The following is a 276988-nucleotide window of genomic DNA, read 5'->3' on the forward strand; positions in this document are numbered from 1 at the left end:
ACTCCAGGAATTTTATTATAGCCCAATTTAATTACAATAACTGCAGCACTTTGTAGAACAGCCCATCCAAATTTCATAGGCTTTTGAATTGATAATTAGGCATCTTAATGCCGGTTGTGAATACCGGGCTGAATTCTGGCTGCAACCTTAATTAAAAACATCTCACAGCAGGATAAATAAATAATTCCCTTTTAAGTCTGAGGCCATTTTGTGCTTCAGACTCTGCCGGGCTGCAGGAGGGCTGGTGTGTGGGAGAGGCGCGATAACTCTGCCTCGATGAGATAAGCGGCGGAGAGGCAGCGTGCGTGGTAGGAACCACAGGCCTTCCGAGCTCTGCAGACTTTCTGGCCACGATCGCTCTGCTTTTTCTACGCTAGATAATTTATTTTTTTATTTTTCTCCCCAGTTCTGTTCTCTGGGGGCCTAAATAAATAGAGTGTGAGTGGGCGGGTGGGCGAGAGGAAGAGGCAACGCTGGGAAGCCAAGCCAAGTGTGTCACTTTGATGCAATAAATCGCCTCCCGTTGGTACAGGGACCTTGTGTGGTGCTGCCCGTCCGAAAACCACAGGTCATCCTCTGACCCCAACACGATGCGGGATGAGCTGGGCCGTGGAATTGTTCCTTGGCTTGCTGGTGGCAGCAGAAATCGCTGCAGAGATGATGCCAAAATGCCACATGGATGTTGTACATCCTCCTGGAGGGCTCTTCCTGGCCGTGGCATTTTTGCAAGTAACCCAGATGATGATACAAAATGAAAGTGATGTTTTCTGCTGTGAAAAAGATTACTAGTGTAATGCGTAATGAAGCAGGACACATAATGTCGCAATGAGTCACGGAGGTGGAGGTACTTCAGCCTTTGTTTTGGAAAGGAATTAAGATGTTTTAGGGACCACAATCGAATGAGCTTGGAAGAAATCAAATGAGTTTGGAAGAAATCTGTGTCAGTTTAGACCAAGGTAGATGATGAAGGCAAAGCAGGACCCCAAAAGGAGGCTCCTTAAGAAGCAGCACTGATAAATTCAAGTCAGCGAGACCATAAACAGGTTTTCAAAATATGTTACTGCATGTTGGAAAATCTCTGTAAAAATCTGTAAAACTCAGAATTCACTGGACAAATCTGAGCTTTGGAAAGGTAATTAGTAATATAAAAAAATATGGGAATAGGGAAAAGAAGTAGAAGAGCTTGAGCAGGGGTGTAAAATGGGTGTATGACCCCAATAGATGCTCAGTATTGTTTCTTTTATTGAAACCTGGGAAAATGTGAGTAATGATACGGGAATAACTGATCTGAGGTGTAAAGCCAGCTCTGCTTGGGATAGCTGGCCCTGTCCTAGAGTACTGAAAACAGGAGCATCCAAAGTGGCACATGGAATTGAATTAAACACGGGGATGGAGTGTGACTGGAGGATAGCAAGTGGCCTCTTTGTCTAAAAGGATGGAGAAAGTGATCCATGCAGCTAGTCTGACCTTGGTTGCTCTGGGAGGAGCAGTGTTCAGGCTCAAGAGGTGCTGGAGATGGGAAGAGAGGTGGAGGAGAGACCTCAGGAGAAGAAGCCCGTCATCTGCAGCCGTGGTCTGGCACAAGCTGGGTTGAAAGTGAACAGGAAGGTTTCCATCCCACATTGCTGGCAGCGCTGTCACCAACGTGGTTTGAAGCAAGCAGCGACCGGGTGCATAATCCGCAGAACTGTCAATCTGTGGTTCCAGAAACCTGGTGCTGCAAACGGTCCTCGGGAAAAAAACATTGTTCTGCATGCAAGAGGAAAAGCCACCACGGCACACGGTGTGCTGCAGGAAAAGAGAAGAAATCAGTGCCAGTGCCAAAGGCCAAGAGACTCCCTTTAGAGCCAACATCCACGAAATGCATCACTCCTGGGCTGCACCTGGAACCACAAAGGGCTCTCCTGATCCCTGTGCAAAGCTCATTCCCGATCATAAAGTGGTGGCTGATTAACCTGGAGCTCTTGAGCTAGAAAAAAAACGGGAGGTTTTATATATATTTTATATAGATATATAATATTTACATATATTCATATATATATAATTCTTGTATATTTGCATATATTTTATATTTTTATATATTAATATGTTAATATTATATATATTATACATCAATATATATATTTATATTTTTAATATTTTTAAATGTATTTTAATATATTTTTTATATTCAAAGCATAAAGGAGGTTTTCCACAACTGCTAGGCGTGCTCTTCCCAGCACCTCCTCTTCGTCACAGCCAAATTAGCAGCCAGCAGTTCACCTGTCCCTGCAGCCAAGTCCCAATGCAAAGATTTAATACGGAGCCAACGCAACAAACACAACCCACACAGAACAGTCAGGTTCCCTTCAAAACTTGCCTGGTGGGAGCTGAGCATCACAGCCAGCCATGGGGATGGGTGGGAGCAGGACTGGCAAAGGCTGGGTGTGTGCACATCGAGCGTTGTGCCAGGACCTAAAGGGACCAGTAACACATGGAATCATAGAATATCCCGAGTTGGTTTCGTGGATTGAAAGCGCACACTCCTTCCCCTGCAATATTTAATACCTTGCTATGGATCCTGAGACGTATCTGCCCGCTTGATTGCGATAATTAATAATAACACCATGCTGCAGGGGAAGAAACTTGTCTAAATGCTTTCAATTGTTAATGACTCAGACCTTAAGGCTTAATTCATCCTGTTCCCTCCTTGTTAATTAAAGGCACTCGGTCTCTTGTGGTGTCAGCCAGATTAAGTGGAGGACATGCAAGGCAGCTGCTATTGCCGTGGCAGGGAAATTGCATAAAATTCCCAGCCCCAGACACCCCGGGAATGGGGACTAAGCAGTCTAAGTAGTTGCAAACTAAGTAGTTTGCTTCATCTGACTGGCTGCAAAGATGGAAAATGTGCAACGTGGTGATAAACTCCCCTTCCCCGAGCTTCTTAAATCCTTTTCTTTACAACCCAGAGATTATGACTGCAGCTTGATTTCTGCTCCGATTCCTTGATAGCCAGGAATTATTTATTTTGCAGCTGTCACATTGTATTTGCCACATGCGGCGCTTTTCTATTCTGTCTGTCTCAGATATCCCGGGGTTTTATACCTGAGTTTATGTTTTCTGCGGCTCCCTTAAAAAATACAATAAAGCCCAAAATAATTGTGTTTATTAAAACTCATATTGAAGTTTTTCTGCCAAGAGGTAGCAGAGTTCAGGACCTGGTGGGATGCTTTCCTGGCAGAAAAGGGCTCAAGTGACAAAATCAATACATGTATAAGGATAGGTCATTTATTTGCAAGGGTGCTGTATCAGATGGGTCAGATCATAACTTCCAAGATCTAGCCAAGATCCAGCCCAAGATACGGGATTTCACTAATCTGTTTAGCAAGATTAGGGTAGAAACCACAGACACTTCCAGCTGACAGCACCTTCTCTGCCCCGACTCAGTAGAACCTCACATATTTTTAGTCCTCCCAACTTTGTAGTGGTTTTGTGCCAGAGCCAAGATGCTGTTGAGTAATGGAAGGCTTAGTCAACCCCCTCCGGGGAATACATGTAAATAAGAGAGGTTTGGCACGGGGACAAAATGACAGCACATTCCTTGGGCAGCGCACAGAAAAGGAAAAAAAAAAAATCTCAACCAAATAATTTTTCACTGCTTGAAAAAAATGGTGCTTTCATGTTAGGCTGCAAATATCCTCCTGGTATTTTCATATCTCCAAAGTAGCTTGGAAATGAAAGCAGCTTTGCAGAAAGGGCTTCAGAGGGGAATTTGTAGCGGTCTGAATTATCTCCCTCGGTCCTGCCTGGACTCAGGCGAAATGCAGAATTTTTGCTGAAGAAGTCAAATTCTGCTCAGGGATTTGAACCTGTCCCCTCTCCCAAGGCCCCTGTTGCTGTGGGAGAATCACACGCTCCTTACCCTTTAAAAGCAAAAATCACACACACATACACACACACACAAACTGATTCATCCTTTGCCACTTGGAGGGTAAAGAGAAATGTAAAGCCCCCGCACATCTCACAAGATGCCACCTCTCCAGGGTTACTTAGCTCCCTGCAGCAACTGCTGCTTATAACCAACTCAGAGCAGCAAGAACCAAATATTATCAGTGGTTGATCCTGTTAGAGCAGACACGAGCTGGGGGATAAAGCGGGTTTCTCACCTCCACCAGCCGGCCAAATCCCAGGCCAGTTCTCTCTCAGACCTTTTCCTTGTCCGTGACATCTGGTTGAGCATTTTTTTTCTGGCCAGCAGGTTCAAAAGTTATTAGCAGAGGGACAGGACAGACAGAGGGATGGAGCTCTCATCCAAACTTCATTTCTTCATTTCATTTTAAAGGACAAAACAGAAAAGGATCCGTGTTTGTGCTGGTTTGAGCTGGCCTGTGTGCACACATCTGGAGCGTTGCCTGTGCCTACAGCACAGTTGGCCTTGCTTTGGGTTCATTATTCCCCAGAAATAGTTTTGGCTTAGAGAAGCTCTCTCTCACCAAGAGCTCAACTGTGATTTGACGCTCTATACCACATTTGGAGTTCATGCCAGCTCTTAAAAAATGTGTGTTTTGAGTGAGATCTCATGAATGCAACAGTCATACTCGAGATCTCTTGCAGTCCAGCTTTTTGCACACCCTGTGCAGGGCAAATACAGAGACCCTGGGATCAAACCGCTGGTGAACGTGATCCTGGGGGAGATCTGGAGAAAGCAGGGAGTTAGCAGGGCTGCCGTGGGGACCAGGAGCAAAATGGGAAAGCCAGGATCCTGTTTAAGAGCTTTTACGTTCATCACAAATCACAAAGTCCTTTTTTTCTGCAGGCACAGAAACACGGGGAGAAAGTGAGGAAGACTTGATTGTTTTTTTAAGCTGCCTTTCCAGGATGATGACCTACTTGACATAAGCCTACCAAAATAAAGGAAAGGAGCTGGGAAAGCCTCCCCAGGCCAAACCTCATCCAGATTTAAGGGCTGGTGGCACCCATCAGGAGCTGCCCGGCAATTTGTGCCACATGATTCATTGCCGGCACTCCCGTGTTTTAGTGTGCTGTGAAAAGCAGATGTTGCAATCAAACAGCTCCACTAAACCCGCCAAGACTAGAGTATCTGCAGTCATTACAGCACCGGGAATGCGTCGTGCACAGCTGTTTTAGTGTGTTGTAGGATGGAAAAGAAATTGAGGGGAAAGCAGGATTTTTTTAAGGGTTTTTGAGTGCAAGAGAAAGGCGTGCGGGTTTCAGAGATGAGCAAGGTGTATGCATGTGCAAAAGGGCTTCAGGAGGGAGCCACAGCCACCAGCGGGCACTGTAGTGTGATGGGGGACGTGATGCATCAGCTCCCGTGATGGGAAGAAGCCCCCATGCCTGCCCTCGAGCACTGCAGCCTCTTTCTCCACTGCTCTGGGAATGCTCGTGCAGGGCAGGGGTCACCTTGCAAAATGGCCAGAGCTGTCTGGAGTGGACATCCTGGAGGGGGAGGAGGTTGTGAAGCCTCTGTGAGAGCTTCCAGGAACCTGGACGTGACAATCTGGTGCTGAGCTGGTCTGCTGGCCTTGGACCAGTGATAAGTGAGCAGGAACGCAGCCTTGGAGGAGATTTGGGTCCGTGCGGGGATGGTAAGGGCACAGTGCAGGACAGTTCAGGTCCTCTGTGAGGCAATGCTACTGAGAAAAGGGAAATGATTCAGTTCCTCCAATGAGTTGAGCGAGATCTGGAGGCCAAGGGCTGCCTTTGAGTTGCTGCTGTTTGGGAAGGTGGCAGGAGGAGGGAGGAGAAAAGATTCTTGTCCCTTGATAGCCAGCTGCTTTGGGACACAAACCCCTCAAAGGCTGCACTTGCTGGACTGAAACACTCTCAGGTGTGCTCTGGTATTGCCGAGGGCCTGTGTGCTACGAAATACGAGAGAGGATGACCTGAAAGGCTTTGCCACCACAGTCCTGGGTTCCTGGAAGGAGAAGTCTCAGCACCGTTACGCAGCTCTCTGCAGGCCTCTCCTGCACGCAGCTCATTTTTTTCTGCTGTAAATAACCCCAGGGACAGAAAGAGTGTCCTTCCTTAGGACAAACCCATCCCTCAGAAGGTAGAACCCATCCCTCAGAAGCAGGGAAGCTGTCGGAGGGCCGGGTTTGGGGGATGCACAGCACCCCTTCCCCTTTTTCTGCTCTTCTGAGGGCGGGCAGCAGCTCGGTGAGGAGACCGCGCTCTTCCTCTGGCAGCTCAGAGCAAGGCTCTGCCGTGCTGAAGGATGAAAAGTAAGAATTTCTCTGTGGAACCAACATCCTGGGGAGAGGCAGTGCCTTTGAATTATTTTGTTCTGGTGGTTTCTGACAACCGCTGGCGGGTGCACCCCCCTGTAACAGCACCAACACACCGTAATACCCAGTGCTGGGTGCTGAGGAGTACATACGCTGGAATTAAGGCAAATATGGGCCTAAATATTAAAAAAATCATTATTTATAATAACAACAATTTTAGTAATAATTATATAATAAACAAATTATTATTATTATTATTAATAATAGTAAATAATTATTACTTATAAATATAAAGCCAGATTTTCTCACCTCTTGGTCCTTATTCCACAGTTCTGCTCCCCAGCGTGGTGGCCTGGAGGCAGGCTTAGGCTGTCAGGGTTGTTTCAAACAGGGAAAGGAAGAGGAGCTGCTGCTGGAAGTGTGAAGATGCACATGCTTGTTCTGCAGGCCGGGTAGAGAAGAGAGGTGGCTAGTGATAACCGTGGAAATAAACCCTGCCAGCAGCTCAGCCACTGCAGCAGGAGAAGGTTGTCTCAAGCCATCAAAAGAGGCAAGCAAAGGCAAAATCCTCCTCTCCAGGTCAAATGGCAGAGAGATTCGAGCAGGTGTGTGCCAGCTGACGCTGCTAGCAGTCCTGGAGGGCTTCACACTCGGCTGGGCTTGGATGGAGTTTGGTGTCCAGGCTTGGGTCCCTCCCGTCAAAAGGGACCTGTAGAAATGGGACGGTGTGTCCAAACGGGTGCAAGACTAATACGTCTAGAGAGCACAAACGCGAGGATGGTTACAATGAACTGGGCTGACTTATTCAGAAGGGACAGGACTAGGAGGTCAGGGAAAGATCAGCTTCCTCGGAGCTAAAGCATTGTGACATGTAGGTCTGACTGAGTGCTCTTGACATCCACTGAGGAAGGGCAGGACAGAACATTAAAAAAAAAAAATAAAAAGAGAGAAAGAGAGAAAGAGAGAAAGAGAGAAAGAGAGAAAGAGAGAGAGAGAGAGAGAGAAAGAAAAGAAAAGAAAAGAAAAGAAAAGAAAAGAAAAGAAAAGAAAAGAAAAGAAAAGAAAAGAAAAGAAAAGAAAAGAAAAGAAAAGAAAAGAAAAGAAAAGAAAAGAAAAGAAAAGAAAAGAAAAGAAAAGAAAAGAAAAGAAAAGAAAAGAAAAGAAAAGAAAAGAAAAGAAAAGAAAAGAAAAGAAAAGAAAAGAAAAGAAAAGAAAAGAAAAGAAAAGAAAAGAAAAGAAAAGAAAAGAAAAGAAAAGAAAAGAAAAGAAAAGAAAAGAAAAGAAAAGAAAAGAAAAGAAAAGAAAAGAAAAGAAAAGAAAAGAAAAGAAAAGAAAAGAAAAGAAAAGAAAAGAAAAGAAAAGAAAAGAAAAGAAAAGAAAAGAAAAGAAAAGAAAAGAAAAGAAAAGAAAAGAAAAGAAAAGAAAAGAGAAAAGAAAAGAAAGATTTAGTCTAGTAGTTTGGAAGCACTAAGGGCTTAGAAAGTGCTTGGAACTGGCTGTGAATATTTAAGGCCCTTTCTGGGGTCTAAGGATTGGCCCTGCTTCTGAGCAGACCTTTCATGCAGCTCTGCATATCTCTTGTGGTGAACACTGCTATGTTATAAGTTTCTCTCACCTGCCTTTAGTAAAGTAGGTGTTTTTCCCCCTCCTGCCCCATCTCAATCCCAGCCAGACGCAGGACAGCACTGCTCTCCCCTGTCCTCCACCTGCTGGCAGGGCACTTGCTGATCTCTCTGCCCCATCCCACGTTCTTACTTTTGGAGGATATTTCGAACATTCCCAGGGCACTTTGACCAGATGCATCCTATTAGTGACCAGGCCTTTCACTCAATGCTAGTTTCGAGTGAGCATGCCTTGGAGCCAAAATTACAGGACAAACTCCTCTGGCTCTCAGCTCACGGAGGAACATCTCCATCCCAGCAAGAAACCGGGGTGGACAGATGCCTCTTTTGGGCCGTCCAGATGGCTGGGTAGCTGCAAAAGGCATAAAGAAGGATCGCAGCCTACGGCAGCTTTCAAGTGACCGAACCAATCTAAAGTGAGCAACGACCTTCATAAACCCACTTAATGAAAAATACCTCCTTGCAGCAGGGCGAGGAGGAGGGGGAATCTCTTTCTCTGTCTCTCTTATGCCACAGATACTTCAGCCATGCAAACGTTTTAAAATGAAATCCAATGTGCAGTTAGCTCTTGCCACTGGAAAATCCACTTTTCCACACCATATTTTTTTTGCTTTCTAGGCAGGTTGCCAACGGGTACCTGGCAGCCAGCTTGCAGGGCACTGCTCCTAATCACATTAGAGGAAATGCACTTCCTTGGGATGGAGGCAGCCTTCGCAAATAGAGGAGAACGTGGGCTGTTCTCGCTAAGGGAAATGAACAAAATTACCACCCGAAGTGTGGTGTGAAACTTATCACCGCAGAAATGGCATTGTTGTCTCCAAATGCTTATCGGATACAGTAAAAAGAGGTCCTGGAGATGTTGATTAAAAACAATGGATAAATGGGACCTCTGGAGGTCCTGAACCCAACCTCCTGCTGGAAGCAGGACTGTCCCCAATGCTGGGTCAGGCTGATAGGGATTTGTCTGCCCCAGTCTTAAAAAAAAAAAAAAAACAAGGATGGAGATCCCACTGGCTTTTTGGTGACCTGAAGTATGGGACATGCTGGTGTCATGTCCACAATGGTCGTAGGATTTTTATTTTGCTTTCGACTGTCTTTCCTTGGGGCTTTTTTATATCGTCGAGAAAAGGAGTCACTCCAACACCAGAATTTAAAAGCAGGTGTTAAATCCTCAAGGGTGCCTTGACCCCTGCCACCTGAAACCTTGGGCCTGTTTGTTAAACAGATGTAACAAGGCAGCTATAATTAAGCAGGTTTCCAACTACCTGGGTGCTAATGCTTTTCTGGTCCAGGCTGCGTGTTCTGCTACCAAGGCTGTGTGGTGCTTTCCCTTGTGTTATGGACCCAAACATCTGGACTTGAGGAGCTACAGACGTGATGGCCAAATCTGCAGCACTTCCAGCATGTGAAAGGCAGAAATGGCAAAATGGCAAGGGGAAACTTGCTGAGGTGCTCTGGTCTTGGCTGCCTGGTTTGGGGTCTGGTGCTCGCACACAGCACAGCACGGTCTGGACATTATCAGTGGGCTTGGAGGTTTTGGTTCAGTGGCGTGTTGGGTCACGATATAATATGAAAAGCATTTAGAAAAAGCACATGAGCAGAGCTTTGGGATCTCCTAAGTTGTGGGTTTAAATGTCTTCCACATAATAAAATATTCCTTATTAAAAAAATCATTTCAAGTTACTTTCTCTGGAAGCTTTTGAATGTGAACTCTCTTTGATGTAAACCAGCATTTTCTATGGGAAGAAGATAAAAAAATATTCAGTGAAAGATATCCAGCCAGCTCCTGTGTCAAATCTCATCTGAACGGTCCACGTGCAATAAAGTGCGTGCTCATCTGCAGGGAAATGCATGTAACTGAATTAGCTTTTGCGGAGGAGAAAGGGCTGGTTAACTGCACCGAAATTAAGTTAGCTTCTGTGAAGGACTCTTGCCTATCAGAGTGCAGGCACAGGGTAAAGTCGCTCCCTGGAAAACATCAAATGCTTCTGTGCTGGCAGGGCTCCTAATCCAAGCGAGGACCAGGCTCCTGATGGCGAGCTGGGGCTCTTGCTTCCGAATCTGGCAGTGCACAATGAATGAAGAGGTGCATGAAATGGAAAAGACAAGATTGTCCTTCTTTTTTTTTTTTTTTTTTTTTGAGAGAAGAGGGAAGAGCTTCTGAGGATCTGGGCTTTCACGGCTTGCCAGTTGGAAGCGGAGCCACCGGATGAGTTTTAGTTGATGCGAGCAGATTCCTCCTACTGCTGCACTTGAAAGGCAGATGGAAAAACCTTAGTCTGGTCACTCCCGTTTTAAATTATGCATCCTCCATCTGCTGACTAGAGCACAGACATGCTTACAGCACTGCTGCGCTTCTTAAAATAGCTGTCCTGCTGCAATGGCTACTTATGGAGAGGATTTGCACGTCCCCGGCTCAGCCAGTCCAAGAGCTCTCCACGTCCCTCTCTTGCTGATGTCCCTGCTGGTGAAGATTTGCTGTCTCCTGCTCAGTTTGGAGGAGAGGTGTATGGGCTTGGCAGCCTCAGGCATAGACCAGGCAGGCCAGGAGGCCACCACAACAGTGAAAACTATCCCCTCTTTCAGCCAATTATTAGCAATTTTGCGTCCTTTGCTTTGAGTGCTCCAAGAAACCTTCTTGCCTATGTGGGCAGTGTCTGCAGACAACACCTGAAAGACTCCTTCGGGGGTCAGAACCCAACCTTGAACCCTGCCTTGCCTTTAATTTTGGAAAGCTCTGACCCTTGGTCCACAGCACTCCTTACAATGGACCTTGAGAGCCTCAGGAGACCTGAGCAGCCCAGCCTGGTTTCCCAGCAGCTCAGAGCATCCCTGGATGCAGATTTCGGTGTGTTGGGCCACTGGGTCCATGGAGCAGAGCCAGGGATTGGCGATGGATGGGGAGCGATGTGGGTGTGCTCAGGTCACTTCCAGACAGCTCACGTCCCGGCCAGACGTGTGCCACCACACCGAACACACCGAGTGCTTTGCCTCTTGCCTCAGACTCTAAATCAATTCTGTCAGCTCCTTAATTATTTTAATTTTTTTCTTCTTTCTCCAAATCCCTCAAATATATTTTATACATAGGGTACAGGCTTAAAAAAGAAAGCTACCGCTGTGCCCTTGCCTCTGAAATATTACCAGAGAAATGTATGTATTTCATCTCTGCCTTTCATTTTTCCAGACAGTTTTTGCTCTGAAGAAGCTTGAAACAGTAATAGGCTGATGGCTACACTCCAGCTCTATTGATTAACAGCGAGTGGTCGGGATCTTCAGCGCCTGAGAACATATCCCGAAACAGGGGCAGGTGAATTACTGCATTTCCCCGCAGAGGGAAGGAGAGGGGGAGGATCAGACCTACATCAGGGAGCTCAGAAGAACATTTACCCCATGTGCAAATCCCCACTGAAGTCCCAGTTTGGGGAAGAACCACTGGTTATTTTGGTGTCTCAGCACCAAATAGGGCTAAATCATTTATGAATCTTGTGGCTCCAAAGTGTTCCTATGGGTTCCTCCAAATGTGAGGCAAGGAAGAGGAGCAAAGCTTGGAGACCACATGCTTAGTTTCCACCACCATGTCCCTCACCATCCCCCCGTTCCACGTATTATCTGGGAGAGGGGCACCAAACTTCAGCAATCTATTTTGTCTTCAAAAAATGGGGAATATTTTTGAAATCATAGCTTCTCCTGGGATGGGAGAGCATTTTCTTCTCCCTTGATACCACGACCTGTCCCAACACAAGCGCGGGCAGATGCCAGGGGTGACGATGAGCAGTTGATCACCCCACCTTGCACAAAGGGTCTGTGAGAAGTTGGGAAAGTATGCAGCTTCTCTGTAAGTTGTTGATGTTGGGGAACGTTTCTGAACTATCTTTCAACAGGACATCCAAGTGAAGTTTTCCTTTGTATGTTAGGTGCTGCACCATCAGCCTCCAAGGCCATCCGGAGCGCTAGAAAACTGCCATTTCCAATCCCCGTGCAGTTAATAGTGAGTGATGCTTGCTTTTGTGATATATATCATGAAACCCAGATCCTGACAGGATTAATGCACTGTAAAATAACTCGGGACCTTCAGTGTGGCAGGATGCTATTTTAACACATCGACTTTATTGAGCTCATGTGTGGCCAGTTTCGGAAGAATCAGGAATCCTTAAAAGAAAAGATGTTTAGTGAAGAAAAACAGGAAAAGTAGCATAATGAATAAGCAACAGTACAAAGTAAGCTATGAAGAAAATTTTTCATCTGTAAAAATGCTTAAGTCAATATCTTTCTGAGAGGTACTAATATTAACCTGCTTTGGAAAGCTGTGAAGTCCAAAGAAAAACAAGTCTTTGGGTACAATAAACAGAAGTGGTATATATGATATATACATCTAGACAACTAAGACACTGCAAGAAAGCATTGAAATGAAGGCACGATCATCTTCTTTCTACTCATCCTTTTTATAGAATGAGATTTAACTTATATTATCACCACTAAATCCAAGAGAATTTGCCCAGGGGTTTTCATCTGTTCTGCAGAGATCTGAACTACCATTTCAAGGTACGATGTTTCCCAAAGCATTTGTGCAGGAGGAACAATGCACTTTCTTGGGGAGCAGGGATCTAAGCATCGTTGTGACAGACATTCATTCTTGCAAATCGTTTTGACCCCTATCTTGCTTTTTTCCCCCTCAAATCTGTATTTGCACATTTTCCTTCCTCATTTTTTTTTTTGTTTTTGTCTTCCCGTGTGTTTGTTTCAGCCTGAATTTAATAACTATTCTTTCAAGAATCGTGGAAGGACTATTGAGTCATGAGAAATCTGCAGTCTAAGCAGCTTTCCCACTAACAAAGCAGTTTATTTTTGTTAATAGCGATAGCTATTGAAATCAATATCTGCCATATGCTGTCTGTTTTGACTGCACACTCCTCCGAGGGTGCCTGCTTGTTATCCACATGCACCAATACCACAGTGGGATCAGGAATTTACACACTCACCCAGGTTTGGGCTCACTCTGCTCTCTTCATTTTGGTCCATTGATTTCAACAAGAGTTGAAAAACCCCACGAACCCCCATGGAAGCCCTTTGGAATTTCTCACGATCGATCTAGGACTCAGATCATATTAAAACAGATTTAGGGTAACCAATAAGTAGCAATAAACCATATCCATACAGCTTTGACATCAGAAGTTGAGAAGCGTCCCAGAATACTATTTCATTGATTTCAGTGGAATTATGTCATGCATTAATTTGAGCCAAAACCACAATACATATTGCAGCGCTCCTGAAAACCCTCTTGGAATTTATTCTCCACTGGAGGTTCCACTAAAAGAAAAATACGCCAGTTTTAAACATTGATCAAAATACATCTGAGCAGAGAGATTACAGAAGACCTCATGGAAGATTGACCTTTTGATATGTGGCAGAAACATTGCTGGAAACAAGGAAACAACTCAAGAGTTATTAGCTGAGATCACCCAGGGGCATTAAAATCACTGCATTATGGCAGGCTTGGACTGTCGCCGTGCCCTTTATATACAGCGAAGAGAGACTTGCAAAAGAAGCTCCTCTCGAGAAATAGATACAATATTTTTGCAGCCGGTGACAAGAGAGTTTTGACAAATTTTAGATCAGCTCACTTGGAGGGAACAAAGGCTGCAGAAGTGAGTCAAGTTCACTCTTCAGTAGTCATGACAACACTTTCAAGAACTCGCAATTTAGGGAAGAAGAAAAGGAAATAAATACTGATTGGAGACACAAAGCTATCCATTATTGCTTGTACATTATCTCTCACCATCTGGACAGCTCTGGAGTTACGAGTGCAGTGCCTGGTGGCGTCCCGGAGGCCGTACAGTAGGTGGGATATCAGACCCTAGGTCAAAGCTCAGCAGCTGCCCCGCAGGGGTAGCACCTCTGTGTTGTAGGCACGGGTCCCACGGGCAGAGACTGGGATGCTACGGCTCACCTTGAACATCCTTGGAAAATGATGGAAGAGGTTAGCACCAGCTGGTCCACTCTAGGAGATGTCACACCTCTCAGGACCGCTTCAGAGGAACAAACCGGCCGTCCTGAGATGGGCAAAGTCCCGGTGTTAGGTTTGAACTGCTGCAGGAGGCAGCTAAAGCTGAGCAGTCAGACTTCATGCCGAGGATGACGAGGAATGGCCAGCATGATCTGCCCTGCCGGATCCTGGTCCGGCCATGCCATGGTTACAGAGAGCTGGAGGACAGGAACGTCATAATGACTTCAACTTGCTAGATGGAACTGTATCTTTGCAAGTGCTTGCAAGTCACATCTGCTCTTTGAGAGTCTATTTCCCTTCTTTCCATTCCCCCAGGAAGTTTGCTACAGCTTTATCAGTTTTTTTTTTTCTCTCTCTCTCTTTTTTTTTTTCATCTTTTTAGTTATAATGGCGGCCCTCCAGCTCAATCTCTTCTCTGCTTCTCATCCAGACAGCTTCTGCCACTGCTAATGCCCGTCTGGACTAAGGGAAACCAAACAGTGATGGGCCAGCGGAAGCTGCAGAGTCTCCATGGCAGGGAAAAAGGGATTGGGATTGATGCTGATGGTGCCCAGGCTCCCCTTGGGGCCCCCAGGTGGGCTCATCAGGGCAGGAAACAGGCTAAAGTCCCCTGTGCTCTGCCAGAAATGTGTCAGATCCCAGCCAGAGGGCAGGGACGGTAAAGCTATGCACCCTTTACCCTCTTCTGAACGGTTTATTAAAAAATAAACAAAGAAAATCCCACCTCCAACAAACCAAACCAACCAAACAAAGCCAGAGTGCTACCTATGGGACTGCCGGAGAGGGAAGGGACCGCAGTGCAGTGTGATTTTGCCCGAGGTAGCCCAGCTGCACTCTTGCTCACCACCAGCATCCCTGGGAAGGATTCTAGTCCTGTCTGTCAATCAAAAAAGGGGAAAAAGAAGTGTGTTATGTTTTTCTATCAGAACCATCGCCATTTGGCTGTGTGCTCGGAGCTTTGCAGCACACGGAGAAGGAGATGGACTCTGTGTCAGCTCGTGGGACTGCTCATGTACTAGGCGCCATCTAATGAAGAAAAGCCTTGATTTCTCCAAAACCTGCTTTCTGAGGGCAGCAAGCCATTTCATTTCCCTCTTTAGACCTTTTCACACCTCTCCTTGCCTTCCCCTGTGCTTAGTACACTGACAAAATTAAGTGAGGTGAACCCTCACCCATACACTGGTTTGGAAGAGGGGGCCCTGACCTTTCTGATGCTTTTATTTAGGGTGCTGGGTAAAACATTTAGAAGTGGATCTAATGGCCTAAAAACTGCTGAACATCTCTGAAAATCTAAATAGGGTAAGGAAAGAACTGATTTTGTCTGGCTTGGAGGCACAGCAATAATAAAGACCAGACCTAAGTAGCTGTTAATCCTGTACCCAATATACCCAATGTAGCTGTTTCCCAACATACCTAATGACACCAGTGAAAATGTCAAATACTGCAGCAGCTCCTTCCTCCCTTTCCTGTTTTACAGTCCAGTGTAAAATACAGATAAAAGAATGAATCTCGTTTCCATCCAGAGATACCTATCCTTGTGTTTTTCTACCAAAATGCTCTGTCCTTTGAGCCCTTGCTGCAAGGCGATGAGGTGCTGAGCCCACAGGTTTGCTTTGCAGCATGCCAAAACCCTGCAGAAAGGAGTGCCAGAAAGCCAAGACCATGGATGTAATGCCCACCGGTGGGTCTCACTTGGTGTGCTTGCCAAATATGTGAAAATTTTCCATGCACAGCAAGTGGTACAGGGGAAGACTCAATATTTTTAGGCACAGCTGCTAATTATTTGACCTGCCTTCATCGGTCCTCCTGCCCTGCAGCTGTGGCTTCCAGCCTCTTTGGACCAGCACATTTCTCCCGTGCTTTTGGACACCTTTTCTTTTTTTCTTTTTCTTTTCTTTTCTTTTCTTTTCTTTTCTTTTCTTTTCTTTTCTTTTCTTTTCTTTTCTTTTCTTTTCTTTTCTTTTCTTTTCTTTTCTTTTCTTTTCTTTTCTTTTCTTTTCTTTTCTTTTCTTTTCTTTTCTTTTCTTTTCTTTTCTTTTCTTTTCTTTTCTTTTCTTTTCTTTTCTTTTCTTTTCTTTTCTTTTCTTTTCTTTTCTTTTCTTTTCTTTTCTTTTCTTTTCTTTTCTTTTCTTTTCTTTTCTTTTCTTTTCTTTTCTTTTCTTTTCTTTTCTTTTCTTTTCTTTTCTTTTCTTTTCTTTTCTTTTCTTTTCTTTTCTTTTCTTTTCTTCTCTTCTCTTCTCTTCTCTTCTCTTCTCTTCTCTTCTCTTCTCTTCTCTTCTCTTCTCTTCTCTTCTCTTCTCTTCTCTTCTCTTCTCTTCTCTTTTTATTTTTTATTTTTTTATTTTTTCCTACAGAAACAAACAGCAGTGAGGCTCTGGCGACTAGCTGAGGAACATCCCTTATTTTTCCAAATCCGTGACCCATCCACAGAGCGCGGATCGGAAAACAGCTCTTTAAAAGAAAACACTCCCAATCCTTGAAATCCCTCCTCGCGCCCAGGGCTTTGCAAACCTCCGCTTCCTTTTGGCACCCGTCTCCGGATTGTGTCACTCGCCGGCTTAGTTAAGAAGCTGATTTGAATATTGTTTTATCACACTGTGCTTCTCAGACAGCATTGAGTCAGCTTAAAACCAGCGCAGTGTGTACTGGCTCCCAGTTAATTATAGTCATAAAACATAATTTACTTCGGCGAAAGGAAATACTTGAATCCGGAGGGCTCTTTGCTGCAGAAGCCGGTTCCTGCATCGGGTTTTGTTTTCCCCCTTTGTCACACAGGGCGTGATGCTAGAGAGCGAATTTTCTGGCTGTGGGATTACAAATCACTGAGCACCGTGTCCAGGCTACTCCCGCTGCATGGGCGATCCAGTGAGGAGGTTTTGCAGATGTTTTTTTCCCCAAATAGCATTAATGCAGCCCTGGGGGAAGAAATGTGCACCTACAATAAATAACAGTCTGCATTGCTTGGGGTTTTTTTGGGGAAGCACCAAGCTCCCTCCTGTGGGACCTGGCTCAGTCCCTGGTGGAGACCCTTCACAGGACTGGTGTTTCCTCCAAATTTGGCTCTCTAAGGAGCTGAATAATTCCAATGCTAATATTCTAATGGAGAATTTATTCTCCCAAAGGCCACACGCTTGCAGCATGACCCCTTCTCAAGCTCCCAATACAAGGAGCTGCATCTTGGTCGTTTCCTGCCTCAACGTTGCAGGAAATATTATCTGCATTGTAGGGACAAGATCACCTCATTGGACCCATCTATTAAATCCATCTCATTAAAACACCTGATGGCCTGAGAGCTGAAGGTGGAGACAACGAGAGTTAAGGGCCCTCCTCGCTGTAGATGTAGCTCTTGGAAGTGTCCCAAGAACAGGGCTCAGAATTATTCTAGGAACATTTGCATGTGTGAGAGTCTCTCTGCCATTGTCCATGAGGGGGTTTCCGGCCAGAAACCACGTCTGAGGTTTACACAAGAGGCTCAGGCTTGCACGGATCAGCAGTTTCTTACCAGGAGGTTGCCTTGGACGAGGGCCCAGATACGGAGAGGCAGCTGGGGAAGGAACGTGGCGGAGGACATACGGTGGAGCTGCAGCAACAGCAACCCACCTTCTTCTTCAAGCTGTCACGAGTGTTTGAAATAGGTGGGAGAAGCGTGGGCACGAGCTGGAATAGCTGTGGAAGGTCCACCGTGAGCAGCTATTGCTGATGAGCACGTTGGAGGGGGCAGCTTTGTTCCTAAAAGCATTTGAGATATCTGGGAAGGGTAAGAGCAAGGTGGACGTGTTTTGATGATAGAATAGTGCACAACCAAACCACCTATCCTCACCTCTTTCCTTGTGCCTCACTACAGAATGAAAAAATCGTCTAATCTGTCTGTTTTCTAGACAATCTTGCAGGAAATGTAGGTGCACTCGGCTTTCTTCCCACCACATTTCCCCAGGTCCCCTCCCTAGTTTTGCTCTGGCACTGATGCAGGGGGGGTGGGTGGGAAAGCAGCCGTCCTGGGGCTGTCTGGTAGAGGGATACTGGGCAGAAATTAAAAGCCAAACTGAACTGCCAGCCTCCTGGTCACCTCCTTTCAAAGCACTGGCTGTGCTGCAGGATGGAGGTGGCAGGTTTTGGATGATGGCCAGGAGAGCCCCAAAGGAGGGCATGCGGGGTGCTGGGTGAGCCTGGTGGCCTGGTGCAGCTGGGCTTGCCTTGCTCCCACCTCCAGATCCCCTTCTTGCCTCCACTCCTCACCATTGGATTATCCATCGTACAGAGAGGAAATGCTCAGGTGTAAGTACCTGCAGAAGGTGTGCAATATAACTGCACAAATCCGACATGTCACAAAAACCAGACTCCCAAGGGAAACTGAGGCACTGGGTGGCCCCAAATCCCAGTAAACCTTTAGGAGGTCCCAAACAGAAACCAGCCACTGTGGCTCCAGCGAGCACAGCCAGCCAGACACCCTCCTTTAGGTTTTAGTTAAGTCCTAACCAACCAGAGATATGGTCCTCTTCTTCCTCCCTGGCATACGCCTGAGTCCCACAGCATCTCTCAGAGGAGCCCTCCTGCACCAGTGTTACCAGCAGTCCCCTGGGCTTCTCTGGTCAGCCCCACTGGGGATGAAAGGCATGGGATGAAGGGCAGGACCAGAAGGGAAATAAAAGCTGTTGGAAGAGAAATGTCCATTACATTCAGTATTTTATCAGGTTTCCACTTCTATTTCTTTAATCCAGTACTGGGAGATGAGAAACACGGTTCCAGGATTGGGCAGAAAGGACCCTATGGATGTGAATGCCAAGGACAAGTCACCCACAAACCTTGGAGGCACAGACAGATATATGCAGAAGCAAAGCAAGGGAAAATAGACAAAAACACCCTTAACATGTTGGTTAGATCTCTTGCAGTTCCTTGTTTCACTGCAGAGGGTTTTGAAGTTCTCCATTTCCTGGGTGTGCTACACGAGCAGCAGAGTTGAGACACAAGCTTTTAATGAAGTTTATGTAAATTTGGGTATGTTTATATTTAGCAAAACAGATTTAGGAGCACTAATAAAGCAGCAGATGAGGCGTAGAAAAAGAGATGGTGCAGCTTTCCACCACTGTTATTTTTTAACTTCCTCCCACCATTCCCAACAAAAAGAGTCTGTTTCTGTTGCCAGTTTCGCTTGAAAACAAGTGATTTAAAAAACCCTTTTATCACAAAATGCTGCCGAAGCACCTCACCAAGTTGCAATGCCATTGTGCCACCTCCCAATATTTTTCCTTTGAGCAGCCAGGGGCAATTCAGCCCGTTTGCTTACCCTTGAAGTAGACATTTTCACCTGCTTGGCTGAAATTTTCCCAATGCCACCAACAGATTGTTGTTTACTAACAGGGGAGCCTCAGGACAGGTGAAGGCAAAGGTCAGGATTTTCAGTATTTGTAGCAGGCTGAAGCTGAAACAGCCTTTTCCTTTGGAAGAAAGGTGAGGGTTGGTGCAGACACCCAGACGTGCCAGCAGTGGCTGCTCAGGATCCTGCTGGATCTGAGTCGTGGAGCCACCAAGCCCCCCTTGGCATGTCCCAACCCTGGGATGGGGCTTCCAAGGAGCAATGAGTGGTCCTAGGTCCAGTTTAGAGCAAACCTATCCTTATCGGAAAAGAGCAGAACTCCTCTGTACACACAGGGGAATTCATGTTGAATATAGCTGCCAGCCACAGACATAAACTAAAGGAGATTTACAGGCTTGTGCCCGTACCGGCTGGGTGACCAGTGCTCTCTGGGCTGCATCCAGCCTATCTGAACCATTTATTCGGCCCCGCCAGTTCCCTCTCTGTCACAGGGGCCCCTCACTGTGACCATGAAATTGGTCCATATGGAGCTCAGTCTCCTCTGGCTCAGTCTTTATCCTGGTGATTTCTATATTTGCCAGAGGCTGACGTGAAATCGAAGGTTATAAAAATTGTTGCAAGATACTAGGCAAAAGACACTACATAAATACCAAGATTTTTTCCTATTTATTCCATGTCCAGCTTCTTGTTTTATTAACAAAAGGGACAAGGACTAAATACAGGCATGGTCAAAGATCAGGTTTGAGCTGCAGCTTCCCCACACCCCCAGGACCTGCTCCCAAAAGAAACAAAGCAATGCGGTCCAGCTGGTGATAACAAAACAGCAAAACCGGAGTGCTTTCTGTCTGCCTCCTACACCACTGCAAGGCCAAATTCCTGCCAGACAGACAAATAGCCAACAGATGGGGGTCTTGCTTTTTGTCGGCGTGATTTAATGGGCAGCAGACATGCTGCCTGAGAAAACCACAGCCCCTTTCCTTGAACCCAGTCTAAGCTAGCCAATGGGTCTCGAGTTTTCCTCAGGGAGCCCATTCCTATAACACAAAGAAAGTCCTGAAGAACATGATATATATATATATATATATATATTGGCAAGCACTCATGATATATGTATATTATTTTACAGGAACCAACCATCTGTTTTACCAACATCCACTGGTGCTCCAACACACACTGGGGAGAAAGCTTGCTGAAGGTTTATGTTAGCAAATCAACACCATCGAGCTGAGCATTGCAGCCAGGTTTTGGCTGCAAGGCTCTGACAAGAGGAGCAAGAAAATGTGATCCAGCAAGATCCACTAATTAGGCAAGCATGTTGATTGGGGAGTTTTGTGTCTGGCAGGGTTTTTGGTCATGCCATGGCTGTTGGGTGAATGTGAGGCTGTCTCCTCCCAGGGAGGACTTCAAAGACCCAGGTTAGCAGTGCAGAATTGGCCCATTAATGGATTTTACCTAATCACCTCCTCTACTTTCCTCCAGATCATCTGGGAGCTAACAGGAGTCCAGCTGGATCAGTCACTCTGGTGGGACTATCCCCAGATAAACACCCATGAGCATCTTCGATGCATCTGCCATGTTCTGGACACATTGAACTCATGGTATTTGCAGGCATCCCAATTTCTGAGCAGTGTTTCCCTGGAGGGGAAGGGACAACCCAAAGGAGTCAGGTGGGCATCTGGAAGGAAGGTCTTGGAAATGAAGGTTTCTTTCCTAATCATAGATATTTTTGGAGGAAATGGACTCTTCTAAGCCACCAGCACTCCAACACACTCTCAGAAGCCAGAGTGATCCCATTGCATGGGGTGATGTGGGGATAGGAAACCAAAAACCTCTCAGGACTGACAGATTCACAGCATATTGAGTCAATGCTGAACTTTGCTTGAATTGTCAGCTGCAGCTTTCTTTTCTCTGCAACCTCAAATGAATCTAAATATCCCTACTTTGGGTGCTGGAGAAGGAGGACATTTCTGAAAAAGAATTGCTTGGTCCAGGAACCAGCTGTGATTACTAAATTAGAAGACTTAAGACACATAGGGGAAAAAAAAAAAGAAAAAAAAAAAAGAAAAAAAAAGAAAAAAGAAAAAGGAAAAAAGAAAAGAAAAAAGAAAAAAGAAAAAAGAAAAAAGAAAAAAGAAGAAAGAAGAAGAAAGAAGAAAGAAGAAGAAAGAAGAAAGAAGAAAGAAGAAAGAAGAAAGAAGAAAGAAGAAGAAAGAAAAAAGAAGAAAGAAGAAAGAAGAAAAAAAGAAAGAAGAAAAAAAGAAAAAAAGAAAAGAGGCTGACTGAAAAACTAAAAATACAGTCCCAAACACAGGGTCTGCCCAAGAGCTGTATTTGAGCTTCATTACTGTGGGCCCATCTTACCCATGGAAGAAGGACACCGTGACCACAGACCAGATCTACAATGTTAATACCTACCCAAAAGATACAAGAAAGAAGCAAGGAAGCCAGAGCTTCTCTCTGTAGTTCTCCCAAGTTCTCCCCTGTAGTACTCCCAAGTTCTCCCTGTAGGTATTGTACCCAAGCTTTTGCAACAATTACAATCATGAGCATATCATCTCTTGGATAATGGGTGTATGTAAGAGGGTCTGCACAAAGCCACTAGCTCCTGCTGTCTCACAGGACCAGCTCTTACACCTACCAAATTAAAATGGATTTCTTGAGGCACCCCAAAAAATGTTATCCTTGCTGGAGGGCATGTACCGAAGTCACACATAATGCTGCTTGGAAAGGAAATGTTTTCCTGCTCTTCTGTCAGTCACGAGCCTCTGCACAAGTTGATTATCCCACTAATTTCTGGCCAGGTGTCAGTGTGATGCTGAGCTACCAGGATGCAGGAGGACATCTCCAGCTGAGGGCCAGAGACATCCCAGCTGGGGGAACTGATGAGCACATTGTCCAGGGGATGTTGCAGGTTACTGCATCCAGCTCCTGACATGTCAGTGAGTCTCCTTAATCCAAGTTTACATTTTAAACGGAGAATAGGAACTTCCAGGCAAGAGGATTTATACGCAAGGACTTAACTGTTAAATTTATTCATGGCTAAACTGAGGAGCCCAGAGTTATTAAGGCATGAAATTGTGCCAGTCAATTAAAGCATCAATCATAGCCAGCCTCATTTAGGAGAGCGGCTTTAATCCCCAAAAAGGAACATTTTTTTGGCCTACGGAGTGAGCACATTGACTTGGAGTTGGGTTTAGTTCCTCAGTTACTGTTCAAAGATTTATTTATTTATTTATTTATTTATTTTAAATTTTTCTGCTGTGCTTCTTCCCAAGTGACATGTGCCATGCTCATGTAGAGACACAAATGCAATTTGAGCTGGAGATGGGGTAGCTCTAGCAGGCTACACAGCAGTCAAACAGACAAGAAAACTGACCAAAGAGACACTTAAACTGGCTAATATCAGATCTGAGGGATGTCTTTTGTTTTTAAGCATGTAACAGATTTTTCTTTTGTTTTTAAAACTCAGCAATTAGATTATTCTTCCTGTCATTTCATGCAACATGTTTATTTGCTCTTAAGGATTTTTTATTTTTTTTTAATTTTTATTTTCTTTCCTTTTTTACAGCCGCTCTGGGCCGTAATCCCAGAATGCTGACTGTGTTCATGATATATTTTCGACAAATGATGACTGTCCTTTGGCCCTAGGTGAAGCACAGCTACAGAGAGCGAGTCATTGCTCAAGCTGTGTTTTGAATGACGGGGACCATCTCACATGCCTGATTGTAACAAATTTATGGTCAGAAGAAATGTCTCGTGGGGTGATTTACCTGCAGATGAATGTGAGCCCAGGTGCTGAATATGATCTTCTATTCCTTGTTCTTACACCAGTGTGGATGAAACAGAGACTAAACAGGCTTAGAGTTGGAGAGTCCATAGCTCAGGGAGTCTAATGACTCGGCCAAGCTGGAAGTTGTACCTGGAGCTTGGTAGAGAACCCATCTGTCCTTCCAACACATTTGTACACCTCATTCCCATCAGTAACCAGCAGCAGGTATTTAACTTGAGCTGGAGGTCTGTTGGAAGGGAGAGCAGCTTTTCAGAGCTCTGCACCACTTGGCCAGGTGGCTCAAGATGTCTTCCAGGAGCAAGTTTTGTCTATATATACGTAGCCTGAGGTTTCCCAGTCCCCTTGGCTTGCCCAGCCACAGCGAACTGTCAGGGGGAACCTGGACAATGAAGGTTTGTGTGTGAGTTGGCTGAAAGCTCACATGGAAGCACAGGTGCAAGACCACACTACTCTTTTCCCTCCTGGTGCCTTGCTCAGGATCTTGAGAAGGCCATGAATTCTGGTTTCCATGCTCATCTTGTCACCTGTGTCCAGCAAACGGTCCAAACTGGAACTGGGAGGGGAACAAAGGGTTTACATTAACCTCATGAGGTTCAACAAGCACAAGGTCCTGCACCTGGGCTGGGGCAACCCTAAGCACAAATACAGGCTGGAAGGAGAATGGTTGAGAGCAGCCCTGAGGAGAAGAACCTGGGGGTGTTAGAGAAGGACCTGGGGGTGTTGGTTGAGAAGCTTGACATGAGCCAGCAAGGTGCATTTGCAGCCCCAAAATCAACCATACCCTGGGCTACATCAAAAGAAGTGTAGCTAGGGGGTTGAAGGAAGTGATTCTCCCCCTCTGCTCTGCTCTCATGGGACCCTGTGCTAAGCTCTGGGTCCCCCAGCACAAGAAGGACATGGATGTGTTGGAACAAGTCCAGAGGAGGCTGCGAGGGTGCTCAGAGGCTGGAGCAGCTCTGATGTGGAGCCAGGCTGAGACTTGGGGGTGTTCGGCCTGGGGAAGAGAAGGCCCCGGGGAGAGCTGGCAGAGGCCTGCCAGGGCCTGCAGGGGTCTGCAGGAAAGCTGGAGAGGGACTCTTTGTAAGGGCATGTAGTGATAGGATAAGGGGAATGGTTTTAAACTAAAAAAGGGCGGATTTAGGTTAGATATAAGGCAGAAATTCTTTGCTATGAGGGCAGTGAGGCCCTGCCCAGGCCGCCCCGAGGAGCTGTGGCTGCCCCATCCCTGGCAGTGCCCAAGGCCAGGCTGGATGGGGCTGGGGGCAGCCTGGGCTGGGGGCAGGGGGCCCTGCCCATGGCAGGGGGCTGAGGGGGCTCTGAGGTCCCTTCCAACCCAAACCATTCCATGATTCTGTGAGTATAAAAAGAAACAAAAAGCCCTTGGCTCATCCCACCCAGACAGCGAAAGCTGACATCATAAGATTGCTCTGTATAAATATCCTGAGCAGGGAGTGTGATGGGTAAGCGCTGGAAACAAAGAGCCATTCCAAAAAAGGTCTCACTGCCAAGCTGGAAACTGCCCAGACCTCGGCTGCGAAGACATCAAGGCTGGGAAGGAGAGTGGAGACCTTGACATTGCAGATGTGAGTGTCTGAAAAGCTCTTGAAATGGCAAAACACTGGGGGAAAGCTTGGGAGATCTTGTTCTTCAGATCAGCCTGGATAAAACCCTGAAAAAGTTCATACAGCAAGGTGTCTGAGAGGACCCAGGAGGTCCCTCCGATCCTCCACCCCTGCCTCCATAATGAAGCTAATAGCACTTCAAGCCTTGCAGGGGGATGAGAAACTGAGCACATTACAGACGGAAGAGTACCGAGGTGTGACAGTGATTGGAGCATTATATATACCTGAGACAGTTGCATCTAGCTGTAATTTGCAGTATTAAAAACAAGCCTATTTAATTACTAGGCTGCAGACTATTTTTTTCTTGTTCCCACCTGCCGTGAGATATTGTGAGGAAAAAATAGCACATGTGCAAAGAGAGCCTTAATAAAGACTTGGGAGAAATTTAAGTGGGTCTCATCTCCATGGGTATCAAGGTAACAATATTTTTTGTACAAAGACGATTTCTTCCAAGGCTGGCTGTTTGATTTATTGTCCAGGTCCTAAACTAGAACATTTCTGTCTTCGCTTTGGCAGTAAGAACAAAAGTACTAAGCATAAGACGTCCACATTGTTTTTCATTTTTTTGATGGATGGTTTGACAGTCGAGAGACTTGTCACTATCTTCTCTTTTTTTCTATCACTTATTTTTATAGGACATTGGTGGGGGGAGAGAATTGAACTTTCCATCAGCTGGTGTCATTTTGTCAGTCAGATTTATATTTTTTTTGTTAAATCCCAAATAATGTCTTGTCAGCTTTCTAAAAGCTGTGATATTTTTAAAGTGTCACAGCGTTATATTCTTTGTGGCATGCAAAATGTTGTGTGCGTGTATTTTTAATCACTGACTTAAGGTAAGATTCGTCCCCGATTTAGGATGACCTTGTTTGAATCTGGTTGGACCCTCCTGGGCCAGCTTTGACCTTGATTTGTCAGGTTAGCAAGGCTGAGTAAGCTGAATTTGCAAGCAATGAGACTTAAAAATCCAGCAGCCACATCTTTTGGGTCAATGCATCATTGAAGGGAAGGCTGACATCCCACAGCCCCTCTGGGTACATTTACATGGCCAGCTAAGCATTTGCACATCAGTCACATTCAAATTGAACCACGAGACTGCTCTAAGGGGCCACTTCAGCCCAAAATCTTGAGCTGGGCAAAGAGGAAGGGGAAAGCCCTCGTGCTGGGCCAGGACCCCCCATGTACGTCTCACATTTAGGTGGAGATGCACCCACAGGAGACCCAGCTGTTGCAGGATGGACACTATAATCTGGTGCATTGGCTTCATCCCAGGTCTGACTGAGAGTTTCCAGCTAGCACTGATGTACTCGCAATTTTCCCATTAAGTTAAAGACCCATCTTAGTTATTTCTCTATATTTTTCTGTGTTATTTACTAGCTGGAAGTTTTCTAACGCATTTTGCTGTCCGATTTTAATGACATCATTGACACAGACTGTAGTTGTCCTCGGATATGTGGGATTTCTGAATCATCACCAGCCACTTATGACAAGTGTTTTGACCCAGCTTTCCAAGACACAGCTACAGCACTAGCTGTGGCAGAGAGATACGCAGGCAGGACAGGATTTTTCCATTCAAATTCAGATACCTCCGGTAGAGACACCTGCTCTGAACAAATCCCTGTGGGAGCTCTTTATAGCACCTGGAAACAAACACTCAGTGTAGGACAGAATTCATCTCATCCGCAGCAGACAGCCTAAATTTGGTCAAAAGAATCAGTTCCTTTAAAGTGTTTATTTCTTCGCATGAATGGCAATGGGAGCATTGTGTCACTACCTTAAACATGGGCAAGTGACATGTGTCCATGTTTCCCTGGGCTGCGGAGAGTTCTAAATTAAACCTGGACGAAGAGAAGTGTTTTGGTGATTCTGGGTACCAGAGAGGCTGGTGTGTCTTGACACTGCAAGGCTTTGGGAATCCATCATTGGTGCAGCCTGTGAAAGGTAAAAGAAATGTGTTTTCTAGCCAGTCTTGTTCATATCCTTTTGAAGTATTTCCTGAAAGAAATTCAAGGAAACATCTAGCCTTTAAAGTCTAGAGACAGTCCCCTATAAAGATTAGATCCTAAAATGCTCTCCTGGGAATAGGCTGTGGGAAGGCATGGCTGTGCCGTGACCCAGAGGAAGAAAAAGAGTACACCCTCTTCAAAGAACTGCAGCTCATGCCCTTTAGCTCCATCTTACTCTGCTGAATTATTACTGCTGTGCTAACAAAGCCCGTTTGGATCGCCTGAACTGAGTACCTAAATTCTGCAATGTGGGAGCGGACTCAGCCACAGGAGCTGTGAGCTGAAGAGCAATTGTGGCTGCTCTCCGGGCAAGTCATGGTATGAGAGTAGCCTACTTGGATGGACAACACGCGTGTGCCAATTCTCACATGGAGAGGTTGCCAGAGGAGTATTTTCCCAGGCTAGAGGTGCCCTCAATATTGTCGTACAAAATTATCCTTTAGAGCCCAGGCTGTTTTGGATAGTAACCAGTGTATGGAAGTGGCCATGCCCAAGAGTCACTAGCCTTTAGGTTTGAGCTGAGCCCTTTTTGGTCACTTTTTGCCAAGTCTCTCTGGAGTAGGGGAAGGCACGGTCCCCCTCTCCATCCCTTTTTCTGCCTCCTCTTGCAACTCTGTTTGGTGATTTAGGAGACTGGGTGATAGAATTCAAACCTAATAATGGGATTGCGTTGATGTATTGATTTACTCTACATCTGATGGTTGCGCTGCTTTATTCCTCTCTGGGCTCAGTAGTATTACCTGTAGTTCATCTTCAATGATATGTCTTTCCTTGAAGCTTTTCTAAAAAATGTATTAGTGAGCTTCATAAAATGTACATGCTACAAAAAAATACAGAGGCGGAAAGGTGCTACATCATGCTGATTTCCAAAAGCAACACATCCTGGATTGCTATTTATTTCATTTTCTTTCCCTGATCTTTGGTTCTTGCAGCATTTTCTCACAACAATGTTTTTGCTTTCTCTGTAATGTTTCTATTACTCCTGCTAACATTTTTCCAACCACAGATGCAACCTTAGATTCGTTCTAAAAGGGGTATTATAGGCAATTGCCTATTAGAAAACAACCTTACATTATAAAATGGTGAGGCAGAAAAAGTCTGAATTCATTCTTGAAGGGTCTTTGGGCTAAAACATGATTATTATTATAGTTAGCGCCAGTTTTCAAAACTTTATTGGGTGCCCCAGAGAGAGCTTCTTATTTCCAGCACTCTTTAATGTTTTTTAATGTTTCTGTTGTTAAACAAAGGACTCATCATCATTAGACATTTCTCATCAGTTTTCATTTAATTGCTAGTGGAAAAACATAAAGAAGGAAGTGAGGAAAAACAGTGAGCTGAACTTTCGGAGATCTGCTTCCCAATGGGATTTGTAAGTAAATTGTTATTTTGGCATCAAGGCACATATATGGGTGGTGGACAATGAAGTCTGTAGCTACTGGAGACAGATGCCTCTTTGGTGACTATGCCAGAAACACTCTTCTTTCTCCCAATGTGCCATGAGCAGCTCCTTACAGAGAAAGGCATTGCCTGAAACCATCTGCTGCCCAGCTATTTGGAAGGCAATTTCATCCCCTGGTTTGATCTTGCAGTCCCGAGCCCCATGCTAATTACTCTTAATTTGGATGGTGTAGTTAGTTATTTATACTGCTGTTGTGCAGACCCTACAGCCCTGGGTTTGTGTTGCCAAGGTTTGGCAACCTTGAAGACTCAGAGATTCTCTGCACCCTTCTTCTCCCAGCAGTCTTCCACAATACCCAGAGGAGATTATGGCTCTGAGAGCTGGGACAGCCCCACACCTGATCTGTTTGAGCTATTTCCCCACTGACTGTTGTGTTGGCAGGTCCATGGAGGCCATGCCCAGGTGGGGCAGGAGCTCAGGGTGAGCCGTCAGGGATCTCCAAGGTGCTGGGTATTTGGAATTCACCCCGGGGACAAGGTGTCTGCAGGCACCATTACACATATCAGCCTGTTTGCATGTTGGATTTGTTCTTGCTGAAGGCTGTTGGCATTCTGATGTCTTTTGAAGATATAACAGAGAAAAGAATCCTGAGAAATGACAGCACTAAGCTCTGAGTAATGCCTCCAAGGACCTAGATAGTCAACCAGAACCATTTTCTTCAAACTGCATCGATTTCCATATGTAGCTCAGATTTTCTGACAATGCTGTAGAAATGTGGTGTTTGGAAAGAGCGCGGCTTGTTATGAAGACTGTCTTTCCTTCAGCCTTTAAGAAAAGATGAAAAAACTCCAAAGCCCTTTTTAAAAATCCCAGAATATCCTTTCCAAAGTAATTAAGAGGTAACCGTCCCATCCAATCACACCTGAGAACTACCAAAATCCTCAGCTTGGAGATCTGCACTCAGTCATGAAATGGAAGAGAAGGAACATGGCGATATGAAGTTAAAGACTGGTGGAAACCACAGGTAACCCACACGTGGCCTTGCTAGGGCATTGCAGGACCATGCCCACAACCTTTTATTGCTTCTCATTTCAGGAGAGCTTCTGCTAGGCACGTGGCCACGGTTCATCTGGGTCGGTTCGTAGCAGGCACATGACGCAAACTGCTGCCCAAAGCTTTGGTCTGTGAGTCAAATGGCTGAGGCATTTCAGAATCTAAAAATGTTCATTTGGCATTCAGATTGTCTGCATTCAAATAGAAAAATCACGGGCTTAGAGCAGAGTCCCTGTGAGCTGTGCTAATCATTCACAAGCACATGGCTGTGTTGTCACGTAATGTCACCAAGCGTCTGGCTCTTGGCCACCCTCTTCCTCCCTCTTCTCCTAATTGCTGTGTTAACAGACCATTGACTGTGTTCAAAGGTTCAGAGATATGAAGCTAGAAATTGCAGAGAGGCTGCAGAAGTGGATAATAATGCAGTTTTTAGGCAACCTTTCTTATCACCTGGAAAGAGTTAATTTTCCTTGTCTTTTGCATGGGCTGGAGTACTGCAGGTTTCCAGCTAGCTACCAACATGACACACACACATCACACACACACACTGCAGCCTATAAAGATTTCCCTTTTTTTTTTTTTTTTTCACTGCTAGAGCAGCTCTTTGGCAAGTGGTGCAGCAGCAGACGAGTCCTGTTGCTGTCCAAGGTCCGTGAGCTTGGCAGCGGGAGCAGGAAAAGGAACAGCGCATGCAGGCTGCCTGGATCTGAGCCTGGGTGTTTCTGAAATAGCTGGGATGTGGCTGCCTTGGAGAGGCTCGGGTTCAGTGCTTGAACTCATGGATTGGGTGGGGGAGACATGGCAGAGTTAGCACGTAAATCCCAGGGGCTGAGCTAGGTGTAACGGCATGAATACAGAATCATAGGATAACCCCAGCTGGAAGGGACCCACAGGAGCCCAACGTCTGGCTCCGCACAGAACCACCAAAAAAACAGACCACGTGTCTGAGAGCGTTATCCAAATGCTTCTTGATCTCCAGCAAGCCCAACCAGTGGAGCCCAACCAGTTTATGAGCACTGTCCTCCTTCAGGTTGGATGTCAGACCTTTTTCTAGTTTGGCATGCAGGGAGAGCCACCTGGACTGGGACACCACGCTGTGCTGCACCTCCACCTTCCCTGGGCCACGTTTCCACAGGAGATGCTGCCTTTTCCTCCTTTTTAGGAGAGCTGTGATGCTCTTATCATGGAGAAGCAGATATCTCAGATAGGAAACACATGGAAACAACCCAAACAAGAGTTTTCCTGTGGTGCAAACAGGTGCCCACCTGGGTGACCAAGGGGCCAAGCCCAAGGTTCACCCAGGGAGAAGTAGTGATGCTACCAAAGAGAGCTAAAGACAACTGTCTGGAAGATATACTTTGCTCCTCCCAGAATAAGGCATTTGTGTAACATCGTCTTTCAATCTGAGCTTTGTTCTTGGTTTCTCTCAGAATTGTATGTTCTGTGTGAAAGATGCTGTGGTCATTGGAAGAAAGCGGGACCACATAACACAGTCTGTTTCCTTTGCTGCATGCCAGCGTGGAGAAGGGCTGGAAATAGCCACCCGTTGCCTGGGGTGTTGTTCAAGCTCTATCTCAGAATAGTGCACAAGATGGAGAGGAGGAACAGAGTCAGGGAACTGCAGATCTTGTGTGCTGAATATGAAATGTTTGCAGATAAAAATGGCGAACAAACAAAAGGGAAACCATTTCTTATGTAAGAAGACAAGTGAAAAGTGTCAAGTAGCTGATGGTTATATTGGAAATGCAACTTGAATATAACATTCAAAACAGAAGGAGCTGTTGCACATGACAGGTAGGAGATCTCTAAATTGTCTTGCCAAAGAATGTGGTACTAAATATTTACATGAGCTTGAGTGGGAGACTAGAGAAATCATCCAATTTGTAGAATAACTAGGTCGGAAGGGAAAGTTTGATACCTCTGGTCCCGCTCAAAGGAAAGACAGCTTCAAAGGTAGATCAGGCTGCTCAAGGCCTGGTCCAGATGAGGCTTGAATGCCTCTGAAGAAGGACGTTTCCCACATCTTTCCTCTAATCGCACTCAAGATAGTGGCTGGCCACAATCCGTCCTTCCCTTCACCTCCTGGCCATGCCCCGAGCTGCTGGGTGCCCCAGCCTGGGCTGCTACATGGGGTTCTCCTAGTCCAGAGGCAAGAGCTCACATGTATCTTTGGAAAAAGAGGCCGTGGTGGTTACAGGGAAGCTTGCCCAGAAACCATGTCGAAGCAGGAAATTTTCTGAACTAAAATAGATGGATGCTTTGACAGTAGTGGAGAGTGTGAGGGCGTATGATCCACACTCACCTCGTTTCAGTGTTCTTCCCCAGGCTTCTCCTTATGTCACCTGCTGGGGAAGTGCTCCTGGCTACGTTTTTTTTTTTTTCCCCCACTGCAACCATTCTTTATGCTAACCCCTGGATACGCAGAACTACTGCACAGCCCCACTTTTCAAAGCTGAAAGGTGTCTGAGAGACACAGGAACCCTGATAGTCCTGGTGCCTGGGGGATTTATGTGCTTTGATCTGATCCAAAGCCATTCAAAAAATCCAGCCTTCAGTCCTTGATGAACTTGGGGTGAGAAGCAGCTCCAGCAGGTCTGGAGGAACTTCACAAGCAATTTTTGTTTTCATTCAGGAGCAAAGAAAGCTGCAAACAGAAGGAGCTGGGGGCTTTTTTGTAGTCTAAAATTGTACAAATTGTAAAACATTTGTACCCCCCCTTGTTGGGGGCTTTTATAACACATTTATGGTGTGTAGCATCTCCCTGATAGTGGTACTGGCCCTACCTTTACACTGTGCATCCCATGGGAGAGCTGGGGTGTCCTGTCCCTCTCCTGTGGGCACTACTACAGCTGGGAACCCCAGCTGCTGGGGAGGGAATATGGCAGAGGTCTACAATCCATAACTGGCCTGGGGAAGGTGAATGGGGAGAATGATCCCTCATTCTCCTTTCTAATGCAAAGGTTAGCCGGCCTAATGAGCTCAACAGACAGCAGGTTCAAAATGAGGGAAAGGAGATAGTTCTTCACCTGCAAAAATAATTAGATTGTGGAACTCATTGTCTCAGGATGTCAGAGTAGGAAAAGCATAAATAGGTTAGAAGAGAAGCATCCATGGGAAGTTATTAAACAAGAGCGCTTCTGGCTCAGGAAGTTACTGAACCTTTGATTGCTGGGGCAGAGGAGGATGCACTAGAGGTACCACAGCAGCTTTGCCGGGCTTCAGTCTCTCTCTGTAAGCATCCACCATTTACAGGGGTGGGGTCCAGGGATAGATTAGCACCAGTCTGACATGGAGAAGCTCTCCTAATAATGTGTGACCGTCAGGAGATGGCAGCAGCGGCAGGACCCGAGCGGAGGTGAGAAACGTGGGGATTTTGCTGAGCTGTCCTCGCGGCTCTCCAGCACACGTTTCCCATCCACAAAAGTGCTGACTTCAGAGGATCTGGGAGGTCTGGTGCTCTTTGAGCAGAGACACGCGGGCTTTCACCACCTTGGGCTTGTCGTTACATCTCGAGCTGATCTCCGCTGCCTTTGCTCAACGTCGTTATCAACATTTTCCAAACCCCAGCTGGGGCAGCCCTAGGGGTTTGTCAGAATTGTCTTTGTTCTCCAGATCACTTTTGCGTGCATTTCTGTACATATTTCCTCTGCACGCAGAGTGGAATAAAGAGCTGACTTGAGACCTACTCATTTTATGCCTGAATTACTCCAATTTTCTCTGCCCGAGGCTCCTCATTCTTTCTGACTGCATTGCTACTAGTCTGCTGGGAATCTCTCATTGCCTGTGAAAGTTTCTCTTGCCCTCCTAAATTGATACTTTTCTCAAGGAACTCCGATTTTTGCCTCTTAAATCTTACATGGTTTGGTTGGACACTTGCATGCACACTTACCTTGGTTTCAAAATGGCTCTGATTTTTTTTAAGCATTTTTTTTTTACAGATGCTAAATGCATTGATTCCTGTCTGATTAAAATAATACACAACAAAACACGGAGTATTTTCAGCACGATTTAGCAGCACATCTACAAGGGTCTTGACTGGCTTAACTAAACGGTTGGTGCTCACTCGTGCATGGAGAAGGCCTTGCTGTCTTTGGATGCACGCTATTTTGTTTAATCTAAGCACAATCTCATCTTGGAGAGTTAAAAGACAAGAGTTTAAGCTGAAGTCAATACAGTTTGGGACAGTAAGTGCTGGAAAGATCAAGCAAGTCACCTCATTATTTGTGCGCAAAATGTTTTGTTTCGATGAATCTATCTTGTCACATTTAAATGGTTTTGGATGTAAGCTTTTCCAATAGTTTCTGGGAACAAAGCTATTCATTCAAGCGGAACTATAGCTAAAAATGAAATAATAGTAGTAGTAGTAACAACAATAATAATAATAATAATAATAATATGATCAGACAGATAACTGTAGACCAAAATAAAACGTTCAATTCCAGAATAAGCGTTGATTTTTAGATTAAAACAAAAACAAAAACAACATTTTTCTTGATCCCTAACTTACAAGAAGTTTTGCTTTGGACCATCCAGAATCATATTCTTTCCTCTTCTCTTTTTCCTCCAGAAGAACCATCAAACAAAAAACCTCCACTATCCATATGACTTCATTTAAAAGAATCAAACACTTTTTCAAGGCTCTTCTACAGTCTATTTTTAAGCAGCGCTAGACATGCCACCAGAACAAGGATATTCAGTGGAATTAAATAAGATTATGAATTCTGAAGGCAGTTTAAGAACCCGTAATGCGGAAAATGAGTAAAACCATGTCACTATGACCTTATGCATATATATATATATATATACACAACAGCAGAACAACCAGACTTGCTACGTGCTGAATGTGAAGCGGGTTGTCTTGGGACCTTCACATCCGGATGAGACGTTCTGAATTAGCAGCTGGTTAGTTTTAATCCAGACAGAGCAGTCAAAAGGGCACTGCTAGCTCTGTGGCAGGGAAGGAGGTGGGGAGCCCAGGGAGGAAACCAGACCCTGAAGCAAATTCATGTCCCTGTGGCTGGCCAGATCCAGTGACCAGCTGCTGCTAAAATATTGTGATAGAGCTGATGCTGCCCGCGGTGTTTTCTGGAAGGAGAGGGTTTGTCTTTGATAAGCTGGTTCTGAGATGGGCAAAGTGTGCCCTAGAGACATGGTATGGGGGGACCTGTTGTAGGGACCTGGAAGCAGAGACATCAGGAGAAACTGCAGTCAAGCTGGGGAAAGGTGATGAGTAGCAAAGTGCACCAAGGTGGCCAGGCACTGACATGGGAAAGAGGTTTAGCACACATTCATGTGGGAGCAATGTGGAAGAAGGACAGTGAGGGTACGCGCACGCCTTTTCCTGCCTTGTTGTGTCCCTGGGATCTCTGTTTTGCAGGATGTAAGGCCACAGGTCATCACAGGGACACTGCTCAGGTTTTCCTGGGCAATGACATCCCTCCTTGGCAGAACATTGCAGGACACATCCTAAATACTGGCATATAACTAGGCAGTTCAGTGAGTCTGGGTTTCATGCTGGTTCTGGACAGGACTATGTGACTGTGGAGTTGCACAGCAGCCTCTGAGCCGAAGGGGCTAGGCTCTGAATGTGAAGCAGAAGAACAACTGGACACCTTGCTGTGCCCAACCTCTTGGCCCCTTGGGACATTCCCAGTGAGCTTGAGCCAGTTGCCCTGCTCATTTGGAAACTTGTGGATCACCAGTCTAAACTGGACACCCTGTTGAAGAAAAACAAGGTCAAAAGCAAAGGGGGCTGCAGGAAGACAAGCCCTATCATCACATGACCATAAACCCAAATGCCCAAAGAAAATACACAGAAATAAAGAAACCAGTCTGTATTTTTTAAAAAAAGATACATCACTTTTAGTGTATTTTTTCAAGCTTGCTGGACATCATACTGAAGCACTGTAAAGCTGTCAGAGAAATTATATACTTTTTTCTGTTGTCAACCAAAGCGTGCTTTTATAGCGTCAATTAGCCACAAATTATGAACACACATCACTTGTCTGAGAATGAATTAGAGTACACCCCAATGAACACATCCATCCTCTGCTCACTGGCCATCTCCCTGATGAGGACGCCATCAGATTGTCCTATCCAACCACAGAGGGAACTTGGTGTTCAGTTGTGTTGCATCCCGCGAGCGCGCCTCTTTCAAGTGCCGCAGTGCTACAGTGTGAGGGGAAGGAGGGTCATTGGTATAACGGCTCTGACGTGCAAACCTGGACACGAGCTCAGTGTGCAGAATGCAATTACATCGGTGGGAAGAGTTCCTATAAGCTGGGATGTCATGAGTGCCTGGATCTACGATGGAGCCTGTTGCTGCTGTTGTAGCTGATAAGAGAAGTGCAGCCAGCATCATCTTTACATAGTATGTCCTGTGCTCTCCACTGACCTTAGAGCCCTTTTTGAAGGTGGAGAGCCATAGTTTATCAAGGTTTTTTTTTGTTGTTTTGTTTGTTTTGTTTTGTTTTGGTTGGTTGGGGGAGGGGAGGAGTTGCTTTTCCTTTATTTTTTTATTTTTTATTTTTTTTTAACAGATGGGAAAACCGAGGCACAGAGAGGTGGTGTGACTTGCCCACAGTTGGTGGTAGACCTTGGATCCCTCCCGGTCTCAGCTCCCACCTTGGGCATGGTGAGAAGGGAAGGCTGCCCGCTCGTTCCCCCGCAGGGCAAGGAGAGCGACGTCTCCTCCTGGGGTGAGGGAAGGGTGCCGCTCTCAGCAGCGACATCTGATGGGGGCAACGGCACGCATGGTTTCTTCCAGCCCCGAGGGGGGGGGAAAGCAAGGAACCTGAAATGGAGGGGCAGGAGTTCATCGGTCAGGCACTGAGCTAGAGGACACGGCTCTACAGGATGCATTCGTGCCTCTCTGTGGCTTTCAGGGCCTCGTGCATGCTGGCGGCGGAGAGTCTCCTGTTGATGTTCCTGTACCTACACCTCAGGAGGTTCCAGAAAGTAGTCCTCAAGTCTCGGTTAAAGAAAGCGTAAATCAAGGGGTTGATGAGGGAGTTGGTGTACCCCAGCCAGAGCAGAGTCCTCTCCAACCGCAGCGGCATGCAGCTGCAGTGGATGCCGCAGATAAAAGGCCGAGCCGTCGACATCAGGAAGAACGGGAGCCAGCAAAACGTGAAGGCCCCAACGATGATACCGAGGGTCCTGGCCGCTTTCTGCTCCCGTTTGAAGATGGAAATGTTCTTTCGGTCTTGCCGGAGCAGTTTGGAGAGGGTGGCGCATTCCTCCACCGCCTTGGTGCGCTTGGAGCTGTGGTGGCCCCGGCTGGAGGCCTCCAGGCAGTAGACGCCCTCCTCTTCATAGTGCTTGGGGAAGTTCATGAAGCGGTGCTTCTCGGCGCTCACCTTGGCGGCTTTGTAGATCCGGCTGTACATGACGAGCATGACCGCCATGGGGATGTAGAAGGCAACCCCCGTGGAGTAGACTGTGTACCCGAAGTCCTGGCTGATGAGACAGACCCTCTCCACCGTGACGTTCTTGGCCCAGCCGAAGAGAGGAGGAAGCGTGATGGAGGCGGACAGGAGCCAAACGATGAAGACCATCTTGGCCATCAGCTTCCCGTTTTGTCTCACGGGGTACGTCAGCGGCCGGGTGATCCCCAGATACCTGGAAAAAGAAGAGTTGCAAAGCTTAGGAGAAGTGTTGCAGAGCTTAGGAGGGTTGCAAGATATGACTGCATTTGGTTGGTGCTGGGTGATTTTCATTCCTCATCAGCTTTCCATGCTCCATCACAGGAGGATTTCAGCCTTGGAGAGGGAAAAAGAAGTGAATTCCCCACATGAAATTCACAAGAAGGGAATTCCCCAACTTCACACACTTCAGCTCTCTAGCCTAAAATCCCATTTCAGTTTTTTTCCCCTGCTTTCTTGCAGCCAACCCGTGCATGACACAAGATGCCATTGAATTGCTGAGGTCAGTCTGGGCTCCACGTGGCTTCCTTGGGATTAAAAAATCTTAAGAAAAGCTTAGTTTTCTACCAGAACTAGTTTGTACAGAGAACTCACAACAAATTCCAGTGATGGCACGTAGATCACTCCAGCCTATTGCCCACCCAGGGAAACCCCCAGGAAGGAGAGGGGTGGTCCACAGACTAATGCTTGCACACCGCATTCAGTACAACACATCATCCCCCTCTCCATCCAGCCTGCAATATTAGGGCAAACCCAAATGTTCCTGCAACATCTGCTGGAAATGATCTTTGGAAACCAAGACCGGATCAAGTGCCTATTGCAAACATCTGGAGCAGGCTGCTCCCATGGATGGCTGTTTGCTCCTGAAGAGGTGGTGTCCCTGGGGAGTTAAATGGATGGAAGTCCCAGTGGGAGATGCCAAAAGCCTGTGGTGACCCATGGATTCATAAATTTTGATGCCTGGAGTTATTAATCTTGTTAGTCTGATTGAAGGGGGATGGAGACAACATCAGCTACTACATCAGCTCCTGGTTAGACTACAGCATGTGATTTTTGAAACATCCCCAGGCTTGGGAGGATTTATATGACTTAGGCATTGTGTCAACTGTTAGTTGATAAGTTGCAATTGTACACTAATAAATCAGCAGGGATTTGGCCACTGCCAGCCCGTGTTCCCACTGGAAAACCTCCTATTCCATCTCAACAACTGCAAAAAAACCCTCCAGCTGTTGCGTGGTTTTAGGTTACAGCCTCTTTGCCTCAAACCCTGGCCGCTGTCAGGAATTTGTAGGCATTTTTAGGCAGGATCAAGTCACCTCTGAATTGCCTGGGATAAACTGGGTCAGGCCGGAGGGGAAGTGAGAACAGCAGCTGTATGGACAGTTTTTTTGCTAAAAGCATTTCTGGGGAAGAACGGACTTTTCTCCCAAAAGGAAAATTTCTGCGGAGAATTGTACTCCTGCTGTATCATTATTTTTTTTTTTTCCAACGCTCAAACCATCTCACTGTAGGTGTTAGCAGATTTTTCTTCCCTGATTTTTTTTCCTTCTCCAAATCCTCCCCCAAGAATGGAAAAAGACAGAAATTAAAAAAATTATCTCTGTTCCCTCTCCAGTGCCAAATAAATTCAAAGCCCAAACTATTCTCACCTGAATCCCAAATAAAATGAATTTTACTTCATTCGATGAATTATTCTTTTTCTATTTTTGTCTGTATTTTCTTCAGATGGTCTAAGTCACAAAACAAACAAACAAACAAACAAAAAATACAAACCAAGCACAACTCTACACACCCACCGATGTTGTTTGAACACCCAGAGGTGGCACAGACAGCAGGATGATGTTTGTGGGTGTGAAGGCAATGCAATCTCTCAAGAAAAGGCTTTTAACCCCATAACCCCTTGGAAAACCTGTCTGCATTGGGAAGGATGAGACCTGGTGGGATGGCGATGGGCAACGGGGATGGTTTTAGTGCTGTACTTCCAAAAAATACCACCTCGTCCTTCTTGCCTGTTCTGAGCTCGGTGAGAATGGGGCTGAAGGATTGGGGTGGAGAGATGCTGCCCCAAATCCCTCCTGCTGCAGGCTCGGTGGCCTTTGAGCTGGGAGGGACCCATGCCCTGCTGGTGCATCTCCAAATTCAGTACCCAAAAATCACAAATCCAGGCCAAGAACTTTGCTCGCTAATATCTGCTGCACTTTGTGATGTCCTTTGTTATGCCATCACCGAGGTTTCTTTAGAAGCCGACCCACTCGGGATTTGCTGAAACTTCAAGGAATTTACAGGCTAGCCCAGCAAAATGCACAGTGACGAGATTTAAAAGGCAGACAGAGCTGACACAATTCATCCACGGGTGCCCTGTGCCGTCACTGCTGGAGGACACGGGGCCGTTTTGGGGTCTCTGACTATAGTTGTGATGAGAGACCAGCATCCACAGCAGTGCGGGAGGTGCGCTTGCACGGGCAGGCACTGGGATGTAAATCGAATTCCCTCGCTCTGATTCATTTGTGTGTGTGTGTTGTTGTTAATCAAGTTTAGCGGTAATCAGGTAACAAAAGCCAGTTCCTGGAACAGTGATTTGCTGGAGATTTGTGCGACTTTGCGGGACCGTGCCACGCCGAGCTGATGGTGACCAATTTTTGCTGTTCCATCAAAAAAATAATAAAAAAAAAAAGGGGATGTTCCACATCCCTGCTCCACTGGTGCAACCCGAGCCCTGCCCCAGCCCCCTGGACCAACAGATTCAGGACATTTATTCCAAGCTGAACGGCAACCACTGAATCCTTACATCAGGGATTAAATAATAAAGGGAAGCAAAACCTCTCCAAGGTGCTCCCATCTCCGTGCTGCAGCCGGTGAGCTGGGAGAGGACCAACTCACACCCATGCAGGTCAGCTGAGACCAAACGAACCCAGAGCTGAGGTTTCCTGAACCCCACTCTTTTGCTACACCCCATTTGGCCTTTTTTTGGTCAAGTTTAAGCTCCGTACCTGCTTCCAGGCTTCATCCTGCTGAAGGAGAAGAGACCTCCAGGTGGAGGACGGTGGGAAGCTGGGGGTCAAGTGCCCATGCCCAAAGCCAGGGGTGGTGGGAGCACCCACGGGAGCTAGTCGTCCAGCTGGAGTTATAGCACAGGGACCCACATGGCCTGGGACACACTCAGACGAAGGACAAAGGAGAGGCAAACCAGAAAAGTGCAGGTTTCATCCCCTGACTCTTTCAGGAGGCATCCCTTCTACCGGGGACAACATCAGTTTGGAGCCTACTATCTGATTTCGGGTAGGAAACACTCACCAAGGAGAAGGAAGAGCTCCAGTCTCTGCCTGGGAAATGGACAGAGACTTTTTCCTCCACCAAGAAAATTTTAAACACTTTGAGGGGCTACTTTTATCAGTGGCTTGGCATTTTTACAGAGCTTCATCAAAAGCTGAACATCCGAACGTTTGTTTTTTTTTTCCTTTTTTTTTTTTTTTGGCAATAAAGAATCTATAACTTTGGCAGGCTTTTATATAAGAAAAATGTAAGAGAAAGATAGACGTTTCCAGCATATATTTTTTTTCTGATTTAAAAGAAAATCAATCAAACTCCCCTTCAGACAAGACTCGTTCTACCAGCTTCAATCAAGAGGCTTTTAGAAAGTGCTCTGCATTAATAATCAATAGTAGCAGCCTACGTTTTAATAGTACCTGTCATCTTGGGCAAACCGAGCATCTTTTATACCTAAGCTAACCAAAGTGTGAGGACACTTTGGCCATCGATAAAAATTATGACCTCCTCTCTGGTAGGAGCAGGCAGCTGCCTGACGGTGCGGACCACATCGCCATCAGGACAGGACTAGAGGAAGCATTGATGCTATCAGATGATCCTTAAGGTCATTAAATGATCTTTAAGGTCCCTTCCAACCCAAACCATCTGTGGTTCGATGATTCTGTGCATCCCAGGATATGCCGAGGGAAGGAAGTACCGGTGCTGTCCCTCTTCTTTCTTGCAAGGCAGGAGAAATTGGAAACTGGTGGAAATTTCAGTAAGCCCCCCGTTGAACAGCCTTTTCATCTCTTTTGGAGCAAGAATTGCAGGTTCTGTGCAAGCTCAGCAACTCTTTTGTTTTAGCTCTGCTTTGTCTCAGCACAGAAGCTGAAATGTCTGATTTTGGAGATGTTTCCGGCAGGGGTTAAGCCCCAGATCGTGCCCATCCCAAGGTCAGGAGGAGGTGACCATACAGGCATGGTCCTGGATCCCTCCACCCACCTCCATCGACTGCCTGGGGGAGTGAGGCTGGTGGGTTGACGAGGAGCAATGATGACTTTTGGGGTGCTCAGGGCAATCCCTGCAGCTCGCAGCCTGTTCCTGGGGACCCTTGGGGCAGAAAGCAGCGGGATAATGCCCCAGCCACCTGATCCTCCTCAAGGGCATCAGAGGACATCCCAAATATTCCCCTTCCCTCCTTGAGCATGGGGTGGACTGAGCCCATCCGGCTGTCCAAGCCTGAGGTGGGTGCAGCCATGGGGACATCCACCCCGTTCTGCTGCCCCACTGGCCCTCCCTTGGCTGAAATTACAGCCTTTTACTCTTTTTCTCTTGTCCCCTGCATCTCTGAAAACTCCTCTCACACTGCTCAACTTCAACATTTTTTTTGGGGGGGGGGTGAAGGTCTGCGAGCAAATGCCTCGCGTCATGGAACAGTCCCTGCATGGATGCACACAAGGAGCGAGCCCGTGCTAGGAGAGCCGGGCTCTGCAGCAGCCTCCTGCCCTCCCAGCTCCTTCCTCCATCACCCTGTTGAGGTCTGAAGCCCAGAAGGGTCAAGATTTGTCTAAAAACACCCAAACCTGTGCTGGTTCCTTTGCTGCAGCTCCCTTTTCCTCACCCAAAAAGGACAGCGGGTCTTGCACAGCCAGCACCGGCTATGCTGCAGCAGGGATCAGAGATGGGTGCAGGGGTGCTGGAAGCATTTTTGGGATGCTGTAGGATGCTGACCTTCTTCGGGGCTCCTCGGAACCCTCCAAAGCTCGTCTGGATGTGCTGGGAAGGGATGTGCCTTCAAAAAGTCGGGTGCCCACAAGCACCTCCATCATTTTCCTGTGGAAGGAGTTTGTGCCGCGGTCTGCACGAATGGGTTGTAATGGTTGTCCTAAAGGGTCTGTCCTGGGTGGTGTGTTTGGGGCGGGGGTCTCCAAAAGAGGGATGGGGAATGAAGATGAGGAAGGGGATGGGGAAGAAGGGAAGGGGAGGGAAGGGAAGGGAAGGGAAGGGAAGGGAAGGGAAGGGAAGGGAAGGGAAGGGAAGGGAAGGGAAATTTGGAAAGGAAAGGAAAGGAAAATTTGGAAAGGAAAATTTGGAAAGGAAAATTTGGAAAGGAAAATTTGGAAAGGAAAATTTGGAAAGGAAAATTTGGAAAGGAAAATTTGGAAAGGAAAATTTGGAAAGGAAAATTTGGAAAGCAAAGCCAATCTGATTCATACATAGCTGCTGCTTTGCTCCTCACTCATCCAGAGGAGACGTTCACATATCCCATTGCTGCATTTGCTCTCTTCCCTCTCACCAAGGCAGACTTTTCTCCTGACAGCTCTGGCTACACCTGCTTTTTAGGAACAGGCTGTTTATGGAAGCACAGCAAGTTCAGCAGCAGAGCAGGACCTCTCCGTGCGGTTGGCCGGGGATTTTGCTCTCCGACCAGCAGCGCCTGGTCAGAAAACCTGCTGTGGGAGCAGAGGCTGGCAGGGGAGAGGGCTTGGGAGCGTGAGATGCTGCTCGCTGCTGCAGCACCTGGGTTTTCTCTGGCCTTTCTGCTTTGTCAGCCGGTGCCACACTGGAATGGCAAGCTACCAGGGTGGTGGCATGGCCACCGTGGCCAGGACACGGGCACAGGCGGCTACAAACACCAGCTCACGGCTGGAGGCACGCAGGCTCTTATCACCAACCAGCCCGGCTCGCGGTGCCAGCATAAACCAAACCAACCCCCCCCAAGGAAGCCAGCGTGCGCGTCAGATCTGGATCCGTCCCACCGGCTCGTCAGCACAATGTCCCTAATGACGCAGCTGCTATAATTAGCCCCACGGGGGTGCTGGCTTGCCCGAGTCTCGCCAGTTTGCCAGACGGGCTCGGCCTTTCCCTCTCCGCTCCAGGTGTGGGAGCTGAAGCCAGCAACACCCCACAAATGCACACCTTGAGCTACACCAGGGGTTTCTGGATTTGGGGTACCAGGGGTTTCTGGGTTTGGGGTGGGCTGGGGGAGCTGCCGGCACCCTTGGCCAAGGCACGAGCCTAGGGAGCAACAGAGCATCGCACAGGACTGGGCTCCTGATGCTCCATACCTGGATTTTCACAGCATATGCACTTTTTTTTTTTTTGTTTTGTTGAATGCTTTTATGGCCCAACCTCCTTCCGTGGAGCTGCGGATGGGCAAAGTCTATCCCCTAGGCTCTCTTCCACCAGCCAGGGAAGAACACGAAGCAGCTGCACAGAGGGGGAGGACTAAGCAAGGACTTAGAGAAGTTACCCAAGAAAGCACCTTAAGCTCAGCTCCTCCAAAGGGCACCTAATCCATACAGAAAGCCCTCACCCACCTTGCACACCCAGAAAACACATGCAGCAGCACCGACCCAAGACGAACACGATTCTGGTGAATGAACAAAATCCTGGTGGCCCCCAACCAAATAGTAAAGCCTGCATGGCATCCGCCTCCCCCCTTACCTGTCCACGCTGATGATGCACAAGGTCATGATGGAGGCGGTGCAGCACATCACGTCCATGGCGATAAAGACGTTGCAAAACACCTTCCCGAAGAGCCACTCTCCCCCCAGCAGGTCCGTGATGGTCACGAAAGGCATGACAGCGAAGGCCACCGACAGGTCGGCGGCCGCCAGGGACACCACCAGGTAGTTGGAGGGCTGCCGGAGCTTCTTGACGATGCAGACGGAGATGATGACCAGCCCGTTGCCCGCGATGGTGGTGAGGATGATGATGGAGAGCACGGCTCCGATGACGATCTTCTCGGTGTCCCCATAGAGCAGGATCTCCTCGCCGCAGTCCGTGGCGTTGGTGAGGTTGGAGGAGGGCAGCTCTGGCTCGGCTGAGGAGGGTTCCTCAGGCATGAAGGGATTCGGGAGAGCTTTCCGAGCCGGGTGCTGCTGCTCTGCGTTCCCCACGAAGAGAAGGTGCTGCTCCAGAAACCTCCTGGGGCCAGCCCTCAGCAGCATGCTCTGAGCTCACCGCGGCGGGCAGCGGCGTTCTCCCAGCAGTGACACCTCCAGCGACAAACCAGAACATTTTATCGCAATCAGGCAACGAAAATAAAACACCCCCCCCTCTCCCTCCCCTCCCCAGCCCTCTCTCTTTTCCCCCAGAGCTGCGGCTGGGTCTCACGTGCTCGGCAAGGAGCCGCTTCCCAAGTCTGCGTGAAGGCGCGCGGTTTGCGGGAGGATGCTCGGGGAGAGCTCGCCCCCACTATTCAAGCAGCACAGGCTGCCCGCTCCGTCTGCAATGGCTGCCTAATTGCCTGCTTTTCCAGAAGGACAGACACCAGCAGATAATTGTGGTTGCTCGTGTTGCCTCGCCTTGCTGCCGAGCCGTGCTGCTGCTCCTCTTTAAGGCGTAAATCCCGGCAAACGCCCTGCGCCTACAGGCGTGTTCCCCCGTGTGAACACAGGAGAGGGGGGGTGACAGCACAGCCACAGCTGCAAAGCCCGTGCCCACACATCTCCTGCGGGTGTCAGCACACAAACTTCAGCCCCAAGGCTGCAAACCCATGCACGGGGGGTGTCACAGCCGCACACGATGCCGTACACAGGGCACGCGTAGCATCACTGCCCCGGGTACCACGCAGGTCAGGGCTTCCCAGAGCCCTGGGCATCCCCCCGAGCATACGAGAGCCCCCACGAGCACAGCCACACTCCCACTCCTTTACTCACCCCTGTGAGTATTTCCCAGCCATCGGTGGGGAAACTTTGGGGTAGGGCTCGCCCGGTGCAGGGCTCACCCAGCGCAGGGCTCCGAGCATCACGCACAACCCGCATCTTGCTTCTTCAGAGCCCCTTTTCCCCTCGAAGGGAGCTTTAATAAACCCGAACCATATCGCAGCCCCCTCCTCCCCTTCACGTTCTCCCCTCCCAGGGCGATGGGGATCCCGTTACCTGTGCCGAGGGGGTGAGACATCCTCCAAGCGAGCCCCTGCGAGCTCCGGGCAGGAGAGAAAGCGAAGAGCCACCCCCGGAGCATCCTCCTTCCCTCCCCGGTCCCTCCCACCGCCCCTCCCAGGCAGGGACCCCGATGCTCCAGGCTCTGCCCGAGCCCCAGGGGAGAGCAAGGACCAGGGAGGGATGGGGGGGGGGGGCAGAGAGCAAAAGCCGGGTCCTTGCACCCTGCAGGAGCCTGGGGACCCGGAGGGGAGGGCTGGAATTTGGGCAGCTGCCCCTGGATGCGATCCTGCGGCGAGGAGAAGCCTGTGCGAGTGAGATCAGGCTCTGGGGGCGTGCAGGACCGGGAGCAGCCTTCCCTGCTTTTTTTTTTTTTTCTTCCAGGATTGCCAAGGGGATTATTTTGCAGGAGGGGGGTTCTTTCCCCGCTCCATGCCTTTTTTTTCCCCCACCCTGCTGGTAGGAGGTCCTGCGTTCACTTGGCTGGGGGATGAGCCTTCTCCTTACCCCGGTGAAATGGAAGCGGAGAGGAAAACCAAACCAGGCAGGAGCAGGCAGATTACTCCACCAGCTCCCCTTGCTAAATGCTTCGTGGGTGCTTTGGTGCCGGGATCGCTCCGGTTTTTAAACCAGGGGGCAAAAGCAGGGGAAAGGAGTCTCCTCTGGGGGGGGGGGATGACAGCGCGGGTCCCATCCTGCACCCCTCAGGAGAGGAGCACACGAGCTGCTTGCACACCTGGGACGTGTTTCCGTGTGCTGAGCACCTGGGGAACACGACGAGCATCGCCTGAAGCAGCTGCCTCCGGGGCAGGCTGCGCTGAAGCTGCGCCTTCCTCTTCCTCGCTCTCCGAGCTGGGGATGAGTTTTGCGCTAGGGGTGGATTTCCCTCTTGCTGTTTGGGTAGGGGACAGGACGGGATGTGCCTGACGCCCAGACAACCTGCCGTCCCCATCCTGACACCTGGTGGAAAAACTCGCCCTGCGTTTCCAGAGAGAAAGGCAGGGCTGCAGAGCTCCCTGCCGTGGGACGGAAAGGTTTTGCTGTCTCGAAAAACACACGAATTCACCCCAAAATAAGCCCATCCAGCTGGGAGGGGTTTTTCCAGCTTCCCTGGAAGCGCTTTTAAAGCAGATGAACATCGTGGCCCCTCTGCTCTGGCTCACGCCCCTATATGCTGCCTACGGTAGGGAGCCTGCAACAGCTTCAGGGAGCAGGATGAACATCCCTCTCTGCCCCCCCAGTCCCATTTTTGTAGGATACAGCCTACATTTTATCCCAACATCCGTGCAGCTCGGGGGAACTCCAAAAGAAGGGGTTTTACCCCTTTCCCAGGGGGAATGAGCTGCTCTGACAATTCGGTAAGTGGCAAAAGCCCTGGAAAAGGACACGCAGCGAGCATCTGGGGGCATCTTCCCTGCATGGGGACTGACAGCTGATTTGGGGGAAAACAGGAGGGAAAAAGCCAATCGTTGTGTGAAGGAAGGATTAAAAGTAATAATAGTAATAATTAAACTTTCTCCTCGCTGAAAGCCTTAGCGCAACATTTCTCTAACTGCAGGCCGTGGTGACCTTGCTAAGACACTTGCTTCTGGGGCACTCTGGGAAGCACTAATTGCATTTAATGGCAATTAGGGGAGGAAGTGGGCAGGGCACCTTTAGCTGCTAACTGCAGCTTTGGCTGGGCAGGGAGCAGAGGGCTGGGGGAGCTGGGCTGCTGCTAGAGAACGATGGATGAACCCAGCAGAAAATAAAGCTGAAGATGCCAGGTAGCCAGGGTCCAAAACCCTTCTTGGAGAGCAAGGCAAGGGTTTGGAGAAGCAAGTCCGGGTTCAGCTTCTCCGTGCCACACGAAGGCAGTGCCCAAATCTTTGCCCAGATGTCTTCCTCCATCTTCTACGAGCGGCTATTTTAACTATTAATTGTTCACATTAATTCCTATTAACTCTAATGACAAGGTGATAGGCACAGTTATTAATATGCAAATGTTGAGAAATCTCATTAACTCCCAGGTCCTCGAGCTCTCAAAGTCTGTGGGATTGGCATCCCAAGGCAGGCATCGCAGGTGTTGACATTTCTCCCTCCGAGCACGCAGAGCCTGCCCAGATGGATGAAATTAATCACTTGATGCCTTCAAGGAGCATCAGTACAGGCGGCTCTTGCCTCCAGAGACCCCAGGGAGCATCCAAACCCTCTCTGATTTGGAACCAGAGGGACTAAACCCACTGTCACGGTGGGCTGGCCAGCAACCTGACCATTTTATGGTCCATTTTATGCAGACCTTTTTATGCTTTCTGTATAAAATCCTTTTTCCACCAAAAGAAAAGACAAAGTAGATTTGGGAAGCTAATGACCTAATAGTGACTTAAAACACTCAGAGTTGGGTCTCTGATTTATTTTTTTTTTCCCCACTGGACCTTCCCCAAAATAGTCAGAAAAAAAAAAAAAAAAAAAAAGCTTTTGGGAAAAAAAAAAGCTTTTGGCCATGCTAAAGGCACCCCATGCATGGTGCTGTCCGAGCAGCTGGGGTGCAGTTGGGAAGCTCACAGGAAAACACCATCCAGAGCACATAACTCATCTCAGAAAAGCACATTTTTTGCTGAGCAGGAGAGGGGCTGGCATCGGTCGTGGCCACGCTCCCTCTGCTGGAGCCTGCAAAGCCTGAGGCTGCCTGCACCCTTGGGAGAGCCCCCAGGGCTCTGAAAGCCGCCCTGAGGAGTTTTGGGGGGCAGAAGGTGCCTATGGGGGGGCTAAATCCTGGTGGGGCTGATGAAGCGAGCAGAGAGGAAGCGAAAAGCCAAAAATTGAAGAGGAAAGGGTGAGAAATGAGCACTTAGCTGGGGTTTCCAGCACAAACCCTTCAGCCCCACAGCTCTGGCTCGCAGCCCCAGGCACCCATTTGCCAACTTCTCATTAGCAAGCTGCTGTCGTTAGAGCTCATTTCTTACTCCAAGTGATGGCCAAGTGGGGGACATGCTCTGTCTCCACCTGCTGCTCTCTCATCTCCAAGGGCTTGGGTAGAGCCCGGTTTTAGGTATCCGCAGCGAGGTGGGTACTGATTTCATTTTTTGGGGCCGAGATAAAGACAACATACATCCCTCCTCAGTGAGAGTGCTGACGTTATGCCTCCGTCCTACCCGAATTTGAGCTGGAGAGAAGCAGGTGGTGCAGAAAAAGTGCTCTTGGCCCAGCCTCTTCCAAGCATCAGCAGGATGAGGCCCGGGGGGAGCAGCAGGAAGGCTCCCGGGGATGCTCCCCGCTTGAGCTTGGTGCCCAGGAGAGCCCCCCGGGGGTGGGCTGGAGGCGGTGGGAGCCTCGTGTGCTGGGGCAAACCTGGCAGCTTTGACAGCAAAACCACCCCTTGTCTTCTTCTGTCCGTCCCCTAGATGGCAGCTGCTCGCAGCAGATTAAATCCCTGATGAAAAACAGCGGGTTTGGGTGCCTAGGAGGGAAAGAAATGCAAACAACAACAAAACAGGAAAAACAAGCGAATAAGAAACACCCCAAACACAAAATAATAATAATAAAAATCTAGAATTGGAGGCTCTTTTGTCTCTTACAGCTGGAACTTGAGCTACCTGACCCCTCCATTATTTTCATCTGCTTTTCCCTCTGGGTGCATCTCTGGGTGCTCAAATGCCACCGACAGGAGATGAGCCCTTTCTCGGCAGCTTTGCTCCAACTGGGGGCAGCAATGGACCCCCCTGCAGACCTGGCTCACCCCAGGGAAATATTTTTATCCTTTATAGGGATGGGAAGCACAGAAAGGGAGGAACGCGCCAACTATGTTTCCATTTAAAATCAAATCAGGACATCAGGAGGGGAACCGTGCTGACACACTCCTCGGGTCAGCGAGGAAAGCCCAGATGCAGCCACCCTAAAAGCTCCCCGTCTCTGTGCTCCCCATGCCAAGACCTCCTATAGGGAAAAACCAGTGCTGAGGGTCCCAAAAATTGCATCCGTAGGACCTGGCGCCTCTCTGAGCCCTTTATCCGTGGCATTTTTGGCCAAAGGGTGTTTAATCCCCTCCTGAAAAGCTCCTGGCAGCACAGTGTATGTGTGTCCTGGTGGTGAAGGATAGATGAGGTGTGTGGGGGGGGGACACGTCCCCATCCGACCCCTTCCTTCCTGAGCTGGGACCTGCACCAAACGGTGCTGACGTGCCAGCAGACTATTATTAGGCTTTGCTTTACCAGGGCACCTTGCACCTCGCAGGGTACGGCCCTGCCAGGCTGCCTGAGGTCACAAGCGGGTGCCCAGCAGCTGAAGGTCCCCGCAGTGACAGCCAGAGGTGACAGAGACGTCCTGCCCACCCTGTGTCCCCTCCCCGGCTTCTCCAGGCTGCTCCTGTGCCCCCCGCAGGGACCTGGGGCTGTCCTGGGCACCACCACTGGAGGAAGACAGCTGGGAGAGCAAAAGGACATTGCGGCTTTCCCTTGGGGGCTGCTGAATTAGCAAAGTGCCCCAAAACTCTGCGAGGCTGGGTGGCAGCTGGCTTTGCCTTCCCCCTGGAGCCCAACTGTTCAGAGTTTGTAGGGCCTGACCTCCCTCCCAGCCTCCACCAAAGCCTCGCGTGTGGCAAAGCCTCCTCCTCATCATGCCAGACCTTCGGAGCGCCCCAGGGCTTTTGGCTTTGGCAGCCCAGGAGAAGCTTCCTGCAGCATCACGCTGCCTTTGTTCACACAGGACCCAGCTCTCCCCATCTCTCCAGGGTGTTCCCCGCACCTCAAAGGGCTCCAGGCAGCCCCCCGCTGATCCCAAAACACACCAAGGCCCCCAGACTTCAGGCTGCTCTCACACTCAACAGCCCTCAGCCAGTAAGAGGCATGAGAAGTGGTTCTAGGACCCAGGCAGCTTGGCACTCGCACCTCAAGCTTCCTCCAAAGAGATTTAGTCCTGAGTTCTCGGCTGAAAGGGTCATAGAAAGCCGGAGTCCTTGGGAAGAGCTTTCAGCTACGTGCAAGGCAGGGGCTGAGCGGCTCCTGCGTATGCCACGTGCTGCTCTCAGAAGTAAGGGCTCCCACGGGTAAAGCCTGAGCCTCTTACTGAGTACAGTTCATTTGAAGTCACTTCTTACACCCCCTTTCCCCACACATCCCTCCTCAAGAGCTTGTCTACACGTATACATCAATATATTTGAGAATGGTCAGCCACCGGGCTTGTAGGGCCGTTCATACCAAAGGCGGCCAGCCCTGGTCCTCTGCCTGGAGGGGGAATGCTGAGACCTGCAGAGAGGCAGTGGCTGGAAGTAAGGAGCATTTGCAGATTTGGCTCATCTTCCAAGGAAGCCAGAGGCATGGGGCAGTGCTAGCCCAGCCTAGACCCACTCAGTGCACTGTTAAGGTACAGTTATTTCTCATTCTTCCCCATTAAAGCATGAAGCAATCCCAGTTTTGGCTATCCAGGCTCCCACCTGTAAGAATCACAGAATACCCCAAGGTGGAAGGGACCCACAAGGGTCATCGAGTCCAACTCCTAAGCCAGCACATCTCCTTGCACACACAGTTGAGATGCTCACATGCCACCAGTGCTGGGGATTACAGAAATATCTCAGCTACAGGGAGCCCCCGAGACACCAAAGAAACTCGTACACCTGCACTGGGACAAGTCCAAGCTGTGTAGGGAGCTAAAGGTGAAATAAAGGACACCGATTAGGCACAAAGTAGAAATATATAAACAGTACATTTCTTTTTTATTTTCTTTTTAAATACAGAGCTTCCTTATACAATAAAGGAATTCCCTCTCCCTCCTCCCCCCCGAGCAACTCTTATCAAAAGAAATCACCCACTGCAAAACCGACACTAGGTAGGGGCATGCGCTTTGGGAGCGTATTTAGCAAGTGCAGTATCTATAGGCCGCCTCCATAAATAGGAACACGTGCTTTCCCTTCGCTTTAAATAGTTCCTGAGCAGCCTGTGACGGAAAGCTCCTGGTCACTGAACGCAGAAGTGTTTAACCAGTTCCACACCATGCGACATGCAGCAGGATAAACCCAGCACACCGCAGGCTGCCCGAGCCAAGCGGCTCCGCTAACATTTGCCTGTGCAGAAGCAGGGTTTGAAGCCAGATCCGTCCCATGAAGGTTTCTCCTCTTGATCACCCCCCTCAGAGCTCATTCTGCATTTTTGCTCCCTCTACAGAAAGCCTAAGGGGAAAATGAGAGTATTTGAGTTGCAGCCTCTTTCTTCGGTTGGACCAAGGGGAAGGGGTTTGATTTACACTGATACAGGAGCACGTATTTCAGGAGAAGGGAGGGTTTTCAAGGGCTGAACTCTGATAATTCCCATTTTTGGGGGGTAATACCTGGGAACAAGGTAGAGCTTCACATCAGCGAAGAGGATGGGGGAGAAGCAGAAGAGAACCGCTTCTGGAAACAGCAGAGCACCGAGCCCCCCTCACTGCATCAGAGCAGCTCTGCCAAATAAATGCAAGAGGCTGAACCCCTCAAAGGGTCAACAGCACAACAGGCTTCTCGCTTCCCAGAGGCTGCCATGCTTGACAGCTGAATCACGCTTTCTCCCATGTGAAGTGATCCACTTAAACCCGCCAGGCCCTTCGGAGATGACAGCCAGGCACCTGCTGAGGATGGCCGTATCCTGCACACATCCCCACAGCCACAGTTTCCAGACAGGGGCACTTAAACCTGAGCTGCTAATCACACTTTGGCATCACAAGCATTAGAGAAGGGAGGTACCTGCTAACACCTGGGCAGGCAAAGGAAGTTCAACAGTGATGTGAGTCTCTTCAAAGACTATTTGTGCAAGCTGGGGCTCTGTGCGCCTTAGAAATTGATGGTGCTGCTCCCAAATTTGAGGAACTCAGACCTGCTTGATGCTATGGATCTATGCTTTGAAAAACAAGTGGCTAACACTGCTCCTAAGGTAAGCAGTTCATGGAGAGAAGGATACACAGCCTGAGCTCAGCTGTGTCACCCAGATATCCACCAACCCTTCCCACGTCCTTGTGAAATTGGATTGATTACCTGCCAAACAGGTCCCCACACACCTGCACCATGGGCTACATCCTCTGCTCCAGCCCCACATGGCAGGACAAGCCCCGTTGTGCTGCTATTGCTAATACGGACCCTTGCAGAAACTGTCCAAGTCGTCCAGTCACGTGAAACTTATCTTAATGTGATGCCTGGAAAAAAGCACGCTGAGACACCGACTGCTGCTGATAGACCCAGCGACAGAGCTCAGCCCTTTGGCAAGCCTCCCGGGTGCTGCAACTGATGCTCCAGCTGCTGAATTTGATATGCGGATTTTCTGCAAAACCCTGATCACATAACAAATACATTACTGCCAGAGCTTTTTTTTTTTTTTAAAATGCAGCATAGCTCAATTAAAAAGGGAGAAAACAGTAAACTTTTTTCCCCAAACTCTGCCATTTTGTTAACATTTGGGTCTCCCACCCGCAGCCAAGCCAAGGGACACTGATGGCCTTTGGAGCAGCAGCAAGAATTGGCCACATGGATGACTGAGATGCCACACGCATCCCCCTCTTCCACTCAGGGGACTTCAGCTCTCCAAGCAAGCAGATCTTCGCAGCAGAGATGCAGATGGGGAGCAGAAGGCAGCACGTCCCCCAGGACGCGCTCTTAATATTTAACGTGGCATCAGGATCATGCCAAGTGATCCAGGCTCATGCAGAGTTTTCTACAAGAAAAGGAGACACAGCCAAGGATCGTCCTAGTTTGAAAGGAAAACACACACAAGCTGAAGAGGAAAGTGCTAATTTGTATTTCTAAAGTATGTACTCGGGCAACTCCCTCGTCTGTCTGCTCTTTACAAAATACTGATGGCTCGCTCTTTGTGACCAGATCTGGAGCCACCAGTGTAATGGACAGGGTTTGGTCCTTAAATGCCTTAATTAGATATGAAAACAATTAGAGAAGACTATTCTCTTCTAACATCCACAGGCCTCAGCACAGATAGAAAATGGGGCAAGCCCATCCCATAATGTCTATTTAAGTTGTTTTGGAAGCCTGACAGATGAAAAGAGGACAGCCCAACTGGAACACTGTGCCATAAAGTAATCATCTAACGAGATGCAGAAGACAGTGCAACTGTAGGACAATTATGAATCCTTCGTAATTGCCTATTATGGCAAAGCGAGCCCCAAGAGAGCGGCTGCTGCCACGCTGCTGCTCAGACACAGGCTCGAGCTCTCCAGATAAAAATACCCACTCAGCATTTTGGCAGCATTTTCACAGTGGGGACACCAGAGACAACCTTCAGAGAAGGGCTGGGGAGGATGAGAGTTAAGTCAAGAAATTACAGAGGAAGGGGCTTGCACTGAAGTTTTGGGGGAACAGACGCAAGCGATGAGTTTCAGCTAATCCCAGTTTTGCCTGTTAACCTTCGAGGCAGGTAGAAGCACAAAGAACAGATACAGAACAGTGAACAAGAAAAAAGCTTGATCAGGGAATAACATGAACGTGTGCCAACAGATAGGGTAAAAGATGCATGCTTAGTGGGACACAGGCTGGAAAACAGGAACATTGTGACATGGCACATTTCAGGTCCCTTTCATGTTTATGTTTCTGAGAACCCCACAACCCCCCCAAGTGTTCTCCAGGTATATCCAGCTTCAACCAACTTCATGTTTCCTTTTGTTTTTCCTCCAAAAAGCGCCCAGAGAACAGTCCAGCAGCATCTTCTAAAGCAGAGAAATACAATATGCAAAATTTTACAAAGTTTCAGTCTTTTGGTACAGCTGGGAACAGGGGGAACCTTTCAGGATGAATTGTTTGATCTACAGCATACAGGTATGTGACCATCTACCAATTATTTTTCAGGGCATCCTGCTTCATGCAGGTCATCAGAAAGTGTATGCCACGTCCCACAGTCGCTGGATTCCTCTTGAAACATTTCACCGGACAGCAGCTCTGAAGCAAACCAGTTGGATTTTACCCCAGCCCTATATCCTTTTGCAGTGATGCACTGACACACATCATCCAACTCGAGTTTGACATTTATTAATAGCTCCAAATGTTGATGCCAGAGAATCTGGGAGGCTGTTGCTAGTGAAGTTGTCAGATCTGCTTTCTAAGCAATCCAGAAAGCACTATATCACCTGTTCAGCAGTCCAGGTTTCACCAACTTCCCTTAATTTACATGAAGAAACATCTATTTCCATACATTAGTGTGTCAACATCTTTGAAGGCAACAAAATAAGTCTCAGACCAAAAAAACTATTCAGGTATAAATCCAATTTTAATTGTCAAGCTAATTTCTAGCTCCTACATTCAGTGCAAGGATCAAAACCTACAGGTTTGAGAGTAGAAATTTATTCTATTCCCCGTTTCTGATCGTTTTGGCAACTGTCAAAAGGTAGCTTCCCAAACCCACCCATTTCAGAAGTGCTCCACCACCTCGTGGCTCCAGGTGAACATCGTGGACTGTCAAAAAGCTATCGACATCCTTCGAACCCATTTCTTTGGCAACAGTTATACATAGCATTGTGCGTATATAAAGAGCTTATAATAAAACTTTGTACATTCTAATTGTCTTAACCTTCACAGAAGTATTAAAGTGCTCGATCAACTCTGAACCACCTCTCCTTCCCTAGTTAGCCTACCTCCTGGAAGCGCCTGCACTTTTGTCAGCAAAACCAGAAGCAAACAAGAGAAAAGGTATGAAAAAATCCTCCGTGGGATCATCGCGACCCCTTAACAGCCAAGAGGCCTTGAATCTCACAACCCCTCCTACCCCTACATCTAGGCACGGGTCCAAAACATGCAAGCAGTTTAAGCCAGCACAGCTTCACTTCGGGAGTCGTGCCGCTCTCCCATCATTTGGTTCTTTGGCCCGTGACTTCCGTAGAAAGAAAAAACTCTGGAAAACAGATTCTATTGACGCTAAGAAAAATACAAACACCGAAGTCATACTGGTAAAGCAACAGCAATGAACAAAAACACCCACCCCAAGAATTGTGATTGCTATCTAAACACCCCCCAGTTACCTAGGTTTTGAATGATCTCATTTAACAACATTTGACACTATCTGAAACTGATGTTTTCAAGTGGCTTTAAATAGGAGATATTTTTTGGTCCTCGTGAGTTGGGGGGATGGAGGGCACATCTGAGAACTATTTCTGACAACTATTTCTTTCTCTGACAAGACCCACGTGCAGTTCATCTCAACGTGCTCTGTTCTGGAGGGAATTTTACCCAGGGCCTCCACTCTTCCTCAAAGAGGACCAGAGCTACTCTCCATCAGGCACATCCTCTTTCCTCCAGCTACAGCATCCACAACATGGTTCAAGCCACCCCAAAGGGTGACTTTTCCCAGCCAAGAGCTGAGACACCACAAACGCACCCTTTGGACACCTGCATTTAATAGCTTAACCATAAGATGACACTTCTCATTGTAGTTTTGGTCAATCTGACATCCATGGGAGAAGCACATTATTTAAGCACCATCAGGCCTGTACAATCGCTGTCTTACAACATGCACTGAACTGTTGTTTGCTGTCACCTGCTCTTTTTCCGTTGACTGGAGATCAGACATGCTTTTACCACCTCCGCCTTCACGCTGCCCCAAAATCCTGTTTGCTGCCTGCCTGTCCTGTTTCTACATGCAGACCTTGGTAAGAGCCATCCGTGATCTCACCATAGAATGACTCAAAGCTAGAAAATATTGACCAAGGCAGTCAGAAACCAGGCACAGATTTGCACCTGCTGTCATACTATGGCCAGACATGGCATGAGTTGCCCCTGCTGCCTTCAAGACCAACTGAAAACCAAATGTGTTTACCTGCTTTGGTGTACCAGGGCGGTCACCCCGACTCTGAGCCTTCTCAGCATTCCCACAACAATTGGCTGGTGTGACCTGAAGGTTGTTCGTGCTGCTGCTTTGCTTTCTAAAAAAGCTGGGGGCTTTCCCCTGGGACAGCTGTAGGACTTACTGGCCATGCTCACAAGGACACATTCTCAGGAACGTTTTCTGCTCTCTTCCATTAAGTATTAATACAAGGATGAAGAGTTTCCATAAGAAAGTGAAAACTTTTTCAAACATGTTTTAAAACTGTAGGCAACTACATTATGATGCAATACCATCTGATGTTTAGTGCAAATACACCAAATCTTCAGAGGCTTGAGTCTGACTGTTTCAGCATACAAACGTTTTCCCCAAAGCCTTTCTCCCTCATCACAAAGCTGGCCTTCCTCACACAGAGAAACATCCAATCTGTAGGGAACACGCTGATAAAAACCCTGCACCATTGACTGAGCAAGCAATTGGTAAGAAACTTCTCTGTGCTAATCTGCAGTATATGCATATTTCATTTTATGTTCCCCTTCCCTCATTTTTGCTGTTTTGAAAGTTCATTATCTTCAGAGCTCCACATTTTCCTTAACACTTTACCTGTGATCTGTAACTTGCAGCAATGGGCGAGCACTGAACTAAAGGGCAGCTTGTTTCACAGTACTTCAAATAAGAAAACTGACCATAGTACAAGCAAAATTAAATAAACTGAACTGTAAAAGACAGAAGTTAAATCCATCCAGAAATATAATGACTAGGAGTGGGGGAAAAATGGAGATTAGCTACAGAACAGAAATAATGAAATGACCAACAAATATTGATTAGGCAAAAGAGGAAAATTTTCATTGCATGCTGTACATTAAAATTAAATGCAAAATTCACACATCAGAGCATCAAGACAGAATGAAGGTCTCAAGCCATGGGAAGAAGAAAGCAAAGGAACAGCTTGAATAAAGCAACACATGAACAAAAACAGTAAATGAGCAGCTTTAGAAGGAAAAAAATAAGTGACCATATCTCCAACAAGAAAAAGCAGCACTGAAGCAGAGAACAAGTATATGGTCAAGACATCACGGGTAACACTGATTGCACAAAACACTCGATATTTTGAAAGAATCGAGCCTATTTGTATATCTATGCAAAATATATACACAAATCCATATGTATATATGTACACATAGGCACTACTGTACATATGTATATGCAATCATTAACACAACTGCCCTTTGACAAGTTTCAGCATTTGACTCCGGGTGCAAGCAAGAACATTGCAGTTGTGCAAAACTACACGTCTGTATTTGATTACCGAGTGGCAGTGGTAGAAAGAACCAAAATAATTCCCAAGTAGCTTAGACCCAGATGCAGTTTCACCAATATCACCGTGCGAGCGGAACCTCTGAACATTTCCAGCTCATCTGTAGGAATGAAATATTCATCCAAAGCTGTGGACTGTATCAGTACAAATTAAATCTGCTTCTAACCCTTCTGCTAGTCAGTCTGAAGAGACAGCCAGACATCTCTCCTGACAGTGGTTTACCATGAGGCCATCCTACCTGGAATACTAATTCGGGAATACTGGATTCATGGGAAATATTATTCAAAGGCCAGAACAGGACTGTCATTCTGTAAGAGAAAGGTCAGTTGTTGTCCTTAGAGTGTGTTGGAAAAAAGGGATGTGGTACATAAAAAAGGGATTTCTTCCCCCACCCCTCAGACAAGGGAACACATGACAGCTCTGAATGCATACTCCAACTGTATGGGCATGCTGATCTTTGGGGATTCCAGTTTTGGGATGCGGAAAGTAGCATTTCCATAGAGCTTGCTTGCCTCACAGCTCCAAAGAGCGTTAGCCTCTCAAGTCCAAGGCTGTTTTGGTCTGACACTTCAATGCTCAATTGGTCTTTGATATGTGCATTACCAATACCATATTAGAGCAGAAAGAAAGTGGTGAAAGAAAGAACTGCAGATAGATTGTTCTATGCCTCGGCAAAGCCGCCCCATCCTTCCAACTCTGAAAGAGCCATCCTCACTGCTCCGTGTGTGGCAGACCCCATTTAATGCTCTGCATCCATAGCATCCAAGTACTTGGCTTCGATGATTCTAGGGAGCAGGTTATACCTAAGATTGAACAATAGAGAGAGAATTAGTCTTTTTTTTTTTACCACTGTGTAACATTTTGTCTGTCCCAAGTCTGTTTGATTTTCCCACAGCTGTGCTCTTGGTTTGTGCTGGGGTGGCAGGCAGTAGCTTCCTGCTTCCCCAGTTTGCTAGCAGATGCTTACTTGCCAAGAATCACCATTTATATTTGATTTACACTTTCTTCAGCACTCTTCCTACAGTTTCCCAACATAAAACCCCACCTGATGCAGCCTTAAATCCATTACAACAGTGCAAACGCCATTCATTGAGAGCTCACAGGAGAAACCCCTGAAAATTTATAGGGCTGGCTCAAAGACCAGGGTACAAAGCTTATTTGTCTTGCACTTCCCCAGTCCTGCAAGTACCCCAGGTCACTCCTTCCAGCTCTTCTCACAATGCAGCTTTCCTGGCAACTCAGAAGTCTTTTGAAAAGCACTAAATATATCAGCAAGACTTGAGACCAAGGCGAGAGGCTGAGCAGGGCTGTGACATTCACTCCTCCAGCTCCATCCCTACCTGGTGTCTGTTTTCCACTGGGTCATGGACGTACTGGTTCCTTTGTTTTTGTAGTGGTTTGTTTGCATGAACATCCTCATGAATTAATGTATTTGGGTGAGAAAGGAAAGCCACTGTAACAGTATAGTATGAAGTTGCTCTTGTTAAATCCTACTGCATAGTTGTAGTTTGACACCTCTTACTTAACAAGGAAGCTATTCTTCAGCTGTTAAAATAGGACACAAAGTGCTAGAAAGCCCATTTAAGAGCTGGGAGGGCATTTTCAATAGCTAGACAGAGATCCCAAAGAGCACTTACTACTGAGAAATACCAGTATCTGCTTAGATCAGCCTGCCATGAAATGAAATGCTTGAGAGCTGTGGAAGCACAGATAAACATTACAGAGAACTTGGGAAAAAAAAAAGATTCTTGAGAAACCTTAAGTATGCCCCAGAGCAGGGATTAGAGTGTAGCCAAAAACTAGTCAACCCCAAAGCTTTGAATCAAACCCAGAAATTTGGGATACCAAACAAAAATCATTTTCTCCCAACTGGCTGTTCCACTGCAGTAAGCCAGTATGAAAGGTAAGAGATTTTAGTGACTATCCCACTGGAAAAAGGTTGGTCCCCTAGCTGATGATGATGCAAGTCATGTGTTTAATGCAGTAGGACATAGAAATGTCCTTGAGGCAGACAAATATGGCTGGTTTTCTGGATGGGACACTGAGCCATAACTCATTCATCTGGGTTTGTTTCTTTACTTTGACCCCTGGCTATTCTCCTATCACCTCCTCCTCCCTCCACTTTAAAAAGATTTCACTTTTCCTACTCTGCCTCATCTATTTAGAGCGCCAAATCTTCATGAAAAAGTCATCATTAGCTACAGAGCTATGCATCATGGTGCTGCCTTCTCAGCTGGAGCCCAGACTCCAGCTTCATGCTGCCCATGAAGGCAGCAGAATTCAGAAAAGGGAAGCAGAGGACAAATTTCTGTATTGTACCAGGTAGCAGTACCATGTTCCCCTTAGCAGCAGGGCTAATTAAAAAGGCTATTAGGAAAAGCTGCTCTGGAAAGAGAAACAAGTCAGCAACAGAGATAAGATAGGATGACAGTATCGTATTTACTGAAAAAAGATACATTTGCATGACTAAATTATCTGTCATCACAAAATCCAGTTCTTTGACACAGCGCTCTCCACAGTAACATTACAATCAGTTACCTGAACATTTGGCAAAAAGCATCTCAGGTTTTATTTGCTATACTGAGCTGCTCAATGCAGACTTGTAATTCCCACAAGGCTCAATCATCCAGCATCATAAAGTATCTGCCCGCCATTTAACTAGGCATCTAAAGTACCACCTATGTGAAGGGTGGGTGAGACACTCCTACCGTAAGAACAATCATTTCAGTGTTCTCTACAATTTTGTCCATTTATAAAACCACGCCCAAATAGCTCCGACAGGAGCCTGTCAAAAGCCAGGGGAGCTCTGACATTTGCTTTTGTTTTAGAAAAACTGGATCCATCTTCCCCACCCAAGGAAAATGCCACAGCAGCTGCCTTTGCAGATTATCACATTGGTAACCCTGAACTTTCAGATCAAATGGAAAACCTCCAACACTGCAAGCTCAAAGACAATCAGATAGCACTGGATGCCACACAGGTCTAAAAATAATCAAGTGGACTGGAAACACATCTGTTCTCCCCAAGATCTTATTAGGGCTTCTAATTACATCCAAATAATGGAGAAGACAGCATGAATGATTTGACTGAAGAATGATGGGCAGTCACTGTTTAATGACCATTAGGGAACGAGTTCAACTCCTCAGTAATTCTCAAAATTGCAAGATAGTGTGCGGTCCTCCCAGTTTTACATTAGACACATTTTAAGATTATACCTGGTGTATTTGCCCTGATTATTTACAATGGCATTCAGCAGTGATCTTATAGATAACCTGCACAGCATCACAGCACTAAATAAATGATATGGATTCCTCTTTGCATTCATATTGTGCAAGGGAAAGTTCCCAGCTCTGTCCTCTCTGAGCACAGGTCTTAGGAACTCAGACTACAAAGAAAGAAGGAACATTACCAATAGCAATAGATGAAAGGCTCAGACCACAGCTTCTCAGGAAGACATCTCACAGGCACTACAAAAGGAGAGCCATTTGCCTCTTCACCAGCTAGATATGTACCTGTCAGCCCACCTCCCTCTGCACAACAGCCAGGTAAAATCACAGGCTCTGTGCTATTCCTCCTCAAGTCATTCTGGACTATTCCTCCTCTTCCAGGTGGAGAAGTGATCACCATTATCAACTTCCAAGGTCTGGCTGCTCAGGAGAGTACTGGATGTGGAGAGTACTGGATGTCCTTCTAGACCATTCAGATTTCCAGCAGTCCAAGGCAGAAAGCAAAGTGCATGGGAGACAGAAAAATACAGCCAAACTTTGCTTAGAAAAGTTTCATACCTGATTGGGATCATTCCTATCATGATGAGTGGGAAGATCATCTTCATGTAGGGCAATGGTGACATGCCAAAACCACAGAGAATAAGGAGCTGCAGGACCTGCAAGCCTGTGAAATAGTGGATCTTCCTCTGGGGCACTCTGCGGATGTAATGTGTCGGAGGATAAGCAGTCTGCAAATAGAAGAATAGCATCTTAGACACAAAGCAACCTGGACTCAATAATATAGCACACAGCACAAGCTTTTAAGGAGGTCAGTTTACATACACTGCACCAACAGTCCTTAATACATTCAACAGCTGAACACTGGGTTTGTAGGGTTAAAGCACATAATGAACTACAGCATTGGCAACAACATGCAGATGACTGGGCACTAGAAACCTGGAGGAGAAAACACGCCACACAACTAAGATTGCCTTGGGGAGCATCTGGAGTGCAAGAAAAATATCTCGATAAGTACAGTAATGAGATTCCCCTGAGTAGGATTATCAGGGCTTTGCAGCAACATGTGAAGTGCCTGTGGGGGTGTGCAGAGGGTGATGGTAAACAGATACGTTCAAGTGTTGGTACTGCTGGATGGTTTCTCCACCTGAAATCCAGCTCCTCATCATTTTATAACTTTTCTCCTGACCAGACTACGCTTGCCCTGGTGATCCCATTTTCCAGCTGAACCCTAGTAGGGGAACAGCAGGAGATGAGATTGTGGAGGTGCTGGAAGAAGCTGTACTCAGACTGTAATGATTTTCTCAACTGATATCAACTATTCATTTTTGAGAAAGAGGAAAAGTGACATTAATAGGCTAAATATCACTCGTGGTTTCCTCTGACAGTTACTTGCTCATGTCTGAGCACAAGCTTTGACTCACTGTCTATACATCAATGAAGAATATGAGCGACTGTCTGCTGGCACTGATACAGACTCAATGGATTTCAGATTATGCCATGACTCATTAAAAGGTTTCCAGAAGAGGGGGGAGATCCATATTTGAGAATATTTTTTAATTTTCCAAACTGAAGCTAGGAAAATTCCACACATAATTTGTATTAAAACCAGAAGTAATATTCCACGTACATCGGTAACTATTCAATCTCCACTCAAAAATCAACATGACAATCGTAATCTTTACCCAGATTTCACAGTTTTAACCTGAGATGCAATATCAGATCAAGAAAGATTAGCAGAAGTACAGAGCCAAATGTTGGGCTTATTAAGCCCTTGACCCTTGTTACATAAGGTGAGCTGGAAATTCATTATTGCTCCAGGTACCGCCTACACTGCAAACGGGTGCCTTCTTTGCACTTGTAATACAGATGGCTTGAAAGCAGATCTCCCAGATTTGTTTTCATCCCACATCAGAAGCATTTCAATAATGCAAGTCATTTCATTTCGAGTCTAAAAACCTACCTCGTGGTGCTTCACACAGGTCAAAACAAAAGTGTAAAATGAGGCAAAAATGACCTTTCCTGAAGCTTTGTTGTAGAAATCAAGAGTCATCATTATGTATCTTTTTTTTTTTTTAAGCTGAACATACTCTGTAGGTGACAGACACCACAGGAGGTTAAGACTTAAACACCATGCATACAGTGGGCAATAATTCATGCAGCTTTATTTTGAAGGTAACATTTGAATGTAGTGTTGTTTGTGCTCTATACAGAGAGTTTAGGGGGTGTCTTCCCAGGTAGCAGCTCTCCCAGCTGCATCCGTGCACTCATTTTTGCCTCCTGAAGAAAGGTGCTCCAGTGCAATTCTGGAGCAGATTAAGAAGAGCAGGATTACCTGGGACAGTGCTCTGAACTGGAAAGCTTAAATGCCTTTACAGCAGGGAAAAATGCAGAAAAATTATGCAGAATTTGAGAGACACATGAGATGCAGCACAATTCTAGGAACAATTTAGCTACCACCTTTTTCTACTCAACAAAAACCTTGCCGCTTTTGTTGTTTGACACTGTGTTATTCTCTTGCTTGTTTATCTGCTTCAATGCAAAAGATTCCTCTTGCTCACATCTCAGTGGCAGCCAGATCCATCAATTTTCACTCCCTTTTTGCAGAGAAAGATGAAATGAATATGCAAGGTGCAGGCTGAAGATGGAAGCCAGCCTCCTTAGCTTTGGAGGTAACCCCATTCCCAACACCATCAGCTTCCCATGCCATGTTAGCTCCTGACAGTGCTTGGTCCCAGGATTGTAAATATGATTTCTCCTCCCCATAGGGCTGGTGTACCACTTTGTGTACCTGTTCTTTGAGCAGGAGAGCCACCCTCTCAAAGAGCTGGTTCCCATCAATGGAAGTCAACGCGATGTAGAGGAAGAGGCCGTAGAGGACTGGTTTCGGGATCCATTGGAGAGGAAAAGGGAGGAGCAGGAGCGAAAGGCCAACCAAGAAGTTGGCCACTAGACTTGTCAGCCGGGTCTCCTTCACACTCACAATCCTAGAAGCATGAAAACAGGAATTAGGGGAGAAGGATAATACCCCGATACCCACATAAGCTTATTACTTGGGCTCACAGCTCAGCTTAACCACAGGACACGTGCCACTCGGGAAAGGGAAACTCATCTCCAGCGCACTGAGATCAGCGCTTCTGGCCCTGTGCTGACACTGAGAAGGCAGAGCTCTGCTGGATCCGGGCCAGGCACTTAATCCACAACTCAAACAGAGCACCTGGAAAAACGCCAAATTCCCCTTCTCCAAAGCTCCAACAGATCCTATCCTGAACTAAATTGCCCTCTAAGCTAATTCTGTTTAGCACATTGTGAGAAAACAGGCAAGAATCCTCTTTCTGGGCACTAATCCTTCCCTTGATTTACCCAATGGATATGCAATTGGCTTCCATCCAAAAAGAAAACTCATTGACTTCTACAGGAACTAACGAACCTCCTGTAAGAAAGAAAAAGTGGGTCTGCACTCTGCCTGAGAGTCAGCACTTTTGATGTACATGAGGATCTCCTTGTTTATATGGAGGGGAATATTGAGAGCACTATGCAGGGAGCTAGAAGTTTAATTCTGCTGTGAATTATAGCAGTTGTGCTGCAAATTGCCTATTACCATGCAAAACATGTAATTAATTAATGCAAATTTTCTGGAGTTGACAGAGCACAGATTGATTTTTTCTATGGGAATAAAAGACTGACAGGAAAGCATGCAGCAACTTTCAGGGCCTTAGGAGTGAGGGAAGGTTGTTTTGTTTGCACTCCAAGTAAACCTATGAGCATTTCAGTTTAATTTGAAAAAAATTACTAGAAACAATAGGAGGAAATAAAGTTCTCATCTCTCAAGAGGGCTTAAATAGAGAAAAGGGAGATTCTTAAAGTAATTTTTTTTGAGAAGATAAATCCACCAATTCAGTGGATAAACTAGTGAGTAAATCCCCTATTATCAGGTGAAATTCTTGTCACAGGCTGTTTTGGTGTCATCTACTGGCCTCATTCCCTGCATGCAAGACCTCCTTCTGAATTAACCCCCTACACAAAGTACTCTGAGGATTAACGTAAGAGCCAGCCTCAAGATCTATGAAAACACATTTCCCTTTTTTACATATGTACTGCTGGCACTTCATAATCCCTTCTGTCCTAAAGAAGATTGCTTCACAGTGAATTCTTTCAATATTAAGTTTGAGTCTTCCATTTAAGTAAGGTCAGGTCAAACTGTTTATATATTTAAGAATGCAATGAAGTTGTGAGGGGATGGAAGGAGGAGTCTTCCACACCTGTATTTAGAGACAGAGGGAAATAACAGCCTAGGGTTTGCTCTTAGCATTTGGATAACATAGGAGAATTAACATGAGACCTAAGGAATAACAGATATTGTAAACAGAGCAAAGTCACGAGGACAACGCTTGAATTCCTTAGTGAGTAATGGGGCAGATTGTACACGTTATCCAGGATTGTCAAAAGATGCACAGAAGACACAGAAGGTATTAACCTCTAAGTAACCCCTCTTCCTCCTCCCCAGCTATATTTATACAGCAGAAACCACAGGTTTCCTCCTTCCAAACACACTTGTTCAGATGTTCTTACAAGTCTCCTATGTCTAGACATCCTTGCCCATGCCTAGAGAAGCCAGAGGACTGCAGAGCACTTCTTTCTTCTGTTATCTGCAAACTGCTCTCACCAGCTTTGGAAGAACTGGGACATCAGCTAGGTGGATATAATTTGGCATCATTTTCACAGCCTCCAGGTCTGTTTTGCCACAGAACAGAAGTCTCAAGATGAGAGAGCAAAGCAAGGTTTAAGTGCAACTGCATGGGCTAATTCAGACTAATCTGATAACACAATAAGGAGCAGGCAGACCACTTTAGCACTATCAGAACCACTATGAGCCTCTCAAGTGCCACCATAAAACAGAACGGAAGGGATGCACTAACTGATTTAGCCCATCCAGGTACAGCAAGAGTTCCCCTGACTTTGTCTTCGGGCAAACTACAGAGGAATTATTTCAGAAAAAAATTAACCCCACTTCTGGGGATGCTTGTGACCTGCAAACAGAGCACTCATACGTTTGCTGGGTTCCTTGCGAGTGAAGCAATGGAAACTGAAGTGCTCGGGATCAATGTTAAGTCCAAAACCATGACATGGCAATCAGATGCAAGCCTGAAAGGACAGGAACAGAACAGCCCAGAGTAGCAGCCCTTTGGTAATGGATTTTTGAAGGTCATGAACCTCCGTCTTCTCTTGGGGATGGAGCAATCAGCACTGGAGTGTTTGATCACATACAAGTTCTGCAACTACTCCTGTCACCTCTTGCTAAAGTAGTCTGGAACTCCTTATCAGAAGATTAAGTTGCTCATAATTTATGAAATTTGAAATCTTTAAAGCTCAACTTCAGAGCCTCAAGCTGGTCTTTTGCTAACTTTGGCACCTCTCTTATTTCCAGCATAAGGACATCTACACAATCATGTTAAAGTAACAGAAGCAACCCTGCAGCTCCTGTGCGTTCAGAATCTGGTTTGGCTCTTGAGGAAAGAGTTCCAGAAAGCCTGCACTGCAATGGAAATGAAGTCATTAATGGAGATTAAAGAGCATAATCCAAGCTCACTTCCCTAGAATCCTTTAATATTGCTAGCATGGGATTAACCATTCCCAGTCTCCTCCATGTGCCGGATGAGAGCCTATTTGCAGATTGCCAGATCAGCTCACAGGCTCAAGTGGTTACTCTACAGTGGACAAGAAAAGTTTGCTTTCATTTTGATAAATCTTTATTCTTGTTTATATCATCGTCCTCACTGACAGCTTTGATTCCCGTGAGGAGAGGAACCTGCTAGGGGAGCCAGCACAAAGAACTCCTGATTTCTAATTGAACTTCAGTACATTTGCTTTTCCAGCAGAGCTGACTACGAAAAACACGACAACGTTGCACAGATCCTCCTGTTCATAGCTCATTGCTTTTTAGAGAAGCAGTAGCTTTGGTCTCAAAGGCAGTTCAGATGATTAGGAAACTCTTGTTCCTGTCTTCACTCCCTATATCCAGTTCATTGCACTCATTTATGTACCAATTTGCCTCCAGCAGAGCAAGAGCACTCAGACTAGTTCATCCCTCAGCCCTTTTTAGGGTAATCGCTGGAGCCATATTCACATTAGCATGACCAGAGAGGGTTCTCCCATGGTCTTTTGGGGAAACTGGGTGACAAAGCATGGGACAAAGACAGCAGGTAGTCCTTAATTCAGACAGGTAACTGGGCTTTGTCAGGGAAAAGCCAGAGTGAAGAATAAAGACAGTGGGTGGCAAAAGAAAAAAACACCAGGTATTAAAAATCAGCAATAAAAGACAAAAGGGAAGCTTGGCTCATAGGTTTCCAAGGATAATTTCTGCATCTCAGAAATGTAGAGCAGAGGCATTACAGAACAGAACATGGACACCACGAGCACCAGAATGGATTAAAACCCTACAGAGCTGTTTTAAGCAACTCAAATTTTATATTTTTTTTTTCCCCTGAGGTAGGGCTTAGCATTGATTCAAGACAAAAGGTATAGTCGTGGAAGCAACTAATACTAATGGAAATGGGATCCCAGGAACTGATATACCATGAAAGGACTGCAAAAGCACGGCAGGGAGCAGCTGGACTCAGCAGTTTCCGGATGTGGCATGTGAAATCAGCAATCTGAAAGGCAGCCAATGCCAGGTGGGGCTGGGCCAGAAGACACCAAGAACAGCATAAAGGCAAAATGGAAATTAAAAGGCAGACCCACTCCATCTCTTGAAGTAAATGACCACTTAGCCTCACTTTTGGTAAGCAGTAACTCCAAAAATGGAAACCAAGATGAGATAATTAAAACTAATGGCATGTGAGTAGAAATTACCACTTCTGAGGTAAAAGCACTCAAGTGTAATGTACTGAGATCAAGCAGACCAGATAATCTGTTTTGGAGGTGGTTTCATAAGAAGTTGGATTTTCATTTTTTTTTTTTAAATAGGTGTCTGATAAGAAAGCATTTGACAACTTCAGACAAAAAACTTGCCTTAAAGAAAAAGGCATGACCCAGGCATGGTTTCATTGCTGTTTTTGCTTAAAAAACAATAGAATTTAATAAGCCTTTCCAAAAGATGGTGGAAGACTCTATGGGAGCTCTCAAATAACACTGCATTTTTCCCACCCCTTGTAATAACCACCAGACAGGTCTAATGCAATGAATCAGACTGGATTTTTTCTGGTGAAGACATCTGGAAAAGTCTGGCCAGAGCATCTCCTCAGCTTTCTGCAGGGATAAAGCCAAAAAAGGCCTTGGCTGACTCTTTCACAGGACAATCTACACCAGAGTAGGCTGAATCCTTTTCAGGCTACTTCCAGCCACTGATAGGAGCACATATTTGCGGCTCTCCTAAAACAAGTGCTTTAGTGAAGGGGAATGAAACAGAGTACAAAGCCATGGTGCCTGAAGTGGCTTCATTTGGTTCATTTTTCTTTCCACCCTCATCTTGGAAGACCCTCAAGACAAGAGCTAGCTCCCCAGCCATGCATCTTGCTGTACCCAAAGGATAAGGAAACCACAAATCAAAGTGAAGTGATCCAAGATAATTCTGTGGTTCCCACTTACGTCTCATAGATGTGTCCATTTTCAACCCTCTCCTCTACGTAGGCCAGAGCACGGACATGCATCGGGGAGTGAGGGAAGGCGGCGTGGATCCATGGGAGACCAAAGACAGACAGCCCCGTGTTGATCAGTGCAACGAGCAGGAGGTCCCAGTGGTAGGCTGTTCCCTTCACCAACCTGAAATGGGTTTGTGTTGACATGTTACACCTGGTGCTAACAGTAACAGGGCTGCTCTGGCTGAATCTGAGCTGGAACACTAAACATCGAAGTGCACTTCCATGCACAGAGTGATTTCACATGCCTCCTGCTTTACAGCAGGCATTACTTGAACATGAATGGTAATGAAACTTGCTAGCTTTCTCTCAAAGCAATCATCTTCTGGAAAAAACAAGGAGCAGAAAGGCAACCCACTAAAGTAAGAGCCCACAAAAATTACATCAGCATTTTGCCATTACATTTATTACTGAGTCCACTCAAGATATAAAGTATACCTGCTAGCAGAGTCCTCAGGGGCAGTGGTTTGAAACCTGGGCACCGGCTGCCAAACTAGCAATGCTGAAGTTTCCCACCTGTCTTGCTTCTAACCCTGATCTCCTTCCTTCCTTCCCCACAAGCAGACCCAGGAGCTGAACACATACTTGGTACACTACAGTAATCCCCCACAATTATCACTACTGCATAAGAAAATAGGAGAAATGTGTTAGACATCAGCTGTTCCTCAGTGGTCAGCCAAGTAGACATGCTCCTAACTTGGGGATGCTACCTTGCGTTCACCAGTTTTGTTAGGTGAGGGTGAAATTTGCAGCCTCCACCAAGGAGTCAGCCACATCATTCACTTTGCAAGGACTTCAAAGAGAGCAGCTGCTAACAGTGAATGTGCACCTCATTTAACCTCACAATTTTTGCAAGGTTTGTCCCCTTCATGAACATACTCATCTGGTATGAATTTCTCAGATACTTTTAGTAATTTTAGATGAAGGCTGGGGAAAGGTCTCAAACTTTGATACCCAAGTTAAAGGTCTATAGCCATGTTTCTGTCCCTAGGCTGAACCAGGGCACAGACAGCAATTGAACTCACCCTTACACAACACAAAGGATCAGCTGAATCAATCTCCAGACACCAGAATCTGGAAGAATGAGCTCAAACACCTTTTAAGTGTCTTAAGGCAGCCCAGTAAGGCTCAGTTCAGTACCTAACAGACTTGGAACTCTAGGAGAGTAGGCACCTGCAGCCAGCAAACCACCCAGCACATCAAGAAGATTCATGCCTTGTTGGGTCATGCCTTGTCTCAAAACAGCAGCAGATGCCAACCTTTGAGCAGCAGAAATCTTGGGTGGGGATCAGTTTTGGAACAAAGACTTGTCTCACTGAAAGTGCTCCCCTCCACAGACTGAGGCCACGGGGTGACTAGGTCAGATGGATGTCTACACTGCCTCTGAAGCTGGAAGGTGCTGGCAGGAAGGGTGGGATTCAGTAGGGTTGTACACGCTTCCTGCTTCAGCATACACTTGGAAAGCATGGCCCCTGCCCATGTGCAAATTTCTCAGAGAAAAGGCATCTCCCAGCTTCCCCAGGGCTATCATTTGATTGTCCTGGCTGCTGTTTTCAGAGGATTTTCTATGTACAAAGGCCAAATGTCTAGTACCAGCATCATTTTAGTCCCCTTGGAATACTCGTCTCAGTCTTGCAGCACTACATGGTATATGTACACTTTGAGCAATGGATGGGCTCCACTGAGCATCTGTCTAGGTCAAGATGCACACAACAGCTCTAGGTGCCTTATCCTGGGTTATCTTCACACTGCCCAAACAGCCCATTATCCCTTAGACTATCCCATACGATTGCTTTGATTATTCTTTGGCAAAGCACATCAGTGTACTTTCAGGCAAGCATATTTTCCCTGTTTATTCTACAGGAAGAAATCACTACATTTGGTAAGACACCAAAAACCTGTTCTCTGTTTGGCTGGGATAAGCGATGGAATTTTTATTCTGTGATGGTACCACAAACACAAGCTGTCAAGTTCTATTTTTTCTCCCTCTACAAACCCATGCCCTGATACCTGATCAGCATAAACTCTGCCTTATATACAATGCTATGAAAAACACTCAAGAACTACAAAGACTGTTTTACGCTCCTCAAAGACACTGTAGAGGAAAACACCAAAACTTCAGAAAAACCCATTCTAGGAAAAAGATGACCCACTTACATTACAGATTTATGCAACACTAACTAAAAGGGGATATCTAACTAAAAGGGGATGTAATCAAGATGAGGAAAAAGAAATGGTCAAAGAAAATCAGATTAGCATAACTAAATTTGAGCTTGTCTTTTCTGCCTGCCCCAATTCAGTGCCACTCCAGCTGTAACATGGAGAATGCTAATGTGCCGTGCAAGGCGAAAACCCTCCCACACACTACATTAGCAGAAAAATCCATGGTAGTTTCCCTGAAAAGGAAGTCATACACATTCACTCTTGATACCATCTGATTGCAGTTTGCAGAAAAAACAAAGGGAATATTTTAATAATGTAACATCTCTACTCAAGTTTAAGCATAAATCAGACCTACCAGATAAAAATGAAACCACAATAGATATGTTTTACCTCGCTTCTACATTCTCTAATAGAGTTTAATAGCTTCAAACACTTCTTCTCCTATGTTCAACTGCAGTGTATGGTACTATGACATTTGTCCAGATCACTCACTCTTCCTTTTCAAGGAGTTCCCTCTACTGCAAGAGCAGCGTACATTTCCATGAGGGTCAGATGCTCCCTAAACAGCTGTTGGTACATCCATAAATTTCAAAACATACTAAATATCTATATAATGTTCACAGAGCAAAGAAGAAATGGCCTGAAGTGGTAAGGTCACTGATGCTTTGAATTTTTGATTCACCACTCCAATACTGGGTTTTGGGGACGGTGATGACAAGTTCTGTCAGAACATTCCCTGAATATCTTTTCCAATATTCAGGCTATCTTTGGGAAAGCTACCAGAACGGAGAGGAGTTTACTTGAACAGCAAGGTGGAGAACATAGTGCTACAACAACAAATAACAGCTCGTTAGCTGAGATCCCATTGACCTACAGCAGTGCTAGGAAGAGGCTTGAGAACGCACCTCCGTAATGGGAGAGGCACGCCGAAAGCATTACCTGTTCTCCGGGGCATTTGTGAGCGATGCCACGATGTTCTGCTCTATGAAGAAGAGCATTGAGAGGAGGAACCCCAGCCCCATTGCACTCATCACCGACCCAATGGAGAGGGACTGGACTGGGGCCAGCACAAACAAGCTCTCAGATGGGTTGTAGTTAAATTTAGACACTGGAAAGAGGAGGGGAGTGATGTTAGGATGCACTTTCTTGACCAACCATCTACAAGGACTCAAGTCATTTTATTTTTTTACCCACACTGCAGGGAACCAACAAAGAACTGGTTGTGACACACCGGCATGTTGGAGCCAGAAGGTCCATCTAGCTACTTCAGTTCAGTTTTTCTTCCCTCCTCAAAGCTTGGCCACCATCCTACTTGATGGGTTATGGCTAGTTCTAGGGAAACATTATGTTTGAAACAAAAAAGGGAGGCTTATTTTCCAAAGATGTGAAGCATTTTTAGATCAGAAATCCTCATTTCTAACTGTAGATTCCTCCTGCTCAGTTAATCAATTGAGCAAGAATTTTAAAAAACTTTCCCACATGCAACAAGCTGTGCCCCTACTTTCTGCCAGTAGGGGTAATCCATCAGTAGGGATAAATTACACATGGCCACAACTAGATGGAATGGTCATCACAGAAAAGTCATTTCTTATTTGTTTCCATACATTTCCTCACATCACCCATTCACGTCACCACAGGACAATGCAATTCCTGTCCCCACTATCACTTCCTGATATGGAAAAGCTGATCTCTTTGGCCAATGAATGGTGTATCATTTTTAGATTTCCTCATGTAACTTAAAACTGCCCAGATGCTCTGCACCATTTCACCTAAATTAGGAAAACGTAAAGTGGAGACAAAGAGGACAGACTGGGATCATCAACTCTACGTCTGCACAACTGGCAACAACAGTTCCTGCCTGCTAATTACTGTCCTTTGTTCTTTGCCAGAAATTGTTGATTCCCTTTATTGTAAGAGATACACACTTTAAATTACATTGAGATGAAAAGACAGGCTGAAGTAATTTATCTGGAGAAAAAAACTTTACTCAGCCCTGTTTTGAATGAATTAAATTGATATTGATGAAATCAGAGCTGCTGGGTTAGCAGCACACAGGATTCGTAACATTACATGGGAAATCTGCCTTTTTTAAATGGCAAAGCCTTCCCGGGATTTAATTCCTCTTACACACCCTAAAAAGCTTCCCCCAGTATTTCAGAGAATAAAAAATATAACTTACTTTCAATTTCCTTGAAGATATAGGAACCCACAACAGAAAAAGTCAGAACTGAAATCGGTAAGGCACAGTCGGACAGAATTTCACGGACTCTCGCATGCAAATATGGGCTGCAATTTAAAGACAAAAAGACTTCTATCAACACCACACTGAAGGGACAATTGCTCGATCCAGATAGCATTAACACTAACAAATGGAAATTCAGTCCAATCTTGCCATTCTACAGAGATGTTTGGAGCAAAGAATTAGTCTTCAATTCAACCTAAATCCTCTGGAATCTATCGCCTTTGATGGTTGATGAATATACGAGCAAAACCCAGAAGGAAACAAGAAACTAAGATACAAGGCAGTCCTGCAGCACCAATTGGTATCTAATTTCCACATCAGTTTAATTGCTTACTCAAGCATTTCCAAGAGTCTTTAAAGGCAATGGAATTAAAACCCATGTTAGAGGTGGCCATTTGACTTCCAAGACTACACTGAAGGTACCTTCCCAGTAGGCTGTCCTACACCATCAGGGATTTGGGATTTTGCCCCCCCAAAATGGTTCAATGCTTATTTGATGAGTTACAAGAGTTCCAAACACAAAATACATGATTCACCCAAAGCTTTCCAAAAAATCACTTGCGACGCCAAACCAAATACGGAAGGGCATCATCCAGTGACCGAACATTTTGTTCTGCTCTAACATTTTCCAGGTGGCCAGCCAAGCTCGTCTCTGGTTTTGGCTTCCACAGCTGCTAATGGAAGAGTTCCACCTGATTTCCCTGGGTCACAAAATCATTAGCAATTCCTCATAGATAATATGAAATAATCAATAGTCTGAGCTCTAAGACTAAAGTAACTCACCTTTTCTTAAACTGATAGAGCGTATGACCAAGCCAAAGGGTACCCAACATCAACATGAGACTAAGGACGGCAGTTTCACGTCCATAATGCACATCATGCGTGCCTGTTTGATTCTCTAGGGACATGGATCTGCTCACTGATGAATTCATCAAGAAGGTGGTATTGATGCCGAGGCTTGGAATAGCATCAGTTCGTGCTTTTTCCAAGTAACTGTCTCCTGTGCGCCCATGGTAGTAATATTTCTTAAAAACTGTACAAACAACCAACAGGCAAGCATTAGGATAGGTTTGTGACAATCAAAGCAAGTAAAATAATGTGGTTCTTTCTTGCTTGATCATGCAGCATTAACATTACGCTTCACCAGGTTTATAGCTCTACTCCTCAAACCAGTGAAAAGAAATCAGGAGAGCTACTTCTCTCATGAAGCCAGCACTTCACAAAATTTTCACTTCTTTTGCCAGACAAAAATTACACTGATCTAAATCAACAGGTATGGAAGTATGTAAGTGCTTATAGTGCTAATTATATTTTATTCCTAGCATTGGAATCACTGCTCTTAAGCATAAAACAGACACCTACTTTCAGCAGGCTGCTAGAAAATTACATCAGGATCTCTGAAAAAATTAAGAGCAGACAGACTGCCTGGATCCTTAAAAGGACTGCACAATGCACAGTAATTACTTTTCCTCCAGGGCTGGTCCAGATTTAAAGATAAGTGTTGACAATATGCAAAATCTGGCAGAACATTTAAATTCACACTGCAAATTGAAATAGAGTTATAGAGCATCTGAAGTAAACCTGTACAAGTGGAACGGTAATGCCTCTGGAATTGTCCATAAATGTATTAGATTAGCTCAGTTAAGAGTCATTTATACAAGTAATTAACCATTGTAAATGCACTCCTGCTTTTGAGCATTTAGACAAGTCATGTTGCCATTCCTATGGCACTGGCTGGCTCCAAGCACACAAATGTGGTGTTGGGATGGTTTCACCTCTTTTTGGAGCTAGAACCTGAGGTGTCACAAGGAACATGTAAAACCATGAAGTAGGAGTTACTAGAAGTTAGGTTTTGCAGCCTTGCTACTCCCATGTTGTGTGACTGCAAGGCAACACCCACTCTTCCCCACACCAACAGGGAGATACAGGAGGATGTAAGCCACCATGTCAGAAATTTACACCCTCTGCCTTTCTTTACTTTAAACAAAAATATTCCTTCAGGCTTTGCAGAAGGAAACTCAAAAGATTCAGGGCAAGACCATCCCCTTTAAACAGAAACACAGCAATGAAACTCAGGCTATAATGTTCTTCATAACATTCTCCACCCTGCACCCCCTCAAATAATAAAAATCCAATTTCTGAAAACCCCAAGCAGCTCAGCTTTTCCATCTGCAGCAGCTACAGGGAAAACAGGCAAAACAAATACTAAGCTTTTGAAAGGAGACCAAAACAACCCTTAAGCATTCTTGCGAAGCACAACTGGTATTTGCAACCACCTTGGATTTGGCTGAAGCAGTTTGGGTTACTGCTGGTTTAGAGCTCGTCTCAATCTAAGATGCCTCACATTTAGCCGTGCTGCCACTCGAACAGCAGTTACAGCCTTCTTTGTACCGCTTTTATTTTTAAAAAAGAACTGAGGCAGGAATTCAACAGCAGGGTCCAACAGGACACGAAGGCCACAGGAGAAAAGCCCGGTTACTTCACATTCAAAACATTTGTAAGTGTAAACATCACAGAAAAAAAGCTTGCAGTTCAAGCTTTAACCTTTCAAACTGCTCCCAGCAGCAGCCAGAAATGAGGAGATCATCGCACTTTTAAGCATGAGAAAGCTTCCCCCAAGGAGTGATCCCGTTACGACCTCCATCAGCACCCTGTACTTGTGCATCGCGTGCTGCGGAAGAGGCTCTGCTGTCATTTCCTCTCTCCATCCTCGCAGCTGTGTCCAGCCCAGGCAGGACACCCACACCTGCTTTGCAAATAGGTAAACTGAGGCACAGGACACTGCCACGACCCGCACGCCAGCATCAAACAGGTTGCTGGAGGACTCGCTGTTTCCGGCTCTGAACATTAAAGGACACTCTTGTCATAAAAAGAATTACAGGGGTATTTCCTGGGGATCAGCAGCTGACCAGGCTACAAGCCTGTTGTCTGTCTCAGCTGATCCTAACCATTACTAAGTCCCAGAAACATGCACAATTACTAAGCATAAAAAGCACATACAGCTCTGCAACTACACAGGATGCATTTGAACACCTCTAATTAGGTTTGGAGTCAAGATCCAAGTTATTTTGTGTTGGGTCTTGGGGATTTTCTCAGTTCACCACACATAGCTACAACCGCAGTAATATTTTAAGGGCTGACGAAATCTCAACCCTGATACATAGGAAAAACTTTTGACATATTTTGTTTACTACGCTCAGAATGTGTTAACACAGTAGTGGGAGGCCTTTGTCCTGTACCATGATTTGTTATAAAATACTGAACTGCTGCAGATTTTGGCATTGGTTTGTTTAGATAACAAAAAGCTAAGTGAATCTTGCTGCCCCTGCTCAGAGCAAAGCAGGTGGTGCTCTTGCTGAAACAGAGCCATCCCGAAGCCTAGCACACGCTCAAGTTCCTTCCAACAACATTAACTTGTGTTATTTGCTTCAGCCAGTTTGTCGCTGTTTCCTGCAGAGTGCAGATGTCAAGATCAAACAAATACAGCTTCGGTGGCTGGGCCACACGCCGAAAACAAAGTGTCACCGGGATGGCTCTAACACGCAGCCCAATTCCTCTCTGTACAGTATCACATCCCTCCCCCCTTCTTTCCTGCATATGTATAGGTACCTTGCAAAAAACAAGGCTATGAACTGACCGAGGAAAACATATCTGAACAAAAGGAACATATCCTTCAACTCTAAGCATGCCCAAAAGTCCCTGTCAGCTAGCTAGCCATTACCAGGACCAGCTTCTTCCTCCTACTTAACTGTTCAACCCAAGTTTTGAGTGTGAAGGGTGGATGGCAGCAGCATCGCTGCCTGCTACAAAATGGGAGCAGAAGAGGAAAAGACAAGCCTGTGGCTGAGCTGTGCTGGTGTCATCTGTTTAAATATGAGTACTGAGAGGGTTAAGGATAAAGTCTGACTGCCAGCATCACTGCCCTTCTACACCTGGGAACCTGGCTGGACATGAGATCTCTTTTGTTGGTGCACTAAACACCCTCAGATGCAGCTCAAGCCAATAGGAGCTGGTAAATGAGCAGAGCACTGGCTTGATTTTATTGCCATTTTCCTATAAACTCAGCCCTTCCCAAGTTCAAGGGAGAATTACTGTAATTTACCAATTACACTGATTAGCTTCCAGCCTCCTCTGCTGTCCCCACTGAAGTACTACTTATATATTCCTGAAAGTTTGGCAGCAAAGATGAAAGGATGCTTTCTGCACCTTTAACTTGCATCCCATGCCCTTGTTACAGGGAATCAGCGCTCTGCTACAGAAACACTGCAAACATTTGCTAGTTATTCAACAGTATTCAACTGCTCAGTGCCACAGGGAGGCTGTTCCACATCTCTAAAACAGGGCACTAACAAGACACTTCGAGTAAAACACAGCTGCATATTCAGCAAGGAGAAAGCAAAGCATGCCAGAGCAGCTTCTCTTTCACCAGGCTTCGCCTGTGCAGGATATTTGAAAGAGGCAGGTGTTCTGCAGAGAAAAAAACACTGATTGCACAATCAAAGCATGTGCCCATGGAGCCAAATTAAGGATTCCCAATAAAGCCAGGAAATGTCTTGCTCCAAATTCCTTTGCAGTATCAAGACTCTTCTTTGAAGGTGTTCTCCTCACACACAAGATACTATGAGGAGCCAAGCATAAGGACCTTGAAATCACGTCATGTGCTTAGCATGGTTAGGTTCATCTTGAAGGATTTCAAGGGGATAGGCCCAAATCTGGGGCCACTGGACAATCAAAAAACACATTGAATCTAGACTTGTCCAGTTCCTTGTTGGGATGAACAGAAAGGCTGTCATCCATGTGTAATTTCTGTTAATGACTTTTACCTTCACAAAAACCTCCTGCCAATCCTGGTCGGAAAGAAAGGTGCTAGAGAAATGTGTTAAACCTGAAGGCTACTCACGGGTCCACATCCAGGAGTTAACCCAGAATGGGGAGCACGTGTGGAAAAGGCAGAATATAGCTTTAGCAGCATTCTAGAATGCACTGCAGTTTTTAAGTTGCCATTAAGGGAGAAGGGTGTCAGCTCATAAGAATGGACACTTTTTTTTTTACTACTTCCATCCATGTAGTTTAATAACATGGACAGAAAAGGTCTAGATGCACTGCATGTAAATCACTTTTTTGCTAGGATCATTCAAGAAGAGTGATATCAGGGGAAGACTGACAGCAACATTAATAATGGTTTCTCCTTTTGCTAAGTTAAAAAACTAATCCTATCTCAGCTAACTGAAACTAGAGACAATCGAAATTCTGCATATCCATATAAATTGCTGACACAGAGCTGCTTGTCTCAAGCACTTTGATCTTTTCCTGAAGACCCTGAAAGAACATGGAACAAGCGTCATGCATATTTGCAGCCTCATATTCCCCTTTGACAATGAAGCAAAGCAGAGACCTGGACTGAAGAGTATCATTGCAAGACTTACCTTTAATAATGCCTTTGAAGGCATCAAGCACAAATGTGATGGATATAAAAAGTGCAATTATTTCTTCTGTTGACCTGTGGAAAAAATCCCATGAATTAATATAGACATTACCAGAGTTTGCATTCAACTTCATTCAAAAGAAATAAGCATATTCATGCATTTACATGAAAATATACCAATTTTAGTTAGACTCCAACTCAGGAAAAAAAACAGTGAATCTTTAAAAGCTTCTTTCAAGCTGGAACAATAAGCCGAAATGATACTAGCCTCATCTCACGAAATATATTTTGCAGCAAGTTTGTAATTAAGGAGCTTGTAGAATGTATAATTTTTCCATTTGCTGAATAATCTGATCAAAACATGACTTCTTGAAAATAGCTACCTTTTAAAGAGCTTCATCAGAAGACTGAAATTAAAGAGGGAGTACATCACGAGGAAAAAGCTGTTCCACAGTCCAATCCAGGCATAGAAAGCACTGAAATCCAAGTTGTAGTCATCACAGATTCCTCGGATGACTGCAGAATTGAAGCATTTACATGTCAGATTAAGCTCCTGTCATCACCATCCCAAGATCCACATCTGCTTGATGAGAAAGTGAACCCCTTTCAAGACAGCCTAACCAACACCTACAGTGGACACCATTAAAACCCTGTTCTTACACTCCCCACGCAAACTTTGGGCAAACTAAATTTCTTCCCATCTCCCCCTCCACTATAAACAGGGAGAAGCACATGAAAAATATTCTCCCACGCTGCTCAAAGCATCTTTCCCCTAAGAATCAAGGCCACAGAATCAGCCCTTGGAATTTGCTCTCGCTGACACTTCAGGTACTGTTGAGCAAGGGAACTCATGTTTTTGTGCCATGCTTAATCAGTCACCTCAATGAACTAAAACCTCAAACCTTTAAATGTCTTAAACTTTTCAAGCTAGTTGGAGCCCATCTGATCACATCTAAAGATGCAGATTGAGTTTGCTCCTTTACACCTCTAGCTCAGTAATATCTCACAGCTGTAACTGGAAAGCTACTTATCACACTTTCAGACCAACAACAAACCCTTGCTACTGGCCTCTTAGCTTCAACACAATTAAACGTGGCTCCCTGAGAAAACCACCTGACAAAAAGATTTCCTCCTTGGAGCAGAAATGCTTACTCTCAAAATGTTTTCTGTGCAAGATGGTTCCATCAGAAACCAAGTTTCTTTAACTAAACACGAATCAAATTCCTTTTCTCTCAGCACCAACAGCACCCCTTTAAAACTGGATTAAGAAAAACACAACGAGAGCACTAACAGAGCTTGCAAGGTTCTCATACAAAGTCCCTTTCCACCAACTGCAATCACATCAGGCCCCAACATACACATTTAATAGGCTTACCATTAATGTAGAGTGCTAAAGGAGCCGTAGTTAGGAGTACAACTAGAGGTTGCCCCGAAAAGAGTGCATAAAGCAGCCCTCCGATACACTGGCCAACGATTGTCTTCTGCACATCTATGAAGAATTGGGAAGGATGGAAAAACATTTTTTCTAACCAATGAACACTGAATTCACAGAGAACAATATTTAGAACATATAGAGGTAAGACTTTGTGAAAATATGAAAAGACCCTTTGCTGGCAAGCTTGTATTAATAAAATAGTTCAAGAAGGGACCTACAAAGATTGAGTCCAACTGCACAATAATTTAGGATGCCATCAAGTTTCATTCAGGAGGAGACCTTCAGGACAAGATTTCAGCTACGAATTTAATGAACTGCAATAGCAGCAGGAACTGCTTCAGGGCCCCAGCTGGAACAAAGCAAATCATCATCCACTATACCAGTGGTTTGGATACTGGCAATCAAATTCAGATCAAAAGCATGGGAGCTTGTCCTAGGGGAAGGATGTGCAGGTAATGGCATAGTTATAAGGCAAGCATTATTTAAAAATATGGTAGAATACATCTCTGTCCATCAGAGTCTGATGATACTGCCTAAAGTGTTCAACTGCTTGTCTTGTGAGGAAAAACTCCTGAGCCTAATTTAAAAAAACAAACCTCCAGTGGTGTTTTAGTCTGCAAAGAAAAGCAATCAAAACTTTGAGTGACCAGAGCCACCCAACTGGAATATACGGGATCCTAAAAAGAGCTGCACAAAAAGGATAAACTTACCAATAGCTCCTCGGGTGTTTTCATCGTTGAGGGACCCAAATGCAATAGATGGAAGGAGGCAGGCAAAATACAGAAAGATCATAGTTGTGATGTATTTTCCTATAGCCTTGTTGTTTCCAATAATACCTAGTGTAAACCCAAAAAGTAATGTTAGTGGTGCCCACTTGGAAAGCATTCAAACCCTCTTCACAACAGCCACATGTACCGTTAACCCTTTTAATACTGAAAGGCAGAAGTAGAAATTTTCCACACTTTGCTCTTAAACATATAGGTAGTCTTTGACACTTGCTTTTGCACAACCATAGTTCTATTCATCTGAGACCTGAACTAGAAGCACCAACATGCCACCAGACTGACTGCTTCAACAGACACCTCTGGCATCATCAAAAACAGGGAACGCCAGAAGCAGTTTGTTCGGTTTTGCCAGCCCAAGAAGTTCTGAAGAGGATCAAAGCAGAAGCCAGAAACATAGGGCTCAGAAATCCCTATCGCCTGCCTTTTTAATACCAACTTTTTTTTTGCAGGCAATCTCTGCTATGGCCCTAACAAGTTTCACGATGATCTTCCCAACTCACAATGCTTTGGGCAAGAAAACATGAAGCACTTCACTTTCCCCTAGGCAGAAATCTGAGTTACAGGCTTGAATCAATAATGTGCTATGCTGAGCCAATTAGTGCTAGCAGACTTACAAAAACAAATAGCACAAGAGGTCAGGAATGCGTACATTAAGAGAGTTTTGCTTTAAAAAAAAGCCTTCTGAAAGAATGGCTTTTCTTTTCTTTCCATCCACTCACCCCCTCTCATCTCCATCGGAACACATACGCCAGGCCACAACAAAAGCAGCCAGAAAGAGAATTCAAGTGTCATATTGTGACTTTAAGGACCTCTAAAGTAGTTTATCTTCCCCTTTCCAGTTTTCAGGCTGATGTCCATCCTCAGTGCGCTCATATCACCCCATAAGAGAAATGACACAAGATGACAACATCTGATATTGTTCAAGGCCTTTTTTTTTTTTCCATTGAGCAGCCTCAGAGAGAGCCTCTTCCAAAGAAAACCCACTCTTGCAACAACCTTCGACCTGCCTGTGCCACCATCCTTGATGATGCCCCTGCAGACACCTGTACAGGCCTGGAGTCACCCAAATCACCTTTTGTGGAAGCCACCCAAACAGTGAACTCCCACACACGCATCTGCCCCTAAGCTCCCAAAATCCCACGTAAGCCTCCCAAAATACCACGCTAGCATCAGTCTCTTGCTGAGGGAGCTACAAGCCAATGAGCTGAATCAGAAGGGAGGACTTGAGGACCTTGCGTCTTAGGCTGCTGGTGCCAAACAGAGAAAATTTGAGCATTGCCACAACAGACTAACTATCACTGGAGTGAAAAGCAATCACTCAATGACTTTGAGATCTTATCAAACATCTGTTTTCTGCACCGCTTGCAGTGCAGAGATAAGGACAGAAGGAGGATGCAAGAGCCAAAAAACAGAGATGGTGTGTAATGATCAGGCAGACACCTGAGTAAAGGACACCTTGTGATGGCTCCTGCTCGCAGACAAGACAGACACAAACAGCACTTCTGATGCTCCGCATCCTTGAAAAAAGTAGAGAAAACAAGCAGTGCTGAAACTTAACGGGAGACATCTCAAACATGCAAACGTAAGCCTGACCTTCCAGGAGTCATGGGACCAGCCACTTTGAGGCAGATTCTTTTCAGCTTATTGTGAAGATTCAGAAACCACAAACCACATTCCTGACCACTCTTGGCAACCACAGGGCCTAAAATGTCTTTTTTTTGCAGATGAAGTCTTCTCATGTGATCAAGTCAAACAGCTACAGGCTCTTACCTCACAGCTGCAAGTGCCTGAGACATTTCTAGACATTTTTGCCTAGAAAAAATGAAAGGCTCGGCAAGGCAAGTAGTGACCAAGTGGTAGTTTTACAAGTAGAGATTGTCACTTCTTGTTCTGGGGACTCTGTGTGGCTTCAGCAAGCAGTTTTGGACAAATGAGTCTCTTCAACATGAAAGGAGAGAAGCAGCACCATTTGAAAGCATTCGTAAAGCAACAGGCAAGAGAAATAAATCAAAAAGTGCTCATTTTCTGAGCAGAGAAAGCTTTGTAAGAGGTGAGGCTCCTTTTAAAAAGCTTTCAGTTAAATAAACCACAGCATAAGGCAGGGGAAGGAAGGGAGAAGCGTTGAAGGGCATCATAAAAGCTTGTGTGGCTTTTGGCTTCAGCTTCAATGCTTGCAAAGCAGGAGTTAAAGCAGGAGTCCATGCTGACCACAGAGGACCTTATGCCACACCATGGTTGGGTTCAAGATTTCCAGTAGAAGGGAAGTCTGTTTTCAGCCACAAGAGATCTAAAGAGCAAAGAATCCTTTCTGGTGGGCAGCAAAACTTACCTCATAATGGAGACAATAACAACAAATTTGACATACCCTTTCACACAAATCATCACTCTTCAATTGCAGTTAAAATCATAGAATCATAGAATATCCTGAGTTGGAAGGGACCCTTAAGGATCATCAAGTCCAACTCTTGATACCGCACAGGTCTACCCAAAAGTTCAGACCATGTGACTGAGTGCACAGTCCAATCTCTTCTTAAATTCAGACAGGCTCGGTGCAGTGACCACTTCCCTGGGGAGCCTGTTCCAGTGTGCAACCACCCTCTCTGTGAAGAACCCCCTCCTGATGTCGAGCCTAAATTTCCCCTGCCTCAGCTTAACCCCGTTCCCGCGGGTCCTGTCACTGGTGTTAATGGAGAAAAGGTCTCCTGCCTCTCGACACCCCCTTACGAGGAAGTTGTAGACTGTGATGAGGTCTCCCCTCAGCCTCCTCTTCTCCAGGCTGAACAGGCCCAGTGACCTCAGCCGTTCCTCGTACGTCTTCCCCTCCAGGCCTTTCACCATCTTTGTAGCCCTCCTCTGGACACTCTCCAACAGTTTCATGTCCTTTTTATACTGTGGTGCCCAGAACTGCACACAGTACTCGAGGTGAGGCCGCACCAGCGCAGAGTAGAGCAGGACAATCACCTCCCTTGACCTACTAGCGATGCTGTGCTTGATGCACCCCAGGACACGGTTGGCCCTCCTGGCCGCCAGGGCACACTGCTGGCTCATATTCAACTTGCTGTCAACCACGACCCCCAGATCCCTCTCTTCTAGGCTGCTCTCTAGCATCACATCGCCCAGTCTGTACGTGCAGCCAGGGTTTCCCCGTCCCAGGTGCAGGACCCGGCACTTGCTCTTATTGAACTTCATGCGGTTGGTGATCGCCCAGCTCTCTAACCTATCCAGATCCCTCTGCAAGGCCTTTCCACCCTCAATCGAGTCAACAACTCCTCCAAGTTTGGTGTCATCAGCAAACTTGCTCAAAATACCTTCTATTCCTACATCCAGATCGTTTATAAAAATATTGAAAAGTACCGGCCCTAAAATGGAGCCTTGAGGGACCCCACTGGTGACCGCCCGCCAGCCTGACGCAGCCCCATTTACCATAACCCTTTGGGCCCTGCCCGTTAGCCAATTGCTCACCCATCGTATGATGTTTTTATTTAGCTGTATGGTGGACATTTTGTCCAGTAGGATCCTATGGGAAACCGTGTCAAAAGCCTTGCTGAAGTCCAAAAAAATCACATCAGCTGGTTTCCCTTGGTCCAAGTACTGCTCAAGTACTGTCTCCTTATACAGACTCAGATGAGACGAGCACCAAATTCCAGCATTAATCACAACTTACCTTTTAAAATCAACATCTGGCTAAATATTTTCAGGGTTTATTTGCAACCCGGGGACTGACATTACTTCATTTAAAAGAAGGTGGGCTGCATTATGGTGCCATTTCATCTGCAGCAGGCTCATAAAGCCATCAAGGAGTGTGTCACTCCAACTGCACCATGTAAATTTATAGCTGAAAATCAACTCAGTCCAGCTGTGAGATTTGAGTAGCTGACTATTACAGAAGCAATCCCTTGAAATTAAGGTACATCTACACACTGAAAGAGGAAGCAATTATGTTCATCAACGTGACAGTTCTATTTTACTTGCTTGAATTTCTGAAATGTCTCTTTTTAAATTACAAGGTTAGAGTTTCAGAGAGTTCTGCAGCATTACTGGCCTCACTTTGCCCGGTATTATGCACCAATAAATGAAGAGCAACAGACCCAGAGGCTGGGACTTGAGCTCCTGAAGTCTGCTAATTGTAGATTGACTGAACCAAGCCTGAGACAGATGGACATTGTGAAGTGTTTGACTATTAACGTTCCTTCCCAATTCTCTGAAATCTCTAATGCAAAGCAAGTTTAATTATACACATTTGCATCAGCAATGATGTGCCTATTAAACCTGGATTAAAAAAGTCACCTTTCAACAGTAAAAACATTGAAGATATCTGTAGGTTGTCGTAAGTTTAGTCATAAAATGCAAAACAAACTTCTGCTAAAGCCCTCAAGCTGGACTTTCACTTATGTTAGTGAGTGCTGGACTCTGCTCAGTTTTCTGAAGATGGACAGAAAACAAATCTTCCCTAAAGTCCTAGGAAGAGTAAATCACATCACAAGTGAGACCAAGAACTTTGCTGGAAAAGGAAACCCAGCTGATCTTGTGGCAGAGAAGCCAAGCATATGCTCAGACTAGGGAAGCTCAAAGAAACAAATCAAAGATTCAAAGCTTAAACTTCTTATTTCTTCCAGCCTATTGGAGAAACATTCACACAGAAAACAAGATGCTTTTATAGATCCCCATCCAACCACTGGAAAAGACCTGCAACAAATCAGAGCTGCGAACCCAGGTCACGGTGCCAGAAAGCCAGACCTCAGCTGGGCTTTGAACTCTTGCATCCAGCCCTGAATGAAGGGCTGCAGAGCGATGCAGGAGCTACCCCAACATCTAACCTAGGGCAGGAGAAGCACTAAGGGAAGAGGCCTATCTGCAATTGCTATTTTTCCTCCTCTGTAAAGGACACAATCCTGCCAAGAAGGCTGGCCAGAGCAGCCAGGTGGGGTAGTCAGTGAAGGTTTGGCACATGCCACAGGCAAGATTTTACTAGGTTTGAGCTCTGTGCTATCCTAGGCAGCCAGCAACACAACTTCCCTCTCAAATCACATTTAGCCAGGGCCTTCAAGCCTTCCTTCTAAGCATATCCACATTACAGGGAGCTTTGGGAACTCTCCCTCCTGCAAAGCGTCACCACCAGGTCCTGAGGACACTGCTGGCAGATGAGCTCGTGTTCCTTGTGGGAGCTGGTTGGGGACGCCCTTTGCAGGACCAAGGACAGGGAGAAATCCACATCTCCAAACTATTCCCCACCCATTGCTGTAGGCTAAGGACACAGGTCAGGGAGAACAGGGTTCAGAATAATCTCTTCCATTCACCTTCCTTCCGTGAGAGGTGAAGGGATACAGCAGAAAACAGCATCAAAGCTCACTATAAAAGCCTCAGACACCTCAAATTCCCCCATGAGCACACCACACACTGCAAGTCTTCTTTCCTCTGCTGTACCAGAGAATATACACCAAAGAATAAGGGTTACAACTTTAAGGGGTTGTGGGAAACTTATAGGTGAGCCCAGGCACAATTCCCTCTTTCATTCAAACCTGTCCCAGTAAAAAAAAAAAAAAATCAAGAAGCTCCTATGGTTCTACTGAATGTGCGTGTAATATTGATAGCACAAGTGCTTTGAACCTATTGACAAGGTCAGATCTGTACAAGCTTCTTTTAAAGGAAAGCAGAATCCCATAAACAAGGGTTGTCTTAATCCTAATTTTAAAGAAAAATTACAGGTGTTCCTAGACTCAGCATAATCCAATTGCTCATCTCCAGATGCTCCTGCTAACAGATGACCTATTAGAAGTCCCCCATACCACCAATTCTGGAGGAAAAGTTGAGGAAACTCTTCCCTCTTCCTTGAGTGTTCAGTAGTTGAAGTCAAGCTGCACTAAACAGACAAGACTTCTACAATCCAATACAGACTTAAATTCCTAATCTGGAGGAAAAAAAGAGAGGAAGATGACTCCTTTCTGCCTTCTTTCAAATCACGATGGTTAAGGATAATTTAAAGGCCAGCTTTGCACAGCATGTGAATGAGATCAATCGCACAAGAAGTCCAACTGACAAAACACTTGCTGGCCCTACAAAAGCCTTATTATTTATCACCCTGCTCTTAATCGGTTTATCTGTCTAAACCAAAATCCCAGGATGCTTCTCAGATTAAGGATTTAGAGACTCCAACCATTCAAAAAGAGAAGCATCTTTGCAATTCAAAGCTCTTTGATGATGTACATGTGATTGTCTGGAGCACAGATATTTGGATAGCTCAAATCCCTGAAGTTTTGGTATACTGCTGCTTTGAGATGGTCCAGGAATTTCACATTCCTGATCACCTTCAGTCTTGGTGGTTTATGGCAGATGCTTTAAGCTCCATCTGGTTTTCATTCCATGCAGATCCTTAAAGAATTTATCTTAATTTCTGGTTTCTGGGAAGAAGTGGCACATGCTAACATATATAGGTTTTTGAAAATCCTCCTCTCCCCCATCTCATACATGAGAGCACAACAGCTCTTAAGGTGAACTTTACATTTGAGCTGCAATAGTTTAAGTTTCACCCTGCTATAGCTGACAGACCCAGGGCCAAGAAGCAGCACATACGGGTTATTCTGTATGCATGCAAAGCCAGAGCACAGACCCTGAAAAGAACTCCAAGATCTGCTGAGAGACGATGTTGGCTGCAGGACCATCAAATAGTGCACTTTGTGAACTGTTTGCTGCACTCAGGATGCAGACAGCCACAGGTAGGAGCAAGCAGACAGCCATGTTTCAGTGTTCCCCACAGGATGCTTCTCCTTGAACAGCAGTCTTGCAGCAAATCCCTTCTGAAGTGCTTTGTTTCCCCTTTACAATGAACTGCTGGACTTTGACAGCCCCAGAAAGCAACAGCCATGGAGATGAAGTATCCTGAAACTACTCCAGAGGTGTCCAGATCAGGAGCTTATGTCCTCTGACAGACCTGGTACTAATGATACACTTGCCAAGAAACTATTTTGTTTTGCATCAGGCTCCTTGCTGTTACCCTGAAAATAATTGATCCCTCTTCCTCCTCAACGTGCCCTTGACCCCCAGAAAAATGTAGTGTTAGCTAGACTTTAGTGGCTTTGCACTAAAATACTTCTCTGTAAAATGGGGCTTGGGTGGGCATCTTGCCTTCTTATACCAGTTCCGAGGGTGACAGCCTTCGGCAGAGGTGCGTGTTGGGACAGTTGTGCCTTGAGATAAGGAGTTTAACAGCAGAAAGGTGCTTGATAGAGCCCCTGGATTCTCCTTGTCTACACTCTGCATCTGTATTTCATGCAAACCTTTTGGGTTTGATTCCAGATATTTGAAGATATTAAATAAGTCTCCCAAAAAGCTGTAAGAAACTGAACATGCTTCCATATCAGGCTGAAGCTGTGTAACCCTGTTGGTAAAGATTTTTCATGGCCTTTAAGAACCTCTGAAAGCCCGAAGTAGAAAGGGAGAAAGTGACTCTGAAAACCAAGAAGGCCATCACAGGAGCTATATAAAGCCCAAAACATGAGGCTCAGTATAAGCATTGTATTGCTGTTCCAGTGATCTGACTACAGCAGACAAGCTATATCTTGTTTTTAAGGGGTACAGAGCCGAAGTTAGCACTGCTTGGGTTTTCTTTAAGCATTCTCAACTCCAACAGCATCTTCATAATGGCTACTGATTCTGGCTTACCAGGACAGCAGAAAGGATCTATTAGGCCACCACTGACTAATTAGGTCTCTATGAGTTGATCTGTGTTTGCACACACCCATAATCAATCTATTTAACTGCCTCATTGTTTAATAAAAAACAAAATCTACATAAAGCTAGCACCTTCATTAAGGGAACACTGCAAGCTTCTCATCTACGATGTGCCACACCACCTATTCACTGGCTTTTATCAACATATTCTTTTGAATAAGAAATGAGAGCTATTACACATATCAAAGAACATTCAGTGCACACTGTAAACAGGACATTGTATCACAAAAATTTAAAATCAGGCCAATGCTTCCATAAACATTGGCCAACATACCGTCAGTGAAGTCCAAAGCGTACACTGGAAATCTTCGTGCAATGTCATCAGAAATCCCCTTGCCAACATTGAGAAACTCGTGCAACTAAAGAAAGGAAGGAAATGCTGTGTCAGTTTAAAGGCTCATGTATTGTTAAAGAGATTAACCTCCTTATTCAATACTGATAGGAGAAAAACTGGTCATTTTGAATAGGGCATTCAAATTGGATTTTGTAATGATAATAAAAATAAACCCTTCACACTTCAAATTGTATCCTCAAAAGCATTGTAAAAGAGAAAAAACCCCCAGACCACCCTGTTTTCCTCCCTTCCTTCCCTCTTTCCCCTCCCATCCATATCCGCATCCCTGATTTGCAGGTGGGGGAGCTGATGTATAGCATCGAAGTGACCTGCTGAAAACACCCCGGCCGACAGCAGGATTAGACCTTAGGGCACTGGGTAATACCTGGGTACCCACTGGATTAACATGAGGTCAGGGATGCCCTCCCACTGCTTCAGCCAACTTATGTATTGTATCAGGAACTCTTCCCCAAATTCATGTGAAGCCTCCAAAAGGGGATCCCTGGAAAGTGCTCTTTTCCTTGGCATCACTACAGAAGAGACCTCAAATTGGTATAGTAAGGGAAGTAAGGCCATCTACATCCCAGACTCTACCCCAAGGGAACAAGTTGGAGTAGCTTCACAGCCAAACTGTAGCTTCTGCCCACGAAAAGTCAATAAGATCATTGTGAAAGTGTTCCAAAACTCTGATGTGTTCCTTTTACTTCTGGTCTGGGGGCCTGCGAGGTGCAGTATGTCTGCTTATATGAGCTGACGCACAGCACAGGCAAGGAGGAGCTTTTTAGAAACACACAACAGCTGCTGTTGACTTACAGCCTCCTAGTTCTCAACCACATCCTTACAGAAAGCACATGGAAAGCATCAAAGCAGGCAACACTTGCAAATGAGGCACCTGTCAGGTTTTTTTTCCTGTTATCCTCAACTCAGAGTACAGGGTCTGGCTGGGCTGGAGTTAACTTTCCCTGCAGCAGCCCATACAGTGCTGTGCTCTGCACTTGGAGCTAGAACAGCATTGGTATCACACCAGTGTTGTGTCTGTTGCTGAGCAGTGCTGGCACAGCACCAAGACTCCCTCCAAGCCCCCACAAAAGCCAGCAGGCAAGGAGGGGACATCACCAGGGCAGCTGACCTAAAGCAACCAGAGGGATATTCCTTACCATAGGGGGGTCACATTCAGCAGTAAAAGGTGGGAAAGGAGAAGGGGGGGCCCTGTTATGAAGGCATCATGAAGTCCTCCCAAAAAACTGCCAGGCATATTGAAGCCCTGATTCCCAGGATGTGGCCAAACATTGCTCATTGATCACAAAATCACCAAATCATCTAGGTTGGAAGAGACCTCCAAGATCACCCAGTCCAACCTCTGACCCAACACTAACAAGCCCTCCACTAAACCATATCACTAAGCTCTACAGGAGTTTTTTTTCCTTCCCTTTGTGCTTCTGCATGGCCTTTGCTTGTACCCTCCTCTTTTCTTGCCTCCTTTTTCCCTTTAATTATCCTTATTTCAACCCATAACCCCCCCCCCCCCTTTTTTTTTTTTCTTTCCAGCATACTTTCTTCTCCCCCTCTTCTTCTGAGGAGGGTGGAAGTGAGAGCAGTTGTAGTGGACCTCAGCTGCCCAGGAGGATAAAACCACCACAACATACTACTCCAAACATCACCTTTACACAGCGCTAATTACCCCAGCTGCCTCACATTAAGCACTGCAGGTGTTCCCTGAAGGACAAGGCACACAAGATGCACGACCTCTGCTGTGGGGTATAAGGGGAAAAGAAAATCACAGATCAAATCTACCCAAACAGGCCACCTCAAACAGCATGGAGGAGGACATCTTTCTAGTTTTTTGGCTGCCTTTTCTTTTGTAGAAACTGATAGAAACTACTACTTTAGAAGGGACTCAGCCCTACAGTGCTCATTTAACAGACCATATGCAGCTTTGCTTTTTCTCATGGGGCTTATCTGCCTTGCAGTGTCTGGAATTTCAGGGTTACATCACAAGATAAAAAAAATAAAAACACCGCCTGTAAAGAGAATACGCCACAGCACACACCCAAAACCCCCAAGCATAAGAGATCCCTCAAAGGACCAACTCCTTTATCAGTCATTATCACATCTTATATTTCAGCTATTTAAGTAAATTGTTGTATTTTGCCGATACACCTGTATTATTTCAGGACAGTTTCAAATCTGTACCCTGAAAAATCAGGAGGAAAGGAAAACAGACAACAGCATATCTGCATTTTAAGCACTTCTGAGAACTATGAACTTCACCCAACAGGCATATTTGGACATCAAAGCCACGCGCACTTGAAAAGCAATTTAATTTTGCCCCCCAGAAAGACATTCCTGAAGGCACGAGTCAGCCAGAGAATCACAATAGCTTTAATGACTAATATGTTTACTTGTCTCACGGCAGCGAATATGGGAAAGGGATGCTCAGTGCAGCTCACCTTCGGGGGAAGAATCCACACGCCTGCTGCTTGCCTGGGGCTGAGCACAGGGTGGGGATGGAAGGGGCACTCATGCACACTGCCTAATTGTAGGCAGCAGTGGACAAGCAGAAAAAGCACCAACCTTCTTGCCCCATGTGATAAATTAGCGGGTGTTTGTTCATTGTCTTTAAAAGGAATTCAGAGGATCTGCTGAGAAGATAAGGTTTTGCAATTTACGACCTTGTTAAGGGGGAAGACTAAGCAAGTAGATAGTGGGGAGGGGGTGTTGGATAAACATCCTTGGTAAAACAAAGACTCTGTGAAATACTGTTTCCCGCTTCACTACCCTCCCCCTTGAACACGAGCACAACGCATGATCATTGAAAGAAAAACAACGACCCCCAACAACGAACTGCGCAGCTTCAGAAGGTCCAACAAGTCCTGACAAGCCGAAACTTGGATGCTATAAAACGGCGACACTGAAAAGGGAAAGTTGCGTGCTGTGATGGAGCGGAGACTCCCCAGCCGCCCAGCGCTGTTTTGCTTGTGCCTGCTTAATTAATAAAATATTTCTGATAGACCAAGAAATTTGTATGGTCTCACTTATAACAAATTTGGTGCCGTGACTCGGATGAAGGCGGATTGACTGGGAATCCCTCTAGGGGAGGCGCCCCGCCGATTTCGGCGGCCCCGGGAACGGGAAATCCCGCTCGAGCCCTTCACCGACGAACCCAAAATTAGGCACAAGCAAATAAAACCGGTAACCCCAAGCAATCTTTGTGCACGAAGACCGAACGAAGACCCACGGGGTGGGTAAGTATAGGCCGGTGATCCGTTCGGTTGGGGTTGGTGATCCCGGAGTGCGTCTGTGTGAGACGTCCAATTGCGGACGAAGTGAGTGCGGACCCCTCGGTAGTGCGGTTCCCACATCCCGCGAGGGACTGGGCCACGACCAGGGGGAAGCGGCTCTGTGTGTGTGTGTGAAGGCACTCCGGAAGATGGGACAGAAGAAGAGTAAGCCTTGTGGTCCCATGGGTGGGGTAATGCCTAGTGCTAGGTTGCCCCCTATTCCCCCAGATAGTCCACTGGGGTTAATGATTAAGAATTGGAGTGATTCCCCTTTTAGGCGGGGAAAGGATAAAGTAAAAATGATTCATTATTGTGTTGAAGTTTGGGGAGGTAGGCAAATTATTGGCCCATATTCGGGTCGTTTGAAGACTGGGTTTGCCAAGCCTTAAACATTTATGTAAGTGCAAAGGAACCTTTTTGTTTAGAGGAGAGCGAATATGCAAGCCTTTGGATTGGCTCAGAGAATGGAGTTAATCTGTACTCTCTGTACCCTTTAAAAGAAAAAGGAGGGGCAAAATTACAAATTGTGGAGCAAGAGATAAAGTACCTGGGTCACCAGTTAAGTAAGGGGACTAAGAAGTTAGACCCAGGCAGAATCAGTGGAATATTGGCTTTAGCATCCCTGCGAACTAAAAAGCAGGTACGGCAACTGTTAGGGTTGACCGGATACTGTAGACAATGGATAGAAGATTATAGTGGAAAGGTTAAATTTTTATATAACAAGCTGAATAAGGATGGATTACTCAAATGGACAAAAGAAGATGAGGAACGACTGAACAAGTTAAAGGAGGAACTAGTACGCCCCCCCCCCCCAGTGTTAAGCTTACCAGATTTAAGGAGGCTGTTTTGTTTTTTTTTTTTTTGTGAACAGCGCAGAAGGCACAGCATACGGAGTGCTGGCCCAAGAATGGGCAGGGAGTAAAAAAAAAACAAACCTGTGGCCTATTTGTCTAAATTATTGGATCCGGTTAGCCGGGGTTGGCCAAACTGTTTGCAGGTAGTGGTAGCTGCTGCCTTGTTAGTGGAAGAAGCACAGAAGATCACTTTTGGGGGGGAAATCAAAGTAATATCTCTACACAATATATGTGGGGTACTGCAACAGAAGGCAGAGAAATGTATCACTGACGCCAGATTATTAAAATATGAAGGAATTTTGATTTCCTCTCCAAAATTAACCTTAGGAACAACCTCCCTACAGAACCCTGCTCAATTTCTTTATGGGGAACCAAATGAGTCCTTAGGACATGATTGCCTCCGAAATATAGAAGAGCAAACGAAATTGAGACCTGATCTAGAGGAAGTGGAATTACCCATTGGTGAACAGATATATGTGGATGGTTCCTCGAGAGTAGTCGAGGGAAAGCAAAAATCAGGATACGCGTTAGTAAACGAGAAAACATTTGAGATAGTGGAATCTGGACCTTTGAGCCCTAGCTGGTCTGCCCAAGCTTGCGAGCTATATGCCATATTGCAGGCCCTAAAATTGTTGAAAAATAAAAGCGGTACAATATATACAGATTCAAAATATGCTTATGGGGTAGTACATACATTTGGTAAAATATGGAAAGAAAGGGGGCTCATCAATTCACAAGGAAAGGGTTTAATACATCAGGAATTGATTACCCAGGTTTTACAAGCTATCAGAGAGCCCAAAGAAATTGCTGTAGTACATATAAAAGGGCATCAAAAAGGCCTCACCCCTCAGGTTAGGGGTAATAATCTAGCAGATCAGGAGGCAAAAAGGGCAGCATTAATGAGTATAAGAATTATAAGAACGAGGGAAGATTGCCCAGACTGTGGGAAATACTTAATACTTATACTTAATATATAATAATTAATATAATAATTAATAATATAATAATATATAATAATGCTTAATATAATACTTAATACTGTGGGAAAGGCTTAAAGGAATTTCCATGTTATGATTGCTGGAGTGAATGGGGAGTTGATGGGATTGAATGCAATTGTTCAGAGGAAGAAAGCCCGCCTTATAAAAACTGCTACAAGTGCGGGCCGACTAACTCCCTGTGGTCGAATGGACCCATTCCCCTCCCCTTACTCTGTTTCACTAATACAGAAGAAGACAAGATGACACAAATGGGGGTTCAAAAAAAAAAAAAACCGATAAAGGGAAATGGGTACTGCCTGATGGACGGGAAGTGTTACCAAAATCAGTAGCTATGAGGGTGCTACGGAGATTTCATGAACAGACGCACTGGGGTACTCAGGCGTTGGTGGATCAATTTGCCACATATTATATGTGTATAGGGATTTATAATATAGCAAAGAGGATCGTAAATGATTGCATAACTTGTCGGAGGGTAAATGCTCAACACATGAGAAAAAGGGTCCCGGGAGGAGGACGAGAATTGGCACATCGACCTTTTGCAAAGATTCAATTAGATTTTACTGAACTTCCAAAAACAGGGCGATATAGATACTTATTAGTTATTGTAGACCACCTCACAAACTTTGTTGAAGCATTCCCTACGGCAAGGGCCACAGCTCAAACCGTGGTAAAGATATTATTAGAAAGCATCATACCCAGATACGGGGTAATAGAAGCAATTGACTCTGATCGAGGCCCACACTTTGTGTCAAAGGTATCCCGAGACACGATGAAGGCTCTGGGAATTAAATGGGAATATCACACTCCCTGGCATCCTCAGAGTTCGGGAAAGGTAGAACGAATGAATGGTGAAATTAAAAGCAACTAACAAAGCTTATGATAGAGACTAAAACCTCCTGGGTGAAATGTTTACCGCTTGCACTATTGAATATCTGGACATAGCCCCGAGCCGATGTCGGAATCTCACCTTTTGAAAGGCTGTATGGTATGCCTTATGATTTAGAGATGCCATCTGATCACCCCCAGGTACAGGATATCCAATTAAAACCTTATTTAATACAGCTTATGAACCAACGGAGGGAGTTGCAAGCGAAAGGCTTGGTGGCTAGATATAGCAATCCATAGGATACAACCTGGAGATAGGGTTCTAATTAAGACATGGAAAGAAACGTCTTTAACACCACGGTGGGGAGGCCCCTATGTTGTTTTACTTATCACAGAGACGGCTATCCAGACGGCTGAGAAGGGGTGAACGCATGCCAGTCGCGTGAAAGGACCGATCCAGAAAAGCAAATGGGAAGCGGTCGCAGGCCCTGATGACTTAAAGCTCACGTTGAAACGAACTCGATAAGTATGGTCTAACTGTCTATGTATCGTAAAAAAAAAAAAAAAAGGAGGAAAGGGGACCCTGTTTGATCAGAAAAAGGTCGCGGTTACCTGAGAAACTCCCCTGAAGAACACTGCTGCTGCCAAGAAGAACTTGCACCTTGTAGTTCGCTGCAACCGAACTGACAAGCGAGGCAGAGAGTGAAACGGTGGGGAATTACGTGGCCAGGTAAAGAACTCTGGAAAATGGGCCCTAGCCATTTTTTTTGCGATACATAGTAATGGGTACGATTGTTTACACTGTTCCTGGGTCTGCGCACCCTCACAAACCTTTTAAATGGAGCCTGATTAGATGGGAAGATCACCATGTTGTTCAGCAGATAACTACTGCTGGGGGACTGATAGGGAAGGCATCATCTATATAAAGAAGGAAGAGACTAAGAGTCCCCAACGGGTGGGACCAAATCAGAAACTGTCGGGGAGTGTTTTGAGGATTCAGCCTACACAAGCTTTTAGAATGCTAACTCCTAATAGCCCTAAACCGATTAGAGGCAGCTCACCTTATGCTTGTGCGTGCGAAATATGAATCTCTTGAACAGGAGGAGGATGACGCAGAAACTTTAATATTGAGCAAACAAGTGCTTCAAAAATTCATCAATGAACAAAATATGTTAGAAAAAAGAAAAAGGAGGGATTGTGATAAATTAGCGGGTGTTTGTTCATTGTCTTTAAAAGGAATTCAGAGGATCTGCTGAGAAGATAAGGTTTTGCAATTTACGACCTTGTTAAGGGGGAAGACTAAGCAAGTAGATAGTGGGGAGGGGGTGTTGGATAAACATCCTTGGTAAAACAAAGACTCTGTGAAATACTGTTTCCCGCTTCACTACCCTCCCCCTTGAACACGAGCACAACGCATAATCATTGAAAGAAAAACAACGACCCCCAACAACGAACTGCGCAGCTTCAGAAGGTCCAACAAGTCCTGACAAGCCGAAACTTGGATGCTATAAAACGGCGACACTGAAAAGGGAAAGTTGCGTGCTGTGGTGGAGCGGAGACTCCCCAGCCGCCCAGCGCTGTTTTGCTTGTGCCTGCTTACTTAATTAATAAAATATTTCTGATAGACCAAGAAATTTGTATGGTCTCACTTATAACACCCCATAACGCTCATTGAAGCAAATTTGAGAAAAGGGGAGGTAATGGGTTACGTTCGAGACTCCTCATCCCTTTGTGCATTTTGTTTTTTGCCAGTGAGCAAGTCTAGCTTGGGGTTGTGCCATCAAGATCAGTAGTGTTTCTGTAGGGACCACTGATATCAAATCTGTGGCTAAATATGGGGAAAGCTGTTTCTCCTGCATGGCTAATCCTCCCTCTTACCTTCTTCTTTGCTCTAACTTCATACTCAGCTTGGGTTACATTGAGGAGAGACACGGTCAAGTTTACTGATCTCTCAAGTTAAAGCCATTTTTGGGTAGTACTTTTGTCCACTGTGCATCATCATCATGTTGCTCTACTCCAAACAGGTTTCAATCTGGCTTTTGCTTCCTGCCATCTTCTGACTTTGCACCACCCAAGGTTTTAAAATAAAATCTTGGGAAGGACAATGCTGGCGCTCCATTCTCACCCCTTTTTGTGCTTCCCCACACCTTCAGGAGCCAGCAGTCTCTTGGCCTGCCATCCCCTGCTTCTTTCCCCTTCAGTAGGGGATGTTTGGCTGGTTCTTCTTTCTACTCCCATTTGTGGTGGTACTTCTCTTGGCCCTGCTATATTTTTGATTTGACGTACTGATACCAGGTAGCCTTACTCAGAAGGCCTTTCTTTCCCAGAGCTATTCAAATTAAGTTCATGTGTCAGAGACCATCCTCCATCCTGCCACTGCTGAGCAGGCACAGCCCAGGCCTTTTGGAAAACAAACCCCTCCATCACACACACTAGTATGAAACGGACATGGTCACAGCTAGAAAACATCAAAACCATTAGGGCCTCCTCCATGAACAAAATCACAATTAGATGCCTCAGTAAACAAAAGAATTTCAGGCTGACTTGATTATAGCTGTGAGGATGCTGTTTTGTCTAAACAATCCTGAGATGAGGCAAAGCAAACCGACTGTGCTGTGGGCACAGCATGGTACACAATTGCCATGCCCCCTTCAGTATTTTAGCACAGATAGAAAAGAGCAATTGCTAAAATCCCACTCACACAGCATTTGAGGTCCATTTTTCTCCTGTCACTGCCGGATCAAGGGAAAAAGGAAGGTGGGAGGCAGATACAACCAAGAGATTTGACCCTCCTGCAGGCTTGCTTGTAATAATACAGCAGCTTCAGATTAGGGTATTTATTTCACTCAGGGGTGGCTCACAGGTTGAAATTACACCTCTGGTCTCATAGCAGTTTCTCCTCATATTAAATGGTTTCATTCCAGAGGATCCAGAGGACTGTCACACAGGGCAGGCAGAGGAGAAGGGCTTCTGGAGATGGCTTTCATCAGAACTGACGAATGCAGGCTACGACCTTAAATCAACCCTTCTTCTCCAGGCAAAGTTTTGCTTGCCAGGAACATGGAAAGAAGTCTCCAGCCCAGCTCCTAAAAATCAATCCTGGCAAGTCCCACTTTGGGCAAGGCATGGGCAGCTTCTTTCAAGAGACATAAAGCAGATTTACTACTGCACAGCCTGCATCCCTTGAGAGCTGAAGGATAAAACACCTTCAAACCCCACGATTTACCAAATCCAGACCAAGAACAACCAATGTCAAGATGAAGCACTGAAAACATGAATTGTGACTATGTACTGCATTGGCTCAGAGCTGTTAAAGCTCTGGCTGGCCAAGGCTGCTGTCCCTGCAATGCAGGTAGAAACCACCACGTAAGAGCAGGTATGGGGTCTACCAAAGTTCAAAGCACTACCTATAAACAAGGGGAGAATGCTGGAAAAACATGAGCATTACTTGTTTCCAGACGTGCAGATCAAAACTCCTTAAGTCTACTTCAGTAAGAAAAAAATTGGTGAATTTGCCAGCTTCTGCACTATAGACAACCCAAAGGTTGTCCTTTAAGGTTATCTGCAATTCAGGGGCAGGAGCAGATGACTAGGGATGGTACAAACAGTTTGTTTTTCAGGTATGCTGCTTGGTTAAAGAATGAATTTCTGAACGGAAAGGCAAAGCAGTGACCAATACACAGGAAATTCCAGAAAAGAAAGCGGAGTTACAGCATTTCCCTCAAACTTGAGTACAAAGCAAGTAACATTTTTACACAGCTACAGATCAAACAGGGAGAAGTCAGGCCAAATACTGACAGGCAACCTTTAAGCGAAGTTACTGAGCAGGGACAGCCAAGAAGTCTCTCAGCTGTAGGAAAGACAAGCAGCAGCTTCTTTCAGAGACTTCTCCTGATTGTAAGGATTAAGTACCTTGGACTGACACAGTGATCCATTAGTCCCACACTCAACTATGCATCTGGATTCAAAGTCCTGCAACCAGTTCAACCCCCCTACTGTTCTGTGTCCCTTCAGCACCTGCACCTTTGAAGTGTTTTCTTTAGATTTACAGCAGGAGCTGAGGAAAGTGGACATACATATGGGAGCTGTTTGTAGAAACCTCAGTTCTGAGTGCTAGCTAGACAAGCCTAATGGATGTAAGCACCACAAGCTCTTCAAATCCTTACCCCAAAACCTTTGCATTTACTCATTTGGACACCAAACTGTTGGGAGAGGTTGGCCAGCCTTACCTTGAGGGGCTTAGGACCGTGTGACTTGTGCCCATCATTCATTGCCGAGGGTCTCTGATTCACCACCGTCAACAAGTGGCGCTGGTGGACTAAGGCTTCCTTGAACTCCTCTTCGGTTTTGGTTTCTAGGAGTTTCTGGCGAAAGGTTATGTCTGAAAACATCGTGGCAAAGGTCCGGCCCACTTCCGTGGCTGTTTTGGTGCTTTTCTGAATGGAGAAAAAGAGAAAGACGAAAAACTTAAACTATTTCCTTTCACCGCCAGAATATAAAATGAAAGATTTGCCCCATTAGGCATCATCTTCCAGCACCCCAGGACTTGAGCCAAGTCTGAATCAAGCTGAGCATGCATTTTATCCCGTAGTCCCTCTTCAGGGCTGCTAAAACTAAATAAGTCAGTCTTTGCTAGCCCTGCAAAATCTCAACACTACTGCTACTGAAAAGACACTGTAGTAAAGGCTCCTGCAGTACAGATATCTTTTCTGAGAGATCAATTGTGCATATCTGCTTCAGCTTCCTGTTTTCTGGGCATTAAAATAAAAATCAATCCTGTTGGCTTCTCTGGGGCAGTTCTGGCAGCACAAGTAGAGATTTAGAGCTCTCAGCTAAAGCAACTACTGGCACGGAAAAAAGCAGAGGGGGAAAATAAGCAGCGAGCGCACACAAGCAGCACTGGCCATCTTCACCAAATACCTGGAAGGGACAGAAGACCCACAGCCATGGAAAAAGAACAGGTGCCTATTCAATCTAACGTTTCTGTGAGCCACAGCCAGTTTTTCAGGGTCCACCTTCAATAGTACCCAAAGCCTGCCCTCCTGTTGCTCTGAGCACCTCGGAAATTAGGTACAAATGGGACAAATAAAGGAGACTGAGCTCTTCAAATCTACACAAACCTACCAAACCCAGACCTGCTCATCTGCTTGCATACATGGGTCAAGGCAGGAAAGATGCTTACCAAGGCAGTTTTCAAGTTTTACAGAATCAGAGCTCTTTAAAAGGCCCCTTTTGATGAAATGTTTTAACTCCCCTTCTCTTAGCTATACTCAACAGCCATCATATAGCCACTGCTACAGATACCCAAACACCACCCTTTTTTGGGCAGCCTCCAAACTCCTTGCATTACTGTACAAGGTAGTAGTGAGCATATGTGACTGATCTAAGTTCTTATGATTCATAACAAAGCAGATGAACAATTTCTTCATGAACGCAGCTGAGTAATTCAGTGCTGCTTAACACAGAGGCATGGACACGCAGGTAGCACTGTTATCACTAACACTCTGCTTGCTCTGTTACTCATTGTCCTGCCTCCCCCTTTCCTCCATTCTCTTCCATCCATCGCAGGAAGTTCCCTTCAGACGCGCTTGCTAGGACATGCTCATTTTAAGTTTCTAGAGAAGAGTCTGGATTTAAGAGAAGATAGTCTGCTCTGGGGTTTGCTTTAGAGTTTGTAATCTTGGTCCATTCAGACCAAGCCAGCCTAGATTTGCCATTGCAGGCAAGGCTTCTCCTTACCTAAGAGCAGTCTCCTTGGGCTTGGTGTTAGAGTGGGTTACTTCAGGCTACCCAACACTGCTCTTATTTTCCTCTCTCTAACCTGTCTTTCCCAGAGACAGAGGAACAGTTTGGAGAGACAGATTTGCAAGAGTACTCTAGTTTTTCCATTTTCCATGTTAGAGAAGGATAAGGAACTAGATTCCTCAGTGCAACAGATGCCTACTTTCTGGACTTTTTTTCCCTCCCCCCAACCAAGACTCATTTAATCTGTTAATGTCAGCAGGTTAATTATTTTAACTGCTGTACCAGAAATGCGTACTTAGAGCTGGCTAGATAAACTCATTTAAAATAAAGCATATTGGCAACTCCAGCTCTGCTTGGCCTCCACTCCCTTTCCTTAATTTGATGCTGTCCATTGGAATTGCAAGCTTTCAGGATACAAGCGGATGCAGAGCTGTTTGTTGGGCGCTTTGCACGTAGCTGGCTGGAGATAAGTGAGCTGCCACACAATGAGAGATCAATGCAATTGTGAGCAGGTTCAGTTGTTTGCCTGCTGCTTCTCACAGGGAACATCAATTTGTTTTCAGCCTGCTGGGTTTGAGATCTATGCCAAAAGTGTTGAACTGCTCAGCTGGGAAAAATCTGACAGAAATAAGGAAACACCAGTATTTCCATTTAAACAACAGTGATGGTGGAAGGGGGAGGAGACAGACCAGCCTAGAAGGTCCCAGGGTCACACAGATAGCAATGAAGGGCAGGAAATTTAATCTGGATCTGTCTTGCTCCAGACAAGGTCCCCTACCTCTCCAAGACCTCCCAGGAGCACAGACCTAGTAACCCCAAGGTGTTAAGAGCCAACTTAAGTGTGAAAAGGTCTTTCACTTGAACCTTTCAACCATTAGTTAGCAGGACACAGCAAGTTGATTAAGCCACTGCTTTCTAGGAAGGGAAGATGTTGATCCCTAATTGGCCTTGATGCCTCTCCTGATATTGCAATGAATGAGCATGTTACAAGGTCATTTGTTGGCCTTGTCTACACTGGAGAAACAGCAAGTACACCCAAGCATGCTGTAACCTTACTGTTTCAAGTTCCAAAAGCTATAAGAACACTTTGGCACAGTCTGACTTCACACGGCACTCCAGGCTCTGAATAGTCTCACCTATACTGCAGGAGAACTCACGGACTGATGTAACTGAGATGTAGTTCCATCTACCACTGCTGCAGCCACATCTGCAGCATAACTCTGTCCCATCAAGAGTTTGCTGGGAAGCAGCCCAGACATGAGCCCTTCACAAGCATGGTTTTACCTAGGAATGGCCTCTCCCTCCAAAACCAGGTAGCTAAACTGGTAAAGCTGAACCTGTGGAGCATTGCACACATCATGGCTGTACCTCTAGCAAAAATTAAGTGTATGGGGACTGCAGACACTTGACCTGCAGCGTTCTCCCATGTCAGGCGAGAGGCCATTCCCAGAATAAGTTGAGGACACAGAATTGTAATCTACCCTTCACACAGTTAGAATAAGCCATCTTGACAAGGGCTGGGAAAAATCTCAGGCCTTTTCATGTCCCATTATGTCTCAAAATGAATGTGTTGTCATTAACTCTAGGAGGAGACCAAGAAAAGTATCTCTGGAGAATCCCCTGAAGTAACAAAGGAAACAAGAGAGCAGCACTCACCATTTTAGGAGGAGCCAGGACTAATATCACAAATCTCACTTCACAGGAGTTTTCACCCCAGTTCTGAGGCCTCTCGAGGCGGCTGATGCAAACATGACGTCGCTGAAGGGACTTTATAGTGCAACTGTGGAGAAAGATGGCATGGTTATACACGGCACTACGAAACATGCTGTGCAAGTCTGAAACATGCTGTGCTCTCTTGGTGTGAGAGTTTATAAAACACATTTTGGTTCTAAAAACAAAGTGCTGCTGGTTATGAAAGGTTCATTTCTGAAGTCTTTAACAGTGACTTTAAGCTACACTCAGCCCGATTCTGCTAGTTTTATAGATTTTATACACATTTTCTTAAAAGGAAATCACTTTCAAAATTACAAGGCTTATTCTCCCTTTCTTCCCCCCCATCTGCTTTTTAGCTTTTTAAAACCAATACAAATCAAAAGATAGCAACATACTTTGTATTTGCAGAAGCTCCTGCAAAACAGACCTCTTAAAAATAACACCTACATTAAGGGAAAGCAGTTTACACTTCACTTCATCTGATCTTCTAAAACGCTTTTGGAAACATTAAGGCAAGATGCCAAACCAACATATTTCCACTTCTTTTGCCTTGGGCAGGTCTGTTTGAATGGATTTCCTAATTTGCTCAGCTGTTGTTTTCCCCTTGCTGGTACAGGTGTGTTACAGAAACCAAGCTGATCTCCATGCTCGGGATCTGCAGAGGCTGTAGCAGGCAGGATTACCGCTTGGGGCCAGCCCCACTGACTGTTTGACCACTACAGCCTAGACTAGCAACAAGTTGTTTGAAATAAACACAGAGCATCTTTGGAGGCCAGGAAAGACCAGGTCCATCTCCACACTGAGATATTTAAACAGAGCTATGAGCTAGGTTATCAATTTTCCTGCTGGGAAATTCTGAAAAAGCAACAAACTGGCACGGAATAGTTGCAGTAGGTTATCACCAGCCTTGACTGCAGCTCTCCTGTTTCTAATAGTCTCCTAGAAAGCACAGGGAGACACACGGTTTTTGCATAGCAACACTGAAAGAGTCTGCTTTCCCAATTCAAAGTGTTTTTTTTTTTTCTGGTTCAAAGTCATTTAGACTGCTTGCTGCCTTTTATTCATCCAGCAATCACCTATCACAGTCCTCAGATCATCTCTTCCATCATTCTAACCCATCTTTCTTTTGAAGATCTATTCTCACACTCACATAACCTGAAGGTCACTTCCAGTAATGGCTGCCGAAGATCCTTGGCTGGAGACATACTAGCTAGGAGCACGACATTTTTCATGAAGTTCCCAGAAACTTGCATACCAAGTCACCCCACCAAATATTTTCTTAGTGAGTTTGCTTCCAATCTGTCATCAGGAAGTCAAGCTACTTACACAAATTAGTCTGACAAAGGCACTTGTCTGAGAGCAACCAAACAGCTTCACTGTAATGAAGTGAAGCTGTAAAATAGGTTATGAGTAACAAGACAGCATTTCATATTTCCTACCTCCCCTCCACCATGGGGTCTCAGCTTCCTTCTGCTCAGGTCATTTGAATTAGCATTGGAAGAGAGAAAAACCAAGGCAGGTCCTAAGGTTAGGAATAAGTCTTCTCTAAAGTAATTGAAATAGAGTGCAAGCTTTGCCTGAGGTTCATACCTCAGCTGTCAAGCTCACTAAAAGTTTGCTTTGAAAATGAAGGATTTCTGGTCATTCTGAACATAATTCTACTCTGGAGATGGCCAGAAAGAGATATTAGATACCTGTTGCTCACAGTGCTGTACCAACACTTTCCAGACATCATTCCTTTCCTACCGTGTCTATCAGCCAGTTCCTGACATAGCAAAAAGCGATTGAAGCACAAAGCATGGCCTTATTACAGGTCAAGCAATGATCACACCAGCACGTGCCCCAGTGCCAGAGGTGGGGCAGGATACCAAAGCATTCATGTGAATATAACTCGTACCTACGCACCACGTACAAACTCATCAGCCACCTCTCAGCAGTACCTGCTTGCCTGATCCCACCATGTTGGAGTGAATCCAAGAACCTCAAGGAAAACCCAAATAATTTCAGCTCCTACCTGAGGCAGGAAAGCCAAGGTGCAGGAGCCCTGCTCCCCTAATATAGCAAGTTACTTGAAGAAAAAATTATGTAGGGATATAATTAAGCAAGCTACCTCTTCTTCAGGTTAAATGCTGCAGCCAGCTTTCTTCCTGAAGTGACAGGGACATGCTTGAGCTCCGGTAACTTGTCTCTAAGGCTGTGTTGTTTTTGAGATGACAGTCCTACTAACAGTGACAGTCCACAAGACTACAATATCATGAGAGCTTCTTCAGCACGGAGAGATAAACTGAACTCTACAAAGGCAGCTCACTTTCACATACAAGCCACAAAGCCTGCTGATCCTCTCTAGAGGTGTCCTGAGTTTTTTTTTGTTTTGTTTTGTTTTTTTAAACAGCCACCCCAAAGCTTTGCATTTCTCTAAGTCAGGAGTCTGATGTTTTCTTACCTTGAAGGACTGGGAAAGCATGCACTAAGAGGAACTTACAGTGCTTAGGCCGTACTAAAGATTTAACAACACTGAACATGTTCACAAGACACTGACAAACCTGTTGTCATCATTACACGTCTTTATCTAGAACAGTTTTAGATACAGATTTGGAATTTGAGGCTTTCACACCTGAGACAGTTTCTTTCAGCTCTTCTGTAAAGAGGTCAACTGACACTGATGCACTGACACATGCAGCTAAATCCCAAAACCACTTACACCTGTAAAACTGGGGGTAGACCACTAAACTTACGGTCAACTATTGGACAGGTATTATAGCCTGTGTCCATATCAGGCTGAGTTGGTTTAGTGAGGGTAAAACTGATCAAAACCAGATTTAAACAGGTGCCACAGAGGCGGTCTGATGTGCCCGAGCACTGCTACATGGAGTGGAGGAACAGTGACTGTCCACTGAGTGCAGCCTCATCCACACCAAGCTTGGTTTTACTGCTATATCCATTTATTTGGACAAAAACCTGTTCTCAGTACTTTCAATGCAAGGCCAAGTCCCTTCTGCCCATGTGTCCGTCAGCAACTCACAATCTCAGATGTTACTTAACTGACCTATGTCCAGCTATTTCCTGGTCTAGCACTTACTGCTCCATTTTGTTTTAATTCCAGAAGCTAGATACAAATATAAGAAACTCATACTGAAGCCCTTACTTTACAAATATTTGCACAAGTCTAGTAAACAACAACAAAAAATCTGTTTGGTTCACACAGAGAAACCCAAAGCCACGCAGATATATAGGTAAAACTGCACAGTTCTGACCAAAAGAGGCACTTTCAAAACAAAACAACTTCAAGCAGCACTTAAACTCCCACTTGAAAATATCCGAAGGGTAAATAGCCAAAACCCCTCCAGAAACCTGAGGGCTAGCAAGACATTTTCAGCTGACTAAACTCAGTCTGGTTTGGCCAAAGGCTCCAAGTTCCCTTTTGGTCTGGGTTGAGCTAAATTTGATTCTTGTCTGGTTTGGGCAGCAAGCTGAAAAATTTATTTTCACCCAGTATTACTCACATAAGGAAATACTGGGTTATGATTTAACAAGATGCCAGGTTGCGTTCTCAGCAATTTTATCATTATTCTCCAATAGTGGACCTCATAAAAAAGGCTGTTTGAATTATATAGCACACATTCCTGCTTCACTGTCCTCCTCCTTCCAGGCTGCTTATCCTGCAAGCATCCAGCATGGCACTTGGATGCTGAGACCTGGCAACACTCCCCCAAAATCACCGGTACCCCAAGTCACACGTGCTGCTGGTCTGCCCCGCATCCAAGATGTTATTGGATCAATAACACATTTCTCATACAAATCCTAAAAAGGGTCAAACTGCACAGACCAAGAAAAACAGAAGCCACCTTGAAGCAGGGCAGGAAAGGAAGTCAATTCAGAAACAAATTATCCCCTGCAGTAAGAAAAAATGCCCAGTAGAGGTAATCAGCTAGCCAGCCTTTTCCTGTCCCAGTACAGAACAACAATGACACTGCTTGTTCGCATCCACTGCAAATAAATCTTCCGTGAACCAGCTCCAGGCACACGCTTTCAGAAACCAGAATTTACAAGCGAGGAATGAAGCTGCGACCAGCAGGCCAGATCACCAGCAGTTTGGCACAGGGTTTTTTCCAGCAGTACAGAGAAAAATTGCTCCAGGATGAGTATCGTCTTGGAGCAGTAAACGCACTTGGAGCTCTAGGAAGACAAATCCTCTCTAGGGGAGTTAGGGAGAAAGTATTTCCTATGGGCCAGTGCACAAGGGGACAGCCCTGCACACATTGTGGGCACTGGAGTGACTCACCCTCCTTGCCAACAGCTCTCTTTTGGGACTCAAACTTCCAGTGAAGGATTTGGATTTTAAACTCCCTCCCGTAACACAGCATCTGCAAGAGCTTTGACTGACATTACCTGGGACAGTCCACCGAGGGTGTCTTTACGTACTTAAAGTTCTTTGAACCCAAATAACACTTGAAAGATGACTGCTGCAAAGTGTGGAGAATAGGCTTGTTTTGCAAACTTCAAGTCTTGGAATCGTTCCTTTAATGTTTTTTGTCGTTTTGTTTTGAAGAGTTGAACCATTCAATTCCCCACAGCATCCTATTTAGACATTTGAAAGAAGGGCACTGTTCTGAAGGATACACAGTAACTAAGAATTCTTTGAAATCTAAGTATTCTTTGAAGCCTTTTCAACACCTTAACCAGCAGCAGCGTGGCTCTTCTGTAGACCTACATGCCCCTGGGACTAGGCAAATTTTTAAATGCGCAATAGGCTTTCCTTTTGTTCAGAGATGCCTAAGTAACACGGATTCACACAACCAATGGTTTTACACTAGAAACACAAAGTTAATATTCTTAAATGCTACTAATATTCCTAAATGCTACTCTTTTTGGATATCAAGCCAGACCGCTGCTTAGAGTCACCTCACACCACTAACTTTTGAAAGGCTACTGGCATTTTGGAACTACCCTCCTCCACATGAATTTTTGCAATGACATACTATGAAAATAAGCAGTTTTACAGCAACATGGATGACACAAGCCTCTGAACCACCCTCTTTACCTGCAAAGGTTTTTTCCTCTGCTTTACCTGTTAGAACAGCTTTCGCAAATGAGTTGAATGCACTGAAAGTAAATCCTTCACCAATTTCTGTGCCTTATCAATCCAACCAAAGGAAACAGCTCTTCAATTACTGAATGCAGACTACGAAGCAGCTTGCTTCCGTGTTCTTTTAAGTGCTCAACTCTGGAAAACAAATCATACCCATCTCCTGGCAAGGAGAGCATAGCCTGGAGGTGGTACTGCCTGAGGACTTCCACTCAGCGCAGGCAACATTTGTTCAATAACCCACACAGCTGGTGTTTCTCCTAGAGGACATCAAGTAAAGAAATATACCAGCAGTCAACTGACAGTAACTTTAGCACCCTTAGAATTAGGGATTCTTCACCACATCCCAGGAACAAGAAAGTCTGGCATTTGCATCCCCATTTGTCACATGGTGAAAGAACCAATTGGATTTGATAGGACTTAGCTGTGATGAAAACCATTCCTCCTCATGCTCTCCACTGGACAAGGGGGACTATCCTTGGGCTTTTTGAGCCACAGAGCTGGGCAAGACCAAAACCAATAACTCTTATATCGGCTTCTTCCCCAGCTTTCTGAATCCAGATACCCGAAGTACTCAATTTACCCCCTCCAGGCTCTGGATCATGGTGGATCTCGGGGAACCTTGGGGAACTCAGAGCACCTTCCCAGCAGTACATGTACCTGCTGCAATCATTACATGCTGGAGGGGTACCGCAGTATATCTATAAACTAAAATCTGAGCTTCCTCACACTAAATGACCAATTAAACCTGCGGATGACAGTTCAGCACTCCTGGCACTCCCTACTCTCAAACAAGTCTTGGCTACCCCTTGTCCCAAGCTCTCTAACGAATCAGCTTCACACCAAAGAGACAAGAGGTGTCCATACCATTTTGTGTCTTGCTCTTCTGGCAAATGCTATGAACAGGGGAAAGAAAAAAGAAAGCTGTGCCCATGGTTTCTGAGCTATGTGATCGCACCCTTGACTGATGAAGCTAAGCTGTAACTCTGACGATCTGCTTTCTGGTTAGAAAAGCAATCCTCACACCTCTGCAGCTGAAGGGTAGCAAGTGCCCACTACTCACTTGGTAGTGGGACATCAGCACTGCACTGCTCTCCGCTAAGCAGCATTTTAATGAAGGAATCTCAAGGCTTTCTTATGCTTATGTACCCTCGTAATGGCTTCAGAAAAATCATTTTTGTCAGGAATTGGCAAAACCTAACCCTGAAGTCTATCGTGAGTCAGAAACCAGCTTTCCTGGACTTCAGCAGAACATAAAAATCTTGAGATCTTTTTCCCCAGGAAGCTTATTCTGTCCTGTGGATGTAGCCCAGATGCACATGGTATCTCTGACCTTGCTAGTGGTTCAACAGACCCGAAACTGTCAGAGTGCAAATTCCAGCAGAAGCAGAATATCTGCTTCACCTTAGGTTTTACCCTCTGCTCTTCTCACTGGGGTTGAGTGATAAACGGGCTCTTTCCAGCACAGAAGAGGGATGGAAACAAATTTGTGTGTCCTTCAGGAACACTCCTCCTCAGATAGGCTCTGTAAAAAACTCAGTAAAGACCCTACACACAAGTATGTTTTTCTTTCTAAGCTAATTTAGGCTTCAATATTTCTCCTCAAAATCAATGCAGAAGCAGAACCACCAAAGCCATCCCTGAGCTGCTATTCCTCATTAATATAATATGATACTTGAGCCTATCTCATTTGCTAGGGATAACAAGTTAGTTAAGGTGCACAGAAAACAGCAGCACTGATTTAGAATTTAACTAAGAATATAGATTAAGTGTAAGGAGAAAGAACAGTAAAGAGATATCTTAAAGGTTCTTCCCACTCATACAGGAAAAAATCATCAACAAATTCCTTCTACTTCAGAGTTTTGGAAGTTGTTTTGCAATCTTCAAGAAAAACGTAAGGTCTAAAAATATGGTTCTCAATCTGTTGCACAATAGCTGCAGCAGAAATACAGTGCAATAATTATATAATTATAGTTAATAACTCATCACTGCTTTCCCACCACTTTCTTCTCCCTCTTCAGAGTAACAAAAGGGAGGAAACAAAAGTTTTGCACAAGACACCTTTAGGCTGTAAGCTTATTCTTCAAATCATGTCTTGTCATGGAAGCTAGTATTACTCACATGGATGCATTCAAAGTTTTGGCTCACTTTCTGCAGAAAGGCTGAACTTACCCTTTTCAGCTTCACGTATATAACCACAGCATTTGTATCATGACCTCTAGAAGTGCTTTGTTATTAAGTCAGTGCTCTGTAAAGCCCTCTATAGAGCCACGTCATATACCATCGTGGAAGCTCCCACCCTCTGCACTTCCTAGAGTAGGACCCACATTCCCTTACTGCCCCTATCATACCCGTGGCATACAAAGGGGAAAAAACACTCAGAAGCCGTCCTGCTTGATTAGCACAGAAAGACCATTTTGCTGTAGGAACTCATTTTCTCATTCATACAAGCTGCTCTGTACATCCAGGCATAAGAGTAGAGGCTGACAGTAGCACTTAAACATTATTGCATGTCAGGTTCCTGTTCTATGAAAGAAGTGAAATAGATAGTTACCTTTTTACATAGAAAGCATACCCTTCTCTTTCATAAGAGATTAGAAAGTAGTTTAAAACAATCCATTTCCAAGGCAGAATAATCTTTTTTTTTTCCAGCCGTAATCAGAAAATAGGAAAAGCACAGCTACGAGAAGGAAAGCTATTATGACAGTTGTAGCAAACCAGTTGTGAATTTTGCTACAATATGTGCATTTACTCAGAGCCTTTAGGCACCTATCCAACATAGATTAATTCCCAGAGAAATTACTGGGATATTTCTTGACAACTTGACTTAGAGATTACATCTGCATACAGTGACAGAAAGAAGTCAAATTGCATTGTTTTGGTTGGTTCAGTGACTCAGGCTTTGGCTTTCTTCTGTGAAGGGACAGTTTGGCTCACCCAGCATGCTTGACTCTGGGACAGCGATTTCAAAACCCAGCAATCCAGTTTTAGTCAAGTGGAAGCTGGGGCGAAGCCACCATGCCTCATAAATCCCAGGTGACAGAGTCCTTACTGATCCAACATTTAACAGTGTTGACAGGCTCTGAATTAATTGCCAGACAACAATCACTGTCTGAATAGTGTGAATTTCTGACTTCAATTTCAGTTGCAAAGTCTGGACGTTTCCAAAGGGTCTAAGAAGTCTTTCGGTATAAGGTTTCAGGCTTTGCCAAAGTAGTCCATGATCAAGTTCACTTGTCCTTTTCAGGAGTTCCTGATTAACATTTTCAGTAATTAGCATTTCTTGGCTCAGATTTTTTCAGCATTCTTAGTTTGTTAACCCCAGTTTTAGACAGTATCCAGCAACTTAACGCCTTGTAGAGACTGTGGCACTCTCTACCCAGGCTGCTGCTTGCCCTTCTGCAGGGAGGAACAGCACAATGCTCAGAGAACCCACAGGCCAGGACAGATGGTCAAAGAAGGCATCACCACCCAAATTTACAAGGGTGTGTTCTGATCTGCTGTTCCTTCCAGCAGCAGAAAGGGCTGCAAGTTTCAAGAAGCTTGTGTATTCTTATAGTTTATAACCCAGGTACTTACATGATACAGAGCCAGGATTGCTGATACTGCACCCCTGTGACTGTTGCTGTGACCCCTTGAATTGTATCTGATAAGAGGTGAACTAGAAGAAAAATAGGAACATTACAGGTTTGTCTACGTTTGTTTTGCCACTGCAAATTACATTTCCTTTCAAATTGAAGCTAAATGCTAATACCAAGCATACTTATTTAACTACATACTGGATTGATGCAGGGGTTGGGGATGACAATAGGAGAAAGTGGAAGCATTTGACCCGATGCTTTTGAATTCTGTCCCTAAACTATTCAGTTTGAGAAGGCAGCTGTTTTCTCCCCCTAACAGCAGCCTACTGCAATATTAGGTCATTAGATTAGCATTATTCAACACACACAGGACTAGAAGAGACTTCATCTTCCAACTCCCCTGCCCTCTCTCCCCTCTTTGTAATTACTGTTCTCTCAGATCATTTTATGGCACTGCTTAATTTGTCTTTATTGGCAGAAAGCCTAAATTAAAGGGATTACAAATGCAAAGCTCTAAGACAGGCAGCAAGAAGTAACCAAAGCATGAACATGCTTACTACATGCTCAGGACTTGACATATCTGTTAAACAAATTCACTCAGGCTGTGACAGTTACATTTGAGATGCGATGTACATGTTTGTATATTCATTCCTGTTGGCTCTGAAACGTCATGGGTGCCTACAGAGAAACAACGCTTAGTTAAGCTTCTTCACATCTTGGGCTAAAAGGCAGTGTTTTAGACTATGCTATGACATTCAGTGGTAGCTTATAGAGACACGTAAGCTAAAGTTGGCTGGGGCTACCCCAGTTTTGAATTTATGAAGTAAAACAAGGAGCTTATCGCCCCTTCCAGTAGGCTGGGAGCAACACAAAGGCTTAGCCCTCCCCAGCCAGCTACTCATTCAAAGCAGTCAAACTCTCCCAGCCTGTGTGAATTCAGATGGAGAATCACAAGGCAAAGGAGCCACTTCAGAAGGGACACCAGCAAGCATCTCTTCACAAAACCAGATCTGACACTTTATGGACAATCACACCTGATGGGTCCAGACAAGACACCCCAGTGCTGGAGACTCCTCCCCCCAACACACCAGTACATCTCATCTTAGTGAAATAGGGACAAGACTCCACCAACGCAAAACCTTGGAGACATGAGTCCCTTCAGTCTAGGTCACAAAAAAATTAAATCCTAGTGTCACATGCAACATGCAAACCTGGGGATCATGCAGTAGTGAGTATTCAACACGCCCCCCAATAGAAAGGATGACATAACAGTAGTTGCAAACAAAGAATTACCATTCCCTTCTCGTGGGGTCCCTGAATCTGTGAATAAAGTGCTCATGATTTTTTCAAAGTTGCAGCTTGGCTCTGTGTTCTCTGGATCCTCAGCAAAATGTTTCAGCATCTCTCTAAGAACATCGTCCAAGGAGGTGGCTGTTTCATCAAGGATGATGCTGGCTCTGGCCAGGAACCCATCGAGGTCTCTGTGGGCTCTGACTTCCTCCTCAAAATTCTTTAACTTCAGGTACTGTGTTAAGAAGAGGTCAGAGTGTTAGACAGTTGTACATAATACCTAACAAAGGACTAGGAACTTTGTAGTTCACAAGACAGTTACGTTACTGCCATGAAACCAGTGATTTTGGAATCACTTTCCAAATCCCGCTATCGAAGAGGAGTTGTTTTATGTTATTAATGCATTGAAGGCCTGCAATTTCAAGGCTTATGCTAATTTAGTAACCATGGGTGAATGCCTAGGCACAGTTTTACACCCTGATGTTGAAAGCAGTACTGAAAAAATAAATCAATTTCATTGCCAAGGATAAAGCGCAGAAGTAAGTCTAAAAGCATAAACGCCTAAGGAGCATTTAAAAGCTTCTTTTGGTCTAAACAATTCAAGATGTTTGTAACAACATGGGCAAAGTTACTAGGAAGAAATGAACTCTCAGCTCAGAAGCATGAAGAATTGTCAGCGTGCATCTCAGTGCATCTAAACGAGCTCTCCAAGAGCCATCTCTGTCCTCCTAGTTCAGGAGCTTGAAGGGGGAGATGGATTCCCATCCAGCCCACCACCTTTTTGCACTTAAATTCCTATTGTTCCTACTCCCAAGGAAGTTTTCTTTCTGCATAACATTTAGCTTTGAATCAATGTGTGACAGGAGGAAAAACAGATGGCAGACAAAGGCTGGTACTGTCTCAACTCTCTGCTGCCGCAGTCAGACTCACGGGCCTTGATATGGAAGGAACAGCCATGCTGTATTGCAGAACCTCAAACCTTTTCTGCGTTTGTCAGCTATGACATTTGTTAATTGAATTATCAAACTACAGATGCGTCGTTCCCATTTCACAGTTCTTAGAAATCCGTGCACGCAGTTAACACTCATGGTAGTGAGTCAAGAGCGGCTGACAGTCCTGTCCTTCAACAGCTTGAGACCAAGCAAGGAAGTGGGAATCCAGGAATCACACTGTTACACAGATCTCCCATCCCACAGGAGGCCAGCCAAGCTTGAATTCACGAGGGCAAGGACGAGATTTTGGAGATGCATTTAAGCCTTCAGCTCCTATTAAGCTCAGCGAGAAGCACGCTCTGGATTGCTTTTACAAACCTGCCACCAAGTTGCCTCCACAAGCAGGACCTTGGCACGTTTCCCCATGGTATGGGGCCGCCCCACAGCCTGAGTCACAGATCCCCTCCTCTCACACGTACCCTTTCTACCTTTTCCATTTATAGCCTAGACACAGGGAAAAATGCTAACATCTCACTAATTACTGTAATTATCACAGCAACGATCAAGTTGTCAGTACACATCCATTGCAATTAACACTGTTTTACTTTGCATCAATCACTTCTTACAGAGCCTTGGAGGATTGGGACTGAGGATTCTCTGAAGGCTTTTACCACCATCCCAAGGCTTTATTATTGCCATCTGCTTTTAGGAGAGGAGAGGGTGACACAGCTATATTATCACCCCACATAAAAGAGGTGTATAACTGCAAAAGGCCAATCAACCTTAGATCAATAGATCCATCTTCCCTGTATGAGACCAAGTTAAAATACTTATCACCACCTGTTAATGTTCATGGGATCACCTGGTGACCAGCAACTGTTTCTCAGAGGTAACTTCTTTCAGCTCATCCAGCATGCAGAGCCCCATGTAGGTTGTAGGTTCAAACAGCAAAGGGACTAAACAACCTAGAGAGGACTTAAGGTGGATGGCAGAGGAGGTAGCAAAGGAAGTATTGGGAAGGTCAAGAGCAACTCGAGTGCCACAGCATCAAGGAGCTTTCAAGCAAGCAAAAGGGGCTTCGTGTCATCATGCTCCCCAACACTTGAGAGAAGCCACCAGAAGGAGAACTGTGGAAGCAAAAAGTTGGCTGATGGAGAGGAAAAATGAATCAGAGGCATTCAGAGGGCTGTTATCTGCCCACATCATCTCAATCAACACTGATTTCTCCAGCGATCTGCACAAGACAGCACTATTTGCTTGCTGCGGCAGGACAGCTCTGTCAGCTGCTTAATACAAGTCATAAGGGTTCAGCTCCAGCTCTGCCACAAGCTCCCGGCAATGCCTTCTGTAAATCACACTTTATCCTCCTTCTCCTGGTCCTTTAGAGGAAATAGGGGCAATAACTGTCATTATTACTCCCATAACATTGGGTAAGATACACACGTAAAACACCGTGAGAGGAAATAAATATATCACAGCCTAGCTGAGACAAACCAAGAGCAAATTAGTTGGATTGCTGGTACAGCAACACCTCAGAGATAGCTCAAACAGAACCTACTCCAGTCAGGACACCCACTGCTTTGAGCAGAAATTAATGACTACTCCTTCAGAAATATTTTTAGCTAGATCGTCAAGTCACACCAGGATACTGGATACTGGAAGCTGCCGAGCAAGAAACAAGACAGATACCCAATACTCATTTTAATAGCTTCAAGTATCCTCAAAAGCAAAGCCATACAGTACATTGTGGTATGAAGAGAAGCTGTTGTGCAACAAAATCATGTTGAAGCAACCTCTCCTGACATCAGGCAGGCAGGACTCTCAGCCAACCACTCTAAGACAAAGCTGCACATTCAATCCATGCAAAACAAAGCTCTCAACACTCATCAGGAAGGTCCAAAATGGAAGTTATCAACCTGGCTGTTGCTCTGGAAACCAACCCCACTTAGATACACTGCAAGAACCATAGGAGAAGGTGCTCCCAAAATACATATTGACCTGAGCACAGCCCTGTCTGTGCTGCTGCCACAGCAGAGGTAGCACTTTGCTCAGAAACACACTGGGATAGTGATTGAGTAGTTGGAGCTGTCAGCAGCTCCTCCTTATGCCTACCAAGGACCATGCCAGACAAACTTGCCCAACACATGGATTGCCCTTCAGAAACTCCAGAAGTGGCACAGGAACCATGGACTACCACATGAGGCAGGGACAAACCATGGGAAGCACCTATAGATAAAGCTTGTGACCCAACCACTTTTATTCTAGCAGTTCTCTCTTCCCAGGCACTTGGAGCCACTTCTCCTGTGACCCAGGACCCAATTTCCTTAATATTTGAAGCACAACAATTTTACTTGTCCTCCACAGACACAAAAACTGGCAATTAGTATATTTTCTCAAGCCTTGAGAAAGCATGCTATCCCTCTGGTATTTGTTGCTCAACAACAGGCTAAAGTGCTCAAGCATGAACTATAGGCCAGAAAAGCAGGACTCCTACAGCTCTGAAAAAGAAAAGAGCAGAAGACAAGCCACTTACATGTTAGCAGCTTCCAGCTATTTCTTATCAGAAGCTGATCCTGCATTCAGGCTTAGAATTTGCACTTTAAGTGACCAAGTTCTTAGGTTACTTTCAGTCAAGTGTCAAGAACTCAAACAGCTTGGGCAGTAGTATTAGGCAAGACAAATTATTAACAGACATTTCCGTTCTTGAGCACAGAATAGCTGATTTTAACTTCCATACCTTGTTATCAAGCAATATTTAGTCTTTTTTGATGTTGTACTTTTAAACTTGGGGAGTAGAGGAAAAATTTTTCTGCTACAGGTATTTACACATTTTCCTCCCCATAATAATTCAGCCTGCTGAAATACCTTTCAGTATTTGAGCTTGAGGCCTAAAAAGTCAAAGAAGTTTTGGGATTCCCTAAAAGGCCCTTAGGGCTTCAGTGCAGAAATTTAAATGCCCACATTATAGCCTTCAACGAAGCCTGCAATATTTGATTTGCCAGCTTCAGCGATGCCTACAGTTTACACATCAGCAGTCCCTCCAACCTGCAGGTAGGACAAGAGTTGAAACAACTCCGAGCATCATGAGTCATGCCTCACAGCCCTAAAGATTGAAAGTGATATTAAATATCACCTCATTTCCTCCCTGCAAACTTTGTACTTGCATAGATGGAGGTCTGCACTACTCCAGCCTATACGAGGTTTTGTGTGTTTCCACCTTATCAAGTTACCGTCTCAAACGCAAGCGTAAACTAAACATTTCCCAATCGTCCTCCTAGACCGCATGTTTCCAGGGAATTCACTCCTGCTGAACCTCGTGAAGGCAGATCTGATTAGCTGGAATAAACAGGAAACCAAATCACAGCAATGTCTTTTGGGTGTTTCTGCTTTCGGCTAGAGAGCAGCTAAGCAGCCTGAATCTCTATGGTGTACATTTGGATCCCTTTGCAGGCAGCTGCAGAAAGAAAATGATGAATTAACATGTCAAGGAATTGTCTGGGACAAAAAACAGTGAAACAATCAGAATTACATAGAAATTGTTTGGAGAACAAGCAGCACATGGCTCTTTAGGTTTAAATGAAGACAGAGGAATTCAGGGAAAGAGGCATTAATAAGGCCTGTTTAGGCCAGTAAAAGCCTCCTTCCGATCCCCACAGAGCACAAGATCCTTTTCTCTGTTTCTAGATTATGAAAAATAAGTTTATGAAGAACAAGTTTTATCACAATTCCTGCTTACCTTCCTTGATGTGTGTAGTAACACGCAGCCAGCACTTTCATTTTCAGCTGGAAAACAAGAAGAAAAGTTATGTAGACAGCATTACTGCAACAGGTCGTTACTATTACAGGTACATGACAGGCAACAGGAGGCTCAGAACAAGGTGAAGTATCACTCTTGGCAGAGAACCCTCTCTAGAGAAAAGCAGAGATTCAATTTTTACAACATTTCCCATTTAGGAAATATAAACCAAGTACAGAAGCATCCTTTATCATTATCTGATCAGCTTGGGTTTGCCTTGCAGCTTTTTTTTGTTTTTCAGATTCCCTATGTATTTTTATCCTTCACTCCCCCCCCTTCCATAAAATCTAATTCCAAATACTTTAGGTAATCATTTAATCCCATGCATCGTTGTTTGATAGATTGAGGCTAAGATTGCATGAGTCACGCTCGCTTGGAAACCATTCTTGTCCTCGTTAAACAGTCAACAATAACACCCAGGCACTTCCAAAGGAGCGGGCTGTGACAGATCACACACAGTGACTTGAAGATGAGCACATTAATGTCCTGTCAACTCACCACTCTGCCTCCATAAATCTAAGCATAAAGCAACAGAGCTCTTGAGAAAGAAAACCGCTGTTTAGAGGCTATTAAATGTCACTATGCGGTTGAGTTACAGGGACAGGGGTACCCCAGAAGTTCCCGGTGCAGACTTCCAAGCAGCAACATTAACATTTTCTTAGAGCATCTACGAAGCAGGTTTTTTTTTGTATGAGCTGAAAAGCCATAAACAAAATCCAGCTGTTTTTGCTACAGCCCCCTCTGTACTGCTTGCATCCAAGGTAGTTTCTCTGCAACATCCCTAATACTGCAGGTACTGTTTGTTTGTTCTTCTCCCCCATCTTCACACTTGGGGAAAAAAAGCCCCAAGATTGTGCTGCTACCAATATTACACAGGAAACACATGAACAGTTTTCATTCAAATGAGTGTAGTGACAGCATGGAAAAACCCCCACTGAAAACCAAAAACCTTTCCAGAAGCCAAGCTGTGGAAAAGTACAGAGATGCAACACGGTGTTAGAGATACTCAGAGGAGATTGTTTCCTCCACATAACTGGATTTCTAAGTCCCGACCAACATGAACTGCTCCGATCCCATTTCACAGGCTGACCCCAGCATGAAAGCACCTACAAGCTCAGCCCTGCTGCCCTCCAGAAAGAGATGACCAAGAACACAATTAAGTTGCATACAGAGTGAAAACACCAGAACTCCAAAAAGTGACTGATTTATTACACACAAAGCTGCTTTATCCTAAACCATCCCTGATCAACCAGGAATTCAAGTCATGTTCTCACTTAAAAAGTTAAAATGCTGGGACTCAAACTGGGAACAGAGTTGACTGCAGTAGAGGAAGAGAGGGAGAGGGTTGTCTTTATCTCTAAACAAAATAAGACGGTTCAGAGGCTTTGGTTACATCACCCAACTTCTTCCAAAGTTCACTTGGATGCTGTGCATGTGATTAAAAGCATCACTTAAGACAAGTCTGCTGGCGCAACAGTCCCAATTATTACTGCTTTTGACACATCCTTTGGAAAGCACAAGCTGTTTTTATCTTGAAAATGCTATTTATTATTAAAAAGCAAGCACCCAACTAAACCAGAAACATCAAGCATTTTCCTCAGGCTTTTACATTTGTAGTTCTCCAATGCTCGCTTACCCAATTTACAGCCTAATTACACATGCAAAAGTATGCTGGAAGATTTGGAGGTCATAAATATTCATTGAGAGAAAACATGTTTTGGTTCTTGCAGCTTTCGTGTGAAATAGCTCCAGATAGACAAAAACACCCACAACCTCGAACAATAGCGGACATGCGTTGAGGCCGATATCCGCAGATCTGCGATCTGTCCTTCACACCACCCTTTGGGATGCACGAAGGCAGCAGAAATTCGTGTTGTCCTTTTATCACGCAGCATCTCTCGGCTCCTTGTACCAGTTTTAAGTGCGTATCAATCCTCTCCACTGACAGCTCTCGGGTTCTCATCTCAGGTGAGCACCGAGCGCTGCTTTATCAAAGCGAGCAAAAACATCTCATTACGTCCCTCGAACAGGGGTCTTGAAAGAAGAGAAGTCTGAAGACTTCTCAGAAAAGCCGTTCTGGGTAGGGAGGTGATGTTTTGGAAGGCTCAGAGCCTCATTCATCATTTCAGCGAAGCGACACGCTGCTTAGGCTCAACCCAGGGAAAGGAGACTGATGGATATCACCAGTTCTGGGCTGTCACCTTTAGGGCCCATTGGAGCACAACAGCATCACAAAAGGAGAGTAGCAAGTTAACTGGAACATGAAAAATGGAAACACACACCTCAAGTGTGTTTTTGCCTGGCTTATGAGCCAGGCATTTACCTACTGCAGGGGAACCTGCTAAGCAAACCCAGGATAAAGCCATGCAGGAGGTTGCCTATGGAATCACTATTAGAGGCTGGCTGGGATGAAGCTAAAACCTACAAGAGATGTGCCTGCCACTTCTCCTCTTCCTCCTGGCACTGTCATTGCTTCCCTCCCATTTTGGAGGAGCTGGAAAGACGCAATACCTTTGATCCTTGCAATCTCATGGAGCAGCCCTTGATTAGAGGCAAGTAGGATACAGAAAGCCATAGGTTCAGCCTCTAACAGCAAGGAAGATCCTACCCAACCACCATCAATCATGCCTTACTACCAGGAATAATAGCCAGATTTCACACCTGGGTGTCAGGATGAAGTACACTTAACTAGAAAGAGATCAGGGTCACATAACATTCCCGTTTCTATTTTTGTGGTTCTGCTTCACTGGACAGACAAAGGCTGCAGAAGTTTATTTTAAGCACGTAGGCTAGTTATGGGCATTTCGTTGTCTTTGTCCCCACACACAGTTAAAGGAGAGCTGGCAGGGCTGGCCAGCCTTATCTGTTAGGCTGCGCTCCAGGTCCTGCCCAAGGGACAACCAAAAAGTCAGCAACCCATCTCTGACATCCCCTGGAAGCCACACCAAGGAACGCACGCATCCCAAATTTCTAGGGCACACGCAGGCGAGCACACAGCATTACCAAATATGCTGCAAGCAGCTCCCTGGGAGTTAACATCTATGTTAGCAACAGTGATGAATTGCCAACATTAGACTTGCTCTCATGGCCTCGTGTCAGCACACTCAGAGCCCTGGAGGGACACCGTGGCATGCCTCCATTTTTTCTTTCCCATCACTTGGGGAAGAACAGGACCCGACCAGCTTCTAGATTTGAAGAAGGCAACTTAATACTTGGAGGCAAGAAATGCATTTGCTGCACCTAAAAGGGATTCCACCCTAGCTTCCCTTTATGTAACTTCATTTCTCTGCATTGCTAGCAGTGAAGCTTCCTACTTGCCTCCCTGCCCCCCCTTTTCCCTCTTCGGATTATATTCCCTATGCAAAAGCAGCCCTAAAAACACAAAAACAAACCCATGGAAGTCACACTGCAAAATTCAAGGCTTTTCACCTTCTACCTTAGATCCCCTTTCACTTCAGATCACTTTTCCACTGCCTCTTCCTTGCACAGGTCCCCAGTGCTGCCCTTAACACCCAAGACCAAAAGCCTTTGGACCAAAGCAGCTCTGGATATTGATAGCATCTCTCCTATAAATAGGAGTGCAAATTGGAGAGCAGGAATTTTTTGGCTGTGCAGGTGTCAGCGCACATTGCTTTAGATCTATGTGCACTCCCCAGCACGCCTGCACAGTAAATAGACTAATAAATCAGAGCAGAATGCGACATTAGCATTTTCATGTTTTTCCTCAACAAACAAGGATCTGACGTAAGTGGAAGTATTTATTCTAAAACAGCTATTTTGCCTAGGCAGGGGTGATTTCTCCAGGGCCCTGAGCAAATCTAAGCCTCAATCACTTGGCACTGAAGAACATCGCAAGCAACAAAAACTGTTTTGGTCTTTGAATTTCTCGCCTAAGAAAATTCAAGCCCATCAACACATAGTACAAGAAGAGCTCACAAAGAAGCTACAGAGGTACTACCAGCTCTTTTCTGGCACCGAGGTATTGCACAAGCAGGATCTCAAGGGGGGGCCTTTGCTTTGCTGTCCTGCCATTGCTGTGCTGACTCTGGACTCACTCCCAACCAGCTTGAGTAATTTTGGTTAGATATAATTGTTAGCTAAGTAATTATACCCCTACTATCCCACATTCCCACAACAGGGCAGTGGGCTGAGGTGCAGCAGAGAGCCTAAAACCAGCCGGGTTCATCCTTAAACTGACACATGGGTTAAAAGCAGGGGGACTCGGCAATAGCTGCTGGTGTTTGGAGCAGGCTGGAAAGGGGCCGGTAGGGTACAGAGGAAAACCTCACCTGGATAATGCTCAGCACAGGCACTGTAAGCTGGGCAGGTGAAGGTCTGTTCCCTCGCACTGCTTTCCTGCAGAGGGATTGGAAAGACAGACAGACTGACCAGGGCTTTTGCACAGAGCCAAGGACAGGAGCTCAGCAGCACCACTCACCACACCCATTAACTCAGACATGCACTGGCCACAAAAGTGAATTTTTAAAGAAAAAGCTGCAGCAGGTTTTGTTATTAGATTAGAAGCAGGGGAAGGAACAGGGGAAAGGTGTTTTTTCTTTTCTCATGCCAACTGAAGGGAGAAGGCATCCAAAAATCCTGGGGGAGCTGCCCTGAAGCAAACACAAGGTGAAGCACCTAGAAAGACGAATGCTGCCTTCGTGCACTACAAACCACCCCCCGCCTCTTTCGGCTCCGTAAGCACCGCTTTGAAACCACCCCGGTCAGGAAATTCGGAGGGAGGCCGTCCGCCCCCCCCCAGCACAATCGGTGCATCCACTTTCCATCAGGGTATAGGAAGCTTCGGGAGTCCGACATCCCAGGCTGACATCAAACTGCTAAAACAGGAGTTTATCAGATGGAACGCGTGGGTCAGCATTGTGCCGTGAGACATAAAAAGGACCTTGGTATTAATGTGAGGAAATGTGACTATTGTGTGCAGAATGATACCCATTCAGGCCCAGACCACTTGTCTCTGGACACTACTCTCTCTGGAATATCCTTGGCGCCAGCATCTAGCTTTTCTCCTCGTCCCCTTAAAAAAAAACCATCTCGGCAGGGGCCGGGAGCTGAAGCACCGTGTTTTGCTGCGGCAGTGGCGGGCGTGCACGTGCGTGCCGCTGGAGCGGATTACAGGAAACTGTTGATTCTCCATATCTAGGAAGGATCAATTGTCCGGAGGGGTGGAACAGGCTTTAATTTCTCGTGAAGCGTAAACCGTGTTCCGCTACTTCCCCCCTCCCTCTCCAACAAAGCCCCAGCCTGGCCGCGGATTGGCTTCGCGCTGCCAGCGGGATTTTGTCTTCTCTCCACCCCAAAAATCGTGCTCCAGACACCCCCCCCCTACAGCTGAAGCCACCAGGACGAGCATCGGCTGCAAGTAGCAACGCATACTGCAAAAAGTTCAGCAATGACAGCTCTGCAAATCCGTGGCAAACCACGCCCTGGAAAAACCGTGCAAGCCACTACTGAAATCTGGGGAAGGAAGGGAAGGCGAACTCCAAGCTGTTCGAAGACCCTAAGCTGCCAGAATAAGGTCCAAAGTATGAAAATATTCACTTGGCTGACTTCAGGGAGCTGCCAAGCAGATCAGGGTGTACCACGGCTGCCTGCAAAGCAGCCTCCCTGTGCCTGTTGCAAACCCACCGCAGCACACCAGGCTCGTACTGCTTGTCCGCCAGCTTTCAGGCTACACCTAAACCAAATTTCTGTATTTGTTTGCAGGGATTTATTTCCAAGGATGCTGCGGATGAAGCTACCCCCTAGTCTGATGTTTCTGCAACAGGCTGAAACAGCTGCAGCCCAGGCTCCAGGAAAAAAAATGAAATTCACATCCAGATAGCACTAATACAGAAGGCTTAACGCACCTCTGGGTAGGTGAGAATAGGAAAGCAGTTTTAAAGCCAGGCGAGGGAGCCTGCAAGACAGTACACTGCTAGCCTGGTAGTTATGAAATATGCAGGGCTTGTAGCACAGGTCTGGAGAAGAAAGGTTCCCCCACAGCCTGCACACTAACTCGCTGATGCCCCCATCCTCTGGTAGGAATTCCCAGGGACTCAAGCACCAAGCTTGATGGATTTTCCACCTGCAGCACAGGAAATATCCCTCTGCTCCTGCAGTGGGGATTCCCTCTGGCCTGGGGCATGGATGTCAGGGAAGAGGTACTTCGTTCAGGGCAGGACTGCAGCACCAACTCCTGAAAGATTACACACGACAGGGTACAGACCTAACATTTTATTTGTACGTGTTTATTGCTACCTCAGCACACGTCTTAATCTCTTTAAAAAGGATCTTGACCTTCCCAAAAAAACACAGATCCCAAATCCAAGACCAACCAGCTTCAGATGAGACCCACCTTCATGGTGGAGCTGCCAGCGTTTGCTGGAAACTGATGTCCCCTCATCACCAAACCCGAAGCTGGAAGGCTCAGAGGCAGAAGAGAATAAAGCTTTTCATCAGCTTCCACAAGGAAGCAATAAAACACCCAGGAGAAAGGACCCAAGTGTCAAGAGACGGAGAAGCATTTTAGTAGCTGTGAATCTGCACCGGTCTGGGCTCAATATTCAAATGCAACAGCAGCCAGTATTAATAAAAAATGAGACAGCCCATACCTTACCCCCTAAATTTCTTCAGGCTTTCCTGGTTTATACACATCTGTGCACACCGCCCAGCATTTTATGGCAATGGTTAATTGTCAGAGTTTTATGGGCCGTGCTATGTTTTGTTGGCTCAATGTTTAATCCCACGCAGTGCTCTTTTTAAAAACAGTATTACAGTAAAGTGCATCCAATTATGCTTGTAGCAAGCTGTACATCCATCATGCAGAGATTAACAGCTCGACAGGATGATGGCAGAGCTGTCACCATGTCTGTGATTCGACTTACGGTGCCTGCCAGCACCCAGCCCCTGGGGTACCAACTCATCCCCTCCCCAAGGGAGATTTTTGGATTTTGTTAGCCCTGTGCTAAGGTAGGCAGGAACCTTGCAGCAGCTTGCCAGAAAAGGTGCCAACATGAGAGGATCTGGACACCACACTTAACCAAGAGACCAAACTGATGACCAGAAGAAGCATCCAGAGGCTTACAGATATTACAGAGCTGTATTTCTTTTCAAGTCACCTTAGGTTTTTCCTGCAGGAGACTGAAAAAGTGTATTTTAAGCAGTGAGTGCATCAAATGCTAAGGACCAAGTCAATACAGACAGTGCTGGAGAACTTTCTTCAGAAGATGGCCCATGGTTGGGGTCCCTCAATAGGGTTCATAACACGAGAGCAATATTGAACCCTTTGGCACAAAGAGGTTTTGGGGCTCAAAGGCTTCACCTAGCTTCAAGAAAGCAATGAAATGAGATAAGGATGGCAGGACATCCTTGCCACATTCACTTTTCCACTGTGTTTAAAAAGCACTGGCATAAACATTTCTGGAAAGAACTTAGATTGTGAAGAGAGCATCTCTCCTCCCCCAAGTTCAGGCTACTTCCATCAGCAGAAGAGCTTACAGGGCTCATCTTGGCTACTTTCAACCACCTGAGAAGTCAGTTATGCTTCTTCTACAGCCAGGGACCAATATGGTATGTGTAAAATCAACTCTGGAAAACACTTCAAAGCCACCTCTGAGAAAGCACTGGCAGCCTAGATAATGAACACCTGCAGTCTGATGAATCCTATTGCTGATACTCAAAGGACCTGGATTTTTGCTGCTTGTCCCACTTTTTTCCCCTTGACAGCATGAACATCTCACTTCACACCTATCTTTCTTGAAATTCTCAATTCCAGTTCTGCCTGAAGCCTGTTTTTAAAACCTCCATCCTTGTGTTTGGGAAGGGGACCCTAGCACATCAGAAGTCCATTTTTCCTTAAGCATTCCAAACATCTCAGCTGAAGAAAAGGGACACAACTAATACCACTGTCACAAACATCACTGCTTGAGGCAGATAAGGAAGTCTTTTTTGTCCTTTTTCAAATGGAAGGGAAAATACAGAAAAGCCCAGGAGGACACACAGGGAAAGTCAAGCTTCCTCACATACAGAGGAATCCACAGCACTCGCATTCCTCATCCCCGAACAATGCACCCCACGGCATTAAGCCCAGACTTGTCATAGCAGAATACAGTCCCCCTTAAGTCTTTCAATTGAGATGGCATTTGTAAAATTGCAGGCTTGAGAATTGCTAGATATTATTCTTAAAGTCACCACTCAGATTCAGAAAGCAGGCTTTTCTATAGTCAAGCAGAGTGCTGTGCTATGTCTATTCTGCATCACCACTTCCAGTAACCACACGCTATAGATCAATCAGGACTTGCTTGTAATCCAAAAATCACTTCGAGCAAACTTACAAACTGAAACTGTGATGCCAAGCATAATCCAGAGCCCTTGCATTTAACCTCCAGAACAGCCAGCACCCACACAGGCAGGCTCCAGGCTTCCTCCAGCTGCCAGGATGAAAGCCAGGTCACTGCCATATTCCAGAGTCCACCTTTTCCTAAGCACATAGCACAAAAGCCAGGTTTGCTAACCCTTCTCCTTTACATTTAGCATATGCATTGCAGAGTGCATTGAAATTGTGTACTAGGGCAAAAGCAACCTGTAGAAAAAAATTAAAACCTAAGGATTTTAATGATAGCAAGCATTTTAGATACCTTCACTGTTCAGTGCTAGCTAGGCTGGTTGGAAGCCCCCTCTACATCGCTCTCCATGTCAGGCAAAATTTCTAAATGATGTCAGCTTGGCAGGGGGTACAAAGAGCATAGCTTCAGGCAGGCATATCCCCCTGCAACACAGCTGCCCAGCCACCTCTTTGTCAGCCTTCTCCCCCTGAGGGGCAGCACAGCACTAGTGCCAGCAGAATCAGGTTGAGCTGAAATCCCTGCACTCAACTCCAGAGCTCTGTGCACTTCCTTTTTGAGCAGCTCTCCTCTCCCCCTCCCAAAACACTTGTCCTATACAAGTCAAGCCACCACAGCTCAATAAGGGTAGAAGTCCCATGGGTGCATTTCACTGCTCACTCTGCACCAATGTAGCTGTCCTACAGGTCCTCCTCCCCTTCGTGAAGCTGCCTCATAGCAGGTATGAATATTGCTGAAGCAGGCTTAGGGGAGTTTATAAATATAGAGCTACCTACTCCAGGGCCCGAGTGTCAGAGCTTGGCACACAACAGTATTCCCCTATGCTGTGGGTAGATTGGGAATAATTTAAATACAACACTGGATGCCCATGCACAACTGATGCTTTGTTTGCACTTCCCCATCAATCAGTGGGCCAGTTTTTCAACAAACATACTCCTGGCTAGGACCAAAAAACAACCAGGTTTCACCAACACCATGTTGTCCTGTGGCTTGCTGCTCCTCCAGGAGCCAGGAACAGAGACTAGCCTACCTCAAAAAGCTTATCAAGCAAAAAACAACACAGGGCTGTAGTCCTGCATGCACATGCTTACCCAGCCCGGCACAGCAAGGGGAACAAGAACATTGATTTCATTTGCTGATGCAAAGCTACACTTGCTCCAGGTGAATCACTGGTTTTACTCTGCAGGGACCTGACCTCTATCAGAAGACTAACAAGGCTGTGTTTTCCCCTTCATTTCCAGTCTACTTCAGTGCAATGGGCGTGGGGATTGATTCCAGACAGCACAGTTAAACCCGAGAGGCACATATGTGACACCAAAAGTCCCTCCGCACACTTTTTACCACCAGCAACTGCTGGAGAACAGCAACTGACCTGTACAAACCATGGCTCTGACTCACCTCCAGCATTTTGAATCAACATAAAACATCAAAAAAGCTTCAAAACCCCTGCATCTTAGGAAAACCCAGAGCCACACTGAAGTTACTTGGAGACAGTACATGCACCAAAAAAACCCCAACTGATTTCTCACAATAAAGATTTCTCACAATAAAGATTTCTCATTAGGAGATCTCTCCTCCAGCGATCAGCCTACAGCACCAAAAGCAACTGCAAGTCCTCGGGCCCTAAATGCAGAACAGAGTCTCACTGAACCTGTCCTAGGCTCGCATACATTGTTTTGTTTTCAAAAAAATCTTAATTTTGCAAGGGTGGGTGCAAAGTCACCCAGCACAACACTGTACAACCGTGTGCTATACAGCCCAGGTGACTTTATCAGATGTGTAAGCATTCACTGTGTGGTACTTTTTTTTGTTTGGGGGGGGAGGGGGGAAGGGGGAAAAAGGAATCAGGACACTTCATACAGATGGCTGAAAACTAGCACCCAGAGGCCAATTTTTACTGGGTTTTCCAAATCTCTCTCCAAAAAAAATCTCTAAGCTGAAATCCAACATGCTCATGGTGCAGCCTGGAAGGAGGGCAGAGCAGGGTCAGCCATTTCATCTCTGCTTTTGTCCTCCCAAGCTCCAGCAGGAGGGTAACACTCACCAGCGGCATTAGGCGGCACCTCCAGGTTGACGTTGACGAAGAACCTGATGCTGTCCCCTGAAACGATGGAGGAGTTCACAGCATCGAAGAGCTCCTCTCCCCCTGCCTCCTCCTTGGCCTCGCAGCCATCGTCCGTGTCGCACTTGAGGTACCCTGCCAACAAGAAGGACATGCAGTTAGCCACGCTGTGCGCTGTGCCGGAGCCATGGGGGCATACATACGCACTGATCATTGCCACTAAGGGCCAGAGCCAGGCAGCTGTGGAGGCACCAGGGCCTCACGAGGGCCTTCTTTGAGCCTTCAACTGGCAACTGCCACAGGGAAGCGAGAATCAGCTCCCGTGAGGGTCTGTCAGTGATGCTGAGGCCTGTGTTCAAAATGGCCGCTCCACAATCCAGCTTGGCATGTAAACATGGGCCTGCTTTGGGTGTGGGGTCAGGGCAAGTGGCAGCCCTGTCACCAGGCAGTATCACCAGGGGCTGGATGCCACCAACTGAACCTCCTCAGCACCCTGCACCTGAAGCAAGCAGTTTCAGATGGGTTCTGTATGACCCTGCTGGTGGGGCTGGCACACAAGTCTCCAGGTGCACCATTGAGCAGTTATTTTTGTTGTTTGTGGAAATTAAGGCCCCACATGCAGTAAATCAGCTCCAAATCCATTAAGCACCACCTCACTCAGGTCAAAAACCAGTATGAAAACAGACTGGGGTCCAAAACACTGGTAGTTTTCAGTGACCCTGAAGCAAAGGCAGTGCCACAGCCCTCCCCAGCCAAACCCTGTGTTCACCCCACTGGCAGGGTGGTTGGTGTGCTTGCATTTTAGCAATTTAAAACAGAGAGGGGAAAAAATGGTTTCCAAGGAGACACCCAATGCAAATGGACAGACAGACTTGTCACTCCCCACAGAGCCAAGCAGTAGGTCACAGGAGGTGGCAGCACCGAGAGACAAGTTTCTTAATTACAGCAGACAACTCCTTACCCTTTCGCAACATTTCTAATTAGAGTTTAACCTAGTCACATTCAACAGCAAGCTGGTTCACTGCAACATTTTATTATGAAGCAGCTGGAAAACTCTTGTGGTGAGCTCATGTATCATGTATAATTAGAAGAATTAGGGACATTATAGAACATCAATTTTTTACATTACCAGGATTATTCAGCAGCTCCTACCCATCTTCTGACAAGTCTTTTATGCCTAATTTGAGCAGGAGGGATATATTTCATTAGCTTGCTTTAGGCATTATAGCAGAATGAAAAGGGTGAGCTTCAAGGCAGGAGCCTGAATAGAAACTCTAAAATACTGATGGCTTTTTTAAAGCTTCACGTGAGCAAATGTAGGTGCAGCAGCACCAAGAGAAGCAGCTAAAAGCAGTGCACACAGTCTGAGGGATGTCGAGCCAACAGCTCACTGCTGCAAAAAACAAGCTGTGAGCGGGGAAGCCACAAACAGGAACTGTGAGGCAGGACAGGGGCTGCAGCGCTTCCTGCCGCGAGCACTGCACCGACACGGGCTCGTCCCGACTGCTCTGCATCTCCCAAGGAAGGCTCAAGGAGCAAAAGGGGCTCAAACTTTCACATGACTTCTAAGCCACTTCTCTGAGGTGTTAGAAACCTATCAAAAAAATCAAATTAATTATCCCTCTCCACCTCTGCCTCCATCTGCCTGCTCAGCAGTAGAAAGCATGAACCGGTCCCATCTGAACGGCTCTCAAGGCTTCAAGAAAGCATTCAAGCTCCTGCTGTCCCCATCCAGCCTGTCAGCCAGCCAGAAATACACACCAAGGGTGCTGTCCTCTGCTGCTGCTGGAGCTCAGGCAGCTGTTTCCATCCCTGCACGATGGAAATTTGCACAAAACAGCCAGAAAAAGAGGGACAAGCAGAGTATAGGAAACAATTAAACACTCCAGGTATGAAATAGGGTTGGCAGACATACCAGGACTGAGGGGCAGTCTGTACCCTGGAGGGACAGACAGGTTGCCTGCCAGCACTGCAAACTCCTGTGCAAGCATCTCAGCCCCAAGCAACGTGCAAAAGCTGGGGTTTAGCTCCTCCAAAACAGTTGGTGGACACCATAACCTCTCCTCACCCATGCTGAGCACCCACTAGTGTTGACACACCCCTGATGCCAAGAAACCTTAGGCAGCCCTGCAAAGCAAAAAAACCAGCCACAGGTGGGCCAAAATCCACGATTCTGGCTTTTCCATCTCAGCTATATCCAGAATGGCAACCCCAGAGAAGATGTCACAACAGGTCTCCACCTCATCTTTCCTGGGGAGTGGGTCAGACTACAGGCACACAGGGTCGTTTGAACACACTGTACAGAGCATGAGATTGAGTTTTCCCACCACCCTATCCCAACGCAAATTAAGACAGATAGGTAAGAGCCAAGCATACAAACTTCTACATTTGTTTCCCAATCCCAGTGCAACTGGCTCGATAGGAGAGCAGTAGTGGTAAGCCCTGAAAGCAGAGGGGGCTGGAGATGGGAGAGAAACTGTGCAGGAGCTGGAAGAAGGGCAAGGGTGGAGTAAGATCACAGGGCTGGGCAGAGGTCAGTGAGGACTCTGGCAAGGGAAGCATCCTCAGTTCCTCCCTCCTTAGGGGAGGAAAAAGCAAAACAAAAGGCAGCCGAGTCTCGTGTCCCTTGGGCAAGGGACAGACAAAACACACTGCTTGCAAATAATCCCGAACCTGGGCTGTACAGGAACTGCACTCCCAGGCAGGTGTCTGCTTTATCACTAAACCACCTCAAGGCTTCAACCCAGGCTGTTTTGAATCCATCTGCTTAAGCCTGCCAGGTATTTTAAAATGCAAGCAACTTATACCTGTCAAGCACAGCGTCACCTCGAGGTAAGGAGATGAGCAGCGTGCATGGCAGATGCACCTTCCCTGTGGACACAGCTTGAGAGCCGCCTCCAGCCCTGGCAGCTGCTTTCCCATCACCCTGAGGACTGCCAAGTGCCACCCCTGCTTCCTGAGGGGCTGCAGATTCCACGAGCAATAGCAGAAGCTGTTCTGTTTCTCTTAAATCTTCAGCAGTGTTTTGCAGAAGTTTGGAGCAGGATCTGATGCGTCCATTGCATAATTTGTGAAAATATTGATCGCGTTTCCATATGGAAGAACTCCAGTGCTTTGCAGCTTGTGCTAGGAGTAGTTGCTTAGGGGATGTGGTTAAACACCTTTTGTGCCTCAAATTGGCTGGGGCAGAGTTAAAGACCTCCAAAGCAGCACCTCAACACCCTATATCTCTATCCCTGCAGATTGCTATCTTTATAGGAAGGCAGCACTTGCTGAAGTGCCAGGAGTTACATGACAGGGTGAGTCAGACCCCTGAGCACAGGAAAGGCCACTCCAGCCTGAAATAGGGTCTAAAAGCACTACAGTAAAGAAATTTTGCTGAGCCTGAGGCTAGAGTTAGGAACCAAGTTAAGGCTGGCTGAGAAGATCAGCACAGCCCTCCTGTACCTTGAAGAGCACCTTATGGTAACAGGACGATTTCCCTCAGCCCTACAGGACCCATCTCACAGGGGACAGAAATGGGAAGTCACAACAAGTACACATGGCCAAGCACAGCAGGCACCATCCTAACGAAACAAAATCTGCCCCTCACAGGGGGCAGCCAGAAGCAGCTTTGACCTTAAGTCCTTCTGCATCCGAGCCCATCACTTGGGATAGGAAAATAAGCCACACCCCACATTTTATGGGGTGGCTAGGAAGAAATGCAGTTTTTCTAGACATTTTCCTCTAAAGCAGTCTCCCTGAAATCATGCCTGGTCCAGGACCATCTCAATACCAATCCCCAGCCTCCCCTTCACTCCCATCACCACCCCAGTTCTGCTTCTATCAACCCTCTCACAACACGAAGTGCTTACCCTGCAGGTATTTTGATTTGGATCTGGCCTTTAAGAGCCCTGGGCTTTGAACTGGAAGAGCCATGAATTAAGCTGCAGCAAGCAGAGGTGGCATTACCTCTCCCACCACTGTCTTAGCAGCACCTGGCAGCTGCAGCAATAAAAAACAGTGGAAGAATAGTTATCAGGAAGTACAACTCCAATCCCATACACGTTCCCTAGAAAAGCTTAATTGCTCCGTGGGAGCAGCGCTCACAGCCCAGGGGCTGCAGACTTCTCCAAGGAAGCTGAAAGTCCTAATCAAAAAATTCTCCTGGGAAAAAACCAGCTATGTTCCTAATGACATCATCCCACATGCCAGGCTACGAGACTCATGCCAGACACAGCCCCAGCATAACCTTTCGGTATGCCTCAAAGGAGAGACAAAGCCAATCATGTTATTTTAAATCAACATCTGCAAGCATGCACACTAACCAGGAGGTTAGTACAAATGCATCTGTTCACACTTCACTGCAGACTCGGTTTAGATGCTTCACCTGCCTTCCTGTGCTAAGGAAGAGTTTTCTATGGGGAGATCAGGAATTTTTGCTTTACTGTTACCCAAACATTGCACAGTCTAGGCGTGTGTGTACTACACAGGAGGAATTTTTTGTTTCAGTATAGATTGCTGCTACTGTTTAGACAGCAGTTGCATAGATGAGAGTAAGATACACATCCACAGTTTTTCTGTTTTACTCTACTAATCCAGCTAAGATCAAAGCTTATCAAGAGTTGCTAACTTCTGCCAAATCTCTGCAAAAATTGCAGGTTTTATTTCTGAATACGCCATATGTGATCCTTAAGACTGAAAAACTCTCAAAGCAGCTTTTCTGGAAAGACTGATTTTTATCCTCAACTTCCAAGGTAGTCTACGCTACAAGCCTGGAAAAGCAGGCAAGCACCTGTTTGCACAACAATGTCAATTCCTTCACCCAAATCAAACCCCAGCTTCCAGAAAACTGGGATGGCATCTCTCCTCCTGAAGTGGTAGTTGTTCCTGCCCATGAAATCTCTTCAAAAAGCCAGAAAGTTGCATTAAAAGGGTACTTTTGGGTTCACACAATTGGCAGTTCAACAAGATGAGGCAGTCACATTAAATCATCTCAGCTTTCTTAAATGAATTTAATTTCTAGGCACAGAAGGTATCGAGTCACAGGACAGCCCTTTCTGCAAAGCAGCACTGGTCACCCCACCAGAGGGGCAGAGTAGCAGCATGCACTGTGCTCCTGTCAGATCCAGCCTCGCTCATTTTACCCAGGAAAAACAAAAACTTGCCTTCTAACTCCACTGCTTTAGATGTTTCTGTCACCGATCCTAATCCATTCAGAACTGAAACCCAACAGTTGGCCTCACCCTTGGTGTTTCAAACCATAAGCTTCACATAAGCCAAATGGCCAGCTCTGCTGCAGTTGGATTCGATCAAGCACAGGAGTTTGCAAGTTCTTGTTTCAAAGAAGCCCAAGTGCTATGTGGACCCAATTTCTCCAAAGAAATGCAGAATAATTATAGGATGTTAATTATAGAAGGATGATCAGGAGCAGTAATATATATTATACAGCTTTTAAAAATAAGGGGACATCAACTTTGATACAGACATTACCCTAAAATCAGGTCTGGTTCTTCAAGCATCCCAGTGCTCAGCTGTAATGCAGTGTTAGGGGTCTCAGACTGAATTTAAGTGAGCTTCGTATGATTTTTCCAATCCTTTGGATTTTCAACTTGTTTAACAATAGACACTCGTTTTCAAGAATAATTTTCAAGAAAAGCATGAGGTTTTAATTAGCCTAAAATGATCAGCCTGAGCTGAAAGTTAGAGGGCTTGCCTTGTTCCCTGAGCACTGCAGGCTTGTGGATTCATTACACCTCTCAGAAAACACCTAAATTCCCTGTGTTGAGTGCAAAAGTAAACTCAATAACGGAGCCTCAAACTCCATGTTGACCTTTACACAATGCACTAAAGCGTGGACTTGTATTGCCTCCAAAGGGTAGACAACCTTACAGTTGGTTAATATTGGCAGGAACAAAGCCATCAAGAAATGCAAGGGAAGTTAGAAGCACTTTGCACAAGCATTACCAGTTCTCCAGTCTGCACAGTACTCCAGAAACAAGAATTTATATAGCATCCTATATATACTAACCAATGCAAGCTTCTGGTCACACATCACAGGCTGATTTCAGCATAATTACTTATCAAAAAGTCATTTGAGACAAGAACAACTACACAGGTAGGAGAGCAGCTTTTAGGTAAACATTTGCATAGATTTTACATCTTCATGCTGAGGTTAAACTTCAAAGTTTGTTTTCAGATTTTTTGGTAACTCATGAGAGTCTGAGAAGCAAAACATGAAAGATTTCCTCCTTCCTAACAAATTACTCCATGCCATCGACAAGACAAATTAGTGCTGTAGCCACAGAGAAACATTCTCCAAAAGCTATCACATCACTTTTTGCGAGGCTGTCTCCAAATTAAAAATTTAAGCCACGTTGATTAAATAAAGCAGTTCTGTATACAGCTGGATGCTTGCTAGAATTTTAACCTTTTTCCTTTGGTTCACAGTTGAGATATTCCCTGGCAAGGCACACTATTTTCAGCCTAGGGAGATTTACCTACCCCGTGGCAGGCAGCCACATGGATGGTTTATGCCAGCTCAGAAGGCAGGAGAAGGCTACTGGGGGCTAGGGGTTGTCCACAGGCTGTGTTGTTGGACTGCTCAAGGCCTGCTGACAACAAATTGGCAAGATGCATCCAAATGTTCCCTCCCATGCTTGTGTTAGACAGCCTCCTTTATTAAGCTGAATGCTTATTGGCACAGGTATACAGATGGCTTTTCTGGATCATTTAGGTGAGATTTAGAAAGCATCTTCCAAGTCCAGCCCCTCCACAGGTAGCTTACGAGAAGCAGAATAGCTGGGGATGTGTTGGCGATGCTTCTCGGCTCTAGAGAAGCTATTGGGAGCCCATCAGATATAGCTTTGTGCAGTAATGGCCACCTGCTGTGAATGTGTCAACCCATTCCCTCAGCTTTCAGAATGCTTCAAGGCCACAAATTAAACCACAATTTCATCTGGTTAAAAAAAGTAGCAAGTATCTAGCAGGTGAGTCACCAAGACAAGATCCACATCTTCGAGGTCACAGATCCCTCCACTACCAGTCAGCCATAACTTCAGCTGCGTGTTTCCAACCCTATTTTGAGTCCGTCTTTTGTCATGAAGAGCCAGATGGAAATATAAACTTTCCCCTGCCACTTCAGTAATAATTCATAACAGAACTGAAAGAACTGATCTGCTACAAAAAAAGCACCCAGGCACTTTTGAATTAATTCCAGTATTGTATTTTGCAGCCAGATTTCTAGGAAATGTTGTGAATAATCCAAGTAATTCAGTGGGGCTTTGTTTTGTTTTGTTTTTAAAAAGCACAGCAGCACGTGGAATTTCAGTTCTGTACCAGAACCCACAGAAATCAGGAGTGTTCATTTTATTATAGGCCTCCCTGTAGACAGTTCTCAGAAATACATCTGCCAGAGACCCTCTCAGCCTCCCCCTCCATAGGTAGCAGTAGTGTATCATCTGCTGTTAAACTGGGCATCTCATCAGGGAAACCCACTGCGAAAGAATTTGTCCCACAAAGACATTTAGATTAATCCCCTGGTTGGGCAAACAATTCCAAGACAGATAGAGACAAGTTTAAAAAAATACACAAAAACACCACACATACCAAACCGAACTGAAAAACAAAAACAAGTAGATAAAATATATCCAAACATCCCAAGCCAGACTGGGGCCTTGGGGCCCTTCAGCACAACTGCAATTTATTGTGCCAGCAAAACCAATTAATAAGTCAGGGGGGACCAAGCAGTAAGGGGATTTGCTCTGGAAGACAAAATTTATGATGCAATATCTGTTGAGCCAGCTTTAAGAACAATGCAGCAATTCAGATATCCCCAACGCTACACTGCGACTCCATCCGTGGGATTTTGCAAGAGGAACTAGAAAGCCTCCGGTTTTGTGCCTTATCAGAGAAAGTTCTTGTGCCAATTAAGCAGCTCATCACACACTGGCAGAATTTAATCATTTGCAGGTAATCGCAATGCCCTTAGAGCTAATAGACTTGTAGTGAGCACTGGCTGCTCACCCTCCCCATTCTCTCAAAGAAGGTGCAGGAGGTTGACGGGCCAGTTCAGGGTTTGGTGAGTTATTCTCAATGTGGATTGTGGAGCTGCATTTTATCTGGATTCCCAGTATTCTTCACCTTCGGATTGGGTCTACAAAATCTCATTAATCACCTAAATTTGCCAAGAACAAACCTCATTTGAGAAAACCTTGCTGATGATTCAAGTGACTTTATTGCACAGTCCACACCAACAAGTACTACTGCACAATGCCAGATTTTGTTCATTTGTTTGTGGAAAAAGGCTCAATCCAGACATAAAAGAATGGGTAGAACACACAGATTTCCAGTGAGATATTGTTGTCAGAAGACAACTATTAAGTCTGATGAAATACATGAATCAAAACCAAATGTGGCCAACAACTGCCACGCATACCTGCTGTCACCACACTTCACATCGGAAACTTCTAACTGGGCAGACATGAACTAATTTCCTCATTTTTCATCCTAATATTGCCTCTACAGAAAGATGTTAGGCAGGTTTTTTTCCTGCCAGCCGTATCACACGCATTTACTTTCTGCAATGCACTGAAGAACACAGCCATGGCTTTCAGCTTAGTTCTTCCAGCAGTAGCAAAGAACTGGAGGACACCAGAAACTTGTAACTTGTGACTAAATACATGGGCTCCTTTGATCAACTTCCCAGATTTTTAGCCGTTTAAGAAGTCATCAGACAGAAGACTATAAAAACCCCTCTGAGCTTTCGGAATAGTCATATTAGCATCCGTTCGCTAGAAAATCCTTCCTGGGCTTTTCCCAGCTCCTCAGTGACTAATAAACAGAGCTACAAGTTATTAAATGCCACAGTAAGTTTTTATGAACAGCAAATATCCAAGCGAGTCTTACAACGCATTGTGTTGGTGCAGCAATTACCCTGATGATGATTTAAACTAAAATTGAAATCTCAACTTTTAAGGTCTGACATTGCTGCAGCTGTTACTGAGAACACAACAAGAATAAGAAAAAAGTTAGCTGGCAAGACACAGTCTTCAAACAGAGCCTCAGATATGGCCTGGAACAAAAACATCCTAATTACTAAGGATACTGAAAACCATATGTATGAGAGATCTCAGGAGGAGATAAGGAAAGAGCCCAGCTGTGCAAAGAGCAATAGTATCAGGAGAGATTTCTCAGCTGAGAGGTGAGGGAAAAAAGTGCTAAGGAAACCAAAGGAAGGGTTGCTTTTTTTTTTTAAAAACAGATTAGGATTTTCTTCAAATTTAAAGCATGTACTGGTCTCAGTACTGAACTGGCTGATCCAAACAAGTGGTGCAAAGAAAGAGCTCAATGATTACGTAGCCCCATTTCAAAACAAGCTGTTTTGAAACTACATGAAAAGGTAACTTCTTCCTCTGCGGTTTCCTCTAGGCCTGATTAAGTTTCTGGGCAACTCCTTGAGAATCCACATTAGATTTCTGCAGAGAGCCAAGGTGCTGCCTTGCAGAGGGATGCGAGTATTCGCATTAGCAACTCCTGAGATGCGCTGCCCGCATATTCTGTGCAGAAACACAAACCCTCAGCTCAACCAGGCAGTGTAAGGTGACTCATCACCCAACACCAAGTGAACTTTCAAAAAAGGTCAGTTTGTAATGACTAGAAGGCTCTGAGGAACACGAATGACAGATTTGAGGGTGAGGAAAATACACCATATTTTCAATCACAGTATGGTTCGATACCACACAGGCTGAAAATGAACTTGCAAGCAACATTCCCTTTTTTCCCCCGATCCATGCAGAAGCATAACATGAAAAAAGCAGGCACAGTTTCATCAAGCCCTTACTGGTAGCTCTAAGGTGCTGTCTCTAAGACTAAGCAAAAGCTGGATAATACAACTGGGACAAAAATGAATTCTCACACCATAGCACCAAGTTGAAAAAAAGCAGCAGAGCTCAAAGGAGAGCTTTGCACAGAATATGCCAAAACCATGTGCTCTAAGAACATCCAGAAATCTGCTGGGGCTTGGGGGTTTGATATTTTTCTTTAATAAGAGGAAGAGAAGATAGTGAGTTCATCTGCTAGAGGCAGCTACGTCCCGAAAATGGACACTCAGCAGCTTCCCAGCATAAGATGCTAGGACAGATAGCTGCCCTGGTGTTCTGTGGCAGGAAGGCTTGGGATGAAATAGGTGGATCTAGGAGATCGTTGCATAATTGGGAAGGACAAATGCAGCTGTGTTTTTCCCTTAGCCCTCAGCAAGCCCCTACACAACTCAGCCAGAAACTGGAGGCTTTGTCATCTCGCCAGGCTCCAGCCCAGATCACCCTCTCTTACATTCCCCTTCACAAGAAAGCACCAGCCACATCCCAAGGGGACACAAGCAATCCAAGGAGGGTAGGAGCAGGGCTACCCAAACCTCATACCCCACATGCCTTCAGGAAACCCACAAATACCAAGGAAATAAAGCCTTCTGGAGTTCAAGCACTGGTTTCTGCCCTTCTGTTACTTCACCCAGCCTTTTCAAAAGACCTCTTGCTAGAGCTGACAGGACTTGCTCCCAGTTTCATCTTTTTCCTCTGAGAAATTGGCTTATGTAGTGCTTTCAGAGAAGACAGAAGATGAGTGAGCCAGTGCCAGAGGAAGGACTGTCAATAGTAACACTGGATCTACTGCAGCTGCACCTGGCAGATATTCAGCCTCCCCTTCCCAGATGTTCACCTAAAGGCTTGGCCCTCTGGAACAAGAGAGATGAGTGTTGTGACAGCTACGAGCATCTGCAGACCCAAATAACTGGAGCGTTTCAGTCCTGTGCTCTCACCCTTTGGAAATCCTGAACACTCCAAGCACCACACCTCCTCACAGGCAAGAAACCCCATGCCTCCAGATAGCACATCCCACAGGGACTGGTCTTGGGTTTACATCTCAAAGTGATCTCTCCCTAACAACCTCGTGCACATATTTCTCCAAAACCAGAAAAGTTGGAACTTCCCTGCACTTCAGGTTTGGCTGTATGCTATTTCTGCCCTTATCAGTACCATGTCTTTTAAGAGCTCAGCCACCTTTGCTCATGCAGATGATACAAGCTTCCAAATGCTCACTTGAACCATAGTTCAGAAGAAATCCTTGAGAGCGTTCTGCATTAAAAGATACATTTACTGGAACCATGCAGTGTTTGCCTGATGCTCTTAGCAGCCTGTCTCCAAAGGGATCTGACACCTACATTTGATCTCCATTCCAAAAAGTGGGAAAAAAGTGCACTTGCCAGGTTGCATTACAGGAAAACATCCTGAAAGAACTGGAAAAGCAAGGAGCCACCCAGAATAGTCAGCATTGACAACACGAGGTGATTATTTACTGCTTTGAATATCTAGACCATCTACAGGATATAAAAATGCAGAGTCTGCTTCCAGTACTAGATTACACAACTATGATGCAAGCCTGTGTTCTCATGCTGCTTAAGCTACATGAATTTTGTATCACCCGTTTCGAGTTCTCAGCTAACCCCTTAGCACAGCTCTCGCCCCAATAAGGTGACAACGCATAAGTAAGTCAAATAATACTTGCCACTCTCTTCAAAGAAGTATCCATTTCTTGACATCGCTGCTGGTGGAGACTCTAAAAAGAGAAAAAGGAAGTGTAAGAATCACTACGATGCTGAACATCTTCACCTCGCTGCTAAGTTCACTGTAAGCCTGGATTACAGCCCCAAAATACCACACGCAGAAAATTTTCCTGGATGTGGCAACTTTAACCTTTTGTTTATTGACTTTAGCATTTACCAGAATATCCCATACAGTTGCAATTACTACATGAAAACAGTTACGCTGTCTCAGGCATCCTGGGCTGGGACCACAAAACAGCAAGACTAAAGATCAGGACAAGCCTGATTGTATCACAGTGACTTATTGAACCTAAACAAATGCATGCAGAAATAATAGATGCTAAGCATCCAAGAGAATCCTTTTAAAATATAAGCAATAATGAAGTCCAGGTTGTATCTTACACTCTGATAAAAAGAACGAGTTTTGTGTAGGAAAAACAACTTGATTCAGATAAGAACAGGTTTTCACATCCTATCCTACTGCTCTTAATCATTAGGACATCCCCCAAACAGCTCTTGGCACTTGAAGATAAGCACCAAAACCCTGCAGCCTTCCTTTGCGTGCTTTCTGAGCTGGGGTCCTGCAGGAAGCACCACTTGCACCAAGAGTCTTGCAAGGAAGCCACAAGTGGGAGAGGACTGACCAAGAGCAAATCCACAAACACAGCAGCACCAGGACCAAGTCCATGTTATTCATCGCGGAACATTTTATTTGTTAGCAAGTCAGTTCTGCAATTACTGCTGGGAAGTTTGGTATCTACCACGATGTTCATACAGCACAGGAGCACCTGCTTTCAGGTGTGATCAAAGTCTGGTAGCCAAACCCAGCCTGATTATAACACTAGCAGTATTTGACATCTCAGACTGTGTGGGCTGGGAACACCAACTCCTCTCTACAGGTGCATGCCCTGTTTTAACAGCCAGTTGATAAAGGTCTATTTCAAGCCTTACAGGTCACCTGAGCAGTCCCTTGCAGAGGCAGTTCCTGCATGCTGCCTCTCTATACACAGCTTCCCAGCCAAAATGCAATCAGAAAGAGGAATAGGTTTGCTCTGTCTTTCCCCACTTCATTAGGCTAATCAAACATTACCTACGCAAGCCTGGGATGAATTTGGGCCAACAAGGAAAGAGGTCTCGCCTGTTTTATTGTTTTACAGATTAGGTTTCCTGCTTTTCGTTTGAGGTATGAGATTATTTCCCAAAGACCCTTTCTCTACCCCATAACTTTTGGCTTACAGGTTATACGCGCTTGTTTTCCCCTCTCCCTTTAGGGTGTCACATTTTCAAGCATTACAATTCATCCTGGTCCACCGGGAGCCTTTGTGCACCAGACGGATACAAGTCACACCCCTGACGACAGCATCTTCCAGCCCTAACACTTGTCACAGCTCAGCATGGCTCAGACATTTCAGAGCAGACAGCATTAGCTGCACAGGTTCCTGGAGGGACACCCTGATCACCATTTGAAAAAAACACACAAATCCGAGGGCAATTCAAGTGTCTGGTCCAAGAGAGAAACACAATGTTCCAAGTTCATCCCAGAACAATGGGCCGGAGGAACAAACGCACCGTGGCCAAGGGGCACCCATTACACGAGTCAATTGTTTCCCTCCACCTGGAAGGGAAGGAGAAGATCCATCCAGGCTGATTAGCATGCTAATGATCAAAGGAAGGTTTTTAAAGAGGCTCTTATTGTGTAATGATTGCATTTACGTATTTCAGAGAAACAAACAAAGTCCGCCTAGGCAGACGGATTACCCAAGGAACAGAGGCCAGCGCTCCCCCGGGATGGTATATCAATTCCTCACATCTACTGTGGCTTCTGAGGGAGCCTGAAGCAACATGCTCATCCTTCACTAGGCAGAACGAGGCCATTTAGTTTTCTTTTAGCTGAACACACTTATTTCTACAGGTCACATAGTGCCCAGTGCTTTCTTCATCAGAAACACCTAACTGCAGCATTGCCTGGGTTGACCTGGTGCCTTCACAGGAGACTGGCCAGGTCACTGCTTGGACTAGGCATGAAAAGAGCAAGGTTTGAGTGTTACAGCATCAGTGCCATTTCATTAGGTGGCACTCGCTCCTCTGAGTCACAAACGAGCAGTAGTCCCCTAGGCAACATGCTCAGGCAATTATTTTGAGGTGCTGTTTTTTTCAGATGAGTCATAAAATAAAGGTCTTAACCTTATAATTAAAGATGCAATGGCACATTTGGGGAAAAAAAGTCGGGCGTTCACCCTACTATGTCCTGGCTAAAGTTCAGCCCTGGTAATTTGCCTTCTCCCTACGTAATATCGTCCCAGAGTGCCAACGGGATTTGGGCTTCAAAACAGTGGTGGTGGAGCCTTTTCAGAAGTTGCTGCAACCCCCACGGAAGGGGCTACGCACATTGACATCAAGAATGGTAGGGAATGTGCCCAAGAGGTAAAAGGCAATGGGGTGTTTACACAAGTGTAAACAGACACACATGGAGCTATGGAACTATCTTAAAGGTCAACACGCTCACAGATGTAGAGGTAGGAAGGGTAAATTGGGGGCTACACCATCTGCATCTCAGAAGATCTATAGAAAGCAAGAGCCATCCCCAGATCCATCCAATTTAACCACACAGAATAAAGGAGACATTTCAGGGAGAGGAGGACAACTCTCCTCATACATCACCTTCCCCTTTCAACCCCATATTTCTCCAAGCTATTTGGCACAAGCAAGCCTAGCTTATATTTACAGCATACTAAGAGCAACACCAGCTAGACTGTACTCCAGTAGATGCTCAGCAGCAGTCAGCAAAGCAAACATGCCAGCAAGCTCCAGTGCTTCTCCTTCCACAAGGCTTATGGGATTTTAATGAGGTTTTGGCTCCTTAGCCGTGTTTTCCTGAAGACTGGAGTAATGGGTTTCAGTCGCACAGAACGGACAACACAGCAGTTATCTTTTCTCTAGCAATAAGGTACGTACCCAAAGCCTGAGACAAAACAGCATTTCTCCCCATCTCACCTCCAGTCCTTAAAATTCAAAAGCCCATCCATGAGATAGTTATGAAACACTGCAGTAATTAATTCATTTGCTTAGCTTAGGGAAGCCTGGCCTAGGACAAGTCTTCAGGTACATTAGAGATCAATTTTAAAATGCTCCAGGGTGTGCCTGGAGTTGCAGACTTGTTTCCATGAAGTATAATCAGCCCCTGCACCTTTGCAGGCTGGAGGAACAGACCTACATGCTGGTGAGCACTTTGTCATTGCAGGGCAGGATTTTTCTCCCCATGTCACTTCCATCAGATCCAAAACCATACCAATAGTTTCTTTCCCCCAGGTTTGTTTTTTTTTGTTTAGATTTCAGCAATTAAAATCCAAACCAAGCAATTTCAGCAAGACATAAGAACAGGCTTCTATAGACAAAGCTGGAACAGATTACCCTGAGGAGCTAAGATACACACCACAGCAAATTGCCTCTCATGCCTTCAATACCTGATGGAGAGAGCTACGTCTTCGCTCTCCAGGCTCTGCTTTTTCATCCAGCACCTACAAGGACAGCCACACTCTTCAATTGCTTTTCTTATCCAAAGGTAGAACAAAGATGCCACCTCCTATCTGCCCATAAGCTCGGGGTATAGCTCTTTTGATAACTTAAGTATTTTTAAGAGTTAATTTACTCTGATAAATTTCTGCCACCCCACCTTACTCCCTACAAAGACGTCCATTAAATAAATTGGACAGGCATTAAGGGTGCCACCACATAGTTTCTCCTTCACATGAAAGCTTGTTTTCTCATCTCTTTGTGAGCACTGAATTTAAAGGCAAAATTCACTGAAGTGCTGCAAAGTGGAAAGCAAAGCTTATTTTTCTAGACTCTGGGATACAGCTTAGATTTCAAAAGGAGGCCAACTGCCCTTTGACTCGAAGCCACTGTAATCACATGGAAAGAGCCACTGGGGGGAGGTATATGAAGCTCAGTACTTTTAACTGGTAGGACATTCGAGTTTGCTGTAGCTTAAGGTGCTCAGTCTTAGGACTCAAGGGATCCACAGGGGGAAGCATCAGACAAAAAGTGGATGCACTTCCTGATTTCTTACATTCTTACCATTTTTACATTTGCATTTAACAACAAAAAGAACAGACAAAACCCTGCCATGCCATCCTCCATTATTAAATTCCTGCAGGGGATGCATCTCAGATCTCCTAATAACCCGTTTTAACTCTCTTGTTTTAAGGTTAGTAATAAGCTCTCTTGAGCCTTGCAATACTAGTAGATTATAAATAAAAACACATTCTCTGGATACTTCGATAACTCGATTAAAATGTTCTGCTGCTGGCGTCTTCCAAGTAAACAGCTCTGCAGCTCAAGCCTTCTATTGAAGCAAATTGTAGCTTTCTAACAAGTTGGTAGCATGGGAATTTTGACTACAGACTTCAGCATTTATGATTTCCCTCCAGTAAAGCTCTCCACATCCTGGTGTCTTGGTATTTAACCGGAACTCATTTTGAAGCAACACGATTCTTAAACAGTAACCAAAAAAATCACTTTTGAGCCTTTTAATGATGGCACCTCTTAGGTCTGTCAACACAAGTAGCATGCACAACCTATCTGGAGTATTTAGTTACCCGGTAAGTACTGATGAGAAAGTCCTAGGTCCCTTCAACACCCTTCAACCCAGGGTGTGCTCCAATACCCCAGTTCCCACCACTTTCAAGCCGTCTTCCAATACTATTTTGCTGCTGCTCTTTGGACATTTCTGAAACTCATTAGTACGTGTATCTCTTGCCTTGAAGATTTCAAAGAAAAGCAAATCACTTCAGTTTTTGTTTTAACTTCTCGCTTAAAGGGTCAGCTGAAAAACCTTCAGACTTTCCCAATTTTCTCCCAGGAGGAATTACCAATTCTCAGCATGACACCCACCCTAAACATCACATTTACCTGGAAATAAATGCTCTTTCCAGAAGACATGCAGGGCTTTAGCTTTGAGAAGGTCATTGGCCACTTCAGGCTTCCTTCCATGAAGGTGTTTGGCTAAAAGCATCCATTACCACTACTAAATAGTTGAGCCAGCTCCCCTGCATGATGAGGAAGTTTGCAGTTGGTTCCCTACCTATAACTGAGATCTGAGGACAAGTCTAAGCTTTAATTTAGACATGTACAGTGTTACCTAATTCTGACAATACAAAGCTACCCCAACCAGGGCTCCAGCAAACCAAACCTCATATTTTGATATCAACTGTGAGCTCAAGCATTATTCTTTGATTCTCTACACCTCACCATGTTTTAACACCACAAGACAGCTGCAGCTTCACAGGTAACCAGGGAGCTGCATGAAGGTTCACAGGGTTTATGGGATTTGGGGCAGAGGGAGAGCATTTGCTTCACCTGCCTACTAACCAAGTTACACTGCTTCCCTCCTCCACCCAACATCAGCAGAAAACTAAACAGATGTCAGAAAAAAAGGAATATCTGAAGAGAAACCTTCAGGAGGGGACTTCTTTTAATTATGGAGAGCATCGAGTGAAAGGAACCTGCAACTGAGAGTCTGAGCTCTAGCTGCATGCAGAGACCTTCAACAACAGCTGGAGGAAGAGGAAGCTTCAAACTCCTTTTGTAACCCAACTGCATCACTGCAGAGGAATAGAAAACCAGCTCAACAGGCTGCGACCCTGATCACACTCCAAGGTATCAATAATGCAGGATTCCCCTGCATAGCATCACTCATGCTTACAGAACAAGATCTTCGCAGTTTTTGTGGGAGAACCAAGCAGCGAGGTCTCCCGGTGGAGACATCTGCTGCAGGTTATTTAAAGCCATTCAAGTCAGCAAGAACGGATGGACAGCAGCATGTGAAAAGCTGTTTTGCCTGAAGTTACCACTTCTCATTTCTATCTACACATTAAGTAGCTGATCCCTTCCCACAGCCCTTAATACCTCAGCTGGGAAAGGCTGGTGAGAACTCATCTCATTGGCAGACAGAGACAAGAAACATGCCAATATGCTGCTTTTCCAAGAATAATGATCAACATACAGGACAAAAGCTTGAAATTTTACCTGTTTTCTCTACACCTGAGAGGTGTGACAAAGGCCAGAAAAAACACAACACACAAGTCTGGGTTTCAGAGCTAATCACCATAATTCAAGGGACTGTAAGATGAGTAAGGCATGCTTGTTAATACTTGGGCAGGAAAGCAGCTGGTAAGTACAGCATAGGAGCACCACTGCCTGTGACAAGCCCAAACACAGACCTCTCCCCAGAAAGCACTGGTTTGCCACAATAAAAACACAGGACAGCATAATAGAAAACACTTAATAGGGGTAAAAAGACATTGTGATTCATCAAATGGGCAATATCAACACTTGACTGCCTTCTAGGGTGTTTTACCTTGAAGGGATGGAAGCCAAAAATCAACTAAAGACCTCTTTACAGCTTCCCTTCCACTGCAAGCACCATGCATGCTTCTTCGCTGCAGATGCACCCATCAGCATCTCATCCCAAGCAGAGACTGACAGGGATAAACCCTTCTAGAAGATGACATGCAGGTGCCCTGCCCCTCCTCTCCTGGTCCTCTACTTGTCTTGGTGGCATCAGCAGGGAGAAGGGCAAAGCAGAGCCCCAGAGCACAACTGGGTGCTGCAGAATGGCCACAACACACCAAGCACACCCAGTCTGGGGGACTTCACCCCACACGGCACACCCAGAGGTTTAAAGCAGGTGCTGGTATGGTATGGCAGGAGTTGGCATGGCTTGGCAACAGAGCAGGGGTTTTCTTTGGAGACTTTTACCTAAGCAGGTTGTTCAGCACAGCATCTGCATGCAAATACCTACAAGAAGTCAACTTGAACTCTTGAAGACAGTCTAGAAGACAACCATTACCCAGAGCTATTTACATATACTCCAAACCTTGGTAAGCTTTTAAAAGACAATGTTGGTCAGAGCAGGCACCAAGGAGGATGCTGTTCTTAAGCAGCCTGATCTACTGGCCAATTGCTTCTCGAGCCAAGAAATTTGGACCTGCAAGGACAGCCACTTTGGTTTCCCTATGCATACACATAGCCAGTCAGGGGCACTTTAAAAAAGCACAGATGTTTAATATACTCCTCTTGTCACAGAAGTATGTAGATGCACCACTCATCCCAAAAAGAAGCATCCCTAAAGGATTTGCACCCTCCTCTTTGCTTCCCTACATGAGTCCTACACCCCTCAAACTCCATACAGTCCATGAGGTTTATATTACCTGAGCTAATAGCTCTAAATCCCCTTAGAAAACAATTTCATTGGGTTTTGGAGGACACCACCAGCCCTCTGACATCCAGACTAACCCATGGTGCGGGAGTATTTTGGGTCTAGCTGCAGTGCCCAGCACAGGACAGCCACCCCAGGATGCTGGTCCTGATCCAGACAGGAAAGGACTTTACGGCTTCACAGCTCAGGGAGCACTAAAGCACCTAGTCAGGGGTTATATGCAAGGAGCTGGACATTCTTCTGATACAGAAAGTGGTGTGAGGTGGTCTTAAATCATACTGCAGTCGCTCCAGTAAACAAAACCTCAGGATTCATTTTCACAGTTGCTGGCTGTGGAAATAGAAAACATGATATTGAAAGGATAGAGCAGGAAGCATCCCTCCTGCCTGCTCACTCCCAGGCAAACACACACCCACACACGAGCTTGGGGATCAGACAAGTCTGCTTTCAAAGCAAAGCATTTTCCTCGCTGCACTGAAAAATTCCCCTCTTCATCCCCTCCCCAGCTTCCTCCAGAGCACCCATGGCAATAAAGCCACCTAATCAGAAAAATTGCCGGCTGCAGCAGTGACAGCTATGAGACCTCCTCCCCCCAAAAAGCACAAGGTTGGTGTCAGTGGTGCTTGGATTTACCAGCAGCACCAGGCTGTCCAGGTTGGCTCATCACAATTTAACCCACCCCAAGCAATCAATATCCAAGGGTGCCTCCCAGAGGTGAGCTGCAAGAGCAAACAACCCCGTAAACTGAGAGCCCTGCAGCTGCTTTGCTGATGGGATCTCTTCCCCCTCCTCAGCCAGGTTTCTTGGCCAGCATTTAGCAGGTGAGCAGGACAAGCCGAGGAGCCAGGGAACAAGGACACTTTGGGATTTGGCTGCCAGATGAAGAATTTGGGCTATTATCATTTTTTTCCCCCTCCAAGGTTTTGTTTTGCTGGGCCCTCTAGAACAATGATTTAAAGACTCGCAAGGATTTCTTGCAGGAGTGCTACACAGGGAGAGGAGTGAAAGCAAATACCTCCGGAGATCCCACAAGTTGGCAAAGACCCAAGGACAGAGCAGTGGAGGCTTCAGTACACTTTTCCTGAAGCATTTAAATAATTTAGAAAGCTTTAACTCTTACTGACAGCTTTCCAGACAGCTCTTTCGCTTACAGGGCCCTATCAGAAGAATCTCATAGCTCTTAATCAGAGGAGATACAGCAACAGCCTCAAGTCTTGTTCAGGGCTAGATATGGGTTGAAAAAAAGGTGTTTTTGACGTTTTTGCTGAAATGCTTTCCCTGGACAGGCTCCTTCCAGAGGCCACCACCTGCCACGTACCCACAGCAGTACCACATAAAACACAGACTTGGTTAAGAGCCCATAAAATTTCACCTGCTCAGAGCTATTCAGAGGAACAGAGACGTTTTCCTGCAATATTTCGTCTGCATTAAATACCGCAACAATTCAGCAGCTACAAGATGTAAACAAGTAACTACAGACACCTCCGGTTCCACCTTCCTCAGGTGGAAGAGCTGCTCCAGGAGCAGGTGCAGCATCCCCCCAGGGGACCAGGATCATGTTTTGGAACACAACGTGCATTACCACAAAGTTTTTATCTTCCATCTCATTGCCACCAAGATAGAAAATAGTGCTTTGTACCAAAGTTAATCCTGCACCTCTTCCCACCTCCAGCACCCAAAGGATACCTGGACAGGACAAGAGACCCTCTCCACCTCAAAGCCACAGGATCAAAACCGAGGTCTGTGCTTGTACACGGAAAGACACAGAAGCAGAGCAGTGATCAGCCACCTGGTCACCAAAAAGTTCAGTATTTTCAGTTGTGGTGCCAGACAAGATGCTGAAAGTAAAAACCTCCAGGATTAAAAGCAGAAACAGCCTAAGGGATATAGAAAAGGTGGTAGAGCTGCCCTCTGCAGCCTCAGCCCTCTCCACAGAGGCAGGGATTTCAAATCACAACAGGCTTGGTAGGATGGCACGAATCACCCCGTACAGTTTCTATATCAAAGAGCCACAAAACAGCAAACATGAGCAGGGGGAATCCAGCAGCACCAGCTTGGTTTTTGCCCTGTATTATCAACCCAAAATAAAGACACACTGGTCCAGAGATGAAATCATTGCCGACTGACAATGCACGTAGGGTGTTATTCAGTAGGACACTGTTTACGGTTCGTCTACACAGCTTCCATGGCTACAACAACAGGGACGATGCTTGCTAGCATTTCAGACAGATTACATACATGCACGTTGTTTTCACTCAGCGCTGCACTTTCCCCACGTGAGCCATCAGTATGTAAAGCCCTTCTGACAGGCTGTTCGGATGTTTTAGCATTAATTTCAGAGGAAAAAAAGAACAGGTAAGATATCTTCACTCATCTCCCCATGCATATCTTGAAACTGAACTCAAACCCTGGAAGGCAGCGCTCTGGTTAATGTAAACTGAATTCAAAAGGTATTCCTCATCCTTAAGCACAGCAATAAGGATATCCAGCACTGGCAACAGATAGCATCACCAAGCAGCAAAGCCCGTTGAAAATACATCAAGTACTGCCTTACTTTAGCAAATTAAATAATTAAAGAGCTGGCAGGGCTGCTTTTCTGGATTTCCTGTCCAAACGCATCACCCAGCAGCAGCAAGGCTTCAGCGTTCGTTCAGACCACAACTTACCTGCACTACTTCTGCAGCAGAGATGCTGTTCACACTCAAACAGCCCCCGCTCCTCTCCTCGCTGCTCTCCCCCCCGAGCCAGCACCACGCTCGATCCCAAATCTCGATCCCACACCCCACTTGCTCAGGTGGCCGAGGCAGCAATGGCTCGTGCTTGTTCAACGGCTCCAATATTAATCCATCCGGAGCATCTTTCTCCCTCACTTCCAATTGGCGAGCGGCAGATGGGTGGAGTGAGAGGGCGACCCATTAGCTCCCAGCCGGGCACCTCCGAGCCCTGCTCCCCGAGCAGGGTGGAGATGCCGGCAAGCCGCTAACTTCACACCTTCACTTCATGCCACCGCAGCCACGCTGGGCTTCGGTTTTCCTCCTCCAGCCACCCCGATCCGCCGCCTCTCTGAGCTGTTCGCCTCTGGGAGCAAGGAGGAAAGCCAAGGATTAAAGCCAGCCTGCGCTCCGGAGCCGGTGCTTTTTGCTGGATGCTGTGCAGAGAAAGCCCATGCGCCTCCTTAAGTGAGGCTTTGTGGCAACCAGGCTCAAGCGAAGGGAGAAGACAGAAGATACTGCACCTTACAGACAGCAGCGCAGGGGAAACAAGAGGATGCGAAGATGCAGGATGAAGTGGTGGGGGGAAAAATGCTGCCGAGAGGTAGATATAGGAAATCTCTTAAAGACATAGCTGCTGTGCTCTGACCACGCTGCATGCCCGACTGCACAGCTGGGCTCCAATGGGTTTCTTACCCCCCCAAGCTATCCAGCATAACAGCTCACCAGCACAGGCAAGGGTTAATGCTTCTGTATGCCTGCAAACGAGGAGCCTTCATTAGGGAATGAGAACCAGGGCAGTGAGTCTGTAACAGCAAGTTGCAGAAGATAGAGCTGGAGAGACCTCACCTCATCCGAGGAGGTTTATACCCGAGCCTGTCAGCCCAGCATTCAGCTGAGCAGTGCCTAAAAAGCTTTGGAGGGAAGATGCCACCACCTCTCCCCCCCCTCTCCAGTCTATTCTACTGCTTCACTTTCCTCACAATTCAACATTTTCATAACAATAAGCCAAGTCTCCCCCAGCTGGATACTTAAAGCCCACAGGGGAATGGTCTATTCTGGCCAAAAAAAGGAAAAAGAGGGGGGGAATAAATCAACTCCCTAAAGCAACATCAAGCCAACCTTAGAAAAGGCAGAGCCCTAAAAAAATAAACAGCAAGTTCTCCAAACACTGGCACGCCTGGGTCACTTCCATCTCCGAATCCCTTACAGCAACTCTGATTAGCATGATTTAAATAAAAATTCCCAGCGATCACATATTTACCAGGAGGCAGCAAACCCTTCCCAGTGCGAAGCAAGGCGAGACAGGGCACAGCTGGGGAAGAGGCATCACTTTCCGCAGCGGGATTCAGAGCCACATCGCCCGTCCTCCGTCCCTGCTACAGACTTGTTTCCGCTGCACAAAACCACAGGCAGTGCATGTTTTTAAACACCTCCCACGCATTCTCTCTGCTGAGACTGCTCATCCAGACTCCTCCATTTTTATTTCTTTATTTTTTTTTTTGCATGCCACCTGACAAGGTTCTCCAGGTAAGGAGCATCGCGGTCAGCTCATTATTAAGATGTAAGGGAAGTTGGATTTGAGGGTGGAAGAGACCCAAGAGGTCCCCAGCCCAGCTGCTTGCTCCAAGCAATGCTACCTTCAAAGCTGCACCAGGCTGCTCAGGACCTCATCTCAGAGCGATCTGGGTGATATCCGAGCGATACTTTCCCCAGGAAAGTTTTTGCAGAACATAAACCCTCAGGATCAACAGTTAAAGTGGTCTCAGCTCCTAACACAGCAGGATTTTCTGAGTTCCCCATATAGATTATTCACAATAATGCAACATGTACAGTTCTGAACCAAGCTAATACACCTAATGCACTTTCTTGTAACAAAAAAAATTTGCAATAAAAGAGCTTAATCACCTGTCCCCACACCTGATACCTTCACTAACAGTTTAAGAAGCCAGAGCTTAAAGCATCGCAGTCCTAAAGGTGAGACGAGCCCGCCTAGCCTCCAGCAGGTATTTCAGGTTTCAAACGCTGCCCGATTCATTTCAGCGAGCAAACAAGCTTATGAAACAAAAGGCTGGCTATGATTGCTTTCTATTTTTAATTTTTTTTCTGCACTGAGGTTGTTTATCAGCACCCCTGGCCAGCCTGCCGGGACAAGGGTGCAGCAGGGACCGGAGCTGCTCCCTGGTGGAGGTGACAGCAGCCGAGCGAGCACCACCAGGAGAAGCCCAGCAAACAGAGCGCACCAACACAACCCCATCAACACATCCTCCAAATCCTACATGTGCTGCCTCCCTCCTCACCACCCTCATTTTTAGAGCCCCCCCTAAATCGTGGTGGGCTTCTCAGCTTCCCCACACCACCCTCCTCTGGTTCCCAAGCCCTTCACGCACCGTCCACTGCCCCGGTCCATCTCTGGGTCACCAGGCGCTGCGGCCACGGGGCCAAATCCTGCGAAGAGTCAGCGCTCGCCCCAAACTGGCCGTAGGGCGAGCGGAGGAAGGTGAGCCGGGGGTAGCAGAAAGAAGCTGGCTCCATGAGGACGGAGAAGAGAGGAGAGCCAGGTACAAAGCAAACCGCGTCTCCCTTCACCTCCTGCAGCTGGTACTGTTGGGACATGCAGTCTCAGAGCCTTCTCCCCGAGAAGTTCCTTTACGGAGAGGAATTAATGCCAGAAGAAAAAGAGGAGAGCCTCTCAAGAAGCTCCGTTCCTGCTGTCACAGCCTAGCAGAGCACACTGGAAAGGCTGCGTCTCCAGCCCGTATTTAAACGCGTCTCTCAGAAAGCAGAGATGCAGCACAGGAAGAGACAAATTCCAGCCCTGCGTCGGGCTGATAAGCCAGGTTTATAATATTCAAGAAGTATTGGCATTACTACAATTCCTTCCCTCCACCCCCCCCCCACCCCCAATGAATATCTTGGGCTGTAGCTTGTTGTGCACAATAAGCAAAAAAATCCCAATCCCTAAAAAAAAAATCTGCCTGTTCCGGTGGGAACAGCCAGCGCGTTGAATAAAACAAACACACGCGTGCTAAACCCTGGGGACGCAATTAGGCTCGGAGCAGGGAGAGGAGGCATTTAACTCCTGGAGAAGGAGATGGCAGCGGGTGAGATGAAGAATAAGCCTGACACAGCACCCCATGGGGTGGGTTTGGTGATTTTTTCCCCCTGGGGGTGAGCCCAAGCAGCAGCCCCCACTGCTGTGGGGTGCCAGCACCTGCCCCGACACCAAGAAGTCCAGAGGGGAGAGCACACCAACGCACATCCAACCAAATCTTATGTGCACTGCCTCCCCCCTCACCACCACCCCATTTTTAGAGCCCCCCCAAATCTTGGTGGGCTTCTCAGCTTCAGCCCCTCCTTTCCACTCCTCCGCCCTCACCAGTGTGTAGCACCCCCAATAACCCACCCCATCACCTTCGCTGTTCGCAGCATCTCAAAACAAAAGCTGCCCAGCTGAGATCTTCCCTCCACCAGCTTAAAATTTGTTAATTTTCCCTAGCCCCTACCCTTCCCACCATGGAACAGCCACAGAGGTGCACAGCTCCAGCCCTGGGAGCCCCTCTGCTGCAATTTGCATCAGGTCCCCCAAACCTGAGCAGCCAAAAAAAACACCCACAGGGAAGAAAGCTCCTGCCCCAATATAAAGAGCATCAGTGTTACCCCATCCAGTGGCTTATGTCATGTTTTTATGCTTTTATCCCCCCCCTTCTTGCAGTTTCTCTGCACAGCATCTATAATAAATCAAAGTGGCCTCTGTTCCCTTGGTGTCCTACCCAAGGCACAGCTCCCACCGGTCCGTCCAGCAGACCCTTCTTCAGTAACAGGCAGGCAGAATTAGATTGAAGCCCTTCATACAGCCTTTATTTAATTGCAAGTCAGAGCCAAGGATGAATTTAGAAAGGGGGAACAGAAAAACCCATGAAGTTACAAGTGACAGCTAAGCGCTTTGATATCAAAGCCAGCACCGACAGATGCCGAAGCCTGCAGCGCTCTGCTCCCGGGCCAGCATGGCACCATGCTCGGTGACAAGGCTTTACAGGGAGCTTATGCTAGATCGTATTTAGAAAGTTCTATCGCGCTAAGAAAAAATAAATTAAAAAATCCCATTTCACCAGGTCCCAGCGCTAACTCCTGAAGGAGCTGCTTTGCAGACCTCAGGGTCACAAAACACCGCTCAGACCTGGATGAGCTTGGAGGAACAGGCTCAGCACTCCTGATTTTCACCCTTAGTGTGGTTCATCCCTCACAGCACACTCCCTAACCCCAGCAGCAATGGCATCACACCGCACCCCAGCTGCTTCTAGCAGCAGCCGCAAAGGTAGCTTGGATTTAACACATGCTGGATATCTGCTGGAGCACTTGGCAGCAGTTTGTGCGTTTAGAGGGTGGATGACAGCTTCACGATGACAAGTCATTAAGGCGTCCCGGAGCTGTTTACTTCCAGAGAAGCCCTACAGACAGAAATAGGACTTTTCTAAGAGGTTTTTCTAAGAGGTGGTTTTGCACAAGGGGGATTCTTGGTAGCTGAAGTGTCACCCAAGGTGCAGAAATAGAAAGCTTTTGGATTGCAACCACTGGGGCTTCCTAGGGACACCTAAATCACAGCACAACATTGGAATAACCAGAGAAAAACAGCTTTCCCCTTCGTTTTGATTTCACACCTGTCTTGAGGCATGAAGCGCACACACAAAGCATCACCACACTTCCGCAAGGACAAGGTTTGAGGTTTGTGTTACATCGGGTCAACCAGGCAAGCAACAGGGCACCCACCAAAAAATCTGATAACTCAGGACTAAAATCAAACTTCACAGCTAAGCTCAAGCTCCCGTTAGCAAAAAAATATCAAACTTTTCCACCAAAGCCTACTTTTGAGACAACACAATGCTTCTGGTTTGGATTCCTTTGTTTTTAAAGCCCTCTCGTCTCCCCATTGACTCAACAGAAACATGAAGCTTGCTTTAAGGACTATTTACAGCCTCGACTGATTCCCTGCAGCTTTACCAGAAGTCCAGCTTTACCAGAAGTCCAGGCTCTGAGCTTCCATATAGATCTTATACCACTGTGGGAGTCAAGCAAGCACAGCATCTAAAATCCCGACTCCTATTTCTGGCTACGCTCATTTAAACAAGCTGAAACGTTCAAACTGCCAAGGAACGACACGAGAGCTGGCGAGGAACTTCCTCTGTGGTACATAACTCTTACGGAGTGGCAACTGCGTAAAAGCCACAGATATTTCAGAACTAGAGGGCTCTGCCTGAGCTGGGTTAGCCAACGTGCCTCGGTTATGGCAGGGAGGCAGCAGCGTGCAGCGCACGGGGTGGTGGCAATGCCTGAGGTCGCAGTGTAGACAGGACTAAAAGCCTTGCATCACCGTTTCCTTCTAGTTTTCAAGAAAATGGTGATAAAAACCAACTCCAGCAGCAGCCCAGGTGAGATACCACGGGATTTCCCCACTCAAATAATTTATCCCATGCTCCAGCTGCAGTCTGGCAGGCAGTAACTGCACAGGAGGGACAAGGCTGTGCTTACACCTAGAGAAAGCTTACAGGTTTAGAGAGAAATCCTGCACACATCAGACCTTGCAGCAGCTTGGAAAGGAATCTGTATGCTCCCAGCAGGCACTGTTCGTGTGCACACTGCTGGTGGTCAGGCAGCCTGCACCATCAGGTCTTAGGAACGATAGTCTGGGACATGAAAAATAGCACTAGAGAAGAGTTTTGAGGAAGAATATAAGGAAAAGGAAAGTTTGCTCCAGTTCAAGCTGGGGTGGGTGACATACAATCCTCCCCAAGACAAGATCCCAGCACGAATCCCGAGGACCGCTCTCCCACCAGCTGCTTCGCAGGCAAAGCTGGTGTGCCACCTACAGTTGCTTTTACTCCCGAACAAACTTCCCCACGCACAAACTCAAGTCCCTGTCCCTTAATTCAGTGTAAAGCCAGCACGACCGCAGCCATGCTGATGAAGGAAGTGCTTCCTTCGGTAGGGCAGCGGGGGGAGGCACTTTACAAGATAACCTAAAAGTTCAGCCAGAGCCAAGAAGCGAGCGCGTTTTGAAGTTCACGTAAATCCCCCCCCTCTCCCAGCCTTCCAAAGCTGCATTTCCAAGACACATGGCTGGGGTCCTGCCAACACACGTGGCTGCCCGAGCCCTTTTTGCTGGTTCAGCTGTGCGATTTCACCTTTTTGTCGCAGTCTTTGCCCCATTACCAGCACAAAGTCAAGCAACCGCATCCGCGAGCGACACACCCAAGCAGAGCCAACACTGCGCTGTGCCCTCCTTCCCCAAACCAGCCACCGACCCGATACCAAAAGGGGTCGGAAGAACTCCCCAGAGCAAAAATAGCCCCGAACTGGGATGGCTCCTTTCTCCTCCTTTAGTCCCTTCTCCTCCTCTAGTCCCTTTGCCCTGTACTCGTGCCCACTGGGCTGAAGCTGCCCAACGAGCCCCGACCCACAGCATCTCATCCCACCTCACAGCTAACAGGCGACCCCATACAAGCCCCCCCAGGCAGCAATGGGACCACCAACCCTCCCTGTCCCCCAACCCTCAGGAGAAAAGGGACAGCAAGCCCCCAGGACAGCAGCACACGCATCCCCAGCCCACCCTCCCCATCGCATCCCACCGCTGTGGGGAGGGGAAAAAAGTCGAAAGCAAAGCAGGGACACAAACAGGGACCCCCCCGCAGCCCCCAGCTGTAGGAACTCATCCATCCCCTGGTGCCTGCCCCCGCTCCTGCCACCTTGGCTGCTCACCGCAGGGCTGGAGGTGAAAAACCCTTCTCGCTGCCATGGCTGCCTCGCTTTTTCCTCTCATCCCGTCTTCACCATCTTGACACACTTCGGGGGGAACTTTTCTCGCGGCTTCGGCCTTGTTTTGTTGTTGTTTGTGTTTTTTTTATTTGCTCGCCCCCCCCAAAAAAAAGAGGCAGCGCAGCCAAAACTGAAAGTCCCCGGGCGGCTGCAAGGGGAAGGGACGGAGCGGGCACACCCCGCCGGGTCCTAGCGCCCTCCCAGCCGCTTTCAAAACACCAACATCTCATGCCGTTTCCTTTTTTCCCCCCCTTCCCCACACTTAACTCTAAGGCTGAGATTTGTTACAGAATGGGTTTTTGTTTTTCCAGGGGCACGATGCAGCCGGAGCATCGCCAGGTGCGATGCTGTTGGTAACCCCAAAGCAGGGCAGAACACCAAGAAGAGACCCCACATCAGGGGACGATGCACATCAAGTCCCTTCCCTTGGAACAGTTTTTTTTCCTGCCCCCCAGAGATAGCCTGACACAGGTGAGTTTGAGTCCAAAGCAGCTAGCCAGGTTTCCAAGAAAATCCCTGGAGCACTGCAGTGATTTACAAGTTTCTCCACAAAACCCAAGCAGCTACACACCATATAGCACTGCTCCCCAGCCTACAAGCCTCTGCTTTAAGGAAAAAAACAGGAAAATTGAGTTTTTTCCTAGTTGCTGATATCTCATTTGCTCACAACCTGGTGGTTTTGTCTTCCCTGCTCAAACCCCTCTTCGAGGGAGCAGGGGGGTGCCAGCACCAGGAGCTGAAGAACAGGGGCTCAGCTAGGAGCCCATTGCATGTTCATGGTGTAACTTCTCACAGAGAAAGGCAGCAACTGAAACTTAACACTTGTGCTGAAACAGAAGCGAGGTGGCAGTTAGAAACTGGCAAGAGGACACTTGCATTGTCACCAGGAGGTATACCATGACATGGTTAGGACGAATAGCTATACTGCCATGAAGGCTGACTCAGGATGTTTTGGTTTTGTTTCCCCCCATCTTTCCTTCCTCTGGAAGGGTCTCCCAGCTGGATGGTAAAGAAATCTTAAAACATCTTAGCTTTTGATTGCTACAAATCTTGGTCTCAAGGCAGTGTTATCCAGACTAAGCCTTCTCCATCCTCTAAATACCAAACTACACCCAGACAAAAAGATACCTAGAATTCCCACCTGCCCCCCCTTTAAAGGCTTATGAGACTGTACAGATCAAGGTAGCAAATACTAGAGTAAGAAGTTCATGCTTATTTAGTACCTAGATTAATCTGTAGAAAGCAACTCACCTTCTTTCCTGTTTCAAATGCTAAGTGCAACCTTAAGCCCACAAGAAATGCTCGCTCCCACCCATAAATCATCCTGGGAAGAAGAGTGGGGGTAGATCTACTTCTCATTCAATTATTTTGTTTTGGAGGAAGGGCATATTTTAAAGTTTCTAAGTGATTTGTGGTTCTGCTGAAGTTCTGATAATGCTGCAGAATTCATCTGGCATTTTAAATGTTATGTTAAAGGTTGCCAGTTTAAACCATTAACCCCTCGCACAAGGTGAATGCATTGCTTTCAGTTATATCAGGTGATCAGGAGCCCCGTCTCCCAAGCTGTCGCCTTGCCAGGAGGGCAAAATGCTCAAATCAAATTCCGGCCTTTTGATCCCAATCTGGAGATGATTAGTTTTTCCCCAGCAAGTGGGATGCATTTCTAGAAGTGGGAGCCTAGTGTTTTATGTAGGGCCAACAGCTCTTCCTCCAGCTCCTTGGCAGCTGAGCAGGCAATAGCCTGTGCTACACACAACTGAAATTCAAGGTATGGAGGAAAAGGGCTAGAATAAGCAGTACATACAGAGGCACTTACAGTTCTTGAAGATCAACACTAACAGACAGTGGTGCTGCGTAACACCCATCCCATGGCTCCACCAAGACCCATCTCTGGACATGAGTTAACCAGAGTGGTAGGGCAATGCAAAGCACACAGACAACTTCACAGGGTTGTATTTCACATAAGTCTCCTGCAGAGGTTTGTACAATTCCTTCAAGAACTCTATCCTAAAGGCACAAAGCTACTGATGGAGAACAGGGCCCCATATTCATTTCCTTTCAAACCTCAAGCCAAACCACACTCCCCTATGAAGAATTATTCAGCAGCAGGTATCCCTTGCTGGAAATATTAGCCCCACCACCAGTATAGCTCTCTAGAAGATGAACACAGATATCAGCTTATCTGATTTGATGTGAGGCACCAGAGAAGATACCAGATATCTTCTGTCTGGCGCTATCTGGCCTACCCCAGTGGCTCCAGACCTGGTCTCTGCAGTCCCCACAAGCCCAGCTGAGCACAGTCACCCAGAGGGAGCTGCCTCCAAGGAGCACACATTACACCCTACCCCGAGCCCATCAGCCTCTGAGGAGCCTCATCTGAGAATCGCCTCCAGCAGGAAACTAACTTGATGAACAAAGACAGCCTCCCCGAAGGAGGATGTTTGTAATCCTCTCAGCAAGTTATTTCTTCAGTGTCTGATTGGCATGAAGCAGCTCTTTGTACCTAGGCTGGCTTGGGGCTGAATCCAGCTGGAAGTGGGATTTTTCTTTGTCTTTATGACCAAATCATATAGGACCCGACTCCCTGGTGCAGCAGGATCAGCCACACAGCTGAGCAGAAGATTCCTGGGTTTCCTCCAAGTCAGGGACGGATACCAGGCATATTTGCTTTTTAGTTGGACACTCTCGCCAAGACCGTGATTTTTCTGGTGGGCTAGTACTGGAGACAGAGCTCGGAGCCCAGAAAGAAACACTAGGTGGACCCTAGCATTGCAGACAAACTCCTATCCAATACTCACGCAGAAAATAGTGCTGGGATTCCCATGCACCCGACCCAGCCAAGACTAAACAAACAGAGTTGCTCATGGGATCAAAAAAATTTAAGTACTACCATAACCTGCAGCTAGAGTTGTTTTATCCTTTTTAAATCATGCCCTGAAGTCCTTAAATCCCTCCCGCAGCTTTGACTGCGACTCAAGGGAAATGAGTTTGCTCCACAAGTGGGCTGTGCAGGCAGCTGCAGGGGAGCAGCTGTGCTTGCAGGGCAGTGCAATAAATGCTGCAGCACAGCAGAGGGAGCACAGGGTCCTGCTGGGATCCCCCTCTGGGGGAGCAGCAGCCAGGTGGGAACATCAGCTCTTGTCCTTAGGGAGGGTGTTTAAGGGTTTATCCCACCACCATTTGCTTCAAATGCCCTTAAGTCTCACCCTTGGAGTGCCACAGGTCTCAGCCACAGCACTAAAAGATCCATTTCACTGCATGTGTAGTTGCTCTAGCATGCCAGAGCGAGCAACCCAGGATGGTTTGGGGCACCAGATTTGTTTTTAGAACTCAAGGAAACTCAGTATTGGAGGCCAAGCGGCCTTGCAGTTTCGAGCAGCTGCAGGTTGAGGCACTGGGGAAAGCTGCCCAGCTGTCACCACTGCTTGGTGCCTGTCCTCCAGCCCACAGCAAAGGCAAACAAGCCTTAGGCAGGACTGATTCAGTCCCTCCAAGTTTGAAAAAGTAGCTTGATGTGTACCTTAAGAGTCAAATCTTTTACTCCTAGGGTTGTTCTGCACCTCTCCACCCAGGGGAGGCTCACCCAAACAGGAGACAAGACCACAGGAGCAGTCACAAAACAAGCCCAAGGAAAGGCACAGCAGTCCCTTTAGCAGTAGGGGGCCAGGGAAGCTCCCAAAGCAGCAGCACAAGGAGCTGACCCAGAAAACTGATGCAACTGATGCTGTAAAGGCAAGAAAGACACAGCACTCTGCTCCTTACAGGTGGCACCTCTCCGGGCTCATGTTCACGGCTAAGAAGGGGAGAGCTGGCAGAGTCCAACAAGAGGAGAAACTAGTTATCTTTGATGAAGAGGCACATAAATGCTCATTGCTTTGTCTCCCTCCTGCAGATCTGTTTTCTTACAGCTCCCCACAGCTCCTCGAGCACTGCTAGCTCTCTCCTGCAGGCACTCAAAGCTATGCAGGGCCAGCAACGACCAGGGCTGGCGCTGAGACCAGCGGCTGCTGGGAAGGTCAGACTCCTGTAATGCAGATTGCACCCAGATGGTGATTTCCTCCTGGCACCAGTAGGAGCTGGGGAAAGCAGCCAGCCTCCCTAGCAGGCTCTGCCAGAGCCAGAGACTCCCTGGCAAAAGTCATGCCAGCATGCAGGTTTTATTAGGCCAGCACCATGCAGCCAACTTGTGTTACCACCAAGCAGAGCAGAGAGATGAAAGCAGGACAGAGCCCTCAAACAACTATTTGCTGCACAGCCCTTACCCTGAACTCAGGTTAAATGCAGTTCCTTAGTTTAAGAGAAAGATGCTCTCGCTTCCAGGAGAAAGTCTGGGGTTCTCTTGCAAGCACGTAATGGGAACAAGTCTCCCAGCCATTGCCTTCTTGGCAGGGGGCTGAATGTCACAGGAGGGGACTGCAGGATGGAGAGGAGCTGGCTGCAAAGCCATTGCCCCAACCCTTCTAAGGATGGCAGATTTAGGGCAAGGAAAAAAAACCACAAAACTTATCCTCGGTGGAGGAATTTTCCAGTTATGTTTCACCTCTGCAGGAACAGCAGGAATAAGGACTGGAAGGTCCTGTAAGCATGGAGATCCCATTTGTTAGCAGAGTGTAGGGCCGGTGGGTCTGGAAACCTGCGACACTAAGGTTTGGTTCATGTGGTGGACACCAACACTGCCAGGATCCTGCCTCCTCAGTCAGCAGGGACTGAACAAACCCTGTTCTCCTTGCCTGGGGCTTAAGGGCCAAAACATTAGCTAGGAACTGCTTAGCAATACCGGGAAGCTGCCTAGAGCACAGCGCAAGAATAACATCTCTTCCCATGAACTGGGGACACTCAGGTCTTCCCCATAGCCAGGACAAAGATTGGCTCCTCACCCAGCCACCTATTTCCCCAAGACATTTCACAAGCAACACTTGCTCAAGCAGTCTGAGACTGGCCAAGCTCCTTCCTTACTGGAAGGATGGGGTCCCAGCACTAAGGAAAGACTTGGTCAGATTCATATCCGCATTAGTCAGGCTTCACAGGGAATTCACAGGGAAATGAAAGGAGCCAGAGGAACATTTAGTGGTCCCCTCTAGGAAGCAGACAATTTATCTGGATCTCTCCCCGGGGAGCCACCTGTAAAATGCAAGTTTACCATGGACTTCCAGCCACTGAAAGCTTCTGCTGGACAATTTAGCCTCAAGCACTCTCCTCTTGGCTATCTGATCGAAGTATCTCTGGTTAAAGTATCCTCCAAAACAGACCTCAACACTAGGACTCCCAATCTCCCTGCAAAATACGCATGGAAAGCAGGAGAGGCTTTCCCCAGGGAAATACCAAGAAAACACCTAACCTGAAAGCCTAACACCATCTCAAGGCTTTCCACCTCTTGCAGGAACACAACCCTTTAGTCAGTAGGGAGGCTCAAGAGGGCAAAGGAGGATGTGAAAAGAGCAACTCAGGAGAGGAGCAACAGCACATGCACTTGCAGAAATCATTGCTCCTACAGCTATAGGCTGTCCTCCAGCACCTGAGCAGGTTCCACCCGAGGGAAGGACTGGAGGCAGCATTTGAAGGAATGGTGCTGACTGCTATTCAAAACCAGCGCTACACCCTAAGGAAGGGTGATGCTGTAAGCTACTGGTGGGGAGTTGGCTTTAACTCCAGCCTGCCACTGGCACCTGAGAGTCACTTTACCTTTCTATGACAATTAAAGAGCATCTCCACAGAGCTTGTTGAAGCACATCTCAATTTCATGGCTCATTAACAACAGGACACCACATCTCTACCTGGACCATTGCTCCCCAGACCCCAAAGCAGGCAGCAAGCAGAGACCAGAGAGCGAGTTACCAGCAGGGGCCAGCCTGGGCTCCATCTCCCTCCAGCCAGCACAGGCAGGAGAACAGACACATCCCATCCTTACAGGACATGGCATACACCAGCACAGCAGGACTGCTGAGATCCAGCCACTCAACTCACATAAGAGGTGACAATAAAGATGGTTTTTTTTCATTCTTTGCTTTCTACCTGGGGAAGACTGTGGGAAAGTGATACCCTCTTAAACATTACAGCTATGCAACGAGTCCTGCTAGCCTAAGTAGGTCTCAGGCAGAGATAAACACAATAGCTTCATACAGAGCCACAGCTGAATAGCTGAGTTCAGCCTTAGTTTAGCCTCAGAGCATTAGGAGATTGTTGATTCCAGTAGAGAAGACACTTGCCAGCCTTTTTTTTTTGGTGCAAGAGCACAAATTAAAGAAGAAACCCTCAGTAACTAGTCCAGCCACTGGCAACCCAGCCTCCCTCTTGCACTGAGCAGCAACTCAAACAATGTGAATATTTTCACTACTGCTGGAGGCAACGTGCTGGCGATAAGGAGTTTAGCGTGGCGTTTATTTAGTTATTTTCAGAACACTAATGGATTTAGAAATAAATGATGGTCCTTACCCAAGACTCAGCTGAACATGTTATGAAGCTCAAAGAACAGAGTAGAGCAGCAGATCCAGATGATGTCATGTAATAGAGCAACAAAGAATTACACAACTGAAGGCAACAGATAAAAAACAGGAACACTCAGCAACATCTAAAGGCTTAACGAAGAATAGCCTTAAATCTTAGCTATGCACACTTGCAAAGCTCCTTGCCTAACATCCACTTAGATCACACTACATCTACGGACGTAAATATTTACCTGACACCTTCAAGGCCAGGAAGAGGAGGGTACTAGGCACTGGTGCAGTTTCATACCAAGCAAAAGCACACAGGAAGCAGTAGAGAAGAAAACAAGACAGATTAAGCCCAACATTTCCTAGGCAAAGTCACTTTTAACAGCCTCGGCAGCAGGTTCACGAGGGCTCGCGGCACAAAGCAACTGGTAGTCAAGAGCAACTGGGACCATTTTTAAACAGGCTAAAACCCCCACTTCTGACATGAAAAAGGATCATATGCTGGGATGCGGTTCTGAAGATTCTTCACACTTTGGGATGAAGGCTTTCATCTCCCTGAGCAGATACAATTGCTGGCAGCAAACACACAAGGACAGAAAAAAACCTCAAGTTCCACAACAGGCTTCGAAGCCCCATAGTGTTTTACTCACTGCTAAAACAGATTTGCAGTCTGCTATGCTTGTTTAATTAAATTTGAGTTGCATGAAAAGCCTCTCGCTTCTCCTTGAGGTGCCACCATCCCCCCAGCAGTGTGACAGCAGGGCACAAGTAGCAGGCATGCTCTGCTTTTCTGACTTAAGCAACTACAATTTGGCACCTCCAGCTTTGACACTGCACAGATTGGATTCAGAACTGGATATTTGGTAAAGCAGTGCAGTAGTAGAGGCGTTTTAAGAAACACATCAAGTACAAGAAGCCAGAGTTTGAGCCAAGCAAGTGAAATGCAGCATCCCTGCTGCAGTCCTTCCTGCAAAGGGGCATCGCTGTTTTCCACGGGGGGATTCCCATGGATTAAGAGCAGAGGCTTTCCACGTATCCATCAGCTATTGCATCTGCTCACATTTGTGAGCCCTCCACTTCAACAGGACAATCTTAAACAAGACACACACCTTCAAAAGCCAGTAAAATGAAAGTAAAATTTGACACCACCACAACCCAAGTAGTAGTGACAATCCGGGACTCAGCTCAGTTATTAGGAAGGGAACACAGACACTAATTCCTGGCCCCTGCAAAGACTGGAGAGCCTCTTGGCCAGCCGTACACAGGAGTTTAAGGTGAGCAGATATAAAGCACTGTTAAAACAGTTTATGCATAAGCCACCAGATGAAGCCAAGCTAACTGGGGAGCTCAGTCTCAGCCCTGGACAGACCATTTTGGGGCTCTGCCTCCCCACCATTAGCACCAACATGACCTACAGGCTGCAATAAGGAAACACAGGGATCAGTTTTCCCCACTGTTAAGCAAAGTCCACAGGGGTTACTAAGGCACCTCAATGGCACAGATAGCTGCTAAAAGGGTTTAGTCCTACTTAATTTGGTTGGGACACAAAGGAAAAGTCTATAGCTGTTTAGTTTGCAGCCCTCTACTCCCACTAGGAAATGGAGGCATGCTTTCGCCACCTACAAGGCAGGTCTAAGGATGTCTTAGCCACCTTCACCACCTTCCTCAGGAAGAAACACTAGCACAGAGCAGTTAGGTAGCATTCATCTCCTTAAGAGCTGCTTGTGCTTAATTAAAAATCCACCCCATTCCAGCCCTACAGATGTGGGATAGGAATTCTCCCACTTACAAGTGAGCCTTTCAGAGCTAATTAGAGCATGAAAGCAGTAGCTGGGTATGCACACACTGAAGCACAGGCCATTAAAATAGTACTCATTAATCAAAGACTTAATCAGCTGCTGGAAGATCAGTGGCATAATAGACTGCAGAAGCCACTGCCTGAAGACAGTCACAGCTTTGCCTCATCTCCATGCCCAGGCAGGAGATGTGGTTGCAGACCATCACCAACTGTGGTTTACAACATCTAGCCCTCACCATCACTCTGGCATAAACACTAGTAGCACCTCTCAACAGCAAACCCAAGATTTTGAAACCCAGCTCCCAAAGTTACCCTCCCTACTGCCAGATTAAACAAAACCAAGCTCTTCTGATGTTAAAAGCCCAGCTGACACAAATATGCAAGCTATTAGATAGTACTTGTTCTTTAAAACTAGCTTAGACCAGTAGCAGTCTCACTGCCTGGAGAACTGGATAAATAAAGCCCTTAATGCCATTAGGAAGCTCCTCAATACCAGTATAATTATATTTTTGCAGTAAAAGCCATTAGTTATTGATACCACCAAGGGTTTATCTACTCCCTCTATGAGTAGCAACAAACCTCAGGAGTGAGCAGGAAAGACAGCTATTTGCAACACTTTTGGACTCCATTTGAATGTACACTTTTATTAAGTACCAGAAGAAAAACACAAATAATCATGCTGCAAAACTATGTCTTAAGGGTAGGTGGGAGTCAACTCAAAGCTCAGGGCCTTCTTCCTTGGCCTGGTTTTCAGTCCGTGGTTTGTTCTACAGAAAGTTACCCATGGCTCACATTGACCCAACCAATTTTCAGCCAGGGCTTTCCTAAGCTTTGAGCAAGGCTTCTTGCCAGCAAGGACAAACTAACTTTCATAAAAGCCCTTCTTGTAGGAGCTCAGAGGCTTTGCAGCCAACAGGTCACTGATCTACCTGGCTGAGGCTGGATCCTACCTACCTGCACCTTCCCCACCACCACACTAGCTGCTTTTTCCCCCTTCTAACACCAGCCATGCAGCTCTGTTTTCCATGGGAGGGCTGTTCTCAAGGAGGACACACACAGTTAGACAAGCCATTCTTGAGATGATTAAGCCTGCTTTTTCCTTTTATGAAAGGAAGAAGCTGTTTCAGAGCTATCTAGGGTTTCTAGCTTTCTTTTAAGTCTTTGTAAGGCAGAAGGGGAAACTTCTAAGCATTTAGTACCCAAATAACAAGCTTGAAGTCACCAGCCAGTCTACAAAGGGCTCAAGGAAAAGCAGTTCCATGAAAACTTGCAGACAGACCACCAGACTTTTACAGCTACTTTGTGGCTTACATTTGTCCCCTTCATATTCATAATTAAGCAGCTGAATATTAATAGTCACCATCCTAAATAATTGAGATCCATGGTTTTTTTTGGCATTAGATATCCGCGGTTTGGCATTAAGCATTGGGCAGGTAGGTTTAAGGACTGCAGTTGGAAATGCTCGCTCCAACGTTGTTGGCAGAGCTTAACGAAATCCTGAGAGCAAACAATAAAATGATTACAGTTTCTCGGAAAACTGACCTGTGAGGAAAGCAATTGAGGATAGGCTTCAAGACTGAGGAACTGGAAAAGAACAGAACAAAAACCAAGCAAGGTAATTTTGGCTGACTGGCAGGAAAGTTTTCAACTGTTAATCCAGTTAGACTGCAATCTAGCCATCCTCTCCCAGGAGACTATTATTCCTGCACAAACTGGAAAAACCCAAAGGTTGCCATACAGCAAACAAGAGCTTTTTTTTTTTTTTGAAGAAACAGATCTGGAAGGAAAACAAGTGGTTCTTATCTCTGGATTCAGTGTCTTACCTCTAGTTCTGTGCCAGAGGAATATAAAGTTACTTCCTGATGGCAGAAAAAAGCTTTGTATGTAAAAGGATGCAAGATATTCAGTGTAGGATTCATCTCCGAAACCTTGTGTCTGTACAGTGCTATATAATCACTTTTAAGTGCACTAACACTTCAAGGCAATGACAAGCTCTACTGGTAAGAGCTTTTCTTGCCTAGTCAAGAGTTTGTAACCCACCTGGATCATTTCACATCTTACATGTTGAATGGGCCACATTCATCCTCAGTGCACAAGGCTTAACCCACAAGACATCTAGGTTGTGACTTTCAAACTTGGCTAATGTTTCTGGGACTCTGCCACTTAGCTTTCATTTATTTTGAGATGCCTTTTTTTTTTGAGATGCCCAGCCATACTCCACAATTCTCCCTGCCCTTGCCTCATTCTTCACTCAAGGTCGCAGAAGTATGTGAAGTGCCTTTAAATGCCTTACTATAACAATATTCACCCCAACAGTGAGCAGAAATGAGTTTTATCCAGACTGAAAGACACCAGCCCTTACTTGCTTATTTGAGAAGTGCGTTCAGAGATGTGCAACACAGCAGACCTGTGTATGCCAAGCTGCGGAGCCTGTTCTGCAGACAGCTACGATTACAACACCTATCCCCTGTCTTTTGCTTCCAGGTTTTTGGGTGTCCTGGCTGAAGATAGCGAGAAGACTTCAAAAGCCACCCCCAGAAATGCTGGCACGCTGTCACCCATTCAGATGGTTTCCTGTTGCAGACAGGCTGGCTCCTGGCTAAGAGCGCTGAGGAAGTAGATAGAAAAGACTGAAATTAAAGCAGAGAGCAACTTGACAGTAATTTCCTTCTCTGGGGAGCTCCCACATGCCCTGCCCTTTTACCAGCCTTCCAGCACGAAGGTCCTGAAGACCTAGCACAGGACAAGAAATTACACCAAGGGCCTGAGTAAAGTGTCTGGAGCAAACACTTATGCAACCAGTCCACAAGAGTTCAAGCAGTTCAAACTACCACAAAGATGGGTCTGTAGAAGGCTCAGTGGCTTTCTGATCTCAACACCAAGACAGCCAAATCTAGGGCTCTGCTCACAGAGGGTTTTCCTTTGTACTGTCTTTGCTAGAGATGCAGAACCACCATTTGGCCTCACTGCATCACCCAATACTGTTGGTAGTCTAAAGGTTTTTGCTTGCTCCCTTAATAAAAAATACTAGAGAAATCACACACCTTAAACCTCCTGAACAACTCCACTACCACCTGAGAAAATCCAACAGATGATATGAGGGCAGGTAGCTGGATTCAGCTTAGACCATCCCAGAATTGCTATTCCCACAAGAGTGTATTTTTTACACCCTCATAAGCCAGACAGCAGTTTCATTTTGGAAGCATTTTAGTTCAGAGCTAGAAACAGCTCCTCTGTTCACAGCATTTCATTCCTCCTGAAAACCTGCTAATCGCTTCCCATCTTTCTCTGAGACAGTGCCAGCCTTGGATCATTTTGTCTCTGAACATTGAGATCTTGAACTCGAGACCTGCTGGGAACCAAATAAGTAACTAGAATCAGGGTCATGGAGCTGATATCATTAAACCAACTAATGCACATGCTGCTGAGCAGAGGAAGTCCTTAAGTGATCAAGTTTACCGTAACACCATCTTGCTCAAGGCTTTAGGGAAGGGGAGGTCCAGTAATGCCTTTCCCAGAGCATCCCTCCTGCAGAGCAACAAGAGTGACATCCCACCTCCTTCCAGGTACCCAATATGCTGATCTGCAAAACACCTCGTCAAAAACACCACAGTAATTCTAAAAAGTATATTTGCCTTCATACACCACATGCCAAGCACTCGTGTTATATGTTAAATAACTAGCTCTGCGCTTCCCTAAAAGAAAGGGAAACATATTTAAGTGAGACATTGCAAATATACCACCTCCTTGGCCACACAATTAATTCAAGGTGGTTGTTGGTTGTCCATCACTCCCCCAGCTGGGAGGCAGTCAACAATAGCTTTATTCCTTCAGATATTTCTCCCACTTTCAGTCCAAGCTACAGGCTCCTTGCTGCTGTCAGCTGGCAAAAACGGGAGCAAATCAAAGCAACATTTAGAGTGAAAGATCTGGGGAGACTGCTGCTTTTGCAGCCCTGTTTACAGCCTGGAAGCAAAAAGCAGATACCTGGAGTGCATTTGAATAGAGGGCTTGCCTGCCATTACAAGGTTTTTGTTGTTTTTCAGCTATGTACCAGAAAACAAAACATCAGGTAACAGCAAGCCATCTTCGGTCAAGGTGTGCTACAGCTTGGTTAGGCTAGTTTCAGTAGCAATCAAGAAAGTATCAGTCAAAACACTTTACTGTACTCTGAAGCAATGCTACATAGATTACTGAGCACTGATAGCCTTGTTGTGGTCATATTCGGTTGAACAATGCCATCTTCCCAGGCCTTTTGCCATCTCCTCAGGATATAGGACTCAATGCCCAACAGGTTAGGAGTAAGATATCCCTCTCGGTCCACACTTCTAAATTAAAAGCTCCTGTTCGTTTTAGCTAGGTATCTTCACTGAAGGGCTGACCTGAGCTTGCTACCCAGCTTCAAATATCTTCACTGTGAGCAATCCTCCACCAGACAGCCTGCCTACACACCACACATCTGGTTCCTGTTTCTCAGCAGGAGACTGGAGAGGCAGTTTGTGTCCAGACAAATTTGTGCTTGTCCACACCTCAAACAGTTTGGTTCTGTCTCAACAGCAAAAACAATTTAGATTTCAAACTACCTCAAGCCAGATAAGTGATATCTGACAGCCCCTGAGAAGTTCAAAACCTGTTGTCTTATCCCTATTGCCCAAGGTACATGCTCCAGCTCAGAACTGTTTAACAATTTGCTGTTGATTTCAGTCTATATCAGACTTATCACTGCCTAGATCTGGTGTGGGTTGAGTCACCAGATTGCTTTCAACCTTGCTCATGGAAAGGTTGAAGTCACTAACCACCAGTGTCCCAATTCCAAAGAGCACATTGAAGTGCTGAGAACACCATCCTAGCCAGATTCAAGGCTATTATCTGACTTTGTAAGGTAAAGGAAGTCACCTGGTACACTTCCACCCTAAGAAAGGTTAAGATCACTGACAAGCAATAGAAATGATGAGGAAACAGTTTAGCAAGTCTTGTGAAAAACATAAGGAACAGATTAGTAAGAACTTGGGAAGAGAGCAGCTTGCAGACAGTTAAAGTCACAGCCCACCTCCTTACCACTCCAGAGGGTTTCTGGCCACACTTCCCCCACAAACACAGCATCAAGGTTTTGGTCCTGCAGAGAAAGCTAGGTGAAGCCTAGGGCTCTATTGCTGCTCATACGCTAGCTTTGAACGTAATGGGAATTGCTGGTGATGGGTATGGTGCAGAACACAAAAGCATCTTGAGAACTTAAGAACAGCTCCTTCCATTGACCAACAAAACCTGTACCCAAATTAGGGCACTTTCCTGGATAACTGCTACCAACAAATACCTAAAGAGAGCTTTAGCACCAGCAACCCATACTAGAGAGGCCCCACAGGGTATCCTAGGCCTCTAGCAGGTCTGAAGACCAAGGACTTCCAGTGTTAGAGGTGGGCCTCCATGCTCCATAGCAGACATCCCTTCCACAGAAGGAGTCATTCTGATGTCATCTGCATTTCAGCACCTCCAAAATCCCGCAGCATGGGAACAGCTTGCGTCTTCTGATAGATTTTGAATCAATAAACTGCATAACACCCTCTAATTTCCCACCATTGACTGCACTCTTTGATCTCTTCCCCTGTGACCTTTTCTACCTTGGAAAAAAAGCTAAGTTTTTATTATTCCTAGCTGTTTGTGATCCTTTTTGTTGCCTTTCTGACCCCCCAGAGGTGCCTAGGGCTGCTGAAGGAGCAGCACGGACATCTCCATTTTGGAGCACTGCATGTTACAGGCAGACAAGCCAGGTTCATGGAACAGGGGGAGCAAAGAGATGAGGACACCTCTCCTTGGCTCCCAGAGGAGAGTGCTTTTTCCCTCCCCTATCATCTGGGTAAGCCACAAATTTTTCACTCCATTTCCAGTAACCAAGAAGCCCTAAGTCACATAAAGATCCTATCACGTGAAGTCATTCAGATCTTCAGCAGCTTTGAAACAGAATTAGCCATGGCCTGGAGGAACACAGGCTAATTTGATAGGTTATTTTAGGTAGGTTAAGCAAACTGGACTCAGTAACATGTTTACATTCCACTTCCCTTTGTGAATTATGCTCTAGTAATGACACTAGAGCACTGATTTAATGAAGACTGATTTGATTAACAGTGTGAATGGGAACACCACAGAATCAAAAGTTCAAGGGGTTAAGTAATTGTCCACTGATTATCCTAACAGAACAGTTGTTGCTAACATGAAAGATTTCTGAAAGTCTGATTCTTAAAGCATAGCACCTGTGCTCCCAAGCAAGATTCACTCACACAGTGACTGCAGTCACTCAGTAGCATGGTTTGGAAGGCAGAAAGCACGACAGCCAAAAAGAACAGTACTGGGAGCTCTGGGGAAGTACCTGAGACACTTTGAGGCGGCCTCCTGCAGCTAAATGCTTCCCTAGAGGGAGATGCACAGACACTTCCACACAGCCCTTCCTGAGAACAGACTGGACAGACAGAACAGACTGGTAGACCCAGACTAGGAGAAGCAATGATTGTTTTCTCAGAATATGGTTTGTTGGCACAATCACAGGAAACTTTTTAATGTGCAACTTTCTTATACCTGTGTCCTTTGGAGCCAGCTCCTCAGAGCTGGAAGCTCTTGATAAATTTGAGACCAGAAGCTTTTGAGTGTGTTCCGGGAACTCTCCACAAGCAGCTCCCGAGAGGTGATGAGGGCTGGGAGTCCCAGGCACTGCTGACACAGGCTGCTTCACATGCAGCTGTGCTACGAGCATGAAGTTATGACTCCCTTGGAGCCACTACAGGACCAACAAGTGCAGGAGCTCTCCAGGGTATCCCCAAAGTCCTCCTCCCATCCCTTCTACTTCTCCATAGTGCAGACACCAGAGGATCCCTGACCACGTGCACTATCACTAGCACCTTATACCCAACCCACTCACTGCACAGATAAATCTCGTTTTTTAATCTTCAATAGCATGGCACACTAATATCAAGTTGCAAAGCAGGTGCAAAACTTGCACTAGGACAAGCTTTCACCATCTGCCTCATAGCCCTCTCAGAACCTCTCACCCCAAGGGGAATGCAGAAAGACACGAACCAAGCGGACTCCCCATGGCTAGCCTTGCCTCCAGCCTCACCACTTGAGGTCAGGGTGGTTTATCAGCCCTGCTTGGGAGGAGACAGACCAAAACCACATGCCAACTCCACCACCTTGCAACCACCTCACCCCCAGCAGACCCATTGCTTCATCCCAACCCAGAGGTGGGTTCCCCCCCCACACCCCAAGCATGGACCCACGCTGCAGGAATCACACAGGGCTGGGCTGCACAGCTCCTCCAGCTGTAGCCGGGAAAGGGCCGGCATCCCCGTGCAGGAAGACCCCCTGCCTCCGGAAACATCTCTGAGGGGAAGCGCTCCCACAGCGGCTTCCTGGCCAGCCGGGGAAGCTGTTTGTGCTGGCAGCCCCAGCCGGGGGGATGCCGCAGCATTTCGGCTCAGCTTGCAACAATTACCCATTGCAGGGATGGCCCCAGGGGCTGTGCTCATGCAGCACAGCGAAGCCACGAGAGCAGTAACAATGCTCGAAAGAGCGGCTTGGCCTTTCAGCATCTCCCAGGGAGGTGCCCCAGCTCCTGCATTAAGTTTTTTCCCCCCCTACCCTCCCTTCTCCCAGCCTGAAAGGCAAAAGGGTTGGAGATGGAGGCAGAGAGAGAGAGCTGCTAGTCCAAGTTCAAGAGGTGAATAGAGCAATGAGAGCACAGTTCAGTCTCCTCTGTCCCAGCTATGTGTCTGGGTGATCCTTCCTCCCTCAGACAAGCCTGACACCCCCGTCCCTGGTCCTTTGTCACCCACAGAGGGGCTGCTGCTGGGACAAAGCCCATCCCTGCCAGCAGCAGCAGGGAGCAAAGCCACAGCTGAGAACAGCACATTCGCTTGAAGCTTCCTGGCCTGGGGTGGGGGTGAAAAAAATCAGGAATTGTGTGCAAGAAACACCGTATTTTATTATTGAACAAGTCTGTCCATAAGGCAGAACCCAATTAAGGGCGTCGCTTCTGAGTGTCACAATATTCCCAGTGCAGACACAGCCTGGTCACAACACTCAATTCTTAGAAACAGAGGCAGGCCTGGGAGTAGGCCTTAGACCTTTGAAGCCTGCTCTCTAGGTTTTCAGCTCTCCAGAGGAAAGCAGAGGCATACAAAGCACAAACATTTGCAACTTCTAAGCATCTGCATCTGTAACAGACTTTCTCTAGGTGCCCAAAAAGTTGCCTGGGCAAAGAAAAAACATTTTTGAGCTAAAAGAAACCTGACCTGTCATAGACAGCCTCTCTGCGGAGAGGCCTCTTCCACCAATTCCTCTTCAGAGTTGTCCTCCAGATCTCCCCCAGTTTCTGAGGCTTTAAAAAGCAGCTCAGCATCACTACAGCAGCTGGCTGTGGAGAAGCCACATGGGTTTCCCTTCTCCTGCACAGCCAAGGCCAAACACCTTTCTGGGGTCCTGGTTTTAGCCTTGCCTCTAGGGTACTCAGCCTCCACTGCTGCTACAGCTCTGCTCCAGATCCAGTTACTCTAGTTATTTTCCTCTCGGTGCGATCTCTAAGGAAAGCCATCACGCCTAGACAGCCTAAGAATGCTTTTTCCCTAGATTTTGGGGGAAAGTGTGCAGCCTGTTTTGCTCACTTCGTTAGTGAGCAGTTTTACACCCAGCTCCCCCTGCCCACACCATCCTCACACAACCTAAGGCAGCTGAAGCCAAGCTGGTGTCCAAGGCTATTTCAGTAGGTAGCTGCAATGTAATGCAGGCTATAGCAAGGCCACACATAAGCATCTTGCATTTGTCAAAATGGACTCTGCTATATCAAAAAAGCCATAGTAGCGTAAGAGTTTCTCTTCAGAGAGGCACTCTGCAAAACCCTCAAGAAAGCCACCATTTAGTAAATGGATTTGTGTTGCACTCAGTGCGATCACTGCTGTGCTGGATTGTTTTTGTGCAGCAGAGTTAACTCTTCCAGACAAAAGAGGGAACATTTGGGTTATGACTTCCTTCTGTTAAGTCATTTAATAAGAAAGGAAACCCCAGCAGAATATACAGCACAGCATGTCCTGCTTTGTCCCACACTGTAGGATTCCTGTTCTGCACATCTTGAATTTGACTGAATTCAATTGCAGAGTTCTGCTTTTTTTCCCCTAAAAGAATATTTTAGAGAGCTGACATCTCCCAGCACGAGAGCCTTTGAGTGTCAGAGGCCTTTCTGGGGACATCAGATTTGCACAGCCAGCAAAGCCAAGGACAGCACAAGGAAGAACCCCGACCACCATGCAACAACTATGCTTTTATATAAGCCAACCAAATGAAGTCCAGAATAGGTATGCACAGTCTACTCTGCTCAGTTCTGGCCAGCATTCCTCTTGGCCTTGCTATGACATCTGTTGTTTCATAGAGAAATCTCCTGCAACATTACACACAATTTAGCCATAGCAACCTTGCCAACCTCACACATCATTATCATAGACACTTCTCATGCTGCCTCTACACCACCACCTTAGCCTACAGACTTGCGGTATGAATTGGCCATCGAACCCACAAGCAGGATGGCTTGACAGAAAGCCCTCAAGCAGGCCTGAACTCTTACCCTTTTGGATTGCAGATGAGCAAGTACTGAATTTATTTTCACACACTCCAAGTTGAAAGGCCATCAGATGTGAATCTGGATGTTTAGCCAAAAAGTATTGCCAGAGCCCAAGTTCAAACAAATCTCAGATCTGCTATAAATTGCCAAGTTGTGTTTTGAGGGTGAGAATCTTCAGGGATTAAACACTTGGTACCTCTGAAAAAAAAAACACGTTCGCTTTCCAGTTCATGGGATGTTTATACCAAGTGTTAATTTTACTTTTTTTTTTTAAATCAACAGGAATTACTTGCATGGAAGCCATCAATTCTGCGCCTGCAAAACCCCCTATCTTACAATCCAGTATGAATTTTGCAGTGCTTTAAGCCTAAGAAGCTTTTATTTCAAAGACTTATTTTGCATTTCATCTCAAAGTTCATTTGGATTGAAAGAAATGCCATTGCCAGCAAAGACAGAAGAAATGCTTTAGGCTACCAAGTATAGGTGCATTAGTTAGCTGAGGGATCCTGCAAGTTATACAACCACAGCTCATCCCTCTTCTCTGGGAAAGGGATGCCCTGTAACAGAAAGTCTTCATTAATGCAGTCAGCCCCTCTCATTTTGCAGGTGAGGAAGGTTCTGAGAAAGGTTCACAGGCAGAATAGAGCATCCCAAAGCCACACCAGCACCGCTAGAGGAGAGGAGAACGGGGAACAACTCTGATCTACAGCAGAACACCTACAGCGCACAAGCCACCATGCTGGTCCCTTCTCCCTCAGCATCCCCAGAAGATGAAGGACCAGAAGGAAGCATCTGCTCAAGATATCCCCAGAGGCCAGATGGCTGATGATACTGAGAGAAAAGCTGGTTAAGGTGGATCAGCACCAGTTTTGGTTGGCAAGTTCTTACTGCCATTACTCCGTGGGTTGAACCAAAGGTTCATCTACCCACAGGGAATTTCACATACCTAAGTTACTTTAAGTGCTAGGTAATAGATACATGGCCTTCCCCTGTGGGGACCCTGAGGTAAAATTTATTTTTAAGTGCTCAGATAATGCCAACATTTTTATATTAAGATAATGCCTGGTAATATAAGCTGGCATTAGTGTTATTGTTTTAAATGTTAACTGCCTCAAACTTTTCCACTGGCAATTTCAACCATACTTATTAAGATCATCACTATCTGTCATTTAATACAAACTTCACTGACATCCAGTATCACAGTAACCAACCTCAGGAGCAAACATCTCCTAATTTTGGAAGTGCTGTTACCTCAGATACAAGTGACCACAGCAACCAGAATATTTTTGCTTTCAGTCTTCTAAATCTACCCTTACGGACTGACCTACAAGCCATGAGAGTTGGTTTTAGGCAGAGGGACTACTGGTGGACATTGGCCTTTCATCTTGAGGGCCCTGATGGATCCACAGCTGAGTTCTCTACCCTGTCCACAGTTTTTGCAGAAGTCAAACAAAGGCTAAAGATGTTCCTTCCTATCCAATCTTCTCCATAGTGGAAATAGATTTGCAGATAGTTCAGGCTGTCACCCAGTACCATTTATTTTGGTAAGAGGTTTTTGGACAACGTACAGTGGGAGACAGCTTTGTTCTTTTAATCTTCTACTCTGCTTTTTCTAGTACTTGGATAGGGAAAACAAGTTGTATTTGTTCACAATAAGATAACACAGAAAAATCCATCAGATTTTTAAGCTGTCATTGCCAGACTGGCTCTTAGCTGGACTCTAAAGGCAGCTAAAACTGCACGTACACAGTATATTCCATCTGAGACTGTGCTACAGATCTATTTCAAGGTGCACTTCCACAAGGTCCTCCAGCCCAGTGTCAAGTAGAGCAGATCCTGTCACCCCATCTCAGAAACATCTGAGTGAAGGACTGCTGGATGGCTGTCCCTGAGGAAAAAGTTGGTTTATCTCACCCCAAGGAGGTAAAAGCAATACTCCTTGCTTCCATTCAAGCAACAGATAAGGCTTAAAAGCCTCCAAAGCTGATGAGAAGTGAGGAGTAGGGCCAGACTGGCAGTACTGCTCCCCAGGACCTCCCAGCACAGTTTAAGGTTCCCCTCAATTCCTTCACACGAACCTTCTCAGTATAAAGTCACAATTAAGGATCCAACAGTCAAAGGTCTCATAAGGGTTACAGAGGATACACACGCAGAGCTGTGTTTCTATATCCAGTCATTAAAACAGAGCTTGTTAAATACACATTGAAGACCACACACCCCACCCCACATCTGCCTGCAGTCTCTGGAGCCGTTCTATTAGTTGCTCTCCAAATTCATATTTCACGCTACAAGTGGTGGGTTGAACAATCGTCCAAGCAAGCAAGCAAGCTTGCATTCCTCTCCAACACACACAACTACCCGCCTCCCTGGATACATATTTAAATATCAAAGCAGTCTATCCTTTAAGACTCCTCCAAAAACATGTCATTCTCACATTCGCTCATCTGTAAAGCTGGAGAGACCAAGTGACCGTGGCACATTCATGATATTTTAATATTCTCCAGTTAATCTTTATCTGCATTAGAATTTTAAGACAGGGTCAGAGTTAAACAGTCCTTTGTTCCACCAAGGGTCCTTGAAATGCTGCCCACAGAACCTACATCATGCCTTCCACTATTTTTGGTCCCACATCAACACATTAAGACCCACCTAGCCATTCGTGTGGTGTAGGATGAACAGCTATTTTCTGACTGAGCCTTCGCAGCTTGCCAGCAGGCAACACTCAGCTGGAATTTGACCAAGGACTAAGTCAGTTGTCTTCCTGAGCAAGCCACAGGACCTCTAGCAGGGGTCTTGCAAACCCTTTTTACTAAGGGACTCCACTTCTACCCCAAAGGGGAAAAGTCATGTTGCACAAACCCTAGTCCTCTAAAGAGATTCTGCTGAACTTCAACTGCACAGCATCAGCATGGCAATAGAAAGAGCCCTAAGTTTAGAGCATCTCACCAGGACACTGCAGCATTGTGGTCTTCAGTTTCCTGATGCTCTACACGATTTCCAGCAAAGCTGTCACCTATTGCCTTCTAAAAGGTGAAAGCAAAGCTACTTTTATTTCTAAGCACTTGGGCTTTAAGAGGCTCAGCTTCCAACTGCTTTGTTTTCTGAGCCATGCGCCCATAGGTTCTCATTCCCAAGGGACACCATCAGATTTTAAAGGAACTGGCTTACTTCATAATTAACCAGCCTCCAAGGCGAGGTGCACATATAGCAAGGGAGAAACATCATAGGGCATCCGCATATTAAATAACACATCTAGATAAGTAAACAATCCATTTTCTAGGAGGAAATGGGAGCAGACCAAGGCCACATCTTGAGACCACAGACAAGGTACAGGAGATCTTACAGCACACAGAAAACTCTGGAAGAGTTGAACAGCAGGGCACGAGCCGAGTATAGGCATTCAGTGGTAAAGAGTGCCACAGAAAGACTGAGCTCTGCTGAGCTTAGGTTGCTGGTTTGCATTGCACAGGTTTTTAGTTCTGCAGTAAAGTGACAACTTACTGATGTATCTGTCAGCGTGAGGAGAGTGAATTCATATTTTTAACTAATAGTAGCTCAAAAAATGGAAAGGGACTTGTAGCACTGTAGTACCTACAAAGAAATCAGCAATGAAAATCAATCCCCCTTGAGATGTGGGAATCAGTAAGCATCAACAAAAAAATACACAAATTAATGCTGAATCCTTTAAGTTTGCTAGAGCAGCTGAAAAATAGTGTTTTCAAAAAGATAAAGCAAGCTAACAAGACATGACTATCAGCTGTCAAAAGAGGTTAAAATCACAGGAATGAAGAAAAACAAACATGTTTGTAACCACTACCCACACTATCCTTCCTTCAGGAGAAGGGCACTGTCACCCACAGATACAGTGCTGATGAACTGTGAGGATGCCAATTAAACTAAAACCTTAACATTTAAAGAAATACCTCACTCCCCTCTGCCAAAGGAAGGAAGAGGTCTTTTGTTTAAAAGCAACTTGAACAAGACAGGTAGCATCGTCACACAGCTAGTCTCCAGCTGCATTTTGGCAGTTGGGTTATAAACCCTTGTCTGCTGGGGGAAGAACACACAGCTCAGTGTGGTTATGGCCGGTCCCCCTAGTACATTTCTCTATCTCCGGTACACTACGTGCTATTTAATATATCCATGTAAAAGATTCTCAGACAAGAGCTACAGCTGAAAATTACTCAAGAAATAGTCATGTTAATAGAAACCTGCCTCAGATAATTACTGCTCATCATTTCAAGTTGCCTGTGCCTATACTGGTCTCCTTAGTAGATAAGTGTGTCACACTTAGGCTACATAATTGCCTTTCAGACCCCTATCTTTTACTATTTTAGATGCAATGACTCAAATACAGAAACAGCGCATTCATTTTCTGCTGATCACCAGAAGTTTTATTTCTTACGAGTTACAGTAGAATTTAGTGCATACTCAGTACTTCTGAGATGAAATGTTATTTAAGTGCCATCATGAAGCACACAAAAAAGCCATTTTAAGAAAAGTTCAGATAATTCAGCATGGAAAACCATTTAAGTTTCCCATAAAGAAAGGTTCTCTCTTCAAGTGCCTTTCCAGAAGGGCCATCTTATCTGTACAGTTCTCATCCCTAGCATCAAGATGGTAGTCATATGTACATTTAAACAAAATGCAGTGGGGAGCACTGTTATTGCACATTGTAGCTCCTCAGTCAGCCTTATTACTAGAAAAAACATCTCTTAGCTTGCCAGAAGCAAAGATTTAATATTTTGTCAGTTACCACCGTTCAGGTTAGCTGTTTCTCTACTCTGCACAACAAATTAGTGACTAGCTACTGAATTCCATCTTTCTGATAGGAATTCAATGTGCAGAATAATTCCCCCTCCTCATGCTGTGGAAGCCTCAATAGTTCTTTCCTTGCCCACACTCACTCCTGACTGAAATTTAAGCTAGTGTTTCTCAGTAACTGCAGAGTTACAGGAGCTGCCTCTTTCAGGGGGCTGCAGATTCCCATATTTAACACCTGACAGTGATGGAAACCAATGCCTAAACTCCTCTTGAGCTACGTTGCTTACCCTGAACCCAGGACAAATCCACTCTCAGATTTCAGCACCTAAACCTGCTACTTGATGTACTTTGTGACCCTACTTGTTTTCACATTATTCATTAACCCTTGTATACAATGTAAGGGATTACATCCCTTTTGTTTGGGGAAAGGAAAGACATCTTCAGTAGACAAGGTGGTCTGTCCACATATAAAGGAAATCTTTAACTCTTCCCATACAGAAATTAAGCATTTCTAGGAGGAAAAACCAAGAGCACTAAGAAACATGAACTTGGACTACCGCAAAAGCAACTAGCTTCCAAGTGCAAGATACACTGTTGAAAGTGGAGGAGAAACTGTCCAGCATTTGTCAGGAATCGCCACCCCATAATGAGGGATGGGAATACAATGGTTTTGAGAAAACGTGGTTTCCTTACACTTGTTTCTGCTTGCTCCTCATCCCACGCTAGTAGTGAGCCCCTCAAGATGGTCGTGCTGAAAAGGAGATCAGCAAAAGCACCAACAGGTGTCAGCAATGCCTGGAGCAGACATGAAATAGACACCCATCACTGTTCTCAGGATGCCCATCATTGTTCTCTCACACAACATGCTCTTTCTTGGCCCCTCCCTGACCTGCTGAGCTTACTCTGGCTCTACAGCAGCCTTGCAAAACAGAGAGCATCCCCCACCCAGCCCAGGCTGAGAGGATATTTGAAGAACAAGACTTAGTTGTAGGTCCACAATGAACTGATAGCAGTGACAGCTTCAGTTTGAACGCGGTTGACACCTGGTCCAGGCATGTGCTCATCCAGCTGCAAGGCTATTTTATAAGAGCTAGCAAGCAGGAGAACTGGCTATTTTGCTTGTTAATCTCATTGCTTGTTACCATGGAGCTCTGTCATGAGTTCAGTGCTGCTCGCCCACGCCATGCACTGAGGAACATTATTACAAGCAAGACCCTTCAAGGGCTTATCAGGGAGATACTCAGCCCACCCAAGATGCCAAGAGCAACTGAAATTTCCATCAGTAAATGTGGCTTCAACTTGAAGAGACCAGGTAGCAAGGAGCAGAGAGGGGAAAGTAAATTATTTTCATCTCAGTATTTGACACCCACATTCAGCCTACGTTGCATAATAAACGCTCAACAGCCCTTAAGGCTCAGGGCATCTATGAGTGAAAGAGCATAAGGCAAAGTATAACATTGTGCACTTGCAAGATATAGGACTTCACTCTTAAAGATAGCAGTTGCCTATAACAATAGCCTGATCACTATATGCAAACTGCCAAAATTTCAGGGAGCATTGATGGACACTTCTGATGGGGAGAGAAGTGACAAAACAGAGACCTTTTTAGTAGATACAGCACTGCAGTGGGCAGCCTTCCCTCTTGGAAAACCCAAAGCCCAGCTCCATTGGCAGCACTATGCCTTGCTTTCCAGCATCAGCCAGCTGCATGCTCCTGGGAAAAGGAGTCTATAGTTGCTGCTTAGAAAGAATTACTCATGTCAGCACCTCCTAGAAGGGAAACAGGAGGATAGAAAGCTCTAGTGTAGGAGAGAATCTGTGCAGGAGGCCCTCTTGCTCCAGCACTAGAGATACAGCATTAAAAAGCAGCAAGGGCAGAACCCCTTGTATGGGGGGACACCACATGAGCATCACAACAGCCACTTATTTCTTCATCCTTCCCCCTTTTCTTTCCAAGGGAAGGGATAACAAGGATCCTCCAATGCCTGTGTGGAGTTTGGACTACTGAAGTTATTAACATGCTACATCCCTTACACAAATGATGGCCAATGGGACAAAAAAATACACTTTATAAGCATTCGCTTGGAAAGCACATTGTGAAGCTCCCGGCAATGCACCATACCCCTACCTGGGGTGGGCAGGCAGCAGAAGCCGCAGAGCACTCCACCTCTCCTCCCCTCACCCCCCCCAAATTAAGGTAAGGGCCAACAGCCCCCTTGGGCTAGCCCAAAAACATGCACTCGTGCTGACAACCGCAGAGCTCGCGCACAGTTGTCAGACCAGACAAATGTCACTAACCTCTCACAGGAAACATCTCCATTACAAGGCGCTCGCTTTAATAGGTCAGACGAACACACTGCAAAAGTGCCGGTAATAGAGAGGCCAAGGAGCAAGTCTTGAGAACCCAGACACTGGTATAACACTGATAAAAATACTTCCAAAACAGTGAAGTCAGCCAACTGTGGCCTTCCATTTAAGGAACCACTAGATCAACACCAGGCTTATTCCTTAAGATACAGACAGTAGGAGATGAAGTTTTTAAAAAGTTGTTGAATCACACCCATTCTTAAAAATAAATCAACTATTAAAAGACACACTGCTTTAGAGATACGTACTCCTCATTGTCCTAATTACAAAGTTGGCTGAATGCAGCTCTTTGAAAAATGAAACACGGCTGTTGTCATGCTGTTTCAGCAGGGTGGTGTGTCAGAGGAAGTTCTCCAGCAGACAATGTTCTTTCAGGGTCTGATTGTATATCTAAGGGAGGGCCACATGGCCCATGACCCCTGAAACGCATCCATTAAAGAAAATAGACTCGCAAGCACACAATCACTTCCATTTGTCTTTTGTGCTATTGTGGTAGATTCAAGAATACTGGGCTATTTAAACAGGAATGATGTGGGGTCTGTGGAGGTCTGCGCAAGAGTGTGGCAAGTCTGAATTAAATCCATCGTGTTCTTAGGGGAATTCAGCAGGGCTTGATTTTTTGGGAGACTTTAAAGAGATAATATTCCTTCCAAGACTGCATCTTTGGACAATGTTATTAAGGCTGCCTAACCCTTCCCAGTACTGTTTTCAGTTGCTTATAAATTCACCAAGTCCTGGCTGTTCAAGATAGGAGTTTGCATGCTAGCCGGCTCTGCCTCAGGCAGAGTTGTTTTGGAACATGTGAGTTGAACTGCTTCTCAGAAAGCAGCATGGGAATAAACACATTGTTTTGTTCAATTTCTGGTGACTTTTTTTTGAACAGCCTCGGACCCATGATTTAGAACTGGGACTTTAATGAGCAGGGGGTAGCTTTTTGTGTCAAATTTAATTTTTGTCATCGCCAAAAATTTAGGCAAATTATAAGCCTTTTGAGGGGAGGAGAAAAAGCAACTAAATTGCATATGCTCAACATCCCTTCGACTTTAGAATTTAAGACTCAAGGGTTTTGGCTTTGCTAAGCAAAATTAGAAGCAGGTACAGGGCAGGCAGGAGGTAACAAGGAACAGGAGCCAACAAACAACTGGCAGCAGCAGGAGAAAGCTACCAAGAGGACTGGTAAATGAAGAAGATTCAAAACCCACATTTGAGCCAGTAGGCTTAGCAGCTTAGGAAGACCCAGGAGTTGTAACAAGATGTCAAGACAGACCATGAAAAGTCTTGTTCTGCAGTGGAACCAGTAGAAGACATTATCTTGGGGAAACCTTGTTTCACCCACTCTCCTTGTCAGGAAAGCTCTGCTGGCCAAAGCATATTTTGAATCTCTAGAGCTGCACAAGTGGAGAAGTCACTTTCTCTCGGAGGTCATCATTTTAAGGTGCAGAGTCTGCCCAGCAGCTCTGGAAACGCAAACCTGCTGATGGACAACACAGGCACCAGAGGCACATGGGGAAACACTTTCACAGTAGCAGGCAGGAATTAGCTTCTGCAAGTTTTTCCTATTTTGTGAGTGAAAGAGTATAAGTCAGTCTTTAATTATTTGACCATAAAACAGTCAGCGTTAGCTCCATTATTCTGCGCTTTAGAGCGCTGCTCTTTGTGGCCTGTGCGTTTTAACAGCTTAGTATGAACTTGTGTCTTGGGCATTGTGCTCAAGGGAAACCTATCTGAAACACCAGTGCTTGCTGAGTCAGACTTAACTTCTGTATAACCTTATATCAGATTGTTATTCAGTTCTTCCCTATATTTTGGAAGAAAAATGAGTTATAGCTGCATCTTCCTGAATTAGGTCAGCCACAGCAGATTCTGCCACCAGTTAGACTGTGCCAGAGATTTCCAGCTCTAGTGAGTAATGTACATAGTACCAAGAAATTGAAATTGGTTGTACACACGCTATGCAGGATGCAAAGGTTATTAGTACAGCTACACAGTTAAGTGTCTGTCCATTAAATGCCTGTCCAGCTGAGGTCTACAGCACTCAGATAAAGGATGCATCTCCAGTCCTAAGGAGATATCAATAATACACGCACATTTCAAGTAATCTGCCATCACTTGTATGATCAAGGCTGTATGAGAAGTCAGTATGTGATCTCATCCTCTTCCTTCAAAGCAGCTTCAAATTAGAAAGCGTTAACATGGGCAATACCCCATGCTTAAAATGAAGCTCTGCTAATGTGACTGCAAAGGCTTATTTACTATATTTGATGGCTTCACAATTTGTTGGTGAGAGATGAGCATACCCACCTCTAAATCAGTGGCCATCAGATCTTTAAAGCAGAATGTCTACCCTTGACCAGGAGTAACATACCACCAGCTCTAGAGACTGGGTTTCCTCAGTTTAGCTCCAAAATGAGATTGAATAAACAAGAAGAATTTTACCAAGTTGGTTTTTTTTTTTTTTTTAAAGTTCAGTGTAACTGGAGGTGCACATATTATGCAAATTCACCTTCAGTTCTGACCCCAGTAGCTTTCTTCCCCCTCCATCAGCCCACACTCTTAAGGCCAAATTTGTGCTTTTATCTTGTTTTCTAGCCCTTGCCAGCTTTCCATTCACAGGTTTCCATACCTTATTCAGGGGGCAATAAAAGCATGTGATACCATCTGAAAGTGAGGCAGAAATGGATCGGTTACAGTGCTTTATTGAATTAACAGCCTGCAGAAAGGTAATGAAGCCTCTGCAAGATAGGAGTCTACCCCTAAATTTTACCCCTTGCAGTTCAGTTTCACCATTTTCAAGTTCAGAAAGCTTAGTGACTATTTACTGACACTTAAAAGCTTGTTTCCAATGGAATTACTTTCCTAAATGAGGCTTTTGGATCCCCAAACTAGGCAGCCCTCATTAGCAGTTCCGTAATCCTGTGTTTTAGACAGCTGTGCTTTTAGTGCAGGGTAGGTTAGAACAATCGTCCTCCCAGTCTGCTTGCTAGGAGGTCTCAGCTCAGACCCAAAGTCAAACAACATAGATTGGTTCTGCAAGATCCTCGGCAAAACGCTTTAAAAACCAGCTTCGTAAGTTTGAAATTAGTAAGCCTAGCAGAAAGGTTAAAAGAACCCCCCTCTGATGATGCTGAGAGTACACTGCATCCAGTTAAGATGATCTCTTTGCCTTCCAGCCACTGACAGTAGCTGGGGTATCAATTTCAGTCCATAGGCATCTTCCACAAATATTTTTGCTCAGCAGATCCCCAAACCCTACATCAGCTTCTGTTTCTTAAAAAATCCCAATCTATCCTCAAGGAAAATATCAGTTCCTCAGAATCAGCCTTCTAAGCAAGCTTCAAGGAGCCTAGCATAGGTTCCCTGCATTTGTCACATTTCCCTTCCCCCACCTCAAGTACAGATCAAGTTCACATGCACAGAGCACTCATAGCTTCATATTCAACATGAACAACCCTACCTCCATCCCCTCAGCACCATGAGGATCGCTGCAGCTCACTACTGCATTTCTTATTTTACAAGAAGGGAGTGAGAAGCAGGCATCAGGTCCTTTCCCTCCAGCTGCATTTTGTTTAGCATCACCTCATTAACTGAGTGTGAGCTGCAGAGGTTTATGAATAGACTCACTAAACCAGCTATGACTTCCTCTGTGCTTGTGCAAGCTCCTAACTGCACATTGTCTTGCAGGGTAGACAGCTGCAGAGCTCTTCCTTTGCCTTCCTGTTTCTTAGAAGTGCAATGCCACCCATCTCAGTGTCCTAATCATCGGAAGTTGTCTCAGTGTTGAGAACAACCTCACCCACATCCACTTCCAGCTTTTCTTACACAAAGTTGAGCAAACAGTCGGCACCAGTCTTGGGGGAAGGTTCAGCTCTCAGCCCAGCCACACATTACTTTGGTTTTACATGTACTTGTGTGCACACAAAGGCTTTGCTTCAGGAAGCTTCAGCCAGCCCTCTCAAACCTGGGAAGTCTCGTGGGGTTATCCACTCACCCTCACAGCTCAGGAAGCCTGGATGTACCCTGTTTTCATGAAACCAGATCATGGTGCCCACCAAAATACCCTTCTTCCAAACAGCTTGCTTTCCTGCCAGCCAGCACCCCTTAACACGTCTCCACAACTGCTTTGTAAATGCATTCCAAAAACAGGGTCCCAAAGACAGGAAATACACCAACCAAGGAGAAAAAGTCCAACCATAAAAGATTAAGCAGTTCAACAAAAATTTCTATCTAGTCAACATCCCTCCAGCATTTATCTATATGTAACAAGACTGCAACATGTTGAACACTCAGAGGGAGGCCTCCAACCCTCTCCTGCACCAAGGACTAGTAAGAGGTGGACTAGCTAAAAGTGGCTATGAGTTGGGAGAGGACTCTAGCATTTGCAGCTAATGACAGGCAGGAAAAAATGCATCTCCTTGAGAGCAGAATAAAGCCAAATTACTTAGTTATCCCTGGATTTAAAAAAGTAAATTTCTCAATATAGTTCAAGGAAACTCCTTTAGCATGGATGCTAGTTGGGTATTTCTCTCCCCACACCCTGTTCCTTAGTCCTGTAAAAGGCTTAAGATCTTTGAGAATACCTGTCAAGCTTGGCTGTAGCTGGCTGCTGGAAGGAAGACACACGTGGTACCATTACATAAAGCCTAGCTTACTCTGGGTGAGAAGAAAAGCTAGGAGCACCACCTACATCATTATTAGCCTCCTGCAAATACCCAGCACAGAAACTACAATAGATCTTGGAGTGACAAGATTTGGATGCAGAGAAGGCTGGGGGCTCAATCAAGTTTAATTCTTCAAGGACTGTGACAGCTCACAGCACATAAGTCCAGGAGAACATTGCTAAGGACAAAGTACCTCATTCAGTCACAACAACAGTTTGTGAAGAGATTGACATTTTTTATTTCAGTTCAAAAAAATAAAAGGCATCCCCAGGCTGAGCAAGCTGTCAGCTACAAGCCTCCAGCACACAAAGCAGCCATTTCATCTCTGCTGCACAGGGCATCGCTGTGCTGTTGGGTTATTACAAACACACTCCTTAATTCCCCCATCCTAGGGAAGGGGGGGAAATACCAGCGAGCTGATGGGGCCTGAATGGCCCTCCTAGGAGGCATGTTATTTACCAGCCCTGTGTTCTCCTCACACGGCAGCAGGCACAAAGCTACCCACGTGCAGTCATACATGGTCACATAATCGTACTGGCAGGAGACCAGTCCCATGACAGCCATCTCTGAAGGATGGCCAACATGACACACCAGTTGCATGGATCAGGACTTGTTTCTCAAATGAAGTTGAGGGGGTACAGACCCAACTCTCCTACGGAGAGATCTTTCTGCTTTTCAAGAGGACGATATGGCTGTCTGAATGGAGCCATAACCTTGAGAACACAAGGACCCAGAGAGTAATTAACCAACAGGCCCTAGCATTAGTCCAAGGATCATTTTGCACAAGTGGGCATTCAAAGATATTGGTGTACACGTACATTTGGGTAGGTACATGGAGGCTGTGGTTATTTGGATGTCAAGCTCCAATGCAAGACTTTATTGCAAAGGGATATCGTCAACAGCAGACTCAGATGTGTTGGAAGGTGAGACTGGCATCTCTCATCACTTCTGCCCCAGGGACCAGCTCTAAGTTCCCAGGAACAGAAGGGAACTGTGGCTAAACCTATGGATGAGGGACAGGAAAAGTCTGAGCCTGCAGCAGTGTTAGGTAAATATCAGGAGAAACCAGAAGCAACTTTGTGCATCAGGGTCCTTTGTGATCTGCAAGGATAAGACCACCCCAACTCCATAAGTTAGATGAAAGGACAATCCTAGTGCTATTTTGCATTTAGCTGCCTAGGGTAATTTAGTAAGACAACATAGACCTGTTTTTTGTTTTCTTTAAAAAAAAGGCAGACAAATGCCTGAACCACTGCTATCAAAGCTGAGCTGGACCTGGAGCAAGAAATCTGCCTTCCTGACAAAAATAAGCACAAGCAAGCTTAAAAAAAAGAGACCTTGTTCATGGGTTCAGACATCATGCTAGGACAATAACAAGTATTTGCATAACATTGCTGCAATCCTGATGAGATCTCAGATACAGACACTGCTGCTTGAAAGAAGTGTCTGTCATGCCAGTGTTACCACCAAATCAGGAAATGAAGCAGGGCCAAGTGAAGCAGTTGCCACATTAAGGAGCCCAGCCACACACAAAGGAATCCAGGAAATCACCTGAGGAATCCTTGGGTCTCAGTGCCTGCACAGGTGAAAGCCTTCAACTCAAGAGTCAACAGGCTAATTGTCTGCAGAAGCCCATTGTTTTAGTCCTAAAGCAGCAGCTGGTACATAAAATTTAATGCCTTTACAATTATGACTAAGCTGAGAGCTGATACCAAGCTGCAGCCTGCTTGCTGTAGGCTTAAACCTTTTGTTTATCACCTTAATGCAAGACAAGAACAAGCCTGAGCATCAGGTCACCTCCCTCACAAGCAAGTGCGTCATCTCTCCTAAAGGAACGCGGGAGGAAGTTATTTGGGGAAATGCCAATATTTGAAACTATTGAAAGAACATACTGATGCCAGAGATGTGGGGTTGTTATTGGTTGTTCTTGAAATCTAAGAGGATGCCATCAGCTACTTTCTTCATCCTACGTGATCCAGGGAAGAAGCTAAAACTGTAGGCTTGCTCATCATGGGTGAGAGCTCTCAGTGAACATCTCCATTTGACATGGATGTATGAACCAAGATGCGATAGAGACATTGTCCCTTGGACAACCAAGAGCCCAAGGTGCTTACCTCGGGGTCAAGGCAGAGTGTTGTCACTATCTTTCCTTTGTATATACATAGCAAGGTTTAGGCTCTTTAGGTCACACAATACTCGAAAAAAATCAGTAGAAACATTTGAACAGATAACCAACCTATAAAGCTACGCTGCCCTTGCACAGTGCCAAAAGGCTTTTAACCCCCACCTTAAAAGAAGCAGCTCTGTCCTTAGAAATCAACAGCAAGAACCAAATTCAGATTTGCTACTCAACATCTCAGCCATCACCTGCTGGACAAGACATCCATCCTGACCTGGTGATATTGAAGGCAGACTTCACAGGTACGCAGCAAAGGGATGATGAACAACAACCATTAGCTATAGAATTAGAAGTTCGAACTCAGTGTTGAGTATTTACTTCCTAGAGACAGTCTTTAAGCACTAGATCAGGTGGGATAGTCTTCCATCCTTGGAAGTACTCAAAGCTTGGCTGGACAGAGCTGTTATAAACCTGCATGAGCTGTAAAGGTTGCTGAGCTTGAAGTGAGGGGGTGGACTGAAGAAATTCCAATCTATTCTTTTTTGAAACCAACCCAAGACTTCTAGTTTTGTGCTCAAGCAACAGAAGAAATTAAAAGCACTTTCTCTCCAGGACAGCAGCCACACACACAGGTAAAGCACAATTCCACTCCAGACTTCGCAATCCCAAACAAATCAAGAATGATGACATCGAAAGTAGTATTACCTATTTCTGCCATGCTTGCTGCTGGAAGCACCTGTGAGTCATGCCACAGAATGAGACCAAACTGTTCCTTTTCCTGAAGGAAGCTTAAAAACAGCCCTGAAAGTTTACCTAGACTGACCTCAAGGCAGGTACTTCTATGCAGAACAGGGCTACAGGGGTGGCATCATCGGGTTTTTGGCTTTCAGTATCAAGATGGCCAAGACAAAGATCTCACATACTTGCTCCCTTAGCATTGGCACTACAAGAAAGCTGGCCTGGTTGGGTAATCCTTGAGGTGAGACTGGAATGAGAAATTTATGTGCATGCTTGCCCCATCTAAGGCCAGTTGGGCACCTCAGCTGAGTCTCAATGCCAGAGGTCATCAGGTGAAACATTGCTAAAGCAGAGGTCTGCTTGGGTGCAAAGCCTCCTGCCAGCTTTTGGCACAGCTCCACAGAGCACCAACACCACGTTTTTGTGCGCTCTGGCTGTCCTCTGGACAGCCTTGGCTGTGGATATACATGACCTAGCACAATTCAGAGGATTCAGAACCCAGCAGGACCACTTCTCATTCACTCCTGTCTAACCCATGGCTCCAGCAGCATGTTTCTGGAGGTCAGCACACCCAGAAGAAACCCACAGCACTCTACTGTGTTGGCTTTGTCAGGCTGGGTCAGCATGAGCTGGCCTCAGTAATTCAGAGGCTTCACCTTTTTTCTCCTGCAACTTTAACATCCCTCCCCAGTCACATAGCAATAGCTAGTCCCACATAAAAATAGCTATGTTTGTCTGAAAAGGAATATCAATTCTATCCAAACCCTGCCAAACACCCTCTGTTTGGTCCCATTCCTGTCCTCCCAGCCGCTTTTAAGAGGGCTACAAACAGCCACAGCAGCCTGTGTGTGCCTTCCCATGCCAGCATCTGTGCTCTGGGCACTCGGAGCAGAGGCACTCCTGACAGCTGCAGATCACAAGCGTTCCTTGCAGAACTACGATTTCTAAATGCAGCCAAATCAAAGCAAACCCTGACTCACCGGCCAGGAGATAGCGATCAGAGACACAAAGCACAATCCTCCAAGAGTACATGAGGAAGAAGAGACAGTCCACTTCGAGAACAAAGTTGTGGGTTCTTGGCTTTGTGGTTTTTTTTTTTTGGTGGGCTCTTTGTTTTTTTTTTTCTTGCACTCTAGGCTGCAAATCCTCCACTCACAAGATGCAAGTCTCCAAGAAGCAATACTGACAGCAGGGAAGTGCATTCACTTTGTCTTGTCACCTTCCATAGCCTGAGACATTGTTTCTGCTTAGACTAAGAAATTTTGGGAAGAGATGAGCACTGCTAAGCAAGGAAACATGAATCAGGAGCAAATGCCTCTGCTCACTTGAGCAACTCAAGTCAAGGTAGACCATTGAAACAGACTGGCTGCACAGCAGTGGCTTCCAAAGAAGAGCTCAGGAAGCATTTGAGCAGCTTCCCTTGCCATACTAGGCTAATTAACAAGAACCATTTACTTTCTTACTGCCACTGTGACCATGTGTTTGCACCAAGAGTTAAAAGCCTAGAGGTGAGGCTGAGGACAATTGAGAGAGATTTATAATAGTCCCAAAACACAAATGAAATAGGTCTTTCATTGAAAGAGCTACCCACAAGTTAATATTTTTCCTCTGAGCTGCCTTCTTATGACCTGTTTTTACCAAGTCCCTACCAACAGGAGATGCCATAGCCACCAAACTCAGTAGCACTGACAAGATAAACCCCCCATCCCAGCCAAAAAAAAGTCAGTTGAGATTTCAGCAGCCCTATGAAACAAGAGATGAACTGCCCTCTGAAAATGGGCACAGTCACACTGGGAGTGTCACAACTTCAGATCAAAGATCACAAGCAGCCACCCAGTTGAGGGCTGCTATAAACACAGACATGAAACAGAAAAGTGTTAACTATGGGCTAGACTGTGGCTTGTTTTCTGTCCTGGAGCCACACTTGACTGGTCTCTTGGGCATTAGTTTGGAGCACTGCAGTTTGCTAACCCAGTGCCAGCAAGAGCAGCTAGCTAGGGCATGCTGTAGGGTTTCTGGAGCCTTTCTATCAGATCTTATCACCCAGAGGCATCAAGGGAGACTGGCTCCAGGTGGATGAAGTATTAAACACATCAGCTTGCTCCCTCCTCCAGGTGGGAAAGGGACCAAGCCATTTCCCTACCATCACACAGCCATTTCAAGAAGCAACAGCAGATTGCATCTGCACAGAGACACAGCAGCAAGGAGCAAGACCTCTCCAGGCTCCAGCTATCACACATCCTGGTGTGATCACCCAGCCTTCAGATGGGGAGCTGATGAGACAGGAGTTGTGAAACAGCATCTCTGCTGTCAACAGGTGCCTATTCTCATCTCAACGTGACCTCACCACATCCAAATGGGGATCAGATTTTATCTCCTCAGACCTGCCATGGCTGCACAGAGCTATCCTGGCAAGGGATGGGATGCTGTCAGCACCTCCTATCTCCAGCCTCCATGTGCCCTTCAGAGATAGGAAGCTGTCTCCAATTGATCTGAGAGGCTATCCAACAGATATCCTCCGAACCAAGAGAGCCCAGCCCCATTCCAGTTCAGATCTGTACAAGGTAGCAGGCAGTCATGCATGCTCAGCCATACCCTGACAACTCAATATCTGAGTGCTTTGCTGCTGTCTGTTCACAGAACATCCCCTTCTTTAAAACGCATTTAAAGTGCATTCAGAGGGGAAGGCATTACTTGAAGTCCATCCCTTAATTTTAGCTATAACACTACAAAGGACCCTCAGAGAAATAAAACACCACCTATATTACACATTACCTGGTAAATTCAGCTTGACTCCACCTTCCCCCAACAGGGCAAAACACCCAGGTCCTTACCTGTAAGGTAAGATCAGAACAGCCGTCGTGGCTGAGCAGCAGGGGCTCCCCTGCAAGGGGCATCCCATGCAGTCATCCACTAAAGGAGCAGGCAGTATCAAAAAGCATGGGAAGACCAGGATTTGGCCTAGCAAAGCTTTTCAAGCAAAAAAATGCTTCATCAGCCCATGCTAGAATAGGAGCATAAGCTTGGAAATGACAACTGAATGTCTTGAGATATAGAAAGGCTCATGATCATGGGGAGAATAAACTAGATTTTTAAAATCGCTAAATTTGTCAGTAATATTTGGGCTAAAAAAAACTTGTAAAACTCAAGTCCACATCCCAGCTCACTTCCACTGGGCACCATTTAGCTCAGCGAGGGGCTTTTGCTTTAGACATTCAGCAAACACGCAGTTCAGCGTGCCACCTACACTGGGGCTCCCAGAACTGAGGGGATCAGCAAGAAATCTGATAGAAAAAATGTAACGGGGAAGATACTTTTTGTTAAGTAGATTCCAGGTTTAGCACTTCCTCCTCAGAGCACACAACAGATCCTGCCATCCACAGTGGTGGCTGAGCTTTTCTTTTTAGAAAGGCGGAACAAAGGCAGAAGGTCTCTAGAAGTTTACTGATACTTCCTTTGACCCCATCAACAGTGGTCCTTGTGCTGGAGTACAGATACATTGGCCTGTCCACCTCAAAGGCTGAGGAGGTGGCTCCCAGCAAGACAGCAGCTGCACTGCTATTGGCAGGAAACTTCTTCCAGAGGACCAGAAAGCTTGGGGATTATCACCATCTTAAGATGGGATGCAGACACATGCACTGTTCAACAACCATTATGGAAAAAAATAATAAATCTGTTTTTCTTCACTAAGTCATCTTCCCTGCTTCGTAACTTGTGCCTTAGCTGGAGCCTTTAGGTGGCACATCAGATGATGGAGCAGAGCAAGGGTAGGTATAACATCTAGCAGGGTCCATTACTCTCAACTAGTGAGAGAAAAGCATTGCTGAGGTCTGGAAACAAGAGAAATGTATATTCTCCCTGCTAGCTAAGAAGCCAAGAGGAGCAAGCAGAGCAAACCCAGAGCCCACTGCCTGCTACACACTTGCCAACCACATGTAGGGAAGAGCAGAGACAAGGTTAGGAGCCTCATTCCACCGGTCTTTGCACCCATTTTTGGCCTACAGACTGCCTTGGCCAACAGAAAACAGGAGCTAGCAATACGAAGCTCTTGCTGATACCAGCCACAAGCCTCTCCCCAGTTTGACTTTAAGTGCAACTTCATAAAACCATGGAAAACTTAATTCTACGTACCTTTTAATTTTGTAACAGAGATGCTTGCTGTATCCCACAGTATTAAAATTTCAGCCACGATTAAAGTGAGTTGACAGCAGCAACAGAGCAAACAAAGCTGTAAAGCACACACTTTCTTCAGCCCTCTCAGATTCAACAACTGCTCTCAGTTTACATAACAATTATTCAAATTTCATTTGTCATGCTGAAAAGCAGCAAGAAAATAAACAAGCTGGGTGCTTGCTCTCCACACTAGGTGCAGACCAGCTTTCCCCATGAGCCTTCCCAGCAGGATTTGATGCACAGCTGGCTCCAAAATCCAGTTTCAGAACAATTTCAATATGCTGTGCTGCTGTATAATCTGTGCAGCATCATTAAGAGGAAGACAGGAGTTTATTTTCTCTTGGAGCTGGGAATATATTTTCTTACAAGATGAGTTTTGATATCATGCTTAGCAGGGAACCAGAGATAAGCCATGTGCCGGGTGAGAGATCTGATATTTTTGTAAAGCATCTTTCACAAGGCAGCAGGGCAGACGTTAAACAGGAAGCGTTTATTGACTCTGTGCTCACTTCATAAAACATTTACACGGGGAAGAGAAGAAACAGGAGCTCCAACAACTCAGCCTGGATCTCAGTACAAACAACAGTGAGTTCATGCATTGTTCTGGCATGCAAGCGATCTCAAACATTGGGCAGCCTCAGCTTTCAGGCTGCAATACCCTCCTGAAGGAATAAAACAAGACAGAGCTGCTCCCAGTCAGTTCTTCTTACTACTCAGCCACTAGAGTAAAAATTTGAAGCTTTCCTTTTGATAGCTTAGATCAATGTGGAAAAGCCTGTGCCATCACCATGGTATTGGAGTGGTATGCAGACAGTACAAAACACATGGAAGACAGCACAGACATTACAAAGCATGTGGAAGATAAAGACCTGCTGGTGCAGGTGGACAAAGCAGCAGCAAGTCAGCTCCACACAGCCCTGGTGGCTCCTTCACAGCCTCCCAAGCCCCAGTCACACCAGCCTCTGGTCCTTGCACCATTTTAAGCCACGCTGCCACAATGCCCCAAGACATTGGTCTGTGTGCCAGGCAGCTGAGAGCAGCACTTTTTTTTTTCAGGCATCCATCTGCCCTGCCATCCTCAGATAACCACCAGCATCCTCCAGCCCCACACCAGGAGCCACGAAGCACGTGAGGAAAGCAACGCTTGAACCAACTTGATGAAGAATCCCACATCCAGTTAAACACTGGCATGTGTCATTGCACCAGCTTCAGTTCAAAGCAGGTTCATGCAAGTTCAATTTCAGCTGGTATTTAATGACTCAGGGAAGCCAGCACACATCACAGCTCACACGAGTTCAAGCCCGTGGGACAGACACACCGCAGCCGCTAACACATTTGCCCCTGCTGCAAGAGCTGCAGGTTGCTCAGCTCTCAAGCCTCTCATCCATCTGTCCAAGAACAGGAGGTTACATAGACACAGAAGCAGCATTTCTCTTGCTGTGAAATAGATAATTAATTCGGGGCTTTTGAAAGACTGGGGGAAGACAAAGCCAGCAAAACCAGGAAGGCAATCTGAGCTGGTTGCCAACAGTTCAGTGCAAGAGTCAGCTCCACACTCAGCTGGCAGAGGTTGGATCCGGAGAGACATCAGCTGGGATACCGAGGTTCCACAGCCTTCAGCCTCCTTATATCACTGCTTCTCATTTTGGCCAACACTCTGTATGGGAAGGAAAATCACCCCTCATCCCCTCCTACTCAAAAATCCTCTTTATATGGATGCAGCAGCCCTCTGCTACAAGCTACGGGGACTTTTTTTCATCACCAGTTATGAATGTGTTGTGCTTTAAAGATACCATGAAACCAACTGTGAACACAGAAGGCCTGGCCAGGTAGCTTTTCTTAACTCGGAAAAGATATTCCTTACTGGCATCGAGCTGAGCTACCCGCTCCCAGTCTGGCAAGGAAGTGTGGAAATATCCAAATCTAATTGAAGGCATTTCCCATGAAATATTGGATTCTAGGAAATGCTTCAGATGCTCTTGCCTACCACACGAATCGCATCCCTACCTCCTTCTGAGGTTGCTGACAGATGCCACATATCAGATCCCCTCTTTGTTTCAATTAAATTAAGCAACAAGCCTGATTCGATTAGCACCAGGAAGTCAGCAATCAAGATGTTCTCACAGCAGGAGCAGTGGGTCCTGAGCAGCCCTTCAGCTAAGGGGCTCCGGCACACATCGCATCGCCACTGCAGGAACAAGAGCAAGGCAGCACGAGCACTGCACAGAGGAGGAGGGTCACCATATGCTGCACATGCTGAGAAGGGATGTTTAAGCCCGGATACCTATAGGCTGTTTTAGATTGGTCTTACAGGCACCACTTGTAGCCACCATGTGTTATTAATATACCCCTTGCCTAGATGGATACAGCCACAAGCCTTAACACACCCATGTCAACATGCATTACGTTTTTAAAAACACATTCATTTCCCTGTAACCCAGTGCAGATTTCTGCTTTTGGTGCTATTCATTAGCTGCAAATTGTTAAGGAAGCACTCCTATAGTCAAAGGGAGATAAAAACAATGCGTGACATCTGGAGGCTTTGGCCTTAATTCCATTTATGGGAACAGCTGATGTCATTTTTTTGTTCTGGGAACATACATCCATTTGTTCCAACTACACAGAACTTTTAGAGAGCCACACAAAGATCAGAAAGCCCCAGACATGAGAATGATTCAGCCCCTTGCCAGGGCTTAGGGGGAGATGTGCAGAGGGCTCTCTCCAAGCTACAGCAGACCTTTCAAGCTGCTCTGCCATAGCATTTACACAGCAGACTCAATTCCCAACAGCTCTACATCATCTTGTCTACACACCAGGCGTGTGGCTGGAGGCTCCCACACCCATATTTCTTCCTCACTGAGGAGGAACCCACACACTGGAGCTGCTCAGCCACGATGCTGAGTCCTTCTCACTGCTCAGTAGGTTGGCAGAGCTCAGCAGGTGCCAGATGCAGCAGCCTACAACACAGCAACCTTCCTTCCAAAAAAAACAATGCCTCCCTCCTTTAGAATACTCCACTTTAAAAAAAAGAAAGCAGTGGGGTATAATTGAACTCCTCTTAGTGTTGAGGAGTAGCACACGGCTTGTTTTTCCCCCAAAAACCATCTATTCGGGCTCTCATGAGAGCAACATCCTCCACCTTTACCCAGAGAGGCCACTGAGGTCCCAGACCATAGGCAGGTGCCTCCCATCCTGTTCCAGTTCTTCCCAAGCTGATGCCAAACTACCGCACATCAGCTCAAGGGATAACTGCAGTTGTCAAGCAGACATCAGGTCAGCTTGGCTGAAAGGAGACACGAGGAGGACATAAATGAGTAGTCCTAGGCACAGTTTCCATACAGTGGGAGTCCTGCCTGTCTTCTGTATGAGAAGAGTTCTCTCCCCTGCCCACTAAGTTGATCTCATCTCCCCATCCTGTCCCCTTGTGGACTCCTATATTCATATATTTTCCCTGCTGGAGTCCTATATTCACATATTTTATGGCTGAGGATATCAGCATGTCCCTTACCTCTATTCCTGCCATGAACACAGCTGGAATAATTGTTATGCACTACTTCACCTACTTTTGACCCTGTTCTCTGCTGAGAGAGCAAAGCCTGAGCAGTCGGTTCCACACCAATACCAGCGAGTTATGGGACTGCAGAAGGGCTTGGCAAAGCAGCCTGCTCCAGCTCTCTGGGCAAGGCTTTAGCCAAGTCATACATGCATGGGCGTGCATGAAGTAGAAGCTTTTGGCAGGTGACCGCAGCTGCCGAATTCTCTAAGGCACTAACTAGGGAGCAGTATTTTGGATTCAGTGCTGGGGTGAAGTGTTGAAGGCCTGATTGCAGGGCAGGGCAGATTAGAGGGTTCACAGCACCCACCCCCAGGTCTGCCAGGGGAATCCTTTCCTGGGTTTGCAATCCAGGATAAAGTCAAGCCAGCTCCAATTTCCCCACTTCACTGACAAGTTCTGCAGAAAACCTCAGTCTTGGGGATTAAAAATTTCTCTTATTCCAAACACTTCTGTAATTATTATTTCTACTAAGTCATCACTGGATAAGATGGAACCTGAATGCCTTTGAGACGTGAACTCCTGCCAAACAGTTTTAAGATTGGTCAATGAGTAAAAAAAAGAGGATTTGGAGTGCATTTTGGTGGGAGAAGGGGACAGAGGGCAACCAGGAAACAGGACTGGAACACTCAGATGATACACAGGTTTTATCCCTTTGAAAAGGCAAGAATTATTTTAAGGTCTGAGTTTCAATTCCCCTTTTTTATAAGAAACACCACTTGGGGGAAAAAAAAAGAACAAAACCACTTTTTAACACCCTTCCTGCCTCTTCAGGAAGAGAAGCCCAGCTGGGCACAGTAATGAGAAGATTCCTTCCCCAAGGGGGGCTCTCCTGTAACAACCAATTGACTGATGAAAGCAAAAAATCTCTCCTTTGCTCCCCAAATTCTCTTGTGGGCTCCCCTGCAATTCCCACCCACCACTTGCCAGCTGCTGTCCCCCCCCCACAGATCATCACAGGAGGCATTTATCAGGAGGGAGCTTCCTTCCCAGGGGATGGCAGGGGCCACTGGCTTTTGAACCATAGCTCCCATTCACTGGGAGGCAACTTAATATTCTGGGTCAGTTCCATATCTCCCAGCTGCTCAGCAAATTAGGTTATTGCTTTGAAGATTAAACTGTAGGGAAGTTCCTTTCCACTTTTTCCTCCCAGGGCCATGCAGAGAGATTTACAGAGGACAGACTGATAGCTCTGGAGCCTCCCCCCAGCAGGAGCAGGGGACCCAGGGACAGATCCAGTGCCACTTTTCACAGCAGGTGTCCTTGATTCACTTGATTTAAGTCCTAAGCAGCAGAAACAGGTAAGGGATGGCTAGTTTGCAGAATATATCTGATCAGAGCAAGAGTGACATACAGCAGCAAGCAGCAGACAACTGAATTACCTCCTGCCAATAACCACACTGAGGCTCTCCCAAACAGCAGCCTACCAGCCCCAAAGCATCCTTTTATACAGGAGCACACCCCACAGCTGAGTCACCCTCTCTCCCCACAAAAATCGTGCCTCAACATAAGAGTTAAACACAGGGCAAAGCCATTTCACCAGTACAGAAGCACCTCACCCCTTGGTGGGAGGATAAAGGGAAGATGTTACTGTTCCACCTATTCCTGTCCAGCAGGACATCTCAGAAGAGAAGTTTGCCACCCAAAAGGCTCTTCCCATTTCCTCACAGCCTCAGAAACTGGAGGGGATTTTCCTAGACATCTAGTTTCACGCCCAGGGACATTTTCCATTGAGCTTATCTCTGCTACCTCTACCTCATGCTTAATGTCTTGGTTGAAAAAGGGACCAAACATTCAACCCCCTTCATGCCTCTTACACACAAATTCCCACTTGCTACCCTCATTCCTTCCCTTTAGGAGAGACCTAGTCCATCAAGGTCTGTTTAGGAGAAATAGCAAATACAGGAAGATAATTTATTTCTGGGACAACTGGAGAAGTCTCCCCACTGCTCCACCACCAGCAGTCATTCAAAGCCAGAAGTAATGTGTGTGACCCAAAGGCTGCTCTCACAACTGGATGAGAGAGCCACCATTGTATGGGGTCAGCCCTCCACAGACCCCATGCAGCATCACACAGCTCATGGCCTTGCCCCTGCTGGCAAAGGGCTCACAGCTCCTTCCACACACGACTTACTTCACCCTTCTCCAGCGCAGGCTCTCATCAGGAATTCAATAAAGGCAGCTAGGCACCATCACTGCCTAATCTCCTACCCATACACAACTTCTCCTGGGAAGGAAGATCTCACTGCATTAGCTTAAATAACTCATATATCACCCTGTCCACGAGCTTACACTACCACAGGAGGCACCAAGAGATTTCTTAGCTCTTCCTGTGAGCAACAGGAAAAAAATTTCTTCCTAGCAGCTGTTGGCACTAGCTCCTGTTCCTCCTGAAGATGCCACTGCTCAAGGGAAAAGAGATGCCTCCTTTCACCACTTTGGCTTCCCCATTACCCAGTCCATGATTCAGTCTCTCTGCTAATGCCTTCTAAGATCTAAGAAGAAAATTTGCAGCATGCATGAAAGTTGTTGTTGTGTGTTTTTTTTGTTCTTGTTGTTTCTTATAATAATAAACCAGCAGACAACTTGGTATTAGAAGACTTTTCAAGCAGTATCCACCATACAGAAGCCTTTGTATTAAAGGGAAAGAAGGTTGATTTTTCACTTTTGTCCTTTCCAATGTTTCTCATCGCCCCACAGCTTTGCTTGTCTATCCTCTCTACAGTCATCACCACCAAGCATCATTTTTCCCTCAGGAAAGAAAACAGAGGGCCAGACCTCCTCAAGAACAGATTAAAAAAAATCCAAAACCTTCAAAAAAAATAGAAATCCTAAACCCAAGATCTTCATAAGCCAGATGCCTCTTAGCTGCTGAAGGTCTGAGCTTTCAGTTTCATTCACTTTACCTGCCCATATGGGCCCCTACCACTCTTTGCTTTTCCTACATCAATTACCTTCGCTTCAAGCATTCACAACTAAAAATATAAATAAACAGAAAAAGCAGAAAACCACAGCTTACCTTCCTGGACAGAAAGCACGTTCCCATTATTCTCAGTCTTCTTTGGCTCATCTTTCATCTTCCCAGGACACAGGGGATGGAGGGCATAGCTCTCTCCCTCTCCTCCCGTCCTGGCGGCTCTCACAGGGGTTAGCTCCATTCATTACCCCCACCACAAAGCCCTGGAGGAAAAGCTTCTCTCCACCACCAGGACCAGAAGAGGGCACACAGTGGGGAGACCAGGTCCTCTAATGAGGGTGGGGAGGAAGACGACCTCCCCGCCCACGCTAGCCTTTGCTCCCAGCTGTTTCCTATAGGCTCATTTACACTTGGGGGCACCCCTCAGCTCCCTGGGTTAAAGCCCAGGGGTCCAACAACCCAGCTTGACCCACCTGGCAAACCAGGAACTATTTGCCCAGCCCACTAGGTGATATTTCTCCTCCAAAACTGGTCAAGGAGGTGTAAATGGAGATGCACAACTTGGTGGCCTGTTTGATGGCAGGGAAAGCGGTGAAGTTTTAGCTACTGTTTCCTGGAATTTTCCTGATTTTAAAAACACAGCTGGGGATGGGGATGGGTTGCACAGGTGACGTTGGGCAGCCTGATGGGAACCTGGTTCACCTGCAGAGAGGGGCTGCATCCCTGGCAGGAAAGGGCTCTTTCCCAACAGCTCCTCCCAAGAGCGTCTCCCAGGAGTTGGTGAGACTTAGAGAAGTCAGGGTGAGGGACAAGCAAGGAGAAAAGTCTCCAAAAAAAAAAAATTGGAATTTGTGTCTGTGATTAGTTCTGGGGACTGTTTGATAGGGAGAGCTTGGAGCATAAGGTCAAACCAAAGCATCTTGGTTTGGTTTTTATTTGCTCCCCTGCTTTTTCACCGATATCCCTAAGGTGTGTTTTTGTGGGAGGCAACCAGGGTTTCTGACACAATCCCCCAATTCTTCAAAATAATTGCTTGTCCTGGTGTCAGAGCACTTTGCTTTATACTTTGTCACATTACTGGGCTCCTGGTAACTAAGGTAGAAAATGGCAAGAAGACATCTGGGGAAAAAAAATTACTGGCTGGTTAGTGTTATTACAGATTCCATATCTCAGGTAGATTTGAGGCTTTAATCCAAATTTCTGAGACAAGAAAAAAATATATATCCAAACACCTACTAACAATAAATGACACTTGATCTTGTTCTGTCGTGTTATATGACTTAAGGCTGTGTCACACAACCCTCGTGTTACCAGGTGCAAATGTTCATCACCTGTTCCTTATATTGGGTCTGGAAAAATAAGTGAAAAACATCCTTCAAGTTGGAAAAAACATCCTTAAAGCTGGAAAAAAATTCTTAAAGTTGGAAAGTTATGGGCTTTGCCACAACTGTATTTTATTCTGTCTTTTCATTTTGATCTGCTCAATTACAGCTCTCGGGGATTCCTCCTCCCAGTGGGGTCTTTCACGAGATGGGAAGTAATTTTCTATTTCTTTTAATTCCTCCATGCTTGCTGTGAGGTTGGTGGTCTTACTCAAAGCTCATCGTTCATGTTTTGCTCTGAAGATGACGTGACTTTTTTGTAGAGCAAACTGTACGATGGTTTTTATACAGAAGTGCATCCAGACTTGCAAGAGGCTATGAAATGAGGGGCTAATTTTATTACTCCTTGGTACAGCTGCTGCAGTGAGCCTGGGAGCTGAAAGGAGCCCCTGATTTCTGCAGGTGACTCCTCTTTGGGGCACGTTGCACCCCTGCCTTGACAGGCACCGTGCCCTGACCAGGTCCCTACCCAGCTACCCGGGAATGAAGAGGGGATATCCTCCAACCCATTTGCTTTGCAAAATAACGCCTAATTAATGAAATGCAAGCATTCTGCTGTGAAAATAGTTTCCACCCAGCATGGAAATTACCTCAGCTCTCAAACATGCTGCCCTGACAGCTAGGTTGTACTATACATCAAAACTGGTGCCAGCGTTTCGCAGCGGTGTGATTGGGCTCGGATCAGAGATCAGCTCACCCATCAAGCGGGATTTCCTCTGGCTGGCCTCTTTTACAAGCACTGATTGGGATCTGCCTTGCCATTCCTGGTGAGACATCAGTAACTTTCCCAAGAGGTTATTAACACCAAGGAGGGAGCATCCTTCTTTTGAGAACCTCCTCAATGTGGTGTCTCAGGATGGCACAGTCACGCATCCCACTAGCTGAGAACCTGAGCTGCTCGTGCATGAGCAGCATCTGGCATCCTTCATCCCACCTGATTACATAAACCAGAGTGAAAAAAAAAAATTAAAATTAAACATAGCTGGACAGAGATGTCTGCTTTCCTATTTTTGCAGGGGGTCCTCTCCACCTGGACATGAGAATTGCTGTAGGAGTAAGGATGGATGGGAGAGGGAGAAGTCCCTCGCCTCTTCTCAGCTCTCTGTTTCCGTCAGACCAGCAGGGAATTAATTAATAGTTTTGTGGCTCTGTCAGGTTGGAATTGGCCGAGGGTGTAAAAAGTTACACCAAGGGGAGGGGGAAGGAGTAACACGCACACACAGGATGCTCCTGTGTATCCCACCCCATTAGAAAAGAGGGCTAATAACGTTTCCTGTTTTCCATTTTCGAGGCCAGAAACAGCAATGTTTCCCACTGCCTGTGGGAAATATCATTATTTGCTTCTGTAACACGGAGGAGAAATATGCTGGCAGCCCAGAAATGGGTTAGGTGGAGACACGTTTGGCACCTTTGGCAGTCACCTTACAGACACAGCTCAGATCCTCCTCTCTGCAGGGACTTTGCCTTCATGCAGAGGCTGGTACTGTCCTCACAGAGATTTAATCCAAAAGTAAGGCAGAGTTTATGTTCATTATTCTTTTTTTTTTTATTTTTTCAATGTATTTGGCCAGTTCAGTTCAAATCCACGACCAGGGAAACAATACATTTTTTCTTTATTACCAAGGAAGGGGAGAAACAAGTAGAGATTTATTTATTTTTTAATTACTATTACTTTCCTAAAAGTGATTTTCCTAAGGAAATGAGGCCTATTACATTAGCCGTGTGTGGAGGGGGAGGTCAGACAGTCACACTGCTAGGGAATGACCTCTGTGCAACATGCCACATGTTTGTAGTGAAGGCTGGGAGCATACAACCAAGATCTGAGGATGGGAGCAGACGGGTTCATTTTCTCCCCCTTGCAGTTGAAGACTTGGAGGATAAAGCCTGAGGATATAGAGCCCAAGTGGGCTTGTATTATATAAACATATATATATATATATATATATATATATAAACTTATAGCTTCAAACATGTAACATTCCTTACAGCCCCATGGGGGTGAACAAAATGCTGAGGACCTCAAACCTTTTATAGAGAACCCATACAGAGCAACCTCACTGTGAGTTATAGGAAAAGTTTCCACTGGATCCCTTGAATCATTGGACATGAGAAGTCAGCCATGGGACACTAACCCATATGATGAGGACAGGTGTTAATCTTTCTGCTCTTCCCTGAGCTCCTCATTTTCATCTTCAGTTTCACCATCCAGCCCTGGAATGAGTAAATTCAGGTAGATAACTGAAGGATAAGCACTCGAGCACTTAAGAGCAATGCACATTTACAATAACTGAATCATATAATAGCTACCCATGCATCCAAGGCCATAATCTCAAACGGCAGCAGCAGAAGACAAGTTAATAATAGTCATTGTTACATGATTAAATTAGGTAGACAGGAATAATTTTTGCAGGATTCATAATGGTTTTAATGATATTATTTAGTTACCAAGAACAATATATCTTCTCTATTCATGAGTTCCTGGAAATCAAGGATGTTGAGCTGTAAAATATGTTTTTAAAGACAGAGTTGCAAGCTACAGCCTCTCTGGAAGTTAGTTACATGCTGTATTGCAGTCCTACAGCTATTGAATTGTGCTTGCGCAGTAAGCAGGATGTCTTGGCTGCCTGGAGCAAGACTTGAATGGGAACACAGGGCCTGTGCCTGACATTTTGGGCAAGTTTTGGTTTTGAGCCAGGGTTTATGGAGGGATGTCAGCCTGGGTCAAAGCTCAGAGATCACTTGCTTCATTGCTTGGGAAGCGGTGCTGTTGTGGCATGGTTTGATATTGATGTCCTGCTCCATGGCTGCACCGTGTCCTCGACCCATTCACCTGCTGCCCGGCCCACAGGTAGTTTGTGTCTCCCAGGACATTTTGTGGCTGTGTGCCTCTCAGGACACCCTGCATGACATATATATACCTTCCTGGTTAACGTGGTGGCAACGTGGGCTTAAGGCTGGAGGTGGGAGAGGAGCACGATGTACACAAGCAGGCTGGCTCGGGACCACCAGAAATGGGACGTGCTGAGTACACTGCATCATCTGAAACATTTCGTGTCAACAGAGGCATTTTCCTAGAGCATATTTTCAGATTTGTAGAGTGCATTCTCTGCGAACCGCATAAAATGCACAGAAAATCTCCAGCTGTAGGGATGCCGCAGTGTGACAGTGCTGGCATCTGTCCACATCTTCGCCCTGCTGGGAGTTATTTCACGGGGAGGTCTGCTGTGCGGTGTGGAAATGTAAACCGAAATCAGGGAGGCATACAACAATAACAAAGAAAGGACGGTGAAGCATATTGAAACAGATCTGATAACTTTTCCCTCCTGCTGGTCCCAGTGAGAGCCTGAGATCTTGGTTGGCTGGAGCTGGACTGCACCAGCAGATACGTTGGGCATCTGTTGCTCCACCAGCGTGAGCCCAGCGGGGTGAAAGATGAGAAAAAGCAACTGGGAAGCAGAACAGAAAGCCCAGAAGAGCAGCTCAACATGTCCCCCTGGCGTGGGATCAATTCATGGCCCTCGATAAGACAACCAGGTCAGTGCTGAGACTTGATTTCACCAATGTTATCAAGAGGCCAAGCCGACACTTGTGCTGAAAGACCGGGGCCATGCAGGTGAATTTGCACTGCTGGTGGTAGATAGATACTTTTAGGCAGCTGACCACCCCCACTTGAAGAAAACAGCTGAGGAAAACAAAAGCTACAAGGCTAACAACTGGCAAGGAGCACAGGAGACACGTGCCCTGACTTCGGAGTACAGAAACCATCTCTCCATGTGGTTTGGAGAAACAGTGAATGTCAGAAACATCTGCGGCTCCCGAACTCCTCCTTTCACCACCTTTTAGTACGACTATATTCCAACAACTTTTGTCCCACTTAGCAGCCTGGTCCAGCCCGTGAGTGAAGACACCCGCCTTTCAGCTCTTCTTGTAAACTCGTACCTTCTCCCAAGAGTAAAATGAATTTGCTTTTGTTATGTTAACCGGAATAGACGTTTGCTCACACAGCGAGGCTGCTGACTGAATGCGTCAGTGCGGACGTCTCCCCATGCCAGCCTCCGCTGGCAGTGGGAGAGGAGGTCACACGAGGCTGTATGTAGATTTGTCATCAACTTTCAATTAGGATAACTGTTCTCTTAATTCCGTGATTAGATTTAAGCATATAATCCCAAAGCTGCATACAATAGGGAAAAGAAAAAAAAAATCAAAGGGAGGAAGTCACAGTGAAAACGTTCCTGACAACATTTGCAGATGTCTGCTATGCAAGAGGGTGTAACCCTCTCCTGGTGTCACCTGCAAGGGTTCACAAAGTGAAGGATGAGCTGCCGTCTGCGGCAGTGTGCAAATTCAGGATGCCCTAGCATTGTTAGTTGATTGCGAATCAAGGTTAAAACACAAAGTGCGGGGTGTTTTTTTATCTGAATTCAGCCAAAAAGTCTTCGTATTCTCGGGGGCCAAGAGATTTGTTTCTGAAAAAAAAAATGAGAGAGATAGCTGCAGTTATTAACTGCAAAGTCCTTGCAACGTCATCCTACCTGAGCAATTTCAGCAGTGTTTCTTTTTGAACGAATAACGTTATTTAACTTGTACATCTTAAGAGCTTCCCTTTTCCCCACATATATTTTAGGGAAGACAAAATAATTTACAAGGAGACAACAGTCAGCAAGTGCTGTGAATAGCTCTGTGATAATTCTGTCCCTGAATTCAATGGGGCTGTTTGAAATGTTCGTACTGGAGAAGGTACTGGAAAGGTGAAGGCTCTCATCTCAGAGGGTGTCACAGGGTAGCTGTTGGAGGCAAAAACGTAAATTTCATGGAAATTCGGCAAGTATCACATGCATCTCGTCCCACCGCACTTGTCCCATGCTGGAGTGAATCGGGGACACGGCTGGAGCTGAACTTCCAACCTCAGCCCTGCGGCTGTGTGCTCTGTTTGCCTGCTCCCTCTCTCGTGCTGGATGAATGTTATTCAGCATTATTAAAAGAAAACACGTAGAAAAAATGAAGCACAAGAAAGAATTTGTCAAGCAAATTTGGACCTGCCATTACAGTCCTTACTTGAGAAATGCTCAAGGAGGCAGCTAAAAGCCCTTCAGGTGGCAACGACAAAAGCTCTTTTGTGATGTCCCAGAAAGCAGTGACCACAAAAAATGTTACATAAGGTTGAGAAATCTGACAGCATTTCTGTTTGATGGCTTATTAATCTTCTCACAAACAATAATCACATTCCATTTCTCTCCACTGCTTTTCTGTCTCTATTAAGGCTCTTACGATGGCCTTATCTTTCCAATTTATTTCTGAAATAACACATATCAATCTGATAAGCAAACAAAAGGAAGTGCTGTCCCGGGGGGATGGAGGACCGCAGAGAACATCTCCAGCACATGCTCCGGTGATCTCCTAGCACATAGCACAACCAGGTCTGAAGGCTACCACACCCCACAAAGTCTTTCTATAGACTTTGGCGTGCTTTCAGGGAGGCCTCAGGAAAATGAAGAATAACTGCTCGGTGACACCTGATCGCCCGGTGAGTTAGAGGAGTGAAAACATTGTCTTAGGCCAAACGACCGAGTTTGTCTTTGCTTTACATAATCAAGCAACCTGGCAACAAATCCCCCGTCTGAATGCCCATCTGAACGAATCCGCAGCAACCAGCCCTCATGGCTGCAACCTGATCTTGGGTAAATCTTGAGGTTTCTCGGTGATTTTACTGGAGTTAAGTCATTTTCTGGAGTTCAATGCCCATTACCTGCTTGAAAGCATGGGACCGAACCTCATCCTGTAGTTATCTTGCAGTTTTGATGTGCATCTTTTCAATAAACAGGGTTTCTGTAGATTTGTGCTGATGTGGGAGGATGCTAGGCTGAAATACTTAATTTTTGACTTCTCTTTTTCTTGCTCCATACTAGCTCTGGTAGGAGACACCTAGTAGCAAAGAGCTGTCTCCCTTATCCCAAAGTAACAGGACAAAAAATGACTAAAAACAATTTAAGCTCAAGGGAAAATACTTTACTTAGCAGCATATCCTGTCCCTTGAAAGTGGGGCGTCCCTGTTGTTTGCAGAACAGTTGCATTCCTCCTGCCTGGCATTCCAAAAGAGCAAAGCATAGGTTTTTGTTCGTGGCCCTCGTGAGCCTGGCCTTGTTTTGTGCAGGGCAAAGCTCTCCTCTTGAGGAAGAGAGGGATTTCTGTCCTGACTCACATGTGGCTGGAGGTCACAGCGTGCGACGCAGGTCCCACCCCGCTGCCTCTGAAGCCCCGCAGGAACCACGCTGTGTCTAGGAAATGGTATCTCCACCCCCTAATTCTGAGGCCATCTCGGATGGAAAATCACAAATGCCATAATGAATAACCACAGGGCTGAGGAAAGCTCCCAGCGGAGGCAGGCTCCACTGCTGGTTAATTAGTCCAATCATTAGGGTGAATTTAATGCCATCTCTGAAATTCTGTTCCTGTCACTCCTGCCTTTGTTTAACCCAGAGCTGAAGAAGACATGCTTCTCCAGACAAAGAAGCTGGGATCAGGCTTCCTTGCAGAGAAGTTTTCCATGCTAATGATGCTGTTTTGTGCTAATGGCCTGAGCAAGGGCTTGCTTGGAAGATGATTTTTCGGTTCTTCTCCAGGGAGGATGACAAGAGCCAGAACAGCAGGGCATGGCAGCACGGCACACCGTGCCTTGTGCATGGAGTTGAACGCAGGAAAGGGGATTTTTTTCTGGGGCTCCACGGGTCACTTTGCTATTCTCCCAGCAGTAATTAAAGCCAGGCAAAATGGAATGGGAAATGAAGCCTCAGTTTTTCACAGTGGATATGAAGTTCTCCGAGGGCAGTGGAGTCCTCTCTCGCTTCACTTCTTGAGATCAAAGCTAAATGTCTTTCTGCAAGAGGTGCCCCAGACCTCCTTGCCTCCTTGCAGCCTCCTTGCAGGGCTAACAGGGTGAAATGGAAAGGTCTGGGCTATACAGGAGTTCAGGTCTTCCTAATTTAATAGTTTTGTCTAGCTTTAAGGTTATGATTTTATTGATTTAAGGAAAGCAGCAAAGAACATGTAAGCAGCTTGTTTCCTGACACTGTCCCACAAATTGGTCTGAAGGTTAATTTTCGTTCATGAAAAATACCATCTTTAAAAAGAAATAAAACAAACCAACAAAAAAATCAGGAACAGGATAAAAACAGGGAAGACTACTCTTTTGTGTGCAGGCTTGCAATGGGCTCTGGGGACCTGCTTCTTGCCTTTCAGATCTTGTTTGTACTCGCAGATTTGGACAAAGTTTTATGAAGACCACATAGCTCAGGGGCAAGCCCGCAGGTACGAGGTTTTGGAAGATGAGGTAAAGCACCAAAGTCCTGCCAAGATGGACTCGGCCTCTTCCAATCCCAAAGGATCTGTCTGCTAGGGTTTTGAAGTTACAGCTCCTCCCAAGGTAAACATCAGATGAGAAAAGGGAAAGGATGCCAAACCTTGCACTCAGATTCATAGACGAGGGTTTGAAAAGGGTTTCCTCACAAGTTTGCTTCAGGTTTCCACCACCACAGCTACCTCAAAGAAAGGGTGACCTAAAAAGCCATTCAGCACTGCAGGCTAGAATAAAATATAAAATGAAATAAAATGAAATAAAATGAAATGAAATGAAATGAAATAAAATGAAATAAAATGAAATAAAATAAAATAAAATAAAATAAAATAAAATAAAATAAAATAAAATAAAATAAAATAAAATAAAATAAAATAAAATAAAATAAAATAAAATAAAATAAAATAAAATAAATAAAAAATAAAATGGGTTGGGAGAACTTACCTTTGGTGGAGCTGGCCTCTAGGGGAAGGCTGGGAGTGTTGGAAAGGCAAGAAGCCCTCTGGACTTCTCAGGAGAGGTGGTGTTTGGGCACAAGCAGAGTGGACAGGAGGTTCAGAGCAAGGAGGGAAGCAGACAGATTATCAGATATCAAAGGGGTACATTTAGGAACCACATCATAGCTGCATCTGGAAAAAAAAAAAGGTTGCCAGTTTGTTTTTTTGTTGAAAATAGATGTGTAATGGTCAACTCCCAGAGGGCCTGGGCAGCATGTCAGCAGTTTTAGAAATTCATGGAATCAGATGATTTCACAGCAAAAGTGCTGTGATGCGAGCTCAGGTCAGGGAGAGCCCAGACGAGAGCACAACGTGTCAGAGAAAACACAACGCTTCCCTCGTTCATCCATTACCTCTCCGAAGCAAAACAGCAACCTTCAGGAAAGCTTGTGCAGCCTTGGCAGCAGCAACCAGAGCCCTGATGAAGAAGAGGGTGACAAGTCCTCCCTTTTGCTGGCCCTTGCCATGGAGCTCCTCAGCCTCGCGGAGCAGCAGAAGGTGCCAGGGCTGCAGGCTCCTGATGGTCAACATCTCCCTGGCATCAATGGAAAAAAAAAAAAAAATCCATACCCAGCAGGAGCTGGCCAAGTGATCTGTATTGCCATCTTTCACCCAGGACTCAGCAGCCTACTGCATGTCCCTGGCTTCTGGTCTGAGCCTGCCTGCCCTCCAGCCACTGCATTTTGCAATGGTTGTGTACCCAGGAGACTGCTGCTGTCAGGTCTCCCTTGGCTGCCCCATGGGGCGCTCAGAGATTAGGATGGAATTGCATCTTAACACGCATCTTGGGGTGAAGGGGGTGTTCCCGTTTCTTAAATTTGGGAATGATGGGGGTACCTAGTCTAGGAGGCTCAGGCTCTGCAATCAGCAGAGAATGCAGGGTGCACAGGAGAGCCCACTTAGTGGCCCGTATTTGCTGACTGCTTCAAGTGCCAAAAACATGAAGCTGCTGTGTTTGTTCACTCGTAGATGAAGTCCTGCAGTCTCTGGCTGCCAGGCAAGCCTTCAGTTTGTGACAGCTCCTGACTCCCCCAGCCCTCTCCAGCCGTCAATGCTTTTAGCCAGCATTGAGTGACTCCCCAGTTGGTGACTCCCCAAACTGCCCGCCATCCTCCAGTGCTGCTTTCAGCTCAGTCTTCCCTTTCCTACTTTCCATTTCCCTCACCCCCATGATCACATCAGCCCTCTGGTCACCAAAAGGCAGCGGGAGCCCGGGTTCACACATTTCCCACTGCCTCCCCCCGTTCCCAAAGCTTTCCCCAGTGCCCCTCTCCATGGGGCCAGCCCATGCCCATATGTCGCTGCTGTCTGCCTGCACGCTTGGCCCCTTCAGATGCATCCTCACTGCATGGCAATAAAAGAAGCAATAATTTTTCTCTATTGCAGAATTCCTTCCTTTGTCATTTATGACTTCCTGGCTCTTTGGGTCATCTGAAAGGTTTTATCGGTGGTGAATGTATGTTTTCTTCAGGTCGTTAATCCAAATGTTCAATAGCATGGAAATGCTTTCTGCCCAACCCCAGTGGAAACACAGCAACTGTATTTGTTACTGCATTTATAATTACACTCTGAATCCTATTAATTAGCTATTTTGCAAACCATTTAACAAATTCTGCACACTTTACATTCTAACTTTCATAACATTCAAATTAAAAACAGGACTAATTTGAAGCACCATTTTCTGAAAAATGTTCACAAAACCTATAAGATCAACTCTGTTACAGTTCTTTAAAAAATCAACAATCTTATTTTTTAAAAAAGACACAAATTCACTTGATGGTATTACTACTTGGCCTTAGTTTTGCTACCCTCCTTTAATTTCCTTCCTCTATTAATTATCCTCCTTTAATTTATTGCGTCCTGTGTGATATTCTGTATTATTTTGCCTGGGACCGGTGCCAGGCTAACAGACTTACTCTTTCCTAGGATATCCCATTTACGTTTTGAAAAACACAGTTACAACATTAGCCGGACTCTCATCTTTCAGAACCACCCAAAACAACTGAAAAAACACATCATTAATGTTCCAGAGACCTCCTCAGGCGGCCCTTATAAAACTCTTGGGTGCAGTTATCTAGATGCAGCCGTGTCAAGAATTAATAGCTGCTGCCCAAGCCCCCCTTAGGGGGTTACTGTTGGAATGGAAAGCATTTCACCATCTCGGCAGTGATTACATTATCTGGCTATTCCCAAGTACAGAGCAGAAATATTTATGGAACTTTTCTGCCTTCATTATTATTAACACTTTTTTTCCATTCTAAATGCAATTGCTAACTTATTTTGGCTTTCAATGTCATTTAAAGACTCCCCGTTGTCCTCAGCCCTCCTGGCTGTCGATCTCTCCGCACATCCTTTCTCTCTGTGACCACGGGGCTTCCTCAGTTTCCCCCACAAGACACGTAAGGTGCTCCATAGACCTGCAGAAGGTGACCTGCTGATCTGTTCCCCCCAGGGATATCACTGCACCTTTCACCTCTGAGCTCTTGTAGGGTCGCTTTTGGCTCTCTGCCTCTGCACCAGTGGCCATACAAACACCATCCTGCACAAGGACCTACAGGGCCATGGGTGTAAGAAGCTTTACAGGCAGTCCCAGAGCCATCCAGCAGGTGGTCAGAAGAACCATCCTCACTGAGGAATTGAGAAGGCACATCTGGGAAGGGACTTTTTTTGCCATACATCATAAAGAGACTACCAGAGCTCCAGCAGCAATTGGGCAGCTTAATGGGAGAAGCTCCATTATGCATTATTAAATACAAAGAAAAAATTTTACCCATTCTTTAAGGGTAAAGAAATTGGTTGCAAGTTGCTGGAGGCAGGAGAGCGGCATGTCCCCGTGGTGGCCCTGCTCTGATGGAGGCACTTCGCTGAACATCTCCTATGGACCAGTGCTACCTGCTGGAGCCCTGACCTTCTGGCTGCTCACTCTCAGTGTGTCCCGGACCTGCAGTATATGCCCAGGGTAAATATCTTCCGCTGATATATTTTTCACACTCCAATTTGGAAAATGATATATCCAAAAGAAATACAAACGCTGTGCTGGGAAAAAATGGAACTGATTCACGCTCAGTGTTCAACACTCAAGTAGGCGTGTTATGAGTAAACAAGGTAAGACCTTGGATGTTAAAAGGAAGGGTTTATTTCTGTTCGAGGAATATTTGATCAAGCCAGCAACCAAATTAGCTTCAAAGGCCCTGGGAACATTTGAAGTAAAAATCTTTTTATATGTAGGCACTCTTCTCAAATAATGGCTGCTGTGAGTAAACAGTATCTGGGCTTTCTTACTCCATCTCTTTTATATATATGTCCATCTATTTATATAAAGTCCATTTCTTTTTATATATATTTATATATTACATATATATATGTAATGAATTACTGTGGGTAACATGTGGAAAGCCCTATTCTTCATTTATATTAGAACTCCTTAAAACTCTCACAATATTATTGCAAGGGAAAAGGCACTGCAGGCTCCTGTTTGATTTTTTTTTTCTTTTTCCGAGCCCTTTAAAGCCTAGGTGAAGTGTGTAGAGCTGCCTCGCCTCTTGCACAACCCTTCAGACGGCTCGGCCCCTCTCTGGCTCCCATTAAAGCAGTCCAGAGCCTCCCCTTGCAGCATCCCTCAACCCTGGCTTTTGTGAACATGAAGGAAAGAGATGCTAAATGAACAGAGAACAAAACAATGGCCTAAGACAAAGTCACACTAAGAGCTCTTGTGCCGTTGCTTTGCTGAAGAAGCAGTTGGCTTCCAGAATATTCCCTACAACCCTCGAGTTGACCAGCACACCAGCATTTGGATGTGTATAACGTATTTTACCTTTTTATGTGATTTTCTAAGTTTTGTTGCAGTTGCTGCTCTCGATGTTGTTAACATGAAGTACATGAAATACAGGGCTCCTCAGCCTTGGGTTTTGCCATAGTTTCTTACAATTAGGACATCTGCAAAATTAGAACTAAAGCAAGAATGAAACTGCCATAAAAAGAATCAATTTCTATTCAGAGTATTTATAAATCTTTGTTTCAGCTAAATCTTCATTTATTCAGAAGTCCCCTTTAGCAGAAGGAAGCTTTTTTATTTTTTTTTTATTTTTATTTTTTTTAATTAGCATAGCTCTCCTTTCACCTTAGGGACAAGAAAACTTTCCGTTCACATCAAAGCCAGACCGTGGCTAGAAATATCACTGCTTCTGTTTCTAATGCTAACAAAAAACAGAGGGGAAGGTGCACCATACAAAACCAAGGAGAACAAAAGAGAAAACAGCAGCTCAAAGACATCCTGAGCCAAAAGTGAGGTCTTGGGGTTTAAGTCTTCAACGGCATTTTTATTATCTTAATTTTCCTAGTTGTTCACCCCGACCAAAAAAAAAAAAATAAAGTTATAGGGCAGGTTGAGGAGATGGGGCACCCTGCCAGGACGTCTTGCTGATGGGGAGGAACAGACAGGAAAGATTCTCCCTGGGAGGAGGTAGATCCAGGAGAAGGTTCCTGTTTTCTGGCACAGCTATCACTGCAAATCCCGGAGGGTGTTTGGTGGGGAGTCTGCTGAACGCGTCCGCACCAGGCAGCAGGGAGGAAGAGAGATGGAGGGGACACCTCCACTGAGCTCTGCGGAGGAATCCCCGCCTGGTTTAACATCCTGACCTGGGGAAACAGTGCCTTGTGGGTTCGGGAGGACCGTGGTGAGGGCGAGCAGTATCCTCCTGGGCTTTTATCCTGCAGCTCCTAAAGGAAAGGTCACCGGATTGTGGGGAGGAAGGGGGGCTCAGCTGGGCGGGGGAGGATTCAGCACTTGGCAGGCACAAGCTCCCTGCACAAAGCTTTTCTAACGAGGAAAAGTCAGAAACAAATACCAGGCGGGTAAGAAACCCAGTGTACAGAGCAAACATTTCCTCCTTTCGACTTCCCAGCAGGGAAGCTCGAAGAGTGAAATGAAACGGCGGCTGTGCAGGTGTTTGCTCCTCTGTTAGCATGCAGTGATGGTGGTGAGCCTGGAAACGTGCAGCTCCGTAATGAGCCGGTGGCTTAGAGCGATGTGCAAAACTGGGAGACCTTACACATGTGGCTACCAGCCCAAAGAGTCCCGAACAAGACCTGCAGATAAAACCCAGCTTCTGGAAATGTGGAGCTGAGGTGCTGGGAGGTGTTCTCTGCTGCAATCACCCCGTGATAAGGCCCTTACACACTGCAGTGTTTGAAACAAATGCGAAGAAAATAAATGTTCAAACCCCTTTGCAGTGTTTGATAGCCACTCTGTCTCCAAATCTCATCATGGACAGGACTGTGAGACTCTTTGTCAAGCCAAGCAGCACTTAAACTGCACCAATTATATGTTTAAAGGCTGGTCAAGGCCAGAAGAAACTCAGGACTACATTTTCTCTGCCTCGTTGGTGGGGCTGGAGCTCATTCCACCTCAGTTCGGAGAGAGAAACGGCTGGCAGGGCAACTTCTTTGCCTCCATTGAGACACTAAATCTTGGTTTTCCTGCGCTGTCCTCCCTGGATCTGAACCCCCTGCATTTGTGGATGTTCTGGGAAAGTGGCAAAAGACATCTATTCACAATAGGATTGCTGGAGACAGCTGAGGGATGGTTTCCTGGAATGATGGAAAAGACTTCTTTGTGGATATCTGGCTGGAGTGCTTCTATTTGAGTGATGATTTGGTTGCTCCTGGGGTTTTGCTGAAACACCAGTTATATGCTAAGTAAGGCATGCTCACCCTCATACGAGCATACTTTAGTATTATTTGAATAGAAAGAAACTGGAGAATACTAGGGCTGAATAAATGCAACAATACATGGCTGAAGGCAAGTAGATTTGGGTTGGGGAAGGGCCCAACTAGGAGGTATCTATTCCTTTTCATTTTAAAGGTTTAAATTCACAACCCAGGGTGTTGTTACAGTGCTGTGTGTCTCTGAGGCGAGACGGAAAGTGCACCCTGGCCTTCCCTGCGGGGCACGAAAGCAGAGCCATACCCACAGGCAGGTGCTCTCAGTTTAGGTACTGCCTGTGGTTGGTGCATGGGGGTTTCTCTTGTCCTACAGAGAGTTTCAGGCAGGCTGCTCAAACCAGTGAATCTAAAGCCTTGCTGCATCTGAAATTGGGGAATTTTCCTGCTGACAGGGACAAGAAGGGACTCAAGTGCTCAGTTATAGATGCCCCCATGTCACCTGCTCCCCCTCTTTTATTTTCCTGCTTTCTCTGGTCCCGTCTCTTGCTCCTCTCAGCATCAAATACAAGTGAGCCATGTCCTCCCTCCTTGCCACAAGCAGATCTCACACCTCCCCATCCTCTTCCTCACTGCTTGTTGAGCTGCTCAGCCTCCAGCACGGCCAAACCCAAGCTCATTGGGGTCAGGCACCTCTCTGCATCCTGAGCCCATCACCCCAGCATCACCCTAGACCTGGTCCTCTCCTCCCAACCCCACACTTAGGTTGTGTCCAGATCTTACCACTTCTGCTACTCGCAACCTCAAGAATCAGCCTCCCCTTTCTGTTTGAGAAGGAAGTCAAAGACCTTCAAAGATATTCAAAGTCAAAGATTTGCCCCCCGTCTTCTCCTGTGCCTCAGAGGATAGGAACTGCCTCTTGTCTGGCCTCAACAGCAACATCTTGCCATCCTCCAGGAGGTGTTTCCAGGAACATCCTTTGGGCTCAGCCCTGCTACTCCCTCTTTATGGCCCCCCCCATGGACCTCCTAAGCTCCCGCTCCTTGCCTCGGACCACCAGAGGACTGCTCTCCCTTTAATGTTGGCCGACCCTCAAGCTGTCCAGAAGTTTTTGGCCAAAGATGGCAGATTTGGGCACAGTCCCCTCACCCAACCATCCCTGTGCTACCCCCACATGTCCCGCTTTTCCCTCCCCCACCACCGTGTCCACCAGGATCCAGCAAGCAGACAAACAGCCCCTTTATGAAAGCAAAGAGGGAAAGCCAGCAGCAGCTGCTTTAAATCTGTTGTAATGCTGGCGGCAATTGCATAAGGCCGAGGTTTTGTTGATGTCCCCACCCCATTCCTGAGAAATATGTAATTTATTTTAGTGTCGCTGTGCCCACTGCCCATGCCCTCAGCACATTCGCGGCTCGGGAACCACCCGTCCACATTTGCAGCGCGCTGCCAGCAAGTGGCAGCATCAAAGCCCGTCTCTGGATTCACTTCTCCCCCCGACGCAATCCCACAAGAAAGAGGCGAGATTCAAAACAGCCTCCTCAGCCTGGCCTGGCCAAGTTCCTTGTCATGCCCTGGACGTGCAGAGCTCGGTAAACAGATGGGTCTCACCATGCCCAGGGGATCGGTGGCTCTAGGTCCTGACGGAGCAGCAAGTTTCGAATTAAATGACCCTTCAGCAAGAGGGGCAGCCCCCAGCAGCTCTCGGCTGCTAACAAGATGCATTGCTCAGGCCGAGGCATGGCAGAGTGTGGACCTGTCCCTCTGGTTCACATTACAGATTTCAGGAGAAACAGCTGCCCGAGGTCCTGCCTTGACTGCAAAGTCAGGTCGCACGTCCCCAGCCCAAGAACTGCCTCCTTACAGACCCCATCGCGTGTTGGGTCGCAGATGGGAGCAGGACCGAGATGTTCTCCGGCATGCCTTGCCCAGGTTTGGCCGTGGCGTCCCTCAATGGAGAGCACGAAGGAGCCAGGCATGCCACAGGTTGTCCTCTTCTACCTGACATTACAGGTCATCTTTCTGCCCAAGAACATTTTTCAGTGGGAAAAAAAATCAGCCTTAAAAAATTCTGTTGGTATTTAGAGCCCCATCTGCTATTTCAGTGGGGTGAGCTGTGGGAGTGATCTCGTGCATGCCATCCTATAACTAAGCATAACTTCCCCTTGGGAATCAGGTCTGAAAACAGTCTGGGGAAAGGTGGGACCCGTACCAGTGAGAAAATAGTGCAGGGAATATCTTGCAATTGTAGAGCAAAGAAGAGTTTGTAATTTTTTGAGGCATCGTGAAAGGAAGTCAAATATCTTCCCAAACTAAGAACACCAATAATCTAAAGCAAGGGGATCCCAGGATTTCCTATATTGTAAATCCCATGAGGACTGCAGGGAAAAAAAATAATAATAATAAAAAAAAAAAACAGGAAGAAAAAAAATACAACAAAAAACCCTCTCCCAGCATCTCAAATCTCTGAGTATGAAGAAATGATGTATTTCTTAGCATTTTGCCCTGCACTGTGAGTTGCAGGGGGACTGGGAGCACGTTCATTTTTCAGGAAAGGGTTGCCAGCTTAGAACAGATGAAAAATATTGAATGAGAAAATCTGGCATGCTCCAAATCTGCCGTTCCCATATGGACATTTTCCCTGGCCTCCGTTCCCGCTCTTTGGGGACTTCGGTCCCATTCCAGGCACTAAACACCTCAAAAAGGGGTAATGAAGTGCTCAGGACTGTAATGTTTAAATCCTTGGTAAGATTTATTTCCAAATGTCTCATTCAGAGCTACAGAGGGGATTTGTAACCATGCCAGGAAATAAATCCACATTCCCTGAGCCCCAACAAGTTTTCTTAACCACAATATAATTCATCCTGTCTCCCAATAGGGACATTTGGAGGCTTTAATTTGGACTTCCTGGGCAAGACACATTTTTGGTCCTCAAAAAAAAAAATATTAAAATTTCTTTCAAGGACTAGGAATTCCAAGCAACAAGTTTGAAATCTATCACAGATATTTTATTGTTTTAATTTCAGCATATCGAGATTTTTTAAAAAATAACGATTTTTACTTCACAGTGTCTTGCTTCATCCTGTTTTGACTCGGTTTAGCACAGAAGTCAAAACAAAATGGGATGACAAAGTCTGAATGCAGCTTCCCCCTCACTCCTCCCTCTTCCCAATGGAAATGTTGAAAGGAAAGCCTTCATCTTCCTCCGTGACGAATGCAGTCGGACCCTACGTGCCCCCGTGAAGCCGCGCTGCTCCTGCAGGACTCCCCCTGGAGCCACCAGCCCTTCTGCTGGAGCACACTTCCGATATTTCCTCTGGCTCTTCCCAGCCTTCACATCCCTAATGAGAAAGGTGGCTTTTTTCTGCCCGTGTTTTGAAAGGATTTTGGATCAGAAAATAGAGGGAGGCTTCCTCCTGCCTTAGGGGATTCACAGCTGGCTGGGAGGAGAGGTGACATGAAAGAAGTGCATAAATTGCTGGACGTCTCTGGGAGGGCAGGATGGGAATCCCTTCCTTCCCTGTTTTCATCATATCTAGAAAAAGGGAGGGGAAAAAAAAAAACACCCAACTCAGTCAAAAGGCAAATAGAACACCTCATCAATTTAAAATGTGTTATTACAATGCTTAATTAAGCTGTGGAACTCATCACCAAGAGATATTATGCAAGCTCAGGGGTTAGCAAGATTAAAAAAAAAAAAAAAAAAAGAAAAGAAAAGAAAAGAAAAAAGAGATGGAAAGAAATTGGCATTTATCTGGCTAATGGAGCATCTTCAGCTATGTTAGATTGGTCTGAAAAGGATATCAATTCTCGTACTGCAGAGCACAAACAAGCTACCAACAGCCCATTAGGATGAAACTTCCCCTGTGGGAAAATTGCATAATTTATCAAGTGTAGCGTTTCTTACATCTTTCTTTGAAACAGCTGGAAATGATTAATGTCAAAAGCAAGATCTGGAGGAAGATTGGCCACTGGTTCTGGCACGCTTGGGCAGTTTTTGTGTCACCGAGTAATTAAACCTCAGAGGATTTCGGCAGGCCAGGACAGAGTTAAATCATTCTCGTATAATTTAGGGACTTCCCATCTGAGTGCAGAAAGGAAAATTGCATTCTCCAAAGGCTTATCCCTGGAAAAAAACAGGCCCTCTGAAATATGTGGGACCCTCGTATAGTGTGGAAGTAGACAGAAGGCAGTTTTAGGAAACGTTTCAGCGCCAAAAGGCAGAGCCAGAGCTATGTGTGCTCGGATTCCCAGAGTGACTGCTGTGGTTGCCTTGGTGACAAAACGATATAGTGATTACAACTCGAGAGGATTTTAACCCAAGGGAGCAATCTGACAGCAGAAGAGAGAGGTTGCTCTTAGTCATAAATATAAGGAACTGTGACGATCTTTTTGTTTTCCCGGCCGTAACAGCCCTATAAATTGGATAAAAGAGCCGGTGACATCCACCAACAAAGGTGTTAGTTCCATTAGCAGTGGTAGCGGTCAGGAACCTTCCTGGAAACCATTTTAGTGTCTCTTGTCTTGCCCATCAATTGTAAGCAATTTGGGACAGGGACTGTCTTTCCATCCTATACACAGCACTTAGCTCAAGCCGGGTCCACAACTGGTACTTTGAGTTTCTGCACTAATACGGATAATAAAACCAGACAAAAGAAATTATGATTTTTTTTTCCTCTCGTTTCCTGGAAAAAAAGCTTCACTTCTCATGTAAAGGTCCTCAGCTAGACAAAAGATTCCCTGATGTACCCTGGCCACAGGAACTCGTTGTACACCCTGAGGGGAGAACCTGAGATGGGATGGGAACTACCATGAGCTCTTGCAGTTGAATGGTGCAGAAGGCCCACAAAGGGACAGCTTTCAGTGATATTGCCCAAACTTAGTTTTGTTTTTTTTTTTTTTTTTTTTTTTTTTTTTTTTTAACTGAAATATTCAGGTTTTACCTTTTCAATTGAAAAATCAAGTTTTCCAAGAGGAAAAGTTTCATGGTAAGTCATGAACAAGTTGCTACTGCCTTTGCTTTATTTATTTATTTATTTATTTTTAACAGATGTACCCATGGACCAAAGCTGCCTCATGGTGTTATTGAACCCAGTTGTCACAAAACTACATCTCATGGAATTGATCTTCTTTTTACTTAAATGTAAGTGAGAACACAGATCTGGAGCAACACAGCAGGCCCACTACCAGGGCTTCAATGGATCCTTAACTGTGAACCCGTGTCACCTCATACCGAAGGGGAAAACACATAAATACACAGTTCTGGGACCATAATGACAAAAATGAAGCAGTGAGTACAAAGATCCTACATACTCTACCAAAACAAAAACAAAAACAAGTTTATGGGCACCTAATAGTGTTACAATAAACGAGTACGGCTTGTCGAACACCAAGAGTTTTCACCATGATCCATCCATCCAAGGTGCAAGCCTGTGACAAAGTGGGAAAATGCTGATTTAATTTAAACTGAAGATGCCAAAGGTGCAGCCGTGAGCAAACAGGCACAAACAAGCACTATTTTTACAGAAAATGTGCTGCAGCCCTGTGGAACTTGACATCTTGAATTTCGAGTAGGACAAAATAATCTATAGCTTCCTATTGATAAATGTGGGGGATTTCCAAATTGCTGGAGGACGGTGAAATGCGATGTTCCAGCTGTCCTCCCTGATCCAGGAGCTCTAACCTGCTGACCTGTGCAAAGGGGAATGGCTCAGTCTGCACTGGTCGTCTTTCTTCCACCATTTATCAAGTCATCCCCTCCTTGACTTTGAACATACTGAACCAGTTAGGCCTTCAGATGACCAAATTTTGATGTCCCTTTTTTCCCCTGTCCCCTTGTTTGTGCTAGTCAGGAATTTCTCAGGCATAGGTAGTGCTTTTTTTTTTCACATCACGTAAGGGCCTGTTTGCTTTCCCTCTTTGCTGCAACCTTCCCCACACACTGAGTCATTCTTTCCACTTCTCCCCAAAACTTTGATGTAAAGCCAAGTGTCATGAGCCTGCCGAAAAGCCCGTCCTCTTTTATAGCCTTTCGTTTTCCCAGGGCTCACACTGCCACTTAAATGAGAAGGCAAAGTCCCGTGAAATCCTCTGGTGCCTGCATGGAAGTCCACTTCGACATGAAACTCTGGACTCCTCAGCAAGGAGAGAATCACCCCAAAGTGCTCTTTCCTCAGGACCTCATGCTCAGAAATATCAAATACAGCCGACTGCACTAATAACATTAGCATGGGCACCTACTCCAGATAAGTAGGACATTTAATTCCCATTAATGCTGAACTAATTAGAGCATGGTGAACAACGACAAAACAAAAAAACTTAAAAAAAATCTTTACATTTGTGTAAAACTATTTATGATCACCCTTAAAAATATAGGCCATCCTTTCCTTCCTCAAGCTCAAAGGAGGGTGTATATTCATTGACTAGAACAACCAGCAGCAATCTTCAATATTTCATCTTTCATCTTTCGTTCAGGGATAAATTTATCTACAAAGAAAAATTGGTAGATATTCATAAATGCAGACAAAGACAGCCACATTAGTCAGAAAGCCTGCATTGCTAAATACAGTATGTGCATTAAGAGTGACCTAAATATCTATAAAATTACCCTGACTAATTTCAAGCAAGAAAAAGCTACTCAGAATTACTTTAATTAGCTTAAAAGGATGCTGTCAGCCACTTTCTCACAGCAGATTTAATACTCTGTGTTATTCATTGTACATATAGCATCCCATGGTAGGAAAACAAAGTGCTTGTCTACTCATCATTCTTAATATTACCACTATTTAGTCTTATTTTATTTTTATCCAGATCTCCTTAGGAGGTGTAGTTTGTGCTCGATGGTATGCTCCATCTGTTTGCACCACCAATGTGTTTTGAAGCCACTTGTCAATTCTAAGAAACAGGGGTAGAGCTAGCTCTGATTAAATTCCACGTTATCTTCCAGAAAAGCCCAGGTGCTGTTGACTGCTCAGCACCATGGTGGATGAGACCTCAGCAGCTCAAGCCACGTTCCCTGAAAGCAAGAATTTGTGGCTCTCTTGGTAAAGTTTGGGCTGACTTGCCCAGCATCACTAAGGAAGCCTATGGCAGAATTTGTGTCTCCAGCCTAAATTAAGAGAGCTCGACCCTCGCAGTGCTGGGTTCACATTGTACAGACAACCTTAAGTCTCACTTTTGAGCATCCAACTTTTGGCTAAAATGGTGGTCTTTTTGCTAGCAAGAATTCTTCAACACGGAAAAGAGATGAAAATACCTATAAAATCAGGAGGGGCTTGGGGAAAGGCAGCTAGGAATAACAGTACAAGAATGAGGGACTGTCCTTTGAAACTGCCTCATGACAGGTTCAAGCACACAGTTAAGACGCAAAGCTTCCTAAAGCCAGATCCTGGCAGTGCTTTACGTGTATTCAAAACACAATGGGAGAAATTCAGGGAAGAAGAATCCATTGCAGGGTATTAAATATTAAAAAAAATGTGGTTTGGGACATCCCTAGACAAATTGTTAGATGTTGGGAGAGTATTTGGGAGATTTTCACTGCAGCCTTAAATTCTTCTCATAGCTTCCCCGTAGTCCACTGGCAGAGAATGGGCAAGGTGAAGTCCAGCCAAAATGGCTATTTCGTATGTCATTTTCAAGCAAGAGCTCTGTTAGAAGTCTCTGCATTTTTGAGAAGGAATGACATGTCCTGCTTCCCTCTTGGGCTAAGGAAATGATCAGAGAAAATCCTGTAACATTGACCAAAAGAAAACTAGAAAGGGCTGGAAAAAGAAGCCAGCTTCAAAGAGAAAAAGTAGCCTTCAACATTCCAGAGATTTGGAGCATCCTTCCTATCTTCGGTCTGTTTCCTGAAGCTCAGCAGGGTGCTGAAGGCAGGGAAACTGGACTGGGAGCCCACGAGGAAGCGGAGGAGCTGCAGAGGTAGAGCCATTGCTGAAAATAAGTAATCTGTCGAGAGCCTCCCTCTTCGTCACCAGGGCTGCATTTCAGCTGAGGGAACAAGAGAAACCCAAACCACAGTCTCCGCCAACCCGGACAGCCCAGCAGGATGCAGCGGGGGAAGGAGGAGAACTTCATCTCGTTAATCACTCCCAACTGTGAGAGACGGGCTGAGAGCAGGCAGCCCGCCGGGCCGTCACTGGGTTTCCCGACCTGATGCCATTCTGCCCACCCTTTGCTCCCTGCTGCCTCCCTCCTGCCTCAGCCCCCGATGCAATGATGCTCAAATCCGGACATTGCAAATAGAGGCAGATTTTGCACCTCACAGAAATTTAAACCAAAGTCTTCCCCCGTCAGGATGTGAGATAATATATCCTCCAAGCTTTCTGAAGATGCTCACTATTAATTAAACCTGTCCCAGAGGTGATGCTATGAGCACGCAGTCCAGTGAGTGCTGGGGGCTCCTGGTCATGGTGAGGAGGTGAGAGGAAGGCACCATGCCCATTGTGAAACATGCAGATGGAGGAGAGAGAGACACACGTCTCCATCCTGCCATAAATAAATGTAATAGCACGTTGGCATGCCCTACCTGGGAGGGTGAGGACTCATGTCTCTGAAGGCATACAGGCTGCTGATTTCCCATTATACTTTAAGCACTGGAACGCAATTAAATGGGAAATAATGAGCTTAAGCTGCTAAGGACAACTCAGAAACACAGTGACATAAGGAAACATTGCATATGCCCATCATATATTGTCTCCTGGAGGTGGCTCAGTTCCTGTCCCATTCCCTGAATTTGGCTAATGGGTCAAGAAATGGGAGAACTGTGAAATGCCAGCGGGTCCGGCACCGTGCTGGTGCCCAGCAGAGCCTCCCCGTCCCCACAACACCCACCCACCTGCCCTCCACTTTGGGAGCCAACCTGCTCTTGATAAGGGCTCCCCACAGCAAAATTAAAACAGAATAAATCAATGCAAAAGTGAACAAACCAATAAAACCTTGCAAATGAAAGCCCCTCACTCACCAAGGCTGACATGCATCTTTCCTCTCGCACCTGGGCCCCCGGACGTCCCTTTGGCTTCACGGGAGGATCCGGCAGTGCTGGCACAATGAATGGCTCTGCAGGATCTCGTGAAATTGGGATTGCCATAATTCACACACGGTGCCTCGCACAGGAGGGCTTCAGGGAACGAATCAATCCTCTGCCAGTCCCCCTGGCCCTTTGCTCTCCCTTTGCGATGCCTCCCGCTCACTCCAGCATTAGGAAACCTTCCAAATGGAAATGTAAGGAATGTAAATTGATGTCTTCTCTCCAGCATGAATTATCTGACTCCTGCGGCCGTCTCTGCAAGATCATTTGAGCTAAACTTGACTGTTGCAATAATTAATTTCCAATCAAGCAAATTTGCGTAAATCTTCCCTTTAGAAATCTGCCTTAAATCAAGGGTTTAGGCACCACATTCCAGCTTGGTTTCATTAAAAATAGATTGCTATTGAAAGCTGCCAGCACTGTAAATACAGGCACCACGCCACCCTGCAGGACGGCTCGGATACACACTTTCCACATAATGAAAACCTGCCCTAAAAGCCATCCCTGCAGCAAATGTCCCCTGTAAGCAGGGGCTGCTGGATTGCTATCTGCAGCTGTGACAGCCTTCTCTTCTCGACATATTTCACCTTGGAGGGATGGCTTTGAAGTAAGGGGGATGAGGGCTGCGGGAGGAGAGAAGGTTTTGCCAACTCAAGAAATCTCAGAGAGATTTTGTGTGCAAGCCACAACCCAGAGAGCAGTCTGCTGCTCCAAGAGAAGAAGAGGAACCCCTTTCCATAGGACATGAGTGACATCGTCAAGGCCAAGCCATGAAATATATTGCAAGTGATGGCGGAGGCTGAGGGAGGGCAGGGATGGGGAGTGTAACGCTGCAGCCCGCTGAAGCGGTGAGATTTGCATAGGTTTGGGAGTCATGGCAGCCCAGCATTTGGAGCAGAGATGTCAGAAACAACACTCCTGGGACCCACATTGAGCTTGCCAAAGCCTCCATCTCAGAGGGTGCCCTTGTGAAGGGGCAGCTGAAAGCTTTCTATTTCTTCCCCCAGGACCCTTCCTGTCCCAAACACCCAACTTTACGGCTGTGCCCTTTTCTTGGAAAGTGTTCCTCTGCAGAAGGAAGGGTGCAGATGAGCAGCTCTGGTGCTTTTAAAGGGCTGTGGACACTCACATAATAGGAAATGGTCCTGATGACATGGAGAGTCCATCCCAGTCTTCTGGAGACTGATTAACTCATTAAAGTACAATCTAATGACAGGCCATCTCCTTCAAAGAGTCAGGCTGTGTTGTATGGAAATTCAACAAGATGCTCAGGAAGAAATAAATTCATTCTCTTACTGCTGTTAAAGTCTTCACCCAAGGTGCACAGATGAGGTCTTCTCCTTCACACAAGTGCTCCAGGCACCACTGAAGTCCCTGTTTCTGATCTGTCTCTGGACGGCTCTGAGGTTTGTAAGAAGACTGGTGTCTCTGCTTGGTGGTGGTGCTTTCTTAAAGGAAGTGATTGATGCAGGAAAAGAGAAGGGAGATTTGGAGCTGTGCAGGAGAATATCTAGTAATCCTGATTTCCAGCTCCCTCAGCCACCAAAACCACAGGGAGGAATGAAAACTCAACAGCACAAGCCTGCCTGGTGGTTGAAGCACACCATGTATTTTGGCCCTGTGAATGAATGAGAAATCTCATGGAGAAACTGGTGTCCCAACATGCTGTTCTGAGACCTACCACTGGTGTTGTGTCAAGGGAAAAAATCTGTCATCTTTTATCAACACCAGGGTACAGGAGAGGAACTTTCTTGTTTCAGGAGGGTGTTTATGCAGTTCATTTAGACCCCAGCTCATGTCTGAGCATGAGGAAAATGGGTGGGTGCTCTGCTGAAATCATGAAGACTGCAAGCGAAAAGGCAGGAGACAAAAAGCCAGCACCTGCTTCTCCTTTATCCTATTGTGAGATGCTGATTTCAGCAATGGGACAAGATGCCATATATTCCAAATGCATTGGGCTTTGGGACTGGGATATTCAGTGCCCAAACATAAACTCCAAGGAGTCTAATCAAATGGGGAGCTGGAAGATTTCACGAAGGGTTCCTGTATTTCGCTTTGTTAATGCTGCCCAGTGAATATGAGTATAATCCAGAATCCACCATTTCAGGCTGCTGGTTGGCTGACCAATATCTTTGGCAAAGACTAGGTCCATTCCTTCCAGTGCATTTATGGTCCCCACTTAGTCCAGAGCACAGCCTGAGGAGCCAGCTGAGGCTGGTGTCTTCTCCTCCACAGTGTAAAGGGAGCTAGGAAACTTCAGCCCAGCTCTGCAGTGACTGATTCTGCTTGGTCCTGAGAGGAGTCGGATGTTCCTTTCCTCTTTGCCTTCCCAAAGCTTTTCTCTTTCTACCAGATCAGAGGTAGCAACTCGAAACTGATCCTACTGTCCTATAGCCTTGTGCAGGTGGTCCCCACTTCTGCTCGTCCCCTGCCGTCACCTCCAGCTCTGATGGTGCAAACTCATTCTAGATGAAGGAAAGCAGATGGCCTCTTCTTCAGGATGAATGTCTTTGAGGGCTTTCTGCTGTCCCTGGCACTTTCTCATCCACACAGCCTAAGTTCAGGCAGGTGGAGAAGGCACAGTTTCAGCTGAACTGAGTCTTAGTGGGACAATTTGAAGCGTTTTATCTTCATGGCGCATTTAGCAATGATGAAAGGTGCTGTGCTGAGAAGGCTGGAAGAACAACTGTGGGGAAGCTGCTCTGTTATTAAGGTTCTGCCATGGGATGTAGTGAAGCCAGGAAAGACCAGCATCTCTGGATGTGGGACAGTGGATTCATGCAGAGCTTCCTTGCCCAAAGATATGACTGAAAGGTCTCTCCTGACCATGGAGAGACAGGACATCAGTGGCAGAGCACAGGGCAGAGCCCAGCTCCTTGACTCCTTGTTCAACAAGGTCTGCTAGAGACATCCTTCTTCTCCATTGCAATCAAGGCATGAAGAATCTTCACTGGTGAGAAGCCTGGGCAAGCACAGACAGATTGCACACCAAGCAAGGGCTAATTTATGGAGCTGCAACACTGTGTTCTGCTGTGCCACAGAGAGGACACTTTATGCTCTCCTGTTACCACAGAGCTTTTGTTCAGGCTGCTGGGAGAGGATGATGGAGGAGAAGGCAGGAAGACAGCATCAGGGAAAGAAAGAGGGGTCCTGGAGGAACAGTTTTTGCAAACCTAAAAAAAAAAAAAAGGAAAAGAAAAAAAAAAAGGCAGCATCACTCCTAGGAGCTACTGAAATGACTGCACTAAGAACTGGAACTCCTCTGCTATGCGCTGCTCTAAACACACTGTCAATACTTAATAAATAACGGAGATGTATACTGAAGGCATTGCTGCCATTAATCACTAGCAAACCCACATCCCCAGTAAGTGCATTGATAGCACATCTTGAATCCAATTTCTGCTTCAAGATACTTTTAAAAAATCAAAGTATAAGGTTTCTTATTTTTCTGGTTTGTGCCTCACTGGCTAGGTTAGGGGATGCTTAAGAGACCGCTGCAAAATTACTTTCATCAGCTACTGTTCAGTTGGTCTCAGAATCTATTTTCCAGGCTCCAAAGCAAAATTACAGTCCTTCAATATTAAAGTATTTGCAGAGTGGCATTACGCAAAGGTGCTGCTGTATTATTTACCATGGCAACTCAGGATGCTAATCTATCTTTTCCTTAAATGTGGAAGAGCCAAGATACTCAGAAATAGTCTGCCCTTAATGTGACAAAATGAATTTGTGTTGCATAAAGCATTTTTCTTACCAGAGAGGCCTCCCTGCCATGGCAGGCAGGCAGAGCTGGGGATGGGAAGGGTGCTTGCCCGCGGATTAGGTGATGTGGAATGGCCTGGAGGAGTGAGGCTGCTTCGTTCTTTACCTTACCTCCAGGACTGGTTGGAGAGGCCTCCAGGAAGACCCAAATATCTTATGGAGGATAGCATGGGACAATTCCACATGGAACTTCTCCCTGGCTTTTGCCTCACACTGAGTTATTCTGAGGATTTTGCAGTGGGTGTTTTCTCCTCAGCTCAGGTATATCCTGAAAAAACACACTACAGTGCCTACGTTTCCTTTCATTTGATTTAGGTCTGCCACCTTTCAATTCCATCAAATGATCCATTGCTTTCCATCACTGCTGCCGTGACATGGACCTTATGGTTCACAGGACCACATAGAAATACATGTACACGTAGAAATACTGGCGATGTTGCTGAAGGAGGCAGTAAAGTCCCTATTCCACTGAGCTGACATGCAGTGAAATGGTTTCTCCAAGGGAGAATGATTTCTCCAAGGGAAATCATGAAGGAACTTTGGCAGAGCCTCTGAGTCCCAGCCTGGTGAGTGAGCTAGCCTTGTGCTGTCTAAATATAATTTGCCATTGACCCATGTGTTGTCTTGGTCCCAACAAGCTTCCCATCACACCTTCATCCTAAGCTTTCTTTCTGTCTCCATCATCTTCCTGTGAAGGGCTTTTCCCTACTCCTACCATTCCAGTTGTGTCTATGTTAGAAGATGGAAGCACGTCCCAGCCGTGTCCCAAGTGTCCTTTAGAGCACATCCTAGGTCCTTCCCCTAACACACCCCACTGAAGGATGAAATACAGTGCACTTTATCTCCTCCCATACCTGCATATCCAGATCTTCCTTAGGAATGCAGATGACAAGGCACTGTCTCCTGACATGAAGTCAAAATATGGCCAAGAAGCACCGAGCAGCCTGGGGACTTTGGTGGATTACTGCTGCCCCATAGAGTTGATTCAGCTTCTGTTCACCCCTCCTGAGGCAGAAGGTTGGCACAGCCTTCGCTGTGGGAAGGAAACACATTTTGCAGAATTGGCACGATAATATGTGGTTATTAGCAGAGGTCTCGTCCACTCTAAATATTCGGTGTGGTTTGTGTGGTATTCTCCTTCCCTTCACCATTGGTGTCTGAGGATTGGGCTGACGTCCTATTTTTAGCTTAGGTCAACATTTACTTTGGAATTCCAGTATTTATTCAATGCATAGAGACAGACACGTGTCCACAGCCCAGCAGTTCGTGGCACCAAACCTTGTGTATTCCCCTCACAAAGCCTGTTCCAATTTGTCAGCCTTCCCTTGCTAGTGCAGCCCAACATCTGCTGTTAGGAGATCCACCCACTGCTACCAACCTCCTGACCAGAACCAAGACACAGGAGTACTGTCAAATCCCATCAAATTCACCAAATCTTGGACTTTTCCTCTAGCCACGGCAAACCACAGATCCCCTGCTGAAAGGTGGTCCTTTGCCACTCCACAAATTAGATGGGGTTCCTTGCGGTCGTGAATACCCTTGGCTAATTACTGTACCTTGTCACACTCGTCACCACTCGTAGGCCAACACAAAAATCATTTTTTAAGAGACGTTGAGCTGGTTTCCAAAAAAAAAAAAGAGCCTGGGATTTACTTGTTCTGGCGTTTTGAAACACACATCTTCTGGTGGGTGGGTGAGGGATGGGTTTGGGCAGGTAAGTGCCAAGCAATTCAAGAGTCCCTTGGCATTCTCCTGGCTTTGGAGGAATCTTCAGGAGAGGAAGGAAGTAGGGTAGGCATAGTAGGAAGCCCTGTTAGGTGCCAGAGGAACTGCTCTAGAGTGGAGCAGAAAGAAAACCCCTGCCCCAAGGGAAGGACCACTCTACTCAGTTCTGCAGGAGGGAGAGAGCCTGGAGGCACCACATTCATGGGGTTTCTGCAGCAAACCATCTGCTCTCCTGGTATCCCATCCCATGCTGACCACGTCAAACACACACACTCCCCTGGCTCCCTCTTCTTCTCACTCTGTTATCTTAGCCCCTATAACTCCCAGGTCTGCCTGTTCCTCATCGCTTTCCCTGCAGTCTCCACAGGCATCTCTCATTCAGCCTCTCTCTTTTTTTCTGAGGGCCTGTGCATCAGAACCCTTCACCTCAGTCCCAATCACTCATCTGTCCTTGGCTCACACTCCATATCTATCTCCACTTCTGCTGCCATCATACCACCCACATGGCCTTAATCTCTCCATCAGGCTTTCTCCTCAGGAAATCCATCTTCCATCCTCCAGCTCTTGCACCTTCCTCTGTACACCTTACCACTTCCAAAACTTCTTTTTCACAAGACACGACCCAGCCTCATGCTTCCTCACCTAAATATCAACCACCTTTGCACTGCTGCCTCTCTGCTGCCTCATCTCTGTGTGCGCACCCACCTCGTCCATGCCCTTTTCAGTCTCAGCTGGAGCGTTGGTGCTGACAGGCAACACAAAGCCCTTTCACATCACCCCATGTGGTGGCCAGGAGGGACTTGCTTGGGAGAAAGGCAACAAAGTCCTTCTTTATGGGATCTGCATACACATGGCCTTCACAGTGCTGTGGCGAGCAGTGCCAAGCGAGTGATCTGAATGGAGATGCCCCTCGCTGAATTACAACGGCACTACCAACCCCAACCCACAATGTGTAATGTAGTATAAATGTAATCGTCTCTGCAGAATGAAAGGCACGCTGCCAGGCCGCACACAGCTTGGCCCTGGACAATAAAGACATAATTATGGCTTCAGTGGGTTTGCTTTGCTTTGAGGTTTCCATCAGTGGTGAAATGTTGTTCCAACCTAACCTTCGGGAAGCGGATGATCTCATGAGCTGAAACTGCAGGGGCCAAGCTCACCAGAGAGCCTATCGAAATGGGATTGCTGATAGCTCCAGTCCCTTTCCCCTGGAAGACCCTGATATGCCTTGCCCTCTGAAGGAGCTTCCTCAGTCCCAGATTCATGTGCTAGGGTGCAGATTTCTAGCTGTTCCTCTTGGTTTTCCCTTAGCCTGGGACATCAGGGAAGCCAGCTTCCACTCTGCACCGGAATAAAACAAGATCAGTGCAGTCTGCTGGCAGCATCATTGCAAGGTTTGGCTTCAGTCCCACAGCAGTGGTGCCCTGGAGCATAACAGCACCGTGTCCCGTCAGACAGTCTCCATTAAGCATCAGGTCCGTGCCCACGTTGGGCTGGGCACCCAGGTCTTGCCTGTGATAACCCAGTACAGCTCCTTTCTGGTTTCCATGCCCAGGTTTCCCTTCTGCAAAATCCAGCACAGAAGGGAATAAATAATAATAAAATATAATAAATGCACTCAGGAAGCAGCCACAGGCTGATTGCACCAGGAGCCATTCTGCATCTTGCAGGTTAACCAAAGACTCGCCACTCAAAGTCAAACCCTGATGAAAAGTGTCGGATGAGGAATGGCACTGCAAAGCTTTTCCCTTTGGAGGGAGCAGGGGAAAGCCAGGCAGTAGCTTGGAAAACTGGGGAGAACCTGGCATGCACCCCTGCAGCATTCCCTGGCTTCATTAGGGAGACCATTCATTTGCACAAACCAGACCAAAACCTCCTGAGGAGATGAAACCATTCTGATGACCATTTGACAGCTTTTGAACCCATTCTCCATCCTTTTTTTTTTTTTTTTTTTTTTTTTTTACTACAATAGAAGTAACCATTACCTCTACTTAGTGGTGCAGCACACCTTGTAGAAGAGCCAGCTTCTCCAGGAGACTCTCATGGATTTATGTTGGTCAGGACAGGTTCTTGCCTTTTATTTTTTTCTTTCTTCTGTTTCTTAAGAATGGTCTCCCTTTAATGTTATCGTATTACTTCCTTTCTGTGCCTCTAATCATTTTGGTTCATCTTCCTTAATCACGGAGGGGGAAAGAAAAAAGAGGAAGCCAAACCTGATTAATCTATCTAGATGAAATCTCCAGGGCCTAGCCAACTTCTTTGCTTGGCATGGTCAGCCATCATTATCACGTGTTTGCTGGCAATTATTTATGGTCAATTGCTAGTCTCTGCAGACCTACTAAAGTTTCTGTGGGTCCTTTCCCCCTGTGCCTTCCCTCAGGTTTAAAAGGAAGGTCTGAGCCAACGGCTTGGAGAGCTGTGAACCATGCTGTTGGTCTCCATCAGAGCTCAGGAAGTTTTGCACTGGCTCAAGAGCCACAGCTGAGCTCCACTTCACCAAATCACTGACACATTCTTCTTCCCATCCCTGCAGATGCTGTGACCTGCTTGCAGCATCCTCTTGCTCTCCCTGTGGGGAAAATTGGAGAAATTAGTTGTGCTATGTTGCCTGATCCCTACGGTATTGCATGGAGCCAGGGCTTTGGGTCCAATTTCCTGCCATGGTGAAGGGATCCTGAGAGGCAGGACAGTGGGACATGACAAAAGGCATGCGCTGGAGAATGGGTTTGTAACACAGTTCAGGCAACTCCCGTTTGTTTCTAAGCTCCACATTCATTTTCAGCTCCATTCTAAAAGACATGTTTTGTTGTAAAAATCTTTTCTTTATATGACATTTGGGGATTTTAAGAGACTACAATTAAACCCAGCTTTTATTAACAACGAGCTATTTCCAACAGCACGTTCATATACTCCAGCAAACATTCCCCAGCTCCAGTCCTCGTCTCTGGCTGCTTAAATTTACTCTGAAAACAATGTATTTGTCATAGTAAACCATTCCCAAGCTCTTCCCTTTCCATGGATTTGAGTACTCAAACAAACAAACAAACAAACAAAAAAACAACAAAAGAATGCCATTAAAACACCCAAACACCAAGTGGGCTGAACAGAACATTTTAAGACCATCAGCCTAATGAGTACATTTCCTAACCAGAAAATACTTTTTTTTTTTTTCACAAAGCCAAACTTCTCGTCTCATCACTACCTAGGTTGGTGAGGAGGAAACCATGGCAACTGCTCATTTTAATTGGATGTTTGTTGGCGAGAGAGAATGGGAAAAGATTGCATAATTGGTGCTTGGGAGTCTACATAAACATGACATGGTTTGGAGAGCCGAAGGATTCTGTTAAAGAGGAATGTGATATAGCACATCTGGCACTAGGGTGTATCTACTTTATGTAACACAAAATCAGAGGGTGTCAGGAGCTTTGCACGGCTTCTGCGAAACGGCACAAAGCCTGATGAGTCAGCCACCCCTCGCCGCTCCATCAGCAGCCCGAACCTGGGACCAGACTGCAAAACAAGAAGAGGCTTCTCCCAGGCCCTTCCCTCTCCTCTGAGCCCTTTTGCCTCCCCGCAGGGGGAAACTCTTCCCTAGGCAGCTCCAGCTCTCAAAATGCACTTTCTTGGGAGTTGGATCTAAGCATTGCCACCAGACCTCAAATTTCCCACCTGTATAAGATAATCCAAGAAGATTTGGGGTTAGTGTTCTGCCCTTGCTTCCTCTAATTTTCTTCCTTTACCATTATTTCTCTCTGTTTAAAATTCAAACATCGCCCCATATTTGTCAGATCTCTTCATGCTTATTTGGGTAAAATATAACATTTACCTGTCATTGTAACACCTCTGCTACAATTCTTCTGGTTTCCACACACCCTCACCTCATTTGCTTCTCACACCAATAAACAGGGCATTGCTCTCAGCTTGGTCTTCACCTCTAAGGTGTGTCTAAGCCTTGGAGTTTAACTGAGTAAAAGACCTTAAAGATAACGTCTGAAGCATTGGTTGGACCATAAGTCCCAATGCACATACAGAAATGTCACTGTTGGAGTTCTGCAAGGAAGATCTCCCAGCCTAAAAAGGCACCTAGGGCTTATCTAGGCAGTGCAGGACTTGAGTATGTGAAGTCCAGCAATAACGGCTACTGGTACCTTGTCCCTTTTTCCCAAAGCTCTGAATGATGTCTTTTGTCCCTTCTTCCCATCACTGAGGACTGAACTTCAAGGGGAACGAGAATGCACCCAAGCTGGGACAAGCAGCACAGCAAGGGTGGCTTTAGGGCACCACTCAAGCTGTGGTGCACCACTCAAGCTTTTTAGGCTCCCCTGGGAAGTGATCACAACACCAAGCCTGCTGGAGTTCAAAAAGTGTTTGGATAGGGCTCTCGGACTTATGGTTTTATTTTTGGGTGGTCCCATGTGGAGCCAGGAATTGGAATCCATGATCCTTGTGGGTTCCTTTCAGGTTGGGACATTCTCTGATTCTATGGTGATTCTATGATTTAGTGCAGCTCAAAATGGATGAATTGTGATCCCTTCAAGCTGACCATAATTATCTGCGCAGATCTTATCAGGGATATAACCTTTTATCTCCACCTTCATAAATTGATATCCCATCTGGGCTCTCAGGGTCTTTTTTGCAACATACCGATCTCTAGGTTGGACAAAAGCAACCTGGTGTTGCTGATAGACCCAGAAAAGGCAGAGAGAAGGCCAGAATGAAACGAGCTCCACAAGAGTCAACAGATGCCTTCAGAATCACAAGTGGAAGGGAAGTTGATCATGCCAGGAAGATAAATTACACCCCAACTTTGATGCAAGAATCAAGCCCGTTCTTATTTTGGGATACTTCACGAGCACTCAACCACTCTTTAACCTGCTTGTGACTCTCCCACGGCTGTGCTCTCAGCTTGAGGAGCCGTCAGAAACAAGCTGGTGTGTTCGTGGCCAAGCCTTGCGTGTTTGGAGGGTTAGCAAAGCCCGCTAAGTGGAATCTGGCTGTGCTGTTTGTGTTGCTAAAGAGCAGCACATGGGCATGGATTCACTCGGCTCCGCCAGTTGGTGAGGAAAGGCTGGAACCCAGCTGCATTTCGAAACACGAGACGTAAACAATGATTTGCCAACGAGAGTAAAAGTAACCGCCTCTCAGCAGACGCTATAAACAGTCTTGCACATCGAATCCGGAACCATAGGGCTATTAGCCTTGCTATCGATACCCCAATAATGCGAACCGAGGAGACATTGATGCCAAATTGCTCTGCTCTATGGCTGTTCTTGCACATCCTCCTCTTGCAAGGGCTGCTCTTCCCTCCTTGCCATAGGCAGGAATTGCCCTTCGTCTCCTTCTGGTGCCTGGGGTTGGATTCTCCGACGCAGTTAAAACCTTGATGAGAGGCTTTATTAGATATAAACTGAAACTAAACCAGCGGAGGCACCAAATGCCTGTCGGTGGAAGAGCTGTCCCATCTTTGAAGCGGTGGGGGCTGACCCCTTCCAGGTTTTACACAATCACGGAATGCTTGTGGTTGGCCTCAAAGGGACCTCTGAAGGTCATCTTGTCCAAGACCCCTCCTTAAGCAGGGTCACCAAGAGCAGGTAGCCCAGGACCATGTCCGGGCAGCTTTTGAAGATCTCTTTCCAAGCAATGCCAGGCGCCTCCTGGCCCATGCTGCAGCCCGATTTATTCTCATGTTTGGCTGTGCAGGACAGATTGCCTCCCCAAGGCTCTTCGGTCTGTCCACGCGGGTGGCAGCACAGGAGGGGATTTCACAATTTCAGATGTTTGCCCCCACACCGAGCCCACGAGCTGGAGCTACGGATGACCCTGGGCTAAAGGGAGTTGCTGACTAGCTGTGATCCCTGACGGCTCCCCTTCTCTTGGCCTCTCCTCCTCCATTGAACCCCAGATCTTCCTACCCAAATGTAACAGCATCCTCCCACCTCCTTACCTCTGCCTCCTTGTCAGTCCTGCCTCATTTCATTGCTCATCCGTGGTGCCTGGTCCCACACCGAGGCAGGGAGCCTCCTGTCCATCTCCTGCTCTCTCTTCCATGGATTCTTCATCATAGCTGGTGCATTTCCAAGCCTGGCAGAGAGCTCACAGAAGCGAGGGCTGCGGATGCATTTAGGAGACAGGAGAGCAAAGAGCAAATTGCTAATAAAGCAATTCAATACATGAAAAGACACAGCAGTTCATCCCAGAGCCCTGAGCAGTCCCAAATGGGGTGGGCAAGGTTTGTGTGGGTTCACTTACGTATCTCTTCTTCAAAAAAACTTGCTTTTAATTCTTTACAGAAGAGCTTCAATTAAAGAGGGATTAAAAGTAAACAACAGACCAGACAGGGCTGAGGATTATCTTCTGAGTGGAGGGAGACCTGCAGAAATATTCCCCGCCTTGCATGATGTAATGCACTCTTTCACCTAGCTTAGGGGGTGAAGCAAATTAGAGAGCAAAGCCACTTGTTTCCCACAAGAGTAAGACACTTACCCTTTGCTGAAATCCCGGGGTTTTTGTTCTCTCAGCCTTCTTGTGGCTCCGCTAAATTCCTGTTTAGCAACACAGCACTAATGTTGCACCAACGCTGAAACCATAGGCCCTGCTTTTTCTTGGAATTTGTAGCTCCAGATAAAGCTAACACAACTGTTGGGCTCAATAATGCTTTGCACGGTGAATCTGCTCCAGCTGAGCCTGCTGCTGGGAGGCTGAGGAAGGAGAACAGCCCCGCAGAGAGGGTGCTGAGCAAGCTGAAAGGGCTGGGTGCCAGCCAGCCTTGTGTGCTGGGGGACGAACAGGGGCTGCAGGAGGGATGCTGGGGATCCATCTGACCCCACAGCCATGATGACCCCATCTCTTACCTGTGCTCTGGTACCCTGGGGAGGTACAGGTGGCATCCGCGTGGGATGGGATGAGTGGCTTTGAAGGACACTTTTGTGATGGAGATGCTTTCTGCCTGCATTGCTAGGTCTATTGCAGACACAGACCTGGCTAGAAACAGGCATAGCATTGCCAGGAAGCTCTTGGGATGTCTGGAGGAGATGCAGAGAAGGCTGACGGTGAGGGACCACGTAGAGACGGCTCTTCACATCTGAGCCATGTATCTCCTTGCCACAGGGTCATGCAGATGATGGCATTTGGTGTAGGCTCATAGGGAGCCTAGACAAATTAATGGAGGAGAAATTGAGATTTGCTAATGCATAGAGACATCACAGTTTGGGAAGTGGCTAAGACAACATGCTTGGAGGATCTTGCTTGGACTTGTATGGAGCATCAGGCTCTGTTCTTGGAGGTTGCCATTAGAATCTGCACCAGAGGAGAATTGACTTCATTTTGAGGGTTAACCCTGTGCCCAATTCAGAAGGTGCCTTGAGCCCCCTCTGCTCTGCTTTGCAGGGCACCAAACCCTCTGCTGAAGAACTTTTTCACTCCCTTCATAGCAAACACCTTCTCGGGCTGGTGTAAGCACCTGCTGGGAAGAGTAGGACCACTACAAAGATGTTATGGAAGCCCCAAATGACTCAGGATTCTTATATATTTCTTCTGATTCTTTCTTTCTTGGGTAGAAGTAAAGGAGAAAAAACAGAACAAAAATATGTTCTTTGAGTGTATTCGATGAATTAAGGGTTGTTTTCTAAAAAAAAAAAAAAAAAAAATCAAATCTATTTCTACTTTTATACCTGATTTCAGATCAACCTCTGGACATGCTCACATTGCCTTCCCCTTCCATGTGTTTTCTCTTTGCTCATCTGCAAGCAGATCTACCTCCTGCTCAACAAGGACAAAACAAAAGATTTTCCGTCCCCAAAACATGCAGCCAAAGAGAGATTTCCCCAAAACCACATCTGTTCACAGTGAGGTCCTGTGTCTCACACTGCCAATGGGCTCTTACTGCCAAGCCCTGGGAGATGCTGCCTATTTTCAATGAAACCCACCCTGACCCTTGGGCTGAGCTCATTTCGGTACCCCAGAAGAGTGAAAGGATTGCACAAGGAGTGATGCACAAGGAGTGAGGTCTGGAGAAATCCATTCATTTATTTCCCCATCTGAAATGTTCAAACCCCCTGTGGCAGCTGGGGATGGAGGAAAGGGAGCACTCCAAATTCCACTTGCTGGATTTTTTGGTCATCTGTTCACAGAAAAAAAAAAAAGAGGAAAAAAAAAAAAAGAACATTAAAAGGTTATTCTCTTGCAAGCGTTCAACCTGAATAATTACAGCTCTGGTGTACACGCAGGCTGTCCTGTCCTGGGTGGAGAACATGGGGACATCACACCCTGGGCTTTTTCTTTCTTTTTCTTTTTCTTTTTCTTTTTCTTTTTCTTTTTCTTTTTCTTTTTCTTTTTCTTTTTCTTTTTCTTTTTCTTTTTCTTTTTCTTTTTCTTTTTCTTTTTCTTTTTCTTTTTCTTTTTCTTTTTCTTTTTCTTTTTCTTTTTCTTTTTCTTTTTCTTTTTCTTTTTCTTTTTCTTTTTCTTTTTCTTTTTCTTTTTCTTTTTCTTTTTCTTTTTCTTTTTCTTTTTCTTTTTCTTTTTCTTTTTCTTTTTCTTTTTCTTTTTCTTTTTCTTTTTCTTTTTCTTTTTCTTTTTCTCTTTCTTTTCTCTTTCTCTTTCTCTTTCTCTTTCTCTTTCTCTTTCTCTTTCTCTTTCTCTTTCTCTTTCTCTTTCTCTTTCTCTTTCTCTTTCTCTTTCTTTCTCTTTCTCTTTCTCTTTCTCTTTCTCTTTCTCTTTCTCTTTCTCTTTCTCTTTCTCTTTCTCTTTCTCTTTCTCTTTCTCTTTCTCTTTCTCTTTCTCTTTCTCTTTCTCTTTCTCTTTCTCTTTCTTTCTCTTTCTTTTTTCCTTTTTTCTTTTTTCTTTTTCTTTTTCTTTTTTTTCTTTCATTTTCATTTTCTTTTCTTTTTCTTTCCTTTTCCTTTCCTTTTCCTTTTTTTTCTTTTCTTTTCTTTTCTTTTCTTTTCTTTTCTTTTCTTTTCTTTTCTTTTCTTTTCTTTTCTTTTCTTTTCTTTTCTTTTCTTTTCTTTTCTTTTCTTTTCTTTTCTTTTCTTTTCTTTTCTTTTCTTTTCTTTTCTTTTCTTTTCTTTTCTTTTCTTTTCTTTTCTTTTCTTTTCTTTTCTTTTCTTTTCTTTTTTTTTTCTTTAGAATTATCCGTTGCCTAGTGGTATCTGGGAGCAGCAAAAGTGCTTGCCCTCAGCAGGTTTGCATGGACCCCAGGGGCTGCTTGCTCCGTAGCACGGATGTTGCAGAAACTCTCTGTCCTCCACCTCCTGTTGACAGCAGGTGCCCAGGAGAGTGCCAACACCCTGCTGCCGGTGGCACGAATTCATCAGCGGCGCGTTAATTAACTGACAACCAGCCAAATTTATTCCCTTATCTTGCAGCACACAAATGAGGCTGGTGAGGCAATTCTGCCTGGGAGTGGGCTTCGTTAATGCAATGCTTAGAAGCCAGCCCCGGAAGGAAAACATCCAAGGAAATAGAAAATACAAATTCTTACCCTGGTGTCTGCATCCTTTCCACCTGCGGTGAGAAAACACACCTCAGCTTCTGTCTGAAAGACTTTTCAGTACAAAAGACTAGAGATTTAGAAAGGTTATTTTGTCCTAGGAGCCCTCAGAAACATGTAAATGCAGAGAAAATGAATAATAATAACAATAATAATAATAAAAGGTGTCCTGAGGAATCCAGCAAGACTTTCCTAAATTTCATCTTACCTTTAGCAAGGGGTTTCTGACCCTACAAATTAGTTCACTCCCCAGCAAGCATTTTACTTGCATTTGACAGACACACATTAGCCTTTTCTTCTCTTTCTGGGACTACAGAGCCTTGTGGGAAAGTTTATCTGGAGCCCAGAGTAAGTCTGAATTTGCAGTAGAAAGACACAGACAACATGCTTCTGCATAACACTGACGTGCTGTGGGGATGTTGAAAATGTGAAACTACAAAGCATGTTTTATAGGCATTGTGTTCATTTATAAGGGGCACCAATAAAACCCGCAGGGTTTTCAACTCCCTCATTCAGAGGGAGGGATTGGAAGATGAATTTGAAGAATTGGATGATACAATCATTTTCCTAACCAATAAAATGGGAATTAGCTGGTGTGAAACATCACCGAGGTTACAGATAAGGCTGAATTCAGATCAGGGCAGTGACACTGGATGAGCTAGGCTATGAGTTTCTCTGCCTTTAACCTCACAATATTTCGATTTTTGTCTGTTTCAGTTCTGTTTTATTTGCTGAATCCCCAGCTGGGGGTACCTGCCACGCAGCCAGCCCAGGCTGTGCACACCTAGCAGGCAGCGGACGCCTTGTGCTGGCCATCTCCCATCCCACGTCCTGTAAATAAGCAACGTCTGGCCGATTGTTGTGGCTTTTGTTTTTTGTTTTCTCGGAGTTATTAAGTCAGCTTTGAAACGTTCACCGGCCAAGATATTTGCCAAGATAGCCTGGAGCAGTTCTTCCCAGCAGCTGCAGCTGTGGTGCTCACACTGCGGGGAACGGACTAATCTCTGGCGTCACATCAATAAAACCAGCAAGTGACACACTGGGTCCAGACCCGAGCCCTTGAGGACTTTGCTCTGGGAAGATTTCTGGATAGATGGCCATCCTGCAGCTCGATGTCAGGCCTGCTGTGCAGAGCCATGGCAAAGCCTGCAGAGGGGGAAGGTGGTCTCCATGGGGGGCTGAGGGGTTCTCTGGCACCAGGGTTTCAAGGCAGCTCTGTTGGGTCTTCAGTCTGCACCATGGGTGTTGAAAACCAAGCAGGATGAACCCTGTTGCGGGTCCAGTCATCACTCAAAACTGTCCTCTGCTACCTGACAGCAGGAGCTGCTGTGGCTATTTTCCTCCTGTACCTCCTCCCCTCACCCATTGCCAGAAAACAGTTTTTTTACTGGAAAAGTGAAATGCGAGAAACCTTTATTTCAGAACCTCACTGATCTATTTGCTGACATCATGCCAGGCACCTTATTTACCCAGTAATGTCCTGAAAAAGAGGATTTGCCTGAAAACTGTAAAGGTGAGTAAGCAGCAAGCTGAGGATGGGTGGAAACCACACCAGGTTTTGATGGGAGAAGAACTGATGGATAGGAATAAAGTTTCTAATGGAGTTCAAAGGTGAGCCATTGGGCCTCTTTTTAAAAATATGCATTTTCAGTAACAGCTTTGGCTAAAGGAAGAGCAGGGAGTTGATGATTGCTGTGGATACAAGAGATAAAGACACTGCAGAAGGAAGAATTCATAATTATCAATAAATGAAAAAATGCCTGAGTTTAAGAGTTAAAGAGGGTGGAAATTAACGAAACAAGGTACAGGAATGTGCAGTGAGGGGATAAAGAGTTTCACTGAAAGAGTAGAAAATACAGTTTGGAAATAATGGAAGAGAAGAAAGATATGGGGAATCTATAACACGAGTAACTGAGTAACTGTGGAAAATCATCATCCTAGGACGTACTGGGTAAGTAGTTTCAATGCTGGTATGGAAACCTTAATGCTGTTGTGTTAGACACTTGTGAGAACATGACTGAAGCATCCTGAGTAGTTCTGATTATAGTTATTTTAAAAGAGTGAACCCAAACCACCACGTGTGGAGGAAAGACATGCTGTAGTGGTACTACAGTGAGCAGGAAAAGCAAAATCCAAATCTGCAGCACAGCACAGACGTGTTCCCCCTCCTTCCCAGGGTATCTGTCACCCAGGTGCGTGCTGCTGGAAGAGCAGTGAAGCAGTTTGGCTGCGAGAGGCTGCAAGGGTTCAGCCTGGATGACCATGGGTCACCCCAAACCTCCCTAGGAGACACTTAGAAAGGACCGTGCTTTCCCAAAACCGGACAGGGAAGCAGCTCTGTGTCAGCTGGGATGAGGGCTTGTTTAGCTCAGGAGAGCAGAGTGCTCACAGGGGGGGAATCTATTTGAGGGAAACTTCCAGTATGGGCTGGAAGTGAACTGGGGTCTTACCCCAGGAGGAGCGAGGCTGCTTGGCAGTCCTGCAGGCTCCATGGCTTAAGCACGGCTTAGGTTGCCTGCAGCTATGGCGTGATGCATTAAGCATGTCTGGCACAGCCGTGACAGCAGGGTCTCACCCAGACCTACATAACCCAATAGTCCCTCTGCCAGGGCACGGGTATGGGATTGCTCCCTGCTGCCTTGAGTTGTGAAGCTGTAACGGGGCCAATAATGTCTTCTTTCTAGGGCTTCATCTACTCTGCAGATGGTCTGTAGGGCTGGCTCCCAAAACAAGGCTTTTTAGTGGTGCTTTGCAGAGGCTTACCCCCATTCCCATGCAAACAGCGCCGTTTCGAGCTGCTGTGCCCATCTCCACCACAGCAAGGCTTTTCCCTCTGTCCCCATGTGTTCAATTTATTGAACGAGAATTTGTTCATTTCTTGAACAAGGTGCTAGTAACTAAGGTTAAGTAGTGATGAACTTCGCAGTTTAGGGTCTAGGGGTGGTTAATTTGTGTTTTTGTTGTGTTTTTTTTTCTTGTTTGTTTGTTTGTTTGTTTTTACGAGTTGAGCTCTTGCAGGAGAGGAGCTGCCAGTTCACCCCCACCTCGCGAAAATGACACAAACTAGAGATCACTAAAATTTTTTCCTCCTGCTAGGAAAGATAGATGCCAAAAAGGGGAATCCTGTAAAAACCCTGGAAGAGCAGTTCAGGCTTAAATAATCCATCTGGGTAGCCGTTCTCACAGGCAGGACAGCAGCAGAGGACTCCACAGGAAAAGCAACAAGATAGTTCCCTAGGAGTGGCGGGGAAGAGAGATTACAGATATTTCCTCTGTTTGTTACTCAGACAATATAGAGACACTTCTCTTCGCTCCTCGCAGCAACACAGAGCTGCCCTGATTTATGTGAGGTGTGCACCCCGCTGTCCTCAGGTCCCCAGCTGTCCCGTGGGGACAACACCGAGCAGGGATGGGGATGACCGTAGTGGTTGCACGGTGATTTGTGGGCATTGCTGACCCAGCAGGGGGACACAGAGCACTCCAGAGCCACCAGCTATCCTGCAGACACCAGCACTGTGGGCTCAGGAGCCAGCAGCAAATGTGTGTGTGTCTGTCAGACCTGTCTGTAAAACAGCCCTACATGAGGGATGTTGGAAAACTCTGCACCTCCTTCCTATAGGGAAGAGCTCTCCGGATGGCATCCCAGCTTCTCCCATACCTCCCAGCCAGGTAAAACATGTCTGCGCTGCTTCCTCCTACCTTTGTTTTTTTCCCCTCAATCTGGTCCCCAAAACCCTCTGACCCTTACTGCCCACATCCTTTGCACGAGTGGGTAGGAGCTATCACAGGTTGGAGGAGATCAAGAATCCATCCCCTTTTTTTTTATTAAGAAAACCTTGACTTGTCAAAAAAAGGAAAAAATAAGCTGGGAAAGTACAGTGCTGAGCAGAAAGGTTGTCAGGCTGTGGGAGTTTTTCTGGTCCAAGCCAGAAGTGGAAGCCACCATCCCTCTCCCAGCCCAAGCCGTGGCCACCTCTGATGCTGGAAACACCACCAAACACCAAGGTTCAAGCCCTACCTCCAAAACCAAGCAGAGGACCAGGTCCACCATAGTGAACACACACCGAAATTAGTGTTTCAACAGGGTATTAGCTGTATTATCCTATTTTAGCCATTTTCTACATCTGTGTCCCTGCAAGGATGTTGTCCTCCTTGTCCCCTTAGGGACTGCATGCAAGGCTTGGAGAGCCACTGGCACACCTACCTCAGGATTTTCAGGAGTATCCTTGGAGTATCCATTCATTTGTACACAGGAACAATGTTGCTTTGTACAGAAATTGCTCTCGATTTAATCCTTAGTTATGTTCAAACTTAAACTGTGATTTATTATTATTTTTTTATTATTTTAGAGTAAGTTGTCTTGGGTTATTTGAAATATATATTTCCTATGGGTCAGTGATTAAACACCAGTCAATCACACCTCAGTTTCTTGATCTGTAAAATGGGCAGAAAATTGATTGTTTTGAAAAACTGAAAAGTTGAAAGCTCCTGGGTCTCTGCAGAGGAGCTCCACTCTGCTTCACTGCAAACTGAGCTTCCCTGTTCGGCTGCAGCATTATCAGGGCTGCAGCTGCTCAGGAAAGTGAAGTTTCGGCAAGACTGCAATTTCTCCTGGAAATCAATCAACTTGCCAGAAAAAAAAAAAAAAAAGTACACCTAATAGTCTGTCTGGAAAAATGGCTGGCTGCTGACTTCATCTAGGGTTTCTCCTGCCTGTCTGACAGCCCGGCTCGGTATTTTTCTGCTTTTCTTTTAGCCTGTGATCAGTTTTCCACAATATTGAAAGCAGCTACTGTTCTAATGAAACATCTTATCTGCTTGTCTGAGGTGTGTCTTGCTGCTGGAAGGGAATTGTTTGACACATTGAATTAGACGGTAAAAGAAGCTGTTTCGCTCAATACTAATTAGAGTAGCAGCTGGGTTTTTTGTTTGTTTGTCTGTGTGTGTGTTTTTAATAACACCGAGAGTAAATTAAAGGAGAAGGAGAGGCTGATCTCTCTAAGAGAAGCTCAACACCCAGACAGTTCTCGAAGTAGCCAAGGAGGATAATTTCTGAACATTTCTTTCAGGATTCCTATTTTTCTAAGAGTTGGTAATTCTGAATCACTGTATTCCAGAGAACCAGGCTTTTCAGCAAAAAGGAATTTCTGGGTTTTGCCCAGTGGTAACTGCAATACATAGGCACTGCTATTAATTTTCTTGTTCTCCAGGGATCCCGCAGATTACAATGGGGTTTAATGGGTACGTGAAGATCCATGAAGAATAAGAGTTATGATCACAGAGTTGCTCGTTACACCAGCAACAAAAATTAGCCAAATGAAAATAGTTCTGGGGTGTGTGTATTGGATCCCCAGCTGATGCCAGCTGGAATCAGACTATTGCCTTCAAGCATGAAGTATGCGCATTGCCCTTCTGAAAGGGCCAACCCCCCTGGAAAAACTAAGCAGCACCCACGGGTCCCCAGAAACCCTGAACAACCCAAGAGGGAAAGAACAAGGCACTACAAAAACTGGATTTTAAATGAACAGTAAAAACACCTCTCTGCTCAGCTAAACAGCCGGTAGTTCTGTTCCACACTGATGGGGGCCACCAGGAGAAGAGTGCTTTGGACACATCTCGGTCCTGCGTCTCAGTCCCACAGTGTCAGTAGCATACATGTGCTGTCTGGGTCCCCACACCAGGAGAGGAACAAGCCTCTGGTTTCACGGCCCCAGAGCTGATGAGCAGAACCAGCCAGCCGTGGCCTTCGCCCTCCTCCGCTGCCCAGACACAGCATCACCAACCGCTCACTGCTAAAAAGTTGTCCTGTTTTTTTTTGCCCTGTTTCCCAAGAGGGTTTGACTGAGACGATGTTTCCGTTGAACAGCCCATGCTACAGACCGTGCCTCTCTGCTGTGCAATGGAGACACGACACTTGGTTATCTACCCACTCGAGATGGAAGTGAGTTTTTGAGCCGAAACAGCCAGTCTGTTTGCAGTAGCATATCACCCACACAAATGAAGCCAGCCTGTCTTCTCCCTTCCTACACCTCTCCAATAGATGGCATCCGTGGTCCCTTCTCTGTTATTTTGGGACCACCAGGCCACAAAGCAAACAAAGTCAGCAGCACAGCCCAGGCACAGCCCAAGCCTGTCATGTCGATGGGCGAGCTCCTGTGGAGGGCAAATCGTACATTGAAACTCCTGGAGGTGGGATGGGAACTCGTCTCAGAGCTATCCCCTGCCTGGTGGTTGTACCAGGTCTGGAAGCCACGTGTTTTCCTTGCAAAGCCACCTCTGAGCTCAAAATCCAGGAGTTTTAGTTTTCAAGCAAGATCCTACATTAAAATATTGTTTATTTTCTCCCTTCCTTTGAATCTGCAAGGATAGATCATTTGTTCTTCCCACCCACAAAGCAGGGACGAGTGAAAATAGACACGAGCAGCATGTTTCTGGGAGTACACCTCCTGTAACAGCCTGCCCTGTCCGCTCCGACTCAGACGTGACCTACAGCGGGTGAAAAGGAGACAAGAACAAGTGCAAGACTAGAAGACATGACACGAAGAACATTGCTCCTGCAGGTCGGGATGCTTATTTCCCATTTTACACCTGCAGTTATTATCTGGCCTCTTCTGCTGACAGATCTGCAGGCAACAGCACAAGCAAATCTGTTTTGCATTCTCACACCCAGCGCTGTGTCTGGAAACCGCCGTGGCATCCGTGTGGACCCCATGGACAATATGCCTTTCTCTGGGAAACAGATCTCAAGGACTCAGAGGTTTTGTCCAAAATTTTCCCCACCTTTTCCCCGAGACTCACTTTTGGAAATTTATCCCACACTGAGAGCCTTACTAGATACCCAGAACATCTCATATCTTTCGAGATAAGCACTGCTAAGTCTTTCACGTTGCACCAGTTCCAGACTGGGACCTGCAGCTGGAGATGGGAACCAGTCATTCTCCCCAGTAGACCTGCAGGCCACTTTAGTGGCACCCTGTGCATCAGCCAACCCCTGGCTGGACAGGAGTTGGACTCGATGGTCCTTGTGGTTACCTTCAAAATCAAGGTGTTCTGTGATGCTGCGGTGACTTGGATATCACCAAGAAAAAAAAAAAAAAAAAATCACCAAAAATGACTTTATTGCTGGGTAAAGACCTTCAAGATGTAAAGACCTTTAACAGACATTTGGGAAACTCCAGGGGCCATGAGTGAGGAGCTCAGACATACACCAGGGCAGCAAAGCATGGAAGTGTACCCAGGATCAAGCATGCTCTCATCCTTGGCTGTGCTACTCCAGCCTTCTCAAAGACAAAAGGTCCCTTACATTGTTTGTCCCTTCGCTTCGTGGCAGCCTGGCGTCTTCAGCACGACAATACTCAGTGATGTCAATTAAATACTTGTCCAGGCTTCAAAGGTTTTTGGTGGCAGCTCGGTGCCAGGAGGCGGGCTCCAAGAGGGGACAGCTCTTCCCAGCTCATCGAACACATCGTCGCTGCTGTGAGCTTGTGAAGCAGAACATGCCCAGTCCCTGCGGGGTATTTTGTGCTTTTGACTCATTTCTGGTTCAAGTGTTCACCTGAAAGGAATACTAAAAAAAAAAAAAAAAAAAAAGAGAAAAAGAGGAGAAGGGCGTTATGGCGTAATGAACCTGTTGAAAGCCCTGTTTCTTTCTCAGTCTGCAAAAAATAATAATTCATTAAAAGAAAGCACTTGGAAAAGGTCATCAAATACAGTGGTACATAAGGTGAAACAACTCAGTGACTGACAGGTCTGATGTATTATTTCCTTTATTACTCTTAAAATGTACCTTTGCACCACAGCAACTCCACCAGAGCTCTGCCACACCAGAGCTCCTGCCCGTCGGGAAGTCTTCCCACAACACGTCACGGCTGTTCCCGGTGCTGCCCCATGGAAAGGGTTCACCTGAGAGCAGGTAAAGCCTTGTGAGGCCAAGTCCCTGCAGTGAGAGCATCCAAGAAACACGGGCATCATCCCCCCAGCTCCCTATCAGGTCAGGAGATGCCAGGTCTCTGTGATTTAACTCACAGACCCAGCTGGGAAGTCAGAATCCCAGTTTTCTCTTCCTTTTTTCACCCTGACGTCTTGCCTTCACGTAAATCTTAGTGTTAGAGAGATCTCCAGGTCAGAAGACATGCTGAAACATCACCTGTTTGTCTCTCTTGCTTATTTACATCTCGTGTTCTTAGAGGCCACCCCAGAACACAAAGCCTTCCCAGGCTGGGACTGCTGTAAACTTCCTAGACGTGAGCAGCATCACATAGACACTAACCCCAACACTTGATGTGCTGTACAAACAGAACCACAAGACGGTCCTGACCCACAAAGAGGGCAGATTTTGGTCTGTGGCTTTTAAATTAGGTGGATCAATGGGTAACCCATGTCCAGTGGCCATCCCCTGTAGACTGGAAAATTGCAAACTCCAAGAGAATCGTGTTTTTTGGCAGCAAGAACAACTCGGTGTTACCTTCGGAGTGGCTGGGGTGAATTCAGCCCCACCTGGATGATTTGGGGTGGGGTGCCCTCCTGACAGACACGTTGTCCTTCCAACACACCTCACTGCACAGGTCTCCAAAGCAGCCGTGGATTTCCCTGTCTGCCCCCTGCTTAGGGTCTGCCAGGAGAGGGAGGCTGCATGCCCAAAAAAACAGCCCGGACCTGCGTTAGGTGAAGGTGCTGGTCTGGAGGATTTTAAAATACTGCCTGTGCTTTATTTCCATGTATTCATTCCCTCTTTCCAGGGAAATAAACTGGAAAAGCGGCTCGCTGCCAATATCTGCAGAGTGAGCAATTCTCTCTCGTCTCTTAAATCCTGGATTCCTGCTGAGTGCTTTATAAAAAAATAAAACAAAAAAATAACCCAAAAACTAGCTCCCGGCTTTAGAGCCAAGAGACTCCCTGAGTCTGGAAGGCTTCACAAGCAAAATAAAAGATTACAATGAAAATTACTTTCTCAACCACGCTCTGCATGAGAAGGCTACAGAGCTGCTGCCACAATCCCTCGCCTCCATCGGGAGCCCACGGCCGGTCCCTCGAGCAGGCAAGGAGCTGGATTCATCCTGCACATCCCAGGGTGCTCAGGGAGAAGTGAACAGGATGAGACCCCGTTTATAGACAGATGTCTATCTGAAATGTCTCCTCACATTATTAGCAATGCCATGGCCCAGGGATGGGTATGGCCCAAGGGCTGCACCCAACCCAACGGGGCAGGTCTACCAGCCCTCTACCATGGCATGCAACCAAGGTGGGGACAACAGATCCACCTTGGCCCCATCCTAAACCACCCACCAGCAGCTACACCTCGCCATACAAATCTGCCTTTCCTGCCATACCTGGATAACAAAGACCAAATCAGCAGCAGCCCTAGCTCAGCTGATGCAAATTTGCCTTCATCGCACATGCAAAATACCTCTCTGGAAGAGTATTTTTAGCTCCTTGTCTTGCTCGGATCAACTGTGTCCAAATCTTGATTCTCTTTGCATTTTTTCCACGGTCAGAAATAAGGAAGAAATGATGTGTTTTTGCTATCTTGCCCCCTCCTTTCTCACCTAGCAGGAGTCCCAAGACTTTCATTGGCCGCCCAGAAGCTTGGGCTCACGCCCTGACTCCAGGACTTCGTTAGCCAGAGGGTGTAATTACTGTTCACATGTGAACATTAAACCAACGGGGTGAAAGGGAAGAGCATGGTATGAGATTAATGAGGGGGCTGGTGCCAGACAGACATTTCTCATGACCCCTTGCCTTACAGATCCTTTTGCAACATTTTGGTGCTCTCTGGATTGGACAGAGAGGGTCACATTGCAAAACAGAGCCATCAGTGGCCACTGGGACATCTTTATGTTATGTCATTTAAGGCTCTTGCCCCCAAAACATACAACTGTCCTTTGCCAGCTTCCTGGTGCCAAGTCCTGCTTGCTGTGAAAATTTCATTTTGAAACCATTTTCCACAAATTAGGAAGGTCTCGGTGCTGGCACCCAAACGACACTTTGGGCTCTGCCACCTCCAGAACGGCACCAACCCCGTGCCAAGAGGGGAACAGGGGAGAACCTGCAGCATCAGCAGGCTGTGGGCTCCTTCCCCACTTAAAGACGGCTCAGATCTGGGGAGAGTTTACACAAAATATTTCTCTCCTCTTTTCCAAAGTAATCTTTTTTTCTCCTTTTTTTTTTTTTTTTTTATTTCTCTCCAATTTCAGCCAACGACTGGGATTTCTTTTCCAAGAATGTGCTCCCATTCAGCTGGCAACTGTGTTTCCTCCCTTATTATTTCCTGTTTGATCAAGAAATTTTTCAATATTTGGAGACAGAGTTAAGATGAGTGAACAGAAACAAGGGATATGATGCCACTTAGTGGAACATAGCTAGATAATAACAAAGAACAATATTCTGACCTCCATGCTTCAAGTTTTTGGTCACCTCTATGAGATGTTATTTCTAATGTGCACTGGAGATTTCCCAGGAAACCAAGTTAAGGGAAAAAGCTGCAAAGCAGCCCATGCTGTGCAAAGCTGGAATAAAAACTTCACAATCCATTCCTCCAGATGCAATCTTATGGCAAGGGGAATTTTGCACGAGTGGGAAAATCAGGGGTGCAATAAGCTCAGAACAGACGCAGATGATTGCAAAGGCATTGCGAATTGCTCAGCGAGCATCTCACAAGGTAGTAAGACCTTGTGCTTTGCCAAGCACTGCTAACAAGCAGAGAACAACCCCAGCAGCCCTGGATAAATCTGCTCTTGGCTTTCCCCACCACCTCCCTCCCTCTTAGGGCAAAGGCAGGATGGTGAAATCCAAGAAGCAGGATGGTGAAATTACAGGAGAGCAGTGAAAGGTGCTCAGAGCAGGAGCAAGGCTGCACAAACACCCAAACCTTCGGGCAGCTGCCCTCCCCAGGCAGGGGGACTGACACTTTGGCCCTGCCAAAGCCTGGCTGCTGATAAGAGAAAACCTTTTCACTCTCCCCTATCTCCCTGCAAATACACCCCAGCCCATACATACACTGCAGGAGTGCCAGGCTCACAGAAGCTTTGCTCGGTGGCAGTGATGTTAACATGTTCGCCGGTGCTTTATAGTATTTTTAGCCCTCCTGATAACAGCAAGGTGCAAAAAAAAGAGCCAGCCCTGTGCTGGTACATGTATAAAAGGGATGGGGCCCACCAGGAGCTGCCTGCCTTCTGCCAGCAGCAGGGAGAAAACGGCGGCAGCGTGAGCAGGGTGAGTAGGAACCCCTTTGGGTTTATTTCCCATCATTTTGCCACTTTTCTGCATTGATGTTCTTGGCTCCATCCATTTCCTCACCGTAGCAGGACCAAGTGCTGTGTCCCCACCTGGGGTGGCCAGGGTCCAACATGGCTCTGCTCCTGTTGAGGAGCATTTGACCTCTATGCTGTCACCGTTGCAGCTTACAAATGTGATTCCCGTCTTCCTGACATCAAAAACAGGGACAGGGCAGACTGAAATGCCAGTCTGGGAACACGATAATGGCTCGCTGATAGCCCAACCGTCCCCGGAGAGGCACGGGGCGCTTATCCCATTCAAACCCCACCAGCAGCCTGCCCTTCTCCACCTCTTCTCTCTCTGCAGCAGCCCCTCGGGGCTGAAACAGCCCCCCTTGGGGCTGAAATTCCCCCCCTGGAGCTGTCATTTTGTGGGTTTACGTGGTGGCACCTCCGGGACATCAGCAGGTGCAAGGGGAGGTTGCACAGAGCACTCTGGGGTCAGTGCTCTCGGTGACCCATCCTCTGCAACCATGGGTGAAATCTGGGAGGAAAAATAAGAAAGACGCAGTCTTCCTTCTCCTCTTCTATGACTAAAAGCAATGATTTAGGGTTGTGGTTTAGCTAAGGGTTGTGTCTGAAGGATCGAGTTTAAGGCACGGGGAGAGAAAACCGTTTAGAGATGTTAAAGCAGAGCTCTTGCTTAAATTTCTTTTAAAGCCATAAATACATGAGTGACACGGAATGGAAACAAAATACTCAGTTTCAACCTAAGCAAAAGTGTTCGGATTAACAAAATAAGACCAAGCAAGTGGGGATGTCCACGTTTTCAGTCTTCTGTGTCATTCTCCTCCCAAAAACAATGTCGGAAGTTGTGAGAAAGCGGGGCTGTGGCAAAACCGGGCTTCAAAGCCCCCCAGTCCCACTGGGACGGGACACACTTTGCAGGAGAAAACAGAGAAAGGTTGAGCTTCCCGGGACCTGCTGGGAAAGCTCTCGGTAACTCTTTTTTGAGTACCCAAGCCCTGGTTCATGTCAGGTAACGACCGTGAAGGGCTCAGAAGTGGCCTCTCGTTGCTCACTTAGAAAGTGGCAGGCAAAAACGCCTCTCTGCCTGTGACAGCGGGTGGCTGCGCCTGGGGACGGGAGAGCAGCCCAGCAGCGACCACAGCTCCCACGCACGGGGACGGCTCCAACGCGTCAACAGCTGGGCACCAACAATTCGTCTCCTTGGGCTCAGATGTGGTCCAGGAGGAAACAGGGAACGTACGGCTTCAGCAGGCTGCGCAGAAACTCTGCGGCATCCCTGCAAAGAGGAGCATCCCACTGACAAACCTACCTAGGGGACGTTCTCCCAGCGGGGTGTCCTCTGGTTATCTGAGCACCCAGCACTGGGTTAACCCATGGGTGCCGTTTGCACGCTGTCGGTGCGTGCATTCGCATGTTAATTTTGGCAAGCCTGGGTGTCACAGCCTCTGTCATCCCTTCTGGATGAGGCCGCCCTAGCTCTGCAAGGCTCGTCCCAAGCAGAGTGGGGACAATCGGGGCAGCACCAAGAGGGACGAGTGACATCCCTCTTTCCTGGAAGAGCGGGGCCAGCGCCCCGGCGCAGCTGTTGAAAGCCAGCCTGCCTGGGAGAGGCTGGCTGAACGCGGGGAGTGACATTTCTGGGCGACGCCGAGTGCCTCACAGCAGGCTCTGCTGTTTGCATGGCACAAACAGTCATTTCATGATTAAAAACAACAACAGCAAATAGAAGCTAAACCAAGATAAAACCAGCGGGCGCTGTGCAGATGTCGAGGGCACGCGAGAGCTGGCTCTGCCTGCAGCTTTAACCCAACATCCCCATCGGTCCTGGATTGCACCTTTCCTTCCGCTTTTTCGCCTATTTTCCCCCACAGCCTTCTCACTAGACTCAGCTACATTTCAAATGCAAAGCAGGAAAACAAAAAATGACATTATATTTTTCTGCAGAACCTGAACAGAAGAAGTCTGAGTTTTACAAAATTATTTGGGGTGGAATGTGGGGGTCCTCCCAAAGGAAAGGTTTGCTGAAAAATGGACCCCTTTGGAGCACCTAAACACTAATTTTATTAACTCTTTTTTCTCCCTGATTCCTAGCTCTGGAGACGAGGAGCAATGTTATGCGACCAGTCCAAGTTTCATGCAGGGAAACTGAGGCGCACACCCAAACACCGACACTTCCAACACACACAAATGCCTCCTGGCCATTTATCTGCAAAAGGAATAACCCTGATTTATCCATTTCCTTCCAGTGCAGAGATGTAACTGTTGATGGTCAACCAGTGAATTTGCATCTATCTAAAAAAAAACAAACGTATTTGCACTTGGAAACAGGTCAAGGGCTTCTCTGTGGCATTTCTATCCTACCTTTCTGCTGGAATTAGGGAAAAAACAGTACTTTTGGTTAAATTCTGCCGACCAAATCCTGACTTGCTCTATTTACGCACGCAGACAGGCAGGCTCTGAATCGTTTCAGACTATATTCTTATTTTGTAAAAAAACTCATCTCCCTTTCCATCCCCAGACCTCGGTGGTTTTTCCACCCCGTTACCTACTGCAGGGATGAAGACCAGCCACGACAGAGGCAAGTCATCCAAATCCCACACCGCCAAAGCAAATGAGCCGGTTCTTTCCCCTCACTCCAGGAACAGCAGCCACCACGAAAAACAGCCCACCCGAGGCCCGGAGAGGTGGGCCCATCCCAGGAGCCACAAAGAAAACACGATGCCACCACCGGCAGGTGACACCGTGCCTGGTCAGAGGGGGGCTCAGACATCGGACGTCTGTAATGGCAACTTGTCCCTGGGACACGTTCCTGAAGAGATCAGCCCTGAGACCCCAGAGAAACTCCCCCGCCGAGACACCAAAAGGAACAGGAGCAAGGATGGGGTGCTAAAGAACATCGCAGCTACGCAAAAAGTAAGGGATGAGCCCAAGGTTTCCCCCTCCAGGGACATTTTCCTGTTTTGGGCAAACAAAGTGAACGGCAGCGGCCAAGGCGCCGCCTTCCACAAGGCGCTGCAGAAGTCGTCCATGACCCCGGGAAGCTGCTCTCCAGCTCTCCTTCCCACGGAAGGGCCTAGCAGCTCGGAAGAAGAGAAGCCAGCAGAAAATCCCCAAAGAAAAACCAGGAGAGATCTCTTCTCTGACTCAAAGGTTTTCAGTCACGTGGATGCCCACGTCCTACATGTGAGCCAGCAGGTAGGTCCTGGTGTCCCTCAGCAGGTCCGTGTCCTCACCTTCAGCTTTTATCACAAGCTCTGGTTGGTGAGAGCAGTGGCAAGGTGGTGGCCAAACCTGGGCAGAAGGGCTGGCTTCATCATGGCACAGGCTTTGCAGGACCCCAGGCAGAATTGTATTTGGACAGAAGGATCCTGAAGACCTTTCTAGAAGGGTGCAAGGGGGTCTGTTATGTGATGCTCCCCCTTTCCGGGTGCGTGGGAGCCCAGAAGAAGAGCACCAAATTATGTAATTCCTTCCTCTTACCCCAATTCTGTGTTGCTGTAATAATTTCTCCCCCAGGGCTGGTACAATTTGTCTAAGCAGCAAACTCACAGCTCACACATCAACTCATTAGTGAGAGCGAAGAGGCACAAGGAATAGCTGTGCTCTCCGTTAAAGCTGAAACCTGTAATTTCTACCTAGCCTGAGGCTAATATCCCTTGGGAAGGAGGATGCGGCAGTATTTCACAGTCTACCTGGTCTATTAAAAAAGAGAAGAGAGGGGGAGGGAGTTGGAAGGGAGGAGAAAGAAGGTAATAAACTACCAAAAATACTTCCAAGGTAATGGGGAGTCATGGGAACAGCTTGTTTCTTGTTTATTCAAGGTGCTAGCTGCACTAAAACCTGGTGCACTTGGTCTCTTCTCCTTGGATGGGAATTATGAGAGCCAAGAGCATGAGCAGAGCTCACTGGCTGCCCACCAGTTGGGTATCACATTTCTGGCCATCTAGAAGCAGCCTGAGGACTGTCTGCGTGCACCCAAGTCACTGCCTGGGTGGTTTGGGGGAAAACAGACCCATCTGTCAACTCCAAATACCTCTGTGGAGCCAGCAGGTACCTGTGAGCCAAGAAGCTCTGCCCCAATTCTTCAGGGTCCTTGGGCTTATTCAGGGCCAGGATTACCTGGGAGTGTTGCAACTCTCAAACTAGGACCTAATTCTACCATCTCTAGCTGAAACAGAGAATAGATTTGGGATGAATTTTCACCAAGATGTGCCAACAGGGAAGCACGTAGCTAGATATCTAATGGCAGAACACTTCTTTGATCCTTGGAAATAATTATCATTATTTTTTTGCCCAGCAGCTGCACACTCATAACAACCTCATGGTGGAAACGCAAAAGACCAGCAGCAGCACAATCATTTCGAAACAGGTCCTCTCCCGGCTGCACCTTGATTTTTAAAGCCAGCATACCAAGGAAAATCTTTAGCAATTACAAATGCAACATTTCCCACACATAGAAAGAAAGAAACTTCCATCTATGTGAAAATATCTTACATGGTTGGGGCAGGAAAGTCACTGAGGAGTAAAATAGCAGGGGCAGGAGGTTGGAGAAATCAGCTGGACTAAATTTAACCCAGTGAAAGAAAAGCCTGCTGCTAAAAATGCTTGTGCTAGCACAAAGAAGGGAAGAGCACAGAAATGTCAATGAGTGAATGGGAGGAAAGGGGCAGAAAGGCTTTTAAGAAATTAAGAAACTTTAGTGGAAGGGGCAAAAAGCTTCTTTCCACCCATTTTGTTATAGGGATTTGGCTGAAGTTTCGCAGTCTCAGGAAGAGTATCTGAGCCACAAGGATGCTCTTCTGCTGTGTTAATACACTGAGAAATTAATCGGTGTGGGGCTGGAAACCTGCTGTCCCCAGAAATGCGGCAGAGACTCACCTCCAGGAGAAGACCCTCTGGGCCAGAGGACGCCTTGAACCAGACAGAGGACACTGGAGTGGTGGCGCTGTACCTTGCACCAAAGGAATGGGAAATGCCACCTTCGTTTCCTCCAGCTTGCAACTCCAGTCCTTAGGCTTTTGTAAAACAATGCTAGGAAAATGAAGAAAATGCCCTGTTCTACTACAAACCATATTTTTGCATTTTAAATTCTGGGGTGGGAAACGCAGCTTTGGGTTTTTTGTGATGTACGTTTTCTTTCCAGCAAGCCCACCATGTCAGCAGTCATGTCACCCCTGTGGTGGTGACACCAAGAGTGCCTGTAGCTCACCTGTCCTCTCCATTGCAGCTGAAACCTGGGCACAGCAGGATGTCCATCCAGGCCATCGTTCCCCTCATCACTGCCAAATCCCAGAGCAAGCTGGAGACGGTGCGAGCAATATGGTTCTGGCTCTGCCATAACATCGGTAAGTCTGGTCCCACTGTTTTGTGGTGGCGTGATGGAGCTGAGAGCCCTTTCCTTGGATGCCACCTCCTGGATTTAGGCTCGTCGTGTCCTGCAGAACAGACTCTACTGTGTTCCTATGGCAATCACAAATTGAAATAATCCCCTCCCAACTTTGGGAAAGAGCCTCGGGTGGGAGCTGGTCACAAACTGGGACCCTCCATCCTAGAAATGACACCTGCTGGGTACCAGACCCCCAGAGACATGGGCTGAGCCCACCCACCTCTGGTGCTCTCAGTTCAATGCACCGGAGGGCATCTCCCTGATAATGCGTGCGTGGTGCAAGTCCGAGGAAGCTGAGCTATGCCTGGCAGCAGTCATTTGGGGACACAGGAATCTCAGCACAATGCAGCCGCTTCGTGCTACTTTACCCTACTACATCCATGTGTGCGAGACAATGTGATTGTCACTGTACCTCACTTGAATGGCGCAACCGCTGTTTACATGTGCTGAGAATCCAATTCCCCCAAGGCTTTAGCAATTCTTTGCTCATATGGGGAATTGTCAAGCTCTTGAATAACTACGGAGAGAAGAGCTGTCATGGCTTCCAGGGTGGGTAGGCAGAGAAACAGGGTTGGGCAGGAAAAGGAATGGGATCGGTTTGGAAATAATAAGCCCATACATTGGCCTGAAATTGGGTGGTATTCTCCCTTTCCTAGAATATGATGTGGATGGCTTCCTGGGGCTGTCTCAGAAGATCCACGTGCCAGAGCAGGTTCTGCAAACGGGGAAAGCTGTGTGTTCTGGTTATGCCCATTTGTGCCAGGAAATGTGCAGGTAAAAACTCACTTTGGGCTTTCTCCTCCTGCCCCCTCAAAGGTCTGAGAGGGAGACCTACAGCTGGCACGGGGATTGCACGCAACTGGCATCACTTACCCACCACGTCCCTCCCTCCTTTTCTGCTTGGATGGAGGAGTAGGGATGGGTTTGATGGAGAAACCAGGATCCAAGATAAGAGCACTGATGGTTGGGAGTAGCCTGGGTGAGCAGGAGGCTGGCTGAAAGCTGGATTTGGCCAACAGCTGGCGCAAATGTGGGACCTTGGATGTGAGGAGGTCAAATTGGAGCCAGGAGTTGGACTCAATGACCCTTATGAGTCCCTTCCAAGTTGGGATATCCTATGATTCTACGACTCTATGAAATTTACCATGCAGGTTGGGTTGGTTTGCAAGAAGCAGGCAGAAAGCAGTGGTTGTTGTGTGGTTGTCTCCCCTGGGCAGGGAGGCAGGTTTGAGCTGCGTGGAGGTCCCGGGGTTCGGTCGGGGCCTGGGTGCCCACGGAGGCCGGTGGTGCCAGCAGCAGAAGACCGGCCACATGTGGAACGCGGTGGAGCTGGAAGGGCAGTGGTGCCTCCTGGATGCCTGCTGGGGTGCGGGGACCGTGGATCCAGAGAGCAGGCTGTTCGTGCCCAGGTGAGACACACCACCCCGCACCATCGCTGGAAACACACTCCTCAGCACAAACCAGCAAGGTTCAACCTGGCCTTGGAGATGGTCATCCCAAACCTTCCAGTAGACCCCTTAAAGACCAGGTTTGCCAGGCCTTGAGCCCTCATTTCAAATGCACCCCCAGATGCTAATTGCAGGCGGTGCAGAGAACCGATCTGCTCACCCCTAGCTACAGTAGGTCCTCAGGGATCTCATGCAGAAAGAGACCCTCTATAGACAAACACCTACATTCAAGTTCCTTACTCCCTGATCCAGGGTGGCAACTTTTCAGGTGACAGCTTCCCCCCCTTGTCCCTCTCCCAAATTTATTTTAAGCCGTGGTGACAAAACAAACCCTTATTTTCACAGCAACTTCACTCTTATGTGGCTCCACACATAATTACTTCAGATTTCTCAGCCCATGTTAAGCAAATAATGACTCTCATGGAAGTTATTTGTACAATTTAATAATTTCCATTAACTATATTATGGGATTGACATTTTTAATTTCTTTTTCTCTCTCTCTAATAATGTGTAATGAAATAATTGTGGAATTTCTAATAGGTAATTATCTTGCTGCAAACAGTTTATAACACCAGTGAGCACGGGCTGTTTTTAGCTGAGCACGGGGAAAAAAAAGAGCAGAAGAACCATCACCTATGGCAACAAGCAGAGATAACAGCTTCTTGTTGGTCTTTGTGGAGTCCCCTGGGGTATCTGCTCCGGGCTGGGCAGGCTGAGGGAGCTTTACCCTGCACGGTGCTGTCAATGTCCTCAAAACCTTCGGGTTGACAGATGTAACAGGGCTTCCCAGGATGACACCAGTGCAAGGCTGCAGGTTGACCCCTCAGCAAAGGCAATATTCGGAAAGTCAGGCTGGGCACGTTCAAACTGGAACCAAGAAGTGTTTTTCTAAAAAATCATGAGTAAATTCTTGGAAGAGGTCACAGGACTTGGGGTGTGGAGAGCCGTCTATAAAGTAGTTTTCCAGGAAAAATGGGTGCATCTAGGCTGGAAAGAAGTGCTGGAGGATCCCTCTCAGCATCGGCAAGCCGGACAAGGTGCTGGACCATTTTTGTGGGCAGTCAAACCTTGCATTTGACCTGCCCACCCGCAGAGAGAGGAATCCTCTCCCCACCCCTAAGATCCATGAAAGAAAAGAAAAGGGAAGGAAAACAAGAGCAGGGCAGAAGGGCTCTGCTCAGGCCCCCAGCAAGGCCTGCAGCTCTCAGAAGAAGCAAAACCAACACGGTCAGAGGTTTGGTAGCAAATTCCTGGAGTGGGATGTGAGCATAGGAGTGAAATGCTCAGTGAGAGCTTCGTCCTCCCTTACTGAAGCTGGTGCAGCTCTGATAGGGCGGGGGAAACTCCCTTCCCATATGCTAAAGGTTTTCTTGTACCCTCCATGGTGTCCTCTCCTCTTGCTTTGCAGGCATGACGATTTCTTCTTCCTTACTGACCCTGAGCACTTCATTGAGACCCACTGGCCGGAGGATCCCAAATGGCAGCTTCTGCAGCCCCCTGTCTCGCGGGGAGACTTTGAGCAGAGGGTATTTAAAACCTCAGAGTTTTTCAGACTTCAGCTCTCCCTCCTTTCTCCAAACTCTTCCCTCCTCAGAACAGGTAAATACAAAGCAAGGGCTAAATCCAAGTGATGTCCAAGCTCGCTTGCTTTTAAGAAATAAGTCTGAATCGAGGATAATATTTCTCATTCAAAAGTGGCCCATCTGTCTATTTTTAAGCACATGTTTAACATCCAGTAGAGCGGAGGCACATATTTAAGCAATTTCTGGAATCACAGCCATTGTGTGATACTGTGATTAGTCAACTGGGAATTAGGATTCATAAATTATAGTTAATTGAGCCAAATCACTTAAGCCCTTTTGTGCCTGGTTTTTCCCATCTAAATTCACCAACAGTAGCAAAACAGTTTCAAGATACCTGAGACACAATCCTCATTGTGTTCACAGGCTGGGGAAGGAGACTCCCAGACAAAACATGGCCTGAAATGGTCACGTCTCAGGTTCTGAAAATGAAGGGGGGTGGAGTTGTTTTTCCTTGACTGTAGTTTTCTGACAAATTTTCAGGCCAGATATAAAATGATTTTTTTACTATTATTATTATTTTTTAACTTGGACTCCCTTTACACATCTGTTCCTTTGCATGGTTCTAAGTGTGTACAGATTTCTCCTGCAGTTTATTTTATCAGGAGAGCAAGATAGAAGATAAAGCAACATCATATTGAGGGCACTTGTCAGACTTACAGAAAATGAATGCACAAGGCCCACCAGAAAGCTTTCAGCTGAGAGATTTTATTACTTACACAGAAAAGAAAATCCTCCAGTATTTCCGGGATGCTAGGGTATTGCCAAGATGAGCTGTCGTTCACCTTTTGAGCAGCAAGCAGCCTGGGCAAATCGAATGAAATTGGGAACAGCTGAAAGGTCGGTGCTGCCTTTTATGCAAGGGCCTCGTGGTGCTCCTCCACTGCAGGACCTTGGAGCACGCCGAGGAGGGGATTTTATCCATAGCACAGGCCATACAGCACCTATATAGCAAATACAAGGGTGGAGACTGAGAAAGTCCTTTCAGGCCCCAGCCACCAGGGAGGCCCCAAGGCACACAACCAAATAACACACAGTTTGCAGCCTCAAAGGAAAAGCGGGAGATCAATAGCACCACCAGTCCCTTTATCTGCATGCCAAAGTGATAAATTGCAAAACATGGACTCCCACCAAACATCATTAGCTGTGGTACAAAAGCCCAAAGGGAAGAATGAGGAAAAAATAAGTATTTCGTTATTCTCTTTCCTCCCTTTCCCCAGTTTTTGATAGCCAAAAGACAAAGAAATGGAGCCCAACAGCAGCTCGGGGCTTTGGGTCCCTGCGGGCCACTGGCTGCCGTGAGCCTAAACGTACCTGGGGAGAGAAGTTAGGGGAGCAAAATTCCTGGCACATCCCAGCCACGTCACTGCTCTGCACCCCTTGGCTGGAGGAACTCCTCTCCCTCAGCCACAAAACTCGCTGGGTGACCTGGGCTACAGGCACAGTTTTCTTTTGTTTCCTCCAAAACTGAGATGAAAGAAGATTTTCCCATTAGGACAAAAAAAAAAATTGCCAACTTTTTTTTTTTTTCCCCCCAGTGAATTTCTCATCTTGCGGAGGGAAAGAACTGTATTCTTGGGCTTAGCTTGAACAGTTTAACTACTGCCATTAGCCTCAACAGCCAGCGCCATATAGAGAGAGGAGTGTGCTTAAAACACCAAATTGCAAACCCAAATTGTGAACCAAACCAGATGTCTGCTTTCATTGACGCAAAGTTATGATCGTATTGATCTAGGTCAGCGGGAGGAAGCCAGCATCTTAAACATCTCAGACAATCTTAGGGCAAAAATGCTCAAGATCCTTGGTGCAAAATCTATTTTTCCTTTTTGGCTACTGTGGATCAATTCCCGCTCTCTTGCATCTGAGCAGCTCCCATCTGCTTAAAATGCTTACAAGCTTTCAGCCAAGATTCCTCCCACAAATCACTATCTGATGAGAGCTGAAGGTGGGACACCTTGCAATGGGACCTGATTTTCAGGAAATACCTGGCATCCGTCTTCTGAAAACTCATTTTTAATTGGTAAGGTGTCCTGGGCCATCAGGGTTAGTGCCCGCAGTGATGGAGGGCATTCAGTCCTATGGAATTAGGACTTTGTAAGACTTTTGTGTAGGGAAAGGCAGTCATTGGTGGCATGCTGTAGATACAATAGCTAGGGTGGGAGACGAGAAGACTTTTAGACAAGGCTTTGAGAAATTAGAAACATGCCTGTACTTTAATGGTGTTTTTTTTTTCCCCCAAACAATTAATGCAACATACATTGACCTCCTGCAGCATTGAGTACGCTGACGTGGGAACCTATCCCCAGCTTCACCTGGCCTTGCTGAAAACCAGGAATCTCATGGCTTGAATTAACTCAATAAAACAAGCAAATGTTTGTTTTAAATGTAGCCATTAATTATCTCCTTGGGTCCTCTTCCCAAAGCAAAATGCATTGCTGGCTTCCCTATCTCATCATCGCTGGCTCCACTGCATACAATGTTCTGTTCTTTTCTTTCTTCCTAAAGATCCTAATACGATGCAGCCGGCCAGGCCAGCAGCTTCGGAAACTAGCATAGAGAGAATTTAATAACAAGCAAACCTGCAGTTAATAAAGTCTGTCATCAGTAATGTCTCCACTGAACACTTGCCAGGAGAGAATTGTTTGCACTTACTGTGTGAGCCAAGTCACAGCTTTAACAGGCAAGGCACAAATAAAACCCAGCCTTCCCATTCTTTTCACATCTCTGTTTCGACCTACCAAAAAAGAACTCTGGGGCAAACAATGAAAAAATCCAGATTCAAACAGGGAACGAGAAAAAAAAAAAGTCCCCCCCCCCCCCCCCCATTATTCATTAGATTATGAAACATGTTTCGTAATCTAATAATTAGCAAGAGACAATTTTTTTTCAGCATGAATCTGGAGGCTTTTGTCATTTTGTGTTAGCACCCCAAACAAATGAACATTGTGCACAGCAAGGGTGCCGATACCAGCCTTGGGCTCCCGCGGTGCCAGCACTTGGTACGGCTCGCCTCTCTCCAGCAAAAATGTTGTGGTGAGGACGGGACGACGCAGAGCAGCCACACTCTGGACAGGAGATGAGTCCCCCTCGGGCACTCGGGGTCCCTGCGTAATGAAGAGCAGGCTTGATTCGCACAGACCTTGATGATGGTGGGCTTGAGCATGCATCTCAGTACGTCTGCGTGCCAGTGGCAGGGGCTGGGAAGCGCACTGAGATCCTCCAAGGGCAAAAGGACTCAAAGTCTTGTTCTCCATGGCCATTTTTCTCATGATTTAATCTACACCTAGAGAAAAAGGGTACAAAATACTTTTAAACTTGGGTTTTATAGCCAGGCTGCCCCAGGACCTGTGGCTGCACATGGGCTGAGGTAGCTCACCATGTGCTGAAAGCAGCCTGGTGGTTAGATGGTCCTGTCTTCTTCAAGACCAAGGCTTGCAAAACCTTGCCCTGTCCCCACTGCAGAATCAACCAACCACCCCTTCTGCCCAGGAGCATACGGAGAGCCCTGAGGAGGGTTTGTTGCACCAAAAAGTGCTCTCCCTGACTGGGGTAGGGGTTTACGAGCAGCAAGACGTGGCACGCAGGGAGTGGTGACACCATGACTGCAGTGACTCTGCTCCTCCATGGTGACCTCCCGTGGCCGTGCTTCATTTCTGGGTACGAAGGTGGCTCAGAGCCATCTCCTGTGCCCTGCCTGGAGCAGCAAGTTGGCTGCTAGGGAGGTATTGAGTGCTGCATGGTGGCCCTGAGCAGAAACCTGCTTGTGTTCTCCCCAGAAAGCAAAAATCCCAGGGAAAGAGCCCCTGAGCTTATCCACCAACTCTGGTACCACCACCAGGTACCAGTGCCAAAGTATCTTTTCTCTGCACTTTCTCCTCTCCCCTCCTGCCCGGTTAGGGCACGCTCCAAACCAGAAGCTCGTGGATATTTGTGATTTATTGTGAGGCCAAACTTTAGAAAAATATTATAATAATAATTATGGAAAAAATTAAACTCATTCCTAAAATGTGGCAGCGTTGTGGGATCTCCTACCAGCCAGGCTGGAAAATTTTGATCCTCCCAGCTGCTTTGCTGGTTTGACACCACAGTACAAGACCTGCAGCTTAGAGGAATGACTGCAGCTCAAGAAGCCATGGAATAATTACCTCCGTATGGGACGCTAACTTAGTTTTGGGTGTCTCAGGACCCAAAGAACAATTATTTGTACCTATCCTTTTCCTTTCTAGATCTAGTGGCATCAACATTTTGTTCAGTGATGGAAAAAAAAAAAAAGGTAAAAGGTGAGGAAGGATCTCACTGAGGTCCTTCCACAGGTAGGGGGGGAAAGTGAAAGGGAAAATCAGGTCTCCATCACCTGCACAGTTGAGGTCTACTCTGGGTCCACACTGCAGAAGATGTTGTGCTGAGAAACGAATGTGTTGCACTGTTGATGAAAGGATAGTAAAAGGCGGTTTGTTCACCTTCCTACAGCCCATGGGGAGGCAGCAGTGACCCTGGGGAGCACCCACCCAACAGAGTTCACCTATCAGCTCTCCAAAGTGCAGGGCACTGCGACCGGAGAGGCCGTGGGAGCAGCGCACGGGATGATGACGGTGTCTGAGAACAGCGTGACCATCAAGGTGACTCCCCCGACCAAGGGCTTGTTCGATCTCATGATCTTCGCACGCCACGCCGACTCTCAGGACCCTTACAACTGGGTGTGCTCCTATCAGATTCAGTGCCTGGAGCCGCGCAACGGGGAGACACTGCCTGAAAACCCTTTTCATTTCTGGGGCCTCCACCAAAAGGTGAGAGACTTTGGCATTGAGGACAGCAGCTACAAAGGGGAGCTGCTCGTTGCTCCCCGGGGAACTTTGCTTTTGACCCTCCAGACGTCCCGAGCCTTGCTTGCCACATATGAGCTGGTTAATAAAGATTTAGATGCTGCCCTGAGCAAGAAATGCCTGGCCGCTCAAGCTGAGGAGGAGAAACTCAGTTGCCACGTGCTCTGTCCTTTCCAGGGCTACTACCGACTCTCCGTGTTCGTGAAAGATGTGGGAGGCACCACCACCTTCAGGAACGCGGCCAATTTCCTCCTTCACTGCCCGGGGCCCGTCAACCAGAACGAGCTCTTCCCCTCGGGGCTGAGCCTGCACTGCGGGAGCGGGCTCAGCTCCAGCAGCCACGGCCTCTCCAACCCCAGCCACTCGGCCCCCATCATCACCACCAAGCTGGGGAAGTGCAACATCACCTTCCACGCGCGCGCCGACGTCGAGGTGACGGCCAGCTTGAGCAAGGACAAAGTCACCGCCAGCAGCGAGTACCCCCTGGAGAGGTACGTGCTGGTCACCCACCTCAAGTCCAAAATCAGCGTGTGCGTCGTGCTCCCCGAGCCGGGTGTGTACAAAGTGGGGCTTTTTGGGAGAAACAAGGACAACGAGGAGTTCGCCCATATTTGCGACTACATCATACGCTGCTTCTCCGAGCCCAGCTGGCCTCCTTTCCCCAAGGTCTACAGCCTGTGGAGGAGAGGGTGCGTGCTGCTGGAGCCACGCGCGGGCGTGCTGCAGGAGCAGAGCTGGGTCCGGTTCAGGGTGAAGGTGCCAAAAGCCTACAAAGCTGTTGTCCTCGGGCAAGAGATGACGATGTTGCAGCTCGCCCCCAGCGCCGTCTGGGAAGGGGACGTGTTCAGCGGGGCCGCGGGGACAAAGATCAGGCTGGCAGCCAGCTTCAGCCAGCACTGCTCCTCCCTGGAGGTCCTCCTGGGGTTTGAGGTGGGAGGTGGCCCACCTGCCTCCCTGGGGTGTTCGGGGTAACGCGCCGGGAAGCGCTGGGCACTCCGGGAAGGGTTTGAAAAGCCAGGGAAGGAAGCAAAAGCTCTTAAAACTGAAGGATGTTGAGGAGACGTGGACGAAACTCCCAGAACTTTATGGCACGTCAGGGGGAGTCTGGGTGTTACACGCAGAGCTTTTCTTCCCGCAGGATATCCAGATACTTGCTGGGGCCTCCTATCCCACTCGGAGATCTCGCCGCCGCTTAAATCAGTACCAACATATGGAAGGCTCCTAATATTTTGCTTCTGTCAGAGGAAACCATTGTTCAGCTTCTCTACAGGAAGGATGTCTCACTGCTTATTACCAGCTTGAATAATTGTTTGGAATGTTTCATTTGACATTTATTCAAGAACTTGGAAACCCACATAGTTTCTTTCTCTTGAGAGGATAACAACAACAACAACAACAAAAAAGAGCCCAAGCTGGAGCCAACAGCATCAGATGGTAGCAAGATTTTAAAAATGTAAATATATAGTAAAGCAAGTAAGACCTCCTCGCAGAGGAAACCTGTGCTTGGGCAGAGGAGAGGGGAAAGGAAGGAAAGAGATGCTGCATTTTATCAGCCATGTCTTTAAAACATCTTCCAGGTCTTCTTTATCAAGGATGACAAGTAGATACACACTTAAGAGCTCTGAGGGCTTGAAATTAAGAGAGGGAACAGGCAAGGAAGTGGCTCTGTAGCCAAGCTTCTAACCGCAGAGTGGAAAGCGCAGACAACTGCTCTTAAACTTTGGCAGATGCTGCAAGGCACCATAAACAGGAGACGGCAACACTGGGCAGGGCCCTCGCAGCATCCAGGAGAACAGATGACACTTCTTGTTTGAAGAAAACACGCTGTAAGAATCTGAAGTAAAAGGCAAGAACAGCAATTGCATCATCTGGTGCACGAAGTGGTGCCACTGTTGGGATAAATTTAAGACCATTGGCTGGAAGATACACAGTGGAAACGCTTGAAATGGGGATTCTGGTTGCACTGAAGAAGAGCTGTGGTTTATTTTAGTGCAGTGGACAGATGCTTAAAATGGGGATTCTGGTTGCAATACAGAGGAGCTGTGGGTTATTTTCGGATGCTGCACAAGAGGTAGGGGAGGGGGCCATTTGCTTTCTTCAGGTTTGGCAATGTAAATTTCACCTGTAGCAAAAATTCTAACAGATTTGAAACTTTTCGGGGCGGGGAAATCAGGCAATACAGCTATCGTGTCAGGGTCTGAATCTAACAGAAAACTTGCTGGACCCACGCTGATGTGCTGGAAGAGTCCCCTGAAGAACAAAGCACAAGGACTGCTCTGAATGAAGGGAAGCGCCTGCACCAGACACAGGCTAAACTCTTGCCTGTGAAGTTAAAAAAAAAAAATTAAGAAGTACAGATCCCTGGATTCTCCTGTTCTGCCCCATATTTTGGTAGTCCACATTCGGCCATCCACTCGGATGGATAAGGGAAGGAGATGCGCAATGTGCCTCAGCTTCCCCCTGTGTCTTTCAGAATAAACACAACAAAAAATCTTGTTCCCCGTGAGGTTGAGCAGACAACCCACAGCCCAGCCCCAAGGGTCAGAGCCCCAAAAGCCACTGGCACTCGGAGTTGTCCTCCAGACTTGCCACACCAGCTGCGTACCTTTGCAAGCGCATTTCATGAGCAGTAGTCTCCTGACCACGTCGTGATCCCTGAGCAATGGGGATGCTGCTGGGCAACTCCCCAGAGCTCCTCCAAGCTGCATTGCCCACGGATAGCATCGGCCATGAAATTTGAATCTCCAGAGCTCAATCCCTAAGTCTGTTTTTTGTTTGTTTGGTTGGTTTGGTTTGTTTGTTTGTTTGTTTTTTTAACTTTGTGGCAGAATTTTGGCTTGGCAAACAAAAATGACTGACAAGAGACACGACTCTCAGTTCCCATTGACATCTTCTTTTCCATGTCTTTTTCCTTTTCAGTCGGCTTTGCTGCTAACTTTCCTCAGCTGTGCCCCTCTAACCCTGTTGAGCCACTCTATATATCTGTTTGTGCGCAAACATTGCGAGCTGAACCTGTCCCATCTTTGCCCGATTTAAGCAGGCAGGTCATGACCATGAGCCCCCAGGGAAAATCCAGCTTCCAGCCCAGTGATTAACTCCTCTTTATCCATCATAATGAGGTCCAGATTAGAGTTACCTTGATTTGGGGTCCAAACAATTTATGTCAGCATATAATTACCTGGAGGTGCTGAGAACTTTAATGATACTCCCACAGGGAATTTTTCACTTCAAAGATCTGAAGTCAATCTACAAATATTTCCTCTCTATGCATGCTTGGGTATAGCATGCAACCTATTTTAAATGTCATTCTTATTCAGATTTACATACCTCAAAGCCTGCACCCCCAGCTCTAAGTGCCTTCACAATAAACACGAGCACCACCTCTCCAAAAATAACAGCCCTGGAGCAAGCATCACTCATGAAAACACAACGATAAGCGAAAGAACAAACCCGTATGTCTCTCCTCCTCTCACTCCCTCTGCCCATCAGGATTAAATTAGGTAAAGATAGATTACAACACATACCTGGAGCTACAAAACACACCTAGTTCTGAGCTAACTTGGTTCAAAAAGTCACCAGGAGGCCTCCAGGCATGCACGGAGCTGTGGACAGCCAAAACCAGGAGGCTGCACCCAGCTCTACGAGCCTTCTTGGCTAAGAGGCTTCTTTACAACCAAAGTCAGGGCAGGTAAGAGCAAAAAGAGCTGAACCCGGACCCTCACAGACTAAAACCACTGGTCTTCCTGAGCAAGGTAAGGCAGCAGTCAGCAACCAGAGCAGCATTTTCTGGGCAACCTACTCACGGTGTCCCTGTGTGATCGGGGGATGGAGCTGATCACCTACAGAGATCTTTCTGCCCTCAGCCATGCTGGGATCCCGTGAGCCTGGAGTGAGCTTTTGTCTTCCTCTATGGAGCTGGATGTGATGTCAACCAAACACGGTGTCCAAACTCTTTGGCTTTACACATTTCCCTGTGCTATATCCATGTTTAGATTGTCATTAGGGTGAATTATGTTAATACTCATTCAGTTTATCCAATGAGTCTGTATCATTGAAGTGTCTATACAGGCTGTGTTTTCTTTGGCTCCTTGTTGTACTTCTTTGCTTTGGTGTTATTGAAACCTGAGATGACCATCCTTTCCAACCTGTGTTTGGCCTTCAGTGAGTTTGTTCGGTGGGGAGTGAGGGTGTAGGATTTTCCAGAAGTGAATGGGGATGTGTACTTAGCTGCCAGACTGCAGCAAATGAACATCAGGACGCCAGGGTAGGAGCTAAAGCCTTCCTATGTGCGTGCTGTAGTTGAGATGAGTTGTATCCTCAGAGTACAGCTCTGTCCATTAGCATCCATGAGCTTCCCACACCACCAAATCATGCTGAGACTGTGGTACAACAAGTCAGCATGACAATATAACAAAGCTTCTTCCACCCTTGGAGCAGGTCATGGCTGTACACGTACACCACGTGTGCCCTGCATGTTCATGCACATCGTGAACCAGCCTGGCTCATCTCCAGCGTGGATGCCCTTTCGTCCTGTGCTGCTCTTACAAATTCTGTATTGAGGGTAGGATCATCTGTGGGGATTTCAGGATATGTGTACTGGGGTAGGATTCACTGACTTTGAAAGACCAGACCAGATTAAATGGCTTCAAGTGATCAGAGAAGTCCCACAACGAGTATGATAACAGCACAAGATCTACTGTATTTTGATCCATCAGGTCAGACAACGTGGCTGGTAAGACAGTCCTCGCATTGCCCAAGTGTCTTCAGAACACAGCAAGGTGAAACATCATCTACTTTCAAGGGTAATTTCAAACTTACCCTCTTTGGTCTGACAACTGGGATTTCATGGCAAAGATGCAAGAAAAAAATGGGTACAGACAAGACAAACATATGTAAGAAGGGTGCTTCTCAAAGCAGAACTAAGCTCTTTCATGCAGCCACCTGAGACGTGTAAGTGAGAGCAACCTTGTTCAGCAAATCCCCAGAGACCTGCCTGGGAGGATGAGTGGGAGGGAGGAAGGGTTACAAATATTTTGCAGAGAAAGCTCAGCTGTGTCCTGAGTCTCTGCAGGCTGGTATACAAGAGGGACTGGAGGTAAACAACCCCTGCTAGAGGAGCTGTCCCCTCCAGACTGGCAATACAACACTGGTAACACAGAGCTAAGTGGAAAAGATGAATCTGGACAATCTCTGAAGACCGAGGAAATCGCACAAATTACTCTGGTTGCGAAGCCCCCCTTCCCACAGAAAAAGGGAGGAAGTGATGAGCAGGCATTTTTGCACACAGCAGGAGAGAGGGCTTCCAGAACTGAAAGCTGGTGGGAAAGCTGCAAAGGGCATTTCTATAACAACAGGACCGAGAGATTAGCTCCTGAGTAGGCTAAGCACCAGGCAAACATATCTCCCAAATCCCACATTATTAAGGATTTAAGCTACAAACCCATTTTACAAAGCTATCCAACCACGGACACCCTGTTAGCATTTTCGTGACTGCAGCCAAAGATGTTTCATCTCTAGGTCTGCAAAAACAAATTGTCACAGGGCACGAGTTAGACAAGAACAAAGGAGAGAAGGAACAACTTCCCATTGTACCAAAGAGCCGAACCCCTTAGCAGAGACTTGCCAAGAGCATTGGAGTGATGCTAAAACCATGACATCACATTTACAACACTTTTACTTGCTGTACCAAAGTCTTCATTGCCCTGGCCCTGCTGTTCTCCAGCCCTGGGTACAGTGTGTACTCAGTACAGACATAAGAAAGGGACTTCTGCTATCAGCCGTTCTGCTTACAACAAATAAAACTCTGGTAACCAAGGTTACTTGGGTTTTGCTCCTGTGGTTTTTTTTTTGTTCCCAAAGAAAGCAATATTCCCCCTCCCCCTTTGGCAGTGCGTTGGCTCCTCAGATGAAGCAGGGCTCCATTGTGCTCAACCCTGAGCGCAGGAAGATGCGTCCCTCTCGACAGACTTTGTGGCCTCTACAGGGAACAAAAACAATCAGGTACCTTGAGGTGAGGTGCTGCAGGGGATGGCAGCCTTCGTATAGTGCCTGTGGAGGCAGCATCCCCCAGGACAAGCTGTGTTGTCCCAGACTTCCTCCAGGCCCTCCTACAACATCTCTGGGAACGGTGACCCAGCCCTGGGAAACTCCTCTTGATTCATCCCAGGACTTCTATTTCCAGGCCACCTGGGCTGTTACAGCCATATTGTTAATTAGCTTTTAGTCATAAAGGGTTTTTGATGCAACAGCTCCCTCAGATCAGACCAAGGGTCCACCAAGATCAGGCAGGAGCCAGAAGCAGTGCTGGTGGAAAGACTACAACCCTGCAGTGATGGTCACCTTGTCTTACTCTTCTGGCTTAGGTTGGATATTAGGAAAAATTTATTCTCAGAAAGAGTGATAAGGCATTGAAACAGGTTCCCTAGGGAAGTGGTGGAGTCACCATCCTTGGAGGTGTTTAAGGAAAGGTTAGATGTGGTACCTAAGGACATGGTTTGGTGGGCCATATGGGTGGTAGGGGGACAGTTAGACTAGATGATTCAATGATTCCAGCAATCTGAAGTCTCTGCCATGCCTCATGCTAAGTTTGATTCTTCATTATTCTGCTTAATGGCTCGTGATAGAACATTTCCTCTACAAACTGGCCTTTCTGGACATATTTACAGGTATGGCTTCACCCCCAAGAGAACACAGTGAGGAGTTCCTGATCTGAACTGCAGATTGCACAAGGGAGATACTAAAGAGGTTCCTCAAGGCCACTGATGGATTAAGAGCAAAGCTGACTAGCTGGCTGGAGGAGAACATGTGCATCTTTGTTCCTTGGCACGAGGACAAACTCAGTAACAGCTCTTGGCTTTGCTCAGTGAGCACCCATGAACCTCATGGGAAGGGGCTGGAAGACATCAAGCAGCAACAAAGGGCCAGTAGTGAACAAGCCTCCTCATTAGGCTGGATAACCCTGATAGACCCTTCCTAGCCTTAAATTCCAAGGACACACAAGGATATTTTTATTTTCCCCTTACCAAGAACTGAGCTAACAAGGCAGCAGAACACAGCAGAAAGGACATTTTGTATTGCTGCTGTTAGGTTTCTCTTCCCCAGCAATGTTTTTTCCTTGGAAAACTTGGTCCCCTGTGGTATCACAAAATGGGATTGCCAGGATGGCTGTCATGTTAGTATCACAGTCCTAGCTCCTGTATAACATATAAGTTCAGTTTTTATTTCCCTCTTTTCTAGAAATGTGCTTAATCAGCTGTTTTTTTTTTGTTTTGTTTTTGTTTTTGTTTTTTTCCTCTGAAGCCTTGTCCAAAGACAGTCTGAATTGAACATTTCAGGTAGCTCAAAATGGGAACAAAACATAGCTCAGATCCCAAAAATAGCTGCTGTCAAAGAAGAAAAACAGAAGCAAGGAAACAGCTGTGCTTTTGCCCTTTGTTTTCTTTCTCCTACCTTCTTTTTATCTTCCCTTGGGAGGAGAACAGAGAGTAACCTCTGCTCCTGGCCTGGTTATGCTCTGCTAATTCGGGGAAGGGCTCCATGCAGGGATCTGCAGCCCCATGTGACTTCAGACACATTTTGGGGTTTCTCAAGAGATTTGACCTGGATTATCACACTGAATCAAGGCTGTCCCCATCTTTTCATCCTCCATTGGGTCAGCTTGAGTGTGGGATCCGATAAAAGGGGTATTATCCTCAAAAAACCTGGTGTGTTTTCAGGCAGTGCTTCAGGTTTTCTGAGCGCTGAAGGGCATCCCTGCCCACCCAGCCACGCCGTGAAAGCACCCACAGCTCAGGGGGGTGAATGAGGGTTCCTGGAGGGACACACCACAAGGGGGGTTCATGCTGCCCTGAGGGTGGTCCTGCTGCATTTGGGGAACAGCTGCAGCCTGTCACAGTCCTCTCTTGAGCTGGTGGACATCATCCAGGAGGGAGAGCTATGAGATCTTCGCTGTGACAGCCACCACATGGCTGGAATATAAATGGCAGCCTGAAACAAGGGGCAGGCAGCTTGGTTCCCCACTCTGAGCAGAGGCCGTGCTCAGAGCAGGCTTCCAGACCTGGCCGTGTGTGGAAGGTTACAGGTGACTGATATCCAAAGCGCCTGTCAAATATCCTCACAGGCCAATGTAAAGCCACCCTGTGCCCCACGGCAGACGTACAGCCAAGGTGGAGTCTCCTTCAGCTGAATTTTCCCTTCCACGCCAGAGAGGAAATCTTACTTAAGATCTTTTCCCCATGATTTTGCTTTCCTCCTACGGGAGGCAGCTCTACAACAACATTCGGGCTAGGAGCGTGCTTCTAACACGGCAGGAGTGATCAAAGCTGTCCCTGTGTGGCATGGCTGTCTGAACACATCCATGGAAAGAAGGATGAGTCTTCACATGCGCTGCAGAGGGGGGAAAGCTGCCTTGGAGACTTCACTTTCTGCTCTTGAATGCAGATTTATCCTCGGCAACCTCACTGCTTTCTCTTTGACTGCCTTGAAAGGTAAGCTGGAGGGTCCCTTGGTTTGCTCAGCCCAGAGCAGAGCAGGCCGAGGGGAGGCCTCATGGCGGCCTGCAGCTCCCTCACGAGGGGAGCGGAGGGGCAGGCGCTGAGCTCTGCTCTCTGGGGACAGCGACAGGACCCGAGGGAACGGCATGGAGCTGGGACAGGGGAGGGTCAGGCTGGGTGTTAGGGAAAGGTTCTGCACCCAGAGGTGGTCGGGCACTGGGACAGGCTGCCCAGGGAGGAGCTCAGGGCAGCCTCTAGCAGCCCTGGTGCCACCAGGCCAGTCAGGCACACCAGGCACACTACAGCAGCAAAAGCTGGTGGTGAAATGAAGGTGGCCACAGGTCAGCAGCAGGCTGTACGCTGAATCACTGGCCATCATCTCTCACAACCTCAGTGGCTTTTCTTTCCAAACAGGTCCCTTGTCTTCCATCAGAAATGAAAGAGGAAATCTGGTTGCATGCGATATATAATGAATTGAAAGACTCCAACTTACAGAGACTTAAAAAAATAATAATAAGCTCAATTAAGGTAAAATATTAATCTCTGGTTGATAGGTTGAAACCAGCCTTCTGCAGGCTAAAATCTTTCACGGGTACTAGTTAACTCTTCAAGGGCTGCCTCAAGGCAATGCACTAAGAATACCTTCCCCCTATGAAGCTAAGAGCATCCTTCAGGTTAACGAGCTTCCTGTTCACCTACAAGCATGGAAACTTCCAGAAACCACATCCTTTGTGGAAGGGGACTCTGGGGAGAAGGATTAGATGGAGAATGTGGGTAGAGACAGCACCACATGGAGAACTGCATGTCTAGAACAGAAAAACAGGGAAGTAAATAAATATAAAACCTCTCAAATATCCAGATCACAAAGAAAATACAGATTTGCTCCTCAGCATGCTGTAAGAAGGATAGAAGTGTAGATTGTTGGCCTGGAAAGCAATGGGGGAGCTGCTGGGCCCGCAGAAGATCGTGCACCCCACAACCAGCAGGTTCATGACCCAAGCTGGGGCAGCCCTTTGGAAGCTGTGTGCAGCAGTGCACGAACTGTGCTTGAAATGCCAGCTGGGAGCTCGGGCAGGACTACTGAAGGCAGAAAAGGGATGAGAGCTCTTCTGTGCTGAGAAAGAAGAACTCGGCCACGGCAGACTTGCTGCAGATAATCACAAATGTTGGCTCACAGCAAAGAGGTTGACCCAGGGCAGGGGGAGAATGCCTTTCTGGCCCACTCTGGTGGCTGTCTTCCCCCGCGGCAGGCTTTGCCAGAGGAATCCTCCAGGCTGCTTTTTGCACACATTAAACTTTGATTGAAAACGATCGTTATTTTCCTCTCCTCACCGGCTGCCAAGAAAGCGGCAGATGGGTGAACTCAGCGCTGTCTGCAAGCCAGCTGAATCAGAAGCTCTCCGAGATGTGAACTCCTCCGTGTGTCCCAGAGGGACTGGCAAGTTCAGGACAGAGTTTAACATATTCTGGACGACACTGATGTGGCCCTCCTCTGCTACTGTGTCCCATGGTGTTGGGTAGTGGGCTGCCATCTAGACTTGTAAGGAAGGAAAGTTGCAGTTTGAGTCTTGTTGAAGTGGGAATAAAGAAAATCCATAACTCTGACCATGTGAAATTGGTTCATCCTGCTTCCCAATGACCTAAACCCTTCCTAGATATCAGACACCTTGCCGTGCCACGTTTTTGGTGTCCCTCCCTCCTGTTGGAGATGCGTTCTGCCTTTCAGCACTGCTTTGGGAGATCCCATCCATCCCAACAAGGCGCCACCGAGGGATGCTCCCACCAGACTGACGCCACACACCGCAGTGCTGCTGGCAGTGAATCCCATCACCTTTCTTCCTCAATAGCAGCAAACCCATTGGGTTTTCTGCTTTAGGCCCTAATCCCTACAAAAGGAATGAATGTATAGGTGATGAGGAAGGTGACTTTCCTCACCTTCCACATCAGCCTGGGTGCATTGATCTGGACTTGGCCTCACACTAACACCTTTGCAAGGAGCTGGGTAGCTGTGGTTGTGTGGGCCGTGACATCCAGATAAGTCCCTTCAAACATTGGTCCCCTATGTCTCACATCACTCCAATGACTCCTAGCAATCAGTTGTACCTCACTGGTTGTGGACAGTCTGCCCCTCCTCGCTCCAGGGATACTGCTCTCATTTTTTTGTCAGATCTCTACCAACCACGTTCTCACATCTGGAGCACATTTCCACTTCGTTAGTGAATCAAACAATACCTTGCTTGTTCATGCTGAAGGTGGAGGGAAGCGGGTCCACCGTGCTCCTCAAGGTCCCCAGCAAGGACATCAAAACCCGACACAGAGTCCCATTGCCAGGGGCTCAGAGGGGTCACACCACCCTTCCCCAGCCTATATGGGTGGTGTTGTTCCAGGACTGTTCTATGAGTAATTTCCAAGCAGTGGAAATGGAGGGATTGTTATTAGTGGACAGGAGCTGTGCTGTTGTGTATGGTGGGGACTGAGAGCCACAGTCTGGCTGAGGTGGGCAGGGTTCTGTGGGTCCCCCCTGCCCCAGCAGGACCCCCCAGCAGGGTGCCCAGCCCCACGTCCCGGCGGCTGCTGAAGCTCCCCCAGGAGGAGCCCCCCAAGCTCTGGGCAGCCTGTGCCAGGGCTCCGGCACCCGCCCGGCCCAGCAGTGCTGCCTGAGGGGCAGGGGGAGCCGCCGGGGCTCCGCGCTGGGCCCGCGGCCTCTGGGCCTGGCCCTGGGCACCGCTGAGCAGAGCCTGGCTCCGGCCTCTCCGCACCTCCCTGGAGGGGTTTATAGACATTGATAAGAGACATTGGTAATCATCAGACTGTTTGGGTTTCAAAAAGGCCCAGCAAGACTCAACTAGCAGGCAGAAATCTCCACGGCTGGATGCCCCAGGGAACAGGCTGAAGGATGCACAGGGCAGCAGAGACCTCCTATTGGGGCAGTAGGGATGAACAAGATGCTTTTTCATCCTTCTCTGCATTCCTTCTCCCCCTCTACACTGCTTTAAAGCCTTTTATGACCGTTTAGGTGAAGAATCTCTTTAGGAGAAGAATCTGAGAGGACTCAAGAGCCAAAGCAATGCCCACGCTGCCTGCAAGGATTGTAGCAGGAAGGTGATGACAGACAACACACAGGGTGATGGGATGGAGAACACCACGCTTCTTTCTGTGCCCACCTTGTTCTCCCACATTCCCCGCAGCATCCCATCCCCAGACTGGTGTTGGCTTGTTCCTTTGCTTTGACCCCTCTGTGAGCCACCACATTCCCAGGAAAGCTCATTATTAGGGTTTGGACCCCCCGAACTTAACCAAACAGACAGCAGCTATTGGAAGGGGCACCCTTTCCGGACCAAGCCAACCCAAAAACATCTGTATTTTAATTGCTTTGGAGCAGTGCTTTCAGTCTGCAGCACAGACCAGCCAAGTGCAGTTGTCCCTTTCCTGCTTCCCTTGCCTATTTTAGGGAACTTTTCCTCTAAAATGATTTCTCTACTCTTGCAGCCAGAGAGAAGAAAGCTGTGAATCATTGCTTTGAGAAGATATTTCTCTTATCAGCCCTGCTGTGTCATCACCACATCCTGCTGCCAGGGGCAAATCTTTGATCAGGGGGACAACATAGTCTTTTGGCAGATTTATTTGGGGGGGGGGGGGGGGGGGAACTGGCATAATTCAGAGTTATTTAACCTCAACTCCTGAAGATGCAGATCTGCAGTGACCACAGGGAGCTCCTGGCCAACTTGAGCTGGGGCTGAAGGACGGGCTCAAGGCTCACGCAGCTAACCTGTTTCTGCAGAGGGAAGGGAGGTGAGCCATGTCCACCACTGAGGACACATCAATAAACAGCAGAAAGGTGGAGCCAGCCACCCTCATACCGCTGCCCCAGGCTCGATCGGCAGTGGGGAGGCACAGGAGGATGTGAAGATGCTTCCTTGCTGCTGCCTCCTCTTTCTGGCTTACTCAGGACCATCCACTTCCAGCAACAGCATTCTTCATTTTCTTCCAAAACCACAAAGCAGAAATCTTCTGTTCCCACCAAGGCAACATCAAATAGCATCGGTAATCGCTACAGGTGCACGTGGGGATGCATGTCAGGCAGATGCATGTCATGCTGGTGGTACATTTGGAACAGAATAGGCTGAGTAGGGGCAGGTCACCTCTGACAGCGTGAGGCATACGGGAGGCACCGCAATTTGTAAATTCTTTGTGTTCTTCTCCGTGCCAACAAAGGGAGAAGGGATGTGTCTGCTGGTACAGGATGAACTTCGGCCCTTATCTCAAGAGGTTCCATGGGGAAATACGACAAAATTCCCTATTGTTGCACAGGAAACACATCTTTCAATAGTTTTCGGCATCAAACCTGCCTCTGGGACCTTCCCCGTCTGGTGGTGACATCCCCTCTGACCTCGAGCAAAGCGCTTCCTCCCCGTTTCCCCGCGGCGTGGCGAAGCCTGCAAATAGCCTCAGAGCATCGGGAGGGCAGCGGTGCCAAACCCAGCGCTAGGGTAAGGAGGGGGTGCAAAGCCTTGGTACCCTACGTCAGGTTTTAGGAAAGAGGAGGCTGACGGACCTGCTCTCTCTCCTATAATTACAATATGAGGCACCAGTCATTGGCAGCACGACACTGAGCACACCCTGCATGTTTGCTGTCCCTTGGTTTCAGGACAAACCCACCCAATTCCTGATTTGTTGCCCCCTTAAATTAGCCCTAAGGCACCCCAACTATTCTGTCTCCGTCGCCAGAAGACCCTGCCGCCCCTCTTTGCCAGCTCCTCAATTATTCCTTCCCCAGGGCTTCACGAAGCAAGCGGAGGGGCAAGGACAGAGGCAGCTCTCGAGCTGACAAGATAAAGAGTTAAAGCAGGCGAAGCAAAAGCTTCAGAAGAAAAATGGTTATGTAATAAATCAGATATTAGAAGGCAGGAAGGTGTGCTATATAGAGGAATCAAAGTCCGGAACAGGATGTATATAAAGCAAATATTGAACTAACTTTGATAACACAGAAAAATAGAAGATTTTTGGTGGGGTTAACTGAAGGCTCAATTTTAACTATTATAAATTTCCTGTTTTACTCGTGTCGGGCGGTTTTACAGTGATCTATACAATACATTGTGTGCCTAATGATTTCCTAGCCATGAATGGGTCACTCAGATTTTACTTTCCATGTCCCCCCCCTTTTTTTCTTTTTTTTTGTCTGTCCTGGAGCAATAAAAAGCTATTGAAATCCTCCAGGCCTTGCCCACTGGGTGTTTTCTTTCCTACCAAGACATCAAACTAGCATGAAGGTTTATTTTAAGCAAATTCAATAGGAGGGATCCCACAAGCACCTTGTTGAAAGTGTACAATAGGAGCCGAACCCAGGGCTATTCAATTAACAAGCGCTCCATTTTCATGCAATTCCTGTTGTGAATTCATTACTTTAATTACGCTAGCAATTTGTGAAGCTAACAAGGCGCTATTTGTCCGCAGACACGTAGGCTATGAAATTCCAAATCCATACACCTTGGAAGGTGGATGAGCTCATGAAAAGCCAAGCAGAACTGGAAACCTCTGCAGATCCTACCAGACTCCCCAAAATGTGAGAGGGAGCCAAGAGCAGCAGCGAAATCCACGACTGGAGGGATATGAGTAGAGTTGGCTAAGGAAACCTAGCTCATCTCTTTTAGGCAATGAAATTCATATAGCAGGCACCCCATTAACCATACCCTTTCAAAGCATTTCAAGCTTTACATTAGCTGAGGGTTTTGCTCTTCGCCTACGCCTACGCGGAAGGGAATGCAATGTTCCTGCTTCACCCACCTGGATCATTTCTGGAGTTTTTCTTTTCAGAGCACAAGTAACCAGAAGAGCCCAGGCTATCCCAGTGAGCTACAGGTATTTGTCAGAGGTGCTTTGCACCAGCCTCACGTTCAGCTTTTCTTGCTCATCTGACAGGAGCTCAAGTCCCTCTATCCATACCTCGGTTTTCAGCGTTACCTTTAGGTTTTCCACTTCATTCTCCAGCATTTCTTGACCATCCTCTCTATGTCACTCTCCTCTCTACTTCCTTAGTAAATTTACTATATAAAGCACCATGATTAGGATCATTCATAAAAGATTCACAGCACTTTCTCCCCATGTGCTCTACCAAACAAACTTCCCTCAGCCCCGTTCTCCTTGTGCCCCGACCACTGCCATCCAGCCTGTTCTTGCCTGACCTTGTGATTCTTCCACCAACCTCCCCTAGCCTCCAATTTAACAGCTTCTCGACTTGAAAACACAACAAATGTATTGCCCAAGTCCAGATAAATGAGATCTTCCAGATTTCCTTTGCCTCGAAAAGGAATTATTGGAGGAGAACCCATCAGGTTGATGGGGAACAGTCAAAGATAAGGGGGACAAGGCTGCCAACCTCGGGAGGACCATGCCAGACAATATTTGGCAGCTCCTAGGACACCCACCTGTGCATCCCTTCCACCCATGGCTGTTGGAGGTAAGATGGAGCTTGTGCTGCCTAATCTTCAGATTACACGAGATGGAATGAGCTGCCTGAAGAGTAAAAGGAAGGGGCAGAAGTTGGAGCAGGGAGATGCACAGCAGTGCTCATAGATCCTCCTTTCACAGGGAGGGAAGGAAAGAAGACAGTCCTTAAGGTTAGGGGGACTGGAACAGGGATTTGAACCGCATCCTTGAAGCTAAATGGCAGTGCGAGAAGAGTAAATATACCTTAGACTGCAAGTTTGATTCTGTTCCAGGGTAAGTAGAGAATGAAGCAGGGGAGAAAAGTAATTCACTTATACTAGGCAAAAAAAGGATGCACCTGCATGGCCCCTTACAGGAATTAGGTCAGAGAAGGGACAGGCTTTGACCTCTGTGTTTCATTCCTACAAAAAGGAGACAGCAGAAGTTACAGGCTTATAAAAAGACATTTTATGTGTTGCATATTCTCCCTCTGAAGTTTTGGCTGTAAATAACTAGACATTTCAACCATCTCAGCCTGAAGAAGAGAGCTGAAGATTAGGTCCTAACACAAGGGCAAAGGGGTTGGGCAGCGAGTGGAAACTGCAAGGCCAGTTTCCCCAGAGGTTGGCAAAGGCTTTCAAAAACGGGAGCAGATAAAACAATTGTGCTTTGTGTACTCCCCTTCTCAAAGCTATTATTGCACTTTATTTTTGCTAAGGCACAGATGTCAGGATATCTCCTCTGATCCTGCAATACAAAAACAGAAGAGATGATTCCCAAGTCAGATTATTTTGATTCCCAAGTTAAATTACCAGGAAATTTCCCCAAACGCTGTTTTCTTATAAGATTTGGTGATACAACTTAATACTTTCACAGACACCCTGAATCTCTCTGGGTTGCAGAGCTGCGTTGGTAAATGTCTAGGAGATTGATGGCAAAAGGAGCAGACCGAAACCCCAGCTTTTCTCCCCAGGAAAGCACCACTGGGGCATCGCATGACTCAGATCCTATCAATTGTCACCACCATTTTCTGAAAGTTTTAAGCTAAGGGTTCTTGGGATAGAGAAAAAAGATTTTCCCCTATTTGAACATTTGTTCAAATGTTTCTATTTCTGTA

The 276988-nt window shown here is 46.3% G+C and overlaps 3 protein-coding genes and 1 long non-coding RNA gene across 10 annotated transcripts; 1 reads left to right on the top strand and 3 right to left on the bottom strand.

Annotated features, from left to right (window-relative positions):
- Nucleotides 1-34909: 34909 nt before the first annotated feature.
- LOC310898371 (5-hydroxytryptamine receptor 7-like) lies at nt 34910-46689 on the bottom strand. 2 transcript variants are annotated; one of them, XM_083833298.1, is made up of 3 exons: nt 44591-46689; nt 43152-43705; nt 34910-36654 (listed from the first exon to the last, which is right to left on the bottom strand). In XM_083833298.1, the coding sequence occupies exons 2-3, from the start codon at nt 43655-43657 to the stop codon at nt 35883-35885; spliced, it is 1278 nt and encodes a 425-aa protein (XP_083689424.1). In that variant the 5' UTR covers nt 43658-43705; nt 44591-46689; the 3' UTR covers nt 34910-35882. The 2 variants fall into 2 exon arrangements, with proteins under 2 accessions (XP_083689424.1, XP_083689425.1); XM_083833299.1 differs by having other exon boundaries at nt 45101-45156.
- A 6856-nt stretch (nt 46690-53545) lies between these two features.
- On the bottom strand, nt 53546-197964 carry SLC4A11 (solute carrier family 4 member 11). 6 transcript variants are annotated; one of them, XM_083833302.1, is made up of 21 exons: nt 197689-197964; nt 137688-137738; nt 126129-126281; nt 115686-115732; nt 111021-111252; nt 110343-110405; nt 109726-109807; nt 101004-101127; nt 97832-98038; nt 87585-87669; nt 79508-79633; nt 78738-78851; nt 77746-77878; nt 77364-77437; nt 72721-72970; nt 71875-71981; nt 70635-70803; nt 67483-67656; nt 62687-62882; nt 60457-60626; nt 53546-57474 (listed from the first exon to the last, which is right to left on the bottom strand). In XM_083833302.1, the coding sequence occupies exons 1-21, from the start codon at nt 197825-197827 to the stop codon at nt 57411-57413; spliced, it is 2760 nt and encodes a 919-aa protein (XP_083689428.1). In that variant the 5' UTR covers nt 197828-197964; the 3' UTR covers nt 53546-57410. The 6 variants fall into 6 exon arrangements, with proteins under 6 accessions (XP_083689428.1, XP_083689429.1, XP_083689426.1 ...); XM_083833303.1 differs by lacking the exon at nt 197689-197964 and adding an exon at nt 154411-154627; XM_083833300.1 differs by lacking the exon at nt 197689-197964 and adding an exon at nt 150045-150452.
- A 16716-nt stretch (nt 197965-214680) lies between these two features.
- On the bottom strand, nt 214681-233444 carry LOC310898730. The gene is made up of 8 exons (XR_014583595.1): nt 233236-233444; nt 232931-233094; nt 228972-229555; nt 226116-226294; nt 222632-224675; nt 221437-221681; nt 221002-221068; nt 214681-216009 (listed from the first exon to the last, which is right to left on the bottom strand). It is a non-coding gene; the product is annotated as an uncharacterized lncRNA (long non-coding RNA).
- Nucleotides 233445-247641: 14197 nt separating this feature from the next.
- LOC310899435 (kyphoscoliosis peptidase-like) lies at nt 247642-265096 on the top strand. The gene is made up of 7 exons (XM_083835788.1): nt 247642-247684; nt 250235-250911; nt 252944-253061; nt 253759-253876; nt 254320-254511; nt 255959-256149; nt 260601-265096. The coding sequence occupies exons 2-7, from the start codon at nt 250273-250275 to the stop codon at nt 261923-261925; spliced, it is 2583 nt and encodes an 860-aa protein (XP_083691914.1). The 5' UTR covers nt 247642-247684; nt 250235-250272; the 3' UTR covers nt 261926-265096.
- Nucleotides 265097-276988: the final 11892 nt, after the last annotated feature.

The sequence above is a fragment of the Anser anser genome, assembly GCF_964211835.1.
Source record: "Anser anser genome assembly, chromosome: 4".
Lineage (NCBI taxonomy): Eukaryota > Metazoa > Chordata > Aves > Anseriformes > Anatidae > Anser > Anser anser.

Excerpts from the sequence above, each read along its gene's own strand:
- LOC310898371 (XM_083833298.1), bottom strand. The coding sequence starts at position 43,657 with ATGCTGCTGAGGGCTGGCCCCAGGAGGTTTCTGGAGCAGCACCTTCTC. Across the intron at positions 36,655-43,151 it reads TGCATCATCAGCGTGGACAG|GTATCTGGGGATCACCCGGC; the intron begins GTAAGGGGGGAG and ends TTCTTTTTCCAG.
- SLC4A11 (XM_083833300.1), bottom strand. The coding sequence starts at position 150,270 with ATGTCCCAACAGTACCAGCTGCAGGAGGTGAAGGGAGACGCGGTTTGC. Across the intron at positions 67,657-70,634 it reads ACAAATGCCCCGGAGAACAG|GTTGGTGAAGGGAACAGCCT; the intron begins GTAATGCTTTCG and ends AACCCATTTCAG. Across the intron at positions 62,883-67,482 it reads AATGGACACATCTATGAGAC|GATTGTGAGTGTGAAGGAGA; the intron begins GTAAGTGGGAAC and ends TCATGCTTCTAG.
- LOC310899435 (XM_083835788.1), top strand. The coding sequence starts at position 250,273 with ATGAAGACCAGCCACGACAGAGGCAAGTCATCCAAATCCCACACCGCC. Across the intron at positions 253,062-253,758 it reads CTGGCTCTGCCATAACATCG|AATATGATGTGGATGGCTTC; the intron begins GTAAGTCTGGTC and ends TCCCTTTCCTAG. Across the intron at positions 256,150-260,600 it reads CTCTTCCCTCCTCAGAACAG|CCCATGGGGAGGCAGCAGTG; the intron begins GTAAATACAAAG and ends ACCTTCCTACAG.